This window comes from Choloepus didactylus, chromosome 23 (genome assembly GCF_015220235.1).
Source record: "Choloepus didactylus isolate mChoDid1 chromosome 23, mChoDid1.pri, whole genome shotgun sequence".
NCBI lineage: Eukaryota > Metazoa > Chordata > Mammalia > Pilosa > Megalonychidae > Choloepus > Choloepus didactylus.
Genome location: NC_051329.1, coordinates 6,928,994 through 7,174,947, shown reverse-complemented (window position 1 = coordinate 7,174,947; position 245,954 = coordinate 6,928,994). Strand labels below are relative to the sequence as shown.

Below are 245,954 nucleotides of genomic sequence, written 5' to 3'. Positions count from 1 at the left end.
GGCTAGCTGTGGCCGCCTGTGGTTAGAATCACAGCCGGGCAGTGTGCAAAGCAGTAAATTATTTAACATATGAATAAAAACTAATTCATATTAATCATAAGTTATACTAATGGTAAGGATATGTTTATAAACAATATTTATAAATCAAACGTATACATAAATAAATAGTTTGACTTGTAATACATTCATACAGTAAATATGGTGAGTAAATCATAAACTTATATAAAAGCCACAAAGCTCTAGGAGCTGAGTCAGCCCTCCTTCCACTCCTGGAACTGTTAAGCATCTCACATGGTCTTTCCCCTTTCATCGTCACAGTGCTCCTCTGAGATGGGTACTACTTTAGTCCGAGTTTACAGAGGAGGAAGTAAGGCACAGAGAAGTGGGTGACATGCCCAAGGTCACACAGCCAGCACGAGGCAGGAGCCAGGCGCTCGTAACCACGCTGCTACCCTGCGGGTCGGGCTCAGCCCGGATGGAAGGTGACACTGGAAGGGCAGGGGCAAGGACAGGCGCCTGAGGATGCACCCCGAGGCCTCTGCCAGTCTGTGTGACCACGGGGCACAAGTGCTGCCTCAGGAGCCCCAAGACCTCAGCCCCACTTTAGTGATGGGGTCTGTGTGGACAATCTACACTCCCACCAACCCTTCCAAATTCAACCCGGCAAGCATGACTGTGAATCACAACTGCGATTATTCGCAACCTTGAAGGTAAAACAGGTGCTTACCAGCTTGTGTGGTTACGGTGCCCATGAATCCAGAGAACGGGGAGGTGCCCCTCGGCTCTCCCTCAAGAACTTGCGAGGTCTGCAGCCGAGGCTGCTTCCACTCGCCGCCAGGATGTGCCCACTCGGGCCCCCCGGACGACTCCTCGCTTCTCTCCACTCGGGTGCTCTGGCTGCGCTGGCCGAGGTCGAGCTGCGCATGGTCTGAGCCTCTCCCTGCCCAGCCCTGTTTCCTCTCCCTTTTATCTTCTGCAGGTATCACCCCCAGGAAACCTCTTTGCACCCCTAACTCCACATCAGCGTCCACTTCCCGCAGGACCCTGACATGCCTGCCTGTGCGGGCCGGGGAGCCGTCATGCGCTGGGCAGAGCTCCCGGGGGACTTCCAGCACCCTGGGCCAGGCAGATGGTTTTTGCCTTTTGTGGTGCTGCGAGAGCCCCCGCTCGCCGCCTCTGAAGGCTCAGCAAAGACCACCCGGTGGGGGACGGGGGCAAGGGCAGCTGCCACAGGGGTCCACGGTGCGCTCCGGTTCCCCTCTGAGGAAGTGCACTTGTCCTTTGGGCATCTGGTGGACCTGGGCATGGGGCAGGAGGCGGCTCCAGTTCTGCCTCGATGCCCTCCAGCCTTGGGGGTTTCCACCCCAAAATAAAGACCGGGGATGCCCTTGTCCCCAGCTGCCTGCCCAAGAGCTTCTGCTGTCTGGCCCAACGCTACCGCTTGCCTGCCAGCCTCCGCACTGCAGGCGGGCCAAGGGCGGGCACCATGGGGGCCTTTCCAGGGTCACGCAGGGTGCGGCTGCCAGGCCCTGAAGCGGCTCCTGAGCAGCTCCAAGGCCCTGGGCTGCGCCACGCACAGACGGGCAGGGTAAACCCCGGGCGCTGCCTGCTGACGCCCCCCCTACCCCACCCACCAGCTGTGGGTCCTACATCAACTCTCAGTCGCTTGCCCCCTGCATCCTGCTCGGGGGTCAGTCTCCAGACTGGCCTGGTGCCGGCTGGGCGAGCACCACCTGCCCCTGAGAGGGTGAGCCCAGCGTCCCTGGCTGCCTGGGCCTAGAGGCTGAGGGACATGGCGGGGGGGTTCAGGGACCGTGGACCCCAGGCTTAGCATGACTCACCACCTTGGAGGGAAGTAAAGGGTGGCAGAAGTCTCCACTGTGCAGGTGGCAGGTCCACACGTTCAGACCGAGGCCCGGGTGGGACTGAGCACCCGCCTGGCACACTCCTCAGAGCCCCCGAAGGTTCTCGGCTCTCTCGGGAGCAGCCCCAGCACACGGGACTCTGCAGAGTCCTTCCGAGGCGGGCGTCTCCTCACCAAGACCGGCTCCCAAACATCTGTCCTTCCAGTTGGCTTCGGGGGACACGATCTGGGGTCCGTCACCCCACAGGGGCCACCCTCAGCTGCTCCAGAAACGCCTCAGGGCAGGGCTGACCTGCCAGCTCTACCAGGGGTGGGACGCCCTGACCTCTCCTCAGTCAAGGGGCAGCAGAGGCCACACTCAGGCCAGCGATGTCACGGGGGGCAGCGGCTGTGTCGTGTGGGGTCACCCGGAACAGAGCCCTGGGGGCAGCACTCAAAGGGGCCACCTTCCTGCCTCTAGGTCAACAGGCAGTGGGTTCCCCAGCACCCCCTGCCTGCCGCACCCGGGCACCCAGCACCCCCTCGCCGGCTGCACTCGGACACCCACCCCACATCCCTTCAAAGCACTGGGTAGCCTCACGTGGGGACAGGCTGAGCGGTGGTCTCTGCAAACTTGGCTCCCCCTGACAACACAAGTAACCCTGACCCAGTGGGGCTCTGAGCTGTGGGTAAGTGTGTGGACGTGAGGGTTACAATTTTGGGGTGGGCAGGCACAGAGGGAAGGATGGTGAGGGGTTATGGGGAAGCCGTAGGCACCAGGAAACGTGGAGAACAGCGACACGTGTCACCGACCAAGAATCACAGCCACGCCGACGCTCTGATGCTACCCCAAGAAACGCGGGGGGCTGCGGGCCTGGGCCTTTCTCCAAGACACACGTCAAAACCACAAAAAGCAAACTGGCAGTAGTTCCGAGGCCCAAGCTGGCCAGGGTTTTCCTTTCTCTTCTGCCTTTTATTCAACCCAAGTGGTGACAGCAGAGGGTCTGGGTGTGTTCCCTCCCACAGGCAGGGGTGACAGTCAAATTACTCAACCATGACGACTGGATACAGCCAGTCCAGGGACCCCTCGCCAGGCGTGAGGCGCCGGGGACGATGCTGGCGAGTTAGGGGTGCGGCCCCCGTGGCCCTCTGGGATCGCATGTCCACCCAGCACCCCCTGCCGGCCCTGCCCAGTCTGCGGCAAACAACCAATCTTTATGACTTGAGTATAATTTGCTTTTTAATTAGAACAACGTGTGTAAATGACAGAACGCCACCGCCCCGCACACATGGTGGCCACAGGACACGCGTCAAATTCATTCTGCCCGAGAAAGGGGGGGGGCCGGGGGGCTGCTGGGCCCGTGCCCCCCACCCCGCGGTCCTGCGGACGGGGACGCCCACGCCAGCCGGCACCCCTGGACGGTGAGTGGAGACCAGAGCACAGCAGCACTGACACTGGGCCAGTCCTTCCTCGCGTAGAACATCTGAATTCATTGAAGGTATCAAAAATATACCCTGTAAACCAATACATCACTTACACCCGCCTTTCCTTCCCACCGCTGCGGCCACGGCGCGTGAAAACAACAGTCCAGTTCCTCGGAGCGTCCGCTCGCCCGGGCCTGGCCCGGCCCTTCCGCCCGCCCACCACGGTTCCCAGCAGCCTCGCCGGCCGGGCTGCCCGGAGACGAGCGCCATGGGGGCACTGGGCATGGGCCGGGCCTGCGTCCGTCTGTCCAGAGCGCTAAGCGGGGTGGGAGGCAGAGGGAGGGCGCGGGGGCTGCTAGCTCGGTTTAGACTTTGGTTCCAAATGCGTGAAGGGGGGGCGGTGGCATGGGAGGTGCGTGCTCGTCCTGCTGTGGGTCCCTGGCCGCCCCGGCCACGGGCGTGTGGCCGCCACACGCCCGCCGTGCCCCCTCCCCGGCCCCCTCCCCTCCCGAGCACCAGGTAAACATCCCCTGAGTAAGGTCTGCACAGGGCCAGCCCGGGGTGGGAGTCCTAGTTAAGGCTTTAGACAGGCAAGGATGCCAGCTCTGGATGGACAGACGGACGGATGCACAGGCAGACTCGGGGCCTCCTTCCTCGATGGGGGAGCCGGCAGTCGCCTGCCCCCCCGCCTGGCTGCTCCTGCCGACCGCGGGGCCCTGGTGCTGCCCCCAGCCCCTTCCGCCATCACTCGCTGTCGGAGAGCGTCTCGTACTGGGAGCAGAGCAGGGGCTTGGGCTCCTCGTCCCAGGCGTGGTGGGGGCCGGCGAGGGGCCCGCTGCCCGCGGGGAGCCCCGGCGGGGGCGGTGAGGCCATGACGCCCGCCTGCAGCCGCATGATCAGGGGGTTGTAGGGGAACGGCGTAGAACCTGGGGAGGGGGAGATGCCAGGGACCTCGTGAGCACTGGCCCCAGACCCTGCCCCCCCGCCCCAGCCTGCACCCCAAGCACTTGGCCTCCTTGGGCCGGGAGCTAATCTACCCAAGCAGCTCTCAGAAGAATGGTGCAATCCGTCCAATGCTACCCCCACCGCTCCTGCCCCTGACCCCTGGGGTCTGTTCTCTGGCAGCAAGGACCTGTCAGACCTACGTTAGGGTCAGGGGCCCCCTCCTTAAGCCTCCAGGGGCTCCCCACCACGCCTGGAAAGGAGCCCAGGCTGCCCCGCACAGCCGCTCAAGCCCTGTGATCTGCACCTGCCCACGGCCTCTGGTCCAACCTGTGAGTGCTTCCGGAACCCTCCATGCTCTGCTGCACAGCCGTGACCCCATGGCTTCACCCCCACCCCCAGCCCCAGCCCCAGCGGACCACAGCCCTGGACGGCGCATCCTCGGAGCCCGCCCGGCTCCACCCTTCCTACCGCAGGAGCTCGGGGGGCTGGGCTCTCACCTGAGCCCCCACCCCAAAAGGCGCCCCTTGCTGGGTGCCCACCTGCGGACGAGGGCCGGTCCTCCCACACGCGGTTGGTGAGCGGGGTCCGGCGGTTGCAGTCTCCTTCCGAGTGCACCGAGGAGACGGAGGGTGGCCGGTCCCCGGACACCAGGCCCGGGGCTGGGGACTTGGCTTTTCGGCTGCCGGGTCTGCCAGAGACCTTGGCCTTCCCACCGCTACCTGCAGGGGGACACGTGGCAAAGGGGGAGGGTGTGAGGCCCTAGCCCCTGCCTCTCCTCCAGGGAGGGAGAACGGCAGTGTGACTCCCCGGGTGGCTCAGTTTGTTGGGCCCAGGCTGGGCTGAGCATGGGACACTAAGGAGGTCAACCAGATGCCTGACCCAGCCACGTGCCCAGAACTTGGAGGCAAGTTTCTGGAGAGGAAGCAAACTAAAGAGGTGGGCTTGAACCATTTGCAAAGCCCCCCAGCCTGCGCTGCAGCCCCTCCAGCTATCCAGCAGGGCAAGACCCAGCCACCCACAGGCGGAGACCCCAAGCTTGAAGCCTCAGGCCCCTGGTTCAGCCCTGACAGCTACCCCAGGACTGGGCTGGAGTTGGGTACCAAGAAAGAGTCCAGAAACTTCCTGGGGCCTCAGTGTCCAGGTCAGGCCAATGGATCCAAGATCTCTTCGCTTGGCCTTTGCTCAGAGGTCGTGGGTGTTGACTGGGGGGGGAGGGCCCCTCTGGCTCCCCCAAAGCAGAGGGGCTCGTCCTGCTCTGAGTCTGGGGCTGATCCACAGATGCTGGTCTCATCCCATCAGGCTTGAGGACACCAGGGTGGGCCCAGCAGACAATGAACCCCCCAGGCCTGCTGCTGGGAGCCCTGGGGTCCCCCCCATGTCCACGTGGACCAGGTGGGCCCTCACTCTAGCCTGGTCTACCCCAAGAAGATGTAAGACAGGCCCAGGACGCCAGTGCACCTGGGGGACGTCTGTCCAGCAGGGGCGGAAGGCACGGCAGGGCGCGGGCAGTGGGGCGAGTGGGTTTAGAGAAGCAGCCAGCACCTGGGGGCCTAATGGGGAGGGGGCCGGGGAAACACGGACACTCGGGGTGTCGGCTCAGCTTCAGATTAGCAAACTCCAGAAGGTCAGACACGCACAAAACTCAAGTCACAAGCTCCAAAGCTCGAGGGGGTCGGTCAGAGCACGGAGGAGTGAGGGTTAAAGACACCGGGGTGGGGGGCGGACGGGGGGCGGACGGGGGTGGGGAGGCGGAGAAGGCCTGCCGACCTGGCGAGGTGAGTGGGTGGTCATTCCGTCCGTCAGCAGCGGGCATGGGCAGAGCAGCGGGCAGGCTGGCACTGGCATTCAGAGGGTTAAAAGCATTGGCACTGAGCGGTGAGTGTTCGTCCCACTGATCATATTTACCCATAAGTGCCTTTCTAATAATTGCCTCCAGCCCCATGTTGGTGCTGGCGTGCTCCTGCACCGCCTGGCTTCTACAGGTCATAAGGCCTGGGAGAGAGAGACAGACGGACACACAGGGGCCGGGCCGGGAGCCAGAGGGAAGAAGAGAGAGGAGAGAGAAGGACAGACAGAAAGGGAGAGAGGGAGGAGAGAGAAGAAGAAAGAAATACACAGTGAGCACATTTTGGCAAAGCAACATCTTTCCCCCCCTTTCCCCGTTCCTCCTTGGCTTTTTTTTTTCCTGTGGGATGGTGGGGGGGGGGGTGCCTATAACTTGGGTTCTGGAAGCTCTTGGGAATTCCCAGGGAGGTGGGCTGGGGAGAATAGCCCCCCGCCTCATTCTTGCTCTGTCTTCTGGAGAATCAGAAGCCCCAACTGGGGCTGCTGACTTTTTAAATTCCAAGTGGCATAAAACAGAGCGGGAGAAGTATGTGTGGGATTCGAGGGCAGGGGCCGCTGCGGACAGGGCTGAGCCAGAGCCTGGGTTCCCCGGGGGTTGGCAGGGGTTAGGGAAGATGCCCGGGGAGGGGGTGTGCCTTGGTGGTCTCCTGCCATCTGCCTGCCTGGCCAGGGGGCCTGGGACCCGCAGCCCTGCCTGTCCCTGTGTCCCAGGAGCCATGGGGTTGACAGAGGTGCAGAGCCGGGCAGCCGAGGGTGACAGCCATGCGGTTACTGTGCGTGCAGGGGGCAGGGCAGCGTCAGACGTCACAGACCCCCGGCCCACCTCCCCGAGGACAAAGGGGCCCCTCCGCGCCTCCAGCCTTTCTGTCTCTATCAGGCGTCTCGGCCTCTTTTTCCCTGCATGTGGGGGGCTCGTGGGCCACACCAGGGGCTTCTGCCAGCCCCGCACCTGCCCCTCTCCGCGGCAGCTAAACAGGCCTCTGTGTCCACCAGACCCCACAGGCCCCCAGCGGCCCCCCACTGGCTCTGCCCGCCGCCGGCAGGTGACCCTGAAAACTGAACTCCCCGGCTCCGCTCCGAGCCGACCCACGCACACCAACTGGCCAAGCCGGGAGCGCCTCCGAGCCCGGGCCGGGAGCACCACAGAACTGCGCGAACCATGTTCCTGCAGCAACTGTTTTTCTTTCCTTCCTTCTAGTTTCAAACTCCTTTGCAGCCAGGGCTGCTCGCTCCACCTCAGTAAGCTCAGTCTCTGCTACATTTCATGGGCTCTAAAAACAGGCCATGGTCAGTAGGAAAGCGCAAAATTCCCAAGCGGGATGAGCGCTCAGAAAAAAACTTTTACATTTGGAATGATGGAAATGTTTTGGTAACGGATGTGGTGATACCGCGAACTTACCACCACTGAAATCCATATCTGAATGTGGTGAAAAAGATTAGTGCTAGGTTGTACATATGGTACTAGAATAAAAATTAAAAACAGGAAAAAATGCATGGAACCACACAACACAGTGAACCCGAAATTAAACAATGGACTATAATTAACAGTCCAAAAAAAAAATTACAATTCACATTAAGAAACACTGGAAAACGGACGTGGCGAGGGGCGGAAGCCGGGCCTGACCCTTCCGGGCAGGGGAGTGTCCTGAGCGCCCCGGCTGCGGCCCCAGCCTCCCCCCGAGCCCAGGGTCCGAGGGCGAGAGGCAGGAAGCCGGGTCTGCAGCAGGGGCTGGGGCTGGAAAAATTATCATGTGGACTAAACAGCTTAAAAAAATACTGAATATAATTTTACGTCCAAGTTTTCACATAAATCTTGATTGCTCTACTCTGAATTTCTACATACACAAACCCCTATGAGAACATTCTGGAAACATTCATTTTTTTAACAACCTGGTTGTTTTGACCAAATTGTCTCCTTCCCACTGCCTGAGGCTCAGAGGCTGAGGCCTGCCGCAGTTGGGACCCCCCACTCTTGCCCTTGAGGGAGGACCCTCGCCTGGGGTCCTCCTGCCCCAAATGGCTCAGCCTGGTGTCCTCGCTCACCGCACCCCTAGGTCAGCGTGTCTCCCCGCCTTCCCCCGGAGGCCCACGGGGTGCCTGGCTGCCGGGGTCCCAGGCAGGCCCTGAGGTCTGCCATGGGGGCTTTGCTGGGGCCCCACCGTGGTGCTTCCCCAGTGCCCCCAATTGCTTTCCCACAGGTGGCGGACATACACTATCATCCCCCAGCCTGGGAGGCTGGGGTCCAATGCCAAGGACCCCTTCAAGTCCCAAACATCTTAGTACTGTAAGTCTTAGCTTAAAAACATGCAATTTTTAGGGTCTCCTCCCTAAGATACCTGCGTTTCATTTGACAAAAACCAAGCCCCCCACCTCAGATTTTCGAGAAAACTGCCGTTCTCGCTGTAAAAATGGGCTCCGGACTGTGGAGGCTCAGGCACCCCCAAGCACAGGCCCACCAGACGCGCAAACCCCACGAGAGCAGCGAGCACGAGAGAGGCTTCCAGCCAGCTGAGCGCGCAGCTCACGCCCCAGCGAGCACCCGGGGGCCCGGCCCGAAGTCCCGGGGGAGACCCCGCTGCCAGGAGAGGCCTTTCTGTCACGCCAACGAGCCCCGCCTCCCTGCCGGGTCTTCCGGTTTGTTTAGACTAAAAGAGGGGGGACATGAACTACAAAGGCCCCCTGTCCCCATGGCCATGCTGGGGGGCTCAGCCTGGTGACCCCCAAGTCCCTGCTCCCTGAGATTCCTCCTAGGGTCCCCCTGCACCCCTGGGGTGGGGCCGGGTGGCTCACCTGTTGGCTTACCTGCTGGCTCTCCCGCTCCGGTGGCGGCGGGCATGTTGAAGATCTCGGTCCCGGGCTGGCCGACGGCTGCCGGGGGTGACAAGGTGGGTGAGGCCACGGGCTTGGGTCAGGGGACTTCACCTGCTCCCACCCGCCTCTCCTCTGGCCCTCCTCAAAGAGGACTGATTCGGGAGGCCTGGGGCCGGCCTGAGCATCTGCTTTCCTACGTAGCCACTGGGGAAGCCCCCGGGCTGCACTGAGCAAGGCGCTGGAGTTCCCAGCCCGCGCCAGGGACTATTTGCAAGGTTTCTGCTCTAGCCCCAGAAAGAAAAGCAGCGGCATTGCCCACAAGCTCCCCTGGCTAAGGAGGCTCCCCTGGCTAAGGGTAAGGGGTCCCCATGGATTCTTCACTCACTCGCTCCCCGACTCACGCTTTTCAGGCACATGCAAAGGGTCAGGGGGCAAATCCACGAGTTACATCCCACCACTCCAGGAACAGAGGAAAAATCAACAATGTAATCCCTGGGAACGGGAGGGAGATGAGCAAACCCCTCTGCCGGCGATGGGGACAGACCCATCACACAGCCAGCGCCCATCAAGTACCCGCTAGGTGCCAGACACTCTTCTAAGTGCCACATTCTGTGCACTAAGCTCCTGGGGGGTGACTGGCACCTAAGGAAAACCGGGGAACTCGGAACGTTGGCCCCAGGGCTGAGGGAGAGGTGGCGGCAGGTCCGCTGGGATGTGGAAAGTGCCCTGTGGGTTTGTGCTGCTTCCGGGGGGAGTCGGGGGGCCCCTTACTGTATTCCGGCTCGTTCCGGTTGTGAGTGTTGAGCTTCTTGTTGATCTCCTGCTTCTTGGACTTGACCATGGCAGAGGTGCTCTCTGTCAGCTTGCTGAAGAAGGCCGGCGGCTGGCTGCTGTTGCCTGGAGATTTGGAGCCCATTCTGCTGTGAGGATCAGACAGCCCTGGGTCAGCTCACTCGGCGCTGACCTTGCATGCCTTTAATGATGGGGAGCTCACCACCTACGCCGCCTCAGAAATGTGGAACCAAACTTTTCCCACCCATAGCTGCATCCCACCTCTCGTAGGAGACCCTGTCTTTTAAAAGCCTTATCTGTGGGAATGGGAAGTTAAAGCTTAAAATGTACAGTTTCTATTTGGGATGATAGAAAAGTTTTGGTAAAACAGCTACTGTTGTGATGGCTGCACAACAGCGTGAAAGTAATTGATGGCACTGAATTCTATATTTGAATGTGGTTAAAAGGGGAAATCTCAGGATATATAAGTGCTCCTTAAATAAAAATTAAAAAAAAAATCCACAGAAATGCACAACACACAGAACTCTAAATTAAACGGCGGACTACAGTTATTAGTACAATTATAAAAATGTGTATTCATTAAAAAAACCAAGCATCTTCTTTGCAGTTCCCATATTCTTGGGCTCAGGATCCTTTTGGAGCTTCCCAGCCGCCCCGTGGGCCACCTGGATACCTGGCCCCGCCTGACCCTCTGCAAAGAGCCTCGGGAAGCGGCAGTGACATCAGATCACTCCCTTCTGCCCCAAGGCCACGGGCCTGGTTTCTCTCTCAGCCCTCCTTTTGGACGGGCACGTTTACTTCGCTACTGTTCAAGCCCTCAACAGATGCCCTGCAACAGGGGCTGCCAGAGCTGGTGGACCCCAACCCAGGGCTGAGGCAGTTGCCACAGCTGACCCCTTAGTGGGGGCACTTGCCCCCTCAGGTTTGGGAGACTTTCTCAGTGGGTCCGACATGGTCCAGCTGAGCACAGAGGCCCCTGCCAAGCTCCTCGGGGCAGGTGAGCACTGACACCAGACCCCGCTGGCTGGGCTGGGGTGTGTGTGCAGCCACGTACCCGGGCTCCACCTGCTCCACGCCCCGGTACAGCAGGGGGTGCATGGTGCCCCGCGGGTGCCCCGGCTCTGACAGGCCCTCGGGTGGGGACACGGGCTCGATGCCATCCTCACTGCCTCCCAGGACCGAGGTCTTGCTTGGCTCTGGAGACCTGGACAGAGAGGGGTCAGAGCTCAGGTCAGAGCCGCCCTCCTGGCGGGGCAGTTCCCCTACCCCAGGGCCAGGTGCGCCCCCGGGGGCGACTTCGTTTTCTCTCTCGCTCAGTCTCTCTGCCTGTGAAATGAGAGGACTGCGGTGAGGACCTCAGCTGGCACGTACAGAACACCCAGACCCGGGCCCGGGGACCTGCGCGTGGGGATGCTCATCCGCTCCCGCAGCCCAGCTCTGCAACCTTGGCAGCCGGCGCCGCCCCTCCCTGCCTCGGTTTCCCGTCTGCACGACGGCAGGCTGCCCAGCAGGGAGTGCCCCAGCCCCCACCTACCTCTTGCCGCCCTCGCTGTGTGGGGAGCCGCGGGCCGGGGTGCCGTGGACAGGGGGCGGGAGGTAGAGGTCGCTGGGCACCCGGCGGAGGTCGAGGACCGGGCAGCTGGCTCCCGGGAAGGAGTAGAGCGGGGCAGGGAGGGGCGTGCCGAGCTGCTGCGGGTGGTGCCGCGTGTAGTCCTGCGTGATCACCTCCTGCGGGGGCAGGGGCGGGGGTCAGGCGCCTCCAGCTGTGGGGGCTACACTGAGCTGCGGGGGCAGGACCCTCCTGGGTGACCCCCGGGCTGCCCGCCCCCTCGGGGCTGCCCTGTCCCCACGTGGTCAAAGAGGTGGCCCCTGGATGGGTTGGGTTTGATGAGTAGGTGGCTTTTAGTATTTTAGTTTTTTTTTTCCAAGTCAATATACAGAATTAATCGCTCACCAAAAAAAAAAAAGTAGAGACTCTACTTTTTGAGACAACAACTTCTTTTAAAGACCTGGAGCACGGGGCGTGCGTGGGCTCCAGCAGCCGGGGACAGGCGGCGGCTCCAGTGCCCGAGTCTGAGACCCCGCGAGTCCTGGAGTGGCCTGCCCTCGCCAAGCCCGGGATCCCTGGGAACCTGCCAGGACTCAGTTTACCCCTGGACAACGGGCTTTGTCTGAGCCCCTCCCATCCGTGAGGTTGGTCCCCACCCAAAGAGCTACAGCAAGGAGTCGGGGGGGTGAGAATGGTAGTTACACTGATGTGCTGCGCCAGGGTGACCACCCGCTGGTGCCCTTTGACCCCCGGGGTGGGCTGCAGCAGCGGGCTGGATGAGGGCTGGCTCTCGGGCAGCGGCCGCAGGTGCGGGAGGTGGGCCGCCTCGCTGCCAAGCTTCATGGGGCCTGTGGGCAGAGCAGAGGGGTCGGTGTGGGGAGGGGCACCTGCCCTGGGACACTGGTCCCCTCATCGTGCGGTGCCTCGGTTTCCCCAGATGGGCTGTACTCGTTTCTGAGGGCTGGCCCGAGTGTGGGAGCAGGGCCCAGCGGGGGTACCTGGCTGCTTGTGGCGCAGATCCCCCTCCAGATGGCTCTTGTCGAGCTCCTCGAGGTGCTTGGGGAGCCCCTTGTCATGGGCCAGGCTGGGCGAGCTGACGGGGCTGATGGGCTCCACCCCGTCAGGGCTGTAGCTGCTGCCGTGGTAGCCTGTGGGTGGCAGGGGGGTCAGGGCAGGGCTGACCCCCCGTGCCGACTGTGTCCTGGGGGCCCACGGGGAACCCAAGCTGGGCGGAGAGAGGGAGGGAAGGAGCAGGTCAGAGTGAGGCTGCTGCCCGGCGGCCAGGGGAGGAAGGACTCAGAGGAGAGTGGAGTGTGCACAGCGCATGTGCAGGTGTGCATGCGTGTGTGCACATGTGTGTGAGTGAGAGGATGTACACACCGTGCTTGTGGGTGTGCGCATGTAGGAGAGGGTGTGGGCATGCATGAGAGGGTGTGCACGGTGCATGAGGGTGTGCACACAGTGCGAGAGAGTTGTGCACACACGTGCGCGAGAGGGTATGCACACCGTGACAGTGTGCACATACTGCATGTGAAGGTGTGTGCAGTGTGTGTGTGCACAGTGTGTGAGGGTGTGTGCACTGTGTGCAGTGCATGAGAGGGTGTGTGCACACCGCGTGTGGGTGCACAGTGCATGAGAGGGTGTGTGCACAGTGTGACAGGATTGTGCACACTGCATGTGAGGGTGTGTGCAGTGTGAGAGGGTTGTGCACACCGCATGAGGTGTGTGCAGTGTGAGAGGGTTGTGCACACTGCATGTGTGTGTGCAGTGTGAGTGTGTGCACAGTGTGAGAGGGTGTGTGCACACGTGTGAGGGTGTGTGCACAGTACATGAGGGTGTGTGCACAGTACATGAGGGTGTGTTCACACTGCGTGTGAGGGTGTGCGCAGTGTGAGAGGGTTGTGTACACTACATGTGAATGTGAGGGTGTGTGCACACGTGAGGGTGTGTACAATGTGATGGTGTGTGCACAGTGTGAGACGGTTGTGCACACCACATAAAGGTGTGTGCACATCACGTGTGAGGGTGTGTGCACACTGCGTCTGAGTGTCTGCACAGTGTGAGGGTGTGTGCACAGTGCATGAGGGCGTGTGCACAGTGAGAGGGCTGTGCACACATGAGGAGGTGTGTACAGTGTGAGAGGGTTGTGCACACCGCATGTGAGGGTGTGTGCAGTGTGTGCAGTGTGAGGGTGTTCACACTGTGTGTGAGGGTGTGTGCAGTGTGAGAGAGTTGTGCACACTGCATGTGAGGTGTGTGCACACCGCATGTGAGGGTGTCTACAGTGTGAGAGGGTGTGCGCACACGTGTGAGGGGGTGTACAGTGAGGGCGTGTGCACAGTGTGAGAGGGTTGTGCGCACACGTGTGAGGGTGTGTGCTGAGGGAGGCAGGGGAAGGGAACAGAGAATGGCACACACACCAAGGTGGGACGAGGGAGTGTGAGGGACACCAAGAGAAACGTACACAGAAGGGAAAGGAGACGGACAGACAGACACAGAGGCTGGGAGCGGCAGACAGGGGCAGCGGGGGTGAAGCGCCTTCAGGGCGGAAGGTGCGGCTGTGAGGGCGGCAGGGGGGAGGGAAGGAGCAGAGCCCAGCGGGTAGCGGTGGCTGGGGGTGACACCCAGACCCTGGGGCCCTCCCCAGGCCACAGCCTCGGCAGCCCCCAGCCCAGCACGGAGGGGTCATGTGGGACGGCGGGGGTTGGACACAGGGGCCCCGCTTCTCCCCCAGCACGCCAGGTGGCAGGTCAGCAGGGGGCACCCGAGACCCCACCACCGCTGGAGCAGGACGTGAGAAGTGGGGCTCCTTCCGGAGAAAGGGGGTGCTCCCCTACCCCCTCACCATCTCAGCTTCCTCCAGATCCCACCAGACCCACACACGTCAGCAGGCCAGAGTCATCACCCTGGACCCCTTGCAGCCCACTCCCTGCTCCCCAAAATGAAGGCACAAAGAGGGGAGATGGGCGGCACGGTCAGAGTCAAAATCAGATTCATTCATTCAAGGGGGAAAAAAAAAGGAATTAAAAAGAAAACATGATAAAATGATGAGGTGCCCCCAAACTGGGGAGGGGGTGCGGCGGCAGCTTGGCGTTTCATCGGCGCGTGCAATCCACGACAGGGTTTCAAAACAAAATGCCAAAACCAACAAAAAGGGGGGGTGGGATAAAAAGCCGAGATCTGCAAGTATCTTTAGGCCACGAGACGGGGGTGGGCGGCGGGGCCAGGGGTCTTACCGTCGCGAGGGGGGTCGATGGCCAGCGAACCTCCTTCTCGCGGCCCTTTATCGTGAGCAATTTGACGCATGATTATCGCGTCTATGAAGGTGGCCGCTGTCAGGGTGGTCTTACCCAGAGAACGGAGTTCCAGTTCCTGGATGGAAAAGGGTTTACTTTGAGTCTTTTCCCGGTGCAGGTCTGCGGCCGCGGCGGGGGGGCGCCGGCTGCTCCAGGGCGTGGTGGGCTGCGAGGCTCTTCGCCGGGGCGCGGGCGATGGCCGCGTGGCCGGAGCTGGGGGGCGGCAGGGGCCGGGGCTCGGTGCCCTTGCTGGGGGGAGGTGGTTGGCTCGAGCCCCGGCGCGGCGGGGGGCTTGGCGAGGAAGGCGGTGGCCGGCGTCAGCGCGGGGCCTGTCGGGCCGGGCCGCCCGCGGGGCCTCCTTGGGCAGCAGGACGGGCTCCAGGAGGGCAGGGTAGAGCCCATCCAGGCTGCTGCCGAGCGGGCAGTGCGTGGCGGGCGGGAAGGCGGCGGCCGGGCGCACGGGCGAGGCAGTGGAGGTGGACCTGGGAGGGCAGAGAAGGGGTCAGGCAGCTGCAGGTGCTTCAGCGGGGTCAGCCCTCCCTCCAGCACGTTCGCTGAGTCCCCGCTTCCCTGGAGCTAACATCCACACTCCTCACCAGCTCCCAGGATAACCTGCCCTCCCGACTGTGGCCTCACACACCTCATTCGTTCATTAATTCCAAAACTTTTACTGAGTGCCTACTGCACGCCAGGCCTTGTTCTAGACGTTGGGGGTACAGCAGGGAATAAGTCAGGCATAAGTGCCTGGCTTCATGGAGCCTGCGTCCCAGTTGAGAAAACAGCCTATAAACACGTGAACAGGTCAGTGAAAAACCCTGTAAGTCACACTGAGAGAGAACAGCGAGGAAACCCTTTAAGGGAGGGCAGTCGGGAAAAGGCTCCCCAGGAGGTGGCATTGAACTGGCACCTGCTCAGGGCAACTGGAAAGCTGGACCAGCAGCAGCAGCGGGCCTGAGGGATGGCCAAGGCTGGCGGTTAGAGCCAGCAAGCAAGCCACTGAGAGACACTGGAGCCCCCGGCCCGCAGTACAGTGGGCAGAGGGTAGAGCCCAAGTCACCCAGCCCCCACCCCCACCCCCCACCCAGTCCTGCCCCAGGGAACCCCACTGTGTTCCCCGGGACACCTTCCGTTCCATCTGCCCAGAGCACTCCCCCACCCAGCAGGGCCGACTCTGGCTGATCGTGCAGTTTGCACACCCTTTCCTCCAGGGAGCCTTCCCTGACTGCCACCCCAGTCTAGACCGTAAGCCCCAGGAAGGCAGGGCTTATGTCAGCTAGCACCATGTCAACCACACCCAGCACAGGCAGGACCCCCACTGCAGCCCGCCATGGGGAAGGAAGGCACAGATGCACAATCTCCGACCATCAGAGCTCGAGTTAAAAGTATCCTCATTTTACAGGTGAGGAAACCGAGGCTCAGGGATTCCAGCAGCTTTCCCGAGGCTCCCACAGGGAGTCAGGTCACAGAGCCGGGATGTGACTCTGAGTTGGTGCAACCGCACCCCATGAGGTCTCTCCCTCAAGCCCCGAGTTTCCACGGGGAGGTCCCACGGCTGCCCCTCACCCCAACTCCAGGCCCTGCCTTCAGTCGCCCTTGGGAAGGCTTGCTTTCCCGGGACACTTTCTAACTGGTTATTACCACCCGGAAGGGACACGTGGGGTTTGTTCACAGTCTCGCACCCAGGAATCTGTCGTAAATCACCAAGCGTCTCCTGCTCCAGGTAAGTGCTGGGGCTGAGGTCAGCAGGGACAAAACTGATTCTTTTGGGAAAGCGATGTCATTTGTGATAGATGGAATCATGATTTGGGGGTAGCGTTCAAGGTAGTCTAATAGGCTGCCCCAAGCAGGTCCCTGGGCAGGGAGGGGTGCAGTGGTACGAGGGTACTGGGAGCACCCCCCACTCCCCCCAGTTAAGGAGCCCTGGTCACCGTCCCCGGGGTCGGTCCAAGTCATCACAGGAACCCAAGCCCCACCGAGGGGGTAAGTGGGCTCTGGGGGTGCACATGGGCTCTGCGGAGCTTCTCCCATGTGAGGGAGCTTTAGTCCTTCTCCTCCACATAAGGCCCTGCCCATTTCAGGGAGGGCCAGGAGACCCCTCCTCACAGCCCTCGCTCGGGCTCCCCCTCCCCACAGACCCACTCCCTGAGCCAGACAGCCCACCCGCTCATCACCTCCCACCCGCCTGCCCGCCCGTCGCTCGCCACCCACCCCTCTGTCCTGCCCGCCCACCCCCATGCGTCACCCACCTCCGCACCCACCCCGTGCCAAGCTGGCTCACCTCAGGACGGTGGGCGTGCCGGGCTCCACGGGCGTGACGATGCCCTTCGTCCCCGTGTTGTGCAGCACGCTGGGCCTCTGCTGGACGGCGTCCTGTGTCCGCGGCGAGATGGGCGAGTGCTGGCGGCTGTGGGAGTGGGAGGCGGGGCGGCTGCCGCCCCCACCCCCGCCACTGCCGCTGCTCTGCTCCGTACCTGGGGACGGGCGCAGGGTCAGAGCAGAGGGGCCCCCGCGCGCCCCGGGGCACCCTCGCGGTCGGGGGCGTGTCTGCGGCCCTACCGGGTCTCCAGATGGGCGCGTGCTCCACCGTGGCGGTGGAGGTGAGGAGCGACTTCTCCCGCTCCGACGAGGACGCTGTGGCGGGTTTCGGCAGGTGAGTGGGGCCTCCTGGGGAACCAAAGGCGGAGACTCAGCCCCGGCGCCAGGAAGGCACAGGCTCACACCTCGGGCTGCAGTGCAGAGGGCCGGCCTGCTGCCTGAGCACACAGCACCCATGTTCCTCGGGCCCCAGGGGCCGCGTGGTGCTACCTGGGGAGAGCGGGGAGCTGCTGTGCCGGCTGCTGAAGGGCTGGGGCGCAGTGGGGAGGTAGGCGAGGCGGTCCATGGCGGTGGCTGGTGTGCCAGCGGTTGGGGGCACCAGCACAGGCAGGTGTGGCACCTGGGACAGGTCGATGATGCCTGTGCAAGGAGGTGGGACAAAGGGGTGGGAGCCGCCGGGGCGAGGGAGGCCAGGCTGCCTGCTGGCCGGGCCCCCACCCCTGCAGGGCACCGCCTGCCCGCCCCCCACCAGAGTACTGGCCCCCGCCCCGCATGCCCACCTTCTGACCATCCCACCTCCCCCCGTGGCTTCCAAGCCCTAGACGCAGCCATTCACGCAGCTGGCATCTCCGTCACCTCCGCGAGCTTTTTCTCTTGCTCCCTGACACCTGCATGTCCAAATGCTTGTACTTAACCCCCCTGCTCAAAACACCCAGTGACTTTGATTTTTCCGACCAGACCCCAAATAGTACATGGTCGTTCCAGGAGTGTATCCAAAATACACCCCTTTTGCACGCATGTGCAAAGCAACCACCAGGTGTTTACAAGTCAAGGGAACCAAAAATTCAGACAGCTTCGCATTTTAATTTTTTTTTTTTTAATTCCTAAGGAGCTTGTATACCAGGAGTACACATAGGCGAGCGTACTTTCCGTGTGGACATGCAGGATGCACAGACGGCATACATCTATCAGGTGCAATGCTGTGCCCAGAGCACGCACGTACTCGCATGCTCACAGCAGGTACCCGCCCACAGGCTCCGCGCGCGCCCATGTTTCTAAAGCGACCATATTTCAGCTAAGTCCAAGCATGGGTGCGCACGAAGGGGTGTGTGTGTCCTTTGCACACCCACGCAAACCTGGGTGTGCCAGGGATAAGGCCAATCCCAAGCGGCCACAGTCTGCCCACCCATGTGCCTGGCGGCGCCCGGCCCCACCCACCTCGCGGGCCGGCGGCGTAGTTGAGCGCCAACGAGGACTCGCGGGGCGAGAGGCCCCGGAGCATGTCGGCCCGCTGGGCCATGGCGGTGGCAGCATTGTGGTGCATCTGCTGCGAGGTGATGTAGTCGTTGATGATGGTCTGGCGGTTCTCCAGGGCCGCCGTGTCGGGGTAGCCGCGGATGAGGTAAGGCGGGTATAAGTGCGGGTAGGTGGGGTTAGGGGCCAGGTGCCGGGGCAAGTAATAGGCAGCGGCTGCTGGGGAAGACCGGGCAAGGGTCAGGCTGGGCCAAGTCTGGGTCACCCACATGCACGGCCCCCAATCCCGAACCCTAACAGCGTCTCCCACTTTCACGTACGGCCCCAAGCATCCACCCCCACCCCCCAAACAGAGCTGAGGCCCCAAAGCATGACAGCTCTAGAGATAATCTTTGGACTGAAGCTCTCCCAAACGCAGGGCATCCGAAATGTAGATCCCTTAGAGTTCCCTTAGAGACCTGAGGGAGGCTTCCTTTTAAAAAAGATTCTGACATCTTTGGGAATTACTCACACTCGAGCCCTCTTTCAAAATGCCCCAGAGCCCATTTGCAAATTTTAAAGGCTCTGCTAAGTCCCGTGGAGATGAAAACCACTGAAGAATGTTTAACCCAGGATGTCCCAGGATGACTACCTAAAGCAGACTACCGTGCTCTAAGCTCGCTGGTCACAGGATTGCAGGGGGGGGCTCTCAATTTCCAGGCCTCAGTTTCCCCATTGAGAGGAGGCTCTCTGATGCCTGAGGAGTCCCTGGCTGATGTGCCCCATTTCCCCCTTGCTGCGGGATGCCCATGGCCCAGGCAATTACCAGCATCCAGTGGGATCCCGCGGGGAAGGGAGGTGGGATCGAAGGCCAGTGGGATGTGGCCGCGGTACAGGTCCACACCGCTCACGCCCCGCAGCAGGTGCTCGTAAGGCGAGACGGGGTGGGGGTGGTGCTCGGGCACGGTGCTGTGTGGGGACTTGGCGATCTCGCGGGGTGTGGATGTCAGCTTCCGGTCCTGGGGCGCCTTGCTGGACGAGAGGCTGCCTGTGGGGACGGGTGGAGAGTGGACGGCGTCAGACCGCTGGGCCACAGCTGCCCTGGCGCCCCCAACGCCAAGGATGGAGGCCGCTGCTCTGCGAAGCCACAGAAGTGGGGTTCGGGGGGTCCCAGGAACCATGGCCATGCCTGCTCATTCATGCATTTCATTCATTTGCTTGTTAGCTCATTTTTCCTTTCAGTTATTCATTCACTCATTTGCTTTCATTTTTTAATTGTTTAGTTGACTCATTCTTTCTTTTGTTCACTTGTTCATTCATTCATTCAGTCCACCAAAAGACACTTAAAAAGCCCTTACTATGTGCCAAGCACTGTTCTGGGAGTGGGGGCTACCCCGGGAAACAAGAGAGAAAAATCCTGGCCCCCATGGCGCTGACGGTTGATGTGGGACTCGGGTGGTGGACAAGTGGCCAAGTGACAACTCCAGAGCGAGAAACGCTCTGAGGGAAACTTACAGGAGTGACGAGGGGTTGGTCTTAAAAAGCCTCCCTGAGAATGTGACATTTAAAGTGAGACCAGAAGAATGAGAGGGGCCCAGGGATGTAAAAACCTAAAACATCAGGCAGATAGTGACAACCAGCCGAGCCATGGGGAGGCGAGCTGGGTGGGGCCTGGGGGGGCATAACGGGGCTGATGCGCAGGGCTGCAGGGCAGCAGGGCTGGGTCGTGCAGGGGCCCTGGGCCACGGGAGAACTCGGTTTGTTTTTCTAAAAGCAGTGGGAAGTCACTGAAGGATGCGAGCAGGGGAGCTACATCGTTTGAGTTTTATAAGGATCATCCTGGTTGCTGAGAGGATGCGGGTGGGGGGGAACCAGTTGAGAAGCAGGGGGGTCTGGGAGGAGGCGGAGCCCGCCCTGCAACGTGGTGGAGCGAGGGCAGAACTGAGCCTGCGCTGAGGGTGGGTGGCAAGCGGGCTCCTGGGTCGGGGCACTCACCCTCCTGCAGGCGTGGGGTGGACTCCCGTGTGCTCACAGGCGAGCCGCGTGGCAGGTGGCCGACGAAGGGCGCCCCGTGGTCCTCGTAGGCCAGGGGGCTCTGCCGCGGCTTGCCCAGCTCAGGCACGATGACTGGTGCCCCCCGCGTGATGGAGCCCCCCGAGCTGCTGACCGCCCCCGGCCGGCCCTTCAGGCTCTCTTCGTAGCAGGCCCGCTCCAGTGCCCGGGTGTCCGCCATCACGTCCAGTGGGTGCACAGGCGGGAAGGTGCGGCCCGGGCTGCCGATGATGGAGCGCACGTCATGCTTTTTGGAGCCGGTGGAGCTCGCACTGGTGTCGTACTTGAGCGGGGTGCCCTGTGGGAGAGGAGCCATGAGCACCAGCTTCAGCCGCAGGCCAGGCAACCTCCCTGAGCCTCAGTGGCTCACCCGTGGCATGGGGGGTGGTCTCTCTCGGCCTGCAGGGCAGGGGCCGGGAGTCGTGGCTAAGCCTGAAGTGAACAAAACTGCTCCTGGCCTCGGCCCCAGAGCAGAGACGGGGAGCTGCAGATGGGGGGAGCTGTAGAGGGGCCTGAAAGCTCAGTGGGCAGCGCTCCTGGAGCAAGTGGTGGTTGTTTGCCAGCCCTTGGGCTCTCCTGCAAAGAGGCCCAGCACCCTCATGTGGCACGTGCCTACCCCTCTCAGTCCAGGACCCTCACGGCCCACCCAAAGCCACTCAGGGCAATTCAGCAGCAAACCCCAGCCCACCCACCCTGAGGCTCAAGGCCGTGGAGCCGAGGTATGATTTCTTTCTGACCAGAAAGGGCAGCTACAGAGACTGGAGGTTGTGGATGAGACTTGTGCCAGTTTGGATGTATTATATCCCCAAAACACCATGTTCTTTGAGGCAATCTTGTGGGGTCAGTTGTATTAGTGTTGATTAGATTGGAACCTTTGGATTAGATTGTTCCTATGGGGATGTGACCCACCCTACCGTAGGTGATAACTCTGATTAGATACCATCCGTGGAGGTGTGGCCCTGCCCATTCAGTGTGGGCCTTGATTAGTTACTAGAGCACTACAAAATTATTCAGACAGAAGGAGTTCACTGCTGCAGCTTAGACAGACATTTTGAAGATGGCTGTTGAAAGCTGACACTGACATTCTGGAGAACACCATTTTGAAACGAAACCTGGAAGCAAGGAGACGCCAGCCACGTGCCTTCCCAGCTAGCAGAGGTTTTCCAGATGCCAAGGGCCTTTCTGCAGTGAAGGTTCCCGACTGTTGCTGCCTTAGCTTGGAAGCTTAACGGCCTTAAGACCGTAACTTTGTAACCTAATAAACACCCTTTATAAAAGCAAATCCATTTCTGGTCTTTTGCATAACAGCAGCATTAGCAAACCAGAACACTCTAAAACCGAGCTGCTCCGCCCTGCTGAAGCAGCCTGGGGGAGCCCTGGACATGGGTCTGTGTCCGAGCAAGCCTGAAAACTCTCAGTGCTCAAGAATCCCTTCATTACTTTCACAAGAAGGGGAGAAATGCCCTCATTTTAACAAGATTATTCTAGAATCAGACCACCCCTCTCCTCCCAGACCCACGGTCGACTCTTGCCAATGAGTCCAAAACTGCCTGGAGGCCGGGGGGCCGCAGCCTTCCCCCGGCGCGCTCTCTGCCGCGTCCGCCTCCTCCCCGCGCTGCGGGCCTCTCTGGCCCAGCTGGGAGCCCCCCTCCCGGGACCCCTCCCCGACCCTCCGGCCGCACACCAGGCAGCCTCCCAGGCGGCGCCGGACGGTCCCCACTTTCCTTCAGTCACATCAGGCCACCTGTGACCCCACGGAGGGACAGTGGCCCTATGCTGGTTCCCACTGAGTGGGGGCTAGGGCCGTGTGGGACACGTCCCACTGCAGGGAGAGGCGGGCGCCGAGAAACAAAGACACAGCAGGTTCAGGCTCACCTGGATCTGAGCCCCACAACGGCCATCTACTTGCTGTGTGACCCTGGGTAAGCCGCTAAGCCTCTCTGAACCTCCGTGTACTCAACAAAACGGGAACAGTAAGAGCATGGTTGAAGAGATGAAAACCAAGTCCTTAGGCAGCACCTGGCTCACAATGAGGACTCAGCTAACTACCTTTAGCTCTGTGGCCTTGGACAAGCTGCTTGCCCTCTCTGGGCCTCAGTTTCTCCACCTAAAGAATGGGGATCACGGGTACCCAACCTCACAGGGCATGGATACAATTGAACGAGGTCACCTAGAACCTCCAACCTGGATGCTCAGTACAGGGCAGCTATGCAACCTTGGGCAAGCCATGCAAGGACACTGTGCCTCGGCCTCCCCACCTGCAAAGCCCACAGCAGGGCCCGGCAGCCTCCGCCGCACCCTCCTGGGCCCCGGCCTGGCCTGTGCGCCTGTACCTGTGTGATAGAGCCCTCCTTGAGTGGCCGCGGGGCCAGGGGCAGCTCAGGGGTGCAGCGCAGCTCCTCGCGTGGGATCTCGTGGATGGAGCGGCCGGCCTCCTTCACGGTGGCCACCAGGCCCTCATGGGAGGGCTTCAGCTTCAGGGGCCCCAGGGCCTCCAGGGGCCGGCTCTTGTAGGCCTCGGCCAGGTCCCGGGAGGGCGGTGGCGGCGTGCCCTCCCGCTTCAGGAGCTTGGCTTCGCGGCGCAGGTAATCTTCCTGGGCCTCCACGTAGGACCGTGGGATCCCTGCCAGGGCAAAGGGGGACACGGACCCTCGACGGCTGCACCCCCACCCACCCCAGCCTAGCCCAGGGCCTGCGTGCTGGGCTCTGGAACTAGACCTCCTGGCTCCAAACCCCCCTTGCCCTGCCGCTGTGAGCACTTGACTGTACCTCTGAGGTCCAGCTTCACTGCACTTGAATGAGAACAGTCACCAGAACCACTGCCCAGAGGGGCAAATAACGGACTAGAGATGGCAATAAAAAGCACACAGCCTCCCTTCCAGCAGCTGGCTCCGCCTCCAACTGGCCCCCCAAACTGATCCTCCGAGCCTGTCCCCTGATCTCTCTGGGACTCAGTTTTCTCATCTGGAAACACACCACCAACTCTATCTTCCTGCGGGTGTGTGAGTGCCCCGCAGAGGCGGAGGGGAGAGCTGCAATCTTGTTTTCTTTTTGTTTTCAGAGCAACAAGCACGGCCCCTGCTTTCTATTCCCGGACACATTTGGACTCATCACAGAGGCACGTGCCACGCTCCTCTCCGTCCCCCAGCCCGGCCCCCGGGGGCTGCAGTACCTTGGGTGATGGAGCCACGGAGGTGGTGCTGCTCTTTGAGGTGGTGGGGGCTGTGCCGCTCGGGGGGGATGGCGCGGCCCATGAGACCTGGGAAGGGCAGAGGCACCGGTGCGCCCGTTGCTCAGTGACAGGGCCCAGGGGCAGTAACTGCTCCTCCCAGCCACCAAGAGGCCACCCCACGACGGTGCAGGTGGACAGGATGCGCCCAGCAAGCACCCCGCCTCCTGGGCCCTGCGCTGCTCCTCGGAAACCCCTGGCTCAGTCTTCCTATCTGCAGGAGAGGCCCGGCTTCCCCAGCTCTCGGGGGGTGGTGGGGTGTGTGTGCCGGGAGCTGGCTTTTCCCTCTGTCATTCCCACCCAGTAAGCAGGTCCCAGCTTCCTGCACTTCTGCGTCCACCGAAGGGGGCCAGGCAGGATACCCACCTTCAATGCCGGCCGAGGCGACGGCCCGGCTGACACGGCCCTCCATCATGTCGTAGGTGCGCTTGGGGGCGGCCGTCTCGTGCACGGGGCCTGCACTGCTCCTGCCGTCCTCCTTGGAGCCCTGCGATACAGACATGCCGCCTGGAAAGCAGACGACGTGCGGGGTGAGGGCCTCGTGACAGGGCAGGCGCCAGCGGCTGGGGGTTGGCAGTGTCTCACAGGCCCCGCAGCGCCCGCAGACCCCAAGGCTGAGAGCCGGGTCTGGACGGCCCTCCCCAGGACCCAGCCCCCACAGCCCCTACCCCGACCCACCAGGCTGTTCTGTCGGCCAGTCATGGGGTGGGGGGCACGGCCCAGAGCCCAGACACAAGCACACAGGCCTGTGCACGTGAACGCGTCCACATGCAGGGCTGCAAATGTGTGATGGGAATGTGCACACAGGCACGTGTGTGAGCCAGGACCATGGCAGAGGGCGTGCATGGCACGGAGGGCCACTTGTAGGGGCACATGTCTGTCTGCCGGTGCTGGCTACTGAGAAACAGGGATTTCGTGTCCAGGGATGAGCTGGAGGGCACCAGCAGTGCACGGGTTTGCACACGAGTGTCAGCTGCATGCAGGTGCACACACATCTGAGCACACCAAGCCTGCGTGGAGAGGCTGTGTGCTACGGGAGAGAGTCTCCGTGGCAGAGGCGGCCTTGCCAAGCCAGGATGGGCCCACAGGGCCGGGGTGGGGAAGGGTGTCTTTGGGCTGGGCTCGCAGACTCCGAGAAGGCAAAGGCACCACCTCGAGCCTCAGATGGGGTCTCCCCAAGGGGTCCCTCCCTTCCAGGGCGGCTGGACCTGGGTGCTGGAAATAAGCCCTTGCTGGCCCCCGTCTGGCACCTCGGCGGGGGACGGCTGGGATAAAGGCTCACCCCACTGTGGGGCCTCACTCTGCTGCTCGCGTGGTCCTAGAGCATAAGCTGCCCCAGAGGCTGCCAACTGGCCAAGCCCAGCCGACAGACGGATCGCGTGGCTGTTCCATTTCATTAACTGCTGACGTTTAGACGTTGGGAGATTTCAGGGAAATATGGAGAACTGGAAGCCTGGCCAATGGGCTCATGGCACCCAGGGCGACAACCACCTGGGGGGGCACGGTGGGCGCCTCCTCGTCTAGATAAATTTGCTGTTTGCCAGACTCCTCTGCTCCCTGTTGCCTGACTTCCCTCTTTAGCCACCTGGCCCCGGAAGCACCTGGGAGTCTAAAAGCTGAGGCTGTCAGCCATTCTGAAGTTGATAAACCTAAGACTGCACAGCTTCAAGAGCCAAGCCCAGCACAGGGCTCTCTCCACGCAACATGGGAGACGTGCGTGCTGGGCGCTTCGCCAGCACCTTCCCAGCAGCCCGACACACACCGTGGACTCGGCTGGGTCCCGAGGCTGACGTGCAGATGGAGCCGGCACCCGACGAGGCAGCCTGTTTCCTGTGCCCTGGATCGCCACCACTTAGCAGCAGACACGTGTGCCTACGCCACGGGCTGCCCCCAGCTTCCCGAGACAGGGAGGGGCGTCGGGCAGGGAGGGGAAAGCCCCCCCCAGGTGCTCGGTGGCCTGCGCCAACACGTCAGTGAGTTTCCGCTGCGGGGAAGGAATCTCGGCCCCGCAACTGCCGAGAGGGGCGCCCCTTAGCAGCTTCTCTCTCCACCTTCCCGGCCCGGGGCTCCCTGAGCTCCTCGCTTTCAGGGTTCTTGGCTCTGGGACACAGGAGCCCAGACAGGGAGGGAGGGTGAAGAGCACTGAAGTGGGGGCTCAGGGAGCAGCTTGCTCTTGCTCTGACTTTAGCCACAGCCCCTCTGTGGTCACCCCCCCACCCCCACCCCCAGCGTCAGCCGGAGGGCACAGGGCTTGCTGGAAGTGCCAGGCGGGAGACCTGGGGGTGTCTGCACGATAGCTCTCGGGGCCCGTCCTCCCCCCACCGAAACCTCCCTCGCACAAGGCTGTCGTCAAACGTGTTTCCTAAGTTGTGAACCTCTGGGCAGGGGTGGAGGCCGCCGAGACGACCCCTTACCCGGCCGCTGTCCTGCACGTCTGCAGGGATGGAACAGGCACCCTCTCTCTCCCGGGTGTCACCCCAGCTTGGCCTCCCCGTGAAGCCGCCCCGACAGGCAGAAGGCTTTCTCTCCGAGCCCTTTCCTTCCCCTTGAGGCCGGGGAGGGCGGCCACACAGGCTGCCTCCTGGACATCACTGTTACCTGCTCAGTTTTTTTACCCGTTAAGTGGGAATAAACACCTCCGCCCAGCTCTGTCCAGCACACGAGGCTGACGGCAGAGGCCTGGATACCCTTTTCCCCGACTTGTCCGCCAAGGACATCTGGCTCCTCCTTCAGTCCCCATGAAACGAACAGGGGAAACCATCCCACCACGTTTTTCCCAACCCTCTTCTCTTGACGCCTCCAGATACGCCAAGTTTGTGGTTGTGGGACAGGCTGGACTGGGCAGGACAAGTACCCCTGGCTCAGAATGAGCGAGGCCACTGCCTACTGACCACGGGCGGCAGAGACACCTCACGGGGCATCTGGGCGGCCAGCTGGCTCCCCGAGGGCAGGGCCTCCTGTTTCGGCCCCTGCTGGGCCCCAGTCCCTGGCACGTCAGGGGCATCTAGTAAATCACTGCCTCGGCCACCAACCCACCTCCCAGTCTCCACTGGCCCTCACAGGGTTTCCCTTCCTGGGCCTCGGACAACCTGCTTGCCCGGCCAGCCCCTCGCTGTGTCACAAACAGAATGCCCCAGAACTCACCCTCATAGGAGAGGACGTGGCCCTTCTTGCCCTCGTAGATGACGTGGCCCTTGGGCAGCCCGTCTTCCCGGCCACGGTCGAGGCGACTGGGGCTGTCCTCGCCGACGATCCTGGTGATGGTGCCCTTGTAGAGGACGTCAGCGGGGGTGCCCTGGGGGCGAGGGAGAACCCTGGGACCGTGGCCCACGACCCCCCTGCTCGTCGGGCACGATGCACGTCCACGTGCCCCTCCAAACCCCAACGTGGGTTCACAAGCATGTGCCCCCCAAGGCACATGCGCTCCACACAGGCGCCACATCTAAAAGGCAGACAGAGCCCCCAAAACCCAACCGCACAGAAGGAAAATGGCACCAGGTAGCAGGAGCGTCCTGGGGGGCAGACACTGTTCTGAGCACCTAATACATCAACTTGTCTACTCTCTACAACAACCCCGCGAGGCAGCCACTATTACTGTACCCGTCTGTATAGCACAGTGGGGAAACTGAGGCACCGAGTGGTTGGGTGACCTCATCCTGGTCACCGGGCTAACGAGTGGTGAGGCTGGGATCTGAGCGCGGGCAGCTGGGCCAGGACCAGTCTCCCATGCTAGGTTTTGCCTTCTCAGAGGGTTGGTGTTCAAGTATCAACAAATAACTAGGGACCCGCTGAGATGTCACCCACTGGCTGGTGCCTGTGTGCAGGTGTCATGAATGTGCATTTTCTAAAGCCAGGATGAGGTCTGCTCAGGGCAGACACCAAGAATTTTAGCTCTAAGGCAGTTTCTCAACCTGGGCACCAGTGACGTTCAGGCCAGAAAATTCCTTTTTGGGAGGGTGGAGGTCTCTCCACCAGAGGGCCTGGCCTCGCCCACCCACTTGACGCTCACCAGCACCCCCTCACCCCAGGTGTGACAACTGAAAATGAAAGCCGTGCCTGGCTGTCACCCCTGCCCTGGAGGGCGTGGGCACCCGGTCTGCTAGAGAGAGGACGGCTACATGCGCCACGCACGGCATGAGTGGGGGGGGACGAGACCACGGCTCTGGTTTCGGAGCCTCTGGTGCCAAACGGGCAGGACCCCACGAGCTGCTGCTGCACCCCACGTCGAGCTGCTTGCCTCTCCGAGTCCGTCTGTACATCTGCGCCCGGCCCAGGTGGAGGGCCCCGAGCAACAGCTCTTAAAGGCAGCTGACACACAAGGTGCCCCAAACCCCGACCCCCGACCTCTGTCTATGGTTCTGGGAGCCAATCCAATGGTGGGGGTCCTCTGTGGGCACCACCCTGGGCTGGTGAACTCTGGGCAACTCAGGGTCTCCCGGTGGGTTGGGGCAGCAGATGGCAAACCCCCTCCCCCACTTTTGATCCAGACCCTGATCTCTGAGAAGAATAGCAGAAAATACCTAAATCTAGGAGGGTCCCCCAAACTTTTCAATTCAAATCCTGTGAGTTAGGATCTCTGGTGCATTTTAGAACACTTGCACAAACCGTGTAAACGGAACTAACCAAGGTGGCAGCTCCCTTTCTCAGGGGAGCCCACGGGACCCTATCGGGAAAGGGGCCCCCCAGAGGCAGCCGATGCAACCAGCACAGGTAGTCCCTGGGGAACGGGGTCTCCTCCGTGACACCGAAGCATGTGAGGCTCTCGGCTACCGTCTCTCAGAGGCTCCGCTCTCCGGCCTGAGCAGGGAACAGGAATCCGGCAAAGCAAGGCAGTGGCCCGTGCCCTTCGGGACAATACACTGCACAAGGCACAAGGCCCGTGTCTGGCCGCTCACACGAAGACCGTCTGTCTGCCTGACACCCGCTCCCAGGATCAGAGCCCACAGCCTCCTGGTGACTGTCCCCACGACGCTCACGCCCAAGGCAGGCAGGGGAACCCCGAGAGGGACGCAGAGCCGGGCCTTCCTCGGGCCTCCCAGGCAGGCTGTGGGGCCGTGTGGGTGCCATCCCGCCTGCCTGCGCCCGCCGGCCAAGCGAACGTGTGCGGTCTAGGACCCGCTGCGTCGTGACCTGCCGGCGAGCTTCGGGGAAAGTCCACCCTCACCTCCCTCGCAAGTTTCGGCAGCTACCGTTATCTGCCAAAATCAATCAAAGGGCGTGAGTGTGACCCGGGCTGGGGTCATCACCACCCAGGAATCCGGGATGGACGGATGCCAAGGGACGTAAAACGCCAGCCGTTACTCCCAGACGACCTCGTGAGAATCAGCCCGGGAGTGACCCTACCAAAGGGGAAACCGAGTCGGGGAGGGGAAGACCGTTGCTGGGGTGTGCCCTTGGCCTGACTTCTGCCCCAAGCACCTGCTCTTTGCGCTTGGCAGAGCTGCCTCTGGGGTGCTCATGGCTTCAAAACCCACGGGTTTCAGAGAAGACACGGGACCTAAGGGGGTCTCCTCTGCGGCGTGGTGTGAGGCTTCCCGGGTCAAAGCCGCCTGGCCTGGCACCACCCTGTTGTCTCGAGTCCCACCACCAACCTGCATGTGTCGGTCTGTGTGTGTATCTGTGTGTCTCCAGGTCCGCACCTGAGTGTGTGTCCGTGTGTGTGTGTGTGTGTGCCTCCCTGCCTGCGGGGCTGCCCCTCTCCAAATGCCCGCACAGGGCAGATGCTCCGGCCGACCTCAGAGCCCTCCTGCAGAGCCAGGGGAATCCAGCCACACAGCTGCCGGCTCCATGAGCCCAGGGCTGGCCCAGGAAGGGACCTGCCTGTCATTCCAGGAAGAGGTTAAGAGGAGGAAGGCTCGTGGTAAAGGACGAGGCTCAGCTGCAGTGCGGCCTACCCGCTCTCCGGCTGCCCAGGGCGCCCTCCAGCCTCGTCGCCCGCTCTACCCCGTGCGTCCCCCTGCTGGGCCGTGCCCTCGCCAGGAGCCCTCCCACCCCATGGCCTTGGCACGGCCTGTTCCCCGGGCCTCCTGTGTCAGAGAGGACCCCCGGCTCGCCTACCTAAGCAGCCCCTGGCCCCATGCATTCTCATTTGTCGTATTTTACGGCATTCGAGGCCCCTGATACTGACATTATTCTGCTGGTTTTACCTGGCCCTCCCCCACAACAGCAGCTCCTGGAAGGAAGGCAGTCTCATCAGCTTTCCTCTCCGCTGCGTCCTCAGCACCCAAAGTGCCGGGCCCCAGGGTGGCGGCGGGACCTCCAGGGAGTGAGCCGCACGTCCAGGGACACCCCCCTCTCTGAGGCACGGAGGCAGCTGGTATCCCGCAGCAACCACGGGGAGGGAGAAGAGCTGCTCCGCTGCCTGCGCCCTGGCCCGCTCCCACCCCCAGCCCCATGCGCCACACCGCGAGACACCTACGTGGGTGATGGAGCCGCGGTAGGTGACAGGGCTCTCTGCGGGCACCCGCGTGCTGGGGATGCCTTTGGTGATGCTTCCTCCCGGAACTGAGCCCAGAGACGTCCCTGGAAGACACGAGACCGGGGGCTGCCGAGGGGCTGCCGGGGGTGTCTGCAGGCCCTCCCCAGGCCCTGGTGCTGACAGCCAGCCCAACTGAGCTCCTGGTAACCCTTGATGTCTCACTGCAGAGGGGCCCCCCTACCCCCAAACGGCAGGGTAGGCAAAAAGGGGCTTTCTGGGCCCTCCAGGAACCTGCAACTTCTCAGGAGGTTCTGGATAAGGGTCTTTGGGGAGTCCTGTTCCAGCCTGGCCCCTCCTGGGGGCTGGAGAGCAGATTCCAGCCCAGCACCCACCCCCTGGCCCTCACCTCTCAGCACCGATGTCTCCTGGACGCTGGGCACCCCCAGGCTCTCTGGGGGCCCTGCCTGGCCCCGCGGGGACAGCTGCTCCTGCTTCACTCCACTGAAGGGTGCTGGGGAGGGCGAGAGGGGTGAGCTGCTTGCCGCTGGGGCTGGGACATGGAGGGCTAGCCCCCAGCCCCTTCCCTCCCAGGGCATGTGGAAGGCCTCCCCCACTCCACTCAGGCCGAGACTGCCAGGGGCTCTCCCAGCTGCTACCCCGACTTGGGCACCCAGGTAGGGTGGGCGGGCCCAGGAGCCTTACCCAACTTCTTGGGGTCCATGCTGAGGGGCAGCCCCAGGGTGATGGGGCCCACAGGGGCCTTGGCGTGCTCTGAGTAGGGGATGTGGAGCTGCATCGACACTCCCTGAGGAGACAGGTTGTGGGGTCACTAGTGGCCCCCCACAGCGTCCCTCCACCACGTGCCTCGGCCAGAGTGCCCTCGGAGGGGAGCGGGCCCTTAGGACTGCACCCAGCTCGGAGAGACTGCAGGCTTGAATCCCAGCCCTGGGGACCTCAGACAAGTCAGCCCCTCACCTGGGAAGTGGGAACGCTGCCTCGTGTGCTATACATGCACAGCACACAGGAGAGGATCGGGGCAAAGCGCCACAGGGCGGGGCAGGGACCGGGCGCACCCGTGCAAGCGGATTCCACGGGCAGGGAAACCGAGGCACACAGAAGCTAAGTCATTTGCCCAAGGCCACCCAGTCTGGCTCCAGATGGCCCCATAGCTCTGCTGTGAATGGGGACGACTCGGCCCCCCAAGAAACTGGACCCCACCCAGACCTCCTTTGTCCTACAGCCTACTGCCCCCACTTTACAGACGGGAAGATCGAGGCCTTGAAAGAAAAGGAGCCTGTTCCCTGGTCCCCCGGAAGCACAGCCAGTCGTGGGGGGCTGCCCCCCGTGCCTCACCTGGGAGATGGCACCCAGGGGCCTCTCGAGGATGCTGGGGTGCTTGGTGGAAGAGATGAGGGGTGGCGGGTTGGAGATGGTGGGTGGGCGCGGCGGGCCGGGCCGGGCACTGTCATGGAGGCCCAGGGGCAGCGGCTGACCTGGACGGGACAGATCTGTCTGTCACGGGGCTCGGGGAAGTCAGGCCCCTGCTGGACAACCCCCGTCCCCACCAGCGCAGCTCTGCTCCCCGGCCACACACACCCCTATGTGGCCCCTCGGGGCTCTGCACTCAAGCACCACTTCCCCAGGGAGGCCCCCCATACCACACCCCCGCCCAGACCCCTAACTGAGCTCCCTGTTCCCACTGTATCCCCATCCTACCCATTTCCTTCACAGGAACCAAAGGGATCTTCTTAAAAGTCCACTGGTTTCCAGCATCCCCTGGTATAAACCTTCTATGACTCCCACTGGCTGCAGGTAAAATCTTAACCACCGGCATGGCTTTCAGGTTCTGGGTCCTGCCAGTCTCCCCAGTGTCTCTGAGCCCCAAGCTTCCTCCGTGGCAGCCTGACTCAGATTCTCGAGCTTCTGCTGCTCTTTCCTGCTTCTCAACCTTTGCATGTGAGGCTCCCTCCGCTTGGCACGTCCTCTTCTCTGCTCTGCTCCTGGCTCACTTCACCCACGACCCATCAGGCCAGTTCACCCTGGGAAAGCCTCGGCCAGCATCCCAGCCGGCAGCAGCACCCTGGCCATGCGGTGTCTACTGCTAGCGAGGCCCAGCAGGAAAGGAACTCAAACCCAGCCTCGCAGCCCGCTCCTGTCCGCCCCAGACTTCCCTCTCCGTCTGTCCATTCTCTAACTCTGAGGCATTAGTGGAGAGCAGTGGCCACACTCGAAGGCTGCTCCTCGCCAGCTCAAGCACCTCCTGTGGTTCCCTACTGCCAGCTGCTTCAATTCCAGCCCTGCAGATTCTCCAGAAGCTCAACAGATCTCCCCCTTCCCTGTACCAGCCAGCGCAAGCCTCCCTCCAAGTCCCACCAGCCACGATGACCCTCCAGCCCCCACAGTGCTGAGCCAGTGCAGTTGGTGCCGGATAGTGGCCTGAGACCCCAGGCCAAGCTACTCACCAGGTGGGGCGTAGGAGAAGGCCGAGGGGTCTGGGGCATGAGGGGAGGCTTTGATCACCTCGCGGGGGGGTGTGGGGAAGGGCAGGCCTGCCGTCCAGCATGGGGGCTCCGCGGGCAGCTTCTGGCCCTCAGCCGTGAACGCTGGGAGGAATATGGGCTTCTCTGCTGAGGGTACAAGACGGGGCGATCAGGCCGTGCTCAGCTGCCCTCAGGGAACCCCGCCTGTCCTGGCTGCCCGCACCCTCCTCACGCTCATGGCGCAGGCCTTGGGCAGGGGTAGGGGTCCTGGCCCTCAACAATGGGGGTCTGGATGGCCCAGCCTCTTTCAGGAACCCCGCCGAGCCTGCCTGCCTGGGCAGTGCGATGTGCCCCGGGATTTTCTCCTCAGCACGGGCAGTGGGCTGGGGGCTCCCAGCTGCCTGACACCCCAGGGAGCCTGTGGGGACAAGGGCAGGTCCCTCTGGCTCTCATAACCCCCCAGGCCCAGTGCCAGGCGAGCCAGGCGCCCTCGAGAAACCTCTAAATCAGGAGGCAGCAAACCACAGCACATGGAGCTGCTGCTTGCTCTCGGAAACACTGTTTTTCCGGTCAGACTCGGGTCTGTCCACGTACTTCCTCTCCGTGGTGGCAGAGCTGAGGGGTTGCAACAGAGTGTCTGGCTCACAAAGCCTACAAAGCTGACTATCTGGCCCTCGACAGGCAAGGCTTGCTCGAGACAACAAATTGAGGAAGTCAGGAAGGGACATATGTGCTGAAGGAGTGGGGGTGGCTAAGAGCCCAGGTCCCCCAAGGCAGGGCGCCCTGAACCCAGACATTCCTGGCAGCCTCCACCACGGCGACTCTGGTGAGCAAGGCCCACATGCCAGGTCTGCGGGAAGCTTTCCACCAGCGTGTCCTCAACGAGCCTCCCAACAAGTGTGGAAGAAAGAGACTCTTCCCAGACCCATTTTACAGAGGGGGACACCAAGGCACAGACACAGTGAGGGACTCATCCAAGGCCACCAGCAAGTATGTGGCCAAGCCAGGGATCTGAGCCCTTCACAGCCCGGTCCCAGCTTCTGCGAAGGCCGACAGGATGGTGACAGAGAGAGGGCCTCGGCGGGGCCACCCCAGGCCAGCACGAACCTGAGGGCTCTCTGCGTATCGACTCGTTTATCCTCACGGCACCATGCGAGGAACTCACTATGATGGTCTCTATTTTATGATGGGGACACCGAGGCAGGGATGCCCAGGTGTGATGTGAATCCCAGCCATCCCCCTGCAAACTGCAGCCTCGAGGAAAGAGAGGCCAAGGACAGGCCCTCAGTTCTCAGGCCGGGGGCACCCCGTGGACACAGCCAAGGGCCCCGGAGCTCAGGTCTGTCTGTGGTGACCTCCTGCCAGGCTTTGAAGTGCCAAACCCTCTCCCTCCCAGAGGACCGATCTCTGGGATCATCACTAGCTGAGAGGTTGGCCAAGAGGGACCCGAACTCGGGGACAAGAGAGCCCTCTGGCCCCTGGAACAGGCACAGCAGCCAGGTGTCAGCCCCTGGACCACCTCAGGTGACGGAGAAAGATTCTGAAGGCCCAGGAGAGTGTGGCATGAGTGGGCCCAGCAGGTGGAAGCAGGGCTGCAGGTGCTGCCAGCTCCCTCCTGGGAGAGACTGAGCGCTCCCAAACTGGTGCCTGGTGAGGTTGGGAGCAGGCGAGGGGTGATCGGCACCTCAGGGAATAGCTCGAGGTGGCACCCTCACGCTCAGCCTGCAGCCAGGAGACGTGCCCATACACTGCCCGCCTCGGGCTGGGAAATTCTGCAAATGCCCTGGAGCGTGGTCACGGGCTGCCACAACCCCGTGTGTGCCTCGGCTGTATTCTCCACCCCAGGTCCAGCCACAGGGAGCCTGCACAGCCTGCATCTTCATCTGGGGCCTCGGGCTGCTTCCTGAGAGACCAGAGAGGCCGAGCAGGCTGTCAGGCTCCCTCCCACCCGTCGACACCTCCCAAGGTTGCTGAGCGGCACCCAGATGGCCACCCAGATGGCGAGAGACGTGGAGCCTCCTGCAGGGTGCACCGTCTCAGGGGAGCCACTCCAGGCAGCAGGATAGCTCCAAGCCTTGGAAACGGGTCTGACGCCAGACTCCAAAAGCACCGGCCGGTGGCTGACTCTCCCGGGACAGGAGTGCCAGGACTTGCCCCAGCTGGCCCCGGTTGGCGCCCGGCTCCCCCCAGGTGCACCCAGCCCTGGTCGGAATTGATACCCGGACACGCGATTCCCTACAGGGGCAGAGCCCGAAGCCGTGACGTCCTTCCAGAGCCAGGCTGGGTCTCACTGCACCCTCGCCCGGCGTGCCTGCCCTGGCCAGGGGAGCCAGGTCCCAGGCCTCACCCCCGCACCCAGTCAGGCAACAGGCCATCGGCCCTGCTCCCAAACCACTGCCCCACCCTCCGCCGCCCCCTCAGTCACCTGGGGCAGTCCTGTGGCCTCCCAGTGGCCACTTGCCTCTGACTTTGACTCCTTAGGGCTCTTTCTCAATAGTGGCTAGAGAGAGATCACTCCAAGGCCCTGACATAACACACTTAAAATCCCTCCAGTGGCTTCCACTGCATCGGAGACAAAAGCCACTCTTTGCTGTGGCCTGCGGGGCCCTGCACCACCTGCCACCCCTCCCTTCCCTCTCTGACCTCCTGTCCACCCCCCTTTCGCATGCATTTCCCCTGGCTACAGCAGCCTCCTGGCTGTTCTTGAAACACAAGTTTGCTCCTCCTTGGAGCCTCTGCACGTGCCACGGCCCCTGCCCAGAATCCTCACTTGTTGGACGAGTTTCTCACTCGTGCAAACAGCCCCGCAGAGCAGGGGCTTTGCCTCGAATGCCCATTGCTTAACAGTGCCTGGCAGAGGTAGGTGTTCAAGGAATACCCTGGCCTGGTGGCCTCGAGATGGCTCTGGGCGCTGGCCAGGAGAGCCGCCCGCTCGCTGGGTTGCCCTCCAGACTTCCTGCGGCAGATGAAAGGCCGCAGCGGGGAGCCAGGCCAGGCTGGCTGATTAGATAGGCGACATCTGACAGGCCTGTGGCACTTGTGGGAAGTGTGGAGCCTTCCTGCTTCAGGGACAGCCTTGCTCTTTGTCCCCAAATGGACACGTGGCGCCACCCTCCTCAGGAGAAGCCTGTGGCCACAGGCCAGCCCACCCTTCGGGAGGAGTGAGGCAGAAACCGAGGCAGGGGCCACTGGCGGCAGCAATGGCTGCCTGAGCCTGTCCTGGGGAAAGGGTGGGACTGCTAACCACTGGTCGGGGTGGCCAGACCCCTAGAGCAGCCAGCAAGAGCCTGGGAACAGCCATGAGGGGATCCCCTGGGGATCAGCCACCCACACCTGCAAAGTGCCAACAGCACCCTTTGCGTGCCAGGCTGAGCCGGGAAGGGGGCCTCTTTGGGGACACACACTTGGCACCTCCTGGGTCCAATGGGGCCGAGAAGAGATCCAGAGACCAGGAGGCTACGCCCAGCCTCTCTCCTGACCTTGAGCTTCACGTGGGACAATGCGATAGGCTCCAGGCAGTTGTGCTAACACAGCTGCTCGGGGAATCACCCCACTGGCCCTCCAGTGAACCTGGTGACCCTGGTGACAAAGTCAAGATGAGAGCGGCAGGGGAAGTGCCTCCAGCCCTGGCCCCAGGGTTGCTGCAAGCTGGGCGCTCGCCTGGGGCGGTCCCGGGGCTCTAGATGCTCAGTGTGGACTGAATCACACCAAGGCAGAGACTGGGTTGCCAGCAAGTTTATGTGTACACATGATGTGTCTGAAAATTTTGGAAAAAACCTACCAATGCTGAAAACTGGGAGAGTTCACATGACAAGACGGATTTCTGTCTTCTCTGGAGAACAACGCCAAGCCTGTATTCTCATGTGGCAATTCTCAGACTGACATGCTGCCCACTTCAGAAAGAACTAGAGTTCTCCACTTTACCATAGACCCCACCATTCCCTATTGCCTTACCTGTTTTGCTCACAGGTGGGTCACCTTACCTGCCCTGCAATGCAGACTTGGAGTCTGTAACAGCCGCTCTCAGCACTACATATCCTTATCCTCTCCCGTGGGCCTCCCTCTCCCCGAGACCCCCTCAGCCGGGGGCATAGACTTACCCTCCTTCTCAGTGGGAAGCCCGGGGCTCCGGCTTTTGCTCTGAGGGCTGCTGCTGGGCTGCTGGGGGGTGTCGCTCTCTGGCGGCTGCAAGTGCTGCAGCGGTAGCGGGGCAGGGGGAGCTGGCTTTGGGGGCGCTGTGTCCTCCCGGGGAGGCTCATGGACTTTGGTGACCTGGCAAGGAAGCAGGGAGAGGCAGAGAGCTCAGGGAGAGCCTTCCGTGCCCCCCACGGGGGACGAGCCTGGAAAATAAGGCCAGAAGAGGCAGTGATGTGCCCAAGGTCACCAGGCAGGATGGATGGGATGGCCTCAAAAGGGGGACCCATCCCTGCTGCCTGGTGCTCCCGTTACCCCTTCCACCTGGCTCCTTCCCAGTACCCCAAAGCCCTCAGAGAAGTGGGGATTGAGAAACGAGCCTGTGCCCAGCCTCAGGGGGCTCAAAAACCCGAGCAACACCGCAGCCTCATCATGTGATTTTTTAGCCCGGAGGTCCCAGCCGCATCAGGGAAGTGCAGCCTCACCCGGCAGAGAGGCCAGAGGAGGGGGCAGCACCACGGGGCTCAGCCTGTCGGGAGAATCCTCTGGGGTGGGGGTGGCGGTGGGTTACTTTGGTGGGCAGAGACCAAGTCTGGTGGACTGCACCCGCCGCCCCCCACCAAATTGTTTCCAGCTGGGGGCTCCTGCCTCCCCCCGGTGCAGGGCCTGGCCTGGGGGGCTCAGGAAAGCCTGGGGGACCCCCAGGGCGGGGCCCAGGAGGGCGGAAGGGAGGGGCTCGCAGCCTGCAAGCTCCCGGCCTGCGGCCAGCGCCCCACCCAGCAGGCCGCCCAGCAGCCGCGCCTCCAGCTCTTCCCGCCTCACCTCGGGGGGATTTCTCCAGGAAACGAGGGGGTGGGGGGCGAGTCCGCAGGTGTCGGGCCCCGTCCACCCCAAGCTGCGCGCCCGGGGCCCGGGCCAGACGCTCGGCCAGATTTACTTTCTCGGGGAACAGGAAGCGGCGGTCAGGGAGGACGGGGGGCTGTTTCCCCGCTCCGCGGAGGTCACTTACGATGGGGGGGATGGCAGCCGCTCGCTGTTTCAGCTGCTTCAGGTCCAAAGGCTTCTGGGGCAAGGCGCCGGCCCTGGCGTCGCCCGTCGGGGCGAGGAGGCTGGGCCGTGGGGACGGCAGCCTGGGAGGGAGGAAAGCACCAGGATGGCTGCCAGAGAAGCTGTGAGAAGGGCGGCGGAGGACCCGGGTCACACAGTCGCTGCCAGCTGGGTCTCCCAAGGGGAAGGGGCAGCTACGCCTCCCAACGTGCGGCCTGCCGGGCCTGTCGGGGACCTCCCCGTCCCATAGGGGCTAGGAGTCTGGGCACAGCCAGAGGCCTGCAGGCCTAGATAAGCCCAGACTCGGGGCCTACACCACGTACGGCCCTCTGGCAGCTGCAGAGAAGCCAAAGAACTAACCAGAAGGTGGTGCAACTGCAGCGCGGCTTCCTCGAAAAGTTTAGGAAGGAAGTGCCATATGTCCTGGCAGTCGCACTCCTAGGCATACACCCAAGAGAACCAAGAGCAGGGGCTCGGACAGATGCTTGTATCCAACGTCCACAGCGGCATCACCCACAAGAGCCAAAAGAAACGACCTGAGGGTCTGTCAACAGCCGAAAGGACGAACAAACCATGGTCCACCCATACAACAGCATCTGCTCCAGCCATCAAAAGGAACCAAGTTCGATACATGCTACAACACGGAACAACCAGAGAACAGGACGCCTCGTGCAAGACGCCAGACCCAAAAGGCCAGATACCACTTGATTCCACGCACCAGAAACATCCAGAAGAGACAGACAGACAGGATGTACATCAGCGGTTGTCTAGGGTGGGGGGAGTGACCGCAAATGGGAATAGGATTTCTCTTTTCGGTGATGAAAATATTCTGGAATTACAGTGGTGATGGTTGTGCAACACTGAATGCAGTAAAAACCGCTGAATTGTACACTTCAGCGTGTGAACTGTGTGGTATGCGAGTTACGTTTCAATAGAGTTGTGGCAAAATAAGATAAACAGGCTACATGCAGGCCATGAATTCAAGGGTTGACGTATTACCTGCATTTTTTTAAAAGAGTAAAGTGATATAACTTGTAACATTTTATGTAACTATAAAATATAAAAATATTTTGTTTGAAATATTTTAAGATTAAAACACAAACGTTTGTCTTCGTAGAAATATAATTTAGGGCACGTAGGAAACATTTTTACAACACGTATAAAATGCGGCGTCTGTCTCGCGCTCACATTGTCAGTGAACTCGGGCCTTCCATGGGCAGGGCCTGTCCTGTCTTGTGCCTCAGTTTCCCTGCATGGGGCAGTCAGATGGGCAGGGGACGTGGGTGGGCACCACCTGGGGGCTGTATGCAGAGGCTCAGCCCCTTCCCTCAGTGAGGCAGCAGCTGTGAGGGTGGGGGCAGCAGGCGTGGGTGAAGCACTTCACAGTTTACGAGAGCTCTCCTGGGCCCAGCTCAAATCCCTGAGGAGCCTGCGGGCCCTGAGCCCCGAGACGGAGCGCCAGCCCCACAGGAGGGGGGAAGGCGGGCAGGGGGGCAAGGGGGCAGCTGGCTGCCCGCCTGGCCCTCCCGAACCCCTCGTCGCGGCGGCTGCGGTGGTGAGTTCGCCTCCACCAGCCGTCCTCGCTGGCACGGCCCTCCCTCTGCCGTCCCTCCTTTGTGTGCTGGGAAACAGTGGCTCCTATTTTCCTGGCAGGAGGTGGGGCAGGGCCCGGGCGCGTGGGGCCTGGCACTGCGGCTGGGACCCAGGAGGGCCTGGGAGAAGCCAAGCCCTGCCCAGGCCACGGGTCAGAGCTCGGGCTGCGGGTCTGAGCTCGGGCTGCGGGTCCAAGTCCCGCCTCTGGCAGTGACTTCACCCCTGGGCCTCAGTCTCCGCATCTGAGAAATGGAGCTGAAAACAGCCGCTTCCCAGGAGGGCAGAAGTCTGGGTCCAACACAGGGAACAAACATGCGGGACTAAGAACAGCGGCTGCCATTGGGTGTCGACACGACTTCATTATGCAGGGAGGGCAGTGCAGAGCCGGGGCCTGTGGAGCAGAAATCAGGCCCAGCCCCGCTGACCGCGCTGCTGTACCTCAGCTGCCCTGCGCATGCCAGCCTCGGGGCTGGACCAGGAAGCAGCATCTACACGGACACGGGGTGTCTCTCCTCCAGCTTCCCAGTTCCCCCTGGATCAAATCCTGGCCCGCAAGGCTCTGGGTGGCTGGGTTAGCCAGCTCCACCACGGGCCTTGTTGCTGCCCAGTGGACACCATCGTGCCCAAGCGGCCCCAGAGCCTGTGCCCTTGGCCTGGCCGGCTTTCTCTCCCAGGCCTCCAGCAAGGCTCCAGTCTCCCTCCGATGTCACCTGCTCAGAGAGGAAGCAGCAACCACCCCCCCACCGTCTGCCCCGTCCTCTCTCCATCCCCAGCCCCTAAGATCTTCACCGTCTGCCTATCACACAAGCCATCGCTTCACTTCCTGACCTCCCGCTTTCCTATCAGCTGGTCTCACCAGAAACTAGCACCCCGAGCCAGGGCCTTGTCCACCTGCACCATTTCCCCTCTCAGAGGGCCCTCTGGGGGGTCCTGAAGCGAAGACAAGGCAGCAAAGCGTCCGCTGAGCGTCTGCTGCGCCTGGCTCAGGCGGCATTTGTGGGTATTAACTCTGTCTCTCCCACGATAAGAAGCTAAGCGGAGACTCCACACCCAGCCCCCATCCCGCAGACACAAGACACTGAGGCTCGGGGGTGGGACGTCCCCTCCCGACTCTGCCGGAAAGCACCAGGCACCTTCTCTGGGAAACAGAGCAGGGAAGGTCGGGAGGGCAGGCAGGCTCGGCACTTTGCAAGCACAGCCGCGATCCCTGGTCGTCAGCCAAGAGCGCTCTTGGGTGGGGCTGCCTGGCAGAAAGTGCTGCAGAGCAAAAGGAGATTTTTCTCTCCTCAGTCGTCCGGACCCGGGCAGGGCCAGGACAAGAGTCACCTTGCGTCTACCCTGAGCCATCGAGCGGCCACTGCTGGGACTGAACGGCAGGAACGGGACAGAGGGCAGGTGGCCAGGACCCAGGGGAGCCCGGAGGCCCACCTGTCCCGGCCCAGGAGGCCCCAGCTGCCCGGGCGGGCGCTGACACAGCTCGCCTGTCCTCCGGCGCCCGCCCAGCCCTGCGCAGTCATGGCGGGAGAGGGAGGGTGCTGGGCCCATGGCCAGGAGGAGGAGGTCAGCAGGCCGGCCAGAGGGCGGGGAGCCGGCCCTGGCCACCGAGGGTGTGGCCAACCAGGTGTCCTGACTCCCAGCCCAGCGCTCCGGCTCCCCAAGGGCAAAATACTGGACACTGAGGCAAGAGGGGTGGACAGAAGCCAGGCCCAGCTAGGGGAGGGAAGGATGTGTCCCTGAGTGGGGCTGTCAGGGAAGAAGGTGGGGGGCTGCCATCAGGGTTGGGGGGCTGCCAGATTTCAGGCCCAGCCTCCCAGCTCTGCAGCCTAGACAGGCTCTCAGAGGCCACCCCATGAGCTCAGCAGCTCCTCGCTAAGGCAGAAACACGTACTTCCACGACAGTGTCCCTGCAGCCAGCGGTGGGGAAGCAGCGCCTCCCTGCCCTGACTCTAGCATCCGGGGCTAAGGGAGAGCAGATGAGCCAGCCCCGGGCTGCCCGCCCTCCCCTGTGGGCCGAGCCAAGCCATGAGCACTGTTTTCCCAGCTGCCCGTCGGGCAGGGAGCTCGGGACTCCGCGTCCTCTGAAACCTGCTGGCAGGTCTTTCCCTATCAAAGGGCCACCACCAGGCCGGCTGCTTCTCCCATAAAAACAGGGCATGGCCCCCGGCAGCGGCACCCCTGGGGCCCCCTGACTCAGAACGCAGAGGACCATGGGACTTGCCACCTTTTGTAGAACACGGAGACCCAAGATCAGAATGAACCCAATTTTCACATTAACTCTCCCGGAACTGGCTATTTCAAAAAGCCCCAAAGGAATCACGGGACAAAGGAAAGGGCTCCCTGTGAACCCACTGGATCTGAAGGTCAGATTTTCCTTCCTTTTTCTCCACCCTGAACTTTTCCAAGAGCCGCGAGGAGAAAAAACAGACCACACTGTTTTCAGTCAAAACAAAAATGACCCGCCTGCCTCACCAGGAAACAATCCCTCCCGCGTCCAGATGTGAGCGGGCTGCCCGGGCACGGCCCTGACGGGCGTGTGTACTTTTGTTCTCGGCAAGGGCATCAGGTTCCGGAAGCATCTGTGCTGACAGTGGTTAAAATCCAGGTCCCAGGGCTGAGGTGTGTGGGCGGAGGGGGGCAAAGGAGCAAAAGACAAGCTAAGAGAGGGGAGGGGCAGAGCTCAGAAACACGGGCGCCCAGGCCACCCCAGCTTGGAGAAAACTCAAGGAGGGCCTCCTCCCACGTGGGCCTGGGGGCCGGGGCGGGCCCTCGGCGGAGGGAACAGGAAGTGCCCTGAATCTCCCCAGTCTGTCTGCTTTTCTCTCTCTGCACTGCACCACCCTGAGCCGGCTCCACCATCACCCGGCCTCCTGCTGCCTCTCCTGGCCCCTGAGCTCCACCCCACACGGGCCGACGGACAGTTTCAGAGCCAATCCCATCTTCGTCTCTGAGGCAGGAAGTTCCAGGTCTTGCTCTGAGACTGACACTGCAGCCACCACCCCTCCAAGTGCTGGCGAGGACCCAGGGGGCCAGGCCCAGCTCACCTCGCACCCCCACCTCCCCCCGCCCCTCCACTCGCTCGCGCCGCTGTCAGTTCTTGAATCGCAGTGAGCCCACTCCTGCCCCGGGCCTTTGCACACCCTCCCCTAGACCCCGGCACGGCTGCCTCCTTCTCCACCCCTCCGCTCCCTGGAGCCCGCCTCAGTGCCCCTTCCCCGACGCGGGGCTCCGGACCTCCTGACTGCTGAGTGCTTGCTGCCCGACTAGGCCGGGGGCTCCCGTGGGCAGGCCGAGAGTCGGCTATTTTATTTGGCTGCTATCTTGGTACACACTTGGTGTTCATACACAAGAAGCCACAGCCTCCCCTGGCACCACTCCCCACAGCCTGTGCCACCCGGGCGCCCTGCTCACCTGTTCTTCTCGGTCCCGTCGGGCTCGTCCACCTCGTCTGCACTGCAGGTAGCACTGGAGTCGCTGTCCTGGGGGGCGCCCGAGCCCTTGGCCGTGGCGGGTTTGCTGCCCATGCCAGCGCCCTCCTTCTTCTCCACCTTGACAGGCCCCTCGGGCGCGGCCTCCACACCAGCCTCTGTGCCCCCGGCCTCGTCCAGCGCCACCTCCTCGCACTCGCTCTTCACAACAGGCTCTTCCCTGGGTGCCTCTCCGGGGTCTTCCGTCTTCCCCACGTCCGCTGCCAGCTCTTCCGCCATGGGGGGCTTCTGCTCCTCCCCCTCCTCGGCTGGGGGGGCCCCTGCAGCCTCATCCTCCTTCTCCTCCTTGGGGGCCACGGGAGCGGGGGCAGCGGGTGATGGGGACGCTGGTGGGGGCGTGGGCGGGCCGGCAGCATCGGGGGCTGGGGTGGGCTCAGTGGGGGCCGGGGTGTCCTCTGGCGGTGGGCTGGGCGGCTCAGGGGGCGGCCCATCGGCGCCCAGCGTGGGTGGGGGCTTGGTCCCATTCGGCCCGGGGTCCTTGGCGGCCTCGGTGCGGGGGGAGGGGATGCTCTCCGTGTCGGAGCTGTTGTTGACAGCGGCTGCGGAAAGAGAGCGAGGACGGGCTGAGAGGAGACAGGGCAGCCCGGCAGGGCTGGGTGCTGCAGGAGCGGGGGGCAGGCCTGGCCCCTCAGCAGGGCCCAGGCCTCCCAGGAGCCCGGGCAGGAGCTCAGGCCGGCAGCGGCTCCCTTGTCTAATGCCAGGAGAGCCCCGACGCTCCCACCTGCCTGGGAAGCCCCTGCCCGCTGCCCCAGCCCTGAGGCCCAGCCCTCAGCCCACTTCCTGTGCTTTCGCAGCCACTTCTCCCTGCGGGAACCCTGGAGTCCGGCTGCCTTGTTTACACCCGGCCCCGGGGATGTGGGTGGCCGGCGAGGGCTATGGGCAAAGGCCTCGTTCCCATCCAAGCGCCCACTCTGTTTCTGCCCCTCGCGGGCTGCACAGCCATGGGAACAGAGGCGACGTGGGGCCCTGTTCTCCCCGAATGGGTAATGGGGAGAAGAGCTCCAAGTGTGCAGGGCTGCACGAGGCAGTGGGGGTGCCGGCACGGAGGGAAGGCCTGCGCCTCCTTGCTCTCATCACCGTCCCCCCTGGCACCAGGAGGCGACGACATCAAATGGCCCAGCGGGCAAGAGGCAGCCATGGGAAAGGGCACAGCCTGTGCCCTCCTCGGGCTCGGAGCACTGGTCCACGGCAGGTGCGTGCAAAGTGCTGCCCGATGCCAGGGTGGCTGTGTGCACGGATGGAGGGCAGGGGACCTGGGCACCAGCCCTGGCTCTTCAGCCCTGACAACACTCTTGGTAACCTCTTTCTGTCTCAATTTCCCCTATTTTGCCTAAAATGGGAGCACTCAACAATCTCTGCACTTGCTGTTCCGGAAATTAAACCAGCTAAGAGTCATGGGTGGAAACACTAGTGAAAATCAACCCAACAGTCTGGCTGGGCACACCGATCTGCAGGAGCGAGCCCGGGATCAGCATGGGGAACAGCATGGGGAACAGACACTGAGCTGCAGAGGGGTGTCAGAGGCGGAGGTGGCAGAACCAGCAGTGGCCCTCGCAGGCAGTGGCATGCTCAGGAAGGGAGGCCCCTCATGGAGGACAGGAGCCTTGGGGTGCCCTCCCCAGCCTGGACCCCCCACCCCCAGGCCAGCTGGCCACATCCGTACCTGGGGCACCGCACTCCCCTCTGAGCACCTCATTCCCAGAGGCACGTACGGCTGGAAGGAAGTTAGAGAAAAGTTAGAAGCCAGGTGGTGGCAAGAAGCAGGGGAGTGGGGGAGGAGGCCGGTGTGGCCAAGATGCGGGTGGCAGAGAGGCCTGGAGCTCAGCAGGCAGCAGAGGGGCACCCAGGAGCCTCTGCTGGCCATGCCGCCCACCCTGTCCAACGGCCCTCTCCCTCCAGGCTCTGTGGTTCTCGACAACTGGGCGTGGGACACAGCACCCCAGGCAGGCCTGCCACTGGGCTGTCCACAACCAGCCAATAAAGGAGTTATTTCAGGCGAGAGTGAGGCTCGACCACTCCTGGGTGACCCTGGACAAACAAGACACTGGTTTTCTCTGGTTCTTGGCTCCCACACTGTCCCCGGGCCCAGACCTCGGGTGGGCAAAGCTGGAGGGAGAGCCTCTGGGACTGCTGCCTCTTCCAGAGATAATACCAACAAGAGCAACACGGGGCTGCTGGGGGTGTCGGGTCCCAGGCCCAACTCCTCACAGACATGACCCCTTTAGCCCTCCGGGACTGCGAGGCTCAGAACAGTTACCAGCTCCCTTTTGCAGAAGCGGAAACTGAGGCACAGAAAGGGGAAGTAACTGGCCCGAGGCCACACAGCAGGGGGAGGAGGGCCAGGATTTGAACCCAGTGCCTGTGTCCGTAAGCCCAGCATCCTGCCCCTGCCTGGTGAGGGTGATGCCAGTCCCCACTCCCCACCTCAGACCCAGCCTGACAGTGGTGTGTGGAGTGGCCCATGCCAAGGAGCCTCGGTCTCTTCTTCACCAGAAGGGGCAGCCAAGGCCTCGCTGTAGAGCATCAGGGAGCTTGTTTACCCAGAGGCTCTCCTGCTGCAGCATGGCCAGGATCGCCCAGGGGGCTGGGAAAGCAGATCGCTGGGCCCCAGCCCCAAAGCCTGCAGAGTTCAGGAGTCCTGGTTGGGGCCAAAGAAGCTGCATTTCTAACATGCTCCAGTAATGCTGACACTGCTGGCTGGGAGTCCACACCTGCACAACCTCAGCTCCCGAACACGGAGAAAGGGCTCTGCATGGCGCCTGGCGCATGGGAGGGGCCCGAAAAGCCACCTCCTCTTCCCGTACACCCACGGGGCTCCCGAGTCAGAATCCTGCACCCCAGTTGGACCAGCGTGGTGCCTTGAGTAACCTCTGTGCCTCAGTTTCCTTTTCTGTAAAATGGGAGTCAGGACAGCACCTACCCCACAGGACTCCTGCGGAGATAAGGGGATCAGTGTATGGCCTCTGCCATCATGACTATTCTTCCTAGATACACTTGTGTGCCCAGTGGGTTCCTCCTGCCCTCGGGGGGCTCCTCCCCATCCTGGTGCTTGCTGCCGTCCCCACGAAGGGATCTGCGCTGCTGCTGGAGGCTGGCCAGGCCTACCAGAAGGTTCTGTCGGGGTTCCTCTCTCATCTCCAGGTCCTGGATCCCATCAGCACATTCTCACTCCTCCTGACCGCAGCCCCGGCCCACCAAGCTCCCGCGCCCGCTGGACAGTCACCACCACCAGGAAGGCCCCTACAACATCTCAGGCCTCTCCTCCTCCAGGCAGCCTGCCAGGAGCTCCCTGGGAGTCAGGGGAGCCCACCTGGCCTCTGCCCAGAATGGGACCAGGGTCCTACAGCCAGGCTTCTTGACCTCATGCATTTGGGGACACAGAAAAAGGCACGCCCAATCAATGGGCAAAAGCAACACGGAGCACAGAGAGATGGTTGGACGGGTTCAGGGTCATACAGCAAACGCCGGCTGGACCAGCGAAGCTATTCGGAGCCGGGCCCCTCCAGGTGAATGACTCCCTCGCTCTGGGCTGTGAGGTGGGCGCCAGGAGGAGCGCGTGGGATCTCCTACACTGCTGTCCTCGACCTGCCCGGGCCACCAGGGAGGACCACCGGGACACCAGAGGCCCCCAGCCACACCAGGCCCACCCCTCCCCAACCCAGCAGAGAATGCCCCTCACCCACCCCGAAAGGGACGGAGAAACCCCACAAAGTGACAGGGCGCTCACTGCCACACAGTCCTTTGGGAAGTGTCTGCTCTTGTTTTAAGACTGGATTCTTTTAATTTTCGTGCCGAGCCCGCCCGCTGCCCACACAGGTGGCCTGGAGGATAGCTAAGCAGGGGAATGGGCTGCTCCTTCCTCCCACCAGCCGCCCTTCATCAGACCTGGCCTGGAAAACCCAGAGCTGGTGAGGAACAGACGCGGCACCCCAGAGCCACCCGCAGCTGTACAGTAACGGAGCGGCCTGGTTTCCCATTTTTCAGCCAGGAAGTGGGCTTCAGGCTGGTGGCTAAACTGCAGGCTGGTAGAGCTTGTATTTATCTGCAGGCCTGGGTTACGGAACCAGGGAAGTAGCTTGTGCCTTCCTTCAGCACATGGGCAGAAGGTGGGGAGTTTAAATGAGGTGCTACAGGCACACGGGGTGACAGAGGGGGAGCCCTGACAGGTGGCCGGAGGAAACAGAGGTTCCATTTACCACAAACCTGAGGGCTCAGCTGGAATTGCTCCGGCCAGGGAGACAAAGGAAGCAGAGGCAGAGACATTCAGAGAAACAGGGTTTGGGGTCTCTGGGAACATCATGCTATGGGGAGGGGAGGCCGAGACCCAGCTTCATCTTTCACAGGGAAAAGGAGGCACAGGCGCGGGTGGGGGTCAAAGGTGGACTAACTGGTGGTCAGAAGCACAGGGTCTGGAGAAGAGCAGCCTCAGTCTAATTCCAGGGTCTACAAACAGGCTTATCGCACAGTGGAGGGGCTCTAAAATTCAGGGTACAACCTTGCGTGGTTAAAACCCTCCTGGTCCCCCAGCTCCAGCCTGCGCTCACTGTCATGGGCAGAGCTTAACTCGTGCAGTTTAAAGCGCTGCTGGGCGCTCTCTCTCTAGCTGTGTTCACACGGTGAACATCTAGGAACACCTAGGAAGGGTGAAGACGATGCACCTCCGAGAAGCCTGGAGGTCCCGAGCCAAGACACTTAGCTGCTCCAAGTGTCAGTTTCCTCACATTTAAAACAGGGACATTGATTAAGGTGACTGTATAATTTATCAGCCAAATTAGGACACCCAGGAGTCAGAGGAGGCACTAAAAGTGATCACTAAACTTTGAAATATTTACCAACCAACAGGTTGAGTCTATTTTTATCTGTCACCTTGGAAGGCAGTTCTGGTTAAAAAGTATCTTCAAAATTAAAGTTCCTTCTAAAATGTGAAACCGGACGCGAGGGCAGGATAAGCAGCATCAGCCAGGCTTTTGAGGAGGCATGCCCAAGCACAAGCCAGAACTCACGGGGGTCAGGGGCACGGGACGAGATGGGGGGCTCGGAAGGGGGCCTGACACGGGGCAGCGAGTCATTTCTGTTCTTGTTACTGTCATCATCATCCCGGGCGAGCCCGTGCCAAGGGAGCTCTCACCTCCAAGGCAGCCGAGGGCCCTGCGAAGACGGACCCGGGTGTCTGAGGGCAGAGGATGCCGCTGAAGTCAGCCCCCACCACGCCCTAGCCCCCCGGCCCCCAGTCCCGCCGGTCCGTGCTGACCCTCACCTTCGGCCTCCTCCACCATCTCCTCCTCGTTCCCACTCACGCCCGACACCTCCATCTCCTCGTCCTCCACCACAGGCGGGAAGGCGGCCTCCTCACTGGCTGCAGCCGGCGCTTTCTTCTTCTTCCTCCGTGCGCTCCTCTCCTTCTCCTAGGGCACAGGGACAGCAGCGGGTCACGGCCCGGCCCCGGGCCGTCAGCCTAGGGCCTCCCTGTGCCTGAGGTCTCGGCACAGCTGCAAGGGACAGCGATCCCGGCCACGTGGGCCTGAGGGCGACCTTCCCTTGCGTGCGTGTGCCCACAGGGGCCAGACTTGCCAGGGGTTATTTTTATCAAGGGCTTTATTGGTCCATCGTGTCCCAAATACACCCTGGGCCCTGCCTGGCTTATCCTGACATCCGTCTGGGACAGGCGGGAACCTGCCTCTGCCTGGAAGTCCCCCAGGATTGCTGCAGCTACTCTGTCAGCCAAAGCAGAGTCCACCTGCTCCAGGACACCTGCCAGGCAAATGCAGCTTTTCCTTGCAGTTCTCATCAGCCCCCATCGAGTCTGGGGCCCAGGCTACCTTGGGAAGCCCGTTTCATCCCACTTCTTTACAAAGTACCTACTGGGTGCCAGACCCTGCACAGCTGCTAATGACCAGCAGTGAGGGCAGACGAGAACCCCCACCTTCGAAGGGCTGCCAGACAGGAAGACTGGCAAAAACACATCAATTCCAAGGAAGTAAGAAATTTTGGTGGCTTGGAGTTTGGCGATGACTTCTTACACACAATTCCAAAAGCACAATCCATGGCAAACAAAATTGAGAAAGTGAACTCCATTGAAGCTAAAAACTTCTGCTCTGCAAAAGACACTGTCATGGGGCTGCAAACACAAGCCACAACCTTGGAGAAAGTACTTGCAAAGCACTTACCTCATAAAGGACTTGGATCCAAAATATACAAAGAAATCTAAAAACCCAACATAAGAAAGCAAACAAACCTAATTAAAAAACGGGCAGAAGTCAGGACCAAGATGGTGGCGAGAGACGCCCCAGGGTGCCATCCCCCTACAGATTCTCTGAACTAGTGAAAACAGCAGCGCCACCTTCCTCAAACTCCAGAGAACAGTAAAATGGTTGCAGTTACCAGATGAGTACCGGACCAGGAAAACGCTGCATTAAACTTGGTGGGAGGCACGCGTGGCACCCTGGTCGGCCCTCCCAACCCCTCCCTGGCGTGGTGTGGAACCAGCCTTCCTTCCGCTCCCGTCGGGGGTCCCTGGAGGCACACTGGGGGCCTGCAGTCAGGGCCAGTCTACCTAAGACTGAATCAGGAAACCCTTTCTGGCTCATCCGCCCAGAACCAGCCCTGCAGGCAGAGGCAGTGTGTGGAGGCTAAAGGAGTGCAAGAAACGGTTAAGCCAGAGTGGCCCGGAGCAAAGGATTATCTGCTTTAAGACATAAAATAGAATGGGGAGGTGGGATCTAGTTCATAGGGAGAAGGGGCATCCAATTCCTCAGCCCTCAAGGGAGCGCAAGCCCAGGAGAAGCCACAGGCTCAGAGAAGGCAGAGGGCCCTGCACTTCACTTTCATCCCGAGCTGATCTTCTCAATGGGAAGGCTGAACTCTGCAGGAGAGCACCAGCCAAGGCAGAGCCAATCTGCAAAGACTGCGAAAGGTATTTTTTGCTTTCGTTTCTTTATTTTTGTTCACTCTTGGCACTCAAGGAAATCGCTATCATATTGCTAACTGGATACAAACTTAAAGAACAGACAGCTCAAGGATTAAATCCCAGAGTTAATACATCAAAACATTAAAATGTATATGTGCAACAAAATATAACAAGACAAAGACACAGGAAATGATGGGCCATCCAAAGGAACAAGATAAAAATTCAGAAACCATCAATAAAGAAGACCAGACTTTGAATATACAGGACAAAGACTTTAAAAAATGATCTTCAATGAAGTCAAGAAGATAAAAGAAAACACGGAGAAAGAACTAAAGAGCATCAGGAAAACTATTAATGAACAATATAAAAATCTCAGGAAAAAACACAGAAAATTTGAAAAGGTACCAAACAGAAATACTGGAGTTGAAGACCACAATAACTGAAATACAAAATTCCTTAGAGGGTTTCAACAGCAGATTGGAGCTGGCAGAAGAAGGAACCAGTGAACTTGAAGACAAGACAATTGATTCAGGCTGAAAAGCTAAAAGAGAAAAAGAAAGGAAAAAACAAAAAACAAAAAAGCAAACAGAGCCTAACAGATCTGTAGGACACCATCAAGTATATCAACAAATGCATACAGGAGTCCCACAGGGAGAGGAAAGAGAGAAAGGGCAGAAGGATCAACTGTTGTCAAACAAACAATTGCAGAGAACTTCCCAAATTTAACAAAAGACCTGAATATGCAAATTCAAGAAGACCAACGAACCCCAAACAGGATAAACTAGAAGAGAATGATGCCCAGACACACAGTCAAACTATCAAATGCCAAGGACAAGGAGAACGTTCTAAAAGCTGCAAGAGAAAAGTGGCGTGTCACATACAAGGGAATTCAAATAAGACTAAGCACCAATTTCTCATCAGAAACCACGGAGGCAAGAGAGCAGCGGGATGAAATATTTAAAGCGCTGAAGGAAAACAACTGCCAACCAGGAATTTTGAAAATCAGTCTTTCAAACATGAGGGATAGATTAAGACATTCCCAGATAAACAAAAGCTAACAAGTTCTCTGCCACTACATTTGCCCTAAAAAAGCAATGCTGTGGGGAGTGCTTCTCATTGAAAGGAAGGGACATGAGATATGGTTCACAGCAGCATAAAGAAATAAGACCCCCGACAAAGGTAGCCAGGTGGGTAATTACAGATGCCAGGGCGACTGTATTGTATTTTTTGGTATGTAACTCCACTGGTTACTTCTTCCAGGTTCTATAATGCAAATGCATAAAAAGCAATAACAGGTCTATGGTTTGAGAGAAACAATGCACAGAAATATAATCTGTAATAAGTACAACAAAAAGTGGGGGGAAGGAGGTATATGGCCGCAGTGTTTGTGCAGGCTATTGAAGTTAACCAGGTATCACATCTATAACAAATATGATTGTTCAAGATTTAGGACAATTATAATATTACCTCACAAATTGTAACAAATGTACCACTCCAAAGCAAAGGGAAAACGATGTGTGTGTGTGTGTGTGGGGGGGGGTACATGGGAACGCTGCATTTTATGCATGATTTTTCTGTAGACCTTTAACTTTTCTAAATAAATATATACACATTCAGGTTTATATACATATATTAAAAATGGGCAGAAGATCCAAACAGACACCTAACCAAAGAAGATACACAGATGGCGAATAAGCGTATGAAAAGATGCTCAGCATGGTATGTCATCAGGAACTGCACATTAACAGCGAGCCCCCCCACTCACTCCCACGAGAAGGGCAACAATCCAAAACCCGGCAACACCCGGCGCTGACGAGGACGTGCAGCAACAGGAACTCATGGGCATTGCTGGTGGGACACAAAACGGCTGGCCCTCTCGGAAGACACTGGCAGTTTCTTACAAAGTTGAAGACGGTGAGGTGGTGACCAGGGCTGTGAAGGGGACCAGGGAGGGTAACGGGGCGGGGGTGGCAGGCGGCCCCGGGCAGGAGGTCAGGAAAGGCCTGTTGGCGCGGCGAGTGCGAGCCAGCCAGCGAGGGCCCGGGGTCTGCAGACGAGAAAGGAGACCCAAGCCTCCGAGCCCGTCACTTTCCTGCTGCACCCACTCGACACCTGGGGCCGGGTGTGCGTGCCCCCAGCTTGGCACAGTCCTTGAGCTGTCCCCTGGCGTCTCCTGTCTCTCTCTCACTGGGTGTCTGCCCAGGAGAGCAGGAAAGAGGCTCGGAGCACATCCACTGACCGACTTGCTGAGTGGCGGGTACGGCCTTCTCAGGCTTGCACACAGCCATGAGCGGAGAGTCAGGGTGTGTGCAGAGGCAGTGTCTGGGGAGCCCTGGGGACTCCAAGAGGGCACCTGTCAATGCAGCTGGTGTGACAGGAGGGGCTGCAGCTGAGCCCTCTGGGGTCTCCAAGGAAGGAGGTAGAACTAACAAGGTTCTCAGAGGGGCCGACAGCTCTCAGTGAGGCTGCCTCCCCCAGAGACCCCCATGTTTCCAGAAAAAGCCACCCGTTATCAAAACGTGGGGCTGCCCACTCTCTGGGGCAAGCTCCCCCATCACCTCGAAATGCGAGGTGGGCTCTGCTCAGCCCGGGCCCCTCACCGTGGGGACAGGAGACAAGGCTCATGGTGGCCACTGTCCCCGAGCCATGGCTGTAGCCTGGGGGTGGGATTACTTCCCGTGCCACCCTCTTCCGGAGCAAACAGAGATCCTCTGAGGGCAGCCGCTCCGAACACCGGGAGGGAAAGGGGAACGGCAGCTCGCCTAATGTCCCGGGGCACCCAGCCCGCCCCACCCTGGGGCCTCTCCTGGGATGGAAAGCCCAGCTTGAGACCTGTGGGTGCGGCTGAGGGGCCCCTTCTTCCCCAATCTATTTTTAGCAAGCACCTGGGAAGGTGGCCGGGCAGGGGGTGGGCCAGCAGGGGAACGCTCGGAGCCCCCCGCGTGCACGGCCGAGGCGCACAGTCTCCCAGGGAAGCCTCCAGATCCAGCGGCTGAGGCCTCGGGGCGGTTAGGGCCAGCAGGGGGGTGTGGGTGAGGCTGGGACTCGGTCCAGGAACCACAGCCCGTCCCTCCAGCAGCGGCCGCACAGAGCTGTGATGGGAGGTGGGCACGGGACGAGGGACGCCAGCAGCACTGCCACTAAGAACCACGGCTGGCACAGAGTACCTACTGTGGGCTGAGCGTTTCTCAGGTATCACTTCATGGGATCTGCCCAGCAGGGCATGAAGCCCCTGCTTCAAACCCTCGAGGGGTGTCCCAAGACCCTTGGAATAACCCCCTGCATGTCCTCCCTGCTCCCAGGCAGCCCCGTATGCTCCAGACCTGGACCCCACCCGCGTCCTCCACACTGGCCTCTTTGTGCAAACGTACTAAGTCCGCACCAGCAACAGGCCCTTTGCATTGGCTGTGCCTGGGACCCCCTTACCCCAGATCTCCCCATGACTCACTTCCTCCAGGCTCTGCTCAAATACCACCTCCTCTGAGAAGTCTTCCCTGATTACCCCCTCTAAATTAGTCAGGTAGCCAAACCCCAGCCCACCCACCCACCTGTCACTTCTTACCATGTCCTTTTTCACGTAACATGTTATGTTCATACCACAATCTGAAATTGTGTGTTAACTTGCATGGTATTAGAACGTGAGTGTGAGGCCTGTCTGTTCACAGATGTGTGGTCAGTGCACCTGGAACAGAGAGTGGCACAGAACAGGTGCTCAGCGGTTACTTATTTGGGTGAATGGACCTCAGAAACGAAGACACTAGCTCAGAGGAGCAAAGACACTTGCCCAAGACCACACAGCTCCTGAGTTGAGGAGCCCAGATTTGAACATAGCTCAGATTTAGAAGCTTCCCTGCTTGGGCCCCTCTCTCCAGGCTCAGAGCCCTGTGTCATCTCAGATGGAGCAGAGGCTGGAGGAGGAGAAGGCGGGGCTGGACCTGGGCTGACATGAGGAGACTAAAAAACCCAGAAGCAGAGCCCAGGGGCCTGGATCCACAGATGGGAGAAAAGGGTAACCTTCGGCTGTGAGGAGGGGGAAGGAAAACCTCAGAGAAGACAACGATGCCAAATGTTACATAACCCCCGGGAAGCCAGCACGCTCCGCCGGCCGATCCCACTTCCTGCTGAGGCTGCCCCGGCCCCACTCGGCCGGGGCCTGTGCAGCGCGGGGGACGCCCGCTGACCCTCTGCTTCCCCTGCTCCTTCCTGCGCTGACCGAGGGTGACATGTCTCCCTGAGCTCCAGACAGGGCAGGGCCATGGCCAGAAGTGGCTGCTGCTGTCTGAGGGTTTGCAGGGACCTGCCCCCTCCCAGGGGCTGGAGAGCCAAGGGAAGGGTGGGCGGCAGAGGCCACGGGGTTCCCGGTCCGGCTTCAATACTCCAGTGACAGGAACTCACCCCCGTGCCGAGGTCAGCCACTATCAGGATGGACGAACCCAGACTGGGCCCCAACTTCCCGTGACGTGTCCCCGCCCCTGGCACTGGCTTCCTCCACAACCACCCGATATCCGCCCACTTCTCCAAGGCTGGCAGGGAGCGAGCACTGGCTCGGCACTCCCCAATCACGGGCGCTCCCTTGACAAGAACTTAGCCAGGTTTCCCTGCCCAAGGGTCTGAGTGCCCCGTGCCCCCCACGTCTGGCCCTCCCTACGACCCAGGGCCCATCCCCCGACTCGTTCTGCTTGACCCACGTCTGCTAACATGGGGAAGACATCGGCACAGGAAAGCACGGTCTCCTGCAGACCTGGGTTCAAATCCCCCTACATTCTCACCAGCACCTTACCTCTCGTCTCCACAACCCTCACTTGAGGTTAGGGGCCAATGACGGCAACTCGGGGGAACCTCACGGCACTGAGGAGTGGCCCACCCTGGGCCCCAGGGATCCCCTTCCGTTCACGCCTCCTCCACAGGCTGCCAGAGCTGCTGCCCACCCTCCAGGGCTTCACAGTTGGGGGTACTAGGGGAGGACTTTCTTTATCAGCTTGGGGTACGTCTCCCTCGGAGCAGATCCATGCTGGGCCCTGAGGGGGCTCTGGGCAGCCTGTGCCCAGGCAGGTCCCTCCTACCCTCCCGCCGGGAAACACTTGGTCCTTTGCACAGAGCTGGCTTGGGGACCCCCTGCATGACGCCTTTCTTGGGGCTCTCCTCTACAGTCTCCTGCCTGGACATCGCTCCTGGACAGCTCATCCAGCTCGGCACCCCACCCCCACCCTCCGCTGCCCGACACCCAGGACCCGAAGCACGTCCTCCCCTGCCAAGCCAGCCCGCCTGCACCGCAGTCCACGCCCTCCCCAACTCTCCCCCTGATGCCGAGACGGCCCCTCCCCAGTCCTGAGTCCACTCCTGCATACCCAGCTGTCAGAACAACCAACCAGAAGCCTGGCTCAAAAGCGCCAATGGCTCCCGCTGTCCACTGCAGAAATTCCCAACTCTTGGGGCCAGCAGGCAAACCCCATCCTGCCTCCGTCCTCAGGCCAGGCTTCCCAGAATGCCTGCCTTGCTTCCCTGGCACACAGACACTGCTTGATAAATGTGTGCCAATTAAACAACCGTAACGCCCAACGCTTACAGAACGCTGCCCGAGGGGCCAGCACCATTTTCCACAAATCAGAACTTGCTTCCGCCTCACCACAACCCCACGAGGTGGGGACTCTTCCTACCCCCATTTTACAGAGGGGGAAACCGAGGACCAGAGGAACTGTGGCCCTGTGGCCACCAGGAAGTAGGTGGCAGGCTGGGGTGTGAACCGTGCAGCCCCTGGAGCCCAGCTTGTCACCATCCCACCAGGCTGCCTCTTGGAATGAATGAATGAATCAACAGCCAATCCAGGAGCAGGCACCCTTGGGCCTGCTGACGGGCAATGTGGCCCCTCGGCCACCACCGCCCCGAGGACGCAGCCCGCACTTAGGAAGGAGGCCAGGAGGTGCCAGCTGCCGCCCAACCGCTCCACACACGTTCACTCATTTCAACCCTCAGCAGACCCACGAGGGGGGGCACCATCCTGATCCCATTTTATAGCTAGGCAAACTGAGCAAGCACATGGCCAAGCCTGGATTCGAACCCAGAATCCTACCCACAACACACCACAGCTGCTCCCCCTGAGAAGGGGAGAGCTTTGGAACAGCAACGAAAACGGTAAGGACCTCACTGCAGCAAGTCACTCCTTCCGAGGCGCTGACTCATTCCTCGCAGGAACTCCTGGGTAAGAACTGCTATTTCCTCACCTCACAGACAGGTAAACCGAGGCCCACGGTCACACAGGTGCCGAGTCATCAAGCTGGGACTTGAACCCACTCTTGCCCCCAAGCTGCGCTATCAGCCTCGCTGGGGTCTTTGGCCCCCCCGGACCCAGGCTCTCACATACAGGGCCCCCTGGCACACTGTTCTGAGGGGGTCTGGGGAGAGCAGCTGTGGGGCCAGGAGGTGGCGAGAGGAGGGACGGAGGCAGTGGGGGAGGCCTCAGCTACCTGGGGCTGGGAGGAGGGGCGGGGAGGGGGAGGGAAGGGGAATGGGGGAGGGAGAGGGTCAGGGAGGGGGTGGGAGGAGGGGAGAGACAGTGAGGAAGAGGGGAAAGGCGGGGAGCAGGAAGCAGCTTTCTGTGCCTCAGGAGATGCTGAGGGTCAGCTGTACCCCAGCCGGGCCGCCCAGCGTTGCCCATCTCAGACTCGGGGCCCTGGTGAGCCAGCACCCCCACCCCACCCCTCCCCAGCTCGTGTCCCCGGCTGCCTGGGCTCGGCTGAACTCCTGCTCGCAGGGACATCCATTTCAGCAGGTGCTAAGACAGGTGGTCACATCCAGCACCTCACCAAGCCTCCTCCCAGCCTCAGTCAGAAGCCCTGAAAATTCTAGAAAATGGCAGAGCCGCTGGGATCTGAGTGGGCACCAGGGACGGACACCAGTGGGCAGGGAAGTGTACAGGGAGTGATGGGGTGCGGGGGGCAGGGAAGGCCCGATCACCCAGGGACCCTCTAGCACACCTGAGTCCCTAGAAGATGGGGGGGCAGTGGCAGTGCCAGAGACTGCGAGGCAGGGACGGGCTCCCCTGGCCACCTGGCACAGCCAGCAGCTGCTCATACCGCGTTCACTAAGAAACCCCTCCAGCGGGCCGAGAAGGGGCCTAACTAGTGCCCAGGGCTCACGTATCTGGGCCTCAGTGGGCCACGTCAGGGAACCGGAAAGGACTGCACACACTTTCAACCCGTGTGCGGCAGTCCAAGTGGAGGCAGGGTGTACCCCGCTTGCACCTCCACACGTAAGGGGAAACGCACACCCCAGAGATTAAACACACATCCAGAAGGCTGTGGATTCCGATCCCAATCCGGCTGCATGAGCTGGCCTGCTAAAACCGTAATGAAGCCGAGCATGCCGCAAGCACGATGAAAAAAACAAAAAAGGAAAGGAAGAAAAGAAAAGGCCCAGAGGCTGCCCCAACCGGCCCTCAGTTCCCAGGAACGGCTGCGGAGGAAGCGGGGGGCTCCACGGAGAGCGCTCACATGCTCACCGAGGCAAGCCCTCCCCAGCTCGGCTCCTGGACCGGGGAGACGTCCAGGGCTCCCCCCGCCTCCGGGCCCCCAGGCAGCCAGGAATGGGCCGCCTGCTCCCCAGATTTGTCCCTCCCTCCCCAGTGAGGTCAAGCAGGGTGGGGGAGACGCTCGCCCGGGGTCCATCTGCCTCCAGGTCTCCATTCCAATGCACTGACGGCCGCAAATTCCTGGCTGAGTCAGAGCCCGACCCGCTGGGCTCCTTCTCTCCCCACGCCCCGCGGCTGACAGCCCCCCAGAGGTGTCTGAGCGTGAAGGCTGGGGCCGAGGGGGAAGGGCAGGGCTGGCCCACGGTGGGCCCTCGGCCAGCTCGGGGGTCAGGGGAGAGAGGGAAGGAGGCCATGGGGAGCAGAGTGCCCACCCCGGTACCCGGCAGCAGCGTTTATGGCACCGATCAATTCCTACAGCCATCGTGTCTCCAGCTGGCTCGGAACCCCGAGGGGCCCGAGTCCTAAGGGAGGCAGCTGGGAAGACCCCTCCCCCCCACACACACACCAGGCCCAGGGCTCAGGGTGCAGAGACCCCTGCAAAAGCGATTGTGGCCCGTCTCGGCACTCCCATGGCCCCGCCGGAGGCCCAAGGTCTGGCTGGGATGCCCCAGGAGAGCTGGGGAGCCAACCGGGCCCCTGCTGTGTCCGTCCGTCTGTCCGAGCCATCGGGGGACTCACCATCTTCAGCTTGTGCTGCTGCAGGATCTCATCGAGGTTCTGCCTCTTCTTGTAGTTGAAGTAGAAGTTCTTGCACTGCGACACGGTCTTGGAGCCCACCATGCGGGCAATGGCTGACCAGTTCCGGCCGTGTTCCAGGAGACCTGTGGGGGGACAGCAGGTGAGGGCGGGACCCAGTGGGAGGGGCCCCTGCTCAGGTCCAAGACTTCCGGAGGGAGACAACAAGGACGCATGGCCCAGCCTTCGGGGGGCTGCCGGATCCTGCTTCTCCTGGTTCTACGCTGGCGTGCAGGGGAAGGCATGGCTGGGGAACACGGGTGCACCCCACCAAGGCCAGCACCGCGGGTTCTGAGGGGCGAGGGCTGGTGTGCAGGATGTGCCCCCCACCCCAGGCCCCACCTCTCCTGCCCCTCCCCAGCTGAGCGGGAGAACGAGCCGTCATGACCCAGCCCTGATGCTCGCTCGCAGCTGCAGACAAGGGCCTCGGGAGACGGAGCTGTTTTCCTGCCTCACCGGGCCAGCGGATGGAGGGAACATGGTGAGCGGGGGCTGGGAGCCTCTATAGCCAGGGTCACAGGTCCAGGGCCCTCCGTGGTCACCTGAAGGCCCACCCTGGACCTGGGGGACCCATGTGGGCAGGTCTGGGATGGAGGTGCTCCCAGTGGCACCCCGTCTTGGCGAGACTCTTCACCAATTCTCCTGCCCGGGGAAAGCTCCCCAGCCCCGTAGCTCAGGCCAGGCTGCCCGGGCCCCCGGAGCCATTCCCAAAGCCACAGGTCCCCAGCTCTGCAGAAACGTGGCCTGTCACCTCTGGGGAAGCACCCAGGAAGTGGGGCCCAGGGTTCGGCCCACCGGCCCAGCAGGGGCACACACACACTTGCACATATTTGCACACACACGGGGATACACACACGAGCCCGAGGGCAGGCTGCTCTTACACCCACCTTGGGTGGTCCTGGGGCCAGCCCATTTCTGAGGCTACCAGAAAGGCAAGAGGCTGCAACCGCTGGGGGCTGCGTCCCCTGGGAGCCACGACCCACCCCCAGGGCTAGACTCCTAAGCACTTTAACAAAAGAGCTCCCCGGACCAAGGTTTAGACCGTTTTCCTTGAAGCAAATCAAGCTCCACGGAAGACCTCAGCAGAAATGTTGCAGGAAGGGGAGCTGGGGAGGGACAGTCTGTGTTTTGGCCTTTTCTTCCATTCATTCATTCAGCCAGTCAGTCATTCACAACTTTGCCAGCAGCTCACCCAGTGCGAGGCTCTGAGCAAACATAAAACGACATCCACAAACCACCACGGCGTGTTGCCAAGTGACATGGAGTTTTCAAAGCTCCTTCAAAAACACGACTCTTGTCTCGCCCCCGCCGCAGAGGCTGTGGCAGCCGGCCGCCCCCAGGATGGGGCGCGCTGAGGCTCGGGGGTCACGGCCGCTCCCGGAGCCCGACAGGCCGAGGGGGCAGCGAGGGGCGGGACCGGGTGCGCCGGGGAGGGGCCGACTGACAGGCCACCTGCTCGCCGGGAGCCACGTGGCTCGGCAGCGCTCCTGGGGTTCCTCAAGGACAGGCGCGGATCAAGTGTAGCCCGGCCCCCTGACCTTTCCCTCCGCCCGCGCCAGCAGCAGCTGCCGCTTTCCTCAGGGCCCAGCCCCGCGGACGACAGGGACGCACGTTTATTTATATTTCCCCAGCCGGGGCCAAGACAGCCCGGGCACACACCTCGGGCCCTGGACCCGGAACCCTGGCGGGAGCGGAGGGGGTGGCTCCCCCAGCTGGGAGGGCGGGGAGGGCACAGGAGCCCAAGGGGTGGCCCGACCCGGAGGAGGGTGACATTTCCAAACGAAATAAACAAATAAGGTGGCCGCTGGCTGGGGAGGGGAAGGGGGGGCCAGGGCCCCAATTAACTCCTTGAGGAAGCAGCTAAAGCTGACAGGATGGGGTCACCCAGTGCTTCCAGGAAGTGCGCGGCTTGTGAGAGAACCCCGGACTGTGGAGTCAAATGCCCTGCTCGGAACGGTCAAGGGTCACCCCTTCTGCTCTCTGGGCCTCAGTTTCCCTAAGCGACAGGGGAAGAGCCGGGGCGGAAGTCCCGTAATGGCCAGCCACGAGTCCCTGAGGAGGGGGCAGTTTGATGGAGCAGGGAAGGGCAGGGAGGGGTCAGGCTGGAATGGGGAAAGCACTCTACACCCCACCGTGCCAGACCCAGGCTCAACAGCCCCCACCTGGAGAGAGCCCCCCTGAGCACATTCCCATGGAGACCCCCAGGCGCCTCCCCCAAAGCACAGGCCGGGGAGGGGCTCCCCACGCTGCTGGCAGACGCACAGGTCCTGTGCCCCTCCGGGACAGCTCTACCGATAGTGCAAGGTGGGGGAAAGGGGCCCGAGGGGACAGGGTGGGGGGCTGCAGGGTCCAGGGCCCCAGCGTCTCCTGCCCACAGCTGCCAGCCTCCAAGCCTCAACTTCCAGATGGCCACCTCGGGTCCCCGTCACCAGCAGCCCCCTCCCCGCGCCAGCCCGCTCCCCGGGGCCACTCACTCACATCCTCTCATCTGCGTCTCCCCCTCGGCCAAGTTTTCCGGAAACATACGGCTGGAGGATGCTCCCGGGAGCGAGGGAGAAGCGGGCTGGGAGGCGGCGGTCGGCGGCCGCCGAGGGCTCCGGCTGGCGTCTGCGGCGGCTCCGCTCTGCCTCCCGCCCGCTGGGTCCGGGGGGCGGGCGGTGGGGAGGGCGGTGGGGCGGGGCGCGGCTCGCACCGGTGCTGGCTCCTCCCGCGGCCGCGGCCACCTCGGAGCCGTCTCCCCGGCGGCCGCGGGCGGGGTGCCCCACTGCGGCAGGGGCGGGCGGCGTGGGGGGCAGTTGGTGCGTGCGGGATGCTCGGTGCCAGGCGGCACCAGGGCCCACAGGGTGCCCGGCCTTCTCTGGGCACTGACCTGCCCCGAGCGTGGTGCTCAGTGCGGGGTGCTGGCCAGGAGCCCCCGGGCCCCCCTCGCCTCGGCCGGGCAGGAGCCGCAGCCCGCCGGGCAGCCGTGCCCACCCGCAGCCTGGCCGCCGCGTCCCCGGGCTCGGTCGGAGCCTTCTGCTGCCTGCCCCCGGCGAGATGCACCAGGACTGAATGTGACCTCCAGACGGAGGCTCCAGGGGCGGGCGGGGGAGCGTGGCAGAGGCCCAGGTTCAGGAGGGGCGGGCCGACTTGGCACTGGCGGCCCCCTCCCTCTCTCCCCATCCGTGGCGGTGGCGGCGTCAGCAGCCGTAAGAACAGATGAGGGTTCCAGAAAAACAGAGCTTCTCCGCCCCCGGCAGACAGGGAGCAACAGCTTCTTCTGCTCTCATCCCCTCCTCCCGTGCCAGTTCCACCTGCAGTCTGCCCTCCCACCGGCCTCTTACCGCCCCGGCAGAGCCCTCTATGGGGGACTCAGGGGCCTGGGACAGCGAGAAAGGGCCTGTTGGGGGGGAGCAGGACTGGTTTGCATTCGGGGGAGGGAGCTTAGTGGTTGAGATTCCTCTTCTCAGTGCAAAGGGGACCTCCAACCATGAGGGTGGTGCTCGGGGTCCCCAGAGGGCTCTTGGCCTTGGAGGGCCTCGGGAGCACTGGCAGCCTCTTTCTTCCTTCTCGGTGACACCCCAATGACCCTTCAGCCTGCTTCCAGTGCCAGCACCTATTACGGATGTAGCCGGCAGCCCCAGGAGATTGAAAGTTAACTGAGCTGAACTTTGGAGTTAGATCCAGGTCACGACCGATTTCCCCAGCTCTGGGGTCGCTGGCCCGCCCAGCCCTTTAACCCTCGGCCGGTCCGTCCAGCCCTCGGAGCCCGAGCAGCACCAGGTGTCTACGGGCTCCCAAAGTGCCCCTGCACACCGACCCCTGTCCCCAGCCCTCCCCCTGGGCTGTGATGCCGGGAGGACAGCAAATCCCAAGGTGTCAGGGACCTAAGACCTCCCTGCTGGGGCCCCTCAACCCACCAGGCCCAGGGAGGGACAGGCGATCGGGTCACCTCCGACAACTGCCTCAAGCTCTTGCAATAAAAGCTAAAGGCCTAGGTGGGGTCCGGGGGCCCCACCCCACCTCTCTCTCTTTGCTCACTCACTCCAGACCCCTCGAACATGCCCAGAACATCCCTGCCCTGCCCGTGGGCACTGGCTAGCCCCTCCTGCAGGCCTTGGCCCCAGGTGCCCACCTCCCACCCCCCAGGAGCAACATGCTCCCCAGCAGGGTCCACCACAGCAGCTGCTGCCAACACCCCCTGCGGTCTGGATTCCCTGACCCCACTTCTGATTTCTAAGGAAGGAGTTCCACTCCTAAGAGCCAGGGGGCTGTAACTAGGAAGTGAAATTGGCCAAGACAGGAAGTCGGACCAGGAGGTCTGAGTCACAGACGCCACACGCAGGACATGAAGGGGCAGCAGGTGGCCGCGGAGGAGGTGGCCGGAGGGGCTCAGCCTGGCGGCAGGCCGCTTCCTCTACCTCACCGGGACCCCCTGAACCGAGACTCAGGAGAGCAGACGCTCAGCCCCTCGGCTCAAGCTCTCCGGCCCCCAGAGAGGCTCATGTGCCTGCTGTGCTCTGTGCCCCCCTCAGCTCACGGAACTGTCCAGACACCCCCCCCACACACACACACTGAAGCCGCTAGCTCTCGGGGCGTCTGCAGGCAGCTCCCTCCCCAGCACCGCCCCCTCAACCATCAAATAAACTGGGGGGAGGGGGCACTTGGCTAGTGGGACTGTCACAGCTGCACCCTCTGGCAATCACGCCCCTTCCCCAAGAAACAAACTGCAGCCAGCAGCATCTAACCTGCAGCTTGTGCTCCCTCGGTGAAGTCTCGTGGGCTGCCTGTGAGAAGGGGCACATTGAGGCTAATGCCCTCCCAACCACCATGTTCCCAGAGACGCCCCAGCGGGCGAAAGTGAACCCTCTGCACACAACCCGATCAAAGGAGTGCACCCCGGAAAGCCAGGCCTCAGTCGCACCACTTCCTCATGTCAGGAGCTCTAAGCCCCGGGTGGCTTTGGCCCTTCAGGGGCAGCTCTGCTGGGCACCCCTGCGGGGCACATCACAGCATCCCCAAGTCCCCCATTCCCGGCACACCATCGGGAGGCTGGCCAGATCAACACACACCCAAACATTCGGGGACCTGCCTTCTTCTTTTAAAAATAAATCTGAATACCTGCTTCTGCCTCAACGTGAGCAATTACGGCTCTAAGGCAGACATACGGTGTGGGGCAGCAATGTCACCTCCCAATCTGTCAAAACAGACACCCACTAAGACAAAGAGCATTATCCGTGTGTGACCACACGCCACCTTTCTTGCCACTTGGGGAAGATGCTGCGTTCCACACTAAATATCCATTTTTCCTACAGAGCCGAGTGATAACGTCACAGGGCGCCCTGGCTCCTGCCCCGCTCCTGCCCCCTTCACCCGCTGGGCCTGGGTTTTCTCCTCTGCAGCGCAGAAGCTGCGTGTGCATGGACACGTGCAATGCCCACCTCGTGGACCCCGTGTGAGGACGCGGTGAGATGGTCCACGTGGAGCCAGCCTTTGCCACGTGCAATAGGAATCACCAGGCCGTGTGGGTCCTTCCCCAAGTAAACACCGACCTGACAGCTCGTCTGGGGAATCTCCCCCGGGAGTGGGAGGTGGGCTGGTAGAGGCCTGTCCTTATCTGCAAGGGTGGTGACGAGCACCAGGCGAGGTCTGGAGCCCGCCCCTGGGTCTGGCTGATCCCTGAGAACACGCAGAAGCCCCGACCTCCTCCTCCTTCTGATCCGTCACAACACAGACTGTTGCCAGACATCAGAAGCATCCGGGTGGGGAGGCTGAGCTGCCTGCTAGCTGCCTCTCTCCAGGCCAAGGGTGGTCCCAGCCCCCCAGTGAGGCTAGAGCTGGGGTGTTGCACTGACCTAACTTCCCTAAACCTGGCCCCCCTCTATAAACGAATACTCCTCAACTACCTGCTCTGAGTGTTGGCCCCGTCCGCTGCCCGGCCTCTGAGCCCTGTCAACCAACTCTACCCACTGGCCCACACTGCCCCATCGGGAGCCTCAATGGCTACGCCCAGGCCAAGCACACAGGCCGTCCCACTTCTGTGGTCCCTGGGTGGGGGCAACACAGGCACTGACAACGGATGTTATGGGGGGGGGGGGTCCCTGGGGTCTGCCTCTAGTCTTTTGGGGTCTGCCTGGGGCTGCCGTGCCCAAGCCCTGAAGCATCTTCCACCCTGGGGGCCGCTCGAGCTGGACTGGGGCCCCCTCCTGGTCTGGAAGGGCTCACCACAGTTTCCCTGCCCCTTCTGCCTGCCAGAGAAGGGGGCTGGGAACCAGGAGGATTAGCAGGCAGAGCCCTGGGCCTCCTGCTCAGCTGGGTCAAGACTCCGAGCCAGGCCGGGCTGACCTTTCCCAGGGGAGTGAGAGTCACCCCACCCCACCCAGCGCCTGCCCGATCCCTCCCACCCGGCGTGGCCCTGGGCCCGAGGCAGCCAGCCAGCTCCTGGGGCTGCCAGCTCCTGAGGCTGCCTCACTCTGGGGAGGCAGCTTCCTGCAAGCGCTCAGACCCACCCATGGGAGCCCCAGGGCAGGTCCTCGGGCTCCCTGCACACAAGGAAAGGCCCACCTGGGACCCTGTGCCCACCTGCCCCCCGACGTGCTCTTGCAGTTATAGCCAAGTTCAAACCATGGCTGGCAAGGCCAGGCTGCTGCTGGCCTCTCCACCCCCTGCCACTCCCGCATCACTCTCCAGGTTCCGGGGGCCTCTCCAAGGACCACACTCCCCAGGCCCAGGGGCTCTGCACGCGCTGCCCGAGCCGGGGCCGCCCTGTGGCTTACTCTCCTATCCTCGCCCCAGCACCATTCCTGCTCTGCAACTACAGGGCCTGGGTGCGACTCTCACTCCACCCAGAATGGCTGTGCGGCTGCGGGCTGCTCACGTAACCCACCTGGGCCTCCGTCTCCTCATCTGGACAAAGGCGCTCCTGACGCACCTGAGGGTGCAGCGGGCAGCATGTGATGTAACACAGGTGGAGAATCAAGGAGCACCCGCAGCGGCTCGGCAGCGGTCCTCGGTGCCCATCGTCATCAGTTCGCACACTGGGCACTGGCCCAGCACCTCCGAGGCGCGGAAGCCCTCTGCCCCTCCATCCAGGTGTTCAGTCAGGACCACGGAGCCGGCAAACGTCTGCTTCCCGACTTGCGGAGGAAGTGTGAGGCCCGAGCGGCACAGGCACGCGCTCAGGGTCACGCCCTAAGAGGGGCACCGAGCTGTGCGCTCTGGGTGAAAGGCCCCCGAGTCGGCACCACGCTGCAGGAGTGCACTGCCGAGCCCTCCTATGTGCCAGGGACCGTGCGTTCATGGGCTTGTTCCCCCGTGTGCTACTCCGAGAGGTGGGCACCCAGCCTCTCTTCAGGGAATGAGGGAAACTGAGGCGAGACGGAGGCAGCAGGCCGAGGTCACAGGGCTAAGTCACTGTCTGAAGCTACAGATGGGAGCCTCAGGGGCCTGAGACACACCCGCCCTAAGCACTTCTCCTGTTTATCCTCACCCCAGAAGGCACTGATGCTCTAATTCCCTCCCTGCAGGTGAGAAAACCAAGGCACAGAGGCTGACTAACTTGCCTGAGGGCACAGAGCTAGAGCAAGTCCAGAGGCTGAGATCTGGTGGTGGCTCTGGGCCTGGGGGACGCTCTGCAGCTCGTGCTTCCAGGCAGGGCTGAATCTTCCTGGATGCTCTGATGTCCCGAGGCCCTGGGGGCACAGGGCTGCCTACCAGCCCCGGCTCACCTCTGGGCGTCCCAGCCCTGTGCACGGCAAGGCGCTGAGCCGGCCCAAAGGACCAGTGGAAGGAGAGACAGGCCATCCGCCTCCGCCACAGCTGGCTCCTGGGTCCTTTTCGAGGGTTGGGCAGGAGGCACTGGAACCTTCCTGCCTGCACACTCCCACCCCGCTGCGGAGAAGGAGTCCCTGGGGCTCCCAGGACCTGCCTTGTGGGCCCTGCCCACCAGCATCACGTGGGACAGGCAGCCATCAGCAGCCACCCCGAGCAGTAATCATCCAGATTGCTGTAATTCAGGCCGGGGAGCACAATGGAGCTCATCGCGTTATCCCAAATGTCACCGAGCAGGGCCTCGGGCCTCACGGTCCCCGCGGAGGAAACACGGGATTCTCGCCGCCTTCTCTGTGGGCCGGCCCTCGAGGCAGGCTTGGCTGAGGCAGCAGGACCCAGGAGGCACTCACTGCTGCGGTGGAGGACCCCCTTTCACTGCAGGGAGCATCCCCACCCCAGCCGCCCCCCAGCCTCTGGATCTGCCCTCCAAAGGGGGAGGGCAGCCATCACCTCCGTCCCCGGGCAACAGGGAGGATGCAGGGCTGGGGCCGTGGTGACAGCAGGAGACAGCCCGAGTGTGGAAGGAGGGGGCACAGGGCCATGGGACAGCCAGTGCAGCTCCTCCTGCCCCCAAGGAGGGGCCCTTGGGCAACGTCACTGCCAGCAGGCCGAGGCCCCCGGGGCCTGGCATGTGGTTAAAACTCACGGAATCTTACACGAATATTCACGGCAGCACTGTTCTCAACAGTTGAAAGGTGGAAATACCGCAAGTGGCCAAAGCATGGATAAGCAAAATCTGCCCCAACAACAGAATATTACTCAACCATAAAAAGGAACAGAGTCCGTGCTGTATGCCACAACATGTGTGAACCCTAAAAATGTGTTTCTGACTAAAATAAGCCAGACATAAAAGGCAACTCCATTTATTTGAAATGTCCAGATCAGGAAAAGTCATAGAGACAGAAAGGAGATTAGTGGGTGCCAGGGGTTGGGTGGGGCCGTGTGTGTGCGTACGTGCATGTGTGTGTCTACGTGCGCTCATGTGTGTGTGGTGAGTGACTTCAGAGATACGGAGTTTCCTTTTGGGGTGATGAGAAAGTTCTGGAACTTGACAAGTTGATGGTTGCACAATATTATGTGTTACTAAACGCCACTGAATTGTTCACTGTAAATGGTTAAAATAATACATTTTACGTTATATATGTCTCACCACAATAACCATGTCAAGGGACCCTCCCGCATCTCCAACGGCCCCCTTTACAGCTTGCTGTGAAGCCCACCCCAGAAAGCACACAGTAGACAACACGAGGGCAGAGGTAGCCACAGAGCGGCCCCTGAGGGCCCCGTGCCCTGCAGCTTCAGATGGAGCCCGTGGGCCCCCCATCACTCCTTAGACCCCCCAGACATAGGAAACACCAGCTGCACTCGCATGAGGAGCGAGGAGGCTCTGCCCCTCCCGAGCGAGGGCAGGACTGCCGGGCTTCTCTGGGGGGGTGGCAGGGAAAAGAGGAGGTGAGCAGGGCTGCAGACTCCTTCTAGGGACGGGGCAGGGCCCACAGTCTCCAAGCGCAGCCGCCTGGGCCCCGCTGCCCTCATATAGGCCTGCCCTGTGTCCCCAGGCCCTGGGCTCTGAGGGCCATTTGTCTCCTCCGTGAGTCACAACCTGGAGCTCTGCACAACACTGCACAGTCAGAAGGCGGGGCCCTCTGGCCAAGCCCGGGTGCTCCGAGCCAGCCTGGCTCGCCTCCCAGCTGCTCAGGGCCTGGGCAAAGCCCTGCCCTCTCTGGGCCTTGGTCCCTCGTATGTAAAACAGGGACAGGAAGGGCAGGGGTCAGGCTAACAGGAGCAAGCAGACAGAGCCTGGGGCGGCCGCCACCTAGCCCCAGCGCTGTCACTCCTGCTCGACACCAGGGCCTAGTGCTGGGCAAGGGGGGCGGCTGCAGCATCCCCAGAGAGGGGTGGGGGTGACACCTCACCAGCACTGACTGAGCCCCAGGCCCTGACTGGAACCTCTGACTCCTCGCAGCAATCTGGACACTGGCCCCATTCTACAGACGGTAAAGTGGGGCCCAGAGATGGGCTGCCAAGCCGGAAAGGGAAGTAGCAGTTCTCCTGGCTCCAGAGGAGCTCATCTGGGGCTTCTGTGGACAGGCAACACCCTGCTTTCAAAGGAAGAGAGACCCCTCTCCTCTTCCCCCTGCAACGATGCTTCAGGGGCAGCTGAGAGCACGGCCACCCCCACCCCCGCCCTCCCCAGGAGGCAGCAGAACAGGTGGGTGCTGAGCACACCCCTCGCCATTCTCCCAAAGGCCAGCTGCAAGCTGGGCCCTCAGGAAGCCGCTTCTGCTCCCGACACAAAGCCCACCGGCTCCCTGCCCCGCAGCCTGTCCCCACACTGCCCCGACACCCCCAGTCCGCTCCAGGGTCTGCGGTCAGGCTCAGGACAGACCAACGCGAGGTGGATTCCTAGATTCCTAGAAAGCCCAGTCAGGCCAGGGGGCAACAGACGCCTGTGTGAGGACAAAGGCCCCAGCGGGTCTCCCCGACCCTGTGAGGCGACCACCGTGGCTGCCAGCGAGCTCTGCAGCTCCCACCGAGGCATCTGGCTGGGCTCCCGCAGCTCTGCCCACACAGCCAAGGAGTGACGGCCACAGAGGAAGCCACGGGAGCCACCTCCCCAGACCACGTGCCCTGCCCAAGCCGCCCATTTCAGAGCAGTGGTCTGATGTGACCCTGGGGACACACTCTGGGACCCGACGAAGCAGCCAACAAAGACCTGTTTTCCAAAGGGTGAAACAGGCTCCAAGGTAAAGCAAGCAAGTGGAGGACAGAATAACTCGGATAGAGGCCAGAACCAAGAGACAAACGTTCACCCACAGGTTCGTTAGTTATTTTGGATCTGAAACTCGGTTTTGTTTTGTTTTTTTTAAATAGTAACAAGAATGGTGCAGTGCCTTCCAGGCCACACGCGTCAGCAGCCTCCCAGCACAGGACGATCGGGGTCATCGGAAGCACCTCACCTTTCTTGGCGGTTTCCATCTCTTCCTCGGTCCAGCGTGAACTCTCATTCATCTCCATCGAAGCTGAAAAGGGAGACACGAGCTGACCGGCAGGAGCACCGAGAGGTGCCCTGTGCCCTCCTCATCGCATGGGCTTCCCTGCTGGCTGTGCCAAGGGGCTTGAGCCATGCTCCCGGTGCCCCTACCCCCACACCACTGCCGCAGGGGCACTTATGCTGGGCCGGGTGCCTGCGTTCACTCGCGTCCCACCGTGACACCACTATCTGAGATGAGGGATCCACAATCACCCATTCTACAGAGGAGGAAACCGAGGCTCGGGCAGTCAAGGGCCTTCGCTGGGAGCACTGCCTTGGGAACGGGGCGCACGCCTGGGAGGGAGGGGAGGAGAGGGGCGTGAGCTCCAGGTGGGCAGGGGCCTCGTCTGGCCGTGGACTTATTTGGGCCGGATTGTGCTCCATCGTGAGGCTAGGCTGTGCTCTGTGGGGTGATTCAAGCATCCCTGGCCTCCACCCCCTGTAGCTGTGACAACCCAAACATCCCCCGACACTGCAAATGCCCCCTGGGGGGCAAACTCACCCTGACGGAGAACCCCTGCCCTAGAGAGTAATTATGGTCTCCCCCAACTCGCCCAATCCAAAGGTGGGTTTCTTGTGTTAACGAGGGCGGGGGGGGGGGGGGGGGTGGGGACAGCCTGGCCTCGGGGCACATGGAGCCGGCCTCTCCCCCCACCTCCCCAGATGTGAGCCCGGGTCCTTCCCCGACGTCCCCGAAGTCTGCATGAGGCAGGCAGGGACGAGGGGCGTAGGGTCCAGGGGCACGGTGCCTGGAGCAGGGCAGACACGGAGGGAGCCCTCGGAGGGAGCCGGGCAGAAGAGAGCTGTGCACACAAACAGCTCGGGCCAGGAGGGGCCGTGGGGATGTGCTCCCCACCCCAGGCAGCCTCCGTCACCGTCACAGGCCACAGCAGCCTCGGCCCCCCACGGCCTGCTCAGGCTGCCCAGCCACAGGGTCTCATAGCTGTTATCCCTCCTTCCCAGGGGGCTCCCAAGCGAGGCTACGAAAGCCTGGGTGGGGAAGGGGGGATGCAGGAACCACTGACAGAGGGTCCGGGGCTGCGCTTCGCACCCACAGCCCAGCCCCCAGCATCAGCCTTGGGGGGCCAAGAGAAAGTCCCCAAAGACCAGGAGCAGCAGTGAGCTTCTAAGGGAAGCCCTCTGCCCCGGGCGCCATCCACATCGGCACCCAGGGGCAGCCAACAAAGCCTAAGAGAGCCGCCCAGGATTTGTGGCCAAGGAGGCAGGGTTCAAATCCCTGCTAACTCGGTCACTTTACAGAGGCAACGTCCCTTCTCTAGGCCTCAAGTAGCCCGTCTAAGAAATGGGCCCAAAACACCTGCCGCAAGGAGGCGGCAGGGACGATGGAGGTGACAGGACGGGGGTACAGGGTGACTGAGGCATCACCTCTTTCAGCTCCCACCCTGGGCAGCAGCCCTGGCAGCTGGGGCATCAGCCGGAGAGCTCGGGGACCCGGTGGGTCCCCACAGAGGTGAAAGGGCTGCCACAGACGGCCCAAGCAGGTGCAGAGACGACAGACACACATCGGCCGCCCCCTTGTGGCTGATCACGAGAACTGCTACTCCTCTCAGCTCCTACTCCGCTGATTTGGGGGAATCCGAGGCTCACAGATGTCTGCCGGGGCCAGCAGCAGGGTGGAGACGGAGCCCGCGACCTCCCACCCAGGGACAGACCGCTCAGCTCCTAACAGCTGCAGCGAGGAAATGTCAACCAAGTGTAGCCAGATCTTCCGATTAAAAAAGAAAAAAAGAAGGCAAACAAAAAAAAAAACCACCTGATCTGAGCTTGCGTGTGAACTGTTGCAGCTCTGGAATGGTAACAGCTCACAGCTCCTGAGCCCTCCATCGGCCCAGCCACTGTTCTAAGCTCTTTCCACACAGAAACTCGTTTAAGCACCCAGCTGACGGATCCAGGTAACCTCTGTGATTTTTCCCACTCTACAGAGAAGGAAACAGAGAAGCCAAGGAGCCAGCCACAGGTCACACAGCAAAGTCAGCAGCAAAAGCTGGAATCTGAACCCCAAAACTCCAATACCGAGTCCACACTTGTAAACACTAAGCAACCCAGCCCCTCAGCTGCTAGCAATTAATTCAAATTTCATGAAACTTCAACATGGGCAAAACAAAATGTGTGTGTGTGCTGGCTGGGTGTGGCCTGAGTTGCCACACACCCTACGTGGGAGTGCAAACGCAGGACAGGGTCAAGCTGAGGCGTGACCCCAGGTGCACCCTGGCCACCAAACTGAGCTCTGTGCGAAACACACAGTAGGCGCACAGTCAGGATGTGCTGAAGGAACGCCCCACCCCCCACATCAAAAGGTCCTGCCGGGCAGAAAGCTGTTTGCGTCCCCAAAAGCTCTAAGTTAGCAGGACTAGGACAGGGCTGAGCAACCCTGAGGATGCTTTGAAAACGCTGCTGGCATTGAGAACCAGGAGATAAGAGGGAAACGGGAGGGTCTGTCTTTGAGAGGGGCCCACCTCCTCTCCCAATTTGCGGGCTGAAGTAAGGGGTGAGAGGACATGAGCCAGAGGGGATCTGAACCAGGCCCAGCCTAGTCTCCTCGCTCTACAGGACTCTGAGGCTGGGGTGCGTGGCCGAGCCGACCCAGAGTCAGGCCTTGCCCTCCGTGCGTGGGGCTGGGGGAGGGATGGTCAGAGAAGGTGGGCACTTCCCTCGAGGGCCTCAGAGCCCAGTACCTGCTGCAGGTGGTGGGGCAGCCCAGGGACCCCAGCCTCCGTCCCGAGACACAGCCTCAATGGACCAAAGACCCAGGGTCCCATTAGTATCGAACGACCTTGCTACTCTGAGTTTCCATCCACTTGTTCATTCATTCATTCATTCATTCTACAAAAACTTAATGTTCCGGGCTCTGAGTGAGAGGATGGGCCCGGGACCCACTCTCCGTAGAGCCGGTGTCCCCGAGGACCCTGCCCTGCCCTCTTCCCTTCTCCAGAGAGGGTCAGAAGGAGTGGTGCCCAGCAGCCTCTGGTCCCAACCACCCTGTCATCTTCTCTGCCCAGCATGTGGCCATCCACACAAACCTTTCCCACCCAGGAGCTCTGCCCCAAGAAGCCCCTGCAGAGCACACACGCCGGAGACGACCACCCGTTTTACCAGCAAAGCCCAGAGACGGCAATGGGAAAGCTACGTCCCAGAGGACGGAAGAGGGAGGCAACCGCCATTCCCACAGCAGACAGCGCGGGCTGGGAACTTTCCATCCGCAGGGCAGTGGGCAGAAATGTCACCCCCACTTAGGGATGCACCCTGCAAAGGTCAGGGAGGCCATGGACTGGCCTGACGCCCCAAAGACAGCTGGAGCCAGTGCCTCGACTGGGGTCTCCCAGCTCTGGGCCTCCAGCACCCCCAGCCCCATCCTCAGCCCCCCGACTCACCCAGCTCAGCGCTCTGCTGAGGGGTGACGGCCTCCTCACTGTTGGCCTCGTTGGCCATCGAGCGGGTGATGCGGCCTTTGCGTCTTCCCTGGCTGTTGGCGGTTTTGCGGCCTTTGGAGGCCACTGCCTCTTTCTCATCATTGTCCTCCCCCGAGGTGTCGTCCGTCTTCTCCCTAAGAAACGAGAGGAGGAGAGACAGGTGGTTTCACGTGAGTCAGGAAACCAGACGGCAGTTGGAAGAGATGTTCTTTTCTTTAGCTGGAGGTGTGCTGGCTCTCGGCTTTTTTGTACTCGTGAGACGGAGAAAGGCTGGGGCTGAGAGCTGGCCGGTAGCAATCTGCAAGGCTTCTCTAGTCACCAAACGTGGGAGTGTGGCTGGTAACTATCTGCAGTGCCATTTTATTTATCAAAAGAAGTGCGAGCTGGTAGCTCTCGACTACTTTATTCGCCAAATGAGGGGATGTGGACTGGTAGCTAACTAGCAGGCTCTTATATTCACCAAATGGGAGGTACTGGGAGCTTTTCTGCAAGATTACTTCGTTCCCCCAATGGGGTATTGGCTGGTAGCTATCTGCAAGATCATTTCATACGCCAAATAAAGAGACGTCGCCTGCTATCTATCTGCAAGACAACTATTTGATTAATTGACTGGAGGTGTGGGCTGGTAACAATCCACAAGGCCGCTTTATTCCCCAAAGAGGAGATATTCCCGGAGAGGCTCCCCTAAATGGCAGTAACTTGGCTCCCCGTAATTCTCAAGGGCTCCTCTGCCTTGAGAAACACACAAGAGGCAACTTTCCTGCTGATTTGATGCAGGCTGAGCTGAGGTGTGTGGGGGTACACATGGCCTCAATACCCAGAACTGGCGTTTTCTCAGAAGCCAACTCAGGAGAGTAAGCTGCAGGAGGCCGAGATTTATCACCTCTGCCTTCCCATCCATCTTCCTGAAAGGGCCCGGCTGCGGCCGGCTGGAGACAAGGGGGGTGGGGTGGGCAGAGCAGCCAGATGTTCTCTGAAGCTGCGTTCCGGGCCCACCACAGGTACCTGGCACGGGGTCTGCCTGCCCGCCCCCCTTTCTCGGCAGCGACTCTCTGGCTGGCTGTGTTCCTGGGGCGCAGGAGGCTGTCCCAGCCCGAGGGGAGGCTGTGCCTTGATCTGCGAGAACTCACACTGACATCGATAATTCTAAAGGTGAGAGCTGCTGCCTGCCTGCAGACCCAGTCCTTCCACAGAGCTGCTCTGCCAGCCCCCCTTCCGCCCACCCGCCCAGCACCTCAGGAGACTTGGCCTGGGAGGGGGAGGGAGTGGGGAGGCAGAGAGCTCCAAAGTCATTGCCTGGATTTATTAGCTCAGGAGTAGAGCTCAAATGAGCCATCAGTCTCTACGGTCTCCAGAGGGTTTGCAAGAGAGAGAGAGGGGGAGGGTGGGAGGAGAGGAAAGAAGAGAGAGGGAGATGAGCAGGCTTCCGGAAGGGGGCTGCCAGGGACAGACAGAAGCAGAAAATGCCTCCCTTCCTGGCAGGCACTTTGTAGGTGCCAACTCGCCATGTCCTCACTCTCCAAGAGGGGTCACCACCACCCCTCCCAGGCCCCGTTGGCGGGGGAGTGGGCGGCAGTCAGGCTGGCCTTACTTGATGAGCTCCTCCTTGTCGTTCTCCACCTCTGCTTTATCTTCCTCCTTCTCCGCCTCCTTCTCCTTCTCCTCTTTCTCCTCCTGGCTGCTCCGGGGCATCTGCTGCTGCTGCTGCTGCTGCTGCTGCTGCTGCCAGACCCAGGGGAGGGGGGGAGAGCAGTGAGGCAGGTGAATCTTTGCACCTGGGCTGAGCGTGAGCCAGGAGGAGGAGGGGAAAAAAGAACTGAGTCAGCCCGGGAGAGGCTGCAGGCAAAGGGCACTGCCGGGAGCCGGGAGGCTGGGAAGCCACGGCCGGGAGATCAGGAGCTGGGGAGGGGCTGCAGGCCAGGGGGGTCCTGCTGCCCTCAGGCCAGGCAGGTCAGGCGTCTCGGGATGAGGTGCAGAAGGCGCTAGGAAGGGACACCTGGTTAGACCTCTGCCCCTTCCACTTGGTTGCTGTGTGACCTTAGATGAGGCACCTCCTGTCTCTGTGGTCCCGTTTCCCCAGCGAGGGGCTGGGGGCTTTCAATGCGAGCACCCGGGTCTGGCAGGCATGCCCATGTCAGGAGAGGAGGGGAGTGCCCTGGCCGGCCTCAGGGAGGGTGGGATGAGTGGGGGAGCCTCAGCCCTGCCCGGCCGACGTGTCTCAGGCCCACTCTCCCTCGCTCTCCAACTCTGTAAAATGGGGAGGTAGTGGGATGACCTCAACTTTCCAGAGCACCTGGGCAGGAGGAGCCAGGCCTGTTGTTGGCAGGTGGGTGTTGCTATGGCAACGGCCCCCAGGGGCTTGGTGTCACCCTCACACCAGCCCCCAGAGGGAGGGAGAACCAGGCAGCTCACAGGGACTCACAGCACAACTACCCCTCCCAGGGCCTCTCCCGTCTCTTCCTCAAGGACCCCATCCCAGCCAGTCCATTGATTTCCATCTCTCCACCCCACAACACAGGCCACCCCACACTCAAGGCTGTCTCGGTCTGTGCCCCCCTTCCCTGTCCTTGCCTTCTTCTGTATCTAGTTTATTTAGGATATGGCCGAGTGGGCCCTCCAGCCTCCACTCAGGGCCACCGTCCAGCACCTCTGGATCCAGCCCCTGGGGTTCCACGGTCCCTTGAGGGCTCAGCCTTGGACCACAAAGCAGGCTTAGGCTGCAGAGCAGCTGGGACGTGCGGGTCACTCCCACCGAGGCCCAGGCAGCCGGCCAGGCCCCCGCAGCCACGCCCAGCCCCCCACCGAGGCGACCGCGGCTGCCGAGGACCGGCGCTCAGGACACCGCGCAGTGCCTTCCCGCCACGGCCCGCCCAGGCCTCTGCGGGGAGGACGGACGTGTCCACGCACACACAGCCTTGGAGACGGCCGAGGCCCACTTCGCTGACCTGCGCTGAACACGCCACACCAACCGGCCCAGCTCCCAGACCCACGAGGATGAAAATCCAACAGCGACGGCGACCTCGGCAGGTGTCCGTGGGAGAAACCCCCCATCCCCACACCAAGCGCTCCGCAAACTGTCCCCTTTAACCATCCCCACCTCGGGGAGGAAAGTCAGCGCCTCCGTCCTGCAGGGAGGGGCCTGGGGCTCAGGGAGGCCCGGCCCTGCCATTCTCCAACCCCGACCAGGACCCAGGGTTGGGGCCCTGCAGGCGCCCCCACAACACCCCCGGGCCTGAATAATCACTGTGAACACCAAAGAAGTAATAATAGTAACTGCTAACATCAAAGCACCCTGCTCCTATGCCTCCAGGCATCTCCTCTACCCAGCTGCACTGTTCTCCCATTTTACAGAGGGGGAAACCGAGGCAAAGAGGGTCTACAGTAGTAAAGCTGGAGTGCCTGGGGCTCTGTTCCGACAGCTCCTGTGCCAAGCCCTGGCCGGCGCCCCGGGTCAGAGGCTGAGCCCATGCCCGTCAGCATCAGAACCCGCTCTCGCTTCCACCGCCTGCTCCGTGACAAAGCTTCAGGGCCCCCAGGGCAGAGGCTGCAGACTCCCACCCCCCACCCACTCCGAGGAGGGCGCGGCAACTCCCACCAGCCCCCAGCCCCCCAGGGGCCCCCATGGACGGTGCAACGAACCCCGCGGCCTGGGCTCCGGCGCCTGCGAAGGGACCGCCCGGGGTCGAGGAGCTCGGGGTGGCGGAGGCTGACAGGGAGAAGCCGGGGCTCGGCCGGGCCTTGAGCCTCCCACGAGCCAGAGCAGCACGCGCCGCCCCCTGCTCACCCGGGGAGACTCGGGGCGAAGGGGAGGTCCCCACGCGCAGCTCCCCGCCAGGCGCCGGGCGGGTCGGGTCGGCCAGCTCAGGACCCGGGGCCGCCAGGACCCCCCACCCCAGAGCAAGGCCCGGCCGGGGCCGCGGAACCGCGCTCGCTGCGTTCACCCGGCAATTTACAGCCGCGGGCCACGGGCTCGGGTAGCTGCATGTGGGGCGGCCTGGGGGCCTCATCGGAGCCCACCGTTGAGGCCGCACCCCCGCCGCTGACGTCAGCACCTCGGGGCCGGACTTGTCAGTTCCCAGGTTATCCCAACAGGAGGCGACACTCGGGGTCCCGCTCAGACCGGGGAGGGGCCGCAAAGCCCTTCTCTAAGGACCACCTGGTAAATATTTTAGGCTCCGCAGGCCACTTAGTCTCCATGGTAACCAGTCAGCCCCGCCCTTGCAGGATGATAGCAGCTGCAGCCAATACGGAAACTAATGGGCGTAGCTGTGTGCCAATAAAACTTTATTTACAAAAACAGGTGACACGCAGGATCTGCCCTCAGGAGCTGTCAGACCAGGGCGGCTCAAACACAAATCCTGTTGGGGGGCTGGGGGGCTGGGGGGCAGGGGGCAGAGGGCTTGGTAAATGCCGATTCTGATGCGCTGCAGCCTGAGCCTCTGCATGTCTGGCAAGCATTCGGACAAGGCTGATGCTGCCAGTCTGCAACCACACTCTGCACAGTGACGCTCTCAGGGCCCCTCGTTTTACAAACCACACACAAGCACGTACAACTGGCAGCAGATGATGTCCCTGGAAGCCCCTCCCCTGGCCAGAGGGATCTGGGAGGAATGGCACCGCACAGAAAGAACTAGAAGCCCAACGCCGCCGTGAGAGCTCGTGAGGGGAGCCCTGTCAGCGGCCAGCCCAGTGGCGGCTTCATGTCCAGTGCCCCAGCTACGGCGCTGCTCTGTGGAAAATCTCCCCTGACCTGTGGCCGGCCAGAGCTGTCAGGTCAAGTCCCAAAGGGACCTCTGCTCTCGGAACCTGAGTACAGGGTCCTATTGACACGTCTCCTGTGTGGACAGCGACAAGTGCCCCGTAACTCTGAGCCTGAGCTGTGGCCAGAGCCCCAGGCCGAGAGCCGTGTGGAAGACAATCGGTCTCGGCAGCAGATGCCTTCTGGGCACACAAGGGGCATTGGGCCCCTGCATTGCCAGATCCTACCTGCTGGTCAGCTAGATCCTGTGAACAACTCTGGTCTTAGCCCTGTTCTACAGATGAGACTACAGAGGCACAGATAGGCTAAGTAACTTGCCTGAGGTCACAGAGCATTTTCTAACAGTTCCTACAGCCAGGGCTCTGCCTCCCATCGTGGGCTGGGGGCGTCCCGGGCTTCTCCCTGACCCCACTCACGTCAAGCCAGGCCACCCCCTTGCTCGTTCCCTCCACAAGCCTGTTCTGAGCTCCCAAGGGGGGCCTCGAGCCATAGAAAGATGCCGCACCTGCCACATGGAGCTCATGCTTACGTTGGTGACAAGAAACCACAGGACAGATGGAGGCTCCTGTGATGGAAGAGCTGTGAAGGGCACCAGAGTGAGTGATTCATCCCCACCCTCCGCAGGTCGGGCAGCCTCGGAGCCACGTCACAAGGCCCTGGGCAGAGCAGCTGAGCGGGGGCACTTCCAGGGAAGGGACCTGCCCGGGCAGAGGCTGGGCAACGGGAAATGCCCACCATGCTCAGAAGGCCGTGCGGTGGCACGAGTGAGGTGCTCCTGCCTATATTTGAGGATAATTCGGAAGCAAGTCAAGGGAAGGATGGGGAATGGTTTCAGGGAGGGGGCAGCAAGGCCAATGAGCAGGCAGAGCTGCCAATCCAGCCAGGACCCGGAGGGTTCCGTCCTCCTGCTCTCAGGCCTCCCAGTACCCAGCAACGCCCACTGCGGCACAATCACATCTGTTCATCTGTCCGACAAGCATGTTACTGAGCACCGATTATGCGCCTGGTGTCCCCAGCAAGCAAGTCCCAAGGGGGGCTGCCCTCATGACACCTCCAACTCTACGTGGTGGGGGGGAGAGGGGCCCCAAGAGGCTGGTGGGGGGAATCCCAGGAACCGGAGGTGGTTGTGAGAAGGGGGTTCAGGGGTCAGAGCCAAGGCCGAACAGTTTCCTGCTGCTCCGTGGCTGTGGCTGGAGCCCCTCCCTGGCCCCCTGCCCCTGCCCCACACCCTATCTGTGCCACCTGGAGAAAACGCCACTGCAGGAGGCTGCTTGGTCAACCAGGGACATCTTTCTAAAAGACACACTGGCAGAAGGGTGCTGGAGCCAGCTCATGCTGGTCAGGAGAGCAGACTGTTAAATCTTCAGGAATTCTGCCAGGCAGGCATTACACACAGGCATTATTAAAACCCGCAGTAAGGAACTGCCCAGTTCAGTAAATTCTAACAAAAGAGATATTAAATACTCAAAACACATTGCTTCCTCATGATTCAACTACATTTTGCTGTTCTCCAGGTTCTCAAGGTGGTGTCTGCATGTGCGGGGGGGGGTGTGTACATAGAAACAGGCTGCGACATCACAGCAGTAGCTCAGAACCGGGCACGCTGAGAGCCTTGACACGACAGAAACCAGGGGACGCTACGCATCGGGGCTCCCCCTCTCCAGGAACTGCCTGTGAAGCCTGTACAAGCTGCCGCTGCATGTGAGCACAACACGAGTGACATTTAGTACCTGGTGATGTGGCTCTGCCCACACTGGCGTGAGATGGTCAGGTGGCGGTGATGTGCGGCCATGGCAGCCACAGGCCCCGACTTAAGCCAGACAACAGATCCCATCTCTCCTGTTGGAAAACCAGTGGCCCCCTGCCACCAGGCAGGTCTCGCCTCCCTGCCTCCCCTCCCACCTCCCCAGACCCCTGCCCCTGCTGTCCACGTCTCCCTGGAAGAGGCCGCACGTGTCCCTGCCTCGGGCCTTTGCCCCCGCTGTGCCCTCTCCCAGGGGTGCTTCCCCAACTCGGCCAGGCTGGGTCCTGCTCCTCATGCAGCTTGGAGCTGAGCAACCCTCCCTCCTGCCCTCCCTCCCTCTGCTGGCCTCCTGCCTCCGGTTTACTTATTTTTTTACCCTTAACAACTGCACCTTGTCATCGTGCTGACTGACTTGCATTTAGTACCCCACATGTGTGTCATTCCGGGCTCTCGGCCTCGCCCACTGTGGAATCACCTAGAAGCACGACGCTGTGAGGACACCACAGGGTGGACTCAATGCAGGCCACCGTCCACCCAAGGCCACTCTGCCGGCTGAGGGGCCTCGAGCCCCCGGTCCCACCCCCCGCTGCCAGGCCGACTCCTGGATGCTCAGCTCGACGCACCCCCATGGGGTCCTGTCAGCCCCAGCGTCTCGCCCCTGGAGTCCGACTGACCCGCTGCCGCGGGGAGGCCTGTGCTGTGGCTCACATTTTCCATCTCCTTCCAGCCCTTTGATGTGCTCTGCCTGGGACGGGGCTGGCGGGAAGCCGGGCCCCCAGGCCACCTGCACCAAGGCCCTGGGAGGGCCACACTTGTCTTCTCCCAAAACAGCCGACCAGCTCACTCCAGCCCGCGGGTGCAGCCTCTCCTGCCGCCCAGGAGCCCCCTACCAGCTGCCATCCCAAAGGCAGGGCCCCCAGGGGCGTGTCCTGTGGACTGGGGGCCTAAGAGAGCCCCCATTCTCCCATTCTATTTCTCCCCATTCAGGACAAGCTGGGCAAGGAATCGGGGACATCTGCTCCCCTCAGCCCTAAATCTGGCCGCCACACCACCCAGCCCAGCTCAACCCCAGTATCGCAGAGGCAGCCACCTCCTGGGCCCCTCCCACTCACCCCAGTCTGGCCCAGCAGGGGTTTGGGACAAGACGGCGGCGTGCTCACACTCACCCACCCCGCCCTGGCCTTCCAGACGGCTGTGCCAGACTTCACCGGAGTGAGCTGTCGAGTGAGGTCATCGCTGCCAGGGGAGACCCAGCCCCGGGGGCACGGTGGCTGGCCCTGCACTGTGGCCTGGCACCCGGCTGGTCCAGCCCCAGGAGTCCTTCCCAGTCACGCTGTCCCTGTGCAGACTACCCAGGCACAGGGACCCCTAGGATGCCCAGAAGCCCGGGGACAAGGCCAACGGACCCTTGGTGGGGAGGCTGGGGATGGGGCGATCAGGGAGATGCGAAAAGAGGACAGGGGAGGGTGGGTGTCAAAGGGGAGAGAGACACACAGACAGACGTAGAGCCAGACACACACACACACACGGAAATAGGAGACAGAGTGGGAGAGACGAGAGACATGAAGTGGGGACGCTGGGCCAGGAAGAGTGCGGGCAGCACGTGGCCAGCCAGAGCAGCTCCAGAAGGACGTGGCCCTTACCCCCCAGCCCCCTGCCCTCAGCCCAGGGCCAGCCAGGAGGGCAGGCCAGGGGCACGGGGAGCCACAGGCAGGCTTTCCTGTCCCAGGGTCCCATGTCCTCAAGAATAGAAGGTGCAGACCATGCTGGCTGCATAGGACCCCAGCCAGCCCTCAGCACCCCAGGGCTCCCCTCTCAGCCACATGGGTCATGGGGGACGGACAGGCTCCAGGGTGCTGTGTGGGTGGGGACGTGCATGAAGAGTCACCACTGTCATGGCCCCACGGGGCCCGGCCAGCATTCCCGGCCCCCCGACAATCTGCATAATTAAGTTGTCAACTGACCACAGCATTCCTGGGCTCTGGTTTTGCAATTAACTGGAATAACGTGACCCCTTGATCTATGCGTCACTGGCTGTAAAACCACAGTGCCCATCGCCCGGGACGCTGAGTCCCTCCCACGGACAGTGAGTCACTCGGGGGCCAGGAGGCCAGGACGGGAGGCTGGGGCTGCTGTGCGCCTGCGTGCCCACGAGGACACATGTGGCCGGGCTCTCTGGGGCCAGGTTAGAGGTCCGGGGGGCTTGGTCTCTTCCTGCGAAAGCTGAGCTGTGTGGCGTCCTGCGACGGTGGGCATGAAAGCGGCTAGCATTCCATAAAGCCCATGCCCGGGCCTCCGTCTCCCTCCGTCAGAATAGAGTAGCATCTGGCAGCGTCCAGAAGGGGGACGGGGGACGGCACCCTCCCGTCAACAAGAGGGTGACCCTGACTCTGGATGGCCGAGATGCATCCCTTGCCCCCAGCCGGCCGCAGAGCCGGGCACCAGCACAGTGACGTCCCGGGCAGGCCCTGTTCTCTCGCGGAGCAGCCGCTGGGCTAGACGGCCGGGCCCGCCAGGGACACCCGAGTGGCCAACTCCTTCCATCAGGGATTTTTGACCTCCACTTTTATAACCACCCACGCATTCAAAATCCAACCATCACGACGACGAGAAACCAAACTGCTCTGGTCCCCGGCATGTGGCGAGGGCCCGGTGTGCCAGGCGGGAAGGGCAGGCCTCAGGGTCCGAGTGGCTCGGACGGGGCGGGGTGCGGCGTGACGAGACAGACGGCGATGGAAGCACTGCATGAACCCCACCCCTTCAAAAGCGGAGTTTGCAAGGGGGCAAGTCCACAGCCCGGCGGGACCGGCCCGACGTCCCCTCCCGGCCCCTGTGGGTGTCACCTCAGCTGGCGGCTGCTCCCACAGCTCGGGCCATCCCGGGAGGCCCACGGCCCACGAGCAGTCAGGGTGTAGGGGTGTAAGACCCAGGCTCTCAGGCCAGCTCTGGACACCTGGGAAGGGCTGTTTTCCACCCGGGGCCTGCCTTGACTCAACTTACCCTTCTGCCTCCCTGCTCTCACCCCCTCCTCTCCTTAAGGGCTGACCCCCAGGACCTGCCCAATAAATACCTTGGAGCAGAGCTTCTCAAAGGTGAGCCCCGGACCAGTGACATTGGCTCTACCCAGCAACTGGCTAGAAATGCATATTCTCAGGACCCTAATCTCCTGAGCAGTGCAGTCCAGATCTCTGTTTTCACATACTTTCCGGGGGATTCTGAAGCTCGCTCCCCCTTCCCCTCACTGCCCATCTCAGCCCACCCAAGGCCAGGATGGTGGGGTGGGCAACTTGGAGGGCATCAGAGGCATCCCCCTGTCTCCGGCTCTGGACGGTGAGGCAACGGACTTTGGAGACAGGGGCTGGGGCATTGTGGAGCCCGAGGACAGCCGCGGGTGGGGAAGGTGGGAAGGTGGGCACCTGTCCACGGCACTGCGGCCGTTCCACCTGCGCCTGCCTCGGTGGCTCTTCAGTTGGACAGTCTGTGTGTCTCTGTGACGGGCTGGGTGTGGGTGACTGTGACACCGATTCCCTGAAGGATTATGGGCTGATGCACCTCCCAACATAAGGGTCTGTTACCTGGGCACACAGTAGGTGCTTAATAAAAGCCCCGTTACGAACTCGTGCATACTGTGCATCCCCTGCCTCTCGGTGGGGCTCGGCCTCCAAGAGTGGCCTCTGCCCGCCCAGAGGTCCAGCGGCCTCTCACGCCACTGTGGCCACCCACGGACAGCCTCTGCAGCTGCCGGCCACAGACAGAGGTGGGGACGGGCATGGGGCTGGGGGTTGCTGAGAGAGACTGAGAGAGGGACAGGGAGAGTGGGAGCTGCAGGCCAGGAGGAGAGAGACAGAACATCTCCTCCGAGCCAGAGCCGGAGCCACCCCAGCAGCCAGACCCCGGAAGCGGACACGCAGAGGGACAAGAACAGAGGGGGCCGCCTCATGAGAGGAGTCAGGGACAGGGCCCTGGGGGGGGGGGGGGCAGACCCCAGGGTGGCTCCAGCTGCCTGTCCCTGCCCATTGCCTGACCCCCCACGACCTCTTCTTCCACCCCATTCCAAGGGATCTCACCCCATGTCCCCGTCCAGGGTCACCACACACCCAGACGTGGAGCCTCATCGCAAGGCTGTGGCCGCCCCGATCGGACTGGGCCTGGCACGGACCAGACACGGGAAAATCCACGGACCAACAAGGCCCACACGGCAGCTCCCAATGGACTGTGGACCCGGCAACAAGGCCGGAAAACGGGGCGTCGGGGGCCTCCTGGGCTCCACCAGTCAGCAGGGCCGTCCCTCACGCCGCAGGACCAGGCACCCTCGGAACTGCACCCGCCAGGGGCCCGATGGCCCACTGGACTCCCAACGCCACCGTCCCCTGTGAGGCACCCGGTGACCCGTAAGGCTGCGTCCCCAGGGGGCAGGAAGGTGGGAGAGTCCGACCTTGAGACCACAAGAAAACAAACCCACCATGGATAACCTGACCTCCGTCCACCCGAGAACACACTTCAGGAGGACGGCACGTCCCAGCAGCTGACGCCCCAGCCCTGAGGCCTCCAAGGCTGGGTCTGCCATGTGCCAGGAACAACCAAGCTACTCAACTCTCGGTGGCTGCCCGAGAGAGGAAGGGGCCATGTCCTGGGCTGGAGAGAAGGCACTGGGTTCCGTTTACCTGGAAGCCCACACACAGGGCTGGGGAGACAGTCGAGAATGGAAGAATGGGCCCCCTACAAGCTAGGGGTGAAGGAAGGGGCTGGGCGGGGACCCACGGGGCTCTGCGGCCTGGGCTGCCGTCCGGAGCCCAAGTCCTCAGCTGCCAGGTGGCCTGAGCGTCGGTCAGAAACAAGCACAGGAAAGCAGAGCCACCGCCTGGAAGCGCTCTGGACCTGAGGCTTACCCCCGACCCCCATTTTCACCTGGAGCTTCTGGTAGCCCCAGGAAGGAGCTCTCTGCTTCCCCCGTCCCCAAGGGAGAAGCCGCAGGTGCTACCTGTCACAGGATCAGCCTGCCTGGTGACACCCCGTGCCTGGACTCCCTCTGGCCACCCACCTGCCCATGTCCAAGCAGATGCCCAGGCCCACGCCAGGCCAGGCCATGGGTGACCCCGCCCCCTCACGGGAGATTCATCGGCAGGGGCACAGGCCTTACAAAACCAAAGAGACACACAGAAGCCCAGGCTGCGCCGGTCACGGCATCTCACATCATTCCAGGCTGCCGGGCTGCTCTATTTATGACGCTGTCACGGGGTGGAGAGAAGAGTTACGGCCCCCAAGTCAAAGCTCAGGACCACCCCGCTTAGTCTGTGTTTGTGAAAAGGGCTGGCAGGCGATGGTGCGGACACGGGAGCTGCCTCACATGGATGTCGCTCTAGGACTCAGCGTAAACCTCTGTCCCCAGCAGGGCCCCGGCCAAGCCAGCACCTCCCGACTGCCCCAGCTGGTAGGAAGTGAGAGAACCCCTAAGACCTCTCCCGAGTCCCAAGGAGAGAGGAGGGCATCTTCCCCGCTTTCGTCCAGCCTTCCGTGAGAGGACGCGCCCCGGGGGAGGGCTCCATCCAGGAGCAGCCGTCTGAGACACCTGCTGGCACAGAAGGCTAACACCCGCGGAGCAGCCCCACCCCATTCCGGGCGCCACGAGGAACCCAGGACGTCTCAGATCAAAGCAGGAACACGCTTCTCCTCGGCTACGCAGCTGCCGGGATCCGCAGCACCTCCCCACACCTGCCCTGGCCGCTGGCCCCCACCCCCAGCTCCGTCATCCCCTCTTTACTTCTCACCCAGCCTCCCCGCCCTCCACGCCAGAGGTCCAAGAATGGGGGCTGAGACCCGATTCCCAGTGCCACATAGGAGGTGTCTGGTCTGTAGAGCAAGTTTTTGGGTTTTGTAAAAAATATGACCTACAATTTAAAAATCTGGCAATTTTCACATAAACCCAGACTTACAACTCATCCTGAATAAAATCAGGAGATCTGGCAACACAGGGCTGCTTGGCAAGCAGCAGCTGGAGCTGGGATGGGACACTAGTTCTCCAGTTTGCTACAGGCCTCACTACTCCCTACCGCCTCCCCACCAGTGACCCACATATTAGTTGCCACTCACTGCATCTGCACTGCTGTTTTCTGGAGGCTAAAGAAACATCTCTTCTCATCTATCAGAAGTGAGTAGAAAAATGATTTTCTCCATTGTTCCCTTCATTTAAAGCTCTAGTAGGTGCTGGGGCCCCGGTTCCAAGGACTCTGAGCTCCCTGCTGTTTCCGAGGGCAACATGCTCTCTCTCACAGCCCCGTGCCTTCGCGCTCACTGTCCCCCTGCTTGGGGCACACTCACCTTCAGCCTCGTTCACCCGAGGGGCTCCTCCTCCACCGCAACTTTGGTGCGTCTTAATTCTGTGGGGTCTTCAGAGACCGCCCCCCAGGCGCCATCCCCACAGGGTGCCCACAGCCCCTCAAGCTTACCTCATGTGCTGGGTGGGAACTGCCTGTTGACACCTGTCAGCCAGTGCAGAGCCCCTGTGCCCAGCACACAGCTGGCACCCAATAAATGCCCAATGGGTGGAGGAATCAACAAGCCGGGCATCAGCAGCTCAAAGCGAAACGCAGGGCGACAGGACCAGACATCCGGGGCCCTGACACTCCTTGTACCCAAAAGTCATCTGGGGGTACCCCTCCCTGACTGACCCAACATACAGAGTCTATCCACCTCCCGCTGGGCAAACAGCTCTCAGCACGGGGCGAGGAGCTGGGACCCGAGATCTCTCTCCATCTGACTCTGAACCGCCCCCTCCAGAGCCCCCAGCCCAGCCAGCAGCAGGGACCTGTCAAGCCCACCCTCACTGGCCCCACAGAGGCAGCAGAAGGGGTCCGGGGAGACCAGGAGAGAACTGGCATACAGTAAGTGCTCAACAAATGTCGTGCAACAGTCTTAAGATAAATATAAAGGCCTTTAGCACCTTCTCTATTTTACCACAGTCCCTACCACTCCCTATTGTCCCTCACCTCAGTATATATACAGTCCCTGCCCAGCACTGAGTTTTTGCCTCTCAGTCTAGAAAATTCCTGAAGGTACTTCAATTTCTAAAGAGCCCCAATCCACTATGTCCTGGTTTTCCCTATCTGTTAGATGGGAGAACGGATTGGCCGACTGTGGCCTCACAGAACTGGATGGGAGAACTATGTCTACAAACCCAGCAGAGCCACCCTCCGAGGACCCACGCCAATGCGGCCAAACGCTCGGGAACACGGCCACCTTGAACCAAAATTCAGCATGTAGCGAGGGATTGTCTGTTCTCCCCATCAACGGATTCACTTCCCTGCTTGTATCAGAAGTGGGCTGTGGGACAGCAGATCCGGACTCCACACACACTTCCCCCAGGGAGGAGGAAGACGAGGCAGAAGATGCTGGTAGAGAAGTAGCAGGGACTGACCCGACACAGGACATGGGACTTCATCCCCAAGCAGGACCCCTTGCGACAGCTAAGGGCCTGAGGAAGGGAAGGCGAGGGCCCCAGGGAGGCCCTGCCATCCCACCCCAGTCTAGTCCAGGCTGCACGATGTCCCCTGGGCTCCCCGCCCCGACCCGTCTGCAGAGATCTTCCCAGATCTCCTCCACCCCACCGTCTCATGGCAGCTCCCCGAGCCCTTCCGCAGCATCAGTTGGAATCCCACCTCCTGCGGCCCAAGCCCACCTCCTTCTGTGAAGCCCCAGCATCGCTCTGAGCCGGTTCCCCACAGCCCAGAAGCAAAACCCTCTCTGCCTCGCCAACTCCAAGCACTCATGTAGCCCCTCTTTCAAAGGCATGCCACTGTCCCCCAACATCTTTACTTATTTTACTGAACACTTTTTTAAACGAACTCTTTTCTCTGACTCAGAGGTCAGCAAACTTTTTCTGGAAAGAGCTAGAGAAAAACTATTTTAGGTTTTGAGGGCTAGATATCTGTCAGGATGATTCAACAATTGCCACTGTATCATGAAAGCCACCACAGACATTAAGTAAATGAGAAAAGTTGCTGTGTTCCAATAAAACCTTATTCACAGGCAGATACAGCCCATGAAGCATCGTTTGCTGACCCCTGCTCTAACTTAAATGACCCTTCGGTCTCACACTAAGCAGCACTGTCCAAAAAAGTGCAGGGTGAAATGCTACCTGTTTCTTTTCAAATGTGTATTAAAGTAACCACACAACGCTATTAAGGTAAAAAAAAAAAAACACATCTGTGGATCGCCACACATCATCCTGGGAACCCAGCCCTTGCCTTGGGAATGTGGCCGTTTTGACAGTGGGGACTACAGGCCTCCAAGCCAGGGGTTTCTAGAATTTTCCAGGTTGCAGCTATTTCTCCCCAGTTCTCTCCTGTGCTATTGGGATTGATTTGCAAAGGCCAGGCAGGGTGAACGCCCCCAAACAGAGTGTCCCTAGGGCAGCCACCGAGGGAAACCCAAACTGAGGGCACTGGGTGCTGAGCCACATGGCAAGAAGGGGGCTGCCGAACGGCCACCAAGCCACTGGGGTGCCAGCCACCAATGCACGCTGGGAGCTGGTCACCATGCACGCTGGGAGCCACTGCGTACACTGGGAGCCAGCCACCACGCACACCCAGAGCTGGCCGCCGAGCACGCCGGGAGCCAGCCACCACGCACAGCTGGAGCCGGCCGCCGAGCACGCCGGGAGCCAGCCACATAGCATGCTGGGAACCAGGCAGTACAGAGTGCACAGGGAGCCTCTCACCTGGCTCTTGCCACGGCGTCGGTAGCTCCTTCTCACCAGGCTCTTGTAGTTCTCATTCTTCTTGGTCAGGTAGTAATAGAGGACACACTCAGCCACCGTCTGCCAGACAGAGAGAGGAAACACTGAGCGCTGTGCGGTGCGGGCCATCGGAGCAGGGGCTCAGAGCCGACTGCCGGGCTCAAGTCCCAGCCCTTCCACCCGCTGGCTGAGGGCCTGGCGGGAAAACCTCACTGCTCTCAGTTTCCTCATCTGTAAAATGGGAATACTAACAGTATGGACTTCACAACCCCAGTGACATTACGAAGGCGAAAGACACTCACACGTAAGTACACAGATGCCCACGTGAAGCCCGCGGGACACCGCGCAGCACACAACACCCTCTAGGCGGGCTGCCTGTGGCTGTTTTGTTGACGATGATGCAGTTATCACCTGCTCCTCCCTGCCTACGAGAACAAGGTCTCCAGCTCTCTGGCAAGCTCGAAGCCTTCCCAAACCCCAGGTATGGGGTCTCCGTTCTCACTCCAGCCTCCTCTTCCCTCCTTCCTAGAGGCCTTGAACAATCTCTTCCAAGCTTCCAGGAAAAGCTCCCCAGTTCACTTGGATTGACCCACAACCCCAGCAAATTCTGCATCTCTTAGAATTTATTTCTCTTCTCTGCCTTGGCCTGGTCAACATGGATCTGGGTTTGAATCTCGGTGTGCCACTGCCGGGTAACTGACCCACCCTCTCTGAACCTCGGCTGCCTCGTCGTTCAGATGGGACCAGTGGAGGGGGTATCCTCAGAAAGCCACCGACGAGTCAGCTAGCCCATGCCTGTCACCCACGGCACGGAGCCAGCTCCAGGCAACTGCCCCATATGCCACCAGCTGGTATGGATAGGAAGGAAATGCTTCTGGGATGCCTGGAGCCGGCGCCGAGCCAGGACCTGACCTGGGGAGGGGGTGGTGAGTCCTTGAGGTCCGCTGGGTGCAAAGGTGGGCTGGGCCCACCCGTCCTTAAGCAAAGCCACCAGCAGCCAACCCCCACCCTCTGCCCCCTGGGTGCATCATGACTGTTCCCAGGCGGCCCCAGACTAAACCTGGACACCGATACGACCTGCACAGTCGTCAGAAAAGAGGGTTTATGTTAGACGGCAGGTCTGCGAATCAGGTGACGTGGGTGTCTGGTCTCTCCTTGAATACTTCAGGGGCCTCCTTCCCACACTGGGTGACAATGACCTGGGCACAGGCTGGCTGGTTCCCTCATTGCCAACCCATCCTTGGCCTCACTCACTGACAGGACAAAGCTGGCCCCGTGGGCCTCTCAGCTGGCAGACCCCTGCTCCGGAGGCCTCTGGGAGCTCTAAGTCTCATCCTGGGCCTCCTCTCGTCCCAAGAACACCATCGAGCCCACCCTGCGGTGCAGAGTTTCGATTCCCTCCTTCCCAGACAGTGTTGCTCAATTACCAATTTGTAAAGCGCCCTCCTTCCAACTCCAGGGAGCCCGAACCCCCAAGTCTGTTGGGCTGCTGACACCCCTAGCATGGCGTTACTAACTCCAGAGAAGGGCTATTTAAAGGCCCTGTTGCTCCACACTGGTCTCTCCGCCAGGGACAGACTTTTCCTTCCCCTCTCCCTCCTCCTCTGACCACCAGCTGGCCGAGGCAGAAGTGGGGAATGACGGCTGTCCTTCCAAACGGCCCCTGGATCTGCTCCTAGCCACCCCGTCCTCCACCTCCCTCCACGAGTACACGCCTCCAGCAGCAGAGTGTCCACAAGGCTGCGGGCAGGGCAGGGAGGGCTGCCCCACGGGTGGACGTCTCCTGCCTCAGAGCCACGTGCTGCAGGGAAAGCTGCTGAAAACCCAAAAAGAGGCAGTCCCCAAATGTAAAATTGTTGTGGGAGCCCTCTGGCTTTACCCCGATGATGCCAGAGGGCTCCAGGGTCCAGCCCCACATGTCCAGCCTTGCTCCAGCCCCCAGCACTCTATCTGTGCCCTCTCCAGGTCCGGCCCAGCCCAGCCTTGGGGGTGAGCAGACAGATTCACCACTCTCTGGGGACAGCTTCTAGCTTATCTGCCAACAGGGAGCTGGATTCAGGTTTGGGAGCAAGGTGGCGTTCAAGGCCAGTTTGTCTGAAGGGATGGAGACTTGTCAGCCACACATCCAGCTTGGAATCCAGGGTGTCAGAAGTCACACTGACAATAGAGGGGCCTCCGAAGCCATTCCACCCAGCGCCTGGAGGGAAGCTGGTCTTGCTTGTGAAGCTGTGCTGGGAAGGCAGGTGCAGCACTGGTTCTAGAACCCACAGATGTTCGCAAGGACGTTCGATTCCACGTGTGCGGAGCCGGGCCCCGGGGAGGCTGCCTGACACCCTGCTGGGGTTTCACAGCCGCTCGCGCCACCTGATGCTCCACCCCCTGTGCTGGGTTGGGGCGGGGCCTGCTGCTGCCAGGAAGGAGGGAAGGAAGGAAGGAAGGACGGAGGGGAGACCGAGGGCCGAAGCAAGGGGTCACGCAGGCAGCAGCCTTGTGGGCAGGGAGGGAGGCTCCTACACGCGGGGCCCGAGCAGCCACAGGCGAGGCCCGGGCGGGGGGGGGGGGGTGGCTCACCTTCCTCTCCAGGAACGATGCGATCAAGCCAAAATTTTTTGGATGCTGCATGAACCTGTGGGGAGAGACGGGCAGGCGTGAGAGCGGGCGGAAGGGGGGCTTCCCTGCTTGGCTGCCGCCGAGCTCGCAGGCGCCCGCTGGTGCTGCCGCCCCGGCTCGCGGGCACCGCCCCACTTGGAGCAATTAAACCCGAGGGGGTGTGGGAAGGGCCGCGACGGGCAGGGTGGGGGGTAACAGGGCGTTCCTTGGAGTGAGTCACTGGCTTTAGCGCCTTTGAAAATATATTTGTTTGTTCTGCTGGAGGCAGCTTCCAGGAAAAATGAGGACATTACATGGAGCTCTTTGGTGGGGTTTCCCCCCCGTTGAAAATCTGCTTTGTTTCTCTCTCCGGCCGGGTCTGGGAAGCTGGACCTCACCCACGGCACCCGGGGCCTGCCTGGGAACCCAGCAGGCCCCCACCACGAGGTCACAGCCTGCCAGGCTGCTGGGCCCCTGGGAGAGCAGAGAGCAGAGGCTTTCAGTGCCCGCAGGGAGGCAGGGAGGAGACGGAGCAGCCAAGGAGGCGGCAGGAGGGGACTGAACCGTGGGGGCTACAGGGAGTTGGCACTGTACCAACTGGCTGCCTGCGAAGCCAGGCGAGTTACTGGGAAAGCGCTGGGCTGGGCTGAAATGTCAGGGCCGGAGGAGCAGGCCAATGGCGGGGGCAGAGATGTGGGTCACGGCCTGCCCCAGGGATGCTGGCTGAGTCACTGGCCCCGGCCCAGCCTGGGCGGCCATCCCCACGCCGCACCACCGCCCTGTGGCCTTCTGTGGGGAGAGAGTCGCTGCTAGCAAGGCAGGGGCCAGGGGCTCCCACTGAGGGGCTGGGCACAGGCCCCGGGCTTGGCCCTGCCTGGCCGTCCAGATGGCCAGGCAGGAGGCCAGCAGGCCCCCACCCTGTTCCTCCGCCAGCCACTGGGGAATCAGAACGGCCTCTTCTCTCCCGGAGGAAGCAGCCAGTTGCGGAGTGGCGGACTTCCCAGCCTGGGATCCCGCCTCAGGCAGCTCGCTAAGCTGGGGCCAGCCCAAGGCCCTTCTCTTCTGGAAAAAGAAGTCCTTTCCTTCCCTCCCCCGCCTGGCCCCAGCAACATTTCCTACCCCCACCACCCACCATGGGGCCTCCCCCACAGGGATGGGGCCCCCAGGAGACCAGGAATCAAAGGATGATCTACCCCACCTGTCCCGTCCCCGCCCTCCCCGCCTCCCCTGCATCCCCGGGCAACGTTTACTGAAAACTGATGCACTGGACACCTCGCAGCCAGGGGGCGGCATTATGGCTAGACCCATTTTGCAGCTGGGGAAACTGAGGCTCGGAGAGAAGTGGCAGGCTCAAAGTCAAACAGACAACAAGCAGGAGTGCTCTAGGCTGTTGTCCTGTGATTTTCAAAAGCCCTGTGAGCTAGAAATTCCGCTGAAAGAGAGTCAAACCAAGGCCACCCCCCGGGGAGTCACAGGGTGCCGAATTCGTCACACCCAGGACCGAAGCCAGGCCAACCCTACAGGGACAGACATCAGCCAACCCGGTCCCCTCTGCTTCAGCTCCCAAATCCAAACAGCCATGTGAAATCTCCAGAAAAACGGGAACCCCAGAAAGCACCCCAGAAATCCCTCTCTTTTAGGAAACAAACACAAAAGGATATCAAAAATGCCAGAGGAAGTTTTAAAAATACATAATATGACAGTAATTCCTAGCACCTGTGGCTATTCCACAGCCATTTCAATCATTTAAGGTATAGGGAGCCCTTGATCCGATCGTAAAAGCACCACGATGGCCAGCGGGAGGACCCGGCCCCGGAGGAACCGGCATTAACGAGCCGGACAAGTAAAACCCCAGCACGTGCTGGGATCCCCTCCTGCAGGTCACCGGAGCCAGGTGAGGGCGCAGGACAGCTCCTCGCACTTCCCCCGATTTTTACATGTACTAAAAAACTTCCAGAAGAAAATGCTGCTCGCAAAAGCAGCCCCCACCAAAGCCGCTCTGGGCACTTCCAGCCCAGTGCCAGGGAGGTGGGCCGGGCTCACCAAGGGGCTGCTGGCAAAGTAAGACAGAAGCCAGGCCGCCCCCGGCCAGTCCCAGGCCGTGCCCGCGGTCCAGCCTCTGGGACCCGCCTGGAGGCCCCCTGGCAGGGCGGGCGCCGGGGCACTCACTTCTCCCGGAAGGTCTCCTTCTCCTGCTCGCTCCACATGTTCATGACCTGGCGGTCCTTGTACACCTTCATGGGGTCGTCCATGAGCCCGTTCATGTTGATGAACTTGATGCGCTGCTGGTCGGCGTCGTACAGCATCGGCGGGATCACGGCCAGCTGGCGCATCTGCTTCTCCAGGTTCTGCAGGGAAACGGAAAGCCGAGGGCCCAGGTCAGGGGGCCGGGGTGAGGGGTGAGGGGTGAGGCTCCCCCAGCCCCGGCGGCCCAGGTGAGCACGTGTCCTGAGTAAGGGAGGGAAGAGGCGAAGCCCAAGAGAAAGAGGAGACTGACCTAAAAAGCAGTAATAGCTCCTGCTGCGGGGCGCGAGGATTTAAAAGCTGCCCCAGACACGTTCATGGTGGGGAGGGCTGTAAATTACAGGCAGAGAGCAGAGTGCAGCCTTATCTGCAGTGGGAGGGGAGCCATGAATCTTCCCTTTGGAAAGGCAAGCCCATAAAACGCCACGGGAGAGATGTGCGGGCCAGCTGGGTGAGCAAGCTCAGGAGACGGTGCCCGGGCCAGAGGGCACACAGGCAGATTTGGGGGTAGCGGCCTGCCAGCTGGCAGGAACACAGTGGAGCAGGGAGAGGCCGCCTTGCTCTTGGGGCCTGGGGGAGGCTGCAGGCCCACTCCTTCCCCCATCCCCGGCAGCCGACTCCTTGGGGCATGCCCACTGGGGATGGAGCTTGCCCAGCTGCAGGGACCGCGAGAGTCAGGCCAGCTGGCAGTGATGCTCAGGATGGACGTGAAAAGGATCTGAGCTGACCCTCAGCTGGGCTCATCTCCCCGAATCCCTGCAGCCAGCCTGGACGAAAGGAGGGCTGGGCCCAGCCAAGGTCAGCTGGTGCAAGGCAGCCGGCTGCCCAGCTTCCCACCGTCTGGCCTCTTTATTCCATGCTCAGGGCTCCCAGGCGGGGGGCGCAGGGCAGGCCGGGCCTCTGACCCCCAGCACCCAGGAGCAGCCCTAGAGCACTGGCCATCACCGTCCTGCGTGGTCTCGAGACTCAACAGTGGCCAACCCACAGAACGTGATTCCGCGGGCAGGACCCTGGCTTGGCCGCGCTGGCAGCGGCCATGCCTGTCTTTTCTACACAGGGCACATGTCCGGATACTGGAGGCTCCTGGAAGGGATGGAGGTTTCTCTCCCGCCCAGGCCCCTCTCACACACCCGCCCAGGGAACCTCAGGTCAGTGTCGACTGCTGAGCTGAAGTTCCCCCCAGTTCTCTTCCTGCCTTCCCCCATACACCACTCCCTCAGCTTTCCCGAGGCCTCTGGCAGCTGCAGTCTCCCCCAGCAGGACCAGGGAGGTGGGCCTCATGGATGGGGTGACAGTCCCTCAGCCCAGATGCCACACGCCATGGCCTTCGTGCCAGGAACCCCCAGGAGGGGCTGCCCTCCTGCCTCCAGCACGTCCGCACCGTTGGGGGACACCACACAGCCCCGGCCTCAGCGTCACGGGGCCTAAAACAAGCACAGCCGCGGGCCCGTGGGTAGGAGGGACAAACACAAGGCCGCATGGCCATGACCGTGGGAGACAGCTTCCTGAGTCCCGCTGCCGACAGATGTCATTTGAAATGACACGTATCAAGAGAAGTTTTAAACAAAGGTTCTTTTTTGAATTCTCTGCATCAAAGCCATGTGGGTAAAAATGCAGGTTCCAGGGTCGCCAGGCCCGCTGAGTCGGAACGTCTGGGAGCGGGGCCTGCGATTCTGCAATTTAAACAAGCAGCCCCCACCCCCCACCCCAGGGCTCTTTTGCCCATCGAATGTGAGAATCAGTGACCTTGAGTCGCAGTGTCCAACGGGATGTCGTGTGACAATGGAGAAGTTCACTACCTGCCCCGTCCAATATGGGAGCTGCTCGCCCCGTGTCTACTACGTGCTGGAAATGTGGCGAGCGCAGCTGGGAAACCAAATCCTTCGTGCGATTTCATTTTAATTATTTATTTCGCGGCTACCGTCCCGAGCTGCAGCCGTGTTAACTTCCAGTCCCGACAACAGCGCATCTGGACACAACCCACCAGCAGGGAGGTGATCTCTCTTTTTTACATATCTCCCTCCTTTGTGGGAACCCGGGGCGGGCACTGCCTTAGTGGCCATCTGACCTGTAGTACGTGGGGAGGGGGGTGGTGGGGTACAGGCTGGCATCACCCCCACCCCAGGAGAAAACGCTTCCATGCTCTGCTTCCAGGCCACCTCCGGACACCAGGGGCCACAGCCAGGACCACCGAGGCGGAACCCAGCCATGCAGGTGCCCCTGGGAGGCCTGAGGGAAACAGGCCACACTCAAGCTGGAGGGCAGGCGTCCTGCTGAGGGGTCCCCAACAGGGGACAGCTGGTGCACTAGAATTCTCCATCTGCCCCATCGTGCCCCCCACCCTGCCCCAGCTCTAGGCACCAGGAGGCTGACCCTATAAACCCATTACCCAGCCAGTGGGAAGCCCAGAAAGAAGAAAGGAGGCAGGAGAAGCAAGAAGTGGGGGGACTTACTCCGCAGCTCCCTCCCCAGCGTGGAGTCACCGTCAGGCAGGAGCTGGGACCCCTCCGCCCGGGCTCCCCTTTAGGCCTGGGGTGGGTAACGGCTCCCCTCTACTGCTGGTCAATGTCCCCTGTGGGTTCTGTCCACACTTGGTAACACGAGCCTGCGTGAAATCCCCCCGAGGGGGAGTCTGTCTCCTGCCGGGACCCCTACCTGCGGTGGGGACTTGGGGGGAGGGCAGCTGGGCTGAGGCAGGGCTGAGACTCACCTCCTGCTCTGAAAGGCCGTCGATGATCTCGGACACCTCGTGCTCGCTGCGGGCAGCCGACATGGAGAGCCCGCTGCCCCGCTGGCCCACCCTGCTGGAGAGCGAGAGGGACACACTCAGGACCGACCCGAGACCACGGGCAGGGGGCGGGAAGGAAGTGCCACCTGCAAGGATCCAGGGCAGGCCCCAGGGCCCCCACGCTGACCCAGGAATGCTGGAGCCCAGGACCCTGGCGGCTCGGTGCCGTCCTCTCTCCTAGGACATCCCGATAAAGCACAGTCACACTGGGCTCAGACCCCAGCTCTGCCTCTTCGGACCTCTGGCAAAGTGCTGCTCTCCATGCCTATTTCCCCCATGACGTGAGGATACCAGCAGCCCTGCTCCTAGGGTTACTGTCGATGAGCTATGGATTGTCAAGTGCTTGGGAAATAGTAAAAGCCATAACTGCTCTTACTAATGAGCTATCGCTCCGGCTGTGACGAGAGAAACCATGGCTTCCTGTGGCTGAGCACCCACTGCCAGTGCCCTCAGCAGGAACTCGCCCGGTGCCATGATCCCATCCTCCTGGCAAGGGCGCTCAGCCTCAGGTGCCTCCGGGGGCCACGCAGGTTATGCCAATGAAGGAAGCTTCCGGATCCCAGGCCACAACCCGCCAGAGAGACACTGAAGTCCCACATGAATGAAGGCCACGCGAGCCCCACACGATGCATCCGAGGGCCTGACGCGGCCCCTGGGACCCTGACTCGAGACCCCTGGGCTGCCCCTTTCCCACACGGGACGGCCCTCTGCCGAGCACGCCGCGGGTGACCCAGGCCCTCGCCCTCTTGCTGGGGGGAAGGCAGGAGTGAAGGGGGCTTGTGCTGCGTCGGGGCCGGGCAGGGCCACCCCGGCTCACCTCTGCATGCGTTCCTGCAGCTCGCGCTGCTTGCGGATCTCGGGAAACTGCTTCTCGTAGTACTCGCGCACCTTGCTCTCCTTGGCCCGCCGCCGCGGGTTGTTCTCGATGCGCTCCACCTTCTTCTCCCAGGCCTCCATGAGCTGGTCATAGCGCTGGCAGAACTTCTGCTCCTGCGGGCACGGGGTCGGGCGCTGAGGGGCCGTCCCCATGGCGGACACCCACCTCCAGCGTCCCCGTGCCTGTCCCATTCTGCAGACGACCCCACAGGTGGACAGACTGACACACACTCACACACACACACACACACACACACACACACGGTCACACAGAGACCCAGAGAGCAGGCGCAGCTCAGGCAGACCCAGAGGAGCAGGGGGTCCCTCAAGCAAAGCCCTGGGCTCCCCAAAGGGGACTTGCTCCCTCGGTTCCACTGCCCAACACAGACGCCCTTAGGCACAAGGAGCTGTTAAGTTTAAATCGTGTAAAGGTAAATAAAATTTAAAACTCCATTCCCTCATCTAACTAGCCACAGTTCGAGTGCTCTGTGGCTACTTGTGGCTCGTTGCTACCACCCATACTGGACAGCACAGATGGAGAACACTCCTGCATCGCAGGAACTTGTACCAGATGGCACTGCTCCAGGGTGTCTGCCAGGCCAAAGGGCAGCCTCGTGGCATCCGCTTTCTAAATGGTTCCTCATTCCCCAGCTTCTGTCTCGGCGATACCCCGCAACCCCAGGGACTGGAATGAAGACCCAAGCAGCTTCTGGGCAGGAGGTTCTGCCATCTGTTCAAGACAGGGAAGTCCGCCTCTGCATCTAGCCAGAGTGCGGCCTGCTGTAGCCTGTGCCTGTGTCCTTAAAAAAAGATCCCCTCTCCAGCCCAGAGTATGTCTGCCTGGCTTCTGTGTCTTCAAGGTGACATGGGCCTTGAGCAGGTGGGGGGCCGCCAGGCTGCCCATGAGACCCCCGTTTTCCCGCCTCCAGCAGCTACAGTGGACAGATGGCCGGGGCTGGGAGTCTCTCCTGAACAGCGCAGTCAGAAGGCCCTCTCTGGTCCTCGGGCCCGGAGACCCCACCCCCTTCCTGGATTTCAGCTTCTGACCAAGGGCAGCCCGTGACCTCCACCCTCAACGAGGCTAGAGGCGTGAGGGTGCCTGGTGGCCACCAGATCACAAGGCATGCTCAGGCTGGTGATGGGGGCTGTGGAACTCGACCCCCAGCTCTTGGGGCCCTACACATAAGTGGGGAGACCAGGAGATGGTTCCAGTAACAGGTAACGGCCTCCGTGTAGGCGGACAGCTGACAGCCAGGGCCCCAGGGGAGGGGCAGGTGGACAGAGAGCGCCTAGTGGAGCCGCCTGTCCAAGCAGGCGACTCTCCTTCTAGAAAGGCCCCAGTCTGATGGGTGACAGCAAGGGAAAAGGTGAGAAAAGTTCACCGAGAGCCAGCAGAGGGAAAGAATACTTTCCTCTGGTGAGGGCAGGCGAGGCTGAAGCCAGCAGGGCCACCGGCGGGCTACAGGGCCTTGGGTTCTCCACGTGCCCAATGGAGGGTAGGCAGGGACAGCTGGCGAGATGCTTCCAGCTGTGTCTGTAGCCCCTGTGGGGTGCAGGTGGCGCTAAGGGATGTGGGACAGGTTGTCCGTGAGGGGATATCCAGCAACGCTCCCCACCCCCAAGGACTGGGATAAAGACCCGAGCACAACTCTGCCACCTGACCAAGAAAGGAAGTCCTCCTCCACATCCAGCCACAGTGCGGCCCGCTGTAGCCTGCACCTATGTCTACCATGCTGGATGTCCCCTCAGTCCACTCGGGAGCCAAGGGTGCTGGGCACCTCAGGATGATTACGGCGGGCAGCTCCATCCCTTCCCCGGGGCACTGACGACTGCTTACTGGGGTTTTCCCCAAGGGTGGACGCACTTGGGCCAGGAGAGGAAGCAGAACATAAGCGCTCACTGACACACTCGCACACATGTACACACACACGGACACACTCATGTGCAGAGTCCCCTACATGCACACACACGAGAAGCTGGAGCACAGCCAGGCCCGTGTGCAAGGAAAAGGAGCAGGGCCGAGCCACCCCGGGACTGCAGGGAGGGAGGGTTACGGACATAAGTTCCACCCCAGCCCCTTGCTCACTCCTGACAGAATTCCAGAGTAGTGACAACAGTGATGGCAATAATTGCACCATCAGCACCATCCGTGCTCACAGTGGGCGCCTACTGTATGCAGGCATCGTTCAAGTCCTTCCTGTACTGACTTAAAGCCTGAACCACCCTGTGAACATCCTTTTCCCCTTCAACAGCTGGGACAGCCACGAGCCCTGGGCATTCGCGCCTCTTGTGTGGGGTCATGAGGGAGTGGAGAGGGTGCAGGCGCAGCAGAAGCAGCTGACCACCATGAGCGCCTGCTGGATGCCACAGGAAGGGTGTGTGTGTGGCTACGATCCCCACCGCAGAGGAACCCGAGGCCCAGAGACATTCAATAACTGCACGGGGGCCCAGCGGAGCTGGGACTTGATCCCGTCCTCCAGGCCTGGCACAAACGCAGCTCTGAATCTAGAGATGAGAGTTGAGGGAGCCAGAGTGTCCCCACCACTGGGGAGGGTGGCCCAGGCCAGGGGCATGGGGAAAGGAGGGCAGCGCCAGGGGAGGGGGCAGTGCTCAAGTCCGCTGGCCACGGGAGAGCGCGAGGTGCCCGTCGGTGCAGGGCTGAGGGCACTGGCTGCTGCGTTTGCCCGGTGGTCCTGTGTCCTCCTGTGCCACAGGGCAGGATGGGGCCACGGAGCCCAGGGGACACGCATTCGGGGACTCAGCTTCTCCACCCTGAGGTCCAGGGTGTGAGATGTGGCATAAATCAGAGCCAGCCCTGTCCTGTGCTAAGGGTGATGGTAATGTGGTGAGTCTCAGAGCCCCCTTCCCTGCCTGGGCCCAGCGTTCCGGAAAGAGAGGTGCGTGAAGACAAAGCCTGACCAAAAAACTAGACTGGGAGGTTCAGGGGATAGGAGGTAGGAGAAAACCTTCAGCCCTCTCTTCCAAAACCAAACCAAAACAATACAAACCACAGAGAACGGGGCAAGCCAGGGAGAGAGTGGGAGTTTTTGCCCAACTGTCCTGCAAACCTAACGGAGGGCGAGTGGGTGGAGCCCTTGTCAAGCTCTGGAAATGGCTTCTGTTTTGTCTTTTCGCCAGAGTCCCTAGAATGGCAGCCCTGTGCCTGTGTGCAGGGACTCTGGCTCACTGCTCTTTCCCCAGCCCGGCCCCCAAGGGCCTCCGGAAATATTTAGTGAAAACACAAGAGACTGAACCAAGCAGGGAGTCTCAGGGAAGCCCCCACTTCTCACACCATGAGCTCCTGGGGTCCGAGGGCCGCCCACCCAGCTTCCCAGTCACCCAGCATCGGGGGCCAAAGCAGCTCATCTCTCTGGGGGCCCAGCCGAGGATGGGGGCCAAGGGCAAACACCCCGTTACCCCCACAACATTTCTGCCCAAGCTGCCAGGCTGGAGCCACCCCCCACCTGGTCCCACCCCCACTGCCCCCAGGACACCGCCCCCTCCCCACCCAGCTCTGCTCCAGCCTCCCAACCGCGGGCCACGCCCACACCCTCCAGGACCCCAGTCCCCCTCCTAGGCTGCCGCCCCCTTGGCCCCACACTGTACCCCACCTCTCCTTCCCCTGGATCCCTCCCTGAGTACCCCAGCACAGCCACCCTCTCTGCCCCAGAATTCCTGCTGCCTCTCAGGGTGGTCAGAGTCTGGTCACGGGAACCACAGAGCCTGGGTTCAAATCCTGACTTCGCCATTTCCCAGCTGTGTGACCCTGAGGCGGCTGCTCCACCTCTCTGAGCCTCGGATTCCTCACCTGTAAACCGGGAGTAGGAAGGGTGCAACCCTCACAGGACTAAATGCATGAAAGTGCATGAAGCACCTGGAAGGGCACAGGGCTGGCACCCACAGGGAGCGCTTGCTGGTGCCACCAGCCATCTGCACACAGATCAACTCGCTCGGTCCTGCAGGCTGGAGAATGGGCCTGCATCTTAGCAACTCAGCTCGGCACACAGTAGTGCTCGATGATGGCCCTGGAGGCAGCTGCATGGCTGACACCCTCTTGTCCCATTTCTGCACTTATCTATCCCCTACTGTGTGCCACAGACCTACTATGTGCCAGGCACAAAGAGGCCAGCCTCCCAGGCTGGAAGGGCCTCTCTGGAAGCAGGTGCCCTGTGGAGGGCAGTGAGCCCTTGACCCTGAACCTAGAGAGGAAATGAGGAGACCAAGATCTCCACGGCACCTTTCTCCTCGACAGTTGGGGAAGGGCCAGGGGTGCAGGGCTGAGAGGAGCCCCTCCACCCCCAACGCACCTATTCCAGCCCACAGAGAACCCCACATTGGAGCAAGGATCCCGAGGCAGCAGCCCCCACCCAGGCTGTCTCTCTCTCCGCAGGGTGGACTTCCGGGTCCTCCCCAGCCACATCCCCCCACCCTGTGGCTTGGGTGGAGTCGGCTACTGCATCCCCAGCCCTAAGAGGGCCCCGAGGAGCCAAGCCAGGCAAAGGAACCCCAGCTCCCTGGGGGGGGGCACTGACTCAAAGAGCCCCATACCCGCGACTGCACCTGTCAGAGCTTTTGGGAGACAGTCTGAGAAAGGGCAGCTCTCTCCAGCTCTAGAAGACTCAAACCTGCTGCAGGAATTTGGTTTCCACAAGGGAAACCAGCTTGTCAATGTACCAACACACACAGTTGGAAAAAACGGCACGGAAATGAAGGCGAAGCCTGATCCAACCGCTCCTGAAATCCACACCCACGGATGTTGTCAGCTACACAAATTCCTTGACTGATGAGGCCCATGTGAGTCAGCTCCTCCACCCCTCAGGGCTGAAAGAAGCCTAATCGGTCCCCCTCCGTCATTCGGGCCGACCTCCCTGGGTGAATCTGATTCACATGGCCACCCTAAACCACAACCGCAGTGCTCCCTCACACCAGCTCTCCCCACCTGGTCGCCAGAGTGCGGCAAGGAGCAGGGGCACGAGCACCTTCTGTTTTGCCTCTCTGTGCCCTCGTTTCCCTGAGCGCAGACGGGGCCGCGGTGGTCCAGGAAAACCTCCTTTCTGAGGGAGGCCCCTGCGGCCCCTGCCACCCCTCCTCAGCCGGCCCGGTCCCCCACCTCTCCTGACAACCCTCTCTTCCTTGCGGAAAAGCACACAATGGCTCCTCTGACGAGCGTTTAATTCCCAATTTTCCAGGTCAACATTTTTCTTGTCACTTTTCTTTCTTCCCAGCCTGCCTTTCAAAGGGGCTCGAGTCAGCCACCCTCCGAGAGGCCTGCCGAGAAAACCCTCCGGGGTTGGCAAAGGGGCCGCCGAGCTGAGTGCCCCTCACCTCGTCTCAGCCCCCAGGGTCGGCCGGCCCCGAGCCCGGCTTCACCAGAGCAGCTGTCATCTTTCACGCTCGGGAACGGGGCAGCTGCTGCACCAGGAGGGTCCTGGCAGCTGCAGCCTGAAGTGGTCTCGAGTCTCTCCGAATCCGGGGGGCAGGCAGCCGCAGGGAAGACTTACCCATTGTTTCCGGGCGTGATTCCTCCTCTTGAAGTACAAAATTAGCTTCTTCCGCATCGCCTGGTTTCTATGCAGGAGGGAAAGAGCAAACGGGGCATGTGAGGAAGCCCCCTCTGCCCGCCAGCCCACCTGCCCACAGGAAACGGGCCACAGAGCCATCCTCGGCCTCAGACCAACAAGGGGACGCAGCCGGCAGGACCCAGACCCCAGGCCTGCTGCCATTTGGGCGGGGGCTCGCATCTGGCCTCAGTGCCACCAGGCCAGCCCCACCTGGGTGCTGAGAGCTGGCTTCCAAGCACCCTGCCCTGCCACACAGGAGGAGACCCGGGCAGATGGGACAGGTAGCACGGCCAGCGCTGCCCCCTTGAGAAGCACCTGGGGGCTGCAGCTGAAGCCGGGAGAGCCGGAGCCTCTCGGCGATGCCAAGTGGGTCTCGCAGCCCCTGCTTCCCAAGGAGGATGCAGGCGGTTCAGAGAGAGACGCGGAGACAGAGGGACTGAGCTGCAGGGAGAGACACCAACACCCAGAAATTGAAGAGAAGGAGAGCAAGGCCCAGAGTGGATACCCAAGGAACAGAGAAAGAGACAAAACAAGGGACAGAGACCCAGAGAGTGACAGGGAGACAGGACTGGGAGAGGGGGAGTGGGAAGGATGAACTGAGAGCCAAGGGAAATGGGGAGACCGAGAACCAGGAAATGAGAGGAGAGCAGGACCCAGAGGCAGACAGAGAGAAAGAGCTGGGGACAAGGCTCAGAGGCAGATGACACCGCGAGAGCAAGGACAAGGCGTGAGGATGGAGGGACCCCACCCTGCTGCCCAGAGGCCTAACACCCCCGATGGCCGTAGCCCCCCAATCTCCAACGCACAAAGCAGGGTATGTCGGCTGACATCCTCGGGCCGTGGGGGTCACAGGCAGGCCTTGGGGGCCCACTGCGCCCCTCAACTTGCCCAAACTTGCCAGGATCCACTTTGCTGGGGAGGGGCTCCCCAACTTCCCCATGTTCTTGGCTGTGTCCAAATCCCACGAAAGCTCAAAAGTTATTCCCTGGGACCTCATGCCCCCTATGGGAAAGACTCTCACCTGAGAATCAGGGCAGGAAAAGGACTGAGGGAAGAAAGAACCCGGGCAGTGAGGGGCCAGGAGGCCCCCCACTCACCCCCACCTCGCGCCTCCTGAGCCTGTGCACCCCACCCCATCCACGAAGGGCTATGGACTCAGCGGGGGGCCCGGGCCCCCACTCCCTGCTCTCAAGCCCCCGAAACACCAATGAGCTAACCCGGATCTGCACGTGCCCTTATAATTAGGAGCACAGGATCTCGGTGAGCCTGTGGGCACTCTGTCCTCTCTCGAGCCCCCCACGGAGCCCAGGTGTGCTCAGAGTCCTCTGGCCCCCCATGGGGAAATGCCATGCCCCCCCCACCCAGAGGCCCCGCTGCTCACATCAGCCCACCCCAGCCAGGAACATGGGCTGGGCCCAGAACCCTCCACTCCCTGTCAGGCATGGAACTGTGTCCCCCAAAAAGGCACACTCGAGTCGGAACCCCCAGTCTGATGCACGTGGTTCTGACTTGAAGGTGTGCTTAGCTAAGATGAGGCCGAATGGGATTCGGGTGGGCCCTTCCTCCAGCATGACTGGCGTCCTCAGGGGGGAGAGGGAATTTGGACACAGCGAGAAGACAGGCAAGTGGGAGGAAGAAAACAGCCTGGGTACCGAGCACCCCCAGAACTGCAGGCAGCGGGGGGAGCGCACCCTGCCGACACCTGGATTTCCTTCCAGCCTCCAGAGCTGGGAGAGAATAGGACCTGGCACTTGAGCCCCCCAGTCTTGGTTCTTCGTTACGGCAGCCCCAAGATGCCGAGACAAGGGGACTGAGCACAAGTCAGAAGCTCCCTGAGCCCCGGGGTCCCTCCCACACACGGGAGCAGCAGCACTTCATGTTCCGCTCCTCGGCCACTCAACAAACGCTGGGGACACGGACGGCACGGGAGGGAGGGGATGCTCTAGAGGCCATGCTGACCACAAACAGGAGAATCAAGGGAATTCTGTATTCCGGATCGTGAACAGGGCGGTAAAGGGAGGATGTAGCTATTTTCGATCTAGAAGTCCGAAAAGGCCTCGCTGAGGAGACAGCCTTGAGCTGAGATCATCACGGGGTCGCAGGTGCGGGCAGATGGGAAGTGAGGGCAGGCTGGGCAGAGGCCCAGCGAGGCAAAGGCCCTGAGGCGGAACCAACCAGAGCACGTGAAGAACAGACAGAAGAAGGCCCACGTGGCTGGAGCGTCTGGAGGAGGGGAGAGGAGTCAGGTCGGACGCAGGCGGCTGTGCAAAGTTTGCTGGGCCACAGGCGGACGCCTGGGCTTCAAGAAACAAAAGGGAGATGGCTCAGTAGCAATGAACAGGCCCATACCGAGATCGTGGGCTTCCAATCCCATTCTCCAGTAAAAGGAACCTGGGCTCCTTGAAAAATGGCTGATGCCACGGCTGGGGTAGGGAATACTCAGAAGAGCGTCTTGCAGTGCTGCAAAGAAGGATGGGCTAAAAAGAATTAAAATGTCAAGAGGACACCAAACCAACCCAAACAAGCTTCTGATGACCAAAGCTGAACTAAATTCAGCAACAAAATAAACAGCACTAGCACTAGACTATCACCCACAGAATAAAATAAAATAAAATAAAAACATCCGTGAGTCCACCCTGATATAAATAAATGGCTGACGAAACAAACAAATGGGGAGGAGGGACAAATCTTCCATAGAGAAGAATTCCAATTAATAAATGTAGAAGATATATGGGAAATAGAAAAACCACCATTAGAACACCAGGCGAGACCCATGAGGGATGCTAAATTGGTTGGCAAAACCCTAAAGAGAACCAGGAAATTTGCAAAGCCTCAAAGCATGCTTCCAAAACATGCATTAGCCACTCTGGTGGTTTTCCGTGTGTCCGCAGATTCTATGACACCCTCCCTGCAGGAGGTGGAGCTCACCTCCCCACCCCGCGAGAGGGGGCTTCTACCACTATGGGCATGGCAAGGAGAGAAAGCCGCAGACGCCACCTGAGCCAAGAGCTCAAGGTCAACATCAGTCTCAGGCTGGCCTCACGGAGCCCTGCTGTGCTGTGCTGACACAGGCACTTTTCCCCTGTGGAATCCGTAACCCCAGTTGTGCAAGTTTGGATGTATTATGTCCCCCCAAATGCCATGTTATTTGATGCAATCTTGTGGGGGCAGACATATTAGTGTTGATTAGGTTGGAATCCTTCGACTGAGTGTTTCCATGGAGATGTGAATCAATCAACTGCAAGCAAAACATTTGATTGGATTATTTCCATGGAGATTGGACCCCGCCCATTCCAGGTGGGTCTTGATTTAATCACTGGAGTCTTATAAAAGAGCTTACAAACAGAAGGAGCTCAGAACAACTGAGAGTGACATTTTGGAGAGCAGCTGCAGCTTACAGAGACATTTTGGAGATAGCAGTTCAAAGTAGACTTTTGCTAGTCTAGAGTTTGCCTGGGAGAAACTAAGTGAACACCCCTAGATGCCTAGAGAGGAACATCCTGGGAGAAAGCCATTTTGAAACAAGAACCCTGAAGCAGACACCAGCCACGTGCCTTCCCAGCTGACAGAGGTTTTCCAGACACCATCGGTGCTCTCCAGTGAAGGTACCTACTGTTGATGCCTTTGTTTGGACATTTTCATGGCCATAAGACTGTAACTTTCCAACCAAATAAACCCTCTTTATAAAAGCCAATCTATTTCCAGTATTTTCCATAACAGCAGCATTGGCAAACCAGAACACCAATCTACTCGTGAGAAAACACCAGGCAAACCCTAATCGAGAGAGACTCTACAAAACACTTGACCAGCACTCAAAGTCAAGAGAGACAAAGAACAAGGAACTGACATGGCAACTCAATGCAAGGGGGGGATCCTGGAGCAGAGGCAGGACGTAAGTGGAAAAACCCAGGGAGCCCGCATGAGGCCTGGAGTTCAGCTGACGGCAGCAGGCCAGTATTATGACTTTCTTAGTTTGGGAAAAGGTGCCACGGTGCGTCAGACACCAGGGAAGCTGGGACTCTCTGTGCTATCTTTGCAACTCTTTCGTACATCTAAAGTTATCTGAAAATCAAGTTATTAAAAAGCAAGAGGGACGTGTTCTACCTTGAAATGCCAGGGTGAGGATCACGTTTAATTTACTTTGGCACTCGCAGGGGGTGTAGAACAGTCTTCAGCAAGTAATGGCCCTGTCACTGCGCCCGGATGGTGGCTCTGTACACAGGAAGTGTGACAGGGTGGGCGGGACACGTGCTCCCGTCTCCATGCACCACCCGAGGGAAAGCGACCAGACTGCGTGAACACTCTCTGGCTGATCCGGGTTTCCTTCCAAAGCAAGCACCATGCCTGGCACCCAGGTCACCCAGCTATTGCCAAAGAAGACAAATGTCAAGTCCGAAGGTAGCAAACTGGTGCAATCCACCGCCGCCGCCTGCAAGGGCATTGTGCTTTGACTGTGGTGCTTTCTACAAATACTGAATTTGCTGCCAGCATCAAAACCCAAGAGCTGTTGCACAAAACGCTGAATGTGGAGCTCCTCTTGAGAAATCAGGCACACTGGCCAAGCTGCCTCATGGCTGCAAGCTGGGAGCGGAGGCTCGCTTGCCTCTGTGAGCTCTCCATGCGCCCCAATCCCCACCACTCCTTACTGCCTCACCCTTGGCTCTCCTGGCTCAGTTAACTCACCTTCCTGCCTCTGCAGGCATGCACGAGTCTGCAGTGCCCCCCTCCCAGGCACCTGATTTAGGGTGTCCACTCATTCAGCACTCTCCCAGAGAACATTTTTTGAGTGTTTCCTTTGTTCCAAGCAGCATTTTTGGAAATAGAGATGCAAATGGCTTACTGCAGACAAATCCTTCTGCTGAGCTTCTGTCCAGGAAAAATGAGGAGTATGGTCTCAAGACGACACAGGAGGGACTGACAAAGGAGCCAATATGATGACTTCATTAGTGGAAGAATTTATGGGTAAAAAGGGTACCTACTGTGCCCTAGAGAAGGCAGGGCTTCAAAAAACACAACCTGGAAAAAAATATAGGCCTCCCTGTCTGACACTGGACCATAAAAAGAATCAGGAACCAGCAGGGAGAGAAAAGGAGATAGGAATTACATGACAGTCTGAGGAGGGTATGGCAGGGCCCTGGGTGGGCCTGGCCCTGGGGTCTATGGGGCTCTGGAAAAGGGAAGCTTGGGGCAATCGGGGGAGGCTTCCTGAAGAAGGGTGGTTTGAGCTGAAATCTGGGAGAAGTGGAGTAATGTGGAGGGCAGAGGGAAATGAGAACACTGGGTTCCAGGGGAGTCAGGGGTGATGGCCAACTTGGGGAGAGGCAGGTAAGAAGGGGTGCTCAGGGACAGTCAGGCCCCCAACCGCTGGCACAGAGAACAGCAGCTCACGCAGGGGCCTGGATGCCGTCCCCACCCGGCCCTGGGGAAGAGCCCACCCCAACGGGAAAGACGAGCGGTCTGGAGCCTCCTCTCGCCGGGCAGCAAGCACCTTCCCACGTGCTGTCCCGCTGTGACACAGACACTCCAAGGAGACCTTTACTGACAAGCAAACTGAGACTTAGAAGTGCCGGGAGGTGCCCAAGGTCTCCCGGCTAGTAAGAGGCACTGCCTGGGTTGAAGACCCAGGAGGGGGAATGGGGAGCCAGGAGACCAGGCTGGTCTAGGAGTTTGGCTGTGTGACCTTGGGTAAGACACTCGACATGTCTGAACCTCCAGAGCAAGAACTTTTAACAGGATCGTGGGTCCCATCCACCTGCACAGCCCCAGGACTGACAGTTCCAATCAGCCATCGCCCAAAGGATGGTGGAGGAGGAAAGAAACGAGGCTGTGGGACCGGATAACCAGGGAACAGAAGAGCATCCCTGAGAGGCGGCCTTGGGAGAACATAAGGGGTTCGCAGGATGAGAGGAACAAGGCCAGGGAAGGCTGAGTGACTAGCCAAACTAGCACCCGGGCCCCAGGCTCTGCAGGGGGCAGGGCGGGGTGGCCGCGGCACAAGGCACCCAGGCAGTGCCTGCTGCCCATCCACGAGTCTGACCCGAGTCCCCAGTGAGTGCAGCTGCTAGCTTTCCTGGTAGGGGGCTGCAGAGGGCAGGGCCAGACCCCTGCCCCAGCTCCCCAAGGCCTGGGCAAGGAAGTACCTGGGCAGGTAACCCCACGGGGCATGGGCAGCCGCCCCCAGCCCCTTCCTTGGGTCGGGTGGTGAAAGGAGAGCAATGGAGGTGGGTAGAGGCGACTTGCGTGCATCTGACAGTGCCAGCACGCCATGAACTTGACCGTGACATGAACTGTAATTGTGCAGCACAGCACTCAGACCCAGAGCAATTAAAGTGACAGCGTGCACAGACCTCCCACCTGTCCGCGATGACGACAGCAGGTGGGAGCAGGCCGGAGCAGGCAGGGTGACCAGGGAAAGGCTCCCACCCAGGAAGTAGGGCCCTCCACCCCGAGCGAGCTTTGGCCATCTTACTGCACCTACCGTGCTGTCACTACATTACAGGTATCTGTCTACCTTGTGTCTCCAGCACCAGAATGTCCGGCCTCAGTCAACGCTTCTCCCCAGGGCCCTGAACAGTATCTGGCACATAGCAGGTCTCCCTAAATACTCGCTGAATGATCAACCACGTAGGTAGTAAGAAGAACCAAGAGAGTGCTTACTACGTGCCTGGCACTGAGCTCAGCACTTAAGGTGTAATAGCTCATTAAATCCTCAGCAGGCCTGTAAAGGCAGGGATCTGTAAGATGGGGAAACTGAGGCACTGAGACATAGTAATTTGCCCAAGGGCACACAGCTAGTGAGACCTGCAGACAGAGCTATGGCCAGGCCCGAGACCGTGATGTCCAGCCACACGGGGAGAGAGCTTGCAAGGGGTTTCTTGCATTGGGCACGTGATAGTTTCTGAAGTTTGCCACATGCAGAATAACAAAATGCTGGAGCCAAAGCCGAGAAGGCATGAGAGATGCAGAGTTTAAGTGCCTGAGCTCTGCAGCCTTACTGTGCGGTGTTATCCACACTTGGCTTAATCACTGTCTTGGCAGCTATGACACCGCTGCTCACTTCTGCTTTATCTAGACATGAGTCCAGTGTGTGAGTTCCACCAGCGGGTCTCACTTCTGCCTTCCAGAGCTGCTGAGAAGGGAATTCCCTAACGACCCCACCCCCTCCCTGCCCTCCATGTTCCCCCTCTCCCTCCTGGCCCGCTAGGACGCCCCCCCACTCCTGCCCCACTCTGTCCCCTGCCCCCAGGTCCCCAGGCCTCTTAGCAAATGGCTTTGGATTACACACATCTGTTCTCACCAGCACACGGCCCTGCAAACAGTACATTAGCAGTAAACTGTCATAGACTAGCTCTGCAAAATAGTGGTGCAAATAATTGTTTTTCACGTAGGCAGTCAATTTTCCTGGGTATTTTTATGTATCGATCCCACTTTTCTATGGTCCTATCATTTGTCCTTACCCTATATTTACTCATCAGTGCTCTTCCCCCCGACCAGACAGCGTTCTAGAACGTAAACGGAAAGGAGAAGCATCTCTTGTGTTTTGGTTTTGAGTGGACAGCATATGGCCCTGAGCCACTGAGGATAGAGATGGCGGTTGGGAGGAGGCTGAGTAAGTGCCTGAAATATGGTTTTATAGTAATCTCCAAAAGATCAGAGTGAGTGAGTGAGTGAGAGAGAGGGAGGGAGGGAGGGAGGGAAAGACGACTTCAGACATGGCCAGTGGCCGCCACAGGGTCCTGGGAAGCGAACTCTGACCCCAGCCCAGGAGCGTGTGGCCCCTTCCTTCCTGAGCCCCCCGGGACCCTCGGGGCTGGTCCCACAGCCACCACGGAGGAAGGTCCGTATGGGGCCTGCCCACAAGCTCGCAGACACCAGGCAAATCCAGTCACCCACGGAGGCTCGGGGACACTGCCGCCCAGCTGACACCACCTGTGCCCACCCAAACCCAGCCCGTGCCCCCCCTGCTGCCCCAGCAGCACCTGAAAGCCCCTCTCCCCATCCCGTACCATGGCAACGCTCTGCTCTTTTCCTTTCCACCAGACACAACCTGCAATTATCTCACAATTGACCATCACCCTGGCGTTTAAGCCCATTTCTTCATCTCCACATTGTCGCAAGGGCTCAACCCTGGCACCCACGCTGTCACCTCCCTCCCTCGTTTGTGCCCACCACAAATTCAACGACAAGCCCCTCACCCTCGGAGCGGAGCACGGACAGCTCGCCAGACCCCATGCTGAGCACGTTACGGAGATGAATGAGTGAAGCAGCCCCGGAGGCTGGAAGCCACTTAGCCCCGTGGTGCAGCGGGGAAACTGAGGCCTGTTCAGCACCGTGTTTAGCAGGACGGGACCCCAGGCAGCCTGGCCTTAGAGCCCAAGCGCATCCCTGGGTTAGAACAGAGGCCTGCGCTTGCCCAACTGCAAATACCATGCGGTAACATTTGGAAGATTCCAGGAGAGTGAACCACCCTCTCCGACCCCCCATCTGGGCTCCACGCACCCCCAAGGGCCCACCTGGTCTGCAAGGACCCCGACAGCGGCTTGGCCAAGTCCTTGCTGAGATCACGGCAGGATGAGCCTGGGTGTCCCCCAACCCACCTATCTCTTGGGGAACCCACGTCTCCCCTTCTGCTCCCTGCATCCCAGGCCCAGCCCTAGAACAGGCTTGGGGACGAGTGGAACTGACCGGGTGGAAGGGCCCCAGTGAGCACCCCCATCTCCCCTGGGCTTCACTGGCCCTCAGAGCCCCAGCAAGGGCCACATAGAGCAGCAGGAACAGGGTCCCCACCAACCTCACAGAAGCCCATGGGCACCCCACTCCTGTCGGTCACCACTGAAGGCCTCGGGACCCTGAAACCTGCCCCTGCCCTGTCCACCCCGTTACGGGTTGAATTATGTCCCCCCATGAATGAGACCTTGTTCTCAAATGTGATTTGTTGAGATGAAGCCAGACTGGATTCGGGTGGGCCCTAGTCCAACATGACAACCAGCGTCCTTGTGAAAGGAGGACAACTGGATGTAGACACGGACAGACAGACAGCACCAGAGGCCACATGGAGATGGCGGAAGCAGAGCCTTGGGCGATGCAGTGCAAGAAGGCCGGAGAACGCTGGAAGCTACAAGGGTCCAGGAGGATTCTCCCCAGAAGGTTCCGAGGGAGTGCGGCCTGCTGCAGCTTGGTCAGGGGCCCCAGCCTCCAGAGCCGAGAGGCCTCAAGCCCCCAACCAAGGCGGCCCCCATCTCAGGAGGCAGCTCCCCATCCTCATCAACCTCGGCGCCATCCTGACGTCCTTTTCCTGACCCTCCACCCCTGCCCCGGGGGTCCCACAGGGTCCGACAGTATCCCGGCCACCTCTGAGTGCCTGGACAGCCAGAGCAGCCTCCCCGATCTCCAGGCCTCGCTCCCTGTGGCCCCCGGAGGGAACCTCTCAACCAGAAGCCTGGTCACACGGCCTCCCTGACTGAACCCACCACGGGCCTCCCTGCACACAGAGGTAAGACCCCAACTCCTTACCAGCAGAACCCACGTTGCCCCTTCTGCTCCCTGGAGCCATGCCGGCCTTCTCTGTGGCCCTGCCAGGCTCGGTCAGCCCCAGGGCCTCGGCACTGGCCGTCCCCCTCGCCTGGGACCCTCCTGCCCAAGCGGTCGACGTGCCAGCTGCCACTCAGCCCCTGAGTGTCGCTCAACCACAGGTCCTGCCCTCCTGGCTAGTCACCCCTCACTTCCTCTCCCCTCTCGCTGTTGCTGTCTTCACAGCGCTGTGTATTGCTGATAGTTTCTTATTTAACTCATTTTTTTTTCCCTGTCTCCACAGCCTGGCTGAAAGCTCAGTGAGGACAAAAGTCTTTGATTCAGTGCTGAATCCCCAGGACCTAGAACTGAGCCTGGCACACAGTGTGTGCTCAATAAATGTGTAGATGGATGGATGGACAGACAGATGGATAGAGGGATGCTCCCAGAAGCCTGACTCACCCGGGAAGAGCCTCCCCTTCATTCCCTAAACCAGCTGTGACGAGGCCCCGAAAGCCCCTCCCCCTGCCCTCTCCCACCCTCCACTCCTGGCTCCCCACCCCAGTCCAGGCAGGTCCCAGGAAATCACAGAAAGGAACCCGATGGGAAGAGAAACCGCAGTGAGTTGGGAGGGATCGGGAGCCTGAGCAGTGAGACGCCCCCGAGGCTAGATGAGAAGCACAGCCACACATGGGGTGGGAGTCCCAGAGTCACACCGAGGGCTCGGATGCAGGACCCTGGCCCCTTCCGACCCCCCGCAGCCCCTGCTGGCCACAGGCTAAGAACAACTCGGCACCACCAACACTGACGAGGCGTCCTCGGCAGATTGCCAAGGCCCTCCACCAGCAAAAAGAGGCTTTCTAGGGTGCTGCAACAAGCACTGCGAGCTGCAGGAGAATGGCTGCGTTGGTCACTGGCCCAAGCCTGGACTGGTCACACCACAGCAGAAACTAGAGCAGAAAGTAACTCTTGTCAACTAGCCTAGCACCAGAGGAGGCTTGAAAACCACCGGGAAATTTGTATACCCCCGTGGACGGGGGACTCACCACTGCACATAAACCTTGTCCATGCACCAACCAGGCCAGACTACACTGCCTCCCTGAACCAGTTAAGCCCTGCCCTCCAAAGTCACACCTCAGATGCCTGTACCCTCTTGCAGTGCCCGAACTGGGACAGTTCAAGATTACGATCACAAAGGGTCTCACCTCCAACCTAAGCCTCTTCCAGAATGCTCACAACCACGCATTCCTCAAGGGGCCAAGGCTCAGCCCCATTTACCTCTCAGGTTCCCAGATCACAATGGGGTTGCCCTCTCCTTAGCTAAGGAGTCTGTGCTCCTGTGAACCCCGAGATAAAGCCAGCCCCATTCCGGGAGCTGCACTTCTGCTGCCGAACTCCCAGCTTAAAGACGTAAAGCCACTGGCCTCCAGCACAGCACCATGCCCCCGCCACCCGGCCCAGCCAACCCCAATCAGACACAGCGCTTGAGTGACATTTTCCCTACTGGCTTCCACCTGGGAAAAGGGCACCGTCACCGCGATGCCTCACCTTGACCAGCTTCCCCCATGGGGCTGGGCCAGAGTGACCCTCGGTGTACAGATCCCAGGACACTTCCAAAGACATGTGCACTGGAGCCCAAACTGGGAGGCCGCTGCTTGCCCCGGGCCCCCTTGCCGGCCCCTGGAGCCCCCAACCCCACCCATCAGCGGCTTCCTCCTGCCCTGTTAGCATGTGGAGCCGCAGCCCCTCCTGCCCCCACCTTGCCCGGCAGACTCCAGCCTATCCGAGCACCACACGCTCCTGCCCAAACCATGCCTCCCCCTCCCGGCACCAGTCCTGGCTGGGGGCCCTGAAGGGGACTAAACACCCACATCCTGCCCCAGGCCCCCACGTGTCGGCACGGCTGCCCGAGTACTCACATTTTGATGTTCTCATGATACTGCCGGGTGTCAGATGGCTGGTTGTACAACGGCTGCAAAGGAAGAGAGAGGGACGCACGTGAGAGCCGGGCCTGCCCCCTTGCACCCCTGCAGAGCTCAGTGGCCGGAGCCCCAGCCCCACCTCGACCAGGCGGCCTGCACCCCTGGCACGGAGGAGCCGTCCACCAGTGTGAGCAACCGCCGCCGGCAGGCACGAAACGCAACAGAGGGACCCAGGACGCTGCCACAGCCAAGAACAGCTGTCACCCTCTGGGCACACAGGTGGGGACCAGGACCCCCCGCCAAGGCCATTACGGCTGCTCCGCGGGGCAGTGGGAAGGGCTGGATGGGAAGTGACTTCCAGAGCCCGGGAACCAGAGTCCAGGGTACCCCTGGGACCAGCCCACACGTCCCCGCGGAGCTGCAAACAGCCACGGCCCCTGAACACGGGAAGACACTCCACGTGGCTGGCCGTCAGGGGAGCACGCGCACACCACCGCAAGACGCCACTTAACAGCCACTGGCCAGCAGAGGACGGAAAGTCAAACAACACCAAGGGTGGCGAGGACATGGGGTAGCGGAAAGGCTGGGCCTGGGTCCGCGTGCCCCGGGGAGCAGCCAGGCTACCCCTGCTACAGGGTGAAGGTGCTGCACCCCACTGCCCAGCCACCCCACTCCCACAGGGGGCTGGAAATGCCCAGTGCTGGAAATGCCCAGCAGCAAATTAAAAGAAGCCAAATGCCAACCACGGGAAGAACGGAAATGGAAATCAGGACTCGTTTACACCACAAACACTAGGCAGCAATGGAAAATGGGTGAACTACAGTCACCCGTAGCAAAAGGATAAAACTTCACAGTGTGCACAATTAGAAGAGCAAGTTGCAGCAGGTTTATGTGACATGTGGTTTCTACTGAGGTCTGCAGTGGGCCAAGTCCTGAGCGAGATGCCATGTCTCTCCATCCCAGGCGGCAGCGCATGGTTAGGGGCTGGGGCACAACCTGGGCTTGAACCTTGGTTCTGCCACTTTCTAGCTGGGTGGTGTGGGACGTGGTGAGGAGGAAACAGGGAAATGCACGCAAGGCTCCTGGCCCAGCACCTGAGTGCCTGCATCTTTATCACCATCGGGTTGAAAAGACTCGGCTAACAGCCCTGATTTTCCACCCCTCCCTGTCCCCCACGTCCTTACTTTGGCCAACGGGACAGTAGTGAACGTGAAGAAACAGAAGCTCTCAAACGTGTGTCTGCATTTCTGCTTCCCCTCCTGGCTCCCCCACGCCTGCCCAGAGCACAAGCATGGCCTCCCGGAGGAAAGCAGAGTCGCCCTGGCCCCGGCCAAGCTAGAACCGCTGGCCGACCCACGGGCTGACCGTGGACACATGAGTAAGTCAAGCAAAACTGCCCAGCCGACTCCCAGACTCTTAAGCCGCTAAAGTTGGGCTGTTTTGTTACAAACCGGTAGCTAACTGATGCCATTATCATCCCCGTTATAAAGACGGTAAAACTGACTCCCTGATAGATTACATTTGCCCATGGCCAGGACGAGATGGGCCAGATCCAGAACCTCATCTCCTCCAGCACTGGGGGATGCCTCTGTGGCTCCCCCTCTACCCGGGCCTCTGCGTGTGTCTCCATGTGTCTGGCTGTGTGTCCATCTGTCCCTCTCTGGCTGGAACACGCCCACACACACAGTGGGAGCCTCCGAGGCAGCCACGTGCGACTGCGGTAAGAGCGCCAGGTACGGAGTGTGACAGACCAAGCCGCACAGACGCAGGGCACGGCCGGAGCCTCGGCACAGGCCCCTGGGGGAGGACATGGGGTGCACAAGGCTCTGCCCTGGAAGTTCTCTCCGGGGATGGAGCCGCACACACCTCCTGACACCTCAGACATCCTGATGACCCCCACTGACAGGGACACCCAGACAGCTTTACCACAGGCCCCAACCTGCCCCCTGCCCCAGGGTCAGGCCACCTAATTTCAGTGGAGAGACAGGGGCTGCCACAACTCCGGGCAGCCCCAGGCCCAGGGGAGGGACATCGCCTCCAGCGTTGGCTGGTGCCAATGACACCTTTCTCCCAACACCCTCTGCGTCCCCACCATGGTAACTCACCACTGACCTCGGCCAGTTCCAGGCACCAAGCTCAGCTACCCTCCTGGAAACAGACATCACCCCACGGCTGCCACAGACTTTTTCTCCCCACACTGGGCCGGGCCACCCTCCCAAGGCTTCCCCGTCCCCATGCTGGGGGTTGAACAGGAAGGGAAAGTGCACAGGGCAGCCCGAGTCCGCAGTAAGACTCAGTGCAGAACTTCCCAACAGAGACAAGGAGTAAGATGTTCCTGGAGACAGCTGAGAATCCTTGTCTCAGGTGAGGGACCCTGCGATGATGCCCAGGCGTATTCCAGGGCTGTGGACTCTGTGTTTCACTCTGGGTGGCCCTGCAGGGGCTTTCGTGTGCCCCACATGCCAACCAACTAAAGGCCGGGCAGGCGTGGGCATGGCTTCCAGACTCAGTGCCAGGAACAGACCCTGAACTCAGTGTAACCTTGGACAAATGACTTTGATCATCCAGGCCTAGTTTTCTCATCTGTAAAATGGGTGTAGGGCAAAGAGGACGCGGCTCACAGGGCTTTCAGGCAGCCCAGGAATGCCAGGCTCGTCCCTTTGCCTGCTTTTGTTTTTAAACACAGTGAACGGCAATGTCTCCACAGCCTCAGGGAGTGAGGGATGCGCAGGGGAGAAGGGGTGCAGAGCCGGGGGACCCACCGAACAAGACGGGAGGAAGGCACTCTCACTGTCGCTCAGTGCACTCAGACAGAGAAAAACCCCTCCAGGCGGCCTCGGGATTCGGGAGAACAGTGGATAAAGGCTGGGGGTTGCCACCTCTACTCGGAGAGGCTGCCCCCCAAGAGGCTCTCACGGACACCCACTGAGGTAAGCTAAGCCCTGGGAGCTGAGGGGAGACCCTGGGGTCAGAGCAGCCGGGGGAGGGGGTGCTGAGTGTTACCACGGCAACGGACCCCTCGGGCAGCCATCTGGGACGGGGCAAACATGGTCAGCTGGTCACTGCTGGGGCTGGGGCAGGGCACCACGGGAGCCTCCCTGACCCCCATCCTCACTTCCTGCAGAGGGGCACACAAAGGCCAGGGGCTCCTGATGTCAAGGCCAGCTTCTGTCCCCACGGGCAGGTCCCAAAAGGGCGGCCATGGGGTGACCTTTAACCTTCATACCCACGGAGCTGGTGGGGGTACGGCTTCCTCCTGCCTCTGGCGGCCTCGCAGGTTCCAGCGCCCTGCCGGGAGGATAGAACACCGAGGAGGGAAAACTGCCTCGCACAGACCCCCGCGGAGTCGGGCTGGGGGAGGTCACCGCCCGGTGGCCCACAGCTCCTGGCAGGGGTGCCCCAGGCCTGCCTCTTGCCTCCTCCAAACCTCTATGTCCCCCTCTAAGATGGGGCACCATGAAACAACCACAGGACAGAGAGAGCCAAGGGGAGAGGCTGAGCTTGATCGTGAGGTATGCCCACAAAAGAAGAGGGGGGACTTGGGGAGAAAGGAGGGGGGTCCCCTTTAGGCTGGCAGGGTGACCGACAATGGCCAGGAAGCCGGGTGGATGGAGCTGGTAATAAATGAGGTGTCAGCCAAGCCCTGAGCCCTCTGGTGACACAATGTTCTTAAAATAACACCTCTGAACAGGAAGGAAACCGAGTGACTCAGAGCAGAGAGAGGTCAGGGCTGCAGCTGTGCACACCCTCCTCCCGCGGGGTCCTGCCTGGGCTGCCCGGGGCCCCGCCGGCCTCCTGGGACCCCCTGGTGAGGAGGCAGTGACCCCTCTGCCACACCGTCCCAGGAGCCCCTGGCTGGCACCTCCCTAGCTATTTCCTTCCTCCCCAATACAGACAGCTCCCACGGCCCAGGCCCGCCTCGCAGGGAGGTCGCTGGGCGTCCACCGCTGATCAGCAGCATTAGAACGTCAGTGAAGCAGCCGCCTCCTTGGTGGCCGAGTGCTCCCCAGTCATGCTCAGGGGCTGCAGACGGGAGGCATCCCGGGACCTGGGGTCCTGGTGCTGGGCCCACACCTGCACAGCCCGGCAGCCCCACTTGCAGGACACCACCTCTTGGGGTGACGAAGACAGAGGACAGGGCTCTGCAGGCCTGGCCGCCCCACCCCTGGCCGTGTGGCACTGGACAAGGCACACCCCGCTCAGGACCTGTCTAGAACACACAGCAGCAACATCGCCACAAGGCCTGACCCACGGAAGAGCACAGTCCCTGTGAGGCCCCCTCCCCAACTAGAGGCCACCAGGCCAAGGGCCTACGGACTTCGCAAGGACTCTCGAGGATGGGCAGTCACCAGACACTCCAGATCTCGGCCGCCTGTGCCACCAGCCCACATACAGCCTCTGCTCTGAGACCCCTAAACGGGCACCAACCCCCTTGTCCCCAGAGAACAAAAGAAGAATCACTGTGCTGCGCCCCGGCTCCAAAGCCTCTGAGAGCAGCAGGTCCCGGCTAGGCTCCTGCTGGGTGCTGTTTCCGTGCCAGCACCCCCTGAGCCTCCAAAAACAAGGACCTCTGCTCGCTTCCCCACCCAGGGGTCCCAGAGTCTAACAAGGTCACGAAAGGGGAGAGGGGCACCTCGAGCCCAGAAATGGCTGGGCACTTCATCCAATCCTGCCATCCCTGTTTAGGAAACTACAGGGAAACTAAGGCATGCAGCAGGTGCTGGCTAGCAGGGAAATGGGGTAGCCACTTTGGGAAACAGTCTGGGGGCTCCCCAACACTCGTTCCACTCCCAGGGATATACCCAGGAGAACTGAAAACACACCCACTCAGAGCCCTGTCCCCAAATGTGCAGCAGTGGTCACAAGAGCCAATGAGTGGTAGTAGCCCAAGCACCATCGCCTGGTGAAGGGACAAACAAAACGTGGTGTCTCTGAAAGATGGAATATCAGCCAGCCATGAAAAGGCATGAAGCTCTGATACCTGCTACACCGGGATGAGCCTCGAAATCCTGCTGCTGAGTGAAAGAAGCCAGGCACAAAAGGACAGACACTGTGTGACCCCACTTCTGTGAAGCATCCAGGAAAGGCAGATCCGTTAGGACAGAAAGGAGAGGCGAGGTGACCAGGGGCAGGGGCAGGGCGGCAGGAGAGGCAGATGACGGGAAAAGGGCCGGCTTTCTTCTGGAAGTGATGAAAATGTTTCAAAATTGGCTATGGTGTTGGTGGTACAAATCTGAAAACACTCAAACCACTGAAGCGTACACACTTGAGCAGGGTGACTTGTATGGTATTTGATCATTTCTCATTAGAGCTGTTTAAACAAAAGCAGCAGTTCCTTGCTAGAGACTTCCCAGAAATCAGGCCCAACAGGGGAAGCAAGATCCCAGGCGTGGGGACCCAGGGCTGTGGGCAGAACCCGACGGTGCATCTGCAGGCCGGGGAGAAGCCGGGCTCCACCATGGGAATGTGGGGGTCACCATCACCATCTGTCCCTGCTCCCTGGGAAGATGGGGGGCACAGCGGCAGGCAGGCCACTCACAGTTCCCGGGCTGGGGAGCAGCCCTCACTGCAGAAAACCGAGCAATCCGGAAAAGACTCTGGGCACAACAGCTGGGCTCTCTTAACTCCAAGTGTGCACAACTGCTGAGCCCCCGGCTGCGGGCCACGGGCTGGGCTAAGTCAGCCTTTGACAGGCACCGTTCCCCTTTACCCTCAAAAAGATCCCTGGAGAAGGTCCCATGGTCATCCCCACTTCACAGACGAGGAAACCGAGGCCCCGGGAGGCAAATCCCTTTCCAAGGCCTCTCAGCACAAACCCATGGTGGAGCCAAATCTAAAGCCAGGCTCTGAAGGCACAAGAATGTACTTCCATCCCATGAGCACGCGGGCACACAGCCCTAGACACCCCGATGTCTGTGAGCCTTCTCACGTCCACCCGTGTTCAGAAGGGTCAGCAGCACCCCCACCCACTCCCACGGCTGCCCTCCCCGGCTCGGTGCCACCAGCTCAGAGGGTGCTGCCGAGGCGTCTGCTATCACCCACCCCTGGGGGGGCCCCAAAGCCTGCAGCTGGGGGGTGCCAGGCTGCCTCATCTCCTGTCTTCTGATGACACATGAAGGTGAGGGGCACCTGAGAGAGAAGACAGCGAGAGTCTGCTCCCCACTCCGCCAATGGGGCACCTCCCAGTCAGCAAAATGGCAACGGGCCCAGTAGCGACCATAAGAAATAACCGGGATGACGATGACAGCCACTACACTTGGCACTCGCCACGGGCCGGGCATGACTCGAAGTGCTCGACACAGATTAATCCGGCAGGCCTCACCTCAACCAGTGGCTTGGGGTCAGTTATCAGCATCCCCCTTGCAGAGAGGAGGAAACTGAGGCACAAAGAGGTTAAGAACCTTCTCGGGATCACTCAGCTACTAAGTGGCAAACCCGGGAGTTGACCCAGGTCAGCTGACCCAGAGCAGGGGCTTTTCGGGCTGAGTTAGAACAGACGGGGTGCACCACCTCCCCCCCAACCCCCACAGCCCAGTCCGGCCCACCCACTCGCTATCCGCCAGCCCCTCTTATCAGGGGGTGCACTTCCTGCCTCCTCGGATGAAAGCCACTCGGGGCGGCTCTTGCCAGTTGGTGACTTCCTCCTCCCACTCCCCAGCCACCTGCCGCCCCGCCCACCCCTGCAGCCCCCACCCACCAAGGCTCCCACCCTGTACCCCAGCTCACCAGCTCCACCTGGGGCCCCAGGCCTTCCAGGATCCGATGTGCAGCTTCTGCCTTCTTCTGCAGGGCGAAGGAGAGGAGACGGAGGTGGGGAGAAAAAACAGAGAAGATTATAAATAGAGGCCTCACGGAACAGTGGGCAGCTGCCCAACCTCACACTGATCCACAGCCCTGGGGGGGTCGGGCGGCCTGGGTACCCCAGCTCCGAGCCCTCCCCAGGCTGGGAAACGGCACAGAGGGGCCGCGACACCCCTGCGGCGGCCTTGGCAAGCCCTGCCAAGTTTCGATTTGCACCGACGTGCCTGCTCCCCGGTGCCCGGCTCCCCCTCCGAGCCCCCGGCCCCGCTCCCCAGGGCTCAACGATGAGGGCACACACCCCTCTTCGCCAGCCCACGGCCGAGACTGCCGGGCCCGCGATGTCTCCCTCCGCCTTGGAAGCTGGTTGGGTTGTCTACAATTACCTCAGAGCTGGTGCAGCCAGCGAGGGAAGGAGGGAGGAGGAGGAGGGAGGGCGAGAAAGAGACACTCCGTGATCCCCTTTCTAGGATTCTTGTGTCTCACATCACGTGGCCTCTCCGGGCTGCCCCGGGGCCTCCCCGCCTCCCTCCCCACTGCACAACCCGGACTTAATAGGAAAACAGGAACATGTGGCGGAGAGGCTCGGAGGCCCAGCCCCACCCCAGGACCCCCAGCCCCCCAGCCTGGGACCACCAGGGCCTGCTCGGAGCCAGCAGCGCGGCCAGGGAAGCTGGGGGTAGGACTGAGCAGGTCTTGGCCCTAACAGTCGAGCTGTCCAAGGACCCTCAGACTCTGCATGGTGGAAAATAGGGTTCACGCAGCAGGACATGCGGGGACGGCCTGCATATGGGGGTCCCAAACCTAGGGAGACCATTCGTTATCTGGCATGGGCTGGGGGGACAGGCCAAGCAAGTCACCCTCGTGACATCAAAACCACCCCCCAGTGATCCCCGAATCCAAGCCCACCTGGAGTTGGGGGTCCCAGAGCCCCAGGGAACATGGCTACAAGGGGAAACAGCTGCCCTGGAGGATCAGCCTCACTCCTCTTGCATGTGGGTGGGTCAAGTCACCACCCACAACTAGCTCTGCCTAGAGCCCCAGGCCCAGCCCACCTGGGGACACAGCTATGCTCTTGGCTCCCTTTGTCTGAGCCAGAACCCTAAGACCAGCAGCCTCTGAGTGTGGCAGGAGGCTGGGAAACGGAGTGGGGGGATGGTTACTTAACAATGCCCATTTTATTGAGCACTTGCTATGAGCCACACGCTGGGCACATGGCATTTCTTATTAAATTGTCAATCCCACATGGGACCGATGTGAGGCAGGTACAAGTCACTCCATCTTACAGATGAGGAAACTGAGGCACAGAACGATGATGAAAGGAAGACTCTTCTGATCTCCAGGACCCACGAGGGGAGAAAGCCCACAGCCACATCCCGTCCAGGGGCCCCCAGGTGCCCCCTCAATGGCCACCACCGACCCGCGCAGCCCCAGGCGCACCCACCACACGGCACCTTCCTGCTGGCAGAGCCCGTCCCTGGGCACAGGTAGGTCTGGGTCTGGGATCTGGCCAGGGCCCCACAGAAGGGGCTCAAGAAGCCCCCACCAAATCAGCTACAGTGGATCCTGCCCTCAGACACAAGGGTCCCGAAACAAGAGGGCCAGGGGGAGCCTCTGCCTGACCTGCCAAAGCCAAGGGGGCCCCCAGGCTGCCAGGTGCACCCCGAGTAGCCAGCCCTCCAATCACATCCCTAAAGGCCTTCCCCAGCCTCCCCTTCTAAGCTTTGTGGTCTTTGAAGACACAACTTAATCAATACTCCAAAAGGTGATGCAGCTACCAAAATTTCCCAGGAGAAATGGGCCGTAAATCCTGAAGAAACGGCAATATCAGAAAGGCAGGATGATAGCACAGCGGTCAGGGGCGAGGGCTGGGACCAGCAACCCGGGTCCAAATCCACCTGCCAGCCGGGTGGACCCAGCCTCCTCCTCTGTATCAGCAGCCGCCACCTCAGGCAGCTGTCAGGAGAACTAAACGAGCTGAGGCAGGAAGCGCTTTGAAATCAGGACCGGAACACAGCAGGTGCTGTATAAAGGGTGGGCTGTTACTATTACTGCTGACAATAATAGCAAAGGCCCTGGCGACCCTCCCTGCCTGGCCCTGGATTCTCCACAGGCTGTGCACGCTTCAATTCTCACGAGAACCCTGTGCAGAAGCTTCTATCGCCAGCCCCAGCTACAGACAAGGAAACCGAGACTCGGGTTATGCAACCAGCCAGAGCAGCGGGTCATGTGGCGGCCCTGCCCCTGCTCTGTTCCCACCCTACCCTCGTCTTCTACCCCAGGGGCCTCCCCCAGATGCCCAGGGCTTCCTCACCACAGCTGGCCACTGCCGGCCAACATCCAGGGTCGGCTCTGCTCCGATCCTTAACAAGCCGCTTTGCCCCTGTGGGCCTCAGTTTCCCCATCTGTAAAATGATTGTGTGCGCTCACTCAGGCCACCAAACTCCCACGACTTTTACAAGGATGCCCCGCAAGGCACCAACACCATGCAAATTTGACAGGCGCGTTGTCGCTTTCCTCGCAAAGTCCCTCTTCAAACGGAGGGGGGCCTGGCAGCGGATCAAGGCGCTAGGCACAGCTTCTAGCCCACACCGAAAACATCCTCCCACCTCCTCGGCCGACCGCCTCCCGCCACCCCGAGGACGGGATCTACGTCCACAGTCAGTCCCCTGCGGACAGCGCCCGCCTCTCCCGCTGGCCCTTGCCTGCCTCTGGGCCTTGGCGCTTGCCTACTGGAATCACTAAGCCTCTCAGCAACCTGTGGCGGGGCAGGGGGGGACTACGGTCACTGTCCCCACTTTATGCAACTCAGAGAGGTCCCCCAACTAGCAGGTGGCCAAGCCAAGATTTGAACCCACACAATTCCAGGCAAAATCTCAAATCCTCCCACTCGAAATTCCTTTTCCTGGTTCAGCCAACTCCCTTCCACCTGCAGTGGCCCACCCCTCGCTGCCCCAATATTTCCATGGTTCCCATCTGCTCGTCTCTCCTGCCCACACCACCAGGCTCACCCCCTCAGACTGCCCCCCGCCAGGTTACCAGTCTTCAAGCACCAGCTCTGGGCTTAGTGCAGGGCCTGCCATCCAACAGCCATGCAAATGTTAGCTCCCGTCTGTTGTCCTCACTGGGGCACAAGGCCAGCTCGCAGGGGGCGTAAGGACATGCTGGTTAAAACTGAACTGGCCCACCCCAGGGGTGAGCCAGGAGGCGGCTGGGGCTGAGCCGACACCCGCTGGCTGCTGGCTGGGAGGTCAGAGGTCAAGGGGACCGGGTCATCCACCCCAGCGTCCTGCAGGCCCCAGCCCCAGTTCAGCCTCTGGCTGTCTCACATGCTCCTGGCATTCGGGGTTCCTCCCAGCACCCAGGGCTCGCACACACTAAATGTCAGCTTATTGACCTGGGCCCGCAAATCTCTTTCATTACACTGTGAGCACTTCTGGGCCTGGGTCGTGACCCCTGTGTGCAGGAGAGGAGACGGAGCCACAGGGGGACAGTGCTGGGGCTGTGGACTGGAGTGGGGGCGGGTGCTGGAGTCTTGGAGCTGCTCGGGTGGGGGCCCACTCTGCAGACAAGGAGGGTGAGCTTCGGGCTCGGCCAGAGCAGGCAGTGGAGGAGCTAGAACGTGGCTCCCGGGCCAGGGCGCTGGGTCAGGCTGCCAGATCCTGCCCCTGCCCCAGAGGAAAGCTGTGATCGTCTGCGCGTACACGTGTGTTGTGTACACGTGTTGGCTGTGTGAGCACATGGGTGTGTGTGGGCATACATCTGCCTGTTTAGGTGTGGGTGTACACAGCTGTATGTGTGTGCACGTGTGTGAGTCAGCCTGTGGGCACACATCCCATGATTTGCATTTATTCATCATGCATTTGCATGTGTTCCCATGGGTGCCCGCATGGCAGGTAGTATGGATGAGCGATGGTGTGCATGTGTGTACACATGGGTGTGTGTGAGCTGGTGTGGGGACATGTGCAGAGCTTTGTGTTTATAGAAGAGACATATATCCACAGTCCTGTAGGGCCGCAGTGCCCACGGGCTCCTGTCTGCAGTGACAACGGCCTTTTGTGCTCAGGTACAGCTCCCCGGGCTCTCTGGCTGTCAGGACCCCGGAGTTCCCTGGGGGAGTGAGCCCCACCCTGACCCCTGGTTACAGTGGGAGCCCTGACTCCATGAACCGCCAACAAGAGCCCCTGTGACGGGCAGAAGCCTGGTGTGAAGCTTGGGCTCCAGGGTTCAGGGTTCGTCCTCTGGAGCTGAGCTGGGCGGCCTCAGGCAAGTGGCGCCCCTCTTGGGGCCAGCTGCTTCCCCAGGCCCACCCTGCTCGGCGGTCAGAGCAGAGACCTCAGCTCCAATGGCCGGGGCACAGGTGGGGATGAGGGGGGGTTCCAGCCATACCTTGAGAGGCATCTCATCTTCCTTCCCCAGGTGGGGCCTTGGTCCCCTGAAATGCAGCCCAAACTGCTTCACACTGTGAAGCACCTATTGCTATTGGTGACGTAACAGTCACTTTTGCCCGACTTAATGCTAATCACATTGCATCAAAGCCTTCCTCTCGAGATGCGTAAAATCTAAGACAAGGACTCGGACCTTAGTCTGATTTCCTGTTCACTCAGCGATCCAAGGCCTCCACTATTCCCCGTCTTGTGAATGCAGAGACATCTGCATTGATACCCTTCTACTCTTTCTCAATAGCTCCCATTTTTGCAGACCTAGCCCAAGCGCCGCCTCCACCACGAAGCTCACGTTGACTGGTCCACCCCCAGGGATACCTACGGCCCTAAGTTCCTGCCGTGCCCACCACCTGTGCCTCACCATTCAGCCCTTATCTATTTGTCCCGCACCACTGTTTCACCCAAACTCCCAAGTGTGGGGATCGCCAAGCCTCCATCACTCGCCCTCCACATGCCCCTTCAAAGCCCACTCAAGCCCGGCTGCCCACATCCCTGTGCCATGGCCCCCCACAAAGGCCTCCTCTGTGCTGACAGCCAAGCTGCGGCCCCCACGGCAGGCCGTCTCCCCACCCCCCATGCCACTCTGGATGGACCCCAGCCCTGCCTCCTGTGCCCACCTCTGGTGGTGGCCTGCCCCCTCCTCACTGGCCAGGCCTCCTGTCCCCCACCTGGGCCCCCTTGCCCAGCCCCCTCCCACACAGGCAGCTCCTGGAACCACCTTGCTCAGCCGACTCCCCTCAGCCCGCAGCCCCCAGTGCCCGCTGGCGCCTCGGCAGTGTACTCTGAAAGGCTAATGAGTGGAGATCAATGCTGGGAAGAGCCAGGCAGGCCTGCCCAGCGGGGACGCTGCACTTTCCGGCCAGCACAACGTTCCAAGACAGACCCTCGTCCACCTCCTCTCCAAGGAACCAGCAGGGAAGGAAGGTGGATTAAAACTTTAATGCTATGGATCCCCCCAGGGCCAGTAAATTCTGGCTGCTCCTGCCAAAGGCAGCTGGGGGCCTCCCACCCACGGCCTCCCAGCCTCTTACGCTGAGCCCAGGCAGAGGGAGGGTCCCCACTGATCTCCTCCAGGGCCACATCCCAAAAGCCAGGGCCGTGGGGAAGGCCATAGACCTGTCATCTCCCCCTCCCCCTTGCCACCATTCATTCATTTATTCATTCAACAAATATTTCCCGAGCACCTACTATGTGTCGGGCAGTATTCAAGGTGCTGGGGACACAGCCAGGACACGGGACAAAGACCCCTGCCCTCACAGGAAACAGAACAAACGAGTAAAATGCATGTCGGGTCCCACGGGGCCAACGCTCAGGAGAAAAATAAGGAAGGGGAAACGCGTGCTGAAGGGGTCTCAGAAGTACATCAAGGGTCAAAATGGGACTCGCAGAAAAGGGGCACTGGAGAAAGAACAAAAGGCAATAAGGGCGACCCGGGGAGAAGGAGCTCCAGGCGCAGGGAACGGCAGGTGCAAAGGCCCTGAGGCCAGAGCATACCTGGGTGTTTGAGGGAGAACAAGGAAGCCAGTGGGGTGGAGCAGAGGGAGGGGGGACAGGACAGGAGAGAAGGGGAGTTGGGGGTAGGCGACTGCAAAGCCCCTCAGCTCAGTCACCCACACATGGAGATGTAGGGGTGCAATTCTAACTATGTCTCCTCAGGGGCATCCCCAGTACCTGGAAGAGAGGCAGGCACAGAGCGGGCACTCGGTTTGTAGTTGCTGAGTGAATGAATGAATGAATGAATGGTTCGGTGTGACGCGCTCAGTGGATCTGAACTTACCAGGCTCTTAGGCTCAGGAACTGGGTTCGAGTCTCCACTTCACTACTCACTAGCTGACAGTCCTCAGGGGAAATTGCCAGAGCCTCAGTTTCCTCGTCTCTAAGTACAGGGGTCCAGTGACTTCCATCAGGAAGTGGGCAGAGACCCCCAGGCTGAGTCCCTGGGGGAGGCAGGTGGTGCTCAAAGTGCCCTGGGACCCCAATGTGGAAACCACCAGTCTGGGGGTGGGGTCTGGCTGCCTGTGTCTGACCAGGGTTCCCTCCCCTGTCTCTGATCTCCCGTCTGGAGAAGCCCCTCCCCCATTCTCAGTCCATGGGGTGGGGTGGGGATGGAGCTGACTCCACTCCCGATGTCCAGGGGTGGGTTTGTGATCCAGCCCTACCTAACCAATCAGTGTAATCAAAACCCCGGGCCTCCATATTGGCTCAGAAATGAGCATGTGGCTCCAGCCAGCCCTGAGAATCAATTCTGGAATTACCCCCAAGATAATTTGTAAATAGGAGATTTCTATCTTCTCTGCAGAGGGGTGGCTGAGCCTGGAGCTGCTGGCAACCATTTTTCCATGTCCTGGCAAGCCCTGCCTGAGGACAGTTTCATTTCAGCACCTGGATCCAGCCATACCTGAAGCAAACTACCGTCAGCTTTCCATTACAAGACTCAGACAGTTTGAGCTGAGTTTCTGTCTCTTGTATCCAAGTCTCAACTTACTGGACCCTTCCTGGGACAGCCATTTACAGTTTACAAAACCTTCCAGCCACTACCTCAGCTGTATCAACTCCATGACCTCAAGAAAATGGCCAGGAGCCCAAAGCAGCAGAGAACTGAGACTAAACCACACAGCTCATCAGGGCACAGGCTGGACTGGAACCGTGCCTGTTCTCGCAAACCAAGGATCAGGGAGGCAGGCAGAGGCACCCACTGTGGTGACCTTCAAGGACTCCTGCCCTTGTCCCTTCCACCAAGGACTCCAGGAGCCAGCTGAATATTGGCTCCAGTTCCCAGCCTCCACACTCCCTTGCTGTGCAATCTCAGGCAGCAACCCTGCCCTCTCTGAGCCTCAGTTTCCTTAAGAGTAAAATAGGGAGAATAAAACCCCCTACTTCATACAGGTAGGTGAGGATTAAATGGAGTCATGCAAAACACAAACTATAAGTAGAAGAGATAAAGAACAATGGCATTGACAATGACGTCACAGCAGCTAACACCTGCTCGGTGTCAGGTGCCGTTCTGAGAGCATCCCGTAATGCCCCACTCCAGCCGTGCAGGGAGGTGCTATAACAAGCATCATTTTATAAGTGGGGAAAATGAGTCACAGGGAGGTTAAGCTGCCCACAGTCACAGAGCCGGGAAGTGGCAGGGATGGGATTTGAATCCAGGACACCTGGCACCCCAGCCCTCGATGCTAAAAACACACACGGCACTGGGCTCTCCCACTGTTACAAATGTTTATCAGGGTCACTTGGAGTGGGGATCAGGGCACAGGAGAGTGATCTGCCCATCTGCACCCCTGCCCCGCAAAGCCAGCACATGGCCCCCAGCCCCAGCTGGCTCCGTCTCATCCTGAATCATATTGCCGCTCCAAGAGGTGGAGGAGTAGCCAAACTGGTTGGTCTGGTAGTTCCCCGCCAGGGGCTGCTCCCACTGGCACCAGTTCAGAGGCCCTGGAGCAGCCATCCGGGCCCCAAGGACACCAGAGGCCCCCGCCCCAACCTGTAGCCTGGGCACTGACCCAGCCAGGTGCAGATTCCACAGTGGGGGCAGCTGGGCAGGAGGGGGACCAGAGGAGCCGAGACAGGGAGGGCCAGTCCCCCCATCTGTCACACTTCACTTCACCTCAGGACCCATCCCTCTCTGGACCTCAGTTTCCTCATCCATAAAACAAGGGAGTAGGACTGAACAGCCGTGGACCCCGAGCACATTTGGAAAAAGCCCCCTTTCAATCATGGATCCTGAGCTCGCATAAGCCTCACCGGGATGATGGGGCTCACAGCCTTACCAGACTCCAGGCTTCGCCCTGGCCCTAGACACCCCTTGCCCCCCACCCAGCCCCTCCAGGCAACCAGGACCCCCAGACTCCCTCACTGCCGGCTACAGGCCCTGGTTTCTGGGTTTCAACCATCCCAAAGGCCAATGGAGACCAGGGTTACGGAATCAGGCACTGCTGCCTGGTGTTCCAGGGGTTCAAATTCCAGGCCCACCACTTCCCAGCTGTGTGACCTTGGGCAAGCTACTGAACCTCTCTGGGCCTGTTTCTTCCTGTCTGAAATGGAAAATACTCTCCTAGGTCCACTATGTAAAGACCTGGTCCCACTGCCTGCCAGAAGAGCTGCTCAACTCACATTAGCTGCTATTGTGACTTTTATTGTGACTGGCTTCTGCATTATAGACATTGCCTCTGACCGTCTAAAATGACTTCCCCCACCCCGCCCCCCCAGCTGACCCACCAGCCCTGGTGCTCCTCTGCTACCCGATGCCCACATTTTCACACTGCGTCCTGCAGGCTGGACCCACGGCCCATGTGCCTGGGCAGGACTGTCCCCTGCAGCCACACCACCCCATCCCACCTGACAGCAGCTGCCCAGCGGGGCAGGGGGCCCGGGGGCGTACCCGGTTCTCGTCATAGATGATCTGCACGAGGCTGCGATGCTTGGACTCGATGGGCGGCGGTGACACGGGCTTCTCGGGCTCGGGCGGCTTGGCGGCCTCCTCCTCCAGCTGTTGCTGTGGAAGCAGGGAGGGCACGTGTGGTGGGCGGGGAGGAAGGTGGAGACGCAGGCACCCCCGCAGCAGCGAGCAGGCCCCTCTCCGCCCGGACCGCTGGCCGTGCACGGGAAGTCAGGCTACTAACCATTTCCTGTGAGTCAGCCCCAGGGACTCCGCGCCCTGCAGAGGCCCCTGCTCCCTTGGGGATGGGCCCAGCCCAGGGCCTGCTCCAGCCTCCAGGCCCTGCAGCCCGACCTCCTGGGTGCAGAGCCCATCTGCGCGATTTTCCAGCTAGGTAGGAGCAAGCGAGCAGCTTGACCTCTCTGTGCCTCGGTTTCCTCAATGGCAAAATGGGGCTGACCACAGTGCCCCCTCATAGGGCTGGGGTGACATTAAATGAGCTGGCCCACACACAGCACACCAAGGGGGCCACAAGTCCCACCGTCACCAGGGTAGGCTGTCCAGGGGGGGAGCCCCATCACTCTTCTCACCTGGGAAACCGGGTGACTAAAGTACATCTGGTGAGGGTGATATGATCTAAGCAGGCAGGGCACCCACCCACAGTGAGTACCCAATAAACGGTCACATCGTCATCATCAGTATCGTCATCGTCATTGTCTGCCCTGTGGTCATCACACTCAATCGCCCTCCTCCAAACATCTCCGTGAAGGGAGTCCCTTAGGGACACTGCTTTACACCAAAACAGGAAACCGCAGACCAGAGAGCTTAAGACACTGGCCCGAGGTCACACAGGAGGCCAGGTCCAAGCTGCAACCTGACAGGGCATCACGAGAGACCCCAGCACTTCCTCTCCGCTCGTAAGGCTCACAGCTGGGATGTGACCAAGGAGCAGGCTGCCACCAACCCAAAAATGCGGCCAAAGGGGGGGAGCGCAGAAAGAGCCAGAAAACCCAGAGCTGAACTGAGCTGCCACAGTCCCACAGCGACGCCTGGTGGGGGTCTCTGGAAGAACAGCCAGCACCTGGAAAATATCGCCACCCCCCAAAAGTTCAAACCAAGTAAATGCAACCTGAGAAACAGAGGAAGTGCACGGCCAGAAAGGGTGGGTGGAAGGGAGCCTCTTTCCAACTACTGAAGGCAATCCTCCCTCAGTCCTCCCCGAGACACCTACAGCGACCCAGCTAAGACAGCAGCTCCAAACTCTGCCAGGCCTGCGTTCAGACCTTGGCTCCAAGGCTCACGTGCTGTGTGTCCTTGGGCAGACTGTTTGCCCTCTCTGAGCCTTGGTGTCCGCCTCCGCAGGCTGTGTGCAGGTGACAGGGGATAATGCACAGCAGGGTGCCCCTGGCTTCCGGCCTCAGCCACAAACACACGAGTGACCTTTAGCTTCAGTCTTGTCCCAGAGCCAGGGACAAAATCAACGACAGACAAACCATTTGCAAATGAGCGTTGACTGTTCCAACAAAACTTTACAAAACAGGCGGCAGGCCGCACCTGGTCCACAACCCTGTTGTTTGATGACCCCTGGCAAAGAGGACGGCTGGGGGTGAGAGCTCCTTTCACGGGCCGGGGGGCTCCCTGTGGAGGGGACAGTGGAGCCGAGACAGTGCTGCACAGGAGGGAGCCACTGGAGCAGTTGGGGAAAGGCATCTGGGTACAATGAGCGGCCAGTGCAACAGCGCTGTGCTGGGACCAGTGTGGCAAGGAGAGGGGAGGAGAGGAGGGGCTGAGGAGGGCGCCAGGCAGGGCCAGTGCAGGCTGAGGGGTGGGACTGGGCCTGAAGCGCAGTGGGAGCTGCCGGGTCAGGACTGGATCCCCAGGACCACACCTGGGACCTTCTGGCTCAGCCTCTCCAGATTATCAGCAACCCGGAGTGCAAACCTGGTGGACCCCAGGGCAACAGGCCTGAAGGAATGCTCTGGGGGATGGGCCATAACCTCGTTCTCAGGGTGCCAGAGGTCCGTGGCTGTCCTGCTTCAGGATTCCTGATTTATTTGTTCACAGCTCCCCCTGCTTCCACTGTGGTGCCAAATGGATTACTTCCGGCCATATCACCCCCCTGCTCTGCCCTGGTGTCCGCCAGGCTTGGGGCGCCTTTTCCAAGATACCCGAGCCCATCATCTCTGCCCCTAGGGAGGCCCCAGTTAGGGCTTGGCCATATTGAGCTGCTGTAAAGCAAAGCCCCATCCTGCCGAAACCCACAGCCACCAAGGCCCACGGAACCAGCCATGGAACCAGGCCACAGCCAGCCAGGGAAGGGTTTGGGTTTTTGGGAGAATCACCAAACTTGAGGGGTGGGCTCCCAATAAGCTATCAGGTGGGGGTGGGCACGTGCACAGCCACTCAGCCCCCACATGCAAACACAATTGTATACCCAGCTCGAAGCCTCATCGAGGAGGTGGGGCCTGGAGGCTGGGCCAGGCTGGGCCAGGGCTGGGGCAGGACCGGGGGCAGGGTCTGTGGTGCCAGGGTGGGGAGGGGCTGCAGGCACTGATCGCTGGGATGGCCACGCCGGGCACTGCCCCCACGGTGCTGGCTGACCATGCAGGGCTGCCGGGAGGCTGCTTCACCCAAGGCCTTCCCACTCAGGGACCCCTGGGGCACCTCCAAAAGGAACCGAGATCCTGCCCAGAGGGCCTTCCCATTGCCTGATTTCTATTACTTCATTCATTCATTCAGTACTCCTCTTTGCCAGCCACATTCCAGGCACTGGGGCAAAGCAATGAACAAAGTGGACAAAAAACTCTCCCCTTCAGGAGGAAAGACAGTGACAAAGAAGCCAAAGTGCACCCCACATGAGGGGGTGATGAGCACTCAGAAGAGAAAAGCAGAGAAGGGCGACGGTGACTGGCGGGGAGGAGGCCTCTCCAGGCAGGGAGCCGGGTAGGCAGCTCCGAGAGGTGAGCCACAGCTGAGGCTGAAGGAAGAGGAGTGACACACTCCAAGATCTCGGGGAAGAGCGTTCCAGGGAGGGGACTAGCCCTTGCGAGGGCCCTGCGGTGGGAACAAGGCCAGCGTGGCGGGGGCAGCGAGTGGATGAGAGGCAGGGCAAGAGGGCAGAGCACACCGAGCCCTGAGTCGCCATCAGGTTCATCCTGAACAGCCACGAGCGTGTCAATCGTCACAGCCACCCGTGAGGAAGGTCCCGATGGCATCATGTCACAGATGAGGAAACTGAGGCTCCAGGAGGGTACTTCACACACACCCCCTCACTGTCACCAAGAATGTAACACTCCGGCCACCCGTGCCGCCGCATGGGGACAGCACATCACTGGGCAGATTGGGGAGGGCTTCTTTTCTTCTTTTCTGCTGGTGAAGGGCATGTACTGCTGGAAAAGGAAAGTCCCAGAAATGCTGAGGCCTCAGTGACCAGGGCCGGGGGAGCTGGCCCCAGGGCAAGCAGGGGCTGGGTGGAGATGGGGCCACCAGCACACGAAAAGCCCAGGGGTCCTGAAGGGAGGATGCTGAGGCTGCGGCCAGCAGACAGGCTTGCAGGAAAAAACCAACTTGGGCCAAGTCTGGAGGAAAAAGGCAGTGCAGGGAGGCAGTTGGATTGCTTCTAGAAGCCTGGGGCTTCTATTTCCAGGATACCAGACTGCTGACAGTTTCTCTTTCCAGGACTCGCTCCCATCCTCGGAGGGCAAAGCTCTGAGTGCAAAGGTCACCGTGGGGGTGACCTGGAAACCCCCAGCTTCGACACACAGGGAGGTTCCTCGCCTTTACAAGGCAAATGCCCCAGGACCTCCCTCTGTGCAGTGGTCAAATGCATGTTCCAGGACAAGCAACCACTCAAGTCTAGGTAGTGGAGCCCCAACGCCCGAGTCCAAAGAGCAGCTCGGGCATTGCCGAGCTGTGGGACCCCAAGTGAGCAGCATTGGCTCTCAGCACCTCCATCTCCTCGTCAGTCAAATGGGAGAAATGCCACACCTGCCTCCCCTGCATAGCTCACTGCGGGGGACAAACGAATCGCACTCAGGAGGCTCACGGCTCCGTGCCAGGCACAGAGACAGCCGCCGATAAGGCACGACTACGCGGTTACCGCTGACCTCGAGGGTGGGGACGGGGGTGAAAAAGGGGGAGGGGAACTATCTCTCCTTTGCACAATTTTTTTTCATCTTTCTGTGGTTTCAACAGTTCCATGGACCCCACTCCCTCCTGACAACCCTATGAAGTGGGTGGGTGTCGGGTCTATGCCCATTTTACAGATAAGGAAACTGAGGCTCAGAGAAGCAAATGCTCCAAGGCCACACGGCTAAGAAGGGGCAGAGTTGGGAGGCCTAGCCCATTCCCCAGAGCCAGGTGATCCCACCTGAGACTCCCCCACGTTACAGACAAAGAACACGAAGCACAGAGAAGTAACTGCCCAATCCACAGCACCGGGAAGTTGTAAAAACAGCTAAGTCTGGACAGCCTGGCTCCAAATCCTGAACTCCAAGCCGCCCTACCTGTGCTGGACAGTACAGCAGCCACCAGCCACCTGTGGCTATTCAGGCCCCAATTTAAGTTAAATTAAAAATTCAGTTCCTCCAGCGCACCAGCCACATATGGCTAGTGGCTGCTCTATTGGACAGAGCAGATATAGACTATCTCCATCACTGCAGAAAGTTCTATTCGACAATGCTGCACCACACAGCAGTCCTGTCTAATAAACGTAAAGGGCATAAAAACTGACCAGCACATGGGCAGTGCCCCGTGGGCCCTCCGCGGGTCCTCCTCGCCCCGCCCGCCCTCAGGCCCGCACCTGCTTCTTCTTCAGCTTGGAGATCTGCTGCTCCACCATGGTGATCTCGCGGTCGACGCGGTCCATGTTCTGGATCAGCTCCTCCTTGGAGAGCCGCGGAGGTACCAGCTCCAGCTCAGGGTCGGCGTGCGGGGGGCTGGGTGGAGATACCGGCTCCAGCTTGCCCGCCAGGCTGCGCTCCTGTGGTGGAGAAAAGCCAGGCAGGGGTCAGTGCAGGGGGCACCCCAGCCAGCAGCACCCGCCCCAGGCTCCAGCCCAGCCTCCAGGTCCCCAGCACACCGACATCTGCCACGACAGTCCCCACTTCCGGTCTCAGGGTGGCTCAGCGGCCAGGCCTCCCCACCTTTGCCCACAAGGGTCCTTCGGCCAGGTGTGCCCTTCCCAGTCCCTCCCTCCATTCTCAAAGGTCAGAATCCTTGATATCCCTCCGGATTCGCTTCAGACGCCTCCGCCTCCATGAATGTTATCCTTACCTCCCCTTTTCCCATGATGCCCTTTCTCTTACTCCTCCTACCCCACCCATATCCTCCCCAACAGAATCAACACCCCGAGAGCAGAAACCAAGACCTCACGACCTCTGTTCTCCCGGGCCTGACCCTCAGCAAACCCATTTTCTCATGATGCTCAGTCCAAAGAAGCAAGGTACAAAACGGAACAGACAGCACAAGCCCAGCTGTGCAGCAAACACGTGTGCATACACAAGCACGCAGGAAAATCTCCGAGAATGGGACACAGAGATGGTAAAAACAGTTATGGAAGAGGGGGACGCTCACTGCCTTCTTTTGATTTCTGAGGACTTTCCTGATTTTCCTTCATTGAGGACTATTCTTTGATTAATAAAATCGTATTTGAAAACATGCCAAACAAACAAAGGAGCCCTTCATTTGCTTGCTCCCTGACTCCATCATTCGACCATCTGAAGCTCACTGAGCATTCGAGCCGGGCCAGGAGGGCGCTGGGACAGGGCGTAAAAACCTGCCCTTGCCTCTGGGGTGCTCCCTCTGGAGCCCGGTGCCGGGGTTCATACCCCCATGTGCTCTGCCACCCCCAGCTCTTGACCTTGATCCAAGTCCTCAGCCACGCCGTGCCTCGGTACCCTCATCTGTCCAGGGAGGCAGTTACAGCTCCCTTTTTGCACGAATGCGGGCAAAGTGCCCAGCTTGGGGCCTGGCATCCCATGAGCACTCGGGAAGTGTTGGCTGTGACTCTCCCACCCCAGACCCAAGCTTGGGCGCCACCCAAACCCCACCTGTGCCAGTGGGCAAGGCCAAGCCGGCAGCTGCTGGCAGAGGAAGCCCCGGGAGGGGCACCAGCCACCACACGGCCCCCTCGCAGCTGCCGCCCTCAGGACACAGGACACATTATCCCCCAGGACAACTGTGGCCTAAGGGCTGCCCTGAGCCCCCCACCCTGGGATAGCAGAGGCTGCGCCATCTTATATCCACTCTCTCCGCCTCAGGGTCCCAGGGTCTCAGGATCACACCGGGTTTGTCTCTTGGCCTCAAGGGGCCCATGTGAGATAGGGGAGAGCTGTAGTAGGGACCCCCAGGTGCTCTGCACACTGAGACCCTCCAGGGAACATAGAAAAGGCCTCAGGGACCCCAAATTCCTCAATGGGGACTTCCATGTACCTCAGGCCAGCCCCCCACCAAGGACACCTAGAAATTAACCAGGGACCGCTGTGTGCTCAGCCCATCCCAGTCCTCAGCAACTGCCACACCCTCACCCACCGGGTCCCCTGCACCCTGCTGAGGGGTTGCCCTTTCAACCCCCATTGTACAGATGAGGAAACTGAGCAACCCAAGGCACGTATCCAGCACTAAGCCAGGGGTCAGCAAACGTTCCTGTAAAGGGTCGGAGGATAAATATTTCAGGTTTTGTGCACCAGACAATCATGGTCACAGCTATTCAACTCTGCAATTATATCTCAAAAGCAGCCATGCGGTACCTGAATGTGCGAGCACGGCCCTGCACCTAGAAAATGGTATTTACAAGAACAGGCTGGGGACGTTTGGGGCCTGTGGGGCACAGCTTGGCAACCCCTGCTCTAGGCAACACCCAAGTCGTGGCTTGTGTGATTCTTACGACCACACTGGGAGGAGAAAGTATTATTCCCTCACTTTCCAGCTGAGGAGGCGGAGGCCCAGGCTCACCCAGACACTGCCGGCACAGGGTGGGAGAGGGCAGGGCTCGGTCAGGGCTCTGGGGGGCAGGCAGAGCCCACGGCCAGGCTGCAGGTGCTCCCACGGCAGCAGTGGAGTCCCCACCCCACATTCCTCACCTTCAGAGCCACAGGGCAAGCAGAAGGGCCTGAACAAGAGCCCCCTCTTCCCACCCCCAGCAGCCCTGCAATCACAGGCAAAACCACGTGGACAAAAAATTCACCTGGCCCCAGGTGAGCGAGTCTCCCGGACAACATGGGAGGGACATGGATACCAGGAATGAGCCTGACCCTGGCATCAAGGACTGAGAATGCCTTTTTGACCAAAAGAGGGAAAAGAAGGCAACAAAATAAGGTTTCAGTGGCTAAGAGAACACAAATAGAGACGAGAAGCTGTCCTGGAGGTTACTCCTACGCAAGCTCCACCTGGATATGCCAAATGGCCACAGTATGATTAGACCAAGTCAACAGTGGTCCCAAAACCCTAAAGAATACCCGGGTCCCTGTCTGAGACTCCATAAAAGTTCCACTCACGAAGTTTATTCTTCAGAAACTTAAATCCTTCAAAAAACTCTATGTCAGCTAAATCCCAAAACCCAGAGGCCAACAGCCTCTTCAAGAACATCAACCAGCTGTGTCCCGTTTTCCCATAATGTCAACACTCCTTTTCAATATGAACAAGTTTAGAGTGGTCACTGCCCAGACATCCCAGAAGAGCAAAAAAATACTTAAATTAGAGGAAGGGATATCAACAGACAGATGGAATTTAACAAAGAATTATGAATACTCAATCTCCATAAAATTTTCTTTTTCTTAGTTACTTAGAATAGCTACAAAGAAAATTGAAATGGTGAAGCTATAACACATAGAATTCTTTGAAATTTGCTCTATAGCTACTTGTTAAGGTATAATTTGAAAGTTATCACCTTTTGTACATGTTATATTTCACAATAAGGAAATGACTGGAACCATGGGACTGTAACCCATGACATTCTTTGAAGTTTGCTCTTTTTACTACTGTTAAATTGTACTTGGAAAGTGATCGCTTCTATGTACGTACGTTTTTACAATAAAAAAATACAATAAAAAATATAAATTCACTTGGACAAACACCGGGAAGAGGAAGAGAGAGAGAAAGTGAGGGCGTGTGTGTGAGTGTGCACGCGTGTGTGTGTGTGTGCGTATGTGTGTGTGTTTTCTGGACAGGAGGCCCGAGCTGGTGCACACAGGGCCCCTGGCCCCACACATGCTCCCATCTGCGGCAGCTCGTGTGTGCTGGGCCCTGGCTGCACCGCGGCTCCCTGTGCCCGGGCTCCCGGCTCCAGCTGTGTGCCCACCCCCCAGGCCCTGCCTGAGCCCCTCCCCGGCCCGGCACCCAGCAGGCCCTGCCTGAGCCCCTCCCCAGTCATTTCTCAGGATTTTTGAAACAAAAGGCAATGGCGAGATGGTTCGCGGAGCCTCCGTCATGTTACCTGACGCAGCAAATGCCCCTCCACCCACCCCTCTCTGCTCTGCCACCAGGACTGAGAAAGGGGGAAAATGGGACAAGATCAAGGACTGCAGGAGAAAGGGTTTTGGGGTCAAGGCCACCCCAAAACTGCAAGACCAAGCCATTCATCCAATTAAGAGATAATTCTCAAAATAGTTCCCCAAATTTCCTGAGAGTGGCAGGGGCAGCACAAGGGTTAGAAGCAGTTGGCAACCACTGAGAACTGCTGGAAAAGTTTGGGGAAATTTATTTTCCTCAAAATCTTGAAGGGTGAAAGCTTTGTCAATAGCCACTTTAACCACTTTAGGTGTATAATTCAGGGGCATTAATTACATTCACAATATTATACAACCATCACCACCAACTATTTACAAAACTTTTTCATGACCCCAAACAGAAAGTCTGTCCCTATTAAACAGTAACTCCCCCTTTCCCCTGTGACCCCAGCCCCTGGGAGCCTCTCTGCTTCTGCCTCTGCTGTTTAGTCTACGTCTGTCATCTAAGTGGAATCACACAACACCTGCGCTTTGTGTCTGGCTTCTTTCCCCCAGCGTCGTGTTTGCAAGTTCATCCCTGTCGCAGCCTCCATCAGCCCTTCCTCCCTTTCAAGGCTGATACCCCGTCGTATGCAGAGACCACATTTTATGTCTCCATTCACCTGTCGATGATCGCCTGGGTCATTTTCACCTTCTGGCAATCATGAAAATTCTGTGAGGAACATTAGCCAGGTCCCTGCTTTCAATTCTTTTGGGTAGACACCAAGAAGCAGGACTGCTGGGTCACACATGCCCAGCTTTCTGAGGAACTGAGCGTTCCTGTTTTCCAGGGGACCCTGCTTAGCTTTAGTCTCACCAAAAACACGCAAGCAGGTGGCAAAGTTCCCCAGGAATGGGGCCAAGGGGGTCCAACAGTCGGGTCCCCAGAAGGTTCAACCAAACCCCATGGGAGAAGACAACAAGCCCACACCCCCCACAGCAACCCAGCAGATGGCAGCTGGTGTCATTTTCCCAATCAGATGCCCCTGGTATAAAGGTTCACACCAATGTCGGAGGGAAAAGCTTATTGTGAAAAATTGAAGACACACAAGCAACTCAGGGGCTGGAGAGGCCAACCCTGGGACCCCCATCCCAGCTCCAGGAAGGAGCAGGGCCAGCTCAGCCACTCACAGGGTCTGTTTCCCCAGCCACAATGACAGGTTCCGGGATGGGCATGGGGCCCTCTCAAAGGCAAGGAGGAAAAGCAGCTTTGCCCTGGAACTGGGGAAAGCAGGACAAGCACTCTCTTTCTGCTGGCCTTGAACCTGGGAGGAGGCAGGCCTGGAGTCAGGAGCCGCCACCCAGTTAACATGCCAAGACCGTGCGGAAGATGGCAGAGCTGAGACGGAGAAAAAGCAAGTCCTGGACACAGCACTTGACTCCTGGATCAAGCTGTACCTGAAGCCAAGAAACCCTTGGGCTTTAGTTTTATGAGCCGGGACTGGTGATTAAACCAGTTTGATCTGGGTTTTCTGCCCCTTTCAGCCAAGGGAGCCCCAACAGACCATGGGACTTTCGGAGCTGGTGCTGTTTTTGACAATTCTAAAGTCCCCTAAAACAAAGTTTTATGAATTCCAAAGGAAACCGCTGAAGCCACAGGACTGCAACAGCTCAAAGGCAAGGAAACATTTATAAAACACACCACTTTTATATGAAAAAGGAACACAGCAGGGGAGTTGGGGGAGAGGCAAAAAAACCATTGAATTCCTGTCTCATGCACCCAGCCGAATTCCACACGGCAGACGCAAAAACCATCTGAACAGTTTCAGAACTGTTTCCCCCGAGCTCCTTCCCGGGCCCAAAATTGCTCAGACTTTCCAAATGCTCTGAGCCTAATGACAGCGCTCCACCCAGCTAGACCCCACCACCGGGCCCATTGCTGCCCTCTCACAGGGTCCAGGAAGAGGAGACAGACACACAGAGAGAGACAGAGAGTCAGAGAGAAACAGAGACACAGACAAGGAGACAGACAGACAGACCCTGGGGGGGTGGGGTACAAGAAGGTGGAAAGGGCAGACCAGGCAGAAAGGGGAGCAGAGCCACAGGGGGCTGCAGTTGGGGGGCTCTGAGGGAAACGGGGTGAAAGCAGCCTGCTGGAGAGAAGGGTGGGACAGCAGAGGCCCACTGGGGACCTGTCCAGGACACCCCTCAGAGCCCCGTTCTCTGGGACACATGCACCTGTGGGACGGACCCCTCAGGGGGCCGGTCACTGAGGAGAAAGTCGAGCTCGAGACCCACCTCAGGGACCAGACGGCTACCTGGGGCTGAGCTGAGCGGCCCACCCGCCTCCCACCACCCTGCAGAGAACCAGGAGGAAGCTGCCAGGGTTCCACTGGGCCCAGGCAGCCAGAGGGCAGCGACCAGGGGCAGGAAAGCCGGGAGGGCAGGGGCCCCGTGGAGCCGCTCCCCATGCCCCACGCCCCAGCTCAATGCTCTCCCAAACCAGGGCCCCTCTGTAAAATGGGGATCACAGCCCCAACCTCCCCTGGCTGGGCAGGCACAAGTGGGGATGCCTCCCTGACCTTCAGCCTGGCTCCCAGAATCCACCCGACCTCTCAGTGCTGAACCCACCCTGCAGTGGAGGCCCCTAAGGAGCTCGGGTGCAGCCCCTGCCCTCGGGGAGCCTGACGGCATGGCTCAGCCCGTCCCTGCCCCGTCTGGCAGACAGGCATGGCTTCTGAGGCAGCTGGTGCCCTGGCCGGAAGTCTCTGGGGCCCCTCCCTCAGCCCCTCCTGGTGGTCTGACTGGAAGGCAGGCAACACTGGGGTGAGATGGAACTGCAGAAGGATCCCTGCGGCAAACCCACGCCCTCAGCCCACGCACAGTCTCCACGGAGAACATGGTGAGTCTCCAAGAGCCCTCGGGTGAAAGGCCCCTCTTCAGTGGGGTCCCGGGGGCCCTGGTGGTGTGGCAGCCCTGCGGGGGGGGGGCCAGGTGGGTGAGCGCAGCCCCTCCCCAACCATCCCCAACCTGCCCCACAAAGGCCCATCCCAGGCTTTAGCTAAAAGACAGAAGACTCCCGGGAATGAGTAAGGCCACTGCGGGGGCAGAGCTGGGTTGTGGGGGAGCAACCAGGCCAATGGGGAGAGGTTGGGGGAGAGCAGTAGGGGGTGGGTGTGTGGATGAATGGGTGAGTGCAAGGCTGGGTGGGTGCACTGCATGGCGGGCAGAAGTGACGGGCGAGGGGTTGGGGGGGGAGGCTATGGGGAGGGCTGGCAGGTACGCGGGTTAACGGGGGCAAGGGGGGGGAGTGGATTTGTGTTGGGGAGGGGGGGAGACTGAGCAGCGAGCCGCAAAACTCTGTGGGGAACACAAGGAATCCGGGCTGGGGGCCCAGGGAGAAGCAGGTGCGAGGCAGGGGGGCAGACAGGGCTGTGCGCAGGGAAAGGGGGGGCGCAGCATAGGCGGACGGGTGGGTGGACGGACGGGTGGAAGGAAGGAAGGAAGGAAGGGTGGGTGGGTGGATGGAAAGATGGAAGGAAGGGTGGGTAGTGGGTAGATGGATGGGTGGATGCAAGGAAGGAAGGAGGGAAGAGGGAAGGAGAGAAGGAGGGAGAAGGAAGGAGTGCTGGCTTACCGCTGAGGGATGACAGCTGGGGCTCCAAAAGCCAAGCCCCCTCCCAGCCCAGGGTGGGGATAACAGCCCAAGTGTGGCCGCCACAGCTCCTGCCCAGAGATCCCGTTTCGGTGACCAGCAGGGAGTCCCAGTCGTCCCTTGGAGGGAACGGGGGTGGCAGCCTCAGCCATGGGTTGGGTCTCCCCCTGTGAGTCAGGCCCCGGCAGGCGCAGGGCAGCCCGGACGCAAAGCAGGTGAGGGAAGGAGGCCGGTGGCTCACCGGGGGAAGGCGCTCCAGGCAGAGGGCACGGCCAGGGCCGAGGCCTGGAGGTGGACATGCCCAGCATCCTCGAGGAACCACCAGGTCACCAGATGAGGCTGGGGGGGTGACGGGGCCAGATGGGAGCCACGGGAAGGGCCTGAGGCACGGGAGGACAGAAGCTTCCATTTTCCCCAGATCCCCCTGGCTGCTGTTTGGAGGACCGACTGCAGTGGGGCAGGGGTGAGGCGGGGGGCCCGGGGCAGAGTCACTGGGATGTGCGGATGGATGGGAAGTCGGGGTGGGGGATAGGAGGGGTCCCTGTGTGGCCGACAGGATCGGAGCCGCCAGCACTGAGGGGAGCCAGGTGCCTGGGCTGCAGCAGGGGCTCGGGGACTGGGTTTCAGTCCGAGGTGCTTGTTAACTGACCCAAAGTGCTTTTCCTTGACAGCTGGGGGTGTCCCTGCCCCAGGCACAGGGAGGTGGGGCCAACAACCACCATGCCCACATCCCAGCACCTGGGTCAGCCCGGCAGACATCTGGCAGGTGAGCAGGAATCAAGGCCACAAGGAAAGCAAAGGACAAGGAGGGGCCAGGGCACCCCAGCCTCCAGGTACAGGATCCCTCAAAGCCACCCCTGGGCTGCCAGTCCAGCACACGCAGGGTGGGCAGCCACCCCCAGGGACACACGGACACACCTGAAGCTGCCTGGCTCCTCCTGCCCACACCTGGCCAGGGGTCCCTTGGGCAGACTAACCGGGCCCTACCTGGTGCCACCTGGTGCCCAAGGGCAGCTGTACGCTGGATGCAGGAGGAATGCCTGCCAGCCCAGGCCCCGGGGCCAACACTGCCCGATCTCACTCCAGGAGATGCAGAGACCCCACTCCCCATCCCTGCCAGTGGATCCAGGAGCCCCAGAGGCCTCAGAGTCCAAGATGGCCACCACTAGGGCCTGAGTTCGAGTCTCGGGAGCTCACCTGCTGTGTGAGCCTCCTGCTCTAAGCAGCCACAACCCCAACACCCCAACTCTGATCAAGCCCCTGGTACATGCTCAGCTGAACACAGCGACTGTCTAAGCACCCCCATCGGACTGCGGAACTCTCCTCTGGGGATCCCCAGGACCCTCCTCTCCCCCCCTCTCCCCTACACACACTCCACAGCAGACACAACTTCTCTTTCCCCCGAATGCCAGGCCTGATGCTGCCTCGGGGCCTTTGCACGGGCTGCTCCGGCCCTGCCCAGCTCCTTCTCTCCCAGCGGCTGCCTCTGCGCCTGCTGTGCTCCATCCCACTGCCAAGCCTCTGCCCCGGTGGTACCCCAGCCTGGCACCCCAGCCCTTCCCTCCTGCCAGCCCCTCAGCAGCAGAACCCAAGCCAGCAGAGGGCTCCGGGACCAGGCAGGGCCTCACCTTGGCCAGGTCCTCAGAGGCGCCAGCCTGGCCCGCGGCCAGCAGGGGTGAGGGCCGCAGCAGGGGGTCTGACAGCAGCTCCAGGCGAGGGCGCTTGCTCTCGATGAACTCCATCTCCGACTTGCCCAGCTCCGGCAGGTACGAGTGGGACTCGGGTCGCAGGGGCAGCTCCTGGGACCTGCAGGAGGAGCAGGTACGTGGCGTCAAGTGGGGAGCCTGAGGCTCCGAGACCCCCAGAACTCCTCCAGATACCCCTGTGCCCCGACATGGCGCCCCTCCCAGCTGAGCGCCCACTGGGCACCTCATCCGATTTGCTCCCGTGAGGCAGGTGCTCCCAGGAGCCCGCAACCCAAGGCCACACTGCAGGGTGGGCCTCAAACCCCGCCTGTCTCCTTCCCGCCGACACTCACTGACCGCATTTACGGGAAGAGATGGGAGGTGCTGACGCCAGGAGACCCCTCCGTGCGCCTCCACTCCCTTGCCACTCAGTGGGTCCCAGCACCAGCCTCACTGGCCCCTGCCCAGGACTGCTCAGAAATGCAGACTCTGAGCCCCACCCAAGACCTCCTGACTCAGATGCCGCATCTGGACAAGATCTGGATGACGCATGTGCACGGTCAAGTTTGAGAAGTGCTGCGGGCAGACCACAGATAATCGCAGCACGTGGGGCACACTCCCTCACCCCCACACGCGTGGACACATGGGGCACACTCCCTCACCCCCACATGCATGGACACATGGGGCACACTCCCTCACCCCCACACGCGTGGACACGTGGGGCACACTCCCTCACCCCCACACGCGTGGACACGTGGGGCACACCCCCTACACCCCCACACACATGGACACGTGGGGCGCACCCCCTACACCCCCACCCAGGGCAGGCAGCACGCTTTGATCACAGCACCCTGATCCTTTCTCAACTCAGCCAGGCTCCAGCCCGATCACTCCCGACTGGCCCTCCTTAACCCTCCGCTCCAGCTGAGGAAGGAGGAAGTTGGCCCAGAGAGAGTACAGCCTTGCCCGGGAACACACAGCAGAGCCAGGATTCCCGGCCTCCACCGCCACTCTTCCAGGCAGCCCTGACTTCAACCTTCTCAGGTGACACTTCCACCAACGCACGTCCAGAAGGATCCAAACCCCTTCCCGTCACCCACAAGGCCCCGCCCGATCTGGCCCACCGAGCTCCTGCTTCAGGGCCTTTGCACCTGCCCCTGCCTGGAGCACGTGTGCATCAGCTCCTGCCAGGCTACCTCCTTGCCCCTCCTCGGGGAGGGCGTCCTGCCCACCAGCCACCCGGTTTCCTTTTCCTTCACAGCCCCTGCATGTGCTCATCCGTGCGTGTGCATTTGCTGGCTGCCCTCGCCCCAGAACGTCAGCTCCACAAGGCCAGAGACATTCACGTGTCTGGTTCAGCACCGAATCCCAGGTGCTCTGTCTGTGCACGAAGACTGACGGAAAGCTACCACCCACCATGTGGGCTGAGGCGGCCCTCCTGGGCCTCAGCGTGGAGGACAAGGCCGCCACCCCTGTGCTCACTGCCCTGGAGGCCCCCAGGCCTGGCTCTCTCCAAAGCCGGGCACAAGCCTCCCTCCCATCCAACTAGAGCCTAGAGCTTTTCAAGTGCAAGGTGCTTGGCAGGCAGCCTGGGATTGTCACGTAAACACAGGAAAGCCCCGAGAACTGCCCAGTGTGGCTCCTCCTTCACCTCCAGAAGCTTCCGCCCACCTGAGTCCTGCAGTCCCACCCACTCCCAGGAAATGCAGCTGTGGCTGCAGGTGGCTTCCCCACCGTGGCCCCCACCTGTGGTCCTAGGACACCTCTGAGGGTTGATGGCACCGCGGAAAGGCCTAGGCCTGAACCCTCAAGTCCCCATCCCGGCTCAGTTAGCTCGGGTCAGCCCCTCAGCCCCGGGGCCCCGGCTGTCCCACTGAGAAGCGGGCACAAAACCCCACAACTTGGCTGTCCCCAGCTGACGCTCCTGGAGGAGGGAGAAAGGACTTGACCAAATGGCCCAGAACTTACACCCTGAGAGCCCAAGGCCTGATTCTGGCCCCCAGCCAGGCTCTGCTTGGGGGCCTTAAAAATCCAAGTTCACTGCCAACCTGCAAACAGGTGGAGAGTTTAACATTAAAGACGAGCATTGCCAGCCTCTCCCAAGGAGCAACAGATCCTGCACATCTCAGCTCACAGTGGCTGCCCCGTTTCGGCACCAGGTCACCGTCTCCCCGCCCCCACCCCTGCACGTTGCCCTCACCTTCCCTGCCTGGCCTGGGACATCTGGGCCCCCTGCCGTGCCTTTGTGCCCTTCTCTCTACAAGAAACCCACCACACACGGCTTCGTCCCATTTTACAGAGGGAGAAGCAGGCTGAGACGGGCCAGGGGCCTGGGGCCTGCATGGCAGGTGGGGTCCAGGAGAGGGGGTGCCCCCACAGCCACTGCTACTGTGGCCGTCCTTGTCGTCAAAGGGGTCTCTGGCCCGAGGCTGGCTGGCATGGATGGCTCCAAAGTGGAGGGTCCGCTCCCAAGGCCCCCCGCAGCCTGATACCTGGCAGGCTGGGCCCCGAGGACTCCAGCTCCCACGCCCCCCGGCCTCCCCGCCCTGACCTCATGATCCCATCTGCCCCTCCAGCTCCCCCCAAGGCCACCGGCTCAGCCCCGGAGAGACCAGTAACAGCCGCCAACCGCTCCGCTCTCCGAAGGCGCCTTCCCCGGCCCCTGGAGGTGCCTGCTCTGTGGCGCCGAGCAGGGAGCAGCAGGGGTTCCGGAAAGACGCCCACAGAAGCTGCACACTCCGAGCGCCTGGGGTGCTGAGCGTCACCACCCACCACCAGTCCTCTGGGCCCCCATGGGGGTGGGGCGGAGTCCAGGCGGGACCGCTGGGGCCCTCTCCCACATGCCCCACCACCACCCGGGGTCACCGAGGGACGAGGGGCCGATGGGGCAGGGGCCGGCTTCCCTCCCACAACCCTCCCTCCATGCAGCCGGGGGGTCTCGGAACGGGACTCATACCCCACCCCGGCCCAGCTCACAGCCCTCCCACTGCTCTCCTCTGCTTCAGGGAGAAGCTCCCCACTGCCCGCCGACCCCTGCCCACCTGCTCCTCCCCTCCCACCCCCGCCCCTAGCACATACACTCCAGCCCCGGCCTCCCCGCCTTCCTGCAACACTCCAGGCCCACTCCCGCCCCTGGGCCTTTGCATGTCTGTTCCCTCTGCTGGGCTCCTAAGCGGCCAAACATCCCTCCTCCGGGAGGCCTGTCCCGGCCCACCAGCCACTCCGAGGCCCTCTCCCCGCCTGCCTGGAAGTCATCACATCACCACCACGGTCCCTTTAACAGCACCTGCCACACCTGGAGTTGTCTTGGCTGTCTGTCTGCATGGGCAGGCCTGTCTGTCCTGCGGCCGCCGTGCACCCACTGCCTGGTCAAGGGCTCAGCGCCTCAGCTCTTACGCTGTCATCTCGAGCACCCCGGGGCCCTCCCCTCGCTGGGTCTCCACCTGCGCCCCTCCCCACTCCTTTCCCGACTGGAGGTTAGGCAAAGCCAGGCTGACCCCACGTGAGGAGGTGCCCGAGGGACGTGTTCCACGCCTTCTCCTACAGGTGCACAATGTGGGACAGGAAAAGGACCTGGAGGAGAGGGCAGGAGGACGGAGGGAAGCAGGGCCAGCCCACATGCTCCCACGTGTGTGCACGTCCCCTCTGCAATGGCCAGTCTTGCGTCAACTCGGCGAGGCCACGGCACCTGGTTATTCCATCCGACACGAGGCCAGGGGCATCCGGAAGGTGCCTCGTGGGTGAGGTCACCACGTACCATCAGCTGACTTCACAGAAAGGACGTGACTCCCCAGCGGGGCCCTCAGCCTGTCAGCTAAGAGCAAAACCCGAGGCTTCCCAGGGAAGAAATTCTGCCTCAGGTCGGCAGCAGCACCCCCTGCCAGTGACCCCTGGGCCTGCGCCACAGAGTCCAGACCTCAGCACATGAGCCGATTCCTCAAAATGCAGCTCGTCATAGACAGATCCTCTTGCTTCTGTTTCTCTGGAGCACCCCAATGGACACCCCCACCCCTGCCCGGCTCTGTCCCCCATCTTGGTGGTCTCCCTTATACCAGGGGGCCATGGCTGGTGGTCCGAGGGCTACACACAGGCCCCGCCCGTGCCGTCCTGGCCCTGAGGCAGGGGCTGCACCAGGATGAGGACGACCACACGGCCAACACCCTTCCCTACTGCTCTTGCGGCCTCCACGCACCCCTCCGGGCGACGGCTCAGCGGCTGAGCAAGGAGGCGCAGGGGCCTGTCCTCACCTCTCGTTCCCGGGCTGAAACTCGGACAGCAGGGAGGGCCTCCTCCGGGGCTGGAGGATGGAGCCCGGCGACAGGTGGGGGGCGTAGTCCCGGGCATGGTGCTGGTACTCGAGCAGCCCGACGTCCTGCAGAGAGAGGGCAGAGGAGCGAGTGAGCGCCACGGGGGCAGCACGGACAGAGGCCCCCACCCCAGCCCCCGCCCCAGCCACTCGGCGGCCTGAATGGGACCACAGGGCCAGGTGCACCCGGCCCCACCGCCCTCACCAACCCAGACCCCGTGGCCTGGCCACGTGAACTCAGACAAGCTATGGAAGCTTGCTGAGCCTCAGTTTCCCAGGCTGTAAAATGGGCATGATAATCCCCACTTCACGGGCTGTGGGATTAACAAGACCCCAAAGGAGAGCCCTCCATTTGCAATGGGCAGTAGGAGCACATGGTGAGCAAATGTTAGGGTTCTTACGTGGATGTCATTGGACATCTTCTGGGCTCCCAGTTGAGCCCAGACCTTAGCACAGTGCCTGGCAGGTGGCTGGGGCTCGACAACAACTGGGACCTCTCATCCTGCCTTAGTGGGGCCCATTGGGTAGGGAAGCTTGGTGGGGAGGGCCTCCCTTTCTCCACACCAGGAGGGGGGGTGCAGCTGGCCCATTTTACAGTCAAGAAAAGAGAAGTCCCCGAGGCAGAGCCAAGAGCACTCCCTGCCCAGTGCTCTCTCCCTACGCCAGACGACCACACCCGTGTCTGCGCCAGACCCACCGAGGCCCAGTCTGGCCAGAGGGCATTCCTGGGGCCTGGCACCAAGGAGGAGAAACGGAATAATGTCATTAAATGGACGCTCTGGGTGGGCACCGCTCCAAGCCCTTCAGATGCACAGCCCACCTAGACCATGGCACTACATAATTGCGCCCACTTTGCAGAAACCATAACTGAGCCCGGGAGAGCTTACGCTGCCCGTCCGAGGCCCCAAGGCTGCAAGAGGTCTGTGAAGACCACTGAACGCTTCTGCCATCACTCAGGAGGCAGGAGAGAAGGGGTCCAGGTGACGGAGAGGGGACGTGCCTCCCACCATGGCCAATGCCCCCAGCCCTGTTGCAGGCAGCTGATGCAGGAAGGAGAGAAGCGGAGACAGGGACCCCCGAGCCAGCAGGGATCCAGTTGAGAATTCAGCACAACAAAGATGCAGCTACTATTTGTAGAAACAGAAATGTGTAACAGAGGAAAACAGGGAAGAAGCCCCACCTCAATGTCTCTCAAGAGGGAAGTGGGTAAGTAAATACGGCTGACACGTGAGAGGACAGGCACAGTGTCACACGTGAGACACGGATGGGTAAGGTGGCAATATGCCGACAGTCCAGGTTTCAAAACAAAGCAACCCGGCCATCGACAGGGGAACGGATAAACCAAATGCCATACAGCCATGCAACAGAATATTACTCCGCCGTGAAAAGGAATAAAGTTCTGATTCAGTTCTGGAGACAGTAAAAGTCGAGTGGAAGAAACCGAACACTAAAGGTCAGATACTGTAGGAGCCCATCTGCAGGAAATTATCTCAAATATGCAAAGTCTGGGAGACGGAAAGTAGATCAGAGGTTCCCAAGGTGGGGGAGGGGGAATGGGGAACGAAGGCTTAATGGGGACAGTTTCTATGTGGGGTGAGGGAGAAGTTGTAACAGATGGTGGTCATGGCAGCACAACATTGTACGTGTAATTAATCCCACGAAAACATACACTTAAAAATGATTAAGATGGCAAATTTTATGTTATATGTGTCACTGCAATACGCTTTTCTTTTAAGTGCCCAACCTAGCGCATACACATATGGGTTTTTCTTTTACACGTTGACACATCCATAAGCAAAGATCAAAGTCAGAAGACAAACCTCAGGAAAATCCCTCCTTCCTTAATAAAATGTCATCCATTGTCACCCAGAGACAAACTAAACACTAACAAGTTAGATACATCTTAATTGTCAACTACGCTCTAATTTTAGAAATATTAAAACATTAAAAACAAACACACAACAAGCCTTTCAAACAAAGAAACGAGACAGGCTTCACCCATAGACCACCCCCAACTGATTAATTCTGTCTGCCTGGAACTCTCGGTGACACTGCATGTGGTAATCGATTATTGATGTCTGACACGGGTAAGGGACTAGAGAGAAAGGGACTGAAGGTAATTTATTTTCTTCCTGACACTTTTTCTTAATTTTCCCAGTTTTCTAAAAACTTCCAGCGTTTCTTTTGTTGTACAGCCTTTTCTCTTTTTTTCCCAAGCAGATTTTTTTACAAAGAATCAAAGATGGCACTGGGTAGACATATTAAGAATGTATCATTTCCAGACCCTACCAAGCAAGCACGCCAGACGCTGGGAGCCTAGAACTAGAGAAGGTGAGCATCTGCGATCAGCAGGGACCCATCAGCTCCAGGGGTTGGAAATGTGGAGGAAGTCCCCCCACCCCCCACCCCGGGCAGCCTGACCCACAAACAAGAAGTCGCAAGGCCTCAAGACTGGAGGCCCCAGCTTGTGCCTATCACTCAAAGCCTCTGTGCCTCAGTTTCTTCGCCTCTGAAATGGGCCTGGCCCAGTTGGAAGGAGGTCCCCTCGTCACCGACCGCTAACCCTCCTTAACTCTCTGGTGGACTTCCCCCAGGGTTGGGGGCCGCTTCCAGAAGGCACAGGAGGGCTGAGTCTTCCCATGCCCCATGGGGTGCTGCACAGGGCCTGGGGCACAGGCGCTCGCCAACAGGAGGGTGGAAGAGAAGAAGATGGCAGGGAGTGGAAGCCTCTGGGCTCACGCCAGGGAGGCTGCCAGACACAGATCTCCTGTGCACACACAGACAGAGATATGAGAAGAAATCAGCACACCTTGCAGCCTGCCAGGAAGAAAATTCTCTCCCCCCGCCCTGCTCTCTTCTGTACAAAAGCAAAATGAGCAAAGAGGCAAAGAGGCAGAGAATCCAATCCCTCGGGAGAGGTCCTTGGCAAGATGAAGCCAACAACTGCCAACGGGGACAGGAAGAGATGCAGGCAGCACAGGGGGCCCACGGCGGCGGGGAGGGGACTTGAGGAGGCGACTGCATGCACCTTCCTGCCTTAGTTTCCCAGTTTAGCAGCCAAGAGTGACACGTTCATCGCAAAATCCTTCCTCTTGCGAGCAACTCGGTAGCAATGCCTGGGTCTGTCCACACTGATTTCCAGGAACGAGGCCAGGGAACCCCTCACCAAGGGTGCACGGGAGCGCTACAGGAAGGCAACATGGGGGGACCCAAGAGAGGAAGTGGCCCCTAGAAAGGTGAGGGGGGCTCATAGCAGTCATGTGAGCCTGAAGACACCCAGGCTGAAAGCGTCCCGGCCTCACCCCGGACAGAGCCCAGGAAACCATCACATGGCAACAACCATGACAAACCGTGGTGACCTGTGACGATGGCATTCCCCAACTGCCCACCACTGCTGGCTGCCACAGGCTCCCACACCGTCACAGACCTGATCCCTAGAACAACCCCATGAGGCAGGCATGCGAGGAGCCCCGCAGGAAGATGGGGAAACTGAGGCACGCAGATGACAAGTGATCAGCTCTTCCATACAGGAAGAAAGGGTGGCTCTGAGGGGCAAGACAGAGGCTGAACTGGCTCCCTCTCTCAACCTGTCCAGCCCACGACAGCAACCAACACAACCTGGGGGGACATACCCTGGTGGGGAGCGGGGAGGAAAAGCGTCTCCAGGTGACCATCCCGTGCACCTACTACCCGTGGCATCTGGGGGTGTGGCTCCAGTGTGGTGCCTCTGAAGCTAGAAATTAATGCTGCCGTTGAAGTTACACCCCTAAAACTCCCCCAGGCAAGTGGCGGCCAAGGAAAAGCCATTTCCCGGGAAGGGAACCCCAGCAGGCACTTCTTTGGCTGGGTCCTGCCAGCGGTTGGCAGGTAAGGCCCCGAGGACAAGGGGCCAGGGCTTCGGGTCCTGGACTCCGAAGGCTGGATCCAGCTTTGGGGGGTGCAGAGCAGGGGCTGAGCTGGTGCACCCTCCACCAAGCCCCTCATGGGTTCCTCAGCCCAGAGGAGCCAGGGCCCAGCTCCCGGCCTCCTGCCACCAGTAAAGGGGGACCACCTGCACTCACAGGAGCCCCCACTGAGGCCCAGAGGCAGCGCCATGGCACCCCTACCGCAGGGGGAAGCCGACGCTGTGCCAAGGGGTGATGTGAGCAGCCCAAGGTGCTCGCAAGTTAGGGGTGAGCAGGGATTCAGGCCCCATGTGGCGGCTCTCTCGGGTTCCAGGGGAACTCGCTGTCAAGAAAACCCCTGCGAGAGGCCTCTGGCGCGGGGGCTGCCAACCCGGGAGAGCCCCGAACCCAGGCCCGGCCCCCTCCCATGGCCTCTGTGGGGGCCCCACCTCGGCTACTGCCCAAGGAAGCAGGACGCCATGCCCACTGCCGATCGCCTGAGGAGCTGTGCCCCGGGTGGGGCATCTACCTTCCTGTGCCTTGATTTCCCCATTCTCTGCCCTCCATCTGCCAAAGACTCCAGGAGCTCAGAAAAGGGAGCTTTTTGCCTCGATCATCAGACAGGCTACAGGGAGGGCTTGAGGGGCCACAGGCCACCAGTGGGGTCTCCACATTACCTCAAACCCAGCCCAGGACACACACCCAGAAAAGTGACACCCCAGGGCGCCCAGAATTTCTTGTTGCTGCCTTTTAGGGGACAGGCAGGGGCTGAGCGCTGCCCACACCCCCGCCTGGGCCACCCTGGGCCCACGCACTGTAACGCTCTGTCCCATTGGAGGCGTGGTGACCACTCAGTCCCAGCCAGCCACATCCTGCGTCACCGACAGCACAGCGAGGGGAAGACCAAGGTGACCCCAAAGGACCGGGAGGGGGCCCAGCTCGGGGAAAGGGCAAGAGGGGAGGTAGGAGGGGCTGGAGGAGCTCCAAGGGCCCCTGAGGCTGGCCTGAGGGCAGGGGGGAGGGAGGGGAGGGGGGGGAACCCAGCTGGGACAGGGTGGAGCGAGGGGCAGCCAGCAGCAGCCCCAGTTGAGGCGTCCCCTCCAGACAGCTGCAGTGACAGTAACAATCAGGGCGAACAGACAAAGTGGGGTGACTGCTCCCAGGCGCTGTCCTAGGAGATCCCCACAGACCATCACTGTTAATCCCACGGAGACCCAGGAGGTGGGGCCTCTTGCTTCCCCATTTCATGGATGGCAAAACTGAGGCTCGGAGAGGCTGAGCGACGTAACCTGTTTCCTCACCTGCAAAAGGTGCCCCCATCCATAAAACGGCGAGAATCACAGTCCCCTCTAGGGGGTGATTAGGAAGATCAAGTAAAATCTTACACACATAGTGCTCTGAACCACAAGGCTTTACCTATCGTTGGAACTCAACGAAAGCTCCTGTTTGCCATTGTTGTTGATGACGATGACAATAAATATCACTCGCCCCCAGAAGCATATCCCCCAGCCCTGGGCACATGGCCGGCGCTCAGTGGGGGCTCCCCCACGCGGGGCTCAGAACCCTGAGGCGGCCAGGCTGCCAAGGAGCCTTTTCCCAGCTCTTTAACCCGGGAGTGTTGCGGCATCTCTCCCAGCCTCAGTGTCCTCACCTGCAAAATGGGGAAACAAACGCCAGCTGCTGCTTCATTGGGTCGCTGTGAGAACGGCAGGGCAACCCTCTCCGAACAGCGTTGCCATGAAGTGCCCATTCGCCTCAGCTGGCTCTAAAAAGCACCCTGGGGGCCCCTTGTCCCCGAGACTCCCAGGCTGGGCCAGCGGGTTCATATGCAAAACCGTCCCACTCCCTCATGGAAATGCCCGCCCACGCCGCTTCCTCTCCGCCTCCCGTGGGGGCACCGCACATCACAGAGGCCCGCAGAGCCAGCGCCTGCCCGGCGGAGAGGGCGAGCCCCACCCCGCTCTGGGCCTCGTCTGTCTTCCCGCCCCCACCGCCACCAGGCCCTGAGAGTCCCCTGGCAAGCAACACCCAGGGCCATGGTGTTCAGGGGATGCTAAGAGAATGCAACAGAGCAAAACCAAAGGCATGCAGGCCTGGCATCCCAGCACCCGCAAGAGCGAGGGGTAAAGACAGGCCATGGGGCTACCCCCCAAAACCAGGTCCATGCAAAGAGGTGAGGGGAGCATGGCTGAAGAGGGCCGATCCGGGGACACGTGTGTAAGCAGCACCCCAAGACCCCATCTGCTCCCACCTGGGAGGGCCATCTGCCTGAGAAGAGGGCCAGCTCCTCGGGGAGCAGAACCATCGCCCCAGCACCCTCAAATCAGGAATTCAGACACAGGGCTGGGATGGCCCTCGCTGCCTCCAAGCCACGAGCCACACCATGGGGACCAACCCAGGGGCCATGGGGGCCGGGGCGGGGGTGGGAGGGAAGGTACCGTAACACTGTGGAGGAAGCCACCCAAATTCTAAAGGAAGGGGCTCGTGGGCCCCAGCAGGCACCCTCTCGATCGCCCGGATCAGGCTGAGCTGCAAGGAACGTGTATACAGCAGGTGTTTTATTTTTGGTGGGTGAATCCCACCGGCATTCAAGACAAGGTAACAGAGCCATCGAACCATCTCTAAGCACCAAAGAGATGCCAGATCAGCCTGGCTCCAGGCCTCCTTCTTCCCGACTTTAAATTAGGGCCTCTAGGATTCTACCAGGCGCCCAGGGCCTATGAGAGGCCCGTCAGGCGTCCCACCTCCCCGTGGCTCTGAGCAGGAAGGGGACAGGGACTCGAGGGAACAGAAGGAGAGGAGCGAGGGTGGACCCCGGGCACGCTCCTGTCCCTCCCTTACCGTGTGGGGCCGAGCGATCTGCACTGGGTACGAAAGGCCATGGGGCGGGTAGCGGGGCTCGGCAGTCCGCCACGTCTGCGTCACGGGCTGTGTGGACCCCGACATGGCAGCAGGCGTCCAGGGGGCTTGTGGACCCCGGCAGGCACCCTCTTGATCGCCACCAAGGATTAAAAGCCAGCTGTCATCGTCCGCTGGTGGACCGTCCCGTCACAAGGTTCCTATGAGACGAGTGGAGAACAGAAACAGGATCAGCCCAGAGGGTGAGCGGATGGGGCATTCCGGCACCCACCCAGACCCGCCAGCATGCTCCCTGCCCACTGTCGGGCAGAAGGAGGCGCAGGGTGGCATCCGAGGCCCCTCGGATCCCCCTGGCCCAGTGGCTGCCCCAGAAGCCACCTGAAGCAAGAGCATTCCCCCTCCTCACTGCCTGGCCCTCCCCCAGCAGGCACAGGAACCCCAACCTCCGTGGACACTGCCCTCCTCACGGCCTGGATGTCTCCCAAACCCCACTCGGCCCACCCAAGACCTCACCCCATGGCCTCAGGGAGTTTCCAAGTTGCTGGGGCAAAGTTCTCTGCAAGCACCTGGCAGCTCAGGCATGCAGCCATGGGCCTGTCCACAGAGGCACTGCCAGCAGGGAGGGGCACACACGTGTCTTTGGCAAGTGGCAGGCAGGGTCAGCTTGGGTGGGGACATGGGTCATAGTGACCCTGGGCAAGGCCAGACCTGCCTGGGCCTCCCTGTTACCCCCTGCAGGAGGGAGTCGCTACAACATGGGAGCAAACGGATGGGAGTTTGGCACAGACACGAGCTGGGAGGGGGACCCTGAGAAGCTGTGACAGATTGAATCGTGCACCCCAAAGTGGCCACGGTCTTGGTTCTGGTCTGCATGCTGGGTGGGTTATAAATGGGATCACGTCAAGCTGTTCCTTCAGGTAAGGTGCGGCCCCACGGAGCCAGGGTGGGCTTTAATGTGGATGACTGGAGCCCCTGATGAGCGGAGTGGGAGTCAGGCAGAGACAGAGAAAGCCACACAGAGCAGCCAGAAGCTGGATGTCAACAGAACCCAGAAGAGAAAGAAGAAGATGCCGCCACGGGCACTGCCGGGTGACGGAAAAGCCAAGGAGCCCCGGGGACGGCCTGCACCGGAGCATGCTGACGGCAGGAGGAAGCCAGCCTTCCGCCTCTGAGACCGTGAGCTGGTACACCCCTGTTGGTAAGTCAACCCATGGTGTGGCATTTGTTTTAGCAGCTGGGAAACAAACAGAAGCAAAGGGCCACACTGGGGGACACATGCTAACCGCACGGACGAGCGGGAGGGCCCAGGTGGCTCCTGGAGGTAGGAAACGGGGTCTCCCACAGGGTGGCCACAACCATGCTGACAAGAGTCTCAAGAAACTGGCAAAGGTCAGTTTTTCAGATGGGACAACCGACCCAGCAAGAAGGACTCAAGTCCCAGTATGGGAAACCAGGGTTTCCCCTGGTCCCAATACCGCCTCTGCCAGAAGCTTCCGGAACCCGCACCTCCCCAGAATCCTTCCCCCCACCTCTGTCAGCTGCCTGGGCTGCTCCTGGCTCCCACCCATGCCCGGATTCCGAGTCCGGAGCTGCCTCGGCGCCTGCCCGCGTCCACGCCCGCCCCCCACCAGCCTCTCAGGAATGGCGGCACGTCGCCCAGAGCTGAGGACACCCCGAGACGCGCCACCTGGAGGCTGCCGTCCATGGAGGGCGGGGTTGTCTCCCGTGGTTCAGGGGTCCGAGGGGGTAGAGAGGACGCCCCCGGGCTCACGTGGCAGCACAGACACAGACTAGGACACCCCACCCCAGCTCGCTGCAACTTCGTCACGACGACCCTCCTCACCCCGCCCTCTCCACCGGTGACCTGGCCGCTGGGCGGATGTGGAGAATGCTAGAAGATCGGGGTCGGGGTGCCCAGAGGGGGAATGAGAGCCCTCCCCGCCAGCCTGGGTCCTGACTGCGTCCCCGCCATCCCACCCTTTCTTCTGCTGCTTCAACTTCATTTTCCTTTCGGGAGCCACCTCCACCCACCCCAGGCTCCAGGGACGGTCACGTGACCCGGGCCTGGCCAATCAGATCCCTGCAGCATCCCCCCAGACCACTGATTGGTTTAGGAGCGGGCACGTGACCCACTCTGAGCGGATGAATCGTCCTGAGCGTTCTGCTGGAAGAACCAGGCAAAGGGCTCTGTCTGCTGGGAATGCAAGCTGGGAGGACAAAGGCCGGGCGCTCTCAGGGCCACCCCGCGGCAGGAGCCTGACTCAGAACGAAGCCAACTGACAGGAAGGCAGAGCGGAAGGGTGCTGAAGGCAGATCGCAGCCCGCTCGTCTCATTTCAGAGAGCTGATGGTTCCTTCTGAGTTTTTCCTTTGCCTTCCCCAGCTGGGTTTCTGCCATGTGCCACCAAGAGCTCCAACTCACACGGGGAAGGAAGGAGTCACAGAGGAGGTGAGTGCTGCTGACCCTTCAAACACTGAGAAGCTGAGAGAGTCCAAAGCCAAGACTGAGGCACCTACACTCACCCCAGGAAGTTGCCCATGTGGCTTTTTCCCAGGCACCAAGGTAGGATGGACCGTGTCATTTTTTTGAGCATAGGAGCAAGTCCCAGCTTCACCTTCTTTAAGCCATGTGGCCTTGGGCAAATCACTGTCCTTCTCTAAACCTCAGTTTCCCCATCTGCAAAATGGGGGCAATAACAGTCTCGACACTGTAGGGTCAATGTGAAGATGACACGAACACACACGGTGCTTCCCAAACACCAACCTTCCAGACCACCTCACTATCGTCGCCACACACGCCTACCCCCAGAAGTAAAGGTCCTGTCATTTACTTAAGATTTTCCTCAAAGCAAGTCACTTTTCTTAGACATCAATTTATTTAAAAGAGAAACTCATCACCAGTATATACATACAGAGAGCCAGGACCACAGGGAATAGAAAAGAACCAGAAAAACAAATGCATCACTGTGCACCATATGGAAAAACCATAACCTCTAAAAGCATCCCACGAGTGCACCCCACACCCCAGGAAAGCACTGGGCACGCGCCAGGACATAGCACATGCTCGGCAGAGAGGAGCAACTAGTGTTACTATTGTTACCAGTACCACCGACAAAGGACCAACATCCCAGCTGCAAACAACATCATTAGGTAAGAAAGAAGAGTCGCCCTGCCCAGCCCCACTGAGGGCAACATGGCATCTGTCCTGCATCCCAGAGACCAGAAACTGGCCGTGGGAGAGGGCAGCTGTGGCTGCAGGTGCTGCACTGCGTTCCCAGAATTCCCCTGGCTCTAGCTCATCCCAGAGCCCTGGTCATCTGATGCAGCTGAGCAAATTCTACTCCATCCTCTCTACTGGTTCTAAGCAATTCCTCCTTCCCTCCAAGGAGATGAGCAGGGAGGGGAGCTCCAGCTGTGTGCCCCTCTTCCAGGAGCACCAAGGGCAATTTCCAAACTGCCATTTAATTCTGAGAAGGAGTATAAATTCATCAGGGCTTTCCTGACTGCGTCTGCCTGATGAAACACCAGCCGGGGAGGGCAGGCCCTGTGCGACAGCCTCTGGGAGCCGGGGAAGGTTTGTGCCCTTCCAAACCACCCCTGGAGAAGCCCCGGCTGCAGCCCTGTGCCTCCTCGTGCCCAGGTCTGGGGCCTGGCTGGCCGCCTGCTCCCGGGGTGCCCACTGCCAAGCACTGGGGCCCTGCCGCCCACCACCACAGGGCCTGGCCCCAGGGGCACGGGGCCTGGACACCTCTGGCCTCCCTCACTCACCATGAGCTTCATAAATCTAATTTCCTCCCCTCCAACCTCAGCCCGTTTGTGGCCAACTCGAAAAAAATTACACTTGGACTTTCCACCAGCGAGGCGTGGAGCTGAGTGCCAACGACAGGGGTGAGGGCACACGGGGGACGCGCCGGCCAGGAGTGGGACACACACATCCAGGCCCGGGGTGGGAGGGGCGGTGGCAGCGGCCCAGAGAGAAGAGCAGGAGGCCCCGGAGGTTCAAGTTTAACTGCCTGGGGACAGGGAGAGGACAGCGGGGAAACTCCCCCCAGTGGGCAGGAGAGCACCGGGGGGCAGGGTTAGAGGGCCCCAGGCAGAGGCAAAGGGCACTGGGCCCAGAGGGGTGGCTCCCAGAGGGGACGGGAGGCACTGCGTGGGGCGCAGTAGACGGCGGGGGAAAGGCAGGGCCACACGTGGAGAGGGGGCGGGGATGGGACCCCACGTGGTCCCACGGGCTGTGGAAGGACGGACATCATTCTAAGGACCACAGAGCAGGGAAGGCCGAAGAGGCGGGTAAGGGTCAGAGGGCTCTCCCAGCACGCCCTGCGGAACAGGGAGACATGGGGGCTACTGCAAACTTCCAAGCGAGAGAGGATGCTGGGGGGATCAGGGTGGAGCGTGGGCAGATGGTGTGGAAGTGGGGGTGGGGGAGATGGACTGCAAACAGCCAGCAGGGGGACGGCGGGGGCCACAGGGATGGGGACTCGGGGCCTCCCAGCAGGAGCCTGGCTCCCCCATTTCCCTGCTCGGGTAAAGGCCTCGCAGCTCTGAGCCTCAGTTTCCTCACTGCAGACAGAAGAGATGAGAGTTCCTACTCCGGGATCGGCTTTGAGTAAGCCTGGGAAGGGCTTCGCTCAGTGCCTGGTAAATGTCGGGGGCTCGGGGTGGGGGTGGCAACCGCGGCAAGGTCAGGCCTCGCTGGGGAAGGCGCCTCCGAGACGCTGCAGAGCTGAGGGCCGCTTCTGAGCCCCAGGGCCCAGTCGGGGACACCAGAGGCTAAGCTACACCTTTTCCATCCAAGACACCAACCACAGCACAGGCCCCACCAAGTCAACCGAAGGAAGGCCCCCCACTCCACAACGCCACACCCTCCCTACCCCCAGCCCGCGGTGGGGGTGCCCCAAGAGCTGCCCTTTTCCACACCCGCCCTGGGGAGAGCCACAGGGACTGTGGGTCTGACTCTGCAGGTGACAATTCCGCAAACCCCACACTTCTGATCCCGCTGCATCGGGGAGGGCTCATCCAAACACGAGAGAGAGCCCACTACAGTGCAACGGGCCCCGCTCCCTCCACATCCCCATGGCCAACCTCGATGCACGCGTGCATGAATGAATGAATGAATGAATCTGTCCAGCAGAGGTGTGTGCCAACAATGCAATGACGTCACTAGAGACTGCCACAACTGCGCCCACCCCCTACCCCACTGGCAGCAGATATCTTCTGGGGGCCTGGAAGCTTCTACAAGGCTTCCTGTCCCCAAATACCTCTCCCACTGCAGGCAGGCTGGCCCCGGACGCATGGAGGAACATTCCATAGCTGTTCAGGGCATGAGGGGAAGGTGGGATCAGGGTGGGCTGGCCTGGTCTCAGAGAAGGGGAAGTGGGGGAGGCACTTGTCAGGGGGCTGGGAACTGCTGAAAAGCGCCCCGGAGCCCTCGGACCTGTGCCAGGCTACAGGCACATGAAAGAAGAGCTGCCCACACCACATGGGCCTGCGATTTTCTTGGAACTAATGGGCACTGCTGCTACTGGAACTAGTGGCAGGCGGGGGAGCTTCCGAATTAAAAATTGACTTGCCGAGAGCCCACACACAGCCTCCACAGCACACACACACACACACACACACGCACGCACACTCACACGCGCTCAGAGGAACCTCCTGGGATGCTCGGAGGCCCCGGCGGTCTTGTTCACCACCATCTCCCCAGCACCTAGAATGCTCTCTGGTGCACAGTAGGTGCTTGATAAATACTTGCTATGTTCACTGCTGAACCCCGTGCGAGGGCCGTGGGGCCTGGCATCCAGTAAGTGCTCAGTATCTGTTTTGGTTCACTGCTGAATCCTCACAGACAGGCACGGTGCTTGGCGCACAGTAGGCATTCAGTAAACATCTACTGAACAAAAACACACCAACCAGCCTGGCCAACAAGGGTGACGCGAAGGCCGCCCAGGGAGAACTGAGGACAGAAGCAGTTCTGGGATGTGGGGCGAAAATGCTGCAGAAACGCCAGCTAGAATTAACCTGTTCCCTCCTTGTGTTTCTAGTTTCCGACATGCTGTAAAAACAGAACCAGCCAAGGACTGGGGGGCCGCCTCCCAGGACAGGCAGATGTTCAGGGGTCCAGCTCTCAAGTGAGACACAAAAAGTCCCATGGGACGCGACATGAGCCTCACCCGCCTGCCTGGAGGCGCTTCCAAGACAGACACAAACAGGGCGGAGAGAGAAGCCCGCTCCCTGCCGCAGCGGCTCGCCACTCTGCCGGCCTCGATTTACAAGCACCTACTGTGTGACGGGCATCGGGGACACAGCAGTGAATAACAGACCCCAAATCCCTGCCCTCATGGAGCCGACGTTCTAGTGGGGGAGACAAAAGTAATTACAGGATGTGAGAAGGTGTAAGTGCTATGGAGAGAAATAAAACCCCAAGAAGGGAGGCAGGAGGGGTGAAGAGGGGGGTGCGATGTTAAGGTGAGAGGTCAAGGAAGGCCTCCTAGAAGGTGTCATTTAAACAAAAGTGTAAAAGATGGATGGATGGATGGATGAGTGAATGGACGGATGGGTAGCTGATGGGTGGATGGTGGAAGGAGGAAGGAGGGCTGGGTGGATGGATGGATGGAATGATGGGTGGGTGATGGAATGATGGGTGGATGATGGGTGGATGATGGGTGGGTGATGTGTGATGATGGAGAGAGGAAGGGGGAATGGGTGGATGGATGGATAGAAAATGGGTGGATGATGGATGGATGATGAGTCGGTGATGGGTGACGATGGAGGGAGGAAGGAGGAATGGGTGGATGGATAGATGAAATGATGGATGGGTAATGGGTGGATGAGGGGTGGGTGATGGGTGATGATAGAGGGAGGAAGGGGGAATGGGTGGATGGATGGATGGAATGATGGATGGGTAATGGGTGGATGATGGGTGGGTGATGGGTGATGATGGAGAGAGGAAGGAGGAATGGGTGGATGGATGGATGGAATGATGGGTGGGTGATGGGTGATGATGGATGGATGATGGGTGATGATGGAGAGAGGAAGGGGGAATGGGTGGATGGATGGATGGATGATGGGTGGATAAGGGGCGGGTGATGGGTGGATGGTGGAGGGAGGAAGGAGGAACGGGTGGATGGATGGATGGGATGATGGGTGGATGATGGGTGGGTGATGGGTGGATGGTGGAGGGAGGAAGGAGAAACGGGTGGATGGATGGATGGAATGATGGGTGGGTGATGGGTGGATGATGGATGGATGATGGGTGATGATGGAGAGAGGAAGGAGGAATGGGTGGATGGATGGATGGAATGATGGGTGGGTGATAGGTGGATGAGGGGTGGGTGATGGGTGATGATGGAGAGAGGAAGGGGGAATGGGTGGATGGATGGATGGAATGATGGGTGGGTGATGGGTGATGATGGATGGATGATGGGTGATGATGGAGAGAGGAAGGGGGAATGGGTGGATGGATGGATGGGATGATGGGTGGATGAGGGGTGGGTGATGGGTGGATGGTGGAGAGAGGAAGGAGGAACGGGTGGATGGATGGATGGGATGATGGGTGGATGATGGGTGGGTGATGTGTGATGGTGGAGGGAGGAAGGGGGAATGGGTGGATGGATGGATGGGATGATGGGTGGATGAGGGGTGGGTGATGGGTGATGGTGGAGAGAGGAAGGAGGAACGGGTGGATGGATGGATGGGATGATGGGTGGATGATGGGTGGGTGATGTGTGATGGTGGAGGGAGGAAGGGGGAATGGGTGGATGGATGGATGGGATGATGGGTGGGTAATGGGTGGATGGAGGGATGGAATGATGGGTGGGTGATGGGTAGGTGATGGGTGGGTGATGGGTGGATGATGGGTGGGTAATGGGTGATGATGGAGGGAGGAAGGGGGAATGGGTGGATGGATGGATGGAATGATGGGTGGGTGATGAGTGGATGGTGGAGGGAGGAAGGGGGAACGGGTGGATGGAGGGATGGAATGATGGGTGGGTGATGGGTAGGTGATGGGTGGGTGATGTTTGTTGATGGAGGGAGGAAGGGGGAATGGGTGGATGGATAGATGGAATGATGGGTGGATGATGGGTGGATGGATGGAGGGATGGAATGATGGGTGGGTGATGGGTGATGACGGAGGGAGGAAAGGGGAACGGGTGGATGGGCAGATGAGAGATGCAGATGACTGGGGGAAGGTGTCTCAGGCAGAGGGAACAGCATGTATCAGGGCCCCGTGGTGGGTGGTGCCTGGTGTGTATGAGGGCGGCTGGGTGGGGCGAGCGAGGGCAGGGGTGCTGGAGAGGACGCCAAGGCACGGGGCTGTGAGGTCTGGCTTTTACTCCAGTGAGAAAGGAAGGACATCACTGGAGGGCTCTGAGCAGGAGTGATGTGCACAGTCTCCTATTTCGAGCCCACCTCTGGCGACTTTGTATTAAAAGGAAAGTCTAGCTGTGCCTCTTATGAAGGAGCAACCAGCAGGGCCTCTGTGCACTGGGTGTGGGCAAAAGGGCCCGAGTGTAACCTTAATACTCGTGGAACCACCAACCACCGGGATCCTGAGCAGCTGCCTCTGCCCACGCGCCAGGCAAACTGGCGGGAGAACACTGGCCTCCACCCCTTGTCCACAGAAAGGCCATTCAGCTCCTGAAGGAGGGGCCCGTCACCCAGCCACAGCCTGTCCAGAGGCCCAGGGCAGCTGAGGGTCACCACACACAGAGCTCAACCCTGGGGGTGCTGCCCGCAGAGGAGAGACCTGCCCACCCCCGAGCTGGGACTAGTCAAGACGAATCCAACCCAAGCCCCAGGTCTCCATCCTATCCCCATCGACCAGAAAATTATCTGAGCGTCTCTGCTCCACAGGCGCTGCAACAAGCACGGGAGCTACAGCGGTAAGCCCGTCGTAGAAAAGCCTGCCCACGCTGAGCTGACGGCTGCTGGCAGGCCGGGTCCCCCAGGTGAAGTCCCCCAGGGATTCAGCAGGGAATGGACGGAGGGAGCAAGGGGAGGTGAAGCAGTGATGAGGGGAGAGTAGAAAGAGGACAGGTGGATGAAGGAGGGATGGAGGATCATGCACACAGAAGGGGTAGAACATGGACAGACAAAGGAGGGACGGGGATGAAAAATGAACGGATGTAGGAGAAATGGAGGATGGACGGATAGATGATGTAGGACTGGAGAATGGATAAATGAAGGGAAAATCCATAGGTGGATGGAAGGATGCACGGCTGGACAGGCAGACGGGAGGAAGGAGGGATGAATGGGGAGGTGGAGGACTGGTGCACAGGTGCATGGAGGAGGGAGAGAGGGAGGGAGGGAGGGAGGGAGGGTCTTTTTCACTGCGCCACTTTCCAGGGTTTGGGCCTCGCATTTTAAGTCAACCACCATGACAAAGTGCCTTCGTTCCACGAATATTCCAGGGCCTTCCCACACGCCCCGCTCCTTGCCAGCAGCATTGAATCCGTCGGGCCACGCCACACCACACCGGCCAGGTGACGGCCAGAAAATCCGAGTTTCCTCTGAGCCCAGGATGCTGCTTCCAGCGGGGAGGTTCTCCCCGGGAGCTGCTTCCCTCCCCCGTTCAGCTCAGCCAGGCCCCAGAGACCAACTTGGCAGGAGGGATTTCACAGGAAAGCCCCAGTTTCTGGCTTCTCTCTAAACTGGGGCCCTGTCCCCACAGAGCCACAAGCAGCGGGCGGTGGACGGGGCTGCCCACGCCGGCTGGACACATTTCCGCCTGGCCAGCAACCTTCATCCTTGTCCCTTGCTTGGCTGCCGGACGCCCGGCTGATGTGACAGCGGTGGCAGGTTCTCTTCACCTCGTCCTGCCCCACTCAGCCCTCCAGCTCCTGCCTCCATCACCTGCAAACCTCCCCCCACCCCGACTCACCCAACTGACTTCCCATGATGCTCTCTCCCTGCCACTCCCATGGTCCGAACCCCAAGTTCCATAACCACCCTCTTCCGGCTCATGGCCCCAGCAGACCGAGCTCCTGGCCGGCAAATGAGCCCCACCTGGGATCAGGTGTACACTGGATGCAGAGGAGGTGTCCCTCAGGTGCTTCGCAGAGGCTGTCCAAATTCTACAGAGACTTGCTCGCTGAACCAAGCTACCTCCAGCCCACATGCTGCCATCCCCAAGGGCCTCCACCACACAGAAAATGAGGCTGGCCCATGTTCAAATCCCAACCCCACTGCTTTTGTAACCACGTGACCTTACGGAGTCACCCGCTGTGGGTTGGCAGAAAGGCTGGAGAAAGATCTCGGGCTCATCGAATGGAGGAGACACCCTGAGAACTATGGCTGTGGCCACCCAGAGAGACAGTGGACACGATAAGTGACACTAGGCAGTCATTGCCGTCACTGTCCCCACTCTGCAGGTGGGAAGAAGGAGGCTTGGGGACGTGACGGCAGAGCGAGGCCCTACCTTGGGACGTTTCACATCAGGACTGGGGAGACCCCTGAAGACAGAGAAATCAGAGGAGGCTTCCCAGAGGGGGTGACCTGATCCCTGCCGGGTCCCACGTGGAGGAAGGAGGCTGCCCTTCCCAGCCCTGAAACCCTGGCCAAGTGGCATCTCACCCAACACCCTCCTCTGGTAGACGGGGAAACCGAGGGCCAAAGGGGGCAGGAGGCATGAGCAAGGTCACGCAGTAGGCCAATGTCGCATGGCCAAGCTCAGACCCCAAGCTAGAGGCTCAAGCCCTCCACAGCTGGACCCCACAGTGCTCCACTTGCACCTTCGATTTCCAAGACCACGTCTCCCAAGACCACATTTCCCAAGACATTTCCCAAGACCATGACACCCCAGGCCATGTTTCCTGAGTCCATAACTCCCAAGGCCACATTTTCTGAGGCCACAATTCCTAAGCATGAGCACCAACCCCACCATTCCTGAGCCCCAAGTTTTCCAAGTCCACGTTTCCCAAGCCCTTGTGGTCCAGGCATCTGGAGAGGCGGGCAGGCTCCCTCAGGCCCCTCAGGGAACAAACACCCAGGAGCAAATGAGGGAAAGTGCAGCAGGTACCACGACGATGACACAGGCCCAGGACAGAACCTCTCCACGTGGTCTGTGGGAGGGGAGGGTAGGAGACCCCCAAATACCACATTCTGCACCAACCTTCCAGGGCAAACAGGCCCCCAGCACCCGCCCCACCCTCACCTACCCTAAAAGGAGCCTCAGCCACTGGGAAAACCTCCACCAACCCCCCGGCCCCCCTAGATCCTGCATCAAGCCCCTCCAGGCTCCAGGTACACCCCTCGGCATCAGCAGGTTCTACCTCGGCCACAAGCACCAACGATTTCCTTCACAGAAGGTTCTCCACCACGGTGACTACCCCCACTTGACAGATCAGGAAACTGAGGCTCCGAGCAGGGAATTCGACTCCCCTGCCCAAGGTCACACTGCCCCCCGCCCCAAGCAAGCAGGAGGGAAGCGGCACTGATGGGAGCGGCGAGGAGGCCCGTTTCTGATTCCAGGCTCATCGGTGCACGTGAGCTCGCTGGGCTGCAGCCAGCTCGGCCGCCGGCCCTGCCTCCCCTGCCACGGCCGGGTCTGCTCCAAATTGCTTCCTTCTCGGCTCCCATTTTTTTTCTTTTAATTTTCAAAGGAAGCCAGAGAGAGAAAGCCGAGCCGTGACAAATCCCACCTGCACACCAGGCTCGCAGGGTTCCGCACGAGGACCCTTGACGAGCGACGCGGCCCTCCCTCCTGGGTATTTCACAAACATTACGCCTGATTTTCCCTGGCTCTTCCTCATTAAGCTCTGGGCGCCCCAGGAGGGACGTGATTTCCATTAGACCTAGCTCCTCCATCTGGCCTTCCAAACAGCAATTTTCTCTGCAGAGGCAAGGAGGGGGAGGAAAAAACCCAGGGAAGAGGCTGACTTCTGGGGCGGCAGGAGAGGGGGACGCAGGCGCCAGCTGCGTGACCCAGGCAGGCTGCTTAACCCTCTGCCCCTGGCGCTGTGGGCGGCAGGAAGGAGCCGCCTCTGGGGGGAGGCAGCAGCGCTGAGCCACAAGCTCTTCAAGGCCCACAGCGTCCTGCCAGGCACGAGGTGAGCACCCCGGGGGGCAGCCAGGATTGCCTTGTTCAAGAAGGATCCTGGGCTGCTAACAGACAAGGAGCTCAGGTTCCTGGATCTTTCACTACCTGGGTAGGAATAACCAACCACAGACGCATCAATGGACCACAAATCACACCTCCTCCAGGGACGCCTCCCTGACTGCCAGCAAAGGGCCCCCAGTGGGCTTGTCCTGCTCCGTGCTGGTTCCAATGCCTGGGCTGCCCCGTTAAAAGAGACTATGGTTCCCAAGGGTGTCTAGCCCTCAGCAACCCTCACGGCCAAGGCCAAGGCTGCATCACAGTTCCCGTCACCCAGAAATGCCCGGTAAATGGAATCCCTACTGGGCAGCTGCCTCCAACCCAGGCAAGAGGGTTTGAAAGGGACTGGGCACAGGGAGACAGCTGACCCAAAACTTCCAGCCCCTTCTGAGGGGCTCTGGGAACGTCACGCCTCTAGGGACATCCCAGGACAGGCGTGAAGCCCCTCTCAGCCTGGGGTCTGCACCTCCCTCCAGTCCCCCCTCATGAAGGAGGCAACCTGCCAGAGTGGAGAATCAGCCCAAGATTCCCACAGACTTCCCTGCACCATCAACATCTGGCAAGCACATTCCCAGCTGTGCAGCTGCCGGAAACGCACCCCGCCCCCCGCCCCTGCACACACAGGGCCCGCAGACCACTGAGCGGGGCGGGGGTCCACGGCCGAGCCAACCACTTCACCGCACAGCTCTGGGGGGCACCGCCACCTGTGAACAAGGACAAGTGTTTCTGCTACTAAGAAGAGTCGCACCTGCGGCAGCCCCCAGCCGCCTCCAGGGCCGGAGCCCACCCCCCCACACAGGGTCCCTCCAACGCGCTTCCCCAGGCCCAGGAGACCGGCCGGCGGCCCCCTAGGAGCCACCCAGACACCCATGCCCAGGCAGGAGAAGAATCCACTTTGGATCCGCTGCACCCACCTCTCCAATGTGGGCTCACAGGGATCATTCAAGGACCACCACCCCCCACCTGGAGGAGGGGTCAAGAATCACAGAGATCCCAGGGCCCCCGCAGCCGGGAGCTCCAGAGCACACACAGATGCTCAAGTGCACAGGAGCACAGTTACCTGGAGCTCCCAGGTGCGCTGGGAGGGCCACGCTGGGGAGGGAGCAAGGGGAGAGGCTCCCAGGCCGGAAGTGGGGAGGGGAAAAGGGACCCCCTCCCCAGATCACCCCAGGGCCAGGCAGGGACTGTGGGGAGGAACGGGCCACAGCGGGGTCTGGGGTGTGCACGAGGGCTCAGACCCGGTAGGAGGGGGGCAGCACGGCTCAGCCCCAGCCCAGCATGGCAGCCCCGAACGGGGCCCGGGGGCCCAGAGCTGCCAATTCTTTCAGGCACAGCCGGAAAACCCAATCTTGAGACATCCCCCGATCAACAATTTTCTTAAAAAAACAAAAACACTTAAAAAAACAAAAACACGGAATACAAACCCCGTAGATCAGTCTGACATCCAAATACGGCTCTCAGGGTGCCAGGGTGTGGCCCGTGGCTTATGACTTATCAACTGGGAGCCACAGAGACGGCCCAGCCAGGGCTGGGGGAGGTGGCAGGAGGGGGTGACGGCAAGGTGAGAGGCTGGAGCATTCTCAGAGGTGGCACCCAGAGGCTGATGGGGAGTGGGGCTTTCACTGGAGCCCCCGGAAGAAAGGCCCACACTTGCCAGTGAGTTGTCAGCCCCCATGGCCCCTCCAGCCCAGCGGGGCACACACTGGACATAAATGGTGGGGACCCCATCTCCCCACCTCGCTCCAACCCCAACACATGGCAAACAGCTGCTGCTGTCTGTGCCCGCCCACCAACAACGCCTTGAAAGCGACACCCCGCTTTCTCATGGGGGGCCACCCCACTAGCCAGCTCAGTCCTGGGGTCTGGGGCAAGCTGACCCTGGTCCCCAGGTCTGGCCAATCAGCCTCAGTCACTGAGGCACTGGGTGAGGCAACCATCGGTTGAGGGAGGGCCTTAACTCTCAGGCTGAACCAATAAAACACTCTCACCACTTTTGCTGGAATTCTGGAAACAGAAAGCATTCCTTCCACTGGGGACCACTGAGCTGCGATGTTAGTCTAAGGTTGCCAGGGACCAGACACGGCAATTGCCTCATCACCTGAGCCCCTGGATCCAGCCGTGCCTGAAGCTTCCTCTGAGCTTTTCAGTTACTTTTGTGCTCAACACAAAAGGAGCTGGAATTCTCCCAATTGCAACCAAGAGAACTAATACAACAACCCCTCTAAAGCCTAAATCCTAAGCCCTACAAATCTCTCTGCAAACCAGGAGGAACGATTCAACCCAGGAGGAAAGGGCCAGGCACAAGCTCTGGGACGGACCTTCACCCCAGAGAGGGAACAGGCATCTCCGTCCCAGTCCGAGCTGTCACTGGTTCTAACGGGGGACGAGGCAGGCAGCAGGTGTTGGAGATAAAGCTCCCTCCCACAGCCAGACTCAGATGGGGGTCACCCCTCTGCGGCAGGCACACCCCCACCCGGCTGCTCCAGCGGTAACCAGAGCCCGCGGCCTGGGTTTCTGGAGGAACATCCGGATCTCTCTCGGAAGGAACATCTGCTACCAGGACTCGGGACCAAAGGCACTGATAAACGGGGGCTGGCGTGAACAGGTCCCATGGCCCCAGCAGGGCCAGAAGAAAGGGGCATTGTCTGCGGCCGGCGGCTCTGCCAGCTTCACGGCGGGTTCAGGCCGGCTGCTCTCGGGCTGGGGTGGCCAGAGCGTCACCCAGGAGCAGGTGGGGGTTCTGAGTCCCCACCCCACAGGCCCCTCCTTCCCCACCCACCCCTCCTCCTCCCAACCTCCACGTGGGCACCTGTTCACTGCACAGATGGGGAAACTGAGGCTCCGAGGGGCAAAGAAGGCTGTCCACAGGCAGGAACAGGGCCATGGGAATATTAACCAATGCTACTTCCCACCCTGGGCCCTGGGCAGTCACTAAATTCCCACTGTTTGAACAGACCAGAGGTAAGCAGCCCACGCTTCGTCACAGCCAATCGCCAACACGGCACTGCGCTTGATCAGCTCACTCAATCATCCTACAACCCTTGGAGGTGGGTTCTATTATTATCTTTTAAAAGGTTAAGAGATTGATGCACAGAGAGGCTGAGTACCGGCCCAAGGTCACACAGCTGGCAAGTAGCTAAGTCTGGATGCAAACCTAGGCTATCCTGCCCAGCATCTGCCTCCTAATCGTTGTCATCAGACCCTGTCACCACCACACCCCTGCCTCCCCCCTCGGGCTGGGAGGAGACCCCTGTCCCCCCAGCACGCTGGAGTGGGGGCCTCGCAGCTCCGACACAACATCCCTGCTCATGGGTCCAGGCCTGAGTGCTGCCAGTCACTGCAGATGGGTGGTTGCCATCCCCACACACCCCGGCCCGGCTGCCCAGAGCTCACTCAAACCTCCCACTCCAGGCCCCAGGGGTGGGGAGGGCAGCACCCTTCCTCCTTCAGCCCCACGCTCCACTGCCTTCCTCATCAGGGGCCAGAACTGGTTTCTGACATCCTCCTTGCCTGTTCCCCATCTCCCCATGTCTGTGTGTCCCAGCACATGGCACACAGCAGGCACTCAATAAATGCTTGTATCCAGGAACATTCCAAGAACGGAATCGCAGACTCTGAGTAGAAGCTCAAAGATACATCATAAACAGGGCCACTGAGGCTGAGAGCACAGACAGTGCCTGCTTAGAGCCAGGCTTTGGGGTGCAGTCCACAGAGGGCAGGATTCATCCCAGGCAGCCATGCATCCCTAAGTGTCAGGTAACCGAGTCCACATTTACACTGCCTGCCACGCAATGGCTGTCAGTGTGACCAAGGGCACATAGCCACTGGCCTGGGACTCTTGGGCCACCTCTGCACCAAGAGGCTGTGTGACCTTCATCAGGTAGCCTGCCCTCTCTGGGCCTCCGTTTCCCCACCAGTCAAAGGCACCTGGTAAACAAGTCTTGCTGGGAGACTGCTGCAACTCTGGAGCTCAGTGACCAGCCAAGTGTGTGGGGAAAGGGGCTGGGGAGGGGGCCCAGCATGGACTCCGGAGAGCCCCCTCCCTCCACGGTCAGATCCCCCTTAGCAGGGCCGCCAAGGCAGGAGAGCAGGCAGGGAGCAGGGCGGGGAGGCAGGTTCCGGCAATGCGCCTCCTTCCCGGAGGGCCCGGACTCCAGGGTCGGGGCTCGCCAGTGCAGCCAGCACAGAGGGTGGACCAGCACCCCCCAAATCTCTCCCAGGTGGCCCCGTCCCCTGGGAATGGAGGGTCACCAGCTCTCCCAGCTCTGGTGGCCCCAGACAATCTCTGGCTTGTGGCCACATCACTTTACTCTTCACAGGGCCCTCTCCTCCGTGTCCCTTAGGAGGACCCTCGCCACTGGATTTAGGGTCCAGCAGCTAATCCAGGATGATCTCATCTCAAGATTCTTTTTCCAAATAAGGCTGCTTCTGCAGAAAAGTGAGGATTAGGCCCACCATTGGAGGCCCCCATTGAGCCCCTCAGCAGCCTGGCCTTTATCCCAAGAGCTCACTCCCTCCTGACCCGCAGCCGAGCCCCAGCAGACTCCCCACTGGCAGGTAAGGAAGCGGAGGCACGGAGCTAAGCCACACACCCAAGGTTCACGCCCGGCTTCATCTGCAGAGGACCCCCATGGCAGCCGCTGGGCCCAGGGCCTCCCTCGGGTTTACAGGCAGCCGGAACTGCACCCCACCCATGCAGGATGCACCCCTCACAGGGCTCAGGGCAGAGGCCCCACAAACACGAGGCCCGGCACCCCTTCTCAGAGCCTATTTGTCCCCGGGGCAAATCCCACCCCTTAAAGCCACCGGGTCCTGGAAGGATTGCTCTCAGCCCCACGCAAGCCAGACTGAAACAAGCGCAGTGCCCTCCCCGCCAGCCCCGGGACCCCCGGCTGCAGAACGGGCCGGCTGGGCTGTCACAGGCCGGGATCAGGTTATGAGCTGGAAAAGGAGGCTGGACGTAGGGACAAAGGGCTCATGACCATGCAAATGCCCAACTGGGGGGGCCCGCTTTAGGCTGGGGTGGGGGGCACCCGGCGACCCCAGCTGTCTAGAAGAGTCTGGGCATTTCCAGGCCTCAGAGCTGGAAAGAACAGGGCTCACTCTCAGTTTGGGAAATAGGGCCACAGGGGTTCCAACCCTGGGTCCCCTGCAGCCGGGCAACCTCCCTCTGGGGCAGAGGCTAGCAGATGGGCCTCTGGGGACGGAACAGCATAATCCCTTCCAAGCACTGGGTGTCATGCTGGGCCCAGAAGATGCGCACGGAAAACACCATTTCCTGATTATGCTGCCTGCCGCAGCTGGGTCTCTGGCAAGCTGCTTGCCCTTGGGGGGCGCTTCCCCACCTGGAGAGGGCGGTTTAGTGCCCCCTGTGCAGAAAGCTTATCCTACTCCCTCCACCCACCCTATCCAACCTCAGTAACACCCCCTCCCCTGCACCCTAGAGCACCCTCCCCACCCCACCCCACCCCACCCCCACCCCACTTTCTTTGCTCCTAAACCCCAACCACCCTGCTCCAGGAGCAGCCAGCGTCTGGGTGAGCTTGATGGGCCCTTAGGGCTTTCCAGAGGATCCCAGCTCTCCAGGAGTGCCCCGACCCCCTTCCCAGAACACATTTCGACCTGGGTAGAGGGAAAGGAGCCCAGTGTGAATTCTGGCTCCGACTGCCCAAGTCTCCCTGCCCTGCACATGTGGTCAAAGCGCCCTCTGTCCTCTGCCCTCCTTCCCAGGGCAGCTGCAGCTGCTCCCCACCCCCAGGAGGCCCAGAGAGGCCCCATCACCTGGGAGGAGACAGGGCTAGGCCCACAGACCATGGGGGAAACTGAGTCAGGTACAACTGATTGCTGAGTGCCGACCACATGCCCAGCTGGGGACTGTACAGCAGTGACCGAGATAGACAAAGTCCCAGGGAGGGGATCAGGGAGGGCCCCAGATGCTGCACAGCCAACTCTAGGTGTGGCAGCACAGTGATGGTGCCCTAAAGACGATAAAGCAAGGTGAGGGGCTAAGGAGGGATGAGGGGAGGTGACTTCTGAGCAGAGGCCTAAATATCCCAGCAACAAGTGTTCATGAAGAAGGCACTGCAAATGCAAAAGTCCTGATGCAGGGCTATGATCGCCATCTTCAAGAAGAAGAAAGTATTTGGAAACCATTTATCCGGTAAGGGTTTAATATCTATCATAAAGAACTCCTACAACTCAACAACCAAAAAACAAACAACCCAATTGAAAAATGGGCCAAGCATGTGAACATACATTTCTCCAGAGAAGATATTCAAAAGGCCAGTAAGTATATGAAAAGATGCACATCATTAGTAGTCGCTAGGGAAATGCAAATTAAAACTACAATGAGATACCACCTCACACCCACTAGAATGCTGTTAAAAAAAACTTTTAACAAGTGTTGGTGAGAATCCTCATGCATGTTGGGGGACTGTAAAATGGTGCAGCCCCAATGGAAAACAGCAGGGTGGGTCCTCAGGAAGTTAACCGTGGAATTACCAAGTGCCCTGGCAACTCCACTCCGAGGTGTTACATCCAAAAGAAGTGAGGGAAGGGACTTGGACGGGTATTTGTACCACAGCGTTCACCGCAGGATTCCTCACAATAACCAAAAAGCGGAAACAACCCAAGTGCCCATCAGCTGAAGAATAAACAAAACACCTTCTATCCATGCAATGGAGTATATTACTCGGTCATAGAAGAAAAGGCAGCTCTGACACACGTGAAGGCACGGATGAACCCTGAAAATACCACGCTGAGTGAAGGCAGCCAGATGCAAAAGGACAAACTCTGTATGATTTCTCTCTCGTGAGATTCTCAGAAAAAAGCAAATTCATAGAGACAGAAAGCAGAGGAGTGGTTACTAGGGGTGGGGATGGGGAGTTCTTATTAAATGTGTGTGAGTTTTGGTTTGAGATGCTGGAAGTATCTGCAAATAATAGCGGTGGAAGTCACACAGTATTGACAATGTACTAAATGTCAAAGAATTGTCCACTTCAAATGTCTAAAATGATTCGTGTTATATGTATCTTTATCACAGTTAAAAAATAAACAAATTAACTGAAAGGAAGGAAGGGAGGGAGGGAAGGAGAGCAGAATGGAATAAAAAAAAAAAAAAAGGCAGCCAAGAGAACAGGGCAAGGAGGGGCAAGTGCTAAGAGTGGAGTAACCCCACAGACGGAATTCAGACCACGCCCCACCTCAGGAGCTGCTCCGGGGACCTCAGAGAAGGTGGGATGGGCTGAGAGGTGGTGGATTCCGAGGGGGCCCAGAAGACGGGGAGGACCCAGAGGGCCCTGAGCAAGGCCTACAGATGGAGTGAGACAGAGAAGGGTGCAGATGCCCAGAGAGGGCAAGCAACTTCCCTAGGGTCACCCAGCCAGAGAGCAGCAGAACTGTCTCCCAGCACAGGCCCTGCCTCAGCTCGCATCCCAGCTGCAGGCCCTGAGCAGATCACCTGACCCCTTGAGCCTCATGTCCTCATCTGAGAAGGGGAGATCATGCGACAACCCCCCTCCCATGGGTGATGTAAACCACAGCAAACGCAGATGCAACTGACCCCAGAAGCAAACCCTGCCGCAGAGCTTCTGCCATTCCAGGTGCTTGGTAGCTACTAGCTCATTTAATCCGCAGACAAAGCCTACCAGGTACTGAGCATCGCCCCCACTCTACATTTGGGGAAACTGAGGCTGGGAAGGGTTAAGTCACTTGCTCAAAACCACACAGCTACAAAGGGGCAGAGCTGGAATCCGACCCAGGGCAGACTGGCCCCCTAGCCCCTGCTAATTTTTATTGAACATTTTATTTTGAGATGACTGTAGATTCACAAGCAGATACAAGAAATCACAGAGCAAGCGCCGAAGCTCCCAAATTCCGTTCCTCCAGCAACTCTGACGGTAACATCTGACATACCCAATGGACAGGGTCCCAATCAGGACACTAGCAGGGCACAAGCCCCCTTTACTCAGAGGTCACCAGTTTTACATGCACCCGTCTGTGCATGTTGTGTGTACATAGCTAGTTCTTGTAATTGTATGACGTGGAGATTTGTGTGACCTGCCACCACCCACCCCCCCACACTGCAACCAGGACACAGAACAGCTCCATCATGGCATCCTGGTGCCAAGACTCTGCTCTGGATGGGCAGATCAGGGGCAGCTGCGTGCAGCTCCGTGGCCAGACGAGACGGAGACAAAGGCCTTTCCGGGGTCCCTAGGAGAGGCCCAAGGACAAGCTCCCTGCAGGCAGCCTGGACACTGGGGAACTCCCCGCTGGCTCCCACTGCTCCAAAAGGGACAGGCCCCAAGCCAGCCACTGGCCAGGCACCCAGGTGTCACTTACAAACCCAGGACTGCTGACCCCTGGGTGATGGGAGAGCTGGCCCGGCCCCCCATTCGCAGGTCATGGCGGGCACTGTGGGGGGCTGCGGGCTCACAGGGGGCGGGGAGCCACAGACCCAGGCTTGGGGGGAGAAGGCAGCAGGAAAGGCACACGTTGGGGGGCCCTGAGGACCATGGTCCAGGCCCAGTGAAGACAGAGCTTGGGGCCTGGGGAGGCACTGCCCACCCACCCCACATCTGTGACCCAGGAGGGTGCTCTGCAGGCCAGAAACAAAACCTCGATGGAGACCAAGCTGTCACCCCACTCGGGGCCCATGCTTCGGAGGCCCTCTCCAGGTGCCAGGCACTGCGGGGCCCCGAGCAGGGTCACCTCGCTTCCTCCCACACCCACCTGCCAGGCTGGGCTGCTGCTCGCGACTTGCAGCTGAGGGAACTGGGGCTCAGCGGGGTCCCGAGACCTGCCCAAGGCCGCATGTCTGCAAGAGGTCAGGCCACTGTCCAGCCACCATACCCTCATACGCAACCTCGCCCCAGATGCCCCAAATCTCAGAGAGCCCCTCCATGCTCAGTCCCAGGCTGCTCCGGCAGGGGTGTCCTCCTGGTCACTATTGAAAAAGCCACACGGGACCAGCTAACACCCACCACACCACTGGGAGCCTCCCCTGAGCCAGGCAAAACTTAGGACGCGAGGACTGCCCAAGAGTCTGCTGGCCAGATGGGGAAACAGATGACCAGAGATGCTACTTGTCTCATCCCAGGTCACACATACAGGAAGCGTGTAAGCTGGGGCCCCACAGCTCACCACAACACGACAGCTTGTGTGGCTCCCACTGTTGCCCCATTTTACAGATGAGGAAACTGAGGCTCACGGCGGCAGGGGAGAAGGCCGACTTGCCCGAGGCCACACGGCATAGAGAGGGACAGAACCAGGATTCACACACAGGCCTGTGGCCACCACGCAAGGCCATCTGAAAGCCAGCCCACCTCACGAGCCACTGCCGCTGCCCCCAAGCTGTCCCGGCGCACCCAGACCTCAGGACAAATCACTCCCTCATCCCCTCCGCTTGCAACTGAAGGCTCCTTGTGAGCTCGGGAAGCCCTTCCAACTTTCCAGTGTTTATCCCAGCTCCCGGCTGCCAAGTCCCTGGGCAAGCCTGGGCCGGTGGCGCTGATTTCAAACCAGACGTGGGCACGCAGCCAAGCGCCACCTCGGTGGGAGCGGGCGCCGGGGCCCAGCTCAGCGCTTCCTGCACCTGGCTCCCCATTCCTGGCCCCATGCTCCACAGAGAAGCCCTCCCCCAAATCCCAAGGCCCCCTGACCCTCTCCCAGCAAAAGACCCTGAGGAGCAAACACCCAGATCACCGAGATGCCCATGTCTCACCCAGATCTCGCGAAAGGATGGGGGGCGGGGGTCCGGTCCACAGCTCTGGAGAAAGGAACCGTGTCCCCAACCCACAGATCCACTCCCACCACAGAGCTGGCCAAGAACTCCTCTCCCCCAGCCCGGCCCGGCCCGGCCCGCCCAGGGCCTCTCAGGGCTCTTTTCCGTGACTTCAGCAACTTTGCCCGATAAGACAGCTTGGCCCATTGTCCCGCTGCACCGAAGCCTGGCAAACACCCGTCCTGCCAAGGGGGGCACCCCCGCCGCCCCCACCCGCTGACCAGGGCCCAGCAGCCCCAGCCGGGGGCCGCCACGTCCGGCAGCAGAACTGGGGTTCCTTCCACAAAAGTCTAATGGCCCCCAAACAGCAACCCCTTGCTGCACATGTTAGAGAGCACGGGGACCCCCCTCCGGTCTGTGCCCCCCACCCCGATCCAACGTCCACCCACTCGGCTGGGTGCCCACACCACGCTTCCCTGCCCACCGCCCGGCAAGTCCTCTTACCAAGCACATGACCAGCCTCTCGCTCACGTCAGCTGCAAACACAACTTGCAGGAACTCTCCCACACACCAAAAAAAAAATCAGAAAAGTACAGGCGCCAGCAAGTGGGTCAGCGGAGTCCGCACACACAGATTGTTCTACTGGCTTCCGGGAGACACACCGTGTCCAGCACCAAAACCCATCCTTCCTCCGGGACGGTCACCCAGGAGAGAGGTGGCCCCCGAGAGCTGCCCACAACGCCTTCCCGCGAGACTACAGCCTCCCACCCGGCCGGGGAGGCCCTGCTGGCAGCGGCGGCCCCACAGCCAGGCCCGGCCCCCCCAGGCCTCCGCCCGACACCCCTCGAGAGGGGGGGAAGGCCGAGGCCCACCGGGGACAATCTCCGAGGTCACCCGCCCCCAGCGCCAGGCCGAAAAGAGACGTCGAGCCTCTGGCGAGCTGTTCCCAACTCCTGCCACCCCAGGCCTATAAACACAGAGCATTACATAAGTCCACTCCTCCTGTTTGGGAGCCAAAAGTACGAGCTTTTTCTCCCAGCCTTGGCAGTAAGTAATAATTCCTCATCGCCATGGCAACCCTGGCGGGCTTCCAGCAGACACTCAGGAGCTGAAACACTGTGAGGCCTTTTTATAGCTCGGCTAGAAAAACCTCTTCACTATTCGCTCGAGCTCGCAGGAGAAAGCGAGTCCCAGCCGCCGCTCGGGTGCCTTTAACCCATTTACCTCCACCCGGCCTGGACCGTCCACCCCTGGGTGCTGGCCAGGCCTGCCCGCTCCTCCCCAGGGCACAGCTCAGAGCCACGGGCCCAGCGTGAATCCAAGGCCCCTGCCTGTCCCTTCCCCGTCCTCCCGTCCTGCAGTCCGATGGCCCCACGGGTACGCCCTGTCCTGGAAATACTCCGTCCTTCTTTTAGTCTCAGGTAGAGAAAACACGGGCCCCTCGCGCTGACATTTGTGACTAGGGCCATCTTGGTTACAGGCTCACAGGGTGTAAAAAGGCACAGCCAAGCGTGCACACACACACACACACACACACACACACACAGAGGCTGGTAACGGTGGCTCGGTGCTCAGCCAGGGATCTGAGCCTTGGCTGCGAGGAGCTGTGTGACTCAGGGACAAGTCCGAGCGTTTCTGGGCATCAGTGCTTGTCCGAAGAAGAGGCAGACGTAGCACCACTTCCCTCGGCGCCCAAGCAGCCGAGCCCGGGGGTCGGGGGAAGCTGCCCAGCTCCCCAGGAAGCAGAGGGGCCTCGAAACCGGGCTCAGGCTCACCGCCCTGCCCCCGGTAGCCAGGAGTGGGCTCAGGTAAGGAGCTGCTGGCCCAGGGTGGCCTGCTGAGAGACGGAAAGGGGTCCTACCGGCCGGGCACTGACACAAGGGAAGGCAGGCAAACACAACAGTCCGGAGGCTGGGGTGCAGCAATAGTGAGGGGAAGGGTTAGATGCAATCAGGGAGGTCATGAGGGCTGGAAGGGGGCAGTGGGTCATGGGGATCCTGGGCAAGCCACTTAACAAGGGCTGGAGACACCCCTGACAACGGTACCAGAAACATACCCCGTGGCCCGTGCTGTGTGCCCACTGCCGTGCTGGTGCCTCGTCTGGTTAGCCCACCTGCCCTCAGCTCCTCTGCAAGGTAAGTGCTCTTATGAAACCTAGAACACAAAGAAGGAAACAGGCCCAGAGAGGTTAAGTGACTTCCCCAGGGTCACACAGCTGGGAAGTGGCAGAGCTGGGATTCAAACTGGAAAACCCAACTTATATCCACCATGCTATGCAAAATAGTCGACGAGGGGCCACAGAAGGGTTTGAGACAGATCAGACTTAACTGATAAAGACGCATGGCCCCTGAGGGCCCAATGAGGTGGCTGCAGCCCCCAAGGAGGGTTTGCAAAGGCTTCGAGAGAGCTGCCTCCAAAGCTAAAGGTGGACATTTTTCCAACCCAACAACTTCTTTTATAGGTGGGGAAACTGAGGCACAGAAAGCCCAACAATCCGCACAGTCTCTCCCCCGCCCATGGGCTCTCACCACCATGGCCGGGAGGCCACGGAACTCAGGAATGGGTCCGGGGGCCCCAGAGCCCTGCCAGGAAGTGGCGCCGTCAGGATGCAGGGCTTCCTTTTGTTCTTGGATGTTTGTTTTGGACACAGAGCTGCATCCAGAGTTCCGCTGAAAGCCGGCCCCAGACTCAGGAGGAGCAACTCCAAATCCCCACCGCAGTTCCTTTATGCTCAGGGCAGGCGGGCTCTGGATTCCAGCCCATACCACTCTGCCATCTCTCCTTCCCACCTCCTGCGTCTTGGGCAGCATATCGGTTGTTGAGTGACTGAATGATAATGACAGATCATCAAACACCAGAAAACAGCCACACGCAGCAGCTTCTAGACAGAGCCAGTCGCCAAAACTGAGTTCATGCTCCGAATAAGTTAGTGTGTGGTTATCTGCCTACCAAAACAACTCCTCAACACACAAGTGCTGTGGGTTCAACCCCGACCCCACAAAAGATAAAGTTAAGTCCTAACCCTGCTACCCATGGAGGTGGCCGGATTTGGGACGAGGGTGCTTGCAGACGTCATCAGGTTAAGTTGAGGCCACAGAGGATTCGAATGGGCCCTCAAACCAACACCTGGTGTCCTGATAAGGAGAGGGAGATGTGAACAGGCACAAGACGACGGAGGCCGAGACTGAAGAGCTGCAGCTGCCACCGAAGAGCGCCAAGGCAGGCCGGCAGCCACCAGACAGGGAGGGAGTGGGAGGGACACAGAGACAGAAGGACAGGGACAGGCAGCGAGTGGGGAGTCCGGCCCTTTTTACCCTCATCCTCACGCATCCCACACCCCGCTACGCTGGAACCTGTGGCGAGCACCTGCCCCTCCCCGGACTGCCTTAGTCTCCTCATCCCGCACAAGAGGGCTTTGGTGGCTGGATGCCCCCCAGCCCAGTTTACCACTTTCTGAAAGCAGTGTCCATCTCTCAGTGGACACGAGTCCCTGACCCCAGGCCTGGAGCCGCCCAACACTCAATAAGCATCCATCGAGCCCCTGCTGTATGCCTTGCTGCGGGCACTGGGAATTCAGCAGGAGCAAGACAAACCCTGTCCTGTAGGAGAAGCATGGGAAGAGGGGGTACAACAATCCAACAACCCGCAGCCAAAGGTGTCCAAAACAACCGTGGCAGGTGTTGTAAAGACCGGAAAGCAGACGACGAACAGCAGGGGAGCGCTTGGGGATGGGGTGGTTTCCAGGATGGTGAATTTTCACCAGCTGAAGGCCAGGAAGGAGCTGTGGCCATGCCCCGATGAGCGTCCCGGACAGACGGACTCGCCAGGACAGAGGTCCTGGGGGCAGCCAGGAGGTCGCGTGACCGGAGCAGACAAGCCCTGGGAGGGTGGCGGCGGGTGCAGGCAGACATGCCCCCGGATCCAGGCGGCCAGGGCCTCAGAGGCCACTCAGAGGTCCTCAGACTTCAAGGGTGATTAAAATAAAACTCACGACTGTCAGGTTCCAGCGGCTGCTGTAACAAAGCAATACAACCTCAGTGGCTCAAACCACAGAAATGTATTCTCCTGGAAGTCCAAAATCCAGCTGTGTGCAGGGCCTCGCTCCCTCTCTCTGGCCCCCCAGCTTCTGGTAGCCCCAGGCACTCCGTGGCTTATGACTGCGTCACTGCTGTCGCCGTCACTATCTCCACATGGCCGTCTTCTCTGTGCTGAGGGACACTGGGCACCGGATGTCGGGCCCAGGATAACCTCGGCTCAAGATCCTCAACTAACAACATCTTCAAAGATCGTATTTCCAAACCAGGTCACATTCTGAGGCGTTAGAGGCACCATTCAACCCACTACAAGATCAAGACTCAATTCAGCAGCATCAAACACCTCGAAACGTCCCGGGGTCCCCTCTCCCACTCCCTTCCCCACAGATTCCAGGCAACCAGGCTGGAAGCTGCACAGCAGGCCCCGGGCATCTCCAGGAACCCAGCCGGAGGCCCTGCAGCAACTTGCGTTGGAAACAGGCCGGAGAGCCCCCAACGGTGGATCCTGTCCCAACCTGAGCCAGGTATGAAAGAGACCCCAAGCCGCCAGGTTCCCCCTGCCCTGGGAGAGCCCGTGACCCCCTCATGGGCACCTCCTGGGTGGGGTGTCAGAATCAGGCCACAACCCTCACCTCAAATTGCAGACTCCCCCAAACCAAAACGCAATCAATGTCCCCATCCCTTAACCCAGGCCCAAGGCTCTCCCCCGTAAGAGCCTCAGACTTAAAACCTTGGCCATGATGGCCACAGGAAGCACACGGACTTCTGGCGCTGTTTCTCAGCGGGTGTTGTTTTTGTATTTTAAAAAGGGGGCCGCTTCCACCCTCAGCAGCTGTGAGCTGGCAGCTGGTGGGACTAATTGCTCACCCAAGACCGTCTTCCAATGGCGGCACCATCCGGCAGCAACAGTTCTCTGCTCATCCCCATCATGGGTGCAGGGCAACTGGCAGGGGCGGCTGGGCAGAGGGGCGTGCGGCCACCTGCTCTAGGACCCCCGGGACCCCAGGCACTGGGCACCGTACTCGGTAATGCTCCCACCTCTGCTGTCTGAATCCCGGGCACCTGGAGCAGGGAGCAAACCACTCCCAATGTGCCAGAAATGGGGCTCACGGCTTCACACGCATCCCTCTGCTCCTCATAGCAATCCTATAGGGTATCATTATCCCCATTTTGCAGATGTGGAAACCAAGGCACAGAGCAGCAAAGTGATTGTCCAAGGGCACACAGCTAGGAAGTGGCAAAGTCAGGATTTGAACCCAGGGAGTCTGGCGCCCGAGTCTGCATCGTTAACCACTGGACTGTGTTTCTTGGAGGGGGTGAGGAGGGCAAGGAGAAACCAGTGAAGCCACGGCCTTGATCTCACAGGAACGGCTACAGTCTCAGGCCCTGATTTTTGGAAACAGCATCTCCGGAGGCAATGAAGTGCGACTTCTATCCAGAGAAGTGAGTGTCGGGCTCTGGGGGCCCACGGGGTCACACAAACCCTGAGACCTTCTGGTACGATCCACGGGACGTTCTGCCCAGGTCACAAGCAGCAAAACACTTTGAGATGAAAATCACAGCTAAGAACAGAGGCCACCAGGCAAGCTCTGTCTGGCCCACATAACGTTTGTATAAAATTGGGACATCTATAAAATCCAGATTTCCAGCTTCTCCTGGAAAACAATCAGAATATCCGGCAGGCCGGTTTGCCACAATCCCCGCCCCTCCCTTTCATCTATGCCTTCTCTTCCTCTTTGACCACCTCCCCTCGCTGCTGAAAATGCCTGACCGCGTGCTGAAAGCCTCATTCAGCGTGGAAATGGACAAGAGAACATCGTGCCATCCCTGGGGCTCCAGGTGACTCTCCTTCCCTTTGCTTGGCTGAGCTGGCCTTGTGCACCAACCAGAGAATGAAGCGCACACTGAAGGAAGCAGAGCAAACAGAGTGCCATCCCCAAGACACTGTTTGAGCACCTGGATCCAGCCACGCCTGAATTCATCATATGCTGGACTTCACTGTTTCAAGCAGTCATCAAATTCCATTTGTGACCCAACCCAGGTTGAGCCATGTCTCTGCCACAACTCAGAAATCCTCATTAATCACCCCTAATGAATTGCCCTCGGGCCTCACCTCTGACACTTGCCCAGGAAAGCCTGTCCTGAACATGAATAAATCAGGATCCCATTACAAGGCAAGGGCTTCTGGGGCCCCACTCTCCACGACCCTCATCACCCTTGACGGTGCGTGCTTTTTAAATTGACACTCTCCTTGTGAACACTAAACTCCTCAAAGGCAGGGGTAAAGCCTGACGTTTCCATCACTCTCACCCCAGTGGCTGAAAAGGGTCTGGAACATTCCACGTGCCCAGTATATGTAAACTGAGGAGCAAAAGAACAAGAAGGAGAAGCAAAAGCCACGAAGCTTGTTTTCTGCCTTAAATTTGAATAAGGACCCAACCCCAAGGTCTGTGGACCAGCTTGGATCCAGGGAACCTCTGCTGGTGGCCCCACATGACCCCTTCCCACGCTCTGCAATCGCCTCGCCTGCTCCACCACCACGGCCTGCTCGTTACTGCCGTGGGCCTTGGCGCCTGCTACGGCTGCTTCCCAGAGGCTCACCCCTCTTCCTTTCACACAGCTGGTTCCTTCTCATTATCCAGGTCCCAGCTCAAATGCCACATCCTCAGAGACCACCACTGATCCCTCGACATGAAACCAGAGCCACCCCAACCCCCTCACACTGTTATCCCCCACCCAGCGTGCACCCCATCTTGCAGTACTGTGTTTGGTTTGGTACTGCCCGTCTCCCCGTCAGCCCATGGGATCCACAGGCCGTGGCCCTGGCATCTGGTGGGCTGGGTCTCCCCTATGCACCCACCCCAGGGGGCCCATGGGCACCAGGCAGTGGCAGGGAAGCAGGCAGCAGACCTCCCATCCCCACCCAGAGCAGCTGCCGCGTGCCTGAGGGCCCTACGTGGCACACAGAGCCTGGCTCACAGCCCCACGAGGCATCCAGCCCCACTCCCAGCAGTGGTGGCTGCACCCAGCAGGGCACGAGGAGGGCACAGGTGGTCCCTGGCGTAAGCCACATGACAGCAGCCGGGGATGTGGAATCAGGCAGCCTGGGTTCAAATCCCAGCTCCGCCAGCTGCCTGCTGTGTGACCCTGAGCAAGTCACTGAACCTCTCTGTGCTCTCAGGTCTCCCCACCCATAAAATGGGGCTGATAACAATAGTTCCCACCTCCTAGGGCTGTCACGAGGAGCACATGAGTGAATGTCTGTGGTCCACTTAGAACTCAGCCTGGCATAAGGTAAATACTCAGGGATCATCAGAAATCAGTTAATAACGACAATGACGATGGCAAACTCTCACGCAGCACAAAGGCAAATAAATGGTCAGGAAATGCTAACCTCTATAATAAATATAGTACCTGCTCTGTGCCAGGTCTCGTTTGAAGCACTTAACACAAATTAATTCCCACTAGGTAAGTCTTATTATTATTCGACTTTCTCATTGTACATCCTCCAGGCAGCAACCCTGGATTGCTCCCACCCCCAGGAGCACCATGGAGACACATGGTTCTTCATGTGGTTCTGGGCTCAGCTCCCCTCTCTGCCCCAGGCTGCAGGGAGGGGCAGGGAGAGCCCCCCGAGGCCCACGAGCCTGAAGTCAGCTCAGGGTACATGCACATCCCCACACCGGCCCAAGCTGCAGCCCCTGCCAGAACCCCAGCAAGCCTGGAAAGCAAACAGTGCTCCCTCCCTGCTAAAGGAAGAGGCAACTCGCTGGTGGGTGCCCACGCATCTCGAGGGCTCAGGCCTCACTGCCCCTGCACAGGGTCGGGGTGTCCAGAGAAATGGGGTCACATGAGAGGGACAGGCACGGACAGCACAAAGGCCAAGACTGCCCCCACCCCATCCCAGCACCCCTCCCTTCTGCCACCAAACCTGCTTCCTCTAACGCCCATATTCCCGGGTTTCATGAAACGCCCCCAAGGTGGGTGCAGCTCGTCTCTGCCCACCAGCGAGAAGGAGGGCTGGGCTCGCCTGTCTGGACCCCGGCAAGGTCACCCCGAGGCGCCCACAGCGCCCGTGTACTTCTCGGAGGGGAGGGGAGCCCCATCCACGCCGAGGACGTGTTAGAATCCCACCAGCTGTGGGGGCCTGCTCAGTCTCTCCACCACCCTGAGCCTCCGTTTCCTCACCTGTAAAACGAGTCTGACGTTTATTCTCGTGCCAGAGGCAGAACAAGGAGTGCTAAAGAGCCAGCAAGTCAGGGCCACAAGAGGAGAGAGAGAAGCTCCCGAAAGAAGCTGTTTTAATTTCAGCAAACGAGCACACATTGTCATTAAGAAAATGGAATTTTATTTTATGGCTCAGAAAAGTTTCTATTTCGATTTACGGCCTAACAGAAGAGGGTGACGTGATCTGTTCGGCGTGTAAGCCTCCTGGGACCTGGAGACCCTGGCTCAGACTCTCCCTCAAAGAGCTGTGCTGAGGCACTGGATAAGCACGTAAGCAGAGAGAGCAAGCTCACCATGTGGGCACCACCTGTCCCACGCAGGATGACACAGAAGCAGTGGTGGGAGGTTGAGGCAAGCGAGGGCATGGGCTCTGGGAAAGGCAGCTGGGTTTGAATCTCACCGGCTGTGTGACCTCAGGCAAGCTGCTTAACCTCTCTGTGCCTCAGTTCTATCATCCCTAAAGTAGGGATGGTAATAGTCCCTACTTCGGAGAGGTGTTTGGAGGATTAAATAAACTGTAACATACATACAGTGGTTTCAGGTGTGCCCGAAACACAAAGACTTACAAATGCTATTATTATTATTGTGGCGTCACTATTGTTTGCAGCAACTTCGAACCCCGAGCAGGTTTACAAACCCAACTGCAGTATAAAGACAAGTCCACCTGGATTCCCAGGGTCAAAGGCCAGGTATACAACCCAGGAATCCCCCACCACCCAGGCTCGCTGGGAGCCCCGAAAGGCAGCCCGTCCCTCCTCCCTCCGGCGGGGGGCAGGGACTACCATCACATGGAAGAAGACGCACGTCAGAGCCGAAGATTAAAAACAAGGGCAATTATCGGGCAGGCATCCATCCATAATTATGAATTTGATGTAATTAGGCACCCCACTAACTTCATTACTTATTTATTTTCGGGATTGCTTATTTAATTTACAGGCCTCCTTCCCTGAAAAGCCATCTTGGCTGACACCCCTCCGGCGAGGAAGGAGGAGAAGGGCCGGGCGGCACCCCCTCCTCTACCCCCACCCCTATTTCTGGGTTTCCATCGGTTGTGCTCCCATCTCGCCCACAAACAGCACCCCGGAAGGCCTGTGCGACTTTGCCCAAGAGAGGAGTCAAGGCCTGACGGTCAGTCCACAGCACCCGGCCCTCAACCCTGGGGGCATGGACCCCTCCCGCAGAGGACAGCCTCAGGGAGAAGGGGTGGCCCTGGTCCCGGGCAGCCACCAGTTCCTGGTCTGACCCTCTGGCCCAGCAAACCCGGCAAGGCAACTCTGGAGCTGGTCCCTTCCAGCATGGAGAAGAGTGAGCGCTGCACTCACGGGCTCGTGCTCAGGGAGTCGCTGGGCCTCTCCGAGCCTCGGTTACTCCTTGTGAAACAGGAGTGTGGAGGACACCAGCAGCTGGCGAGCCCTGCCAGGCCTGACTGCTCGCACCCAATGGGGCACGGTGGGCTCGGCCAAGGCAGCACGATGAGCAACAGTGGTCAGGGGAATAAGGGCTAGAAAGGCAGCAGCGCCAAGGCAAGCATCTTCCAGAACACAGGAGAGTCCAGCCAGGGGGCCAGACAGAGGAGATCCAAAGGCAAACACAGGCTTTCCCAAAACACAGCGACAACTGAAGTAATGGAACGTAGAAGAAACCCCACTAGGAAGGCTAAAATTTAAAAACCACTGACGATGTCAAGGGCTGACAAGGATGTGGACTAACCGGAACCCTCCATGGCAGGTGGGAATGCAAAACGATACGGCACTTTGGAAAAGAGTCTGGCAACGTCTTAACTAAAACCTACACTTACCATATGACCTATCAAGCCCCTCCCAGGTATTTGCCAAGAGAAATGAAAACATCTCAACACAAAGACTCATGCAAGAAGGTTCACGGCAGCTCGTATTCCTAACAGCCAAATCCTAGAAACGACCAAATTGTGCATCAACCGGTGAACAAATACACCAGCTGCCAGGGGTCCCACACAGAGGATCACCACTGGTGAAAAAAAGGGAAGGAACCACCGATACACCTAACAACAGGGAGGAATCTCAAAAACACGCAGAGAGAAAGACGCAGGCCACAGAAGAGTACACACTGTATGACAGCTGTATTTAAAACTCTAGAAGATTCTGGAACTTCTCAGCCAGGTAGATGTGTGGTTGACTTGGTGGCAAGAGGGGATTTCTAGCAAAACGGCTGAAGGGAACTTTTTGGAGGGATAGAAATGTTCTATAGCTCAATTGTGGTAGTTATGCAAATGTTTACATTTGTCAAAACTGATGGAACTGAACGCTTAAAATGGGCGCAAATTATAACAGGTTCACACCTCAATGACATTAATTTTTTTTGAAGAGTAACAGAGAAATACACCCATCAGCATCAGCACTCCCGAGCCCAGGGACTATCTCGGCACTTCCAGGTCAGGTCTGCTGATTCCCCACTGTTCGACAAGTTGCTCTAAAGCCCCCGGCCTACAAGCACTGGGCGAGGCCAGTCTGGGTTGAGTTTCAGGGTGCCCCTTCCTGATGCGTCTTTTAGGGCAACCCCTCTGTCTCTGCGCCCCCTGGAGTCCCCACCTGTAAACGAAGCTTATAAACAGGATGGTCCATGTCCTCAGTGGACTGGGTGAGTACAGCCAACTAGAGTGGAATCAACGGCCACGGGCCCTGGCATACAGCAGGTGCCTCACTGTTGCTGTGGGAAAGCGATAAAGTGACAAGCGCCAGGGCCAGCGTGTATTCCCATGCCAGGGCTCAGCCAGGGCATTTAACTGATGCCTGCTGTCCGGGGGCAGGGCCAGGCTAGACTCCTCGGCTCCACCCAGCGCGACCCTCCCGGGAGGGAGGAGACAAATGAACGGGGACCCTGTGGGAGGGGTCCCTGAGAGCCCATCACCTGGAAAGGGTGTCCCCGTGGAGCAGGGCGTCCTGGGGGCTCCAGCTATCAGGACTACACTAACTGGTGCAGGGCCGAGGTCACCCAGAGCCCTGGGGAGGAGAGCACAGCCAGAATAAAAGGAAAAAGAAGAGGAGGAGGAGGATGTGGAGGGCGTCCACGGGGTTGGCGGTGGAGGGATTCGGCGCCAGCTCACATGCCCTGTCTGGCGGCGGCTCCCACTATCCAGTGAGTGATGGGGAGGGCAGGCAGTGTCCGCGAGCCAGGCCGGGGGTCCCTCGGGCCTGATCAGCAGCGGCCGCAGGCAGACACGCTCAGCTGTCAGCTCGTCCTCCCAGCCCGCCATCAGAGGCACCATTAATTGCTGTCATTTGAGGGCGGCCTGTGGGGAGAAGGAGGGGAGGGAGGGGGCAGAGGGAGGGGAGAGGGTGAGGGGGAAGGTAAGGGGGGGAAGGAGGGGGAGGAGGGGAGGGGAGGAGGGAGCAGGTGCAGGAGGGAGGACAGAGAAGAGGTGGGAAGAAAGAAGGTGGACACGGGGAGGAGGGAGAGGAAGAAAAGGGAAGGAAAGGAAAGGAGAGAGGGATGGGAAAGGAGGAGGAGGACGGGAAGGAGAGGAAGGAGGACGTGGGGGGGGGGGTGGAAGGGTGGAGGCAGCCCACCCAGGGCCTAGTGCCCCGCAGAGAGGACAGCCCCAGAGGGAGGGAGACACCCCAGTGCGGTCCTCCCCAGGCAGGAGCCAGACCTGTCCACCCACTGCCCGTGAGGCCAGGAGAGGCCCAGAGATGAGATCCTGGGGGGCCAGGCCTGCCCATCCCCGCTCCAGCCACTTTGCTCGGCCCGGCAGCCCCCGCCCCCTCCGCAGCCCAGCCCCCATCCCCACCTGGAGCCCAGTCCCTATGCTGGGAGCACCCCCTCCCCACCCCCACCCCCAGCTGAAGAACCCGCTCAGGGGGTTCAAGCTGTGGGCAGAGCCCACTTTCCCTCCTTCCCCCTGCCCCTCCTGGGGCTTCAGTCTCCCCACCTGCAGGATGGGCTAACGGCGGGGGGCTGCCTCCTGGGCCCCTCTGGAACTAAAGGAGGTCGGGTGGTAGACGGCCCAGCAGGGTCTCCAGCCCGGCCAGGCAAGTGTGGGCTGCTGGGGTTGTGACCGTCAGCGGCCCCAGCTGCACTGGCTCCATCTCCCCTTCCACCCCGTGTCATGGTTCTTTCCAGCTGTGCCTGCTCCCCACGACTCCAGCCCCACCAGACAGCCCTGAGCAGGGAGGGGGTCCCACCAGCAGAGGCCAGAGAGCCCCCACAGAGCTGCAGGGCTTGGGGTCCCTGCAGCAGCCCCCCAGCCGTGCTGCTCCCGGGCTACCCGGCCCCTCTCAACACAGGCCTTGTCCGGGGTTCCTCCAGGGAGCTCCCGGACATGCTCTGAGGCTGCCTCAGCAGGAGAGGGGGCCCCAGACCCTCCAGAGCCCCCGCCCCATCTGTCTGCCTCCCTCCGCCCTCCAGCTGATGGATGGCCCCAGAGGAGGAAGCTAAGTGCTGGCAGACAAAAAGCCCTTTTATCGTTCTCGGGTGGGCCACTGGCATGACAAGCAGATAACTCAGCCACGGGGAGGAGGGCGCCCCATTAGGCCCGAGAGGCGGGGTGATGGAGGAGCAGGAGAGGAGGAGGAGGAGGAAGGCAAAACCGCAGGCACAGCCGCCCTTCCCTCAACTTCGAAGCACCATGAGGCCAGCGGGAAGCTTTGCTGGGCTGGCCGCCCCCGGGGGGAACCACCACGGCCACCCCCACTGGAGTCACCCGTGTCTCCCCGGCCTCCAGGATGCAACTCACTGTTGTGGGGTCCCATGCAAGGCTCAGGAACCAAGGAGAGGGGCCTCCTCCAGGAAAACCACACTCGGCAGCTGGCCCGGGACCCTGCCAACCCAGAGCCTATTCCAAACCTGCGCCCTCTGCCTGGGACCCCCTTCCCCCAGCTCCCCGCACGGCCCCTCCCGCCCTCCTGCAGGTCTCTGCCCAAACGCCACCTTCTCCCAGGCCCATGCTGATCCCCTCTATTTGAAACCACAACCCCAGCACCTTTTCTGCTTGGTTCTTTGCCCTGTCCCCCACACCCGACTTGCCACCAAATGACTCACGCACTTCCCGTCTGATCTCATTGTTGTTTATTGTCTGTCACCCCCAGAAAGGACAGGACCGTGTGTCTGTCTCATTCACAGCTCAATCTCCAGGGCCCAGGACGGGGCCTGGCCCACAGAAGGCGCTTTAGAAATAATCGCTCAACTTACGAATGAACGGGGGAGAAGAATGGAATCTTCTGAGAGCAGCCTGTCACGGACCAGAACGTGCTGGAGACCAACAGAGTTCAACCATGGGCATCCGCCCACGGGGGCCTCATCATGCCTTGTGTGAGGCCCACTTGACAGACACAGAAACCGAGGCACAGAGCAGCGTCTCATTTCCCTGGGGTTCACACACAGGCCTGCAGAATGCAGAACCACCTCAGGAGGATGCGTGCTTCTCGGGAGGACTGAGATACGGGGCAGCTGCTCAGGCCAGCCCAGGCCTGGGTGTCAGGACAAAGACAGAAACCACCCCCCACTCTCCTCCCAGCACCGTGGCCTCAGGGAGGCCCTTTCCTGTCTCTCAGCCTCAGTTTACCCCCTGCTGCATGGGGGCTGCAGAAGCTCACCCCTGCTGTCCCTCCCAGGACAGAGTGCAGGCCCCACGTGCAGCAAGGGGGCTGGTCTGCACCAGGCATGGCCCTGATGGGGGGAGCAGAGGGTGCCGGGTCTCAGCCGAGCCACGGAGGTCAGAGGCCCGGGCCGGGGACCCTCCTGCTGGCCGCCTGAGGGGCCCGACCTGGCTAACCCTCACCCCATCCCCGGAAGGACAACGCTGCCACGTGCTGAGTGAGCACTTGCTACCTGCTTAGCAGCTCCTGGCTGCACGCCTCATGGGGCTGAAAATCCCAGAGCTCAAGGTCCTGAGTTCAAGGTCACAGAGCTTGGAAGGGTCGAGCCATCCCTTGCAGGAGGCCAGTGCCCATGCCCGGACGGCCGTACCCTGCTGCCCGCTCTGCCTCACCCCTCGTCCCAGGGGCCACAGGGCCGTGCCCCCACCTCCGAGGCATCCTCCAGCTGCTTCCCCGCTCCGCCTAAACCACGCCACCGTGCAGAGGGGAAGTGGCGTTTCCTCCTCACACCCACAGGGTCCCTGGGGACAGGAACGCCTTTCCCAGGCCTGAGTCAGCCAGGTCGTCTTCCCCTAGCAAAACCCCACATCTCTGGGGACAGGCAGAGGACATAGGGAAATGGGCCTGCAGATTCAGTTCCCTCCTCACTGCTCCCCTTCAGGCCTCCCCTCTGCTCAAAAAAACCCACCCAATTCATAACAACAATCCACCCATCACTGACACTTCACGGTGCTGACTCTGCTCTGCGCCGCAGACTTTTCTAGAAACTCATCTGATCCTTGCACTTTCTGATGGGGGGTGGGCAGGGTAATTTGATTATAACCCCGTTTTACAGACGGGGAGACTGAGGCACAGGGAGGGTAAGGGACACGCCCAAGGTCACACAGATAATCAGTGGCAGAGGAAGAGTCGTGCTCAGGCAGCAGGTTCCAGAGTGTTCTGAAGTTCTACGCCTCTTCAAATTAAAAGACAATATAAAATAAAAAATGCCAGGGGCAAGCCTGGGCAGTCTGTGAGTCCCCAGCTCCAAGTCTTTGCCCACTGTGGCTTACCCATATCAGGACTACCTTCCCTCTTCCTTGACCCCCACTCCAGTCCTCCAGCTCTCTGGGCTTTCAGGGATGCGTAGGAGCTCTCTGGGGAGCCTCCCCACACACACAGTCAAGCATTCCCGGCAGGGGGCAGGCCGCGGCCATGGGCCTGCCTGTTCTGTGACTCAGTCTGCTTGGCTGTGACATGAGCCTGTTGAGGGGACTTGGCCGGCCCCCTGGGAGCTCCAGAGAGGGTTCAAGTCCTCCTCTGTGCTTCTGGCTGAGAGCTGCGGGACAGGTGGCCACTCTGTGCCTCGGTTTCCCTGTCTCACAGAGCATTACTTTGAGGGTTCTGAGTGGGTCATGCGTGGCAGGTGCACATGTGACCATTCACCCCATGTCAGGTGCTAAGGGCTTCACCTGGAATTGTCGCAGCACCCCAGGGAGGCGGGTGCTGCCATCACCCCCAGTTGACAGGTGGGGAAACAGAGGCACAGGGAGATGGAGGACGCTGGCCCGGGCACCCAGTGTAGAGGCGGCAGGGCCGCGATTGGATCCCAGGCAGCCATTTTTCCACTGGGCCAGAGTTGTGTGGCCCAAGGCTTCCTCTAACACCAGGCCCCTGTGACCACAAGCCCCGAGCTGCAGGCCCAGCTCCGGAACACAAAGCAACCTGCCAAGGAACCCCAGCGATGAGCCCCACATCTCCACTGCCAGGGGCCCCTTCTTCCAGTCATCATCTGGAAACCACCGCACCCCCTCAGCCAGGAAGTATCCCAGCCCCGGGGGACCCCACCAACTTCCCCACCCTGCAAGCAGAATCCGACTCCTCGGCAACTTCAGAAGCCCCTCCCGTGAGAAGGCCCCGGCATGCAATGCCCCAGGGGATGGCGAAGCGGGGACAGACTGTGCACCTACCAGAAACTGCTGCCAGCCGCATCGTGTCCTCAAAGACTCCAGGAGACCTGTGGGAAAGAAACCAGGCTTGGGATTAAACAGCGCAGCTTCCACCAGGACCAGGTCCACAGTGGGCAGACAGAGGCCTGGGTGCAGACGGCAGGCGCGTTAGGGCAACTGCGTCCCCACGACAGCCTGGGAGCCAGACGCTGCGTCCCCATGTGACAGAGAGGGAAACCGAGGCTCAGAGAGTCCAAGTCTCGTGCCCTGGGTCCCACGGCTGGAAAGTGACAGGGATGGCACTCCAATCCAAACAAGCCCTCACCCCAGCAAAGCCATCAGGGGGTTCCACGTCCTGTACCCCAGCGTCACCATGAAACTCCTAGTAACTGCCAGGCTGACGTCAGAGGGACAGTGGTCTACTATTCTCATTCAAGAATTCCTAACTGAGTCACCACACGGTTCGATGAAAACTAGTATCCAGTGTATACAGGATGCTCATAAATAAATAAGGAAAAGCCAGTCAGCCCCATAGAAAAACGAGGAAAGACTTGAACAGACACTTCACTAAAGAGGATTTGCAAATGGCCGATCCACACATGAAAAAATGCTCAACATCATTAGTCACCAGGAATGTGCAAACGGCTAAAGCTAAAAAGACTGACAATACCAAGTGTCGGTGAGAACACGGAGCAATGGGAGCTCTGGCAAGCGGACGGAGAGCAAAATGGTGCCACCACTTTGGCGATTTCTTACAAAGTTCAGCAGACACTCACCATCTGACCCAGAAATCCTCCTCCCAGGTATTTACCCAGGATAAAAGAAAAGTCAAGCCCACACAGAGACTTGCACATGAGTGTTTACAGCAGCTTTATTCATAACCACAGTAAAACCGGAAACAACCAAATATCCACAGACATGGGAACAGATAAACAAGTGGAAGGACGTCTGCACTACGGGGGAGTCCCCCACCCTAAAAAAGGAGCCACCCGCTGGTGCACATACCACTCACCACGCTGAGCCACGGGAGCCAGGCTCCAAAGGCTGCGTTCTCTAGGATTCCATTGACATGACTCTGGAAAGGAAAATGTCCACGTTCACACGTACAGAGCAGGTCGATGGAGGCACTCAAGCTCTCGCACAAAGAGTGGGATTCCCAAAAAAGTTACCAGGACGGTGATCGTCTCTGGGAAACGGAAGGTGGGTGGCCACAGGGTGTCCCTTTATAATTAATGACTCACTGCGTGTGGTTATTCAGGTTATTCACTGACATATATTTACATTCTTTATTGCATTAACTTTTCCATGGAAAAGAACGAGTGAAAAAAGTAATACACGGAGCAGAGCAGTGGACACCGAGCCCGAAGATCGAGCCACGGTCCCAGCTCACCCACTGACCGCCGAGTCCGTGGGCAAGCAGCCCCCCCACCCCCGCCCAGCTCTCGCGGGTTCAGTTTTCACATCCGGAAAATGGGCCCATTCCAAGGTTGTCTCTCAGGCCCGCCCACTCGCCAGCATCTCAGCCTCAATCAGACCCTGGAGGGGTCCCCGTCCACCCCATTCCAGACCGCCGGGATCACGGGCTGCTGGGGCTGAGGCTGCCCGCTTGCACAAGGCTGGGAACTCCACCTCTGCCTACCTGTGCAACCTGGGATGAATTACTTCACCTTTCTGAGCCTCAGTGCCTTCACCTCTCAAATGGGAGACGACGGGAAACCACTGCCCTCCTGGGGACGCTGTGGGCATGTCTGCCAGGGTGAGCACGGCAAGTGCCCTGGCTGGCAGCTGCGCTCCGGAGGCCGTGGCTGCTCCGAGTCCCCTCCCTGGCAGGCCTTCTCGGACCTCACAGAGCCTGCGAAGGGGCAGCTGCCAGTGGCTCATGGGAGAACAAACCCACCGCTTCTTCCCTGCCCTTTCTCAAGCTCTTGTTTTTCCCCTAAGAGGCCCCCAGGCTTGGCACTCTGTCCTGCCATCTGCGGCAGATTCAGAGACGGGCCCCTGCGGGGAAGCTGGGAGTGGGGCGGGAGGACAGCAGGACCCCACAGCCTCCCCCTCCCGGCTCCCCAGGGCTCCTGGACCAGCCCCCGCAGCCGGCCCCAGGCCCCATGGGCCCTCCCTGTGGCCGGGGGGCTCCCAGCCTCCACCGTGGAGGCCCCAATGTCTTCCTCCCAGCTCCTCCCAACTCTGGGCAGCCCTTCGTGAACCCCACCAACAGACACGTGGTGTTCTGGGCAGTGGGGGGGTCAAGGCTGCCCCAGGAGGCCCCAAGGTCACCTGTCCGGCCCAGGGAGCTTCCTGGCAATGACTGAGAGGCACAAAGGTCAGAAGAGGGGGTGGCCCCGGAGGCTGCCTCAACTGGACATAGGGAACCCGGTAGCAGCTACGGTGGGGCTGGCTGGGGCTGGCTGGGGCTGGCCAGAGTCGGGAGCAGGCAATCGGCAACCAGAGGAAGAGGGATCCAGGTAGGGGGCCGCTTCGGCAAGGTGGGAAAATGGGAAGGAAGGCAGCGGTGAGCCAGGGGCAGGGGCTGCTCCCAGACAGCCCCACAGACAGCCGGGAGGCTGGGCTTGCTCCGGTGGGGAGACCCTGAGGCACAAGAGGAGAGACTAGCCCCAGCTGAATTTTGGAAAGAGCCCTCCGGGTGCCACATGGAGAACAGAGGACCAAGGTGAGGGGGGAGCTTCTGTGACGGGGTGGTGGGCCCAGCGTGGGGGCAGCAGAGGGGGGACGGCGGCCAGACTGAGACTTTTTCACAAGTAGAGCCATCACACAAATGACGGAAAAAAGAGCCACGGAGGCGATGCTCAGCTTTCTGGCCAGGACCCGTTGGGGGCCAGGAGAGTAACAACAAGCACTTCCTGAGTCCTTTCTAGGCTCCAACAGCTTCTCACTGTGGCCTCATTCCATCCTCACAACACCCTGACCAGGGATTGTGCCTGTTCTCCAGACCAGGAGGCCGAGGCTCAGAGAGGGACAGTGACTCACCCAAAGTCACACAGCTAAAAGTGGCTGAGCAGGTCGGGACCCAGGCCCAGGCTCTCCAGGAAGGGAGGGCCAGGCACTGGAAGGCCTGACAGGGACCCTCCTCGGGCTGGACAGGGCTGGCAGCAGGAGGGACGTGGCCCCTCTGGCCCCTGCGGACCATGCGTTGCGGAGCGGCCCAGGCTGGGTGGGGGCACACACCTCCCCAGGCAGAGCCGCCCCAACGGAGGTTCCTGGGGCCCGAGAGCTCTCCCCTGGCCCCTCAGCTCTGGGACCCCCAGCCCGGCAGCCTCGCCCAGCACCCCCACTCACTCACACAAGCTGCGTCACACTCGCCTGAGCTTGCTCACTCACCCACTCTCTCGCTCACACTCACCTGAGCTTGCTTCCTCACTCGCTCACACTTGTCATTCATGCATTCTTGCTGACTCGCTCACTCACTGCCTCACACCATGCTCATACCCTTCACACAGTATTCACACTCATGCACACTCTCGCTCGCTCACACCCGGTTTCACCTGTCACACTCATTCACACACACTCACTGGTACATACAAGCACACTCATGGTTCACTCGTGAGTAAACACTCACACTTGTTCTCACACACACACACACACACACTCGTTGCGCACGCACAAACACTTGCCCCAGATTATTCCGGAAGGGCTCGGCAGGGAAAATCAGGGCCCCCGCTCTCTCCGCCTCGCTGTGCTGGCGCCGTCCACCAACAGCTGAGTCCAGCCCCAGAGGAAATGCTTGTCCCCGCACCGCCCGCCTCTTCTCCCGGGGGCTGCCCGGACTCGTTCCCAGAGAAGCAGATGTGCAGGGAGGGGACGTCTTGCCCATGCTGACCATGTGTCCTTCCCTGGAGCCCACCGAGACCCCAGGCACCTCCGCCCAAGTGCATCACAGGCTCCCCAAAGCAGCCCCGGGCCCAAGAGCCAGGACCACCCCCACACCTGGCACCGACCCCACACCAGCCCCCAAACAAGCCCCATCGGGCCCAGCACCCAGCTTCTGCTCCCAGCTCGGGCCACAGGCACCCTCCCCTCCTCTCTGCCACCAAACCCAATCCGCACTCCCAGAATCAGCGCGGCACCACCCTTTCCGCCTCCAGGAAGCCCGCCCGAGCACCCAGGCACGGCAGCCAGCTGGACCTGTCCACGCGCCACGCCCAGGGACGGGAAGCCACCAGCCCAAGGACACGCAGCTGCAAGAAGGCAGCGCCAGGATCAAAGCCCAGGCAGCTGCCCTGCTCCAACTGCCACATCGTCACCCACTCGGTCAGCGAGACTCCGAAAGGCACACGCACGCATCCAGCCACCACAAGAGACGAGCAAGACAATTTCAGAGTGTGACTGCAGCACCACACCTAGACCAGAGAGGATGTGACACACATGCCTGGACAGGGGCTTATCTTCATCCAGGGGGGTCAGGGAGGGTCTCCCCGCAGAGGGGACCCTGGAACAAGGGGCCAATGCCAAGACGCAGCCAGCCATGCAGCGACAGGAGGAAGAGCATTCCAGGTGGGAGGTACAGCAAGTTCAAAGGCCTGGAGGGGGGACAGCTGCGGGCACTGGAGAAAGTAGAGCCAGCCAGCAGGGGTGGAGGGTGGAGAGCTAGAGGGAGAGGGATCCTGGGGAGGTGCCTGGGTTTTAACAAACTACAGAGTAGGTCCTGGGTGAGGAGGGCCCAGGAGGAAACCTCCAAGGCAATCCCCGAGGGCTCCCTGGAGGCAGTGGGTCTCAGCCAGCAGGAGGATGAGGAAGGCCCCTCCCCTGGCCCAGCCTCAGCCCTCTTCCTGCACAGGAGAGTCCCTGAGATCAGAACCCAGGGGCCTTGGTGACAATGGCAGCCAGCGCCTGGTGGCCAGACTCCAACACCTCAGGGCCTTTCCCACCAGACCCTGTCCACGGCCGCCCAGGGGCAAGGCCCTGACCTGCTGGTCCCCAAGGTCCCGGCCACTGCCTGGTCGCTGCCTCTGCACATTCCCGGGGCCGGTTGCGAAAACCGCCCAATTGCACAAGCCACGCGCAGCGTCCCCCACCAGCGGCCACACCGGCTGTAGCCTACGGGGCCCCAGGGAGACACATTTCCCAGATGTGGAGGGAGGAATGGAGCACCACAGAGCGGGCCACGGGACAGGTGGCTGCCTGGGATCCAATCCTGGCCCTGCCACCTCCACACTAGGCACCTGGGCCAGGTTCCGGTCCAGATTCCTCCATCTCCCTGTGCCTCCATTTCCCTACCTATCACCTGGGGTGACAGCAGCACCCGCCTCCTGGGGTGCTGTGACGACTCAGTGAGTTAATCCAGGTGAAGCCCTTAGACCAGGGCCTGGCACGGAGCAAACGGTCACACATGGACCTGCCATGGGTCACCCACTCGGGACCCTCAGAGTGACGCCCCACGAAACAGGGAAACCAAGGCACAGAGGGGTCACCTGTCCCAGAGTTCTCAGCTGGAAGCACGGAGGTGGGCTTGAACCTTTTCTGGAGACCCCAGGGGGCCAGCCAAGTCCCCACAATAGGCTCGTGTCACAGCCGAGCAGACCGAGTTGCAGAACAGGCAGGCCCATGGTCATGGCCTGCCCTCCACCTGGTACACTCGACTGCAGGGGGCTCCCCAGAGAGCTCCTACACATCCCTCAAAGCCCAGCTCCACTCTCCTCACCACCCCCCAATCCCCCCATGAAGAGGCCTTTCCTGATGGTGCAGGCAGTCCCAGCCCTCATTGCCACCAACCCCAAAAACTCAGCCCAGCCACCCCCAGTAGACCCTGAGCCCCCAGGAAAGGGCTGCCTCATCCATCACGGGCACCACAAGGTCTGCCTCAAAGCCAGGTGCACGGTGGGAACAGATGACCCAGGGCCAGGGTCAGAGTCGCTGAGGCTGGGCACAGAGGAGGCCAGCTGGGAACACAGGGGCCCCAACGCTGTGGGGTCAGCACCCAGCAGGGCTGACAGAGGCCTGCACACAGTGGGCCCAGCCAGCTCACAACAGATCCAAGCGGGGTCTGGCACACAGTAGGTGCACAATGAGACCCCACACCCAAGAGGTGAGGCCCAGACCCTCCCAGGCAAGCCCCCCACGCACCTCCCACACTGATCTGAATCCCATGCAAGCTTACAAGCCCAGCGTCCCTCCTCCTCCAGGCAGCCCTCACTCCCTCGAACTCGGCACCATGCTACCTGGCTGCAGCCATAAACAACACTGACGGCATAACAGTGGTCATAACTAATGCTCCGAGTGTTTAATCACGCAGTGCAAGACCAGTGCCGAGCCTTTCTCTATTCACTGAGGTAGGACTTTACTGTCTGCCTTTTCCGGATGAAGACGCAGGCACAGAGCGGTCGTCACTTGACCCAGGGACACACAGCTGGTGAGTGGACGGGACCAGGCAGGTTGGCTGCGAGTCGTGTCCCCACCGTGCACTGGACACAGAGATGGTTACCGTAAGCGACAGCATCTCCCTCGGCTGGCTCAGCACCGCCATCCCAGCCGACCCTCCCAACAGCCTCTGCTGCTGCTGCCCCTGTCCTCACCGCTCAGGGACAAGCCAGCTGGGCCCCAGAGCCTCGGCTGTGCCCCTGGGGGTGAGATGCTTCCTGGCTTCTCTGCCAATGCGGGGAGCAGGAGTGGAGAAGACAACTCGGGACACCCTAGGAATCACCTCCAGCCCGCAGGAGGCAGATACCAGCCAGCAGGAGGCAGAGACCAGCCCCTTGGCCCACCGACAGGGGCGCCCCTTCACCTGCAGCCCTGGGGGAGGTGCAACGCCTGCCACCATGAGGAAGCAGGTGACCCCTACCCCACTGACCTCCACATGGCCAGCAGCGGGAGCGGTGCCAGGCCAAGGGGAGCCAGCCACAGGGCATGCTCTGCAGAAGCCCCCGAGCTGGGCCCCAGGGACCCCCAGATTCAGTACTGTCCCACCCCAGAGGGCAGCAGGACCCCTGGAAACTGTCCCTGCAGGCTGGCATTTGGGGGCTTCAGGCAGCACGGCTCAGGTGCCCAGGAGCTGGGGCAGGCCCAGACCGAGGTTCTGGGGACGGGGACACGGCCGCCCGGCCCATCTTCACACCAGGCAGCGCAAGGGGGAGGGGGGCAGGCTCAGGAGCTCACAAAGTCACCAGGTCCCCACCAGACCGGGAAGGCAGTGAGACATCGCTGGGAGGGGGTGGCCGGACAGAGGCTCTCTCCCTCCACCCCTCCCAAGCAAAGCCAGCGGGGTGGACAGGACATGAGTGCATGGACAGGGTGGGGACAATGGCCCCTAAGGGGGGAGCACATGGCCGCTCCAAGGGGGGTAATCACATCCCAACCCAAGGGGGTTACTCAACCCATCCAGGGGGCACAAAACCCATCCAAGACGGGGACACAGCATGTCCAAGGTGGGGGACACAGCACATGGCCAGGAACATACAGCCCACCCAAGGGGTCAGGGGACACAGAACCCACCCAGGGGGGCCATGGCCAGGAGAGTGCTGAAGAGCAACCCCGACTCCTGCCTGTGGCCCCCAAGCCCCCAGGCTCATCTGTCTGGCTCCCGAGAAGAGGGACTTGCACTGGATTTGGGGAACAATGACAGGGAAGTGGCCCAACCAGAAAAAACAACCGTGATGACCCCCATCAACAGGGGGAGCCCCCTGCACGCTCACACGGGCCAGGCCCTGGGCCATCTTTGCAGCCCTGTGAAGTGGGCACTCAGGCCCATTTCGTGGATGGGGAAACTGAGGCCCAACGAAGTCGAGCAACCTGCCTGAGGCAGCCCGACCAGCAAGGGAGGGGCGGGGGGGAGTCCGAGCATGTGACCTGGGCCTCCACTTGCAAAGGGCCCTCTGCCCTCGGCCGCCCTGTCCTCTACTCCCGGCACCCCCAACTTGGCACAGAACGTGCATCTCAGAAACCTGCAGCCCCTGTCCTCACCGCGGGGTCCGGGGCCAGCTGCAGACCCAGCAATTAGAGGCCAGAAGAGCAGGGATCTGGAGGGGGAGGGAGAGGCGGCTCCAGCAAGGGGAGGTGGGGAGACCCAGCAGGGAGGGAAGGGGGGCTCTGGCTCCGAGGCCCACAGAGGCCCAGGGCAGGTGGCCTGGAGAAGCCATCTGTCCATCCGTCTGTCTGGCCAGCACGCAGTCGCCCCCAGCAGCACCAACAAGCCACAGGGGCCTGGAGCCCAGCTCTCCTGGGGGCGATCGCAGCGACTTGCAGGGTCACCCCGACCCTCTCCATTTTACAGGAACACCAGTCCAGAAGGCTGAGCTGAGCCGCGACTGGCTCCCAGGCCTCATCTGATCCCCAGACGACACAACACCCCCTGCCCCGGGGCACCTCCACGGGGTGGGAATGGAATGGAACCGGAGACTCCCAGAAGGCCCTCCAGGACCCCCGTGGACCCTTCTGGGAAACGGGAATGTAGCAGCACCTGATGTGCAGTTTCCATGCAAAGGTTAATTCATCTCCCCGCAGACGCACAGAGCAAGCACCCCAGAACTGTCAGCTGCTGGGTCCCCCCAAAGGACGCCACCTGGCGCTGGGCCCTGAAGGTCAGGGGCTCCCACACCTGCAGCCAGAAAGGAAACCGCCAGGCCCAGGCGCCAGGCCCAGCGGTGGGGTCTGGGCCATTACGGCTGCAGGGTGGGGCCGGGGCCACCCCAGAGCTGGGACACCATTGATCGCCAGAAGCAATTAATTGTCTGGGTCAACAGACGGGGAAAGAGATTTGTCACCCGGGACCCAGGGGACCTTCTGGCAAGTGCCTGCGACCCAGGGCAGGGGGAGCCCAAAGTAGGGAGCCCCAGGGTGGAAGGGTGGCTCCTGGGGGTACAGGTGGGGGGCTAGGACATTCGCATGCTCCGCCCACCACTCCCCTCCCTTCTCTCCTCCCCACCCTTGCAGGCCCCCCTCTGGATGCAATCCCCCCACACCCATCCCCCAACACCAGCCCCCTGACCCAAGCACTGGCACCCACCCATCTCTGCACTCTCACCTCAGAGCAGAGTCCCGGGAACACAGGGCAGCCCCGGCAGCAGTGCCCTGTGAACCCCGGAGGGCTGGCACCGTCCTCCAGCCCAGCAAGGGAGAGAGCCACCCAGAGTCCCCGCCGGCCAGGACCTGGCCCGAGACCTGGGTTCGAATCCCGGAGGCACCACGTTCTGGCGGGTGACCCCGCGCGTGCTGCTTCACTTCTCTGAGGCTGCTTCCTCAGCAATAAAGGGAGATGATGACAGCAATGGCTAAACCAGCCAGGCTCAGCCTCAAACCCCAGCTCCCCCACATTTTAGGGCCTGAGGCAGGCACCCTGCTTCTCTCAATCTGTTTCCGTAACTCTAGAACGAGGGGTGATGCCGGGGCTAGTCTGTGGAACCGCTGGGAGAACTACGCACTCAGCAAGCGCTCGCTCCAGCTCGCCATTGGGGTGCACTGGCCCACTCCCCCGGCCCCCAAGCCCAGCCCCCCAACCCTACTCGGACATCCGCCAACGGCCCCAGGCCGCCTGACATTGGCATCGGACGCTGAGCTGAGTCCAGGTAGGGGTTGGCCTGCCACTCAGGCTCCTGCAGGGCCAGAGCCTCCGAAGGCCTGAGCAGACGGGAGCAGCCACCAGTCCCCTCCTGGCCGGGCACGTGGCCACCTCTCCAGCAGGCCCTGGTGGGACAGGCGGGGCCTGAGGCCCTCCCTTCACCAGACACAAAGAAGCTGAGTGCCCCAGCAGACAAGGAGCCTTGGGAGGCGAACCAGGTGGGTGAGGGCGGGTTCAGGGCACCCATTCTTTGTTCCGAGATCCTCCTGGCTGCCCCACCACACAGATGGAAACACCAAGGCCCAAGGACGCCAGCGAAGGGCAGCAGCAGAGCCGTGTCCAGCTGGCACCCGAAATGAGCAAGGCAGCCCCACAGGTGCTGGGGAGCTGAGGTCACCGGGTCCCCAGAGGTGGAGGGCCCTGAGTCAGAGCGAGAGACTTGGGGGAAACTGAAAACAGGCCCCACGGCGGGCGAGTGAGCAAAGCTGATTCCCTGCAGGGGGCCCTGTGGCTGAAGGTGGTGCAAGGGAGGGCAGAAGGGTGTGGGGAGCCCCTCCCAGCCCTGCAGGGGAACAGAACGCCATCCAGAGGAGACGGAGCCGGCTCAGCTCCACCTGCGGGGGCCCCTGTGACCACCGGGCCGGGCCTGAGGCCCGCCTCCACCACTTTCTAGCTGTGTGACCCTGGAGACGTTGCTTAACATCCCTGAGCCTACTTCCTCACCTGCAAAAAGGAAAAAAAGGCCCATCTCAAGAGACTCAAGGAGCAAATGCATGCCAAGCACACTGCATACAGTAACAGCTCAATAATTCTTTTTTAGTTCCCAAAGTGTTTTTTTTTTTTGAGGTGAAATCCACATAACACAAAATTAACCATTTTAAAGTGAACAATGCGGTGCAATTTTTTGCAGCCACTCCCCCATCTAGTTCCAAAACATGTTCATCACCCCAAAAAGAAACCCCCTACCCATTCACAGTCACTCCCCATTCTCCCCCTCCCCCAGCTCCTGACAAGCAACAATCATCTGCTTTCTGTCTCTACATTTGCCTTTTCAGGATATTTCATATAAATGCGATCATATGATATTTGTCCTTTTGTTTCTGGCTTCTTTCACTTAGCTTAATGTTTTCAAAGCTCATCCAAGTTGTGCCATGCATCAGAGCGTCATCTCTTTTCAGAGCTAACGTCCCATTCTATGGCTAGACCAATTGTTTATTTTCTTACAAGAAAAATATGTGCATTAGAAATAATACAGAAATGCAAAGCAAAGCATATAAAATAAACATACATAAGAGATATAATTTTTAAAACTTGTAAAAATAAAAAATTAATCATGACTATGTGGACATGGTATCTGGCAGGCAGGAGGGGACCTGAGAGGCAGAGCTGGGTCAGGTGATTGCCAATCTCCCTCCCCACTGGTCTCCTCCATCTGCTCGAAGTCCCCACAGCACCACCTGGGGCCTCCCGAGGCCCAGCCTGCCGTGCTGTGTGACTCAGGCAAATCCCTCGCCCTCTCTGGGCACTCTGGGAGATGCTCTCAGGGCTTTCCCACTTCCGACACTTGCAGCTCTCGGAACCCCAGATCCTCACTCGCCCAGGAAAAGGTGAGAAGTCACAGCAGCCAGATACTGAGAGCCCAGCAGGTGTGGGGCTGCCCAGCCTGGTGACAGCCAGGACAAACAGCACCAGGATGCAGAGACCCACCCTGCAGGCACCTCTTGGGCCGCAGGGACACAGGCCAGTAAAGGGGACCCAGGTGAGCACAGCCCTCCCTCCCCAGGAAGCCGAGTCCCTGGGGCCTGCGTCCCCGTGACTCGGCACTGTTGACATTTGGGGAGGGTAACTGTTGTGGGGGGCTGTCCTGTGCCCTGGAGGAGGTGTAGCGGCATCTCTGGCCTCCACTCACTGGATGACAGTAGCCGTCCTCTCGGTTGTGACAACAGAAACGTCTCCAGACATTGCCAAATACCTGCCTCTGATCCCCGTCCCTGCCCCGGGCAGCGAGGATGCGCCACCGGAACACAAACCCCAACACAAACCGCCCGACACCCTACCAGTGCCGACCCGTTCCAGGCACTGGGGACCAGCGAGCACAACAGACAGAGATCCTGCTTCCACTGACCTTCCGGAGGGGAAAGGCAGGCAGCAGACAAGCGAACGAATCAACAGTGATCCCATGGACACAGTTACAGACAACAAATGGGGTGCTGTGACAGTGATGGGAGCTGCTCAGATCGAGGAGTCAGGAAGGACGTCTCAAAGGAGACAGCCTGCTGATCGCACAGGGAAAAGCATTCTCTGCGGGGGGAACAGCGAGTGCAAAGGCCCCGAGGCGGGAAGGCCCGCAGCTGAGGTTGTGCCACTCGCCTGCGGGATGGGGTCTCGCCAGAGGGAGCCCGGCTTTATTCTCCACACTGGGGGACCAGGATGACACATTTGGAGCCAGAGGCTGCCACGTCTCATTTTCCTAGATCCCTCTGGCTGCAGCAGAGAGAACAGTGGGCAGGGATGTGAATGGGTTCCCCAGACTAGCCTGCAGCGTCCAACCCAGAGACAATGGGGAAGGCAGGGGGAAAGACCAGGAGGTGACAAGAAGGAGTCTGTCCCTCATTCTTGTTGGTTTTGTTGTTAATAGTGCTACGAGGACAGAGAGAGACTGGAGGGCAGTGGCCCCACCCCGCAGGTTATTATTCTTACTGTTATCGTTACTGCTTCCTTTTGGGATCACGACTGGACCCCATGGCAGGGGTGGGGTCCTGCCCCCAGAGCATCTCAGACATGTGGTACATCCTCATGCCATGCAAAGTCCCAATTTTCGGGAGACCTGGATGTTAAAGCACCTGACAGTCCTGACTTGCAAACCAGCTTCTCTTTCCGTGGCTGTCTTGTAGTTCCAGGACAGAAGTGCTTTGCTCTCACGCCCCCCAAGTCTAATCTTACTCATCCTGAGTGGGTGCAGCAGCGTCTTCCTTCCATTTCCCTTTAAGTGACAGTTGGGGCACTGCACTGATTATTAACGAGGAACGTGAGCTCCACAGAGTAAAGGGGGGGTTTCCCAGGATATGCTGTCAATATTGTTGGGGGCTGTCAGGATGCTGTGTGACACAGGGCAGGTTAGCCACCCTCTCTGAGCCTCAGCTGCCTCCCCTGCGACCCGGGGAAAGCAAGCAGCTGAGCTCGCCCAGGAAATGGGTGTGAGGGTCGGGTGAGTGAATGTGGCATGTGCCTGCCACTATGGGATACACACGGGAAGCTCACAGCCCTCACTCTTCCCCTCCAGCCCCAGGCAGCCGGAGGGGCTGGAAGCCGGAGAGACGGAGGCCCCCAGTGTAGGGCCCCGGCTGGGTGGGGGATGGGTTGGAGAATAAAATCCAGCCCTCCCTGCTTGGGCCCGGTGGCTCATCACATGCCCAGCTTTGATCTCCCAAGACGAGATAAGCCGCCTGCTCAAGTTCACGTTCAGGATCAAATGAACCCACTTAATCCCCTCAGGGAACCCAGGAGCCAGCTTCTCGAGGGCCTGGGCAGGAGGGCAGCTGAGCACGGCAGGCACGGAGAGGGCACTGCGGGCATGCTGCCCATGCCCCAGCCCAGCCGGCTACAGAGATGCCGACCACAGATGTGAGTACACCAACTGCCCAAGCCCCTTCGTCACGACTCACCCCCACAAAGCCCCCACCGTGTGCCGCACCTGGCAAAGTGACTCCTTAACCCACAGGGCCGCCCAGGAGGGAGGTGCTTTACAAACCCCTCTCTCCAGAGGAGGAAACAGGCCCTGCGGCCCTGAGGACAACCACTGGCACAAGCGGTAAACTGAGGCACAGGTGGGGCCTTAGGTCGCCACCATCTCCCCATGCCAAGCAGAGGTAAGTGGGCAGAACATCCCATCATACCTGGAGGGCACCCTGCCCACCTTGTCCCCTTCCAGCACACAGCAGGTACTTAATGGAAACAGCCCAAACCACCCGATCTGCACGCTGGACAGAGGCTCCAAGGAAACCCCTTCGTAGGGCCTCTCTCCCCTCCAGACATCCCTGTGCGATTCTGTCCTGTAACACAGGGGTTCTAAAGGGGGTGGGGGGCAGTGACCATGGCCTCCAAGGACATTGGGCAATGTCCGGAGACGTTTTGGGTCGTGCCTTGGGGAAGGGGTGCTCCTGGAATGGAGCAGGTGGACACCAGGGGTGCTGTGCAGCACAGCCCCACAACCGAGAATCACCGGCCCCAAATGCCACAGTGTCGAGGACGGGCAACCCTGCTCTGCTGCAGCTGTTCAAGCCTTAATTGAGCACCGACTGTGTGCAGGGCTGCACAAGCGCCCTGCAAGGAGACGAGGTCACAGAAATCAGAGAGGGGAGCTCCCGCGTCCTCAGTCACACGGCCACTACAGGGCCTTCGCCCCAGCTCCGATGGACTCGGGGACCCCTCGAGGGCTCCGGTCTCCTGCGTATGGAGGGGCCTCCGGAATCTGTAGGTTTCATGGCCCCCCTTCTCCCCACATCCCTTCCTGGGGTTCTGTTTCCCATGTCTGGCTGCTAAAACAAACACCATTCAACAGACTGGCTGAACAAGGGAAAGTGACTGGCTCGTGGTTTCAGAGGCTGGAGGGCAGCTTCCTGCCTGGGTTGGGATCCTCTGGCTGGCAGCAATCTTTGGGGTTCCTTGGCTTTTCCATCACATGGCAGTGCACATGGCGGATCTTCTCCTTTCTCTCCCAGGTTCCCCTGACTTCCCACTTCTGGCTGCCCCAGAAGTGTCCCCACCCCGAGTCAGCTGGGGACAATTGAGCTAAAAAAAAACCTCATCAGAAGGTCCTATTTACAATGGGTTCACACCCACAGGGATGAATTAAGATGAAGAACATGCTATTCTGGGGAACAGAGCTCCAAGCCGCCATAGTTGTGATGATAAAGCTCATGTGTCAACTTGGCCAGGTTATGATGTCCAATTGTTTGGTCAAGCCAGCGCTGGCCTGATTGTTACTGGGTGGGTATTTCTTGTAGATGGATTTACATCAGCAGTTGACTGCACCTGTGGCTGATTGCATCTACAACCAACAAGGGAGATGACCTTCAGCAAGGAAACGAGTCTTATCTAATCATCTGAAGGCCTTCAAGGGAGAACTGATATTTCAGCAGTCAGAAAGAATTTCTGTCTCTACTTCAGCCAGCCAGCTTCTCCCAAGAAATTCATCAAAACCTTCAGCAGAGCTCCCAACGTGCAGGCTGCCCTACGAAATTTGGACTTGCCAATCCCCACGGTTGTGTGAGCCAAGTCCTATAATAAATCTCTCAATATTTATAAACATAATTATATATCTATCTCCTGTCAGTTCTGTTTCTCTGGAGAACGTGACCAACACAGGGGCCAAGGTCAGATTTGTTCCTTTAAATCAAAACCCACACTCACCAACAAGCTGCCAGCCTGAGGGTCTCTCTTTGCGGAATAGAAATGTGGTTGAATTTTTACTCGCTGGCTTTTTTCCCCCTTAATTTTCCAATTTACAGAGAATACGTTTGTTCTGCTTCTGAAAACCAAAAAAGCCTTTTTTCGTAAAGAAAGTTGTCAAACCACATGCTCAGCCTGGGCTCGGGGCAGTTCCCACCAGGAGGCCATGGCACGGGGGACCTGACACCCCACTGGAAAGTCGACAGGGTGTGGCACCCCAACGGAGCAACCACTGGAATCGTCTGGAAGAGCCGCCACTGGGTGTCCGGCGGGGAGAAAGGACAGCACCCGAGACTCTTCCTGCAGCAAACACCGGAAACAACCGAAGTGGCCATCGCCAGGGGAATATACCGATCACGTCACTGAGTCCCCTGGCAAAACACCCAGACTGCAAAAGCATAATAAAAATAAAAAAGTTACTGCTCACGGCGCTGTTCCACTACCTCGTGTGTGTTAACTTTTAATCCTTGCGACCACCCTACTTGTAGGCACTGGTTCCTCATTTTACATACAGGGAAACTGAGGCACGGAGAGACACAAAAACATGACCAATGACACCCAGCTGGCAGGAGGCAGTGGCGTGAAGGGACACTGCTCAAATCCCCGTTGCTGACCACTCCGGGCTGCTGCCTTCCTAAATGCGGGGAGGAAATTACGAGGTCAGATTCTTTAAAAAGCTGTCAATATTCAACCACTGTTGACCCACAAAAACTGGTAGATGCACGTGGCTCCACGTGGTGCTGCACACACAAAGACGGCTCTGCATCAACTGCTCAAGCTCGCAGGCCCTGCAGGGGCAAGCAAAGGCCGCGGAAGTACGAAAGTGGGGAGCAGAAAAGCACACGGTGGGTGAACTGAGAAGGGGTGGCCTGCGGAGAGGGGCTCGGGTGACCTGGACGTCAACTGTAATGATTCCTCTGCAAGCAGCAGCCGCCCCACAGCTCCCGCCCAGCGCGGCCTCTTGGACCGATGGTGGCCGCGTGCCCCCCAGCCCCGGCCCCGCACCAGAACTCCCACAGCCCAGCAAGCAGAGGCAGGGCCCGGCCCGGGAGCCTCCTGGGTGGGAGAACCTCTCCCCGCCGGCTTTCATCTCATCTAATTGCAGCTTTGGGCTTCGGGACGCAGGCCCAGAGCCTGCAGGGCAGGAGGTGGGCCATTTTCTTCCTCTTTTCAATAAACCCATGAAGGAAGCGGCACATCGCAGTGCCCATTGGTTCTGAGAAGCTGCGACACCTGTGCCTTGCGATCAGGGACGGAGCCAGGGAACTGCCCGGCCCATCCACCGCGGCTCGTCTCGGGTGGGAGGCAGGTGGGGACGCACGGTCTCCGTACACCTGCCAGGGCCAGGTACCCCACCTGTGTGCAGGGATAAAAAGGAGACCAGAGAAAAGGAAAGACACAAACGTCCCTACCTCACGCCCCCTTTCCCCCCATCCAAACCTTCCAAATGAGCACGGCTCTCCTTCCAGATGTTTGGTTTGCATGTTATTTTTACACCCGCACAGCCCTTTGAAGTTCTCAGGACCCTCTCACCTCACTCCGGGACCCTCACACTCAGCCCGGGGTCAAGGTGAGGGAACTGAGAGGTCACCGAGTACAGAGAGGGCCACCACGTCACCCCTGGCTCGGCTCCGGCTGCCCATTCACGGGAGGATGCGGGGTCCCTGCTGGTTCCCCACCGCTGCTACAACACATCACCGCCCCCGGGATGCCTAAAACAACACGCGTTCATTCTCTGGCTGTTCCAGAGGCCGCGAGTGCGATCCGGGTGTGGCTGTGCTAAAACCCAGGCGCGGGCAGGGCACTGCACCCCTGGAGGGTTTCTTTGCCTTTTCCGGATTCTAGAGCCCCCCCATCCCCCATTCCCTGGCTCCCAGCCCCTTCTCTCTCTCTGACCCCTGCCGCCTCTTCCACTTCTAATTCCCTTGAGATCACACGGGGCCCACCGGATAATCCAGTGTAACGCCCCATCTCAAGTCAGCTGATTAACAACCTCCCCTCCCTCCGCCATGGAGCCTAATGTATTCCCAGGCTCAGGGAGTGAGGACAGGGACACCTTTGGGGACAATTCTTGGGCCTACCCCAGAATTGAAACGTTCCAGGCCTCAAGGGTGCGACTCAGGGGGCAGACGCTGAACCCCAAGAGCGGCTCACCGGAGGCCACGTGACCCAGCCTCTCCGCCCCACAGCCACGTCCCCAGGGGCACGCTATCTCACCTCTGATGAAACCCCAAGTCAGGCAGAGCCCTGCAGACCATTACTAGAGACCAACCTCTCCATGTGGGCAACGAACAACTCATCCGTCGGCACCGTTTGGTAACGTGTTTGCTCTCCCGGTTCCAAAGTGCCCTAATGCAGACACCCCACACTCCAGCAAGATCCGTAAGGATACGGGGAACCTCCCTTGTCGAAACCCACACTTCCCCACGTGCACGCATTCTGGGCCAGCAGTGCTGCCAGCACCCCCAAACCTACAGCAAACCTCTGAGGTCTCCAAGGGCCGTTGGGAGCCCAGCCCCAGAAGGTTCCGCAGCTCACACCGGCCTTAGCCTGACACCCACGTTCAGGAAAAAGTCAGGAGGAGCAAGCAGCGCTGGTGCTCGCTACACAGCCGGTGTCTGCCAGGAGAAGGGGGCAAAGGGGCTGAGGGGGAGACGGGCCACACAGTGCAGCCGGCAGCAGCCACGCGGGACATCCCCGGCACAGGCAGCCTCTCCCCCCACTCCCCAGCTACCAGGCACCCCAACCAGGAGCCAGGGCCCCCACGGGGGTCCCACAGGGCCAAGGAGCCCCAGCCAGTGTGCGCCGGCCCAACAGGCCTCTCCACACTCTCCTCACAACACAGTGACAGTCACAGCATAACCATCGCACACGACAGATGACAGTGCATGATGAAATGCTCTCCTTGCTTCAGAGCCCTGGGGCGCCTCTCTACTGCCAGGGCCACCGAGGCACCACTGAGGCGGCATCACCCTCATTTCACAGCTGAGGAGACCAAGGCCCAGAGAGGTTATGTGAAAACCACACAGCAACCCAGCAGTCCCAGGCAGGGGGGGCCTTGAGGCCCGGGCTCTCCCCACCCCTAGCCAAGCCAGGCAGCTCTGCCATGTCATATTCCCCCCTACACCCCCCAAGCGACGTCCAGACAGGAACCACCTCCCTGGGAAGGGCCACGCCTTCCCCCACTGCCCCTCTCCCTCCAACTCAATTCTCCTCGCCTCCAAAGCAAAACCACCACCCCATCCACCCCCCACCCAGTGTCAAACAGCCCCGGCACCCGCCTCGTCTCCTTCACTGCCCATCCAACACCCGAAAGGTGCTCTTTACATCCTTGGGGGCACAGAGGCAGCCAGACACACAGCCAGCGCAGCTCAGGGGCTCAGCAACCAGACTGGTCTTCAAGGGCACAGAGAGGGCAGGGAGAGCCCAAAGGTCACACAGCAAACCCGCAGGTCAACCCCCAGGGTGCACACGCACACATCCGCCTCAGCGTTCCCACTGGGAGAAGCACTGTTCCGGAAGGCACTGCGGCGAGCAAGGCAGCAGCCAGAGCCCAGGTGGCACGAGGATGCGGCTTCCTGCCCGCTGCAGGGGCTGCTATTTATAGCCGAGCCGGGAAAAGCCGAGCTAGACAGGTCAGCCTCCTGCACAGCCGAACCGCCGCAGCCCGGAGCCGCATGGCTGACCCCTTGGAGGGCAGAGGGGTGGGCAGGTGGAGGAAGAGACGTGGGCCATGACACTCCAGGCTGGTCACAGCGGCGCTAGGACCAGTCCCCAAGCCCCTGAGGGTCCACAGTGCTGGGGAGAGGGAGCCACCGGGAAAGGCCAGTGTCCAGCAGAGTGGGCCAGGCCCTGCCGATGGCAGCTACCCAGCCAAGGTCAGAGCTTATGAGCTCTGTGCCTCAGTTTCCTCGTTTGTAAATGGGGGCAGAGAGAGGGGGAATAACCTCTGCTGACCATGTGGCTTAAATGAGCCAACACAGACAAGTCGTGGCCGAGCAGAGCAAGCACCCAACGAGCTCACCGGGGTGACCTCTGCCAGGAGGGACCCTCCGAGCACTGGCCACCCCGCCCTGCCCGGCCCAGACACCAGACGCCAAGGGTGGGGAGGGGGCCGAACCCGCCCACACCTGGGACACCCGCGGACGGAAGGGGCTCTCCTGATTAAACCCTCCGACGTGCATGCTTTGCAAAGCCCAGGGACACCAGGTAAATAGCCTGGCCCTGGCCACGCCCCCCGACACAGCGCAGCTGCAATGACCTCCAGGACACACCTGTCACCGGCACAGGCACAGCCCATCCACACCCAGTCATCCTCACGGCAGCCCTCACCGAGCCCCCAATCTGCCCCACTGCCCTACCAGGCCCAAATGCGGCCACCCCCGTTTGACAGATCCAGAAACTGAGGCACAGAGCAACAGAAAGACTCTGTCCAAGGAGGAAAGAGGGGTGCCTGACCCTGGGTTCTCTGAATTAACTGGGTGTCCTCTCTTGCCATCTCAGGGCCCCAGGACATTCCCAGAAGGTTGTCCCAGGGAGCCGGCTAGGGACCGAATCTGGCCAGAGCTACTGTTCATGCCCACGGGAACACAGGCTTCATGTCCCCCGCAGGCACGTGGACTCGCCCAGCCCTGCTGCCCCAACCTTTCTCCAGATGAAGACAGAGAGAACACCAACGCAGCAAGCGGGAGATGATACCAACGGCAAGAGCTCGTCCAACCCGAGTTCTCTTCATGTCAGGCCCCCAGCACAGAACATCTTTGGGTACGGCCTCGCTCAACCCTCACAGCCACCCCCCAAGACAAGTACCCCGATCAGCCCCACTTCATGCACGGGGAAACTGAAGCACGGGGAGATGAGGTCGCTAGGACGTCGATCTCCCAAATCCTGGCCACTTCGGGCCCGGCTGCGGCCTCCCCTGGAACCTGGGAGCCAAGCTCTGTGCAGCAGGGGACGGTCACGGCCATGTCAGGGAGGACGGGAAGGGAGGGACTGAAGGTTCGGCATCCAGGGAGCAGGGGAGGCCACAAGCGAGGGCAGAGGATCAGACGCAGGGAGGATGGACGGACGACCAGAGCCAGGACACATGTCCCGGGCACCTTGTGTGCCCAGCAGTGTTCTAGAACCTCATGCGCAGCAGGGAACGGAGACAAACACGCCTGCCCGTGGACCACCTGCTCTGGGAGGGGTGACGGACACCAGCAGGATGAACAGGCACAACCACAGGTGACGAGAAGACGACAGCTGCCAGGAAACAACTAAAGGCGGCAGGAGAGGAGAGTGCCACCTTATATAAGGCGCTCCGAGAAAGAGCTGCGGAGAGGGTGCCAGCTGAGCAAAGACTGCAAAGAAACCAGGAGAGCCACACGGAAACCAAGGACAGAGCTCAGGCGGCGGGAACGGCACGTGCAAAGTCCCCGGGGCAGGCCTGTGCCGGGTGCTGTGGAAGGAACCAGCAAGGCGGGCAGGGTGGCTGGAACAGAGCGAGCAAGGAGGAGCAGCGTGCGGAGGCCGGAGAGGGAACGGGGGCTGCCCCACCAAGGCAAGGGGTGTCTTTATGCCGTGGGAGACGGAAGGATGCTTAGCAGACGACGGACACGACTAACTTGGCTTTTAAAGGGGTCCCTGTGGTTGCCTTCTGGGGGCACAAATGGTCGGGGCGACTGGTGAAGAGGATACTGCAGGCTGCAGCCAGCAGACACAAGAGGTGAAAATGGTTTTAAAAAAATGCAGGAGGATGTGTTGGACATCCTCACCTGGACTGGTGTTGATGTTGTCACAAACATTGGGACTGGCGGTTTGATGTGCTGAGCCCTCGAGCATGGGACTTGCCCCTATGAAGCTCTTTACCACAAAGGAGAGTCTAAACCTGCATGTAATGGTGCCTAAGAATCTCACCCTGAGTACCTCTTTGTTGCTCAGATGTGGCCCTCTCTCTCTCTAACTGAGCCATCTCGACAGGTGAACTCGCTGCCCTCCCCACTACGTGGGACCCGACTCCCAGGGGTGTAAATCTCCCTGGCAACGCAGGATATGACTCCTGGGGATGAATCTGGACCCGGCATCGTGGGATTGAGAACATCTTCTTGACCAAAAGGGGGATGCAAAATGAGACGAAATAGTTTCAGTGGCTGAGAGATTCCAAATGGAGTCGAGAGGTCACTCTGGTGGACATTCTTATGCACTATATAGATAACACCTCTTAGGCTTTAATGTATTGGAATAGCTAGAAGTAAATACCCGAAACTACCAAACTCCAACCCAGCAGTCTGGACTCCTGAAGACAATTATATAATAATGTAGATTACAGGGGGTGACAGTGTGATTGTGAAGACCTTGTGGATCACACCCGCTTTATCTAGTATATGGATAAATGGAGGAATGGGGATAAAAACTAAAGGACAAATGGGGTGGGATGGGGGATGATTTGGGTGTTCTTTTTTCACTTTTATTTTTTATTCTTGTTCTGGTTCTTTCTGATGTAAGGAAAATGTTCAGAGATAGACTGTGGTGATGAACGCATAACTATGTGATCATACTGTGGTCACTGGATTGTATACCATGGATGATTGTATGGTGTGTGAATGTATTTCAATAAAACTGAATTTAATAAAAAAAAAAAAATGCAGGAGGGTGGAAGGTGGCGGTGGCGGAGTGTGGAGGTGGTGAAGGGGGTGGCTGCCAACGTCTCCCCCTACTGACCTTCTCCCTCCGGTTCCACAGGCTGCAGAAGCCACCAGGGGCCACGCCACACATAATTCACACCAAAACCCTGACCTGTGGACCTGGCCCAAGTCCCCAGGCCCTGAAGGTGGCCCCTGGCTCCTGCTGGGCTCCAGAGAGCGAGTCTCAGCCGCAGACACCCCCTCCAAGGCCCACGCTGGCAGCGGGCACCCCTTCAGAGACGCCCGCCCGGGGGCCCGGCAGAGGCCAGGAGAGCCCTGGGGCAGTGCCCGACCCGCCCGGCACAGCAGGTGCACCTCGTTAGCCTAACGAGCAGGGCCACGTGCCAGGCGGGTTGCCATGGCCATGGAGACACCACAGAGCACCCGGCGCTGCTCCCGAGAGTTTGCAGCGGGCACCAGGGGCTCGAATTCAGCTGAGGGCCCCTCTCCCCATGAAGCCAGCTGTGGCTCCTGCAGGCTGGGCCTCCAGGACTTCTGCTTAGACCCTCCCCCAGAGAGGCCCCTTGGCCACAGAGAAAAAGCAAGCACCCCCACCCACCCACCGACCCAGACCACAGCACCCTGGGTGCTCACCCGGCACTAACATGTATTCAGGATAGTATGTGCCATCCACTGTCCTAAGAGCCCTGCAAATGTCACTGCATTTTGTCATCTCAGCAACCCTTCAAGGGGGTGCTGGCATCATCCCCATTATGCAGGAGGGAAACCAAGGCTCAGAGAGGTTAAGCGACTTGCCTAAAGTCACACAGCTTGGATGTGCCTGGCCCACATCAGCCTGGGGGGAAGGACCAGTGAAGTCAGAGCAAAGGGGTGACCTATTCACCTCCACTCATCCAGGAAGTGGGGTCAGGAGACCCAGGACCCCCACCCTGGGGTCTAGGTCCACGGCTGGGGCCCCACAACCCTCTCCAGCAACTGGTGTGTGGTGAGCACATGACTTGTCCTGCCCACAAGGGGAGACAGGGTGTTGGTTGGGGGCTCCTGGGAGGGGAAGCCTCCTTCCAAGGAAAACACGCTGCCTTCTGCCCCCGCCCAAGGTGCTCCCGAAACGAAGGCAGGTGGCCACTCTGGGGCGTGAGGCACGTTAACCGGGCCCACAGGGGCCCAGGGAGCAGGACGGAGGGCGGGGGCAGGCCCGCCCCGGGGCTCACATTGGTGTCCTACTTTCACCACCAGGGAGTCGGGGTCACCCTGAGCCTCCTGCCCCTCCGCTCTGTGCCTCAGTCTCTCCCTCTGGTGCTCCAATCGGCACCTCCCCACCCCCAAGCGTAAACACGTGCAGCACTCACTACGCAGAGGAATCACACCCAGTGACAAACTCCACAGACCCAGACCCCACAGTCGGAAGACCCCAGCCACCAGGAGGGCCGCACTTGGCGGCTCAGGGTCCTGTGGGCGTTCGCTTTGAGTCTGGGGAACACTTGCCTGAGCTGAGCAGCTGGGGGCTTGCCACAAGCATTCTCCTGTCCCGGTGAGGCAGAATTCGAATCACCTCCTGACAGGGTAAAGAGCCCAAATCACAAGAGCAGCTTCTTCTTTAAACAAACTGGCTCTGCTCTTTGAGAGCAGACTCCGGGGTATTTGTGGGAGGTCTGCGTGTTTGCTTTCTTCCTCGCCGCGCAGCGGGTATGATGAGCACAGACGCTAAGGCCAGGGAGCCTGTGTTCAAATCCTGACTCTGTCCCTTGCCAGCTGTGTGACCTCCAGCAAGTTACTTAACCTCTCTGTGCCTCGGTTTCCTCATCTACAAAACGGGGAACAATAGCAGGGTCATCATGAGGACTAATTAAATTAATAAACAGAAAGCACTTCTCACCATGCCTGGCTCATAGCGCTCACTGGCTTTAAGCAGCTGGAACTGTTCTTTGACCCAACTGTACCTGCGCCAGGGTCTGCCGCTGGAGTAGCCCTCCCTGCTCCCAAAAGCACTCAGTGGAGACGTATGTTGAGACCCGCTCCCCACCCACATGGGGCCTGGAGTTTGGTGGGGGGAACCGGCATAAATCCAACATCACCCCGAAAACAAAAATAAAATGACACCACTACAAGGGTCCAGAGGGAGGGTCCGCAATGCCACGAGAGCCCACCCCCGGGGAAACTGGGCCTTGTCAGGGCCAGGGGGCTCCCCAAGGACAGAGCACTGAAGCTGGAAGAGTCAGAGCAGAAGGAAAATTGATGTCACTGGAGGGAACTGTATGTACAGAGGCCTGTGCTGGAAGGGACACAAATGAGAAAAGCCTCTGGGGTCAAAAATTAGTTATTGCGGGGGGAGCGGGACAAGGGGAGGTCAGAGGTCAGCAGGTGCCTGAACACAGAGGCCTCCGAGGCAGCGAGAAGGAGTCTGGATTTTGTTCCAGGTGGGAAGTCCCTGGAGGGTTCTAAGCCAGTTCACGTCATTTTACCCACTCGTGTCCTAAAAGGCTCCGGCCACTGCTGGGTGGCCCGTGGGGGCCGGACAGGAGCCAGGAGACCAGGGAGGGGGCTACTGCAGGCGCCCAGCAAGCGAGGGGGCGGCTGGGCAACACGGGGGTCTCTGGCCCTGCCATATCTCCTGGAGGGAGCAAGGATGGGGGTCTGGGAGTGAGGGGGAAATCGTGAGCCCAGCTTTGGCGGCCACCAGCTCCACACCTGGCCCTCGGACCTGAGCTCGGAGGGTCTGTGGGCTTATGAGTCACGGATGGGGGAGAGGAGCTGGCACACAGCCCCTGCCTCCAGCAGCCCCTCACTCCTCTGCCTCCACCACACCCTGTGAGGTCGTTGCCACCCAGCAACCTTTCACTGGGTGGGTAAACCAAGACGAGCTTTGGATGGAGGCTCCATTACTTGCCCAAGGTCACCCAGCTAGGAAGAAGTAGACACAGGACTCACTCCCAGAGCCTTGGCTCCCTCGAGCCCCACAAACACAGGTCCTGGAAAACAAGCCAAACTGAGGAGACGGGAGGTGGGGAGTCGAGCGCCGCAGCCACTCCACTCCCAAGGAAGAAGACCCCCAAGGAGCCCCCCAGCTCCCAAGCATACATGCCAGCAGGGGCCGGCCACCCAGGGCCTGCAGATAAAAGCAGAAAAACCAGGAAGCCTCGGCAGCCAGCTGAGGCTGGAACGAGACATCCCAGGGGTCCTGCGGCTGCAGACACACCATGGCCTGGCCACCACAACAATTCCGAGACCCCTGGCACCAGGGTTCCCCAGATATGGAAACAGACAAGCCACACTCTGCCCCAGAGCTGTGAGCACATCAGAGCCCACCCCATATCCGGAGCAGTTCCTTCAAGCCAAGTGGCTCCGGAAAGTCCCTGTGGGACCCCAGAGGAGGACCAGCAGTTTCCAAGAGTTCTTCTTTTACCATCCCAGTGGCTCACTGGCAGCTTCCCACATCCAAACCAAGATCACCGTCCAAAAACCCCCATTCTCACCAAGCTGTGACCTCAGCAAAGACATTCCGCAGGGCTGAGCCTACCAGCCGCCCACAGGTACAGCAGGGGGAACAAATATGAAAATATCTAGTCTAGTGTTTTTCTGCTCTCCATTCCTCCCTTCAAGAGCTGAGACAACTGTCAGGAATGTAGATAAGACAAAAATCACAGTGCAGGGTCAGGGCAAAGGGAAAAATCAGGGACAAGCTAATCTGAAATCAGGACAGATAAGTAAAAGCAAAGACCAGTGCGTGCCCAAGGTGGATAGCACACTTGGCTCTCAGCTTCCTAGCAGCCAAAGCAAAGAGGGAGATAGGATGAGTCGTAAGTGACTTCCCCAAACTTATGAAAACTATGTAGCACCAGATGGAAGGGGCTACGGCAACATGTACAGAAGGTTTTATCTCCTCAGGGAAAGTCAGGCCAACTGCCTGCTGCCTGCTGCCTTAACCACGCCCCTTCCTACTGCACACCACGACAGCAAAATTACAACCTTGAACGTTAGCATAACTCAGCAAGAACGATGACCCAGGCCAGAAAAAAACCCTCAAGGTCACATTCTTCTCCAATTTCCTCGACAGTGAAAACCCTGGAAGGCTTTGGTGAAGACAAAAAGACTGAGGTAGCTCACTATCAGGGGTCGGCAAATGTTTTCTGTAAAGGGTCAGACAGTAAATGTTTGAGACTTTGCAGTCCTTGAGCCTCTGTTTTAACTACTCAGCTCCGCCATGTGGCAGGAAAGGAGCCATAGCCAACAGGTAAAAGAACAGGTGTGGCTGCGCGCCAATAAAACTTTATTTGTGGACACTGAAATGTGGATTTCGTATAATTTCACGTCACAAAATACAACTGTCCTTTTAATTTTTTTCAACCATTAGCACATGTGGAAACCATTCTCAGCTCACATGTCATATAAAAACAGGCCAAGGGCCAGATTCGACCCACAGGCTCACCAGATATTGGAATAAGCTCCAAGATACATTTTAATTTATGAGATCAAAGCACGATGTGACTATATGACCATACCATTTGTGTGCTTGTTTTTAAAGGGAATGTGTCTACGAGCAGCATACACAGATGATAACTGGGAGGCAGGGAGGTCAGGAATCAGAAGAGGCCAGCCCCCTATACCCTTTCTCTTTTGCACTGCTTTATTTTAACAGGCCTATGCATATTCTTTTACAAAATTAAGCTCTTAAAAAAAAAAAAAAAAAAAGCAAGTAGTGGCAGAGTTCCAAGTGCATGACTTTTTTTGTGTTTTGCTATATTTCTCAAATGAAAAGTATCAAGCAGCATTAACCAGAAAAAAAAAAAAAAAAGAGTTAATCTATCTGTGTCTGCACAGGAAGATGCCCGTGATGAATTAATTCATATCTGAAAAACATGCGGAGGGTATGATCCCGTTACAGAAAGCAGGCCCTCCGTATGGATGTGCGTGTGCAGAAACAAACAAGGAGGGCCAGGGGGATCGTCCTCCACCAGCCCAGGATGCCTCTGGGCCCGGCTGGGTGTTCCACCTGAGCAGGGCCCAGGAGGTGGGAGCTGTAGTGCTTGCAGAGACCTGGAGCTGCATCCTGTGCTGGAGAAAAGGCAGGAAGGAAATGGAGGAGGCTGGCCAAAGAGCCGCTGGGGGTGGCAAAAAAGAATGCAAATGCTCGGCCAGCAGCCAGACAACCGGGCATCTTGGGCCCGAGTCAACAGAGAGAGCAAGACACGAAAGCTGTGCTGACCAGCAGGGACGGTGACCACGAGCCACGTGCGGCAAAGTTCATTAAAATTAAATTTAAAATGCAGCTGCTTGGTCGCCCTGGCCACGTTTCAAGTGCTTGACAGTCCCAGGGAGCTGCAGGCTACGGGGCAGGCAGAGAACGTTTCCACCATCATGGAAAGTTCTCGCGGACAAGGCTGCCCCAAAGGTCGGTGGAAAAAGCAATGGATGGGGGGGTGTAAGATTAAAAATGTGGGCAAGGGGATGTAGAGAGAGGGCAGAGGAGCTGGATGGGCACTCGGGGCTTTGTTTCGGGAACAAGAGGACAGCGCTACACTGGTACCATGCAAAGGAAAAACACTTGAAAAAGGACAAAAGCGGACACCAAGAACCCGGCCCCTGCTCCCACCCCAAGCAGCTCACTTTATCATCGGGCCTTGGGCTTTCCAATTAGGGGGCCATTAGCCACATGTGGCTACTTAAATTTCAATGAATTTAAATTAAATACAATTCAGTTGCTCAGTCCTACTAGTCACATTCCATGTTCTCAGTAGCCATAGGGGGCTGGTGGCCCCAGTACTTGGACAGCACAGATAGAGAACATTTCCAACATCGCAGAAAATTCTAGTAGACGGTGCTCAGCTATCCTCTAATGAGGCATTATTTTCCTCCCCTTTTTAAGGATGGAGAATCTCAGGTCAAGTTTGCTCAAGTTCACAGTTATTAATCGGCAGGTGCAGGAAGTGAACCCAGGTCCAACTTTGGAAGAGCCCTCGGTGCCTTTTCCACAAGTGGAGGGGACGCTCCGGCCCCCCACCCCAGCCCTCCTCCACCTCCCAGCCCCCCCAGACCCCCACAGGCTCCAGGGACCAGGCAGACAGGGAGCAAGTGACCGCGCAAGGGGAATGTTCAGCTTTCAAGGGCAGAGGCGGGGAGCTGAGCGCATCTGTGACTCACCCACCGGCCGGGGAAGAAACGGGCCACCACCTCCGGAGGGCAGCGGGCCCCAGCCGGGGTCGGGTGAGGGGACGAGCCTACTTGGGGACCTTTCCCAAAAGCCCTGCAGAGGGGAGGAGGGGGTCGTGTCCAGCCTGCCCAGGCGGTGAGAACAGGGGTCCACCGAATAAATGTTATGGGAACTCTTTGCTCTCCAACAGGGCAAGCCAAACTGGTAACTAATGTGGGTTCCCAACAAAGTGACAATCATCATCGTCGTCGTCATTGTCCCCATCTTAGAGATGAGCAAACCGAGGACCAGGAAAGTTAAATAACTGGTCCAGAGTCAAGAAGCTTAAGGCAGAGCTGAACCTCAGGAAGCCCCTGCTCCTGCCCCTTTCATCCCCTTGGCTACCCACCCGGGGTGGGCACTGTGCCCATTTTACAGAGGAGGGTTCCCAAACTGGGGGACCACCCCTGGACACACTGCTTGTAAAGGCCAAGCCAGGACTCAAACTCAGGACTTGTGATTCTGAATCAGCTGGCCTCCTGGGGATCGCAGATGGAGCACTCCCCGTCTGTCCTCCACCGTCTGTTCGGGAAGACTCTTTAGATAACTCTGCCCAGCTCTGGGCATGGCATGGTGGAAGTGCCCAGGCTTGGGGGCTCACTCTGCTCTAAAACAGGGATAATAAAAACAGTGGTTTCCATGATCGTAAGTGCAAATCCCACCACGGTGCAACCTTGGGCTAGCCTCACCCCTCTCGTTTCCTCTTCTGTAAAATGGGAATAAAGCCTGCCATGGGTTCTCAAGGTTCTAACGAGTCTCCAAGTACAAATTACCCCCAGGGCTCCGCGGCAGCGTGACGGGCACACCAGGCCACAGAACTCATCTGATGCAGCTTCCTGGAGCCCCATTATATGCCCTGCTAAATAATTCAAAACCACGTTTTCATTTCAAAATAAACACAGCCATGTCACCAAGGCGAATGCCAAATTGGCATGGATGTTTAAGATTAAATGGGAGACTTCAAAGAAATGCCAGACCTGCCGCTGGCACTCCCCCTCCCCTACGCCCCTCCCTAAACCCTGGAGTTTCTGGGTCTCCTGCCTCCCTGGCAACCTCCTGCAAAGGTCTGCAGGTGCTGTGCAAACAAGAGACTTAATTCCCTTATTTGTATCCTCTGCAAATAGGCAGCTCTGCAAAGCAAGCCTGCGGCAAATTCTTGCTGCCCTGTCATGATCATGAATAATCCCAGGTCTTAATTCTTAGTCCCACGCAGGAGCACCTGAGAGCTGTGTGACCTTGGGCAAGTCACTCGACCTCTCTGTGTTTCAATTTCACCATCTATAAAATGAAATGGTAACAGCCCTGACCTCGTAGGGCGGGTTGAGAAGATGAAACGAGTGAATACGTGTAGGGCGCAGCGCCCAGCCCCTGGTAAGGTACTGGCTGCAGCTGTTACCACATTGTACACAGTATCTCCCAGCTCCTAGGCCAGGGGTCATGACAGATTGTAAAGTCTGTTCCCTGCCTCCAAGCATCCCCAAAGGATGCCAGGCTGCCCTTTCGTACGTATCAGTTCCCTGGGAACCCCACATACCCACACTGGGGCCACGGGTCTTCTAAGCTGATGTCCTTGGTCTAGCCCTGGACATGGTGGCCCTCCCCAGGCAGCTGCGTCCCCTCCCGACCCCTTCCCCTGGGCCCCTCCGGCAAGAATCACCAGCTCCTGTGAGCTGTTCCCCTTGCAGGGAGCCACAGCTCAAGGGTGTCACCTGGGGAGGCTGCTGTTTGGCATCTGAGACATGAAAAGGAAAGAGGAGGAGGGACAAAGCACACACAAATACGGTGCTCAACCCCCTATCGTCAGAGGCAGCATTTGAAGTCAGGGATTTTCGGTTCAGAGAGCCCCAGATCCCCTGCTGCAGGCACTGTTCTCACGGCCAAGGCCGGAGGAGGCCCCTCTTCCAGCAGGGCTAGAATCTCAGAGTCAACCACCAATCCCTCCACCCACAGGCTCAGGTGGGGGGCCGGAACACAGAACAAGGAACACCCCACCTCGCGGTGGGGGGGCCAGGGGGTGCAGAACCGAGCCAGGCAGCCTCTACATCCCACCTGAATGGCAAGCCGCTGGGGGCTGGGGCTCCTGGGGCCGCCTCCGACGGCAGCGGGTGGGTGTAAGCGGTGCCAGCCCCCACCTCTGAAAAGCCCAGAGAACAATCGAGCCATCCCCAGCTCGGGGTTTTCAGGCACAGCTCTCTGAAGTCTTCAGGAGGTGGTCTCAGGATTATTAACTGGGAGGAAAAAACAGATTATGCCAAATCAATCTCTGCGGCCAAGCCCTGGTGGTGAGGGGAGGGGGCCCTACGTGGGGTCTCCAGCCCCCTCCATCCCTCAGCGGCCCGGCAGCCCCATCACCACTCGCATGGATTTATCAATAGCATCGATCAGCGGCGTCAAGAGCTCAGCGGGCAGAGGCCAGGGCTGGGGCCCACCCGGCTCCTGGCCCCACGTCTGGACACGCCGACTCCCTGGGGACCTGGAGCGGGGAAGCCAGACAGCACCGGGGGTGCCCTCATGTCCTCAGCCGACTCCCCGCTCCCAGCCCCTTGGGGTCAGGCTCGGTCTTTGCATCTGTTGAAGATACTGAAGGCAGCTGCCCTTTTCCATCCTCCCAGGGAAAGGGGGGATGATGGGGTGACCCGGATCCCCTCTCTTCACCAGATCCACCCCCACCACTTCCCAGGCAAAAGGTGAGGCACCCCCTTCTCACCCCTGAACCTCATGACAGTAAGGTTTCCAGGTACATGGATTAAAGACCAAGTTTTAGCACCCATAAACAACAGCAACGAGAAAGCAGTAACAGTAACACAGGTGAGTCCCGTCCCTGGGCCTTCACACTCAGTTCCCACAGTGCCCCTAGGAGGTCCGTACCATCATCAGCCTCACTCTGCAGGTGACAAACCCCAGGCCCGGGGAGGTGAGGTCACGGCTCCAGGGTCACACAGCCAGGAAAGGAGCAAAGCAAGATTGGAACCTAAGGACTCAGGCTGCAGACACCGTGCTCCCAAAGGCTGGCTACCCCCCCACACACAAGGAAGGGGGACTCTCAGGATTTCTTCCCTTCTCTGATTGCCCCCTCCCCTAAAGACCACCCACAGTGTACACAGCGGTGCCCTGGGATGCCTTCCCTGCTCCCGCGGGGCCCTGGGGGTCCCTTGTCTCAAAGCAGCGCCCAAGGACCCAGATCTGGTTTAAAAAAAGGCAAAGTCAAGGCCACAGATCATATATCCCAACGTGCCCAGGAGAAACCCCCACCCCAGCCCACTGGGACCCTTTCCCCTCCCTCCCTCACACATCCTTCCTCCAAAGCTGCAAAAGGGGAAAAAAAAAATAATCAAAATAAAACCAGTTCTCACCGACAGGGGGGAAGGAGGAGGGGGGAAGGGAGGAGGCTGAGCCGACAGAACGGATCCGCCCCCGCTGCCTGCACCAGACCCTCGGAGAGCCGGAGCGCGCGACAGGCGGCGGGAGGACACTCGCTTCCAAAAAAACAAACCTACAATGTAAAAATAACGCCGGGCGCCCCACGCTAATTGGGCCCGGGCGACAGCAGCTCACAGGTACAGCGTGTCTCTCCCGCCTGCCCTGCTCCCCCCTTCCTCCCTTGGGCTTTTTTCTGCACGCGTCTGGGGTGAGGAAGGCGCGCCCCACGGGTCCCCCTCTCCCCGTGAGTGTCTGGGCACGCTCCCCCCAACACTAGGGCTTGGGACCTCCGGGTCTAGCCCAAGTGGAATCAGCTCTGATTTCCAACTTCCCCAACTAGTGGCATCCCAAGTATCCGCACAGCCCGGGGGAGGGACCAAGAGGCGGCCCCGTGAGGCGTCACCAGTCGCGGGAGGCAGGCCCAGACACCAGGCACACCGGCCCGCGGGGGAGGGGGAGACAAGAGCCGCCTTTCCCGGGGGACCCCTGCCCCGCGCCCTCTGGTCCCTTACCCAAGGGGAGATACGACCACCTCCCGGGCTGGCACAGGAAAGCCCCATGCGCCCCTCCACAGCATCGAGTCAGGGGGCTGGGGTGCCATTAACAGGGGCTCCCCAAACCCGCGCTGCCCGCTGGAAAATGCGCAGTATCGCCCCCCAAGTGCCAGGCTGCTCCCTGGAGGGTGGAGGCAGAGAAGGGCGCATGGCAGCCATACCCCCAGGCCTGGGGCGCACGGTGGGGGCGCCCTGAGTGCTTTCAGGGTGCCCCCCATCCCTCCCCACGCCACTTCCCTCCTTCCCGCCCCCTCGCTAGGGAGCTGGAGTTCCCCTAAGTTCCCCGGCGCCCTCCACGCACGCGGGCCACAGTGGAGACGGGGCGTCTGGCTCCGCAGCAGGCCACCCCCCCGGGAGCGCCAACTCGGGAGTGCAAGGGCCCCGCCAACTCCGCCGCGTGCGCGGCCCGATCCCCCTCCACCCCCCGGAAGAGCGCTCCGCGCCTCCCCCCGGCCCTCCGCCAGGACCCCCAGTCCCAACTCACCTCGCGGCGGCAGCGCCCGGGCTCGGAGCGCGCTCGGTCCGCCGGGGCGCTCAGGCAAGTGGCGGTGCCGCGCGTGCTGGGAGCGCGCAGCAGGCCGGGTCTCTGGCCGGGGCGCGATCCTCCCGCCGCCGCCCCCTAGGGCGCCGGCCCCGAGTCCCCAGCCTGCAACTTGGCGCGCATGGCGGGGCGCAGGGCGCGAGCGCACGACTCGGGCGGGGCGCGGGCGGACGCGGGGCTCGCTGCGGCCCGGCCTGCCCGCGGCTCCGCGGCTCCGCGCTCCCCGGCGGCGGTGGCGGCGGCGGCGGCGGCGGCGGCGGGAGGGGGAGAGAGGGGGCGGGGCGGGAGCCCGGGAGGCGGCGGCTCGGCCTCTCTGCTCCCCGCTCCCCGCCCGCACAGACGCGCCCCGGCCCGGCCCCCTCGGGCTCCTTAAAGGGCCCGCGCCGCCTTCCGGGCCCCGGCGCGCACCCAGTCGCGCGCGCACACGCCGCTGCCCCCACCACACACACACACACACACACGCACACAGACATACACACACTTGGGCGCGGCGCCGAGTTTCTTTTTGGCAGCCTCCCTAAGGAGGAAGGAGGGGCAAGGCGCGTTCCCATCCCGCCCCCCTCCTACTCGCCGGCCCCAGATACTTTACTGGAATCGCGTTTCAGCTATTAAATTATAACTCAGGAGTGGCCAGTGGATGGCGACGGGGGCGCGCGGGGAGGGCCACACACAGGGCTTTAAGGACGCACACAGTTGTGCAGGGACACACACGGCGCAGCCCAGGGGACGGTCAGCACGCAGTAGGCTGCAGAACTCTCAGCAGCCGACACCACCGCACCAGGCCACAGTCTCGCCATGACAGGAGAGCTCGCCAGAAGAGCCCGCAGGGGAAGTCACGACTCCCCCAAAAGGCATGAGCACACCCCGGGACATCGACTCAATTATAAGATCACACACAGATAGGCACAGGGACACACACAGATAGGCACAGGGACACACACAGTACCATGAGGACAGGAACTTCTGATACTGTGTTCTCTGCCATATCACCGCATCAGTGATGTGTGTTGCCTGTCAACACCAATTTGGGGACATCCCAGCACACAAATGCACAGACTCAATTCTGCAAACCTGGGATGGGGTACACACAGATGCACATATCATAGCCTGGAAACCTGCACGTGCACACAGGGTCACAGACAAGCACACACGTGCACACGAACTGCACACTCACCCATGCACACGCAGGCACACACAGTTCCAACAGTCATGTCCTCACTTCCTCACTTACCCCCCCCCACCTGCTTTGCCCTCCAAAACATGGGGGGCTAGGGTCTTTTTAAATGCCAGAGGGCACTGAGAACCCCAGGCCTGGAGCCTCCCCCTCTCCTCCTCTGAGTTTTCTTTTTTTTTTTTTTTTTTTTCAGTTCAACTTTCCTTTTTTGGAGCGACGTCTCAGCAGATTCAGTTCTGCCATCTGCGAACATCTGAGAACCCCCAGGGGGAGCGGGGAATGGCTGCGGTGAGGAGGCTGCCAGGCGGTTTCCAGGGGCCCCGCGGCCTCCCGCCAGGAGGCCGGGGGTGCCTGCCTCCCCTGCAGCAATTTGTCCCTCTCGGCCCTCCTCAGGCTGTTTGTGCTGAGGGGGAGGGGAGGAGGCCTGGGGCTGAACAGAAACCTGGAAAAAGGGAAGTGAGGGGGGCAGGCAGTTAGCAGTTTGGAACAGGAGGGGTCATAGGTCAGTGAGCCTCCCCCTTTGCGTTCTGGCCCCGCCAGGTCCAGCTCTGCCCCAAGCAGACCCTGGGAAACCACATGTCAAAGCCAGACCTGCAAAGGAAGGCCTGCCTGCCCCTCCTGGGGCCTGGGGGCAGGAAGGCGGGAGGGATCCCTCCCGAAGGACCCCCAGCCCCAGGTCACCTGAGAACTCTCTGGGGGATTTGCATTTCAATGAGGAGGTACAGCTCTGGGATTTGGCGCTGGGGAAAGAGGGTTTGGGGTGTCTTCAGGGGTTCCTTCTCCCAGATTCCTGCCTCCTAGGAGGCCATCCGGCTATGGCTGAGGCTGCAGGCCTCGTGGGGGGTGAGGTTGGGGGACTGGCAGCCTTGTAATGTCCCTGGAGCCACCTCAAAGGCTGTTCCCGGGCTGGGTGCCAAGTAGAGACAAACTGTTCAGTGTCCCTGGCCCAAACACCTTACGAAAGGGAAGAGAGACCAGTGGAAGTTTCGCCCTGTGTGTTGCCTGCTCCTGCTTCCCGGTTGTCAACTGGAGTCATCACTGTCACGGGGTACAGAGCAAGCCTCTGGGATTGCTGGTTAGTAATTTCATAGCTGAGAGCTTCCCAAAGGGAAGACTATCAATATACCCATTTTACAGGTGGGCAGACTGAGCCTGAGTTAGGGGCAGCATACAGTAAGTGGCCAGGGTCAGATTGAAACTGGGGGTGGGGGGAGTGTGGTATACATTCAAGGGGCTCTGGCCTCACTGGCCCTAATTCTGTCCTTAGGCTATGTCCCCACTGTCCCTCTTCAATCATTCAACCATTTCTTCCTAAATCCATGGCATATTAGCCAAGCTCATCGCTGCCACAGGGCCTTTGCACTTGCTGATCCCTCTGCCCGGGATACCCATCCCCCATCTTCTATCTTCGGGTCCCAGCTCAATGTCACCTCCTTACAGAGGCCCTCACTGACACCACCCCCTTATCTAAAGAACCCACCCGGGACTCTAACCCATTGCCCTGTCCGTTCTCTTCACAATGTATCACCACCCCAAATTACCTTGAGCATTTATTTGCCACCTATTCATTGTCTTCCATCACAAGAGAATCAGCTCCATGAGAGCAGAGACCTCATCCATCTGTCTAGTTCACTGCTGTATCCCCAGCACATAATAGGAATGTGATAAAAATGGGTTGAGAAAAGAAATTAAAAAAAGAAAAAAAGGTTGAGAGTGAATGAACAAATGAATAAATGAATGAATGCAATGAAGGGGTCAGGCTGGTGGGCAGGCCCTAGCCCTGGAAAATCCAGACAAGTCAGTGCAGAGGCTCAGCCCCGGCTAACCCAGTACCCCTGTTTTCTAGAACTTACTCCCGGAGCATATTTGAGTCTAGCCTTTACCGTGGGTTGGTCTCAACCTCTAGGTAGATGGGGGAGCTCCCCAGGCACCAGTCTGGGGCATGACACCCAGGAGATGCCCATTCAGGCTAACTGAGCTCAGACAGACAACCACTCCAGGGGGCCTGCCCCATAAAAATGCTTCCTGGGAGGGCGTGCATGCAAGTACTTAAGAGGTCAGAAACTCATGTTGGGGTGGGGGGAGGGTCCCCAGCAACCCTAAGAGCCCCAGGCTTTGTCTGCAACATAATGCACACAAAGGAACCCTTAATTCTTGGGGGCTCTGGGACCTGCACTGTCAGGGACAACCCAAAAGATGTCCCATGAATATCCCCAGAGGCGAACCTTGCGTGCACACCCAGAACGTGCAAGCATTTTTCATTTCTCAGTGTGCTTTAAAACAGGTTGCAAACTCAGAAGCCTGCAGGGCCGGGAAGGAACAGCAAACCAGCAGCCGAATGCCTGGAGGCAACGGGCCGCTGGGGCCTGGGGCACCCCCACCCGCACCCCAGCCTGGCCCCAGCCATCTGCAGTCAGCCTTTGTTTAAAACCTGAGTGCAGCCAAAACAAACACCAGACGCCTCGTGGGCCACGTTCGGCAGGGGGTGGCCTGTTTGTGGCCCCCACAAAATGTTAGTTCCCGAGGTTTCCACTCAGCCAGCCCTGGTTCCCACCCAGTACGTGGGGCGGGACATGAGAAACTTTCTTGGTGGAAGGGGACCCAAGGAGGCAGAAGGAGATTAGTGCTGATTTCAAGGAAGGGGTCACAGCTTTGCTCATTCAGTACATACTTATTAAGCGCCTACTGTATGCCAGGCACTGAGGGAGGGAGCAGTGAGGGTGACAGCACCAGCCGTCTGGAGCAGACATCTAGTGGGGAGCTGGAATTTGAAACAGACACTCTGAGGAAGGTGCCCTCCAGGGTCCTGCCAAAGTTTCACCCGGGGGTCACTTGGAGCCCCTTCCCCCTCCCCGTGCTGCAAGGAGCTGCAGCTGCAGCGTCACCCCAGCGTCCTTGCTGTCTGCGCCTTACTTATGGCAGCGTTTGCATTTCAGAAAGAAAGAAGCTGGGAACATGATCAGGCCCCTCTCAGATGGGCGTGAGGATCTCTGAAGATAAACAACTCACTTTCTCCCAGACTGAATTTCTGGTGTGTTCTTCTGCCCCCTGGGCATCTGCTTGAATCTTGGTTCTCAAGACCAGTGGGGCAGGCACGGAGAAGTGCACGGTCAAGAGGGCACACCCAGGGAGGAGGAAGTTCCTGGCTGCTCGGGGTCCCAGGGCAGTCACCAGTGGGGCTGGCTGCGCGGCTCCTGGGCGTCCTGCCAGGGAACAGTCTGCAGCTCTGAACAAGAGTGAGAACAAGCCATGCCTTCTGATGGGGAAAGATTTCCAAGATACATTGTTTGGTGCAAAAGCAGGGGCAGAACGGGTGTGCACAAAAGGCAGGGATGGGGAATAAATGTGCATATACATGCTTGTCTATGCATGGACACTTCTGGAATGATACTCATTCCTTCAGCAAATAGTTACTGAATGCTTACTCCGTGCTACGCCTCGTGCTAGGCGTGGAGGACAGGAACGAAGCCCTCTGAACAAGGCAGTCTCTGCACCCACGGAGCTGACGTTCTAAAGGGGAGATGCACAGTTAAAACTAAATTACTATATCATACACTGTAACAGAAGGTGGTAGGTACACTGAGAAAAATAAATCTGCAAAGGGAGATAGAATTCACAGGGGTGGGGAGGCAGGGAAGACGTCGCTGAGAAGGTGGCATTTGAGAAAAGACTCTTAGACGTATCCAGGACACAGGTGGCACCAGCAGAGGACACAGCCAGTGCAAAGGCCCGGGGCTGGGAACAGACAGGTAAATTCTGGGAACCAAGAGGCCAGAGCAAGGGGGACGGATGGAGCAGCAGTGAGGAGGGGGTGGGGGCGGTGGGAGCTGAGGTCGGAGAATCAACAGGACAGGTGAGACGCTGATTCCTGGGAGTTGAACCCAGGTCTGTCCGATTCAGAACTGTGGATTCTTTCCTCTTTAACTTGCTTCTCTTTCTAGGACCCTGCTCCAGGGTCTCATTGCCTCATGCATGCTGGGTTTTTAATCCTCTGGCAGGGGAGCCAGGAACTGGGGGTGGAGGTAGGAGACTTATTTTGACCACACTTATATGGACTAGATTAAAGATGAATAATAAAAGTTCCTTCCTTCCTTCCTTCCTCCCTCCCTCCCTGCTTCCCTCCTTTCTCCCCACACCCGTCTTTCTTTCCTTTTTTCTTTCTTTCCTAGCTTGAACATCTGGATTTAGACATCCCTGCGCTTCTGGAGCCCTTCTGGAGATTCAAGGAGCTCTCCTTTCTGGCATCTTGGCCCCGCATTTGCTTCTCAGTCTCCCAAGAATGTCAGGAATTAGCCCCCGTGTGGTCTGACGCGCAGTGGGTCTGGGAAGCTGTCGGACGCCCCAGCCTTTCCAGGGTGGCTCAAAGAGTGGAAGCATCCTCCCTGCATCCGGTGCCACCCTGGTCACGGTCCGCAGCTGCTCCGGCCAGAAGGGCCCTGCGTGTGGTGCCAGAGCTCAGGGCCTGGCCAAGGCCAGGCTCGGAGCCCAGAGGCTGCCGGAAGGCGGTGAGGCCTGGGGTCTTACAGCTGGGGATGGGTGTCAACCGGGCCCCCTCCAGTCTGCCCTGACCCAGCCAGTGGTGCTTCTCACTTACAAAGCACCAACGTGGGAGGTTCCTCGGGCTCAGAGGGTTGCTCTGGGCCTCTCGAAAACCCTCAGGAATGACTAAAAACCCAGCACTGCATGTGGGAAGTTTAGGGGGTGATGAGAGCCAGGAGGAGGTTCCCAGCAGGAGAGAAGCAAGTTAACCTGGTTTCAAATCAGACACATGTGGCTTCAACTCCCAGTCCTCATCTAGTCACTCGGCAAACATGTATTGAGTATTGGCAGAGGGCAAAGCCCAAGAGGCAGCAGTGGACAGACTGGCATGGGGCTGGTTTTTTGGGTAACGGGTGTCGGGGACTCTGCGGCTGGGCTTGCCCCAGCATCCCTCCCTCCTCCTGCTCTGCTTCCTGGGCTGCAGAAGCCACCAGGCACGTTTACCAGACTCCCTTGCAGCTAAGGTTTCCAAGGATCTAGGTTTCAGCAATCTGTTTGCAACACCTGAATTTGGAACTGGGTCTGGAAGGTGGAGAGAGGGCCTGACGCAGCTGTCATGCTGTGTAGAGCACAGCCTGGGGGAAGGTTCTGGAACTGCCATCTATGGGGGCAGTGCCTCATTCAGAGGGTGGCTTCCTGCCCGGGTGGGGTCTACAGCTCCCCTGGCAGGCTAGTTCACAGCGTCTCTGAGCATCATGCTGGGAAGCTCAGCCTTGAGCCCTACAACCACTTTATACTCTGAACTGAATCCCCCCAACCATCCACAGTGGAGCCTCTTCCCTGCAAGACTCAGGGAGTCACACAACCAAGAAAGAAAGAGGTGAGGAGAAGGTAGTTACAAATGGTGACTGCCAGAAAGGATGCAACTAGGGACCAACAGAACTGGAGGGGAGGGAGATTGAGCAATCAGGGAGGGCCTCCCTGAGGCAGTGACATTTAAGATGGCCCCTGAAGGTAGAGAAGGAGGTAGCCAGGAGGTGAGGGAACAGCATTCCAGACCCAAGGAACAGCAGGTACAAAGGCCATATGGTGGGGAACAACTGTTGGTGTGTTGGAAGAATGGATACAAGACCGGAGCGGCTGGAGAGTGAGGATGGGCATGTCAGTTACCTCCCTGAGCCCGTTTTCCTCAACTGTAAAATGGGCTAGACTCTGTCCAGCCAACTTCACTGGGTGGTTGAGGAGACTCCATGAACTAATGCAGCTGAACACCTTTCAAAACCTTAAAGAGCTGGGAGTACTTTGAAACCTTAAAGAGCATTCTTCAAGTGCTCTTTCAGCGGAAGCATTACACAAGGATTATTTATCTAGAAAGGCATGCCCCATGGTGGTTAGGTGTACCTACCCTCACCAGACTGCCTCGCTGTGTGAGGCTGAGCAAGTTACTCAACCTCTCTGAACCTCCATTTCTTAATCTGTAAAATGGGGAATAATAAAGACCTTCCCACAGGGATCCTGTGGCGATTGAGTGGATTAATGTGTGTAAAGCAGGCAATGCCAGGCATGTGGCAAGTGCTTTATAAGCATAAGCTATTTGGTGTATCTCACGGAGCCTTCCGATGACCTACCATCCCCACTATACATATGAGGATACTGAGGCTCAGAGAGGTAAATCACTAGCCCAAAGCCACACAGCTGGGAAGCAAGTGAGATTTGAACCCAGCTTGGTCTGACTCTGGAGCCTTCCCTGAAGTAGCCCATGAGGTCCAGGTGTGTCACTACTTCAAGTTAATTTCTGCCACTAAGACAAGGCAGCCGTACCAGTAATGGAATGAACAGCCACAGGGGACATGGGGTTGATATCCTTGTACCCAAAAATAGGGCCCCCACTGGCCCTGTCAATGGCACCTTGGAAGTTAGAACATTAATTGGAATCTGTTCGGTATGTGTCATCATTGTCATAGCACCTGTCATCCCCAGGACAAGCAGCTCTCCTGACCACGTTGGGGTCAGGGGTGGGAGTGTGGTGTGGTAGGGGAAAGAAAATCCAAAGGGATCAGAGCCGTAACGGGAGAGGGCCCAGGGGGAACGCCCCTGACTGCCCCCAGCCTCACTGCCCCCACTCTACTCCTCGCTGACTGCTCCAGCCACTCTGGCCTCTTCCCTGCTCCTCACGTGTACCCACAGCCCTGCCCCAGGGCCTTTGCACGGGCCGTTCCCTCTACTTGGAACGCTGTTCCCAGATGGCCCATGGCTTGCTCTCTCACCTCCTGCAGGTCTTTGATGAAATATTGTATCACCTCTTTTTTTAAAACCACGAGGCATTCCTCAAAGCTCTCAATCCTGCTCTCCTGCTAAATTTTTCTCCATAGAACTTATCACCTTCTAACATATCTATTTTATTGATGCATGCTATTTTCTGTCTCTTCCAATAGGCATAAAAACTCCAGGAGCCCATGGGCCTCATTTGTCTTCTTCGCTGGTGCATCTCCAATGCCTCGAAAGGCACATGGCACAGAGTAGGAGCAAATGAAGTATTTACTGAGTGACTATCAGCTTTTCCATGCAATAACCAGCTGCCAAGATGGCCCCGGTGAGCTCTGCCTCCTGGGTTCATGTCCCATGTGGCCTGTCCTGCACTCCACTCCCGAACCTGGTGTCTGGGGGCTCTGGGCGCTGCCTGGCCCTCTCGGGATGCCTGGCTCTGGGGGGAGCCAGCAGCCATGTCACAGGGACCCTCCAGCAGCCCCGTGGAGAGTTGCACGCAGCAGGGAGCTGAGGCTCCCCACCCATAACTGCTGCAGACCAGCCAGCCGAGCAAGGGAGGCATCCAGGACACGGCCCCCCCCAGCCCCGGTCAAGCCTTCGGAGGAGCCTGCGGCCCCAGCTGCCATCTTGGCACCAACTTCAACGGAGACTCTGAACCAGAACCCTCCATTCAGGCTGCTCCTGAATTCCTGACCCACAGAAACTGAGAGAAAATGAATGTTGATTGTTGTGGTAAGCTGCCTGGTTTTAGGGTAAAGGTTATGCAGCCACAGATCATGGATACACTGAGACCAGCCCGATGTGAACTCCCGCTCAACAAATACAAGCTGTGTGGCCTCAGGCCAATGGCTCTACCACTCTGAGCCTTGGTTTGAAGTTAGTAAAAATGAACGCTGCACCTCCCCACCTGGCTGCCTCCCAGGGTCTTTGGTGGCAGAAGTAAGCAAACACATTAACGGGGGTCAAGACGCTGTGTCTGGGGCTGGGCTGGGGCCCTGATCACCTGTGAGCTGCCCCCTCATCTCGGACGAGCCGGGCTCCTGCTTCACAAGGGCTCACTCAGTGCCGGGCCCCGGGCTGGGCGGGGGACTGTCAGCAAATCCACATCCCGGCTCCGAGGGAGGGGCAGGCACTAGCCCCACTTTACAGAGGAGGAAGCCGAGGCTCAGAGAGCACCTGCCCACGGTCACACGGCCAGGAAGGGCTGGTCTGGGATTCAAATCCAGGCCTGTTTGATTCCAAAGTCTGCTGACAGCATGACGAAGGGCATGTCATGTGCCATCAGGCCTTCCAGTTCACAGAGAGCTTTCCCAAGCCAGTCTCTCGCTTCATTTCATTCCATTCGCTCCATGGCTCCAGCGTCCCAGGCTACTGCAGAGAGGGTGTAGAAGGAGCCGGTCCAGCTCTGACTCCTCCTGGCTTCCAGCTACAAGACCATGTTTCCCAGCCTCCCTGGTGGCCATGGGGCTGAGTTCCGGCCAATGGGATGTTGGCAAACACGGGGGGTGCCCCTGGCGGGCCTGGCCCATCAAGTCTCCCACTCGGGACCGTCCACTCTCCCGTTCTGAGCCAGTGGCCTTGGAAGACACATGTTGAAGTTATCAGAGCCACAGATGGAAGGGACCAGGGTTCCCGAGTCACCAGGGCTTTGTACTTCACATGTCTGCAGAGGTGGCGTTATTTGCTCCCGAGCCTTCCTTCCCTCCTGGCCCTTGCTGTGACTCCCCGTGGACAGAGCACACTCCCCATCCCCCGACTTAGGCCTCGGCCACATGACTGATGGATGGAAGTGACCTTCACAGGGTCAGAGACAAAGAACGAAGAAGCAAACTGGAGTTTCACGGCCCCTCTTGAGCCTCTGCCATTGTCACGAGTCCAGTACATCCCGGGAGGCCTCTGCTTCCAGGAGAAGGAAACACGTGGAATAGATCTGAATCCAACCCATAGCTCTGAGCGAGGCCCAGGAGAGCCACAGTCAACCCACAAACCCACAAGGGAGAAATAAACGCTTTGAATATTAAACCACTGAGATGTTGGAGTTGTTTGTTACACAGCCTTATCTCAGCCAAAAAAACAAAAACAAAAACCTGACCAATACACTGAGTGAGAAATAAATTTTACTGCGCTAAGCCACTGAAATTTCGGGGTTGTGTTTTACAGCAGTTAGCCTACCCTGTCCCATAAAGGCAGATTATTCTGGAAAGACCTTTAGAGATAGACTTGAAAATCAAAAAGATTAGCCAGACTAGTAGACATGGAGGAGCGACGCCTGGCTGGAACTGTCCCAGCAATCCTGGTTTGTAACTTTCACCCACAGCATGTCATGGTAGCGACGTGTGGCATCCACAGGACAGGGGAAGAAACCGAGGCTCGGGGATGCACGGGGAAACGGGGGTGCCGAGACTGGAAGTCCGTCTGCTGACTCAGCAGATTTTTGCTGCGTACCCACTGTCTTCATTTCCTAGGGCTGCACAATAAACTACTGCAGACTGGGTGCCTTCAAACAACAGAAATGTGACTTCCCACATTTCTGGAGGCTGGCAGCCTAGATTCAGTGAGGTCGCTCCCCTGGGTCTCTCTCCTGGCTTTGGTGGTCACCAACAGTTCCCAGGGCTCCTTGGCTTGTAGCCACATCCCTCCGCTCACTGTCTCTGTTGTCACACAGCCTTTTCCCCATGTGTCTCTGTATCCAAGTCTCCCTCCCCTGCCCCAGGACGACCTCATCTTAACTTGATGGCTCCTGCGAAGACCCTATTTGCCAATTAGGTCCCACCATGAGGTGGGAGGTGGGAGGCCAGTTTGGAGGCTGTTGCTGTGAGCAGTGACGAGTATCAGGACAGGGGCAGGGCAGCAGGGAGATGGGTGCAGGGCACCCAGCTCCCAGGCATCCCGGCACAGGGGAGGGACTTGCAGGGGCTCAGCTCGGAGACAAGTCTGGGCTGTGAAAGGGAGTGGAGTCCGTTGGAACCTGCAAGACAATTTGCTTTAGCAGCAATGAGTGGGAAAATTGCCAATTTGTTTTCACTCCAATCCTCTGAAGCAATTGGTGGAAAGGCCTGCCCTGGGCCTGCAGGGTCACTGCATGTCCCTCCAGGCTCTCGGGGTCCAAGCCAAGCCATTGAAGGGTGCCCAGTGCAGGGAGACAGGCCTGGGAGGTTCAACCTGCTCCCTGAAGCTGCCATCCCATGACCATCCTTAACCCCTCCATGCCTCATCTTCTCCTCTGTGAAATGGATATGAGACGAGCTCCCTCCTCATGCGGTGATCCTGAGAATTAAATCGGATTCTGTGGGAGTCCTTTGTGCAGGGCCTGGACCCCAGGCTGTCAGCCATAACTGCTTTTATTTACGGTTACTGGGACGGGAGATGTTGGCCTGGGCTGGAGAAATCAGATGTGGCTTCCTGGCAGAGGTGGGCTGGGGCTGGGAATGCACTCACACAGTGTGCCAGGCTCATGCTTGAACTTGCTGTACCCGACTCCCCACAAGAACCCTCAGAGGTCTACGCGATTACCAGCCGTGTTGTGTATGTTTCCAGAGCTGCAGTAACAAATGAGCACAAACTTGGGAGCTTAGAACGACGCCGGTTTACCGTATCACCGCTCTGCAGGGCTGCAGGGAGGCCCCGGGAGAGAATCTGCTCCTTGCCTTTTCCAGCTTCTAGTTTCTGCTAGCATTCCCTGGCTCTGGGCACTCCGACCTCCACTTCTATCCCCATGTCTCCTCCCTGACCCCCCAGCCTCCCCCCTGGAAGGACCTGGTGAGAACCCTGGGCTCACCGGAGGGTCTGGGACCACCTCCCACCCCCACTCCTCGCAGCTACGAAGTCCCTGTTGCTGCAGAAGAGAGCACCTTCAGAGGTAGGGGGGATTAGTACAGGGACGACTCTGGGGGTGCACTGGGCCCGCCATGCCCATCTCACGCACAGAGTGAGGTGCAAGGACTTGTCCCACGTCTCCCAGCTGAGCACAGAGCACCAGCCCTCGGCCCCAGCCTGTCAGGCTGCAACAACTGCAGCTGCCACCGTCTCGGGACAGGCCTTCCGCCCTGCTTATGATTGAGCCTGCATGTGTGCGCTCCAGCCACTCCAGCTGATTAATTTACTTTACAAATATTCACTGGGCTCACATCGCGTGCAGCCAGGGTTTCAGGCACTGGAGCAATGTGGCAACAAGACAGACAAACATCCCTGTCTGCACAGAGCTGACAGCTGCTCCATCGTTTCTGTTCCAACACCTTCTGCTTCAAATAACAGAAATCCCAGCTCAAATCGAATCAAACAATGAGAATGCTTATTATTTCACATGGTAAAAAACCTGGAAGAGGGGTGGTTCAAGATCTGGCTAATTAAGAACCATGGTCTTGGACCCCCAGGTTCTTTCCATCTTTCTGGTTTCCTACCCTCAGCTCTGGTCTCATTCCAAATCCCCTCTAGTCACAAAACAGCTGCCATTACTACAGCTAGCACATCCAGACACAACATCCAGTGTATACAGTGGGACCATTTTTAAGAACGAGAAACCCTTCCCGAAGCTCACTGAGGCCCTCTCCTCATGTCTTGTTGGCCAGAACTTGGTCCCAAGCCCATGGCTTAACCAATCTCTGTCATGGGAAATGGGACCTCAGAGCTAACCAAAGATCAATCCAGATTCCCCCCAGAGTGGGGGACATGTCCCTCTTTCCTGAGGGGCTTGGGGCCCTCAATAAAATCATGATTCCCATGGCAAGAAAGAAGGGGAGCATGGCCGATGGGAGTGACCATGGTGCCTGCTGTGCTCCTCAGGGCCCCGGGTCCAGCCATACACGGGCTGGCCTGAGCACAGACGTGTGGGCAGGATGGCCTGGGGGAAGCCCTGGCTCTGCCCCCATCCAGCACAGTAACCCTCTGGGCCTCAGTTTCCTCATCTGTAAAATGGCTCCAATCATGGGACCTGGGCCACAGGGTTGTGAGGATAAAACGAGACGACAGCTGCCCAAGTGGGCACTTGACCAGGCTGCACAGCTGCTGCCTTTCCTACGGCTACTTCCCAGGCAGATCTGGAACAGAAACCCTTAGTCCACTGCCTTGACTGCTCCCCAAATTAAAATGAAAGCTGCTCAAGGTGACTGCAGCCCAAGACCCCTTCCTAGGAGCTGGCAGGGAAGGACTCATGAGCCGTCTGCTCTGTGCAGCGGGAGGCCCTGGAGGTAGCCGAGGAAGGAGAGTCACCTGAGCAGCTGATGCTAAGAGCCGGGCACCCAGGACCTCCCACCCTCCCACCTTATCTTCGTCAGCGTGTCTGGCAGGCCCAGTGTGGATGTGGCAGGGTGGGGATGGGATCTGACCCAGGGCCCCTGACTTCATAGCTTGGGCTCTAGTATGGCTAGAGTCCACCCAGGTTCTACTGCAAAGATTGTGGTGGTGGGGGGGGGGGGTGTCAAATCGCATCCCCCAAGACATGTGGAAGCCCTGACCCCTGAGAATGGACCTTATTTGGGAATAGGACTTTTGCAGATGGACTTGGTTAAGGATCTCAAGATGGGGTCATCCTGGCTTAGGGTGAGCCTTCAGGCCGACGATAGTGACCTTATAAGAAGAGGACACAGAGAGACACACAAGGGAGAAGTCATGTGACGATGAAGGCAGGACGGGAGGGAAGCTGCCACAAGCCAAGGACAGCTGGGGCCCCAGAAGCTAGCTCAGGCCAGGAAGGAGCCTCTCCTAGAACCTCCCGCGGGAGCACAACCCGGCCAACACCTTGGCTTCCGACCCCAGAACTGGGAGAGAATGAATGTCTGTTGTTCAGGCCCGCGCTTTGTGGTCCTTTGTTACACAACCCTTGAAAGCTAGCACAGGTTGCACACTGTGAGCCCTGCAGCTCAGCCCACAGACGTTGGCGAGCCCTGCGGCGTGCTTTAAACATCAGGATGTTTCACACTACAATACGGCTTCTCCTGGAGAAATGGGAGGATCTGGCCACGCTGGGCCTTTACACGGGGCACGTGTCCACCGGGTCTTGCCGTGACTCTCGTGATCCCTGGGGGCATCTGAGTTCACAACCTCTGTCCTCTGCTCTCACCCGAAGGCAACTCATGGAAAGGGGGAGAGCAGTGAAACCCCACCTGACCTGGGGGCCCCAGGGCTGCGAACGCTGCAGGAGCACAGCTGGCCCCGCAGGGCAGGTCACTGCACGGTCCCTCCCCAGCCGCAGCCCTGCCCTGCCCTGTCCTGCCCCGGGGGTGACAGGAGCCTCCCCGGGCCCAGTCCTTGCTGAGCCCAGGCCACGGAACTGGGCCCCGTCCCCTCCCTCTCTCTGCCAGGACAGTTTCCTCCTTCCGTCCTTCCAGGACTTCGCAGGAGACAGGAGGACGGGGTTCAGGATGTCCCAGACATCAGGGCACTGAGCCAGAGAGTCTCCATTAGGGACGGAGGAGAGAACCTGCTGGAAGCCTCAGGGGGTGGGGAGGGTCTGAGGCCTTGAGGCTGGGGCCTGCCTGGGCTGTGGCAGGGGCTGGGAGGGCACAAGGGGGCAGGGGGCACTGGGAGGGCCCCGGGGTGGGGGGCTGGGAGGGCAGTGTGGAGGGAGAGACCCACACAGGCCGGGCCAGCCCGGTCCCAGGCCCCCATTCTAAGGGGCAGGTCCTGGGCCAGGCCAGGGCGGGGGTGGGGGTGGGGGGGTGGCAACACCTGGAAATCACCCTTTCTCAGGAGCCTTTTGGTCTCCAGGACCCCTCCTTCCCTCCATCCCACAGCCAGCAGCAGGTGACCCCCTCCACCAGGCTGGTGACCGCACTTTCTCTCTGCCAGATGTGGGAACGCCCCTTGCCTGGAACCCCTCATGACTCCTGGCGGGTGCCGGGCTGGAGGGAGCCCCTCGCCCCCCGCTGGCTGCATCATCTTGGGTTGCCCTGCCCACACCTGCTGCCCCTGCTCAGCCTCTCCGTCCAGTTCCACGGCATCCTCCCACTTCTAAAGGCTGGTGGCCCCAGGCCCAGGCGCTGTTCCTCACCCCCCGCCGTGCACCCTCTCTCCCCTGGGGACTTCATCCAGATAGGCTTAAGTCCCATCCTCTCAGAGGTGACTTCTAGGGTCCCAGCGTCAGCCTGGAACCCTCCCAGGAACTCTGGACTCTCAGCCCAACAGCCTGCCTGGCACCTCCACTTGGGTGGCTAACAGGCAACGCCAACTCGCCACGGCCGAAACCACGTGCCCACGCCCCCCACGGCCTCCCAGCCCGAGAGGGCAGCTCCAGCCTTCCTGAAGCTCAGACCCAAACCCCACAGTCCCACAGTCATCCGTGACCCCGCACCTCCTCTCATATCCCTCGTTCAGTGGGCGAGCAAACCCTGTTGATGAGACCAACATCCCACCTCTTCTCCCCTCCTCCAGCACCTGCACCCTGGTCTGAGCTGCCATCACCACCCGCCTGGCCGTACTGCAGTAGCCCCTGTCTGGTCTTCCCAACTCAGTCCTGCCCCTTTCCACCCCTCCATCCCCCTGCAGACGCAGTGAGCTCTCCAGAGCACCACTGTGAACATGCTACTCCCTTACTCCACAACCTTCAGTGGCTCCCCAGAGCCCGGAGAGTAAAGTGACCTCCTCTGCTGAGATTCAAGCTTCTCTACTATGTCCCAGGCAAAGAGAATTGGGGGATGTTCCCTACACTTGCCCCTCATAGGTCCCCCCACCCCATAGTCCTTTATCCCACCTCCCCTTCTCCCAGGCTTTGCTGTCCCAGCTCTCCAAGAGGAAACCCACCTGTGCCTTGAGCTGCCTCCTCCCTGCAGATGAGCCTCCCGGCCTTCTCCGGCCCCAGCTCGGGGCAGCCACTGAGCAGCCATCACCTCTCCTTAGTGGCCCCTCCATGTCACCAGCTCTGGGATGGACACGGCTGGACAGAGAATACAGACGCACACACACACTCACGGCCTCCCCCGGCGCACAGGCCCCGCGTGGTCAGCCCCATCTCCTTCCCCTCCACCTTGCTCACTCCCCGCAGCCCGAAGGACACCTTCAGGCCCTGCCTGGCAAGTCCCCCCTCCAGGCGATCACATGCCTGGGGACCCCATACCCACCTTCTTAGAGGAGCCTGCCCTGGACCCTGCATCTAAACCAGCACCCCTCAGACCCCCTCGCCTTCCTCTGCGTTGTTCTGTGCTCCTAACGCTGAACACGTTACTGTGCGTAGCTCTGGCTCAGTGATTTACTACCTGACGCCCTCACTAGAGCAGCACTCAGCTCCCCGGTGTCCCGGATGTTTGTCTGTGCAGTGCTGGGTCCCAGGGCCTGGCACTGGGTGGGAGATCAGTAAGTATTTGTGGAATGAATGATGAAGGAACAAACGAACGTGATATACAGGACGAACACTCACACAGACCCCTACACACTGTCCCCCAAACACATACACTCACAGCAGAACCCGCCCAGTCCCTAGCCCCGGTCAGGCACATTGGAAAGGTGTAATGAATATCTGCTAAATGAACGAGTAGATCAACAAATGGGGAGAACAGTAACAATAGCTAAACATATTGAGCACTTGCTAGGTGCTGGAAGCTGTTCTTCCAGTTTTCATTCCTTACCTGGTTTAATGACGCTATAATGGATGCTCTGCGGATCCCCATTTTACAGGTGAGGAAACTGAGGCTGAGAGAGGCTACGGAACTTGCCCAAGGCCACATAGCTGAAGAGGTGGAGACAGGACCCCAGCTTGTGTCCCTGTACACATGTATTCTGCACAGACACGCAGCAGCGTCTGCACTGCAGCCGGGGCCTCCCAAGGGGGCCCCTCCCTCCTCCCACCCCAGCTGCAAGGCGCCTTCGTGCTCCCAGGAGGTAAGTCTGGGAAATGGGTCTCACCTGTGAGGCCCCCCAGGGAGCCCTGAATCCTTGAGGCCCTTGGCCCAGCGTCTGACCGCTGCCATTCTCTCACACGAATTCATCTGTTCATCTGACATGTTCTCTGAGTACCTACTTTGTACCAGGCTCCATGTGATGGAGTGGAGGGGAGCCCTGCCGGCCACTTGTCCTGAGACCTGGCACCTGCCTCTCTCGAGGACTCAGTCTGCTCATCTGTAAAATGAGCCCACACCTGTCCTCCGGTGCTGGAAGCCCTGGAACCCCGGGGACGGATGCTAAGAGCAAGAGGAGGCTGCAAACTTCAGGCAGGCGGTGCAGGACAGGCTGGCACTTGCAAAGTCACCTGGGGAGAACGACCGAGCAGGCAGGTGGGGCAGGGAGGGCATCTCTGCCTGCCCGAGATTCCCAAACAGTCCACATCAATGACTTCTCAGCTCCTTGTCCCCTGGGATGCCAGGCAGGAGAGCAGCAGATGGGGACTGCCACCCTCAGTGATTTGCTAACAAAACTGGAGTCAAGTTTAACAACAACAAGTACAGCTCCCAAACGCTCCTGAGCTGACAGGCAAAGTGAGGCGGATGCCTGCCACTTCCTGGACTTCCTGAACCCCAGCTACTGGCAGGGGAGTGTTTGGGGAAGGGGTGGGGAAGGGGGGCACAGGTGGCCAGGTGGGGCAGGCCTGGGAGGACTGTGCCAGGCTGGGGTCCCCGATGCCTCTCCTGCTCTGGGCAAAGGCCCCACGCCAGTCCACTGGGCACCGTGATGGTCTGTAGAGCAAAATGATGCAGTGGCTAGTTCACACTAATGGACAGAGGAGGGAAACTGAGGCACAGATGGGGGACTTATCAAGAAGCATTAATTCATTTAAGAATATTTTTTGAGTAGTTATTAGGTGCCAGGCTCTGATCTCACCACTGGGGACACCACCATGCCCAAAACAGAGTCACCTTCGTCCCCCAACACCCAACTGACGGGCAATAAGGACACTGATCCATGTAAAACATAATGTCCGTGAAGAACAATAAACAGATTAAGGAGGCAGAGAGTGACAGGTGCTGGGTGACCAGGAAGGCCACTCTGTGGGACACTCCAGCCAAAGCCGGAATGCTGAGTGACACCCAGCCACGTGGAGCGCCCAGATCTCAGGAGAAAGTTCCAGGCAGAGAGGACACAGGCTGGGGAGCAGGGGCCGAGTGATCAAGGCCCCAGAACTGCAGGGTGGGGAGTGTTTCAGATGCTCAAACAGCAGAACAGAGCAGTTGAGCAAGCTGCCCCAGGTCACACAGCTGCCCCTGATTTAAACCCAGGGCCCCCCGTGCTTCTGACTGCCCTGGTTACATGGGGTTAGGGGTAGGCTGCCAGGAGCAAGGGAGTGCATCCTTGGAGGGTCTGCAGGACCCTGCAGGTCACTACAGAGGCTATGTGGGCCTGTGGCAGGGCCCTGAGAGGGGTCAGCGATGGCCAGGCCACTGTCCACCTCCACAACAGGGGAAAAGGCAGAGGAGCACTTCCTGGGCACGAGGCACTCTCACTCCCACATCTCGGCGGGGAAGGCCTGTTCCGGTTTGCTAAAGCCAACAAAACGCAAAATATCAGAAATGGATTGGCTTTTGTAAAGGGGACTTATTAGGTTACAAATTTACAGTTCTAAGACCATAAAAGAGTCCAAACTAAGGCATCAACAAGAAGGTATGTTCACTGAAGAACGACCGATAGAGTCCAGAACACCTGTCACTTGGGGAGGCACGTGGTTGGCATCTGCTGGTCCTTTGCTCCCAGTCTGTGTTTCAAAATGGCTTTCTCCCAAATGTCTCTGGGCTTCTGCCTCTCTTACCTTCTTTCCCTCAGCTCCTGTGCATCCTTGATGTTCTCCCAGGGTGTTACATTCTAAGCATCTGGGGGTCCTGTCTTAGCTTTTCTGGGGCAAACTCTGGGCTTTGTCTCTTAGCTTAGCATCTCCAAACATCCTTCTCTCCGCATCTCCAAGCGTCTGGGTCTGTGTCAGCCCCTGAGCTCTCTTAAGGACTCCAGTAAACTAATCAAGACCCACCTGGAATGGATAGGGTCACACTTCCATGGAAATAATCTAATCCAAAGGTCTCACCCACAGTTGGGTGGGTCACATCTCCAAAGAAACAGCCTAATCAAAAGATCCCACCCAAAACAGGTCCGTACCCACGAGATTACATTAAAGAACATGGTTTTTTTTATGGGGTACACAACAGATTTAAACCAGCACATTCCACCCTCTGGACCCCAGAAAGACATGTTCTTTTCTAAAACACAATGCATTCATTCCATCACAATATCACAAAAGCTTCCATAATTTCAGTAACAACAGGTAAGTACAAAGTCATCAAAATCTGTCACAGGTGTGGTCTGTCCTTATGTAAAATTCCCCTCTGGCTGTGAAACTCAGAACAAGTTACCTGCTTGCAATATACAAAGGAGGGACAGTCATAGAATAAACATTCCCATTGCCATACAGAGAAATCGAAAGGAAAACAGGGGTCATGGGACCAAAACAGTTCCCAAAACCCACAGGGCAAACTCCATTAGATGTCAAAGTCTGAGAGTCATTTAGAGAATGATGTTTTATCCTCAGGCTTGAGAGAGCGGCAGGCCCACCCTCTCCAAAGGCTTACGCATCAGGCTTGCTCTCTCCAAACACTGGGGCGAGTGCACCAACGTATCCAAGTATTGGAGAGACCACCTTGCTCTGGACCCCACCCTCCTCCAACATCGGGGCAGCACCTGGACTCTCTTCTTTCTCCGGGGCACATGCTCAACCCCTGCAGAACAGTGGGGTGGTGGCCAGGCTCTCCCCAATCCCCAGGGAATGTGCTCCACCCTCTCTGAGGCCTGGGGTGGCAGCACTCTTTCCGAACAACGGAGCGGCCGCGCTCCCCTCAATTCCCCAGGCATCAGAGAACTCTCAAGCACAGCACCCTTAAACTCCAGGCCACTCTTAAATTCACCCTGTCCACGTGCAAGGGTCAGCCCACTCTCCTGGCCCAACGTTTCTTGACTCCAGACTCAGCTTCCCTGGTTCTGTCAGTGAAGAAATTTTCCCTTCAATCTGTCCTTTTTTAGTCCAGACTGGCAGTGGTTCCATTTATACAGATCTCGCAAAAAATTTGTTGGCTTGGCATGCAGTATGCAGGGTTGAAAACAGACAATAGGACTTTCCACAAATCCTTCCTGGATAACTCCATCTCCAGTCCTGGCTTGTACTGAAATGGCTGGCTGGTTCCAGGTTTGGTTAAATCCTCACATGGGGCTGTAGCCTCTGGGGTTTCACTTTCTGGAAGCCCAGAATTTTCCAGACCATCAATTTCTGGTTTCTTTGTACCCAAGAGTTCAGTTCTCAGTTTACCTCTTTTCTCTCACATTTTTTATCATATTTTTTATCATGGAATATAACATATATCCATAGAAGTGATAACCCTCCAAGCGCCAATTCAGAAAGCAAATTTCAAAGAATGTTACGGGTTACAGTTCCACAGTTTCAGTTATTTCCTTATAGTGAAATATAACATATATACAAAAAGGTGATAACAAGGTTTAACAAGCAGCTACAGAGCAAATTTCAAGGCATACTATGGATTACAGTTCCACCATTTCAATTATTTCTTTCTAGCTATTCTAGCACCCTAGCAACTAAGAAGAATAAAATTACATAGAGATTCAGTATTCATCATCCTTTGTTAAATTCCATCTTGTCTGTTGCTACCCCTTCCTCTAGTCTAATCACCTTATCGATCTTCAAGGATGTCTAGGCAGTGACCACCCTAACTTGTTCATGTTGAAAAGGGGCGTCAACTTTATGAGCAAAGGGGCACATCTAGTTGATGTTCTTGAAGAGGCTATTGCCTCTGGGTTTTGGGACTTCGCTGGCATAGGAGCACTCTGAAGGATTTTAGTGTCTGATGAATAAACTTAGTGAGTGAAACTTTATTATAGAGTCTCAGTTAGGGATCCGGGTATTCTTTAAGTTTTTTGAGACTACTATTGACTTGGGCTTATCATACTAGGGTCATTTGGCATATCTAGACGAAGCTTGCAAAGGAGTAACCTCCAGGACAGCCTCTCGACTCTATCTGAAATCTCTTAGCAACTGAAACTTTATTTTGTTGCCTTTCTTTCCCCCCTTTTGGTCAAAAAAGGCACTCTCAATCCTTCAATGCCAGGGTCAGGCTCATTCCCAGAACCTATGTCCCACGTCACCAGGAAGGCTCATTCACCTTGGGGGTCCTGTCTCACTTCGGGGGGAGGGTGATGAATTTATTTGCAGAGTTCAGCTTAGAGAGAGAAAGTCCACATTTGAGCAACAAACGAGGTTCTCTGGAGGTGACTCCTAGGCATAATTACAGGTGGGCTCAGCCTCCCCTTTAGAACCATATATTTCACCCGAACAAGCCTCAATAACGAGGGCTTGGCTTATAAAGCAGGGGGTTCCTAAGTTCACATAGCACATATTATGTCCACAATAATCCATCCATATCTTACATTATCATCACTCACCTGTACAATCCTCATCACTGTCCATTTTAAATAATCCTCATGACTCAAAACACCCCATAGCTCTTTTCAGCCCTTAGTTATTTGTCCCTAACATTTGTGTGGTACTATTAAGGTATCCCAATTAATTATAGTCCCTAGTATGCAACAGGTAGATTTTTCCCATATACCCTTCTGTTTTTAACTCTCTGTATTAGTATCATACCTTAGAAATTTATCATGCAAACACCTATCTATACTTGTAGTGCTGATCTGTGGGATATATACCTTTAAACAACCCCTTTCTCCTTTCACATTTTACTATAAGCTGCAAGGAGAAGCCAGGCTGCATTTTCCATATTTAGTTTGGAGATCTCTTCAGCTAAGTATCCCAGCTTGTCACTTTCAAATTCTGTCTTCCATCAGACACAAGGACTCAATTTTGCAAAATCTTTGCCACTTTAAAACAAGGATCACCTTTCCTCCAGTTTGCAATGACATATCCTTCATTTCTATTCAAGGCCTCATCGGAAGTATCTTTAGAGTCCATATTTCTACCAACAGTCCCTTCAAAGCAATCCAGGCCTTTTCTATCAAGCGCCTCACAATTCTTCCAGAATCTTCCCCTTATCCATTTAAAAAGCCGTTCCAGCATGTTTGGTATTTGCAAACTCAGCAGCACCCCACTTCTGGTACAAAAATCTGTTCCAGTTTGCTAAGGTTGCTGAAATGCAAAATACCAGAAATGGATTGGCTTTTACAAAGGCGATTTATGAGTTTACAAATTTACAGTCCTAAGGCCCTAAAAGTGTCCAAACTAAGGCATCAGCAAGAGGATACCTTCACTGAAGAAAGGCCGATGGCAACCAAATCAACTCTATCAGCTGGGAAGGCACATGGCTGGCATCTGCTGGTCCTTTGCTCCCAGTTTGTGTTTCAAAATGGCTTTCTCCCAAATGTCTCTGGGCTTCTGTTCCTCTTAGCTTCTCTCTCCTAGCTTCTGTGCATCCTTGCTTGTTCTCCCAGGGTGTACTCTCTAAACATCTGGGGGTCCTCTCTTAGCTTCTCTGGGGAAAACTCTGGGCTTCATCTCTTACCATCTCCAAACTTCTTTCTGACTGCATCTCTAAGAGTCTGGGTCTGTGTCGGCCCCTGAGCTCTCTCAAGGACTCCAGTAAATTAATCAAGTTCCCCTTGAAAGGGTGAGGTCCACACCTTCATGGAAATAATCTAATCCAAAGGTCTCACCCACAGTTGGGTGGGTCACATCTCCAAGGAAACAACCTAATCAAAATATCCCACCCAAAATAGGTCTGCACCCACAAGACTGCATTAAAGAACTTTCCTTTTTATGGGTAACCTAACAGATTCAAACCAACACATGGTGGGGGGCGGGTTTGATGTGACTGAACCCCTTTCAGAGATGAAGAAACCAAGCTCAGAGAGGCAAAGGGACTTGTCTGGGATTACACAACTCAAAAGAGATCCAGGTGGGATTAGAGGCCATGTT

The 245,954-nt window shown here is 59.6% G+C and overlaps 3 protein-coding genes across 12 annotated transcripts; 2 read left to right on the top strand and 1 right to left on the bottom strand.

The window, feature by feature from the left end:
* Positions 1–3,065: 3,065 nt before the first annotated feature.
* NCOR2 (nuclear receptor corepressor 2) lies at positions 3,066–223,443 on the bottom strand. Its single transcript, XM_037816581.1, is given in 52 exon segments — positions 3,066–4,194; positions 4,753–4,932; positions 5,981–6,205; positions 8,849–8,926; positions 9,641–9,789; positions 10,716–10,865; positions 11,196–11,389; positions 11,913–12,058; positions 12,209–12,358; positions 14,561–14,649; positions 14,651–14,760; positions 14,762–14,812; positions 14,814–14,988; positions 16,785–16,977; positions 17,063–17,170; positions 17,312–17,461; positions 18,260–18,511; positions 19,101–19,322; positions 20,270–20,624; positions 22,660–22,949; positions 23,499–23,585; positions 23,922–24,062; positions 26,700–26,850; positions 29,974–30,077; positions 30,380–30,484; positions 30,676–30,778; positions 31,327–31,466; positions 32,436–32,600; positions 36,554–36,725; positions 37,597–37,717; positions 42,636–43,251; positions 44,376–44,426; positions 47,970–48,117; positions 57,826–57,968; positions 68,652–68,714; positions 72,118–72,290; positions 73,748–73,878; positions 87,376–87,474; positions 89,965–90,019; positions 92,152–92,330; positions 94,937–95,030; positions 95,832–96,004; positions 101,392–101,458; positions 112,881–112,933; positions 119,610–119,666; positions 128,511–128,624; positions 133,309–133,488; positions 142,217–142,394; positions 146,521–146,645; positions 153,305–153,522; positions 190,926–190,972; positions 223,132–223,443. Coding segments are annotated over 50 exon segments (7,542 nt in total). The 5' UTR covers positions 153,410–153,522; positions 190,926–190,972; positions 223,132–223,443; the 3' UTR covers positions 3,066–4,012.
* On the top strand, positions 193,249–201,443 carry LOC119519132 (filaggrin-2-like). 6 transcript variants are annotated; one of them, XR_005213959.1, is made up of 5 exons: positions 193,249–193,572; positions 195,005–195,413; positions 197,223–197,686; positions 199,126–199,335; positions 200,220–201,443. XR_005213959.1 is itself a non-coding variant. In XM_037816582.1 (3 exons), the coding sequence occupies exon 3, from the start codon at positions 197,488–197,490 to the stop codon at positions 198,472–198,474; it is 987 nt and encodes a 328-aa protein (XP_037672510.1). In that variant the 5' UTR covers positions 193,249–193,572; positions 195,005–195,413; positions 197,223–197,487; the 3' UTR covers positions 198,475–198,796. The 6 variants fall into 6 exon arrangements, 4 of the variants coding, with proteins under 4 accessions (XP_037672510.1, XP_037672511.1, XP_037672512.1 ...); XR_005213958.1 differs by having other exon boundaries at positions 199,126–201,443; XM_037816582.1 differs by lacking the exons at positions 199,126–199,335; positions 200,220–201,443 and having other exon boundaries at positions 197,223–198,796.
* LOC119519137 lies at positions 221,971–233,215 on the top strand. 5 transcript variants are annotated; one of them, XM_037816602.1, is made up of 6 exons: positions 221,971–222,230; positions 224,556–224,650; positions 224,903–225,081; positions 225,299–225,437; positions 228,532–228,867; positions 231,277–233,215. In XM_037816602.1, the coding sequence occupies exons 2-6, from the start codon at positions 224,642–224,644 to the stop codon at positions 231,280–231,282; spliced, it is 669 nt and encodes a 222-aa protein (XP_037672530.1). In that variant the 5' UTR covers positions 221,971–222,230; positions 224,556–224,641; the 3' UTR covers positions 231,283–233,215. The 5 variants fall into 5 exon arrangements, 1 of the variants encoding a protein (XP_037672530.1); XR_005213962.1 differs by lacking the exons at positions 228,532–228,867; positions 231,277–233,215 and adding an exon at positions 227,299–227,684 and having other exon boundaries at positions 225,327–225,437; XR_005213963.1 differs by lacking the exons at positions 225,299–225,437; positions 228,532–228,867.
* The last annotated feature ends 12,739 nt before the right edge of the window (positions 233,216–245,954 follow it).

Coding starts and splice junctions, on each gene's coding strand:
- LOC119519132 (XM_037816582.1), top strand. CDS start 197,488: ATGCTTCCTGGCTTCTCTGCCAATGCGGGGAGCAGGAGTGGAGAAGAC.
- LOC119519137 (XM_037816602.1), top strand. Junction 225,082..225,298: donor ATTTGCATTTCAATGAGGAG/GTACAGCTCTGG, acceptor CAAACTGTTCAG/TGTCCCTGGCCCAAACACCT. Junction 225,438..228,531: donor GCAAGCCTCTGGGATTGCTG/GTTAGTAATTTC, acceptor TTTCTTTCCTAG/CTTGAACATCTGGATTTAGA.